Source organism: Crinia signifera, chromosome 7 (assembly GCF_055691185.1).
Source record: "Crinia signifera chromosome 7, ASM5569118v1, whole genome shotgun sequence".
In the NCBI taxonomy this organism is placed as follows: Eukaryota; Metazoa; Chordata; class Amphibia; order Anura; family Myobatrachidae; genus Crinia; species Crinia signifera.
In genome coordinates this window covers 186,598,537-186,886,894 of record NC_139223.1, presented here as the reverse complement: position 1 = coordinate 186,886,894, position 288,358 = coordinate 186,598,537, and the positions used below count along the sequence as shown (strand labels likewise).

The 288,358-nt window shown below is 46.0% G+C and overlaps 1 protein-coding gene across 1 annotated transcript; it reads left to right on the top strand.

Annotated features, from left to right (window-relative positions):
• Nucleotides 1–157,354: 157,354 nt before the first annotated feature.
• ITGA4 (integrin subunit alpha 4) lies at nt 157,355–286,546 on the top strand. The gene is made up of 28 exons (XM_083154694.1): nt 157,355–157,711; nt 158,003–158,124; nt 195,619–195,725; nt 196,487–196,613; nt 205,701–205,768; nt 207,069–207,198; nt 213,509–213,594; nt 216,236–216,298; nt 217,804–217,941; nt 226,428–226,536; nt 234,291–234,385; nt 240,506–240,596; nt 242,284–242,329; nt 245,741–245,895; nt 246,634–246,788; nt 249,714–249,866; nt 253,829–253,905; nt 258,797–258,944; nt 260,811–260,909; nt 261,771–261,850; nt 263,797–263,886; nt 265,188–265,275; nt 265,578–265,685; nt 267,134–267,253; nt 267,630–267,749; nt 273,807–273,902; nt 280,442–280,561; nt 281,902–286,546. Exons 1-28 carry the CDS (start codon nt 157,515–157,517, stop codon nt 282,007–282,009), a joined length of 3,096 nt encoding a protein of 1,031 aa, XP_083010820.1. The 5' UTR covers nt 157,355–157,514; the 3' UTR covers nt 282,010–286,546.
• The last annotated feature ends 1,812 nt before the right edge of the window (nt 286,547–288,358 follow it).

The window sequence follows — 288,358 nt, the reverse complement described above, 5'->3', positions numbered from 1 at the left end:
TACACCTGCAGAGATATAATTGTTTGAGATGCAAGCACGAAACAAAGCCCACGGCCAATCATTGTACAGCATATCAGTTATTTTCTAAAGTGTATGTGAGCTCAATAGCACAAGCATGGGAGGGGGGGGGGGGGGGGGGTGTGACTACTGACAGAGGAGAGAGATTAGAATTGCATCCTTTTGGCTTATATGTAATAGAAACCCCATTGGAACTTTGCTGAGGGAGGGGGCAACATGGCATGTTAGGTTAGTGTTGCTTTGGCAATTAGGAATTATTAACATGAGGAAGGATGTTTAGTGATAAGGGTGACCAATAAGTTGTCCCTAGGGGAGATTTGACCCCCCCCCCCCCCCAATTCATCCTTGGGATTGAGTGTCTTCTACAGAGTCTTGACTTTACATTAGAGATGTAACATGTGCAGAAAGATTTAGATTTGGGTGAGTTATTTTGTTTCACTGCAGGGAAAATACTGACTGCTTTATTTTTACACTGCAATATACTGTAGATCTCGATTTGAAGTAAAACCCCCACCCAAATCTAATTCTCTCTGCACAAGTGACATCTGCCCCTCCTGCAGTGGAGGGGTTTTGTCCATTTGAGAAGGAATTTGCCTTTGCGAGTGAACCAGAATAAGGGCCAAAATCTGTTGCAGCCGTACTCGTAAATAATGTATAACACATATAAACAAGAATATAATAATTTTATCTAAAATAATTAGTTTTATCATATTACTATAGACATCATACATGTACAGTACTGTAGTTCATTATAATCTGGCTATGGCTTCCATGTTTTCCTCCGAAAATCCTTCTCATTTTTTCTCCATCTGTATTTGCTCTGTAAGTAGAGTCAGTGCCATTTATTCAGGTAGAATACAATCCGGAATTTATAAAGTGATAAGAACATTCCATAATCCGAAATATCTTTTCAATTTGAAATATATTCCATATGGCAGATTTATTCATCTCCCTTTCCCACGCAGAACACATGTTGTCTACATTACTACATTATTTACTGAGCTACAAAGAGACAATTGTTCACGTTTTCTACCATCAGGAACCATGTAAAACAAGGGGAAAAGTTTAATTGGAGTCATAATTTTATTACTATATTCTATTATATGCTACCTAGGGGCAAACGGAGGATTTGTAAAGGGGGGTTTGAAAAGAGGGTGTGGAGCTAAGCACAGAGGGTACAGAGACTAAGGTGACCCATTTGAGAGAGATATACTATATAGTGTATATGTGTATATGTAGACACACATATACACAACTTTTTGTCCAGATCTAATGCTGGGTACACACCAGGATGACTAGGGCCCGATCCCATCAATCTAGATCCAATTCTGACCGATTGGATGTAGATTGTGTGGTGATTGGGCCCTTTTCAGTCCTGTTTTGATCCGATTCCGATCGGATGCGTGGCCCCGTGGGTCAGTCGGTCGTTATTCAGATCCTACCTGCAGCAGGTAGGATCTGGAAACGACCATACACCCGGGTGCGGGTCGCCATCAGATCGGTACCGCTCAAGGTGCACAGCGTGAGCAGGTCGTGCACTCCGCGTCATCGTGAGCGGGTCGGACGAGACACGGACGACCCGCTCACAATGTGCATCGTGAGCGGGTCGTCCTGGTGTGTACCCTACATAAAATGCCCGTAAAATGCACTTTATAATCTGCTGTGGTACCTTCCAACAGTGATGTAATATGCAGTATAGAAATGGTGGCACTCACGAACGTTTCATCAGCTAAAAATGACTTGCAGCACCCGCAGGCTACTCCAAGGTGTTGGTTTATAATAATTTTGGTCAGTGTATGTCCAGGAGTACTACCATTACTATACTGCATATGTAAATATATATTACTCAAGGTCCTGATGAAAGTTTTTCAAATAAAACTGAAACGTTGACTGATCATGGTGCTTGTCGCCTTTCAATACCAGTCTTTACCAGATCTATATGTAAGGTCTACGCAAGAACTGCCTGCGCACTGCTGCTGCTCCTCCTACATGCAGCCAGCGGCCAGCCTCTGTGTGCCAATATATGGAGGCAGCTGTTACAGCATGTCCTTATGACATAGTCACAAAACAAGTGGGGCGCTGAAATGAGGAACTCCCATTCCTGCTCTGTATGTGCTTGACTTATGCATAAAAAAAATGGACAATGACTCCAAAAAGTTCTGCAGAACATTAGTAGTACAAAAATCCATGGCGCTGTCTGCAGGCTGAGGAACTCGTATTGGAACCCTCATACCATGATGTTACTGGCTTTCCTGTCTGCAAAGGAAGAGAACGTTCTACCTGATGATTACACAACAACCCACTTCTCTGAGGACACCAACTCTGGAGTTGCTATAGTAGGAAATCTGATCCATGGACATTTTATCCTATAGGATAAATGGGCAGCTGCCCAGAACCTCTCATTTCTAGCGGCCAGGGAGCACGGGCAGGTGGTGGTCGCATGAACAGAGCAGTCAGGCAGCATCCTCTACCTGTATCCCAGCCTGCAGCCAGACAGTGATTGGCTGTCAGCATGCTGATTGGTGGATGTCTGTAGATAACCACCAATCAGAGTGCTAGCAGCCATTCACTGTATGGAAGGTAAAATCTTATAAAGCAAGAAATGAAAGTGTCACCACGTACTGCACAATCTCCATGTACCATAAAATACTCTTTAGATGGTATAGATGCCTAAACAGACTGTATACGGCTTCTAAAATGGTAAGTGACTGATGTCGGAGAAGGGAAGTGGCTAGAGGCACTTTCATCCATTTGGACTATTTCCTTGTAATTATTCTATAGGGTGTGGAATGCGGGTCTGACAGTCGGGATTCTGACGGTCATTAGACAGACATCGGAATCCCGACTGCTGGTAATCGAACAGGGGGCGAGCGCAATGTAGTCCCTTGCTGGCTCGTTGGCTTGCTGCACACACCACAGGTTATATGTTTATGGGGGTTGTGGACCCCTATGCAGGAAAATAGCCCCTGTAAGTCAGGATTCTAACTGTTGGGCTTTTAACAGTCGGGTCATCTGGCACCTGTCTTAGATGTGCTCTTAGATTATGGGGAGAGAGACAGAACGCAAAATAGGTACTTATGTATTATCTGGACTCCCATGTTAAATGCACCCCATTTTTTCATACCCCTACTATCCAACTACGCATGGAGTTGATTTTATATAGTGTGGTGAGCGCAGCGAGCCACCGTGCCCGAAGCGTGGCGAGGGGACGCGGTCTCATAAGAAAAACGGGAGCCTAGATATTACATAAGTACCTCAAAATATATCTTAATGTTGTTATATCTGAATCCTATTTCTCTGTATACGTATAAAGACAAAATTCTCCCATGTAGTAGTAGTACGTTTATTTATAAGGCGCCGCAAAGTGTCCGCAGCGCCGTACATAGCAAACAAAAAAAAAACAAATTACAAGGTAACGTACAGGGTGTGTTGAAAGATACAGTATAAATAGGGGTATAGCTGGCAGAACTAAAATCAGCATCAGTTCAGAAGTAGGTGTGGAAATTGTCGAGGAGACTGAAGATGAAGTAGAGGAAGGGAAGAACAGGGCAGGAGGACAGGTGAGGTAATGAGGTAGGGTGAGTACGTGAGGCAGGAGGACCCTACTTATAAGAGTTAACATACTAAATATAGGTGGGTGGACGAACGAAATACAATAGGATAAGTAGGAACGGAGGGGAACGGAGGCAGGATAGGAGGATCAAAAGATCACCGCTCTCTGGCCCCGCTCGTTGTGTTGACCCCAGCAAACACGTCTATTAAATGCTGCTAAAGTATCAGGATATTGGCCCTCTTAACATTTATCTTAGCTTTGTAAAATGATGTCAACTGGTAGGAAGGCATGAGACTTAAAGGAGATATGACAAAAGCCATGATAAGGAGAATAACATATGAGCCGGCTGTGATGACTCCTCCATCTTCCAATCCTCCAGAATAACACATGTTATATAACAGAGTAGTCACCCCCTTTTCAGGAAACTTCCTGAACCGGACTCCTCTGGCTTCCCTATCTCCCTTATATCCCACTCATTGTTCTTTTCATCTACTCTTTCCATTGCAGCTGCTCAGTCTTTGTGTGTCATGAGAATGTATCTTAAACTAAAATGTACTCTCCCCATATTCCCTGTGATACCCCTTCACACTTGTACTGATAACTACAGAAAATATATTCTACAGAATGAACATTGAAGAATCCACTGGCATATCTTTAATGGGTGCAGTCAGAGCTGGTGCAAGGTTTTTTAGAACCCTAGGCAAAACTTCAGATTACTGCTCCGGTCATCAAAGGTGGCGTCTTCGACATTCAACACCTGCTGTTGGCATTAAGTTCAACAAGGATGCCTCTCTCAGACTCATCCTTAGTATTGTGATAGTGAGACTCAGGGGTGCTCCTCAGGTTCTGGAGCCCTTAGTGGTAGAGCCGCCCTTGGGGCATTATGTGCAGAGCACACGGGTCGCGGCTCACCCTGCCCCCATTTTTTAAAATATTTAAGCCACATACACACTAGACAAGTTTTTAAAAGATATTTCTCAGAAGAGACCTTCTCAGCGATAAATGTAAAAAAAAATGTCTAGTGTGTATGCTCGGGACCAGAAGTATTTCAGATTTTGGATTTTACCATATTATGGAATATTAGCCTATTATAATGTGATACAGTATCTTGGGGATGGGTCCCAGGGTCCTCAAACTGCGGCCCTCCAGATGTTGTGAAACTACAAATCCCAGCATGCCTTGCCACAGTTTTAATATAAGGGAGTGTTAAAACTGTGGCAAGGCATGCTGGGATTTGTAGTTTCGAATTGGGTTTATAGAGAAAGCAAGTCTCTATGTGATGCACTTTCAAGAAATTAATATTTAAAGAATAAAAATTAACCTTTAATTCATTTGTTTAAGATGCGAAATATTTAAAATCATACAAACAACATATAACAATTAAAGACAATTTAAAAAGGATATAATTATCCTAACGTGGCAGAGGAAAGAATGTTTTATACTGTGTTTGCAATCACTGGATATAGTAGCAGAGATAGGGACCGTGCCACTCAGCTATAATTAGTGTGTAAATTCAGGAGTTTATACTTTTTATTCACCGTTTTAATAGCTAGAGTGTTTTAAGGAGCAGACACAGGTCGGCGTCCCGGCCGTTCTGGTCCTGCACTGATCGCTTATGTTATAGATAGATGTAATAAATGTCTTCCTTTATATATTAAAAATGTGCGTATGATTCCGCTTCAAATATAATTACACCATCACAAATGACACAAGCAGCGCCGGCCGTAGCCTATACAAGCGCTTCTCATCAAAGGATGCACAAAAATTATTTATGATGACAGCGCTGTAGACACGGACAGAGACAAATGATCTCTTCCGTGCAGTCAGCGCTTGGTCTGGCAGTAATCTGATTTGTAGTTTCACAACATCTGGAGGGCCGCAGTTTGAGGACCCATGGTATAAAACATATTTACTAATTGGTGCTTGACACGCATTTTGTGTACAAGAAGAAAGTACAAGAAGATACCCGCTTAACAAAAAAATGCAGTATTTTTTTAAAATAAAGTCAATGTTTTGGATCTGGTCTTCCAAAAGGGGCTCTATGATGACCCTAACTAACGTTACTTATTTTACCTAGGATAAAATTAACAGTGCAATATTATCTTATATGTAAATGCTTTTCTATTTTGTACCATTGTCACTTGGGGCCTTATTCTGGTCGGTGCGGATATATCAGCGTGCGTTCAGCCCGCCAATGTTTTGTGTCTGCGCATGTGCAGAGGCGTCTCTGCGCATGTGCGAGCGGGGCGTACGGCCAAATCCCGCATGATATGTGAACACTCCGAACAGGGGGTGGAGAGGGGCGTGAAGGGCTATTTGGGCTCATTACCATATGCATACGCCCCGCGTTTCATGGGCGTTCCCATGCAAACGCTGGGCGTACGTATGGTAATGCGGCCGTGACGCACGTGTAGGGGGCGGACATATGACATCGCCGGATGTCAGTTGCCCGCCCAGATCGCTGCTTTTGCACGGAGAAATGTCCGTGTGGTCTGAGGTTGCGGGAGCTGGTGGAGCACTCGGTCCTGCAGCCGATGGTCTGCGACCATCGAATGATGGGGGAGGTTCCCTTAGATGGAGGAGGCGTATTCCGTGTAAAATACACGTGCGGTCCGTTCGGCCAGCTTCTTGCCGCGTACGGACGGAGTTGGCGATCCGTATGGAAGGCGGGGTTTCGCACGCACGGTCCTGGCCGCATAATCGGATCCGGCCGCACCGACCAGAATAAGGCCCTTGGTTATATTAAATTAATATTCTCTTTTAAATATGCATTTAAAATATTTTTAGTATACTTTTATTATGCCTTGTTTTTATATTAATTCTAGAAAAAATGGGTGCAGAAGCTATATAACTATTTATCTTTTCCCCTATGATAAACAATTCAACTATATTTATTTAGTAATTGATTATTTCAATCACTTAGTTGTGTTGAGTTAATGTTCTTTTTAAAATATGTCTTTTAAATACTATTATTTTTATTATACTATATTTTTATGTTTGCTTTTTATCATTTGATAATATTTTCAAATTACATTAGAAGTACTAATAACATTTAGCTGCATATACTAGTTACACACTGCTTAAACAGTACATATATACACACACATATATATATATATATATATATATATATATACACAAAGTAGCTAATTTTAACTGATGCAAAGATCAAACAATTGAAATTAAAGTCTCTTAATAACTACTATTATTTATGTTTTACGGTTACAAAATATAGACTATTTTTTCATTTACTTATTTTATTTGAAGCATATTGCATTCAGTAGTATACCTGGGTAAATGGTCCAGTGAAGTTGTGCTATCTTGATACTAAGATTTTTTTTTAGCTGGGAGTACTCAAGATAATTAAGGCCATTGTAAACAATGGATTAGTATTACTGCATCACAGTACAAAGGTTTTGGCTTTGATTCACAACGTGGCCCAAACATGTGTAGTTTGTAAATTCCCTAGTGCTGTTCTTTGGGGGTTATTCTGGTTGATTTGCTCGGAAGCAAATTTGCACCCTTGCAAATCAACCAAACCGCACCTTGGCTGCCCCCACCCATCCGCAAGGGCGACTCGCTCGCAGGGGCCTGCGAATGGATGTTACACAGTAACATCCTTTCGCAGGGCAGGAGGAACCTCCCACATTTTTCGATGGTCGCCGACCATCGAAAGATGTGGAAGGTGCATGCATATGTAAGGTTGGTCTGAGCAACCTTACATATGCATGCACATTTGGGGGGAATTGGGAGGCCGGCTGACATCCGGTGAGGTCAGTTGCCTTCCAACCCCCCCGCCTGTCCGTCATACCCGCATTAGCATGAACACATCCAGCATTTTCATGGGAACACTCATGAAATGCTGGACGTTCCCTTATGCTGATGGGGCTGGCTGGTGCCCCGCGCCTCTCTCTGGCCCCGCTCGCTGTGTTGACCCCAGCAAACAAAATGTGCATTTGCACTAACACAAGACAACAGTCACCGTGCCAACACAGGAACCTGAATAAGGTCCTTTGTGTATCCGATTAAATAAACAATTGTGTATGTTTGTGTGTACATATGGTACGGTATATAATATTCAAGCTCTGTAGCGGTGGGGTAAACGCAGGATTTTTCAGGGAGAGGGTTTGACAAAAAAACATTCTACTAAATTTCAAAGCCACGCCCCTCCATGGGAATTTAATAACACAATAGACCTATGAATTGCAGCAAGTTGCTTTTTCTCTTCTGTCAAGGGGGTTTCTGGTTACTCAGACCACCCCCCCCCCTCCTGTGTGTGCTACTGTGGGGTCCGATGTAAATGACCAAATATTACATGTGCAGCTAGAGGAATATGTGTGTGTTATATAAATAACAGTAAATAAATAAAACACACTGCACGGAGGTATGTCATTAGCTAAAATGGGTATAAGTCATTTGGTTGACCCATATTAGGTGGACACGCATTGGATCGACCACTGAAGGTCCACATGTCTAAGACTGACAGGGTTGGAAGGTCGACACAAGACAGATAAAGGTATGGTTTGATCCATAAAGAAGTGATCCAGAATTTCGTAAACAATAAATATTCTGAAATGAAAATGAAGTTGTGCCAATGCTGTGATCTCTCGCCTTTAGATTCCGCGTTCCGTTGATTCGATTTGTTGATCAGAACATTTGCTTTGTGCTTTTTGGAATATGCTTCTGACTCATTTTGATTGAGAATGTTTATTTATGTTGTGGGTCTTGCTAATAAGTCCACATTAAGTTAACAAGTTCTGTATTTTGTGAATGCATCCCTGAGAAATTCAGGACAATATGTTCTTCATAACCAACACATCGCTAATTTAAGATTTCAATAATTAAGAACAGAAAGTTCCTGGCATAAAGAGTAAAATAGCGGTCTATAAAAATAACTTCTGTCATCATAGATAATTAATTCCGCTGACACTTGTCTTGGGTGGTGTTTGCGGCTTGCCCTTTGAGACCTTTGCCAGATCACCAAAAATCTAAAAATAAACATTAGTAAAGATAAATATTCCATGCTGTTATAAAGAGACCAAAGTTATACAAGTTATAATTACAACTGTTTTCTAACAGTATTGGGGGAAATTAATAGAGCCCCCGAGATCTCTGGATGCAATCAATTACAAGGAAAACCCATGCCTTGTAAATGGTTGCCACATAAAAAAAAACACTATTACATCCCGCCGCACGTGTTTCGAAATATGATCTTCCCAGCTTGTCTTACTCTTCAAACATTCTATTATTTTATTTATTTATTAACAGTTTCTTATATAGCGCATACATATTCCGCAGCGAGTTACAGAGAATATTTCAACATTCACATCAGTCCCTGCCTCAATGGAGCTTACAATCTATATTCTCTATCACATAAACACGCACACAGACATTCTAGGGTTAATTTTGTTGGAGCCAATTAGACTTCCAGTATATTTTTGGAATGTGGGAGGAAACCGGAGTACCCGGAGGAAACCCACGCAAGTACGGAGAGAATATACAAACTCCGCACAGTTAGTGGCATAGTGGGAATCGAACCCATGACCTCAGCGCTGTGAGGTGCCCACCTCCCCTACACGGGCTCCCCATCCCTTCAGAAGACAGATTTGTTGGTTGGGACAGAGGTGGGTCATAACAGCAGTAAGGGGTTGGGTGTGGGCAGGTTGTGTATAGAGCAGGTGGCAGACACTGAACAAATAAATAGACAAGTAAACCTATGTTTTAGGATCATTTATAGGGTAAATGCTAGTTTCACAATGTAAACACACAGCTACTCTATAACACCATTTAAAAAAGAACAACAAGGCAATAATAATAATAATAATAATATAATAACAGTATTAAAAAAATTAGAAAGAGGGGAAGGAAAGTAATGCGATAAAGTGGGGGTTGTGTTCATAGGTGCCGATTCTGTGGGTGCTCAAGGGCCCGAGCACCCACAGAAATTAATGAGCACCCACGGGCCCGAGTCGCACTGCTGGGCCGCCATATTAACTTGCTAATTTGCAGCTGCAGCTCCCGCATCGCCAGCCCTGCTGCCTGGCAAACAGTATGCCTGGAAGAGTGTATTCCATCCGCTCTTTAGTGACCCGGAGGCTGCCGAGTAAAAGATGCTGCCCAGCGCCATTAACAGAGCTGAAAGAAGCATCTTCCCGGCATTCCTGTGCATGGGGGTACGTACGGTTATCATAGAGAAACAGCTGCAGGTCCACAAGTTATGTGTAAAAATAATTGGAATATTGGAGACAACTGTGCTGCACATTGGTATTATTTTGTGGCCACGCCCCTTCCCCTTGAAGCCACTCCCCTATATTTTTGGCTTTAAAGAGAAATTAACAAAAAAAATGAAACGAGACAAAAAGAAAAACTGTAAACTAAAACAAAAATAGTGCATACAAAAAAAATATGTAAAAAAAAAATGTAAACAAAAAAATTAGTGAAAACAAAACCCTAAACCATCGTGATCACAATACAAAAGTATTTTTTATATTTACATGTGTATGCATAATTGACTTAGTTGGAGAAAGGATCAAATAAAAGGAGGGAGGGCCCTGCCCTTGAGGACTTACATGCTAATTGGAGGGGAAGGAGTAGAATATCTGAAACAAACAGGGGGTATAGGTAGGAGAGAGAAAAGCGATTAGGCACAATTCGTGTAAACAAGACCAAATGGGGAGCTTTAAAGGGAAATTTGGAACATTGGAGGAGAGTTTTTTTTTGTGAATTTCACATTTTCTTGAAGTTTAAAAACAAATAAACCAGGTATCAGCTGTAGCTTTTACTGTGTGATTTTCTTAGTGTTACTGTATTTCAACATTCGTTTCAGAAAATGAAAAGAATTGAGATTAGCAAATGGCTTGCCTAAATTTTGTACCAAAACCATGTGATCTAATATATTTTGCTAAAGATCAAATAATAAGAACAATTAATTTCAGCTAAAAAAATAACTCACAATGTACAGAGGTTTACAGAATGTATATAACTGCCATGCTGTAACAGCTGAACACAGACATAAACCTACAGTAAATGTTCTTAGTATTTATAAACCCTGAGAACTTCCTGTTTGTGGTTGTTCCGTATGGAACGAATCAGTGAAGGGTGGGCATTATGCTATGGGAATCTCCAGATTGTGTGCGTGTTTATTGGATGAAATCAGTACTTGCGGAGGCCACATTGAGCAATCTACATTGTTTTAAATACATAGCTGTTAACATGGTTACAAAATTCCAATAAAACAGTTTATTCACTTATTTAACAGGAAAGAATTGTAGAAAAAAAACAATAATTTGGGCTACATATTAAATTAACATTTCTACAGAGAATCTAATAAAAAGTTTCAAATTCCATCATAGAACTTACATATTATGAGATACTGGGGGTTATTCTGAATGAATCGCTCCCTACACGTTCACACAGGGGAGCAATGTTTTCAGCCTGTGCATGCGCATACTGATGTATGTACATGTGCAGGGTCCCTGGACGAATGGACTCGGCGATTTGCATAGTCACCGATCTGTTTGCATGAGACAGTGCGGGCGGGGGGTGTAGGGTGGCAGGCCAGGGTGTCGCCCATGGGAACAGCCAGCATTTCATGTATGTATTCTGACCTTCAATGACCCAAGGCTTAAAGCCCTGAATGGGCACCTGCATGGACAGCAGCACCGGAGCAGTTCACAGCATGATCCAAGTGTGACTGTCCGCTCCTCTTCGAATGGAGCTCTGTGGTGAACCTGCTGCAGCAGAGTTAAATTGGCTGCATCCCAGAGGCCCTATGAACACCAGCAATAGGGGACAGGAAAGCTCCCGTTGAGTATCACTCAGCCTGTGCTGCATCAAGAAATGTGAACTCTGCATGCTGCAGATGGGTGAATCTTCTGAACCTGACCCACCACCCATTGTCACACATCAAAGCTAGAGCCCTGTTAATTCATTGTGGCCTCCGCTCCCTGTAGACCGGCTGATAGCTCTCTATGTATATATAGTTCTGTAAGTCGTGTGTATTTATATTTGTTTTGCAAAGTTTTAAAGGAAGTAGGTAGGGGGGGGGACGACCAAACTCCAACTTGCTTCCAGGTGACTGGATCAGATAAGTAGAATGAATGAACCAAGAAAGAGTTGTGTTCTGAAGACCAATGGACTGTAGTGTTTGTATGAGAAGACAGTGGTCAACAGTGGCAAAGGCAGCAAAGAGATCAAGAAAAATAAGAAGCGAGAAATGGAAAGTTGTCTTTCTATGTTATATGGTCTACATATATTTAAGTTCCAAAACAATTTTCCATGTTGTGCTTTGTAGCCTTTGTACTACAAATTAGACAACGAGTACTGGCTGCAGCACACATTCCATTCAGTAAACAGGCAATAATCTGGTTTGTAACATTTCATTAGTTATATAAGGAATGTCTTTGTTTTCCCATCACAGAATTGCGAAAGTGGGTTCAACAACATCCGCAAGCTTAAGTTATGCTTTTGATCATTCAACTTTCAATGTTTAAACTTTTTTAAGGGCTCTTGAAATTTGCAGTTCAGCAATTTTAATTTATTTAATTTATTTGTTATTATTAGGCATATTTTAAACAGATAATATACAATGAAATGTGAGAATAATCCATCAGCTAGAATGGACATTTATGAATTGGAGTCAGCACCAAAACTCCACAATTCTGATTGCCACAAAAGTAGGTTTCTGTAACCAGGGCCGTTGAGAGGGGGAGGAGCGGGTACTTTTTACCCGGGCCTGGGGCCTATTTCCACCTCCCCCATTGCAGGGAGCTGGGAAGAGAGATGACAGGATGCCGTCGCAGCACAGCCTCTCTCCCCAGCTCAGCACACGCAGCTCAGTGCTGTGCGCTGAGTTGCAGAGAGAGAGGCAGCAGCAGCCTGTCATTGCTCTCCTTCTTGTTTATTTGTTTTTCCACAGGGACGTGGCCACGCCCCTCCTGGAGGCCATACCCCCTGCCCGGTAACCACGCCCCCTCCATTTCAACGGGCCTGGCCTGAGCTGTCTGCAGCCCTGTCTGTACCATGCATCAATTGCTGCGAAATTTTGTAAAGGAATTATGCATGTCGTGATAAGTGGACCGAGGTGAAAGAAGGTGAGTGTCTCTGAAGAAGTAAGTATATAGTTCTCTTTTTTTTATTTGATCATAAAAACACTGAAGCATGGGATGGCCATTGATGATCTTAAATCATGGATGGTCAATGGCCAATGGTGACTACTTTTACCATAGATGGGGACAACCAGATGGTTTCTCACTATTGATGATACATATCTACCAAAAAAACACATTTTTCCAAGGTGTTAGGACATGGAACATAACTTCACCCCGCAACACCCAGGAATCCTCACCCCATGGCCCTTATTGGCCCACAGCTCATTTTTCACAGAGGTGGCCATCAGTTGGTGAAACCAATAATGGTTCCCTTACAGATGATTTTACACCATTGAGGTTATCTATCAATGGTACCATTGATGGTGACCACAGATGGATAACCTACCTATAGCTATCCCTTCTGTACACTAGACTAAACCATCTTCATATAATTTGGCATGGTTTTAGGGTATTTGAAGATGCAGGCTTTTTATATCAAGTAAGGTAGTGTCTACAAAATATTAAATGCAATATTGAATGCAAGCACACTAGATATTTTTTTATGTTACATTTTTTCAGGTTATTTAAAGAAGTAAGAATTGGCTGCATTTTACAATATTTAAGGCACTGTTGTATTTTTTAGAAGCTGCTGTACACATGATGGTGGAAATCAGTGTTTTTTTAAGGTTTTTTTCCCCTCTCTCTAGGCTCTGATGCACCGCATATAAGTTACAGTCCGATTAGATATGTGCTCATACAATGTACCTAATATAAGGAAATTTTTATACTTGTTACTTTAAGTAAAGAGGTGTACTTGGCATCCCGGCCGATGGAATCGCAACAGTCAGAATACCGGCACTGGAATCCCGACACCTTTCAGAATGCTGACCGGAAATCCTGAACATACAGTAAGTATGTCAGGGAAGGTTAGGGGTAGGCTGCGGGGAAAAAGTTAAGGTGTATACACACTGTATAATTTTTTGGACCAAATTTGTTCATTTTGACCCTTCTATACGATATTGGTCAAAATATCTCTCAATATGTATGCTGTGAACGACGAATGATGATGCGAGTACCCGTCAGATGTTCATCAAGGTTGTTCGTCAACTGCGCATGAAGCTCAGTTTGGATATCTTTCAAGAAAAGCCTATTGACTGTAGCTAGATCGTTTGTCTTTCGTCAACATCTTTCATCAACATCTTTCGTCCTGGACACTGAGTTCAAGGGAAATTGGTCATCAATGTCTTTCATACTTACTGAAAGATATTTTGACCAATATCGTTCAGAAGGGCCAAAATGAACGAAATTGATCAAAAAAAGTGTACAGTGTGTGTATGCAGGCTTTGGAGGTATAGTTGCAGTTAGACTGCAAGGTGGATGGTTATGGAGACACTGAGGGGTGGTGGTGGTTTAAGGCGAGATGTATTAAACGGAAAATGCAGTAAAACCCTGGTTTTACTGCATTTTCCTATGTATCAAAACCCGTCCGCACCGATACCGCATTGTAGGGTATCGCCACCTTTGGGTGGCAATACCCTATAGAAGCCTATGGGCTTCTTTTCGCCGCCCCCCGACGCAAACCCGCCGCCTCGCCGATCCCCCCCCCTCTGGCTTACCTTCCTGAACGGTCCTCCTGGACCCCGGAAGGTAAACCCCTCCTCCCCCTAGTGAAGCAGCCGGACATCCTTCCAGCTGCAGGGGGGAAGAGGAGGCGCCGGGGACAGCATGCTTAGCTGTCCCCGGCATGAGGGGAGAACCAGGCGACAGGGAGATGACGGAGACCCCCCGCACACCAGAGTACAGGTATCGCGGGGGGCCTCCGTCACCGCACCGCGATGCCAGCCGCATATGTTAGTACATATGCGCTGGCATCGCGGCGGGGGGGGGGGGGGGGGGGGGCGGCGAAGGGCGGCGATGTATTTTAATACATCCCGCCCTTAGACTGCAGGAGGGGGGTTAGGATGATGGGAAAGGTGGGTCTGGGTTAGAGGGAGGGTTACTGTAATTCCGCACACCCATAAATAACTTGTTATTGTTAGGAATAATATGGAAATTATAGACTGTACAGAAGGATGTACAAAAAAAACCTGTATGTTTGGAGAAAATGGATGAGAAAGTGCATTAAATGTGCCAGTAAACTACTGAATTGCAATCACTGGCTCCAGGTCAATGGCATTTCATATTGTGTAGGCAGTTTGGGGTTTCCCATTGCTATAAAACAATCCTTTTTCCAGCAAAGGCATTTGCTGTAACATTTCAACCTGTCCCTGGACCCTGTGATGTCCTGAAGTTATAATGAGGGGATGGGTGAACCAAAGCGACAAATGGATGCTCTGGTGGGTTCTAAAATGTTATTGAACAGCCTAAGGATACACTAGGAAGCCACAGTTCTCTATGCCACAGGATGTATTTCTCAGCACCCTTATAATCAATGGCTTATGTCATGGTGGAGCGATAGTTCCAGACTGCTTGCAGTACACTAGTTATTGCCCTGGCTTAGCCAATAATGAAGTATAGCTACACTGATGTGCAAAGCAGGCACTATATTGCATACAGCGATATGTATTAAAGCTTGCATAGATGCAGGGAGTACAGCTGCTATAGGGCCCAGAGTGGAGAGGGGCCACCTTCCCTGTCACCGTTATATCTGTTTTATAAAAAAAATGTCACCAGTGAGTGATAAATAGGAGCACTTACAAACATCTGCTGTAAAGCCATGAAACTCTATTATCATTGGGACAGGGCAGTAGGGGATTACTGATTGCCACTTTATCTCTGTCTGCTGTATCTCTCTCCGATGTTTTATACATCACACCCACAGTTAAAACATCTCAGCAGGAACGGAATTACATTGTAATACTGTCATTTATATCTCTGTGAAATTAGGACCATCCACTCTGTCTCAAGCAAATGAGGTTTGTCAATACAAGATTCCAAGAAAGAGGCCACATGACACACATTTTTGGGTGAGATATAAAATCCAACATAATCCATGACTTCATCCTTTTCTTTGTAACTATGGTTACGGAAGAGGTAATACATGACACATTGAGATGCTCCGTTACTTTAGTGATCTCTGCGTAAACACATGAACTATACTTTAGAAATGCACATCGCAGGGGAGATTCTTCAAATACTCTGCTGAAAACTGAAGAATTTATATTGAGATTGAAGTAAATCATCTCATTCGTATGGAATGTGCAACGTCTGACCACTTAATTTATAGAGAGAACACATATTCCGTTATGTGTAATATTTATAGTACATGGGAACGCTGATGTATATTTTATATCTTATATTTAGATTTTCTTTTTTCCTTTTTATAATTTTAGGATGCTGTTCTGAAATTATACGACATTCATTTAACTAAAATCCTTCCAAGTTACTCATAGTAACATTAAACCGTCCCAAAGACTTCTATTCAGTAATGATAAAGTTTAGTGGTATGTAGACCAACAGAATAGACAACAGATCTATGTTGGAGGGACGGGCAAAAAAAAGTATAATTTATAGATCTCTACAAGTTCCATCTGCAGCAGAATATATAGATATATTGTTAATATTGTTTATTTGCCGGTATAAGCAATAGGCTGATTAGCCTGCAGTCTTGGGTCATGGGGGGGGGGGGGGGCAGCTCCAGCGCTGCGATGGGAGCACTTCCTGGTGTCGCTGGAGTTGGGGCTGAGCAAGGTCTCATGAGATCTCCTCCGGGATTTGTGGGAGCAGCTGTGCCTGCTGGGATTGTCGGTGTTACCGAGGCAGGGACGCCGGGAAGAAGAAACCCTGTGAGAGTTATGGCTGGCTCTACCACCAAGTCTGTGATTGATGCCACTGCCGCCTTTTCCAGCACTGCTAGGTGGCGATATGAAAGGAGCAGAGGAACAAGCCTGCTAAAGACTTTTAGCTGAATATGAGATACAAAATTGGTGGAGGGGAAGGGGTGCAGCCACCTCTGTATTAGCCTAGGTTGGCTGGAACCCTTCATCAGGCCCTAGCTCTGTCACTAATGACATGTTTAGGACGACCAACTGACCGTATCCCGGTCCACCAACATCTGACTGCCAAACAGTGAAGTGTTATTCATTGCTCAACAGAACATCACTTTTTTTGTTTTCCTCACTGTTCCACAGTCCAGTATCCATGTGCTTTCCCCTACTCCATCCGATGCTTGGTATTGGACTTGGTAAAGTAAGGCTTGCATGCAGCTGCTCGGTCATGGAAGCCCATTCCATTTAGCTCCTGACGCACAGTTTTTATGCTTACATTAATGCCACTAAAATTTCAGAATTGTTCATCTATGGAATCAGCAGGGTGTTTTCACACCATGTTGCTTAGCAGTCGTTGTGATTTTACGTGGTCTTTCACTTCGTGGATGAGTTGATGTTGTTCCGAAATGCTTCTACAGTCTAATTATATCACTTACACTTGACCGTGGAATATCCAGAAGGGATGAAATTTCAGGAACCGTTTTGTTACAAAGGTGCCATCCTATCATCAGGGCAGCCGAGGGGGGGGGGGGGGGGTGGTACTAATTACCTGGGCCCAGGCTTGCTGTAGGGGCCCCGCAGGGGCCCTGGTTCGACCCCTCCGTCCCTCCCGGGTAGCAACAGCAGCACACACTTCTACAGCATGTGCTGTGCTGACAGCAGGTTCAGCATAAGTGTCTCACTGACAGCGTGAGAGGTCATGCTGAGCCTGCTGCTGCTGAGATTACAGTTTTTAGAGTTTTCTTTCACCCTCCTCTAAACATTTTGGGGGTGTGGCCTAAGTGCCGGAGGTGCCCACACCCCCACACTTAGGCCACGCCCCAAATTTTTACCAGGGCCCGGCATTCCTCTCGGCTGCCCTGCCTATCATAGTACCATGCTTGAAGTCAGAATGACCCATTTTGTACCACTCATGTTTGCAGATGGAGACTGCAGGGCTAGGTGCTTGTTTTTATTCACCTGTGCCAACGGGTCTTATTAAAAACACTTGAATTCAAATAATTAACATATATTGCCAAATACTTTTGCCCATATAGTGTATATTTTATTTTATACTCATTGAACATTATGGGCGGGATGTATCAAGCGAGTAGATTTACTAAAGCTTCAAAAAATATACTAGATAAATTACTGTTACAAACTGACTCATTGCCTTGGGCAACTTCTCCATTTTTGGGGAATTCAATTAGCCGTGCAAATATTCCACAGGCTAACTGATTCCCTAGACCTATTCAATTAGCCCGAAGTATGCCCGCCAGCAGCAAAATTGAAATCCAGATACCTGGGGAGTTAATGGGTGCTGTAACGGTAAAACACATTCACATTAATGCCCAATAACAAGTTAAAAGGTGTTAACAAGGGGCTCAGGTGAAAAATGGTTAGAATTGAATAGCCCCAGGTAATTTACTGCAGGTAATTGAATTAGCCCCCTTATGTCTTCTAACATCACCCTTGAGTGTGATAATTGGTAGGTGACATAGAGAAGTTGCCTTTGGCCTAAATTCTGAATATTTGCTCATTAACTTATGAACCTTTGACTACTGTATATTACCACTATGTTTGCCTCATTAGAGTTGCTGAATTTAGCAGGTATAATCATAACAATTACATTTAATATAGAAAGGTAAAGTACATTTTCATAGCAATATGTATTCTAAAAACCGTTGTCCCGAGCATTTCGGATAAGGGATACTCAACCTGTATTGTCCTCTTACCCAAAATTGAGTCAAGAACAAATATACTATATTGCTTTAATAAAACCCAAAGAGAGCTAAAACTGAGGATTCCAGCAGGTCTGGAGCTCCGGGACAACTCCTCCTTGCATTAGCGTGCATTAAGGATCTAGAAGTATCTGATGTAACTATGGGGAAGACATATTTATTGTCAAGTTCATCGCACTCGAAGCTACAGCCATCTGTCATCAAAACCTAGTGTCTTGTGCCTTGCAATGCATTCCCAACATATTACAACTTTTATCAAATAAAAACAAATGCCATAATAGTAACATAAATAGGATGTTTTTCATATAATGTCATGAAGTTATTTTACATTTTTAGTTTACTGCACAACTGTTTACTGACCTTCTTTGCATTATTAGAAGCATTTACTTTGACGCCGGCCTCCGTGCTGAGCAACAGGCTTAAACACGATGTGTGTGAGGATCCCCAATCTGCGCTCAAATTTTGGAGTTGGGCAAACAAATGTACACAGAGTTTACATGTACTTAATTATAATAAGTCAATATCTTTTCTGGTGGATTGCTAGAGTATGTCATTCGGCCAATGTAGATATCCCGACGCGTTTCGTCATAGCCATGACTTCATCAGGGGCAACAGTGAAACCGATAACTATTAGTCATTCATAGTTAACATCCAATACAGTGTATGTAAAACTGTCCAGATTTAGAGCATCCAAATGAGCAATGTGTGGATTAACCATTGATGTAATTCTCTTCAGAGAATAAGGTGTGAGCTCAGCTGAGTTACTGATCAGCAGATAATGACCACCGTCACTTAATAGTGAATATGGGGAGGGTGTGTGCACAGCATGGATCCACAACAGGGAATGACCTCATTCCCTGTTGTGGATCCATGCTGTTCATCCATCTAGTTCAACCTAGGTTTTAATAGCTTATCCCTTGTTGTATAGTATGTTCTGAAATGATTAAAGACAGATTATGATTCTTAATTGTACCCATGGATATTTTTAACCAATAAATGTTTATCCAACCTTATTTTAAATGTATTCATTGTGTTTGCCGACACCACTTCTCCTGGAAGAGAGATCCAAAGTTTTAACTGCTCTGACCGTAAAGAATTTTTCTTCTTCTAATGAGTGCTCTCCCTCCATGAGTGCTGTCCCTCCATGAGTGCTGTCCCTCCCCGCCTGTGCCCTGCTGAATGTAGTGGCTGCATTATATAATTCTACTTGGCATCAGAAAATGTATCAAAATATCAAAGTTTGCAGAGAGCTAATTTGGACATAGATATAGAATTTAACTCTAGCCAATCAGATATACTCAGCTGAATCCGCCCGACACTGACATCCCAGACAAATGAGTTGGTTAAACCATAAGATAGCAAGCTCTTTTGAGCAAAAGGTTGCGAGTCAGGCTGGGCAAAGATTGAAAATCGGCCTATTGGTAGTGTTTAAACACTGAGGCACTGCAAAGGGATGCAGTTAAAATCCCGGCGGTCGGGATCCCGGCGTTCAGAATCCCGACCGCCGGAATCCCGACCGCCGAAATCCCGACACTTTCTCCCTCCGTGGGTGTCCACGACACCCCTGGAGGGAGAATAAATTAGCGTGCCGAGCGTAGCGAGGCACCGGGCCCGCTGCGTGGCGAGCGTAGCGAGCCCGCAAGGGGGGGCGATCCACGTCCCCCCCTTGTCGGGATTTCGGCGGTCGGGATTCCAGCGTCGGGATTTTGAACGCCGGGATCCCGACCGCCGGGATTTCATACTGAATCCACTGCAAATTATCCCCCCTTACACACAAGGGAATTCCTCATAATGTATTAGCCAATCCGCTTTTAATTGTCATGTTAGAAGCTGTGTTTGAAAAATGACAGTTAGCTGCTGATTGGATGTAACTTTAATGGTCTCCACTTTATCTCTCTATGCTTTGCTACATGTGCCTCAATATATTTTATGAGTGCAGCTTCTATTGTTTGATAAATTATATATATATATATATATATATATATATATATATATATATATATATATATATATATAAACCAAGGTGGTCCAGCACAGCCACTTGACACAATGTTGCTCGGCGGGTGCCCACACAATGCCACAGCATAAATACAGTCCAAAAAAGAATGCTCTGCCTGATGACGACACTGATGTGTTGAAACGTTGCTGTATCTTGTGCTGTTTCACTTAAAAGTTTTCATATCGCAAGGCTGGAGTGCTGCATTCTCTCTTGGACTATATATATATATATATATATATATATATATATATATATATATATATAGGAAACGTTGGTGGTACCCGCGCTAATCCTTTTTTTCAATAAGTCTGTTATAAAATGTCACAACAATCTTGCAGAAGGAACACAAAGTGTGAGATTTGGTGAGAAATCGACAGTTTTTTTAAAGCTGCAATCATTTACACTTCAAAATAAAACTGGTTTTGCAGTGTAAATGATTGCTGCTTTAAAAAACTGGAGATTTCTTACCAAATCTCTAACTTTTTGAAACTCTCATCCTATTAAATCTCACCCACAGTCTCTTCTTCTACACCACTCTCCCTCGTACCAGGGCGGCTGCTCTTTTCCAGGAGGCTAGTTCAATTTAGCCAGGTTCAATAAAATCTAGAGAAAAAGAGGTGAAAAGAGCGCCTCCTAGTGTAGTAATTAGCGTATTCACAGTTACACTTCCACCAATTTAGTAACACCCCAAATTGTGAAGGTGTACCGTTATGGGTGGTATCCAACCACCTTGTATAGCGCGTTCTCACGTCACTCCCAAGCCACACACAGCATGTAAGGAGAAGATCCTTTCCCAGAATACACTGGCAGTATGTCTCCAGAGACCAAAGAGGAAGGAAACAAAGAGAAAAAAATCCTAGTGCAATACTATAGTCAAAGGAATTTATTCAAACAAAAAATAATAAATATTGCCCGTACAAGATAAAAAACAAATGACTCTTATCTGAAATGCTTTCGTCCAAAGCATATACTGGATCAGGGTAACCTCCACGGTGTACCCCTCTGCTCAACGCGTTTCGTCCTTGTCTAATAGCCTGGACGGTACTTGTGTAGTTTCATGGCGCCAGCCTACTTCCGGTTTGTACGCTCTGCAAACTATCTAAAATAAACTAACTTAGCTCCATGCCAACATGGATAGTTCATACCCCCACTATCCTTGTTGGCATGTAGTTGATTTTAGATAGCGTAGCGAGCCACCGAGCCCACAGCGTGGGCGAGCGAAGCGAGCCCCGCAAGGGGACTCAGACGCACGGTGTCATGCTGGCGCCGTGAAACTACACAAGTACCGCCTGGACTGCTCCTGAGGAAGTCCAGGCTATTAGACAAGGACGAAACGCGTTGAACAGAGGGGTACACCGTGGAGGTTACCCTGATCCAGTATATGCTTTGGTACACCCATAACGGTACACCTTAACAATTTGGGGTGTTACTAAATTGGTGGAAGTGTAACTGTGAATACGCTAATTACTACACTAGGAGGCGCTCTTTTCACCTCTTTCTCTCTCTCTCTCTCTCTCTCTCTCTCTCTCTCTCTCTCTCTCTCTCTCTCTCTCTCTCTCTCCCTCTCTCTCTCTCTATATATATATATATATATATATTTATTTATTTCCGATAACAAAGCAGTACTCCATCCGTTGATGAAAAAATTCTTTACACTTATAACCTCAGGCTACAAAATGATCGATTACTTTATCCATCTGAGTATTTGTGCTGCATCAGAAGTTATGCGAAGGACTATAAGTAGTTGTGAGTAAGGGAGACTACAAATGGAGGATTTTGGTTGACAGCTGGTATAGTGAAGTAAATTATTTCTATCAGAAGGTTTTGTATACATATTAGTTGTAATTAGCCCTTCATTAATCTGAATGGATACATCAAGAAAATGCCAGTAGCACAGCATTACGTACAAGTTTCGTATAATATCATTGCTTTAAAATATCGGATGATAGATTTTGTCCCTGATGAGAGGAGGAGACCGCGGTCTGAAGTTACTCCAGTGTGAAGATTATCAGACTAGGGACGGTATACCCTAAAGGGTTAAATTAATCTCAGGGGTTGAATTACTTAATCTAGCCACATATGTTATGTGTTATGAAAGGTTTTCGACTTGTGTAAGGATATTGACAAATATGCAAAGTCGGTTTGACATCTAGCCAGTGATATGTACTTAAACCAGTGGTTCCCAAACTGTGTGCCGTGGCTCCCTGGGGTGCCTCAGGACACTTGCAGGGGTGCCCCGGGTTGGTGGTCCAGGACTAAATCAAATTATTTATGGTTAATTACTTATGGGCAAAACCAGCGGTGTAGTACAAACAGAAGCAAATCCTGTCCTTTACCACATAACTGAACCTAAGAATCGCATAAAAATCCAATCTACTTAATGTTATATGTACTATATTCTGGGGGGGTTTTGGGTTGTTGTTTTTTTTTTTTTGGCCTGGGGGTGCCATGAAAAAAATTCTGATACTGTATGGTGCCGTGATTCAAAAAAGATTGGGAACCTCTGACTTAAACAGTTTCAAAATGTTCATACATTTTCATCAATTATGAGCGTATATATGAATAATATCTCATCTGCTGTATGTAGACAGGGCCGCCAATAGGGGGGTGCTGTGGGTACAGCTGCCCCGGGCCCCGGCCTCTGGAAGGGCCCAGGCAGCTCATGTTGCACACCGCAACCCCACCAACTGCCTCCGCTGTGCTGCGTTCAGTGCGCTGAAAAAAGCAGGTCCGGGAGCTCAGGCTTATTCAACCAGGGATGCCGGCGGCCAATTAAAATGTTGCACTGTCTTTTCAGCCAATCAAAGCTCACATACCGTCAGCCAATCAGAGCGGCTGTCCTTTTGCAAGCTCTGATTGGCTCACCAGCCGGTGCTGCATTTTAATTGGTCGCCGGCATCCTGAGTTATAGAAGCCTGCACTGCGGGACCTCCGGGCTGCAGCTCAGAGGAAGAGGAGATGGGGGAGCAAAGCCGGGTTACAGTGAGACAAGTGAGGAGGGGGGGCGGACTGGAAATGAGACCCGGGCCCCAAAATTCCTGATGGAACCCCTGTGTTTAATGGTTGTTCGTTATGTGTATATGTATTGTCCATGCTATATTTAGTAATTGATGCAAATTGCACTTTAATTATAGATAGTTTATTTCATTCTATTTGTACCACAGAAGGGGATGCGTCCACTTTTTGCACATCACCCAGGCGTTTGCTGAGACCGGTGATTGATGTGATTGATTCATTAGTCATCTCACGGCTTGACTACTGTAATGCTCTTCTCACTGGCCTCGCTCAATCCCATCTAGCTCCTCTCCAATCTGTCCTCAATGCTGCAGCCAGGCCTATCTTCCTCTCCCGCCGCTCTAACTCTGCTACTCCCCTTCAACAAAATCTGCACTGGCTTCCATTCCCCTACAGAATCCTCTTCAAACACCTCACACTCACATACAGGGCCATCTCTAATTCCATTGCTCCATATATCTCTAACCTCATCTCCATTCATACACCCTCCCGCCCTCTACGGTCAGCTGACGACTGTCGTCTCTCCTCCACCCTGATCACTGCTTCCCATGCTAGAGTACAGGACTTTGCCCGTGCTGCACCCCTTCAGTGGAACGCACTCCTTCGCTCCATTAGACTCTCACCGACCTTGCAAAGCTTCAAACGGGCACTGAAAACTCACCTATTCATCAAAGCGTACCCTTCCACTGCATAAACCAGCTGATTCTCCGACCCCTTGCCTGTTTCCTGTTTACATCCTGCTATCTAACCACCACCCCCTCGCTTGCACCTCTTGTAATCTGTCTGTCTCCCTTTCCTACTAGATTGTAAGCTCCTCCGAGTAGGGCCCTCTTCCTTCCTGTTGTCAAAGCCCACTTCTCTTCACATTTCACTCACAGCTCTCCTTTACTCCAACACTCAGTGACCATCTTCATACTCATCTCCATCATTGGCCTCAAGCCTCTAGTTGTATGTTGATTGGGTCCTCACTACTTACATTTAAGCTGTAATGTGTATTGAACTGTGGTGCTCTTTATTTGTACTGTATTTTTGTTATTTATTCAATGTTATGCCAAGTTTTGTCTCCCTGTATTGTTCCTTTGTACGGCGCTGCGAAACACTTGTGGCGCCTTATAAATAAAATTATAATAATAATAATAATGTGCTCTTCACACCTGGATATTTAAGGAAGAGTGGTTTTGTTGTAGTGTGATCCTGAAGACAATGCAGTTTGAGTATTGAAACGTTGCTGTGGAACTATTTTTTCGTCAACGGATGGAGTGCTGCTTTTTTATCGGAATTCTATATGCTATCTAAGCAAGCAGGCACCCTACAAGGAATGGACATTTACAGCGGTAGTGCCGGTCTACACTACTATATGATATATATATATATATATATATATATATATACACACCCACACACACACTACACATGAAGATTGTGTGATATGCTCCTTCCTCCTGCAATTTAATTTTAGCTTCTCAGAATACAACCACAAAAGTGTTACAAAAACAATTCTCATCCTCAATTCCAACCTTGTGAATAACAGCAATGAGTATATGAGTATATTTCTTTATGCTCATCGCACAAATTGTTGATACTACAGTATGTTTGAAAATGATCTGTGAACACGTATGAGAAAAGCACCTAAGAGTTTATATTAATGTCATTTCATTTTAATAACGAATTGGGGACATCAGTGTCATTAAATTTAACGTCAAAGCAAATTGCCCACAATGTGCTTCAAATTATTCACATGAGTATTTAGTTTTGAAATGCAATAAGTTATCTTATTAGATGCGATGTTAGATGTTTATTATCATGCAAATACCTTCCACTAAGCACATTTGTTAATTGCACCTCATTTGCATAATTAATGAACTCTCACAAGAATTATGTCTCTACAGATTTGTGCATCATTGTTGAATAAATCATCAAATATGTGTCAAATGGTAAGACTGTATTAGAATCAGATAGCATTTTTGGCAAATGATTGCACAGTAGTTGGGAATAGGTACAGTACATATTACTTTTAAGAATTTTTAGCATTGACCTAAATAATGCTTAAAGTAAAAAAAACTGATTTTGCGTAAAAATATTTTAATTGAAAAAAAAAAAATAGCAATACGATACTTTAGCATCATCTTTTCCAACTGCACTTATACTAATTACTGGTCCCTCTAGACTAGCGGTTCCCAAATTGGGGTACTCTTTCCCAGGGCAGCCGAGAGGTATGCCGGGCCCTGGTAAAATGTTGGGAGCGTGGTCTAATGTGGTGGGGGGTGGCCACCCACACGCTTAGGCCACCCCCCCAAAATGTTTAAAGGGGTGTGGGGAAAAAAATCTTAACTCAGCAGCACACACCTACATCATGTGCTGTGCTGACAGCAGGCTCAGCAGGAGGGGGGAGGGGGGGTCAGACCAGGGCCCCCACCGGGCCCCTCCAGCAAGCCCGGGCCCGGGTAAATAGTACCTGCACCCCCCCCCCTCTCGGCTGCCCTGCTCTTTCCCCCGGGGGTATCCTGCAGACAAGTTGGGGGTACTTGGAAATAATATTGGTAACGGTGGAAGAAGAAGAAGTAGTCTCACAATTGCAGGAGAAGTCTCACATTGCAGTGAAGAGGAACCACGTTGCGTCACTTCTGGTTCCATTAAGCGTCCCGGCAATAGCCGCATGATAACTTTGTACTGTAAGTGTTCCAGCTCCAGTTACCCAATTGCTAGACATTATACAGTATGCGGTTGTGACTGCCCCTGGGCTGCTGCACAGGCCACACATACCTTTAATGTTACATCTGGGTTTGGTAGCGCTGTGTGTATCAATACAGCAGCAGCGGAGGAGGGAGGATAGGCGGATACAGCAGCTGAGCTCACAGTCACACTGCTTGGCGTCAGGAGTTGTTGTGCGCTGTTGTATCTAGGCATCCTACACTGACTGCACAAATCCTGTGGGCGGGGCTTGTCAGAGACTGGTGAGGAGCAGGAAATAGAGCTGAGCTGCCATGGTGACAGAACCCCTCCATCCATTATACTGTACAATTAGGGCACACTCAGGTGCAGCCATTATATACCCTCCAACATGACCCATTCCATTAGGTACAAAATGCTCTGTTCCTGGACTTCCCTGCCAGTGGCAGTTACCGAGGTTGTACTCCAGCACAGTCCAAAATTCAAAGAGGGGGGTCACATCAACTGCCAGTGAGTAAAGGACAGTGATGTTTGAGGTGGCAGTAGGTGTGGCTCCCCTTTTTGAATATTGGACAGTGGTGCAGTCCCAACTCTGCAACTGCCACTGGCAAGGAAGTCCAGGAACAGAGCATTTTGTACCTAATGGAATGGGTCATGTTGGAGGGTATGCCACTATGTGCCAGTAGGAGCCTTGGGGAGCACTGGAAACATTCTCTATTTTTTTCTTTAGAGACAAAGTAAAATAAAAATGCTTTAGAGGCTCCTGGTCAGGACATCCCAGCAGATAACTGAGACTGTGTTCCCCCCCCCCCCCCAAATCTGCCTCTACTCCCGGTGGGAGTGTGAGCATAGTACATGGGGCGAGATGCCACCGATGCTTCCCACCACTCACTGTCAGCTAAAAGTAAAGAAAAAAATCTAAATTCTAAATGATAGGTGGGCACATGCCTTGGTGCCCCCTCCTGAAACTGCCAGTGCATGCATCTAAGTTGCACAGCGCATTTGTCCTGATGCGCTGTGGCAAGGATCACATAGACGGGGCAAAATTCAAACAGCAGGTTTTATTCTTTCTCCAGCAGTTAGGTCACCCATATGGTTATAACAGTAGTTTACAGTATTCCATGTTTTGACAATCAATAAACTCCAAAGGCTCCTAATGTAACACCATACTCCCAGTTTATTGCCTGGCCAGCTTATCCAGCATCAGGAGCATTATCCCTATATACAAACAGCATTTCCAAAGGCAGCTAGCAGGTTCAACTAATCAACTTAGCTGGAGAACATTCCTGAGCTCAACCAAAGCTTAGAATGGATCCATGTTCAACTGCTACATGGTTAAACAGCACAGATTTAGACACCAGCACCAAAAAGTGTATTGGAAATGTGTTGGGCGGTCCTAGGTGTTTACATGGGGTTGTTTAATCAGGCCCATATATAACGTAGTATGGGCGTGTTGCTGATAGTGGCTGCATACAGTATATAGAATTTATCACTTTGGAGGCCATACTCAGACAGATTATCTGCACTTAGCATAGACCTGGTTTCAATTGTGTGACCAATGCTCAAAGCATGATTGTAGCGGCTGTAATCATGATAGATGACATCTCATTCCTGGCTGATTTGAACACATGGATGTACACCAGCGAAAAGACATTGTAATGGCATTAGCATAAATTTGCATATCCAACTGCAGCAAGAGATGCAAAGTAGGGACACCACCAACATAGAATCAGGCCCTATGAGGAAATATCCCACCTCCTTCTCCTGACCCAAGGACTGCTTCCATAAATTCCCGGGGCTGGTTTTCCATCCCACTCCACCCCTGTATGGTAACCATAGGCGTGCGCACAGGGGGTGCCAGGGGTGCACAGGCACCTCCTAATCACCCCCCGCACGATTGCCGGCATTTACGTCCTTATTCTTTTTTTTTTAAAACTAAAGTCCGCTTTCCCCTGCCGCGCCGCGGACGTTGCATAGTGGTGTGGTGATGGGGGGATGTTGCGTGCGGGGAGGAGGTGGGGATCGGATCTCCATTTGGGATCCGCAGCAGCACTCCTCCCTGAGTCCGTCACAGCCACCGGCGAAATGCGGGCTGTGACGGCTGACTATTATGCTGTGATTGTGCAGCCTGCGCCGGACCTGCGCAGGCTGCAGTAAAGAGACCAGAGCCAGCCGTCCTCCCCGAGTCCGTCACAGCCACCGGCGAAGTGCGGGCTGTGACGGCTGACTAGTATGCTGTCAGTGATTGTGCAGCCTGCGCCGGACCTGCGCAGGCTGCAGTAAAGAGACCAGAGCCAGCCGTCCACCTCAGCAAACCTCACCTCATCCTGCTCGGCTCCCGCAATGTGCCTAACACAAGGGGACCAGAAAAGATAAAGTAGGTGAAGTGGGATATGAGGAGGGGGTCCGGAAGGGAGATATGGGATGTGTCCAGCCAGTCCCAGTGGGTCCAGTCCTCTGCCCCATTTATGCTGTGTTCACACTGTGTAATGGGCATCATGTGTGGCAAAATGTTTAATGAGCATCACAGTGTGAGGCATAATGTGTAATGGGCATCAGGGTATGAAGAAAAATGTGTAATGGGCATCAGGGTATGAAGCGCAATGTGTAATGGGCATCAGGGTATGAAGTGCAATGTGTAATGGGCATCATGGTATAAAGCGCAATGTGTAATGGGCACCATGGTGTGAGGTGTAATGGGCATCAGGGTATGAAGCGCAATGTGTAATGGGCATCAGGGTATGAAGCGCAATGTGTAATGGGCTTCGGGGTATGAAGTGCAATGTGTAATGGGCATCATGGTGTGAGGCGTAATGGGCATCACAGTGTGAGGTACAACGGTTAATGCTCATCACGGTGTGTGGCGTAATGTGCAATGGGCATTATGGTGTGTGCGCAATTTGTCATGGGCATTACAGTGTGTGGCCTGTAATTGGCATTACAGTGTTTAGTATAACGTGTATTGGACATTACAGTGTGTGGCGTAACACATACTGGACATTATGTCATTTAGTATACTAAGTACTGGATATGTAATAGGAAGTACAGTGTAAATTTTTGGCTTGTGGCTTCGCTGTGCACTGTCCCTGTTGACCCTATTTAAGAAAATTTTTTCAAGCTCTAGCATAATGTGTAATGGGCATTATGGTGTGTGCAGTTATGTTTCATGGGCATTACTGTGTGTGGCATTATGTATAATGGGTAATTATGTTGGGTGGCATAATGTGTGATGGGCATTATGGCGTGCGGCATTATGTGTAATGGACATTATTGTACATGGCATGTGGCATTATGTGTAATGGGCATTACAGTATACATTTTTGCAGTGCTTTCGGCACACACTGTCCCTGTTACTAGTATGTGTGTGTGTGTGTGTGGGGGGGGGTGATTCATAAATAAGTCACCTTCTATTTACAGTAATTTGTATTGATGCCGAGTAGGCGGTGATGGACACGCCCAGTAGGCGGTGATGGACACACCCAGTAGGCGGTGATGGACACGCCCCTCCAATGGTGCACCCCCTAAGAAAATGGTCTGCGCACGCCTATGATGGTAACTACACCCTCTCAACTCTGGGTCCCATAGCAGCTGCACCTATGGTAGCTACACCATGTAGCCTCTCTCAGCTTTGAGCCCCATAGCAGCTACAGCCCCTGCACCTATGGTAGCTACACCCCTGTACATAACACATGTAACTGTGACAGGGAAGGTGGCCCCTCTCAGTTCTGGGCCCCATAGCAGCTACAGCCCCTGCACCTATGGTAGCTACACCCCTGTATATAACACATGTAACTGTGACAGGGAAGGTGGCCCCTCTCAGCTCTGGGCCCATAGCAGCTGCACTCCCTGCACCTGTGGTAGTTACACCCCTGTATATAACACATGTAACTGTGACAGGGAAGGTGGCCCCTCTCAGCTCTGGGCCCATAGCAGCTGCACTCCTGGCACCTATGGTAGCTACACCCCTGTACATAACACATGTAACTGTGACAGGGAAGGTGGCCCCTCTCAGCTCTGGGCCCCATAGCAGCTGCACCCCCTGCACCTATGGTAGCTACACCCTGTATATAACACATGTAACTGTGACAGGGAAGGTGGCCCCTCTCAGCTCTGGGCCCCATAGCAGCTGCACTCCCTGCACCTATGGTAGTTACACCCCTGTATATAACAAATGTAACTGTGAACAGTAAGGTGGGTGTCCTTCTTAGCTCTGGGCTCCATAGCAGCTGCACACCCTGTACCTATGGTAGCTACACCCTGTATATAACACATGTAACTGTGACAGGGAAGGTGGCCCCTCTCACCTCTGGGCCCATAGCAGCTGCAGCCCCTGCACCTATGGTAGATACACCCTGTATATACCACATGTAACTGTGACAGGGAAGGTGGCCCCTCTCACCTCTGGGCCCATAGCAGCTGCACTCCTGGCACCTATGGTAGCTACACCCCTGTACATAACACATGTAACTGTGACAGGGAAGGTGGCCCCTCTCAGCTCTGGGCCCCATAGCAGCTGCACCCCCTGCACCTATGGTAGCTACACCCTGTATATAACACATGTAACTGTGACAGGGAAGGTGGCCCCTCTCAGCTCTGGGCCCCATAGCAGCTGCACTCCCTGCACCTATGGTAGTTACACCCCTGTATATAACAAATGTAACTGTGAACAGTAAGGTGGGTGTCCTTCTTAGCTCTGGGCTCCATAGCAGCTGCACACCCTGCATCGATGATAGTTACACCACTGTATATAACACATGTATCTGTTAAAAAGGAAGGTGGTCCCTCTCAACTCTAGGCACCCATCTGCTAGTCTGTCTGCAAAATGTCTCTCCAGAAGCCTTGTTCCTTTCGTTTACGGAGAAACCTTTCTACATATGGTTACAATATAAACATTCCGTAACCTTGTGAACAATCATAACTGAGTAGAAATACATGAGACAAGTAATGTTAGATACTATTGATGCTCCCAGTCTGTGATCTGGCTGCAGACACTGCTGGGGTCAGGGCCGTCTTTTCATATGGGCTTAATGGGCACTTGCCCAGGGGCCCCAGGTGTATAAGGGCCCTAGGCTGATAGCTGAGGATCCCCTTGTTCCAGGGATACCAGAATTTTGAAAATCGGCCTTGGGGAACTGGAGATATGCAACTTCAAAGCAGCAGTCCAAATCTGACCTGCTGCTTTGAAGTTGCAATTCCCAATCATATTTCTCAGGTTCTCTCTGACTTAGAGTTTTTCTGAGAGTATATTCCAAAAGATGGAACTCTCCCCTTTCTGTCGACACTAGCAGCTTGTCTCTATCCTGTCCAGAACCAGAGATATCATCCTTCAAGCAGCCAGTCCCTGCTCCAGCCCCAAACGTCTGGTGTACAGTTTTATATTTTTGTCAATGGATTGCTCTGGCTCCTGATCTCTGATCCCCACGTTCCCACAGCACCTCCTGAAAGTTGGGACTCTAGGTTTTTATACTATTGAAGGCTAAGAAATCGATTTCCAGATAATGGCGATATCTGCAGTCAAACAAGCTGCCCTTCCACCGGAAAATGACGAATATTAAGCCCACTCCATTATCCAACCCTCCCCTGAGTATAAAACACCCCCTACCTCCCAGGAAGTCATTTACAAGGGACCCTTCATTCAGCTCAGTGCCCCCTTCTACACATTAGTGTTCACCCTCCCACCACCTGTGCAGTAAAGGAGTAATTAGCAGAAGTTACTGCTCCAGATCCTACATGTTGAATGGAAGATTGAGCACCCCCTTCCACCTGTGGGACATCAAAGCTGCTGATAGCACACCCCACCCCTAGGAGGGGAGAATGGGTAAGGGCCCCAGTGCATTGCTTTGCCCAGGGGCCCATACTGCTGTTAAGACGGCCCTGGCTGGGGTCACCTGTCAGCTTCCTGTGAGTAGTGTAACAGGACTTGACAGTACATGGCTTCCCCTAATCAGCCGACATTTACATGAGGTATTTTCTGATATGTAGTAAAACTAATAATGGACATTTAATTTTCCTATTAATCCAAAATATGCCAGATTTCAATTTAGAATGAAATCATGTGTCAATACTTTATATAAACATAATAAATGAACAATAAAGAAATACATCACGTATCATGCGTTATGTGGTGAAGAAAGAATCCCTGTAGAACATGAAAGATTTTTCTGTTTCACATTATTCTACTGACATATATTGTGATGACAGAGACGTTTAATGGGAATCTATTACGATGATGTTACGTGAATGTAATTGTGAGTCAGTGCTTTTTTTAAGTTTAAACGGGAAACATGAAACAACACTACTACCGGGATGTCTATATTTGGGATACACATCCCCCTATTCCTCGTCTAAAGGTGGCCATACATCTACAGATTGATTGTCACATTGGGCTGGTTGGAACACAAACCTGGTAATGGATGAGAGCAAATGACAGTTGGCTATTTGCGTTGAAATGCTGGAAAACTGCCAAAAACTGTCACTCAGATATTACCAGGTTTTTGTCCCAACCAGCCCAATCTGACAATTAATTTGTAGATGTATGGCCAGCTTTACTTTACAGATTGTTACTTTTTTTTTTTTTCTATGGATCTGCTCCTTTGCTGAGTGCCATGGGTGTCCGGGTTTGGTACAACTTATTAACTGTCGTGATTCCAACGGTTGTTTCTCCGACATTGGAATCCCGACCGTGAGGAGCCCGACAGGGGGTCAAGCACATTGAAGCCCCTTGTGGGCTTGCTGCACTGTCCACGCTGCAGGCTCAGTGACGAGACCTATTCTATTCTCCCTCTATGGGGCACACGGACCCCCATGAGGGAAAATAGCCCATGTAAGTGTGGATTCCGGCTGCTGACAGTCAGAATTCCTATGTCGGTTAAACGACCGCCGGAATCCCGACCCTCGGTCAGTCATGCGCACTTGGGTGTCCATCAGGTGTTAAGATTTCATGGTATATGATTCCTGCCTGTGTTTCTGTCTTTAGTGCAGTGTGACGTGAGCATATTCATATATCTGGTATACTAGGTTGACACCCATTATGTCAACATGATAAAATGTCAACAATACATCTCTGGTGGTCTAGCGGTGTCTTACTTGGTCCCGATCGCAGTGGTAGCTTCCAGGTCCCGTGGGTGATCTTACTAGCAGTTCCATAGTAGTCATGCGGCGAAGCAGTGTTCGGATGATTATTATTTTGCTGACGCTAATCCCTACCCCTCTCGCTTGTGCCTAACCCTCATTCCCTCCTTCCCCAATCTAACCCTAACATCTACCTAATGCATAACTATGCATCATACATTTAAAAGATCATGGGTACTTGTTTCCTAGCACGGCGCCCGTCGGGTCCCATCGCATACCTTAACCCGAAGCGCGGCGGTACGTGTCCTCCGACCTTTTCATACCCCCACTATCCATGTCAGCGTGGAGTTGATTTTATATAGTGTGGCGAGCGCAGCGAGCCACCGAGCCCGAAGGTTGGCGACCACAGCGAGCCCCACGAGGGGATGCGTAATACATCTGAAGTAATGCGCGGCCCCTCACGGGGCTCGCTGCGCTCGCCACACTATATAGAATCAACTCCACGCCGACGTGGATAGTGGGGGTATGAAAAGGTCGGAGGACGCGTACCGCTGCGCTTGATACACTTCGGGTTGACGTTGATCGTGGCGTTAACAATGGGGGGCCATTTCACATAGTAATTACCCATCATGGTGGGTATACAATGAAAAATGGGGTCTGGGTAGCGCTTAACATTGGGGCCAATGTAAAATCAGGTCTCAGGGACCATTTAACATTGGTTCCAATGTAAAAATCGGGTCGGTCGCTTCGCATCGCATGCGATTTGGTCGCATGCAATGCGATCAACCCGATTTTTGCGACCTGATTTCATACAATTAAAATCAGTGGCGCCGTGCTAGGAAACAAGTACCAGATCGTGTCCCCGGCCTTCTTGTGCATGCAAAATGGCATGGCCTCATGCCCACTAGGCCATGTACCATACTGTAGGATGTTTTGGCTGCATTGCAAATGTTTGCCCAGCACCCAGCCTTTCAAAGCTCAGTGCAGAAAAAAGCATTGCCCATCCAATAAGCAGCTGTGTCAGAGGGTCCCCCAACCTCCTGATCACCAGCAGGAGAATGCAGCCCTTCGGTAGGACAGCAGAACATTCCCTGAAAAGAGGTACTGTTCTACTGAAATCAGAATGGTTATGAGGTGTGCCTTAGTGCCTAACCCTAATGCTCCGCCCCGCAATCTGGGGTATATTTACTAAGCTGTTCTACTGAAGATGGAATATTATCTTCTAGATTCTAGAAGATAATATTCCATCTTCAGTAGAACAGCTTAGTAAATTGACCCCAGATTGCGGGACGGGTGTCAAACTCAAATTTATCGGGGGCCGCATCAGCAGTTTGGTCACCCTCAAAGGGCCGGTTGTATGTTGGCATCATAGTACAAACCAATCCCATACTCCCACCTAAAACCAAAAATTCCAGAGACTTCATCTTTGGTTTTACCAGGGACCCCCCTGCACCCCCATGCTGGAAATCAAGCACCTTGAGAGTATATAAATACTATGTAGATATGCAATTAATGTGACTAATGTTTACATGCAGTGTCAGAATGCTAGCTCTATTAAAAGCAGAACTATTAAAACACCACATGTGAAGTCTGGGGGCGTGGCCACGGCGAGGCGGGAGTGAAGGAGTGTGGGGTAGATTGCTCCCTGGATTAATATCCTGATCTATACACTGAGCCGCTGAAAGGTGGAAAAACCCCCGTCTCTCGAGCTCCATAGTTGCATAAAGGTACCTGCTGCTGAGTGTACCAGGTGCAAGGTCTGACGTTGGAGACTGTGGCGTTCGCTTCCGTCCGTGCTGGCTGCTGTGTTGTGCCGAGAGGAGAGAGAGGAAAGAGTCGGAGCAAGCCGGAGACTAGTGGCCGGGTGCATGAGGCGCAGGAGAGTGACGCGGCAGACACATGGAGGAGGGAGTGTGACGCGGCAACCTGCGGCGTCTCTCCGGTGACGAGTGGGACACGAGCCGGGCAGGAGAGGGGGAGAACCCGGCGGGCGCCTTTCCATCAGCCCGATCCCTCATTCCACCCCAGGCAGCCAATGCAAAGTGGATCTAGACTCTAGATTGCGCGGGCCACATGAAGAGGTCTGGCGGGCCGGATTTGGCCCGCGGGCCTTGTGTTTGACACCCGTGTTCTAGAAGGTGCTATATAATAACTAACCCTAATGTCAACGTTCTGAGAATGTTATGTTTTCCTATTTCAGATGTCATCATTGTGTACATGTTGACATTCTGATGTCAGTATGTTGCATGTCGACATTACAAATATGTTGACACTGGTGTTGATTTTATATAATTGTCATACATGGAGAAGGCTAACCTTGCGCCTGCTTTGTAAGTTGGTAGCTGTCATCCATTCCTTCGCAGTGAGAGTAATTTGGCTCTGAATCAGCTCCACGCTGTATTTCAGTGGAAAGTGACCATACAAGAACATATATAATAAGTAAGAAGTAAGACATGACACTACATGAACTGAACTTGAATTTTAAGTATGTTCCAAAGATAAATAAATGTCATCAAATTGAAGATATTTCAAGTGGGGATGTGGAAGGAGGAAGGGAGTCATTTATTATAGAAACATATAGTTTACAGTATGACATTTCATTGAAGATGTCCTGTATGTGATATATAAGCAGAGCTGTTCTACACTCCAAGATTAATATAAGACTTGATGGCAGCTACAGTAAAGATATTCTGTAACTGGTAATGAAAATACCCTGGGATTTGCCATCTTTGCTAGTCCTGGTCTCCTCCCAGCTGGAACAAGTTTGTGGAAGAAAAGGACTGGAACCTGAAGCCATCAGGGCAGCCGAGAGTCGGCTGTGCTGACAGCAGGGTCAGCATGTGTGTCTCACTGACAGCGTGAGAACTCATGCTGAGCCTGCTGTCAGCACAGCACAGCACAAGCTGTAGGTGTGTGCTGCTGAGTTTGGAGTTTTCTTTCACCCCTTTTAAACATTTGGGGGTGTGGCCTAAGCACAAGAGGTGGCCACACCCCACACTTAGGCCACCCCCAAAAAATGTTACCGGGGCCCAGCATTCCTCTCAGCTGCCCTGGAAGCCATACTTACATCATTCATAGATTACATCAGATACAGACACTGTACTTTCTGCGGGAATGTCCCAGTGTTTGGGGATGTTCCCGCGTCCCGCCCGGGGCTGCCAGTGTCCTGCAGCAGGGGGGGGGGGGAGATGGGAGTCCCCCCAGCCTGTAGGGAATAAACACATCTATTCAGCGCAGCAGAGGGGCGAAAGATGGGGGCATAGCCTGAGGACACAACATCCCGTGAGGCCACGCCCCCTTTCCATAGGCCACACTCCCTTTTCGGCCACACTCCCTTTTCGGGCACATGTGCAAGTGTCCCAATTAGGGATACCCAAATGTTGGTAGGCATGCAATAGCATAGCAGCACGTCACATACAGCCTTTCTGTATTATTCATATTCCTACTGTAGGTGAGTTATATCATATCTCCCAACTTTAGAAACAAGGGAGTTGGGACCCCTAGCGGCAAGGTGGCAGGGCCTACAAATTGCATCACTCCTGTGAGACCACGCCCTCGTTTTCCGCTGTGGGGGCATGGCCAGTGGAACTGTGAGCTGCTGGCCATGCCCCCAGTCCCTCTGTCTCCGGGAATAGATGTAGAGCAGCATCGGGCAGGGGGGACACCCAACTTCTCTCCCCCTGTGAGACACTGCCAGCCCCAGGCAGGTCGCGGGACCGTCCCAAAACAACAGGACGGTCCCACGAAAATCAGGACAGTTGGAAGGTATGTTATATTGTTTCTGTGCAGGGTAAATATTGACTGCTTTATTTTTACACTGCAATTTACATTCAATGTCAGCTTTATAGACCTCACCCAAATCTAACTCTCTCTGCACATGTTACATCTGCCCCACCAGCAGTGCAGCATGGTTTTGTCCATTAGAGAAAGATTTAGCTTTTTTGATCCACGCTGAATCAAGCCCTGAGTTTCAGATATCCAGGCGCCTGTGCTTGCGCTAAAATATCTCGAGTGCTTTAAGAGGACCAAACCACCCTAGAATGTTAATCTTGGAAAGTACAAATGGTACTGTATCTGTGGTACTGTATGCTTCAACTAACTGTAACTGCATGAGAGAAATCCATATTGTTTCATAGAAGTTGTTCTGAGTCCTGTGGCACAAACAAAAGTTCACAAAAAGTTTAAACCAAATTCATATTTTTCCCAATTTTTGCAATACGGAGAAGCCATATTTAGCATTGCTCACAACAGAGATGCCACGGGGTGGTGACCTAAATTAGCACACACACACTGGACCAGATGTATCCAGCTTCAAGTGGAGAGTGATAAACAACCAGCCAATCAGCTCCTACCTGTCAATTTTCAAACCCAGCCTGTAACATGGCAGTTAGGAGGGATTGACTCCTAGGCGAGTCGGGGTGGGGGCGCCCCGGTTCCGGGGGTGGGGGCGGGGGGTATCTGTTGCGCCGTCTGGGGAGCGGGCAGGGGGGTCCATGCTGGGGTCTGACAGGAGCCTGCAGTGGTGTCCTTGCCGTGCGGGTACCTGCGGCGCTGTGTATAAAGCTGGCGGCGGCGGGTCCCTGCAGTGAATAAGAAATAACTAGTGCTATCCGCCGGGCTATGCGGCAGCACGGGAAGCGCTTGTTTTGAAAACACTGGCCGCACGCTGATTGGCTGAATCTCAGCCAATCAGCATGCGGCCAGTGTTTTCAAACCCGGCAGCGCTTCCTGCGCCACCGCATAGCCCGGCGGATAGCACTAGTTATTTCTTATTCACTGCAGGGACCCGCCGCCGCCAGCTTTATACACAGCGCCGCAGGTACCCGCGCGGCAAGGACACCACTGCAGGCTCCTGTCAGAAGCCGGCATGGACCCCCCTGCCCGCACCCCAGACGGCGCAGCAGGTACCCCCTTTGCACGGGGAGGCGAGGGGCGAACTGCCGCCCTCCAGTTGCCGGCGCCTGTGGCCCGCAGTCCTCGCACTTGGCTAGTGACGCCACTGGCTCACAGATCACACTAAAGAGGTTATGCCAATAATACTGAATATTGATGACCTTCTGCTGTGCAGTTCCTGTTCTATCTGAATAACATACAGTAGCATTATAGTGAGTTTTTTTATATTAAAATAGAGGAAATGTATTTGACCTTATAAAGAGGACAAGTGAAGGTCAGACTGTAGCTATCATTTACCTAGTACATTATAAACTCATATCTAGTATAAATAAAGGTAATAAGATGTTTTGTTTTTTTTGCTAAATCATTAAATTTAGATTTAATTAAATTAACTAAGAAGGGCGATTCCGTCCGATTCCGTGTACAAACAGGTACGATCGGAATCTTCCGGAACCGGCCCAAAAATACGAACAGAGGATACAGCAGATTTACTAAGCTGCCGTATTCGTATTTTCTGATGGTGCAGCCATTCGTATTTGGCTGCCGAGCGATGCTGCTCAGTGTAAAAAATATATAGAAAAATAACTAAATAAATAAATAAAAATACTATCTTTTCTGCAACCATAAATGTATTTCTTTAACTGGCACCAGGCTCAAACAGCCAGAGGTGTAATGCCACAGGCTGGGGACATTTTCTACATAAGGTCCCCTGGCCAAAACATGGTCACCCTGGCTGGTCAGCCCAGGGCCAGGTCCCTTGGGGAGTGGGGACCCCCCAAATAAAGTGGTTCCCCTCTCCAGGGGAACCCCGGCCCGGGCTGTGGGTGGTGGGCTGATGGAGGTAAAAAGTGTAAAAATAAGAAAATATTCAGTTATGATGAGGAACTACAAGTCCCAGCAAGCCTCCCCCACATGCAGAACTTGGAGAACCATCAGGGAATTAATGGGCCTGTTGGGTTTTTTTTTTTGACAACACAAACAATACTGAAATAAATCACACACCACAAACACTAATAAAGTATAACTTTAAAACATACTACATACACACATACATACTCACCTATAGGGTCCCCCATAAGCCTGCCCTCTTCTCCAGTAGAATCCTTAAGGGTACCTGTAAAAATACATTATATTCACCATCCCCTCCGGTGGAGATTGCGTCCTCTTCAGTCCATGTAGGATTGAAAAAACTATACCAAGTATCTAACCGCCGGACTGAAGAGCCGCAAGCGTGTTTACACTTGCAGCTCCTCCTCGAGTATGAGGGAATCCCTGGTGACATAATTCACCAGGTCCTCTTCAGCCAATCAGGGGCGGGCTCCAGGGGAGCTTCACGTCTGATTGGCTCTGCACGGCTCCATAGAAGCCCATGGTAGGAATTTAATTCTCCATACCCGTGCAGGTTATGCAGAATAGATGGACTGTTTAGACTTCTGGAGCCTTTAAATCAAATCGGGAGATGCAGACACTGTCGTCCACTCTCCCAGAACATGGGAACAACACGTAAGAATGTAATCTCTCACAAGCAGGGCCTTCTTCCCTAATGTGTTTTTCCTTCTATTACATGACCATCTTTGATGGCACCAAATCCTGCGGTTTTCTGCTACGCTGATACTTATTCTAGTGTCCTCTGCTGGTGCAGCTATGGTTATGTACCTGTACTTGTCCTCTATGGTATTCAACTGTATGGAAAGTCACTGTTTTTCTTATAGATTTACGTACTCTGTATTTGGGAGCTGCGGACCCCTTGTGGCGCAATATAAATAAAGCATAAATATAATAAATATATTTATGCATCACGTCTGTAGAACACATTACACTGCATTTCCACATTGCTCCTTAAAAGTAAAAATACAGATTAACATTATATTGAGGACATTAGGATGTGTGAGTGGCCATTGAGCATCAGATGAAGCCTTGCTGAGCATAATTAGGCACTTGTGTGCTATTCTGCAGCTGACACCTTCTCCAGCAATAAAATATTAATTGAAAAACTTTCACAGATGCTGCCGACTGTTGACCAGGGATCCGGGGTCATTACTTGTCAGCCTGTAATGAGCTTGGCTAACCGTTACAGTTCTTATTTTCTCCACCTGTGAAATAACTTGGTCCGGCAGTTTTTTCTCCTCACCATGTAATTTATGCACGCAGATTGCCAACACTTGACATCTTCTAATAATTAGCATAAAACACAAACACACAAGCATCACAATGTATTCTTTTTTACATGATCAGCAGTATATACAGTATTATAGCCATTTATTTAGTATGTTAAAAAGAGCGTACTGCATAATCAGTGCTGGAACTTGTGGGTTGTGGGCCCAGGTGCAAAAAATAATTTGGGCCCCCCTTCCTCCACCCCGACCCAAGTTCACAATATGCAGCAAGGCAGTGGGTGTCAGTCAGCTTTTCATTTTTTTTTTCATTGTTTGTGGTGTGTGGTGTGCTGCACTGCACCCCCAATACACCATACTGATACTGTCAGAAGTTCCATGTGTGATTGTTCTGCCTCCACGCAGTGTTATACAAGCTGTGCCTTAAAAAAAAAATGTTGCTCTTCTTTATTGTTTGTGTGTATTGCACACCAATACACCATACTGATACTGTCAGAAGTTCCATGTGTGATTGTTCTGCCTCCACGCAGTGTTATACAAGCTGTGCCTTAAAAAAAAAATGTTGCTCTTCTTTATTGTTTGTGTGTATTGCACCCCAATACACCATACTGATACTGTCAGAAGTTCCGTGTGTAAATAACCAGACAGCTAGCTGCAGACCTTGGTCAAAATTGAATGAAAACAACATTGTGAGCTGTAAAGTGGTCAAAATTGTCTGGAAAGGGCTGGAAATTAGGGGGAACTTTACTAATATGAAAAACCTAGTTTTTCGTATTAGTATTTCCCCTACGACTGCATACGACTGTTTCAGACCCCCATAGAGGGAGAATAGAATAGGTGGCGAGCATAGCTCGCCATCGTGCCCGCAGCGTGGCGAGTGCAGAAAGCCTGCAAGGGGCTTTGTTGCGCTGGCCACGCTGTCTGAGTCCAGCCAGTCGGGATAATGACTGTCGGGATCCCGACTGTCGGAACAACATACCACACCCAGCCGCCACCTCCCTCTGACAGCCCCCCCCTGCCCCCCCCCCCCCCCAGAGGAGGCTGGTACCTGGGCAGCGCAGGCAGGCAGGGGGTCCCTGCAGCGGTCTTGGCAGTCAGCACCGGGTTCCCTGCAGTATATGAGAAGTCAGCGGCGGGGTCCCTGCAGCAGATGGGAACTTGTAGCGGTATTGATTACTAGTTCCCATCCACCGCAGGGACCTCACCGCTGACTTCCCATCCACGGCAGGGACCCCGGCGCTCACTGCCCAGCCCGCTGCAGGGACACCCTGCCCATCTGCACTGCGCCACCCGTCTACGCTGCCTGACCCTGCTGCCCGAGCACGGGGTGACAGGAGCCCCACAATGTGTGCGACGACCCTGTTGCCTCATGCCATGGGTATGGTCACACAACAGTAACGCAATAGTAACGGCAATTAAAATTACATCATACAGTAGCACAATCATATACACATTGCACCGCATCTAGTGCCCTTTATTCCAATTAAATCACACAGTCGTGCCCCTTAAACACATAATGGCCACAGTTGTGCTGCTTATACACATCTGTCTCTGTCACTCCAGCAGCTCACTGTCCATGTCTCTCAGCAGCTACATGCCTGTGTCCCTCCAGCACCTTCCCCACCTCTGAGTCCCTCCAGCCCCCTCTAACCCGCATGGAGCCTGCTCCTTTTAGTGGCCCTTCTTCACTTCAGTGGTGGTGATGGCATGACATCACATACGCCATGCCTGAAGGGTAACCTGTTGGGACAGGCGTTTTGGCAGAGGTGGAACTCAGTCCTTCCTACCATTAGAGGTGGTGGATATCAGTTCCACCCCGTTCCCCTTACTTTAACCCCTGGTCATGGACCACCAATACAGGATACCCCTGCAAGTCCCCCAAGGCACCCCAGGGTGCCACGGCACACAGTTTGGGAACCACTGCATTAGTGACAATGTATGTCACAGTGGCTTAGCAGGCCAGCATTGGATATGTATTGCTCCTCAGTCTATGTGGTTGGTGAAGTGCAACCTTATGGATATATATACTGGACCATAAGTGCAGGGCTGCTCTTAGTTGGGTGTGAAGACATTCCATGAGAAGTGGTTCCATTGTATTGATAACATCCAATCTTAATTCCCATCTTTTACACACACACCTCCACCACACACACAAACAAACACGCACTTATTGGGGGGCCCTTGGGCAGCTGACTGTTAAGCCCTTATGTTAAGCTGGCCCTGGACACACCTACTACCATCAATGCACCATCTGATTTCAACAAGGAACCTGCCTTATTTGTTTCCCCGTATTCCAGCTGCAATAATGTCCACAAAATGTTTCCAATAATCTCCGGAGGATTAGTTCTGGTTATGTTATGCTCTGCTATCCTGTTGATTTTCCTGTTTGTTTGCAATTGTACATAGCGTATTGTTCAGCCTTGTTTTTGTATTGTTATTGTTTTTGCCTAACATTTTCTTATGACTATTCAATTGCTTGATTGTCTGGATACAATATGAATGTACAGTATAACATTGGATTAAGATTGCATTCTCTTTATCTCACTTGAATATTTTTTTGTCCTTCCCTTTTGTGCAAAAAAAATTTAATGAAAAAAGTAAAACTATAAAAAAAATTGTGCTCACCTGCAACCCTAATTTTTTGGTAGTGCACATACTGTAGATGCGATTCTGTTTGTCCACATTGATTGTGAATGTCAGCCACCAGCCATCGTTTTGCTTATAACATCAAACAGGCGGCGTGATGTACTTTAGGAAAAATGCAATAAAACCCCCGTTTTCAGGGTTTTTTCCACATTTTAAAATGTGATAAGACCCGGCCGCCGCATTTTTGCCACATAGGGTATCGCCATCCTTGGATGGTAATACCCTATAGAAGTCTATGGGCTTCTTTACGCCACAGCCGGAGGTCCTTCCAGGTTCAGGTGGGAGGAGGAGGGGCAAAGGGCTTCTACTTCCCGGCCAGAGAAAGGGATGTGACGGAGACCCCTGCACACCACATCACAGGTATCGCGGGGGCCTCCATCACCGCACTGTGATGTTGATCACATATGTTAGTACATATGTGATCAACATCAGTGCAAGGGCCGGCGATGTAATTTAATCCCGCCCAGGATTGTAAAGAAGGGGAAAAGAGAGTTAATTTTCCCCCATATTTTTTTTAAACCAGGACCTGTCCAAGAGCCTGTTGTTTTTGACCCATTCCGACTGTGACTCAACAGTCGGTATTTAACAGTTGGTATTTGACTAGCGAGTGTCGGAACGCCCGCTTTAAGTCAGAAATGACCATTAAATTGTCAGAATCGGACGTAAATTAGCATCCGTTTCCGATAAATTCAGATTGACTTTAAAAAAGTTTCAATGCTGTCGATAACGGCAGCATTGAATAGGTGAGTGTCGCAGGCAGAAATAGTAGCACAGATTGAATACTCCCCTTTGAGTTCCATATACAGTACTTAGTCTAGGCGAGAGATAAAGTGGATGGATATAATGTACAGTACCAACCAACTAGCTACTACCTGCTATGTTACTGAGGGGTAGATGTATGAAGCAGTGATAATGGCCAATCAGCTAACTGTCCCTTTTTAAACCCAGCCTGTAACTTAACAGTTAAGAGATGATTGGCCGGTGATAAAGTACCAGGCACTTTATCACTTCTCCTCCCTTATCACTGCTTCAAACATTTACCCATGTGTTTGAAAAACACAGGGTCTGATTGGTCAGTGGTTTATATCTCTTTATGTGTCCATAAATAATATGAATTGATCTTGGTCCACCAACCCAAGGCACCCCTGCAAGTGTCCAGAGGCACCCCAGGGCTCCTAGGCACACAGTTTTGGAACCACTGGGTTAACCAATTTCAGTGATTGCTACCTACGGTCACCACAGAAAACTATGGGGATAGCACCATCAAGACTGGAATTGGCATATAACAGGGTCAGAATTAGCTGAATAAATATGTCCAGAGTTTAATATGAATGGAAAGGTGATCTGGAATCCTGTTAAATTGCCTAAGGCCACCATCCCCAAAAGGTCTGGGAGGGGTGTAAAATAGATATTCACCAGAAAAATCTGTTACTTAAGATCTCCTAGATGACTTTGGGTTTTAAATAGTAGTCCGAGCATGACTTAATATCAATGATTCCATCTCTGCTTTAATATTTTCCACCAGTGGAGGTAATAGTCTTTTAAAAGCTCTATAAATAACTCCTGTTAGATGGGACAAAGGAATGTTCTTCAAGCCTGATGAAAACAATTCATGTTTACCAGTGTATGCAACACATAAATTGCTCTGGGAATGCCAGCGCAGGCTACAGAGTGTGTGTTAATAGGCCAGGACATCTGGTAACCAGCTTTTTTTCTGATTCATTAGCTGACTGCGTCTATGACCAAGGGGGGCGATAAGGGAAGCTTAGAGGCATTTGCTCAGAGAAAACGGAGCCTTGATTGATGCTTAATTTCTTTGACTCAACAGCTCTGCAAAACATTGCATATGTCATAATGTATTACTTTGTGCAAATGCGTGTCGTTGCTTAGAGGTAAAAGAGTGTACTCAACAAAACGTAACGTTACATTAAAAAAAAAACACAAACTCAAATGTAATCGCAGCGCAGCCTAAGAAAAACAAAAAAAGAATAAAATGAAAAATAAAAAACAGTATAAAATGTATTTAATTATTTAATTTACAGTGTCTTATATAGCGCAGCAGATTCCGTTGGGCTTAGAATAGTAGACAGTGATAAAACAAACTGGGTAACGGCAGATAGACTTCGAGGTAAGAGGGCCCTGCTGCAAGCTTACAATCTATAGCGACATAGGAGGGAAACACAAGGACAGGCACCAGTAATAGCATAGCAGTCCCACCAAGTTGCAAGTCCAAAAGGGAAGCTGTATAATACATAAGTGCCTCAGAGGGTTATGCGTGTGGTACTTAAATATGATAGGCTTGCCTGAAGAGGTGAGTTTTCAGGGAACGTTTGAACGTTTGGAGGCTAGTGGAGAGTCTTATTGTGCATGGAAGTGCATTTCATAGGGTGGGGGCAGCCCGATGAAAGTCCTGTAATAGTGAATGGGAGCTGGTGATTTGTGCAGAAGAGAGACGCAGATCTTGTGCAGAGCGGAGTGGACGAGATGAGAGATATTTTGTGATAAGTAAAGAGATATATGCTGGTGCAGTATGGTTAATAGCTTTATATGTGAGTAGAATTATTTTATATTGAATACGGTAAAATACAGGCAACCAATGGAGGGACTGGCAGAGAGGATCAGCAGACGATGAGCGTCTTGCTAGGAAGATCAGCCTAGCAGCAGCATTAAGAATGGCTTGCAGTATACAATCCTCTACCTCCATATTCTGAAAGACCCTCAACAGCTGCGGGCCCAATTTATTGATGTATTTTTGGAAAACCTCGCCTGGGATACCGTCAAGGCCAGGGGCTTTGCCCCCTGGAAAGGAGTTGATAGCAGCTGTCACTTCCTCCATTGTCAGGGGGTCCTCCAGAATATCCCTTGAGGTAGGCAACAGTCTTGGAAGCTCCACCCCTGCCAAATAATCCCCAATTAGCGCATCACTGCAAGACAATTTAGATTTATACACCTCTTCAAAGTGCATGGAGAAAAGCTCAATTATTTCGGGGGTTTTAGTCACCACTGCACCTGAATCCGGCTTAATCATAGGGATGATGTTGGACGGACTCTCCTGTTTCATTATGTGAGCCAAAAATTTCCCGGTTCGGTCAGAGTTAGCATACCACCTATGAGACCCTGAGGCCAACCTCCGACAAGTAACCTCCTGAAGGTACTCTACCCATTCTTTTGGGGCAGCCTCCCATGTTGACCTGTCTAGGTCTGTCTTATTGGCCAAAAAGATATTTTCATAGTGGACCATCCTTGCTTCAAGTTCACTCGCCCTCTTACGATTTGAGAGCTTCAGGTAAGCTATCCTCTTAATAAATACCCCTCGCATATAGGCCTTGAAGGCATCCCACACAACAATATTTGGGGAGGACCCAGCATTCTCCTCAAAAAATGTATCTATCCAACCCCCCATTTCCTCCTGCTCCCCCATTTGTGGTAGCCAATATGCTTGCAATTTCCAATATTTAAACCCTGTTTGGGGCACTAGGTCTATCTCCATGGTGACAGGGGAATGGTCAGAGATCCCTCGCGCCCTGTATTGTACATTTTTAATATTACTAAGGAGCTTTTCGGATACAAGGATCAAATCTATCCTTGAAAACACTTTGTTGGAGGAAGAATAACAGGAGAACTGCTGGAGGTCCGGGTTTCTCATTCGCCAGGGATCTTTCCACCCTATCTCTTCAATAAACTCCGAAAACTTATTCCCCTCCCTAATATTTTCCTTCTCCACCCTCCTCCATCTATCAACATGAGGCTGCAATACCTTGTTAAAATCTCCCAGGCAGATTATCATATTGTCCGGGTATGAAGCTGCAAATTCCACCGCCAATCTCACCACATCGTATGAGAACGGGGGAGGGACATACACTGTGAGGATACAGAATCTTACGTGATCAATAGCACATTCCACAAATATATATCTGCCCCCTGTATCGACCTTCACCACCCCAACTTCAAAAACCACTGCTTTCTTAACCAACATTGCAACCCCACGGGAAGAAGTAGAGAATGGAGCATGAAAACTGTGACCAATCCATGGCCGTTTTAGCGAACCCAGACGCTCAGAGGACAAATGGGTCTCTTGCAGACATATAATGTCAGAGTCCATACTCCTGCAATGTTTCATAACCAAAGCTCTTTTTATCCTGCAATTCAGACCTCTGACATTCCAGGTAACAAACTTAACCATTTAGGCTAAACATAAAAGAAAGAGTTAGGTTTTTGCCTCTGTCCCACACTCTTTGGGATAAGTACAGGGGGTGGGTCATGCCTACCACGTATTCATGGCCCTTCATGTGCTGCCTAGAAGGAGCTCTCAACTTGTTGCTGTGAAGTCAATGACTGAGGCGGCAATTATTATGATCCCCAAGAGCGGTAAAGACCCAACCCGTGTCGATTCTTATAGGCCTATATCTTTAATAACATCTGATGCTAAGATATATGCTAAAATATTAGCAACTAGACTGCAGAGTGTAATAGATCAGGTGGTCCACCCCGACCAAATGGGGTTTATGGTGGGGAAATCCACTATGATTAACTTACGTAGGGCGTATACCTACCTACAGGGGGCTGAGTTGAGGGGGTCGGATGCAGTGCTCGCGTCTTTTGACGCGAGCAAGGCATTCGACTCGGTTGAATGGCCGTTCCTTTGGAGGGTTCTTCAGGCCTTTGGGTTTGGGGAGAGGTTTATTAAACGGGTTTCAGTACTCTACCAAAAACCAAGGGCTAGACTGACAATTAATGGGTTCACATCCCCCTCTTTCTCTCTCTCCAGAGGGACTCGCCAGGGATGTCCTCTATCCCCCTTGCTGTTCGCATTGGTGGTGGAGCCCCTGGCATGTGTGTTGAGAACAGCCTTGGGGGGAGCGAGGGGGGGTGGGGGTCCTAGTAGAAATCTAGTAGCGCTGTACGCGGACGATTTGTTGGTGGGACTAGAGGAACCTGATGAGTTAACTGGGGTTTTAAAGCTTATTCAGGAGTTCGGGGGATACTCCGGACTTATAATGAATTGGGATAAGTCCAATTATATCCATCTAGGTAAAGAAGAGAGGTATGGCCAAGGGATCGAGGTACAACTTAACAGGGTGGAAAAATTTAGGTACCTGGGTATTTGGTTTACGAGGAATTCATCAGATTTTATTTGTGAGAATTTAAGCCCGTTTATCAAAGAACTAAAGACCAGATGTCGAAGCTGGTCCAAACTCCAGTTATCACAAATAGGCCGGGTCAATCTGGTCAAGATGGCAATCCTGCCCAAGTTTCTATATATAGTGCAACACTCCCCAGTCTTTATTAAGGATGAGTATTTCAGGAAAATAAAGAGCATTGTCTCCTCTTTTATCTGGAGGGACAAACAGCCCAGGGTCAGAATGGACATTTTGAGTCGGGACAGAGAAAGAGGAGGTCTGGCGCTTCCAGATTTTAAAACATATTACATGGCCGCACAGATGGTACATATATGCACATGGGTTAGGCCGGGGGAAGAATCGCCAGAGCTGCGAGATCTTGTGGAGTGTGTGGATCCAGACTATACCCCTCTCCAGAGATTGTTTGTAGGGGGGCTTCGGAGGGATTTACCTCCAATAGTTACCCAGGCCGTTAAAGTGTGGAGATGGTCTTGCAAACTCACAAAAACTGTTGGTCTGGATCCAGACACCCCTATTTTCTCTCTGCCTGGTATGCGAGCCCTTAAAGAACAACAAGGGGGGACTGTGTGGAATTCCTATGGAATCAGTACAATAGGCCAATGGTGCCAAGATGGGGTTCTGAAGTCATTTTCTCAGCTCCAAGCGGAGTTTGGAATACGGAAGGAATCTTTCTTTAGATACCTACAAGCAAGAAGCGCTATGACCCAATCTGGGAAGATTGCTTCGTGACTGGTGGAGGAGGCTCCCTGTAAAAAATTTCTTAAACAACTTGTAAAGGGTAAACGCTTGGCCAAATTGTACCACTTCCTGCACTCATTTATCCAAGCCGACGATCTTGGGGCTTTACGGGCAAAGTGGGTGGAGGATATCCCCCAGCTGGAGTAAAATAGCTGGACGGTGGCCCTGGCAGGTCCCAGACATGCTACGAATCTAACGAGGACGCAGCAGGTCCAATTTAACATCTTACATAGGACCTATATAACGCCGGTAAAAATGAAAAAATATGCTGGGGCAGTGGGGGATAATTGCCCAAAGTGCGGAGAGGGGGGGGCCACATTTGATCACTTGTTGTGGAGCTGTCAAGCGGTGAGTAGGTTTTGGGATGAAGTAGTAAACTCCCTAGCCCAGATAGGTCTCCCACGAGTCGCCCTTATTAAAATAATTCTAGTCTTGGGGATATGGGAGGGTCAGGAAGTGAACTGGGAGCTGAAGCAACTGGCTAAGAGCCTAACGGCCTTAGCAAAGGTAATAGTAGCCCGTCGGTGGATGTCTCCCCTTGTCCCGCTTCACGGTGACTGGGTAAATCTGGTAAATCAGACCAGCGAACATGAGAAATTTGTATACGCCTCTCGGGGGATGTCAATAAAGTACCAAGCTATATGGGGACATTGGAATAGGTCAGTCAACCACAGAGTTATAAATGGAGAGAGGTTGAATAGTTAAGTATGGGGTATTAGAATTTAAAAGTAGGAATGTAAAAAGAGCACTGAAGCTCAGACCCCCCCGTTTTTTTTTTTTCTTTGTTATGGCTACATATAGGCCAATTTTGCACATTTAGGCCACGTGTTGGGGGCAGCTAGCACACGATGAGTAAAATGAGACCTCACTTAGAGAGGCCATATATTATTTCCCTAGATAGAAGGGATCGTACCTCACATAAGTATTATGAGTTGTTAGTCACAAGATATAAAAAATAGTTTAATTCAGGTTTGGTACTTGATCTTTCATAGATTCACTATATAATTCCTTTTTTTTTTTTTCTGTTTCTTCATATATTAGCCACGGTGTTTGTGTGGAATCTCTGTGGTCTGTGGTCGATGTAAGCAGTAGAACCATTATAGTGTAGGGTACGTAAAAGTCCTGGGGGGCACAGATATTAGTGTATAAACTAAATCAAGGGGGGACTGTAGTAATTAGGAGAACTTGGGTATAATGCGACTTATGCAAGATAAGCCAGGGGAGAGGCCTGAGTAGGGGGATTGTGCAATAGGGTGTGGTCAGATATGGGGATCTAGTTGGAGTGGTCCACTGGGCCTGGATTGGGGAAAAAAAAGAGGGCTGTGAATTTGTGTGTCTGTGTTTGTCTTTGTGGTTGTTGATCTATGTTAATGTGGATGGTACAAAGGAATTGAATTGTTGTATGTTGCTGTAAACATCTGTTTTTTATAAGTATTGTACCATTCTATATGTTTGTCTTTTTTGATTTAAAAAAAAATATATATAAATAAAGACACAAGCTAAAAAAAAAAAAAAAAAAAGAATGGCTTGCAGTGGTGAGAGTCTGTTCTTGGGAAGACCAGTTAGGAGGACTACAATCCGGGGTAGACAGGCACCCCTTCTTATGCCTGTCTACCCCGGATTGTAGTCCGAACCAACCCCTGGGACATACATAATACATCTTGCAAATAAGGATTTCACCTTCAGCGTTTTCCACCAACTATCACTCCTCCTGGTAAAGACCACCTGCCTCCTGCCATCTACAATTGTGGACCAGTTGAGCATTATATCCAGTGGATTGTCGTGATTTGTGCCATTTTGGACCGGCCCAGTGGAGATCTGGTGGAGGACACTATTCATGCCTCACAGTTTCCTAGGAGTATTATAGGAACGAACTCTCCGGCATGCCTACAGTTATAGGGTTCCCTTCAATTGATGTTTTTATATTTTATTACATTGATTTTAACATTTGTGATGTGTAATTAAAACTTTTATGTCAAAGATCATCTAATCTAGTATACATTTTCCATTGATTGTCATCACTTGTGCTCTGCTCATTTCTTTTCTTCTAGATTGCCGAGTTGTCAACAGTGATGGAGATATCAGGATGGTTGACTGTTCTTGCCTGGTGGGAATATAAGTAATTCAGTTTTGGAAATATTGGGTTTGAGGTGGCGAGAAGACATCCAGGATGAGGTGGCAGATCCACAGAACATACGCAGCCTAGTGACCAGGTCCGATCAGGCCCCTTGTTACCACCCGCTCACAGTTCCTAACTGCATCCCAAACCCTCTTTGCAGGTGACATCATAGAGGTATCTGGTCGACAGCAATAAAAACAACAGCCGGCTGCATAAATATTGCAATAGTGTACATCAGACTTGCCTACCCTTTGGGAATGGCTGGGAGGGTCCCGCAAATCGGGTCCCCCTCCCGGCCCCCCGGTAAGGTGGACAAGTCTCCCGCATTTTCCCTACAGCCCCGGCTCCCCCCTTCCCCACGGTTTAAATCTCCGAATTTTGTGGGTCCGCGGGGAGGGGTCAGGGCTAAACTGATGCGATTCGCGCCATATTAGCCCCGTCCACCATCCACGGACCTGCAAATTGATGCTGCTGCCGGTCATGGGGGCGGGACTTAGTGACATCAGCCTCACCCCGCCCCCACAACGTAGCCTCTTCCCGCCCCTCTTTCACTCCTATCCGGGCTTCTCCCGGAGAAGAGTTTAAAAAGGTCGGCAAGTATGGTGTACATTTGTCCCAAAGTGGTAAAAGAAGTGGAGGAGCATATAATCGTGAATGTATTTATGTATTTATTTGCAGTTTCTTATATAGCGCAGCAGAGTCCGTTGCGCATTACAATAGTAGACAGTGATAAAACAAACTGGGTAACAGACAGACTTGGAGGTTAGAGGGCCCTGCTGCAAGCTTACAATATATTAGGTATATAGGAGGGAAACACAAGGACAGGCATCAGTAATAGCATAGCAGTCCCAACAAGTTACAGTACAAGTCCAGAAGGGAAGCTATATAATACATAAGTGCCTCAGAGGGTTATGCGTGTAGAACTTAAATATGATAGGCTTGCCTGAAGAGGTGAGTTTTCAGGGAACGCTTGAAAGTTTGGAGGCTAGCGGAGAGTCTTATTGTGCATGGAAGGGCATTCCATAGGATGGGAGCAGCCCGATGAAAGTCCTGTAATAGTGAATGTAGAGGAATGTATCTAGCTGTAGTGTTGGAGGCACATGAGAATTGGTTATCTAGCAGAATAATATGTGAGAGGGCCCTGTAAGTCTGTGTTTACACTAAGCATCACATGGATAGCCTCACTTTGTACTTCAAGATCCACTGCTGACCTTTATTGACACATGTCACAAAGTTAAATGTAAAACAAGCTTTCCCTGTCTTCACAGGGAAAAAGTGGAACCTGATTAGATTGACATTTTGGCACCAGTGTTGGAGTGACCTCTGACATTACCCAGAAGGTGTCTGAGTTAGATCAAGGAGCCACTGACGGCTTTTTAAGACCAAGGAAATCCTCAATAGTAAGGGATCTCTGTTATTTCTGTTCAACTTTAAATAGAAGTGAACGCACAATGTATCTGTATTAGGGATATATCTTCATTATTGCTAGATTGCATCATATTTATTAGCAAATGGTTTATTTACATTTTGCAGATTAATCAATGTTCTGCTTACAAGCGAGTTAAGCAATTATTATCGGATTACCGGAAGCCTTTGAACACGCTGCTATTATTTATAGGAATGCCGCAGATTTTTATCTTCTCCATATTTGAACAGCCTTACTCATTATTAATGTGGGGTCATGTGGGACGTGTCTTTAGCAAAACCAGCTGAGCCTCTACTGATAAAGGTCCTGATACTAAGTCGTACGCACTGCTGATGTCGGACGCAGTCTGTGTATATGCCGCATCCAGATCATTTCCATTTTGAGTGTCGCAGTTGCGAATGAGGCTTTACAGAAGATGCACAAATGTCTTGGAAGGTGTTATGGGCATGTTATGGCAGTGCCGCAGGGACGTGCAAGTAAAAGTATTTCAAGGACACTTACCTGCTCTACCAGAATGGACTGGAGGCTCCAGAAACTTGTGTGGCGCTACTGCCTAGAGACGGGTCGTTCGTGAACGAAGCGGATCTTTTGTACAGAACCCATAAAAGCTTGAATGAGCCGCCAATCCCAAAAAGGTGAACCGTCGTTCTTTTACTTTCAGTTTCGTTTTTAATTACAATGCATTTGCTTGAGCTCAGCACTGCCACCTGTGGCAGCTGAGATGTACTGACTCTGGAGACTGTGGGCCTTATTCTGGTTTGTGCGGCTGGGCCGTACGTGTTTTTTTAATGATCTGCGCATGCGTACCATCTCCAATGCGCAGGCGCGCCCACTCCACAACGCTTATGGACGGGTCTCTCCGTGCGAAAAAACCTGTACGCGAGAGTACGGTCATTGGGGGCGGCATAGGGGCGTGTTGAGGGGAGCGGCCGAAATAATGAGGGAAAATGGGCGTAAACTTGGGCGTACATGGGGGTGTGCACAAAAAATGAACGGTGCTACTACCGCTCGATCGGCTAAAGCACTGTTCATTTCGGACACAAAACAGGCGGCCGCCAACCGCCACCTCAGACCACCCCTACAGATACCGCATGACAGCGTGCGCCTGAGTTTGCTAATTAACGCTGATTACTACTCAAACACATACACCTGAATGTAATAAGCAATGCTGCAGCCTATTAAGTCCAAACCATTATTTCACTACCTGCAAGCCACACACAGCACTCAAACACATTGGATGCTTATCTTTCTATACTTCTCTACATTTAAAGGTTTGTTTAATTTAAGGTAAGAATCTTTTTAAGACCTGCTTATATATGCTAAGGTAGGTATTTGTTAAACAGTTATACACATTCACTACGTGCTTTCATAGACTTTACACAGTAGCACACTCAATCTACACAAGTCGACATGTGTCAACGTTTTCACTGTAACATCAACATAAGTTGATCTAAAAGTAACAGCAATGTGGGGACACATAGATAGTGATTAAAATGCAACATTAGAACATAATAAATATACATGTAAGGAGGGTTAAAATTTATTTTTATTAGGGTGTTCATTAAGGTAGACAATTGAGGTAATATAAAACAATAATTGAATAACAATTAGAATAATTCATTTAATTGCCTTTATCATAGTTAAAAGGCAAGATTTGCAGGTCCATATATGTGAAGGGTATGCCAGCGTGCACGGACGTACGCTCACTCTCACGAGCGGTGACATAAGCTGAGTTTTCCATTGAAAACAATAGGGACCCGTCCGTGCACGGTGGCGTACGCTCAGATAGCCGCAAGAAGTCGGTGGGAAGACGGACAAGAGACGTCCGTAAACGGGGGCGTACGCTCTGTTGTCGGAGTCTAAGGGCTGTTCCGTCCGTGTACGTTGGCGTACGCTCAATTGTACGCCACTCCCCTTCGACGTTGTTTCTGGCCGTACGTATGCGGCAGATTTGTGGGTGGAATTAACCCCAACGGCCGCGTACGGAGAGCGTACGTTAATATGGAACGTACGCACGTTTGGCCGCACCAACCAGAATAACCCCCTGAGTTACAGTGCTGCGACTGCAAGTGAAAGAAAGAATAACAAGGCTGCTGCTGCTAGGGATGGCCATCGGTGCAGACGTCATCGATGGTTGCTATTGATGGCGATTCTGCACCCAGCCATCGATCAGTGTTTTACTCGGTCATGTATGTTCTTAATTGTTCAGCTCACTGGTTTTTTTTTTAAGTTTAAAAATTATGTCGATTTTACCGTTTACGGTAATAAATGATTGTAAAACAAATGATGCTTTGTTATTATCAAATTAGCCCTTTTTCCAAAGTGAGCCGAAGAGTAGTCTAAAAAATCCGGATCTTTTCACGGATTGATCACTCGATCCCAGCTCTTTTTAGTGACCCGTTTTGCCCATCTCTACTACAGACCACTCACAAGAGTGGGCAGGTCTCCAGAAACCATCTACAACTGCCACCTGGCCGCCCACTTACTGAATATAGTGGGTGGACTGGGCGGCCGATTACATCGTTTATCCTAATCACATTATCAGAGTCAAATTCTACAGCCGTTGGGCATCTTAGACCTTGTTCACCCAGGCGCACGGATGTACACCAAGCAAGGGTTTTGTAGTAGCAAGTCACAGACTGGCACCTTCCAATAGATGTAGACATGTATGCACAAAGCGGGAACTAGAGTTTTTGGTGCCACCCCCCGCCCACCCCCCACACCTTTTTCTATTGGGTACATAAGGATTATGCCTTCATGGAGTAGGTTCATGGCAAAATTGAAAGTTCATGCTATGATGGCCCTTCCCATATTATATACATTATACACCAGTTCATGTTGTTGTGTAGGTAATAGCAGAAGAAGGGGTGTGGGATAGGGTCAGGGGCAGTGATCAGATGATAGACTTCAAAACAGAGCAGAGCTTTGACTGAAAGTCATTAAAACAGATGCGCAACAAGGTCTCCCAACAGCAATCCCGGCCATGCAGGGTCATGGTACGCAACATAGACTGACTCATGATAGACAGTCATATGGTCGACCACTAATGGTTGACAGTCACAAAGTCGACAGGGTCAAAAGGTCGACAGGGTCTAGATGTTGACATGGTTAAAAGGTCGACATTAAAAATATCAACATGGTCAAAAGGTCAACAGACAAAAGGTCGACATAGGTTTTTAAGGTTTTTAGGGTGTCTATGTCGACATAGGTCGACATGGACACTGTCAAAGTGTACCGCGTCCACTCGCATGGCTGACTGCGCTCGCCATGCTTCGGGCTCGGTGCCTTGCTGCGCTCGGCACACTGTTTTATTCTCCCTCAACACCCTATTGGATGGTAGGGCATGAAATACCGCCTGTCGGCACATGTCGGCTGAAAATTTAGTGAAGAAATGCCTTTTGACAGTGTTGACCTTTAAACCCTGTTGACCTTTTGACCCTTAGCGGTCGACCATATGACTGTCTACCATGAGTCATTCTATGATCAGTCCTGATACCCCATGCAGCCCCTAATTATGGGCCTGTGTACGCAGCTACAGGCAACTGTGATTAAGGGCCTTATTCTAGTTCACTCTTTCTGACAAAATCCTTCTTAGATGGACAAAACCATGTGCACTGCAGGTGGGGCAGATGTTACTTGTGCAGAGAGAATTAGATTTGGGTGGGGTTTTACTTCAAAGTGAGATCTATATTGCAGTGTAAAAATAAAGCAGCCAGTATTTACCCTGCACAGAAACAAAATAACTCACCCAAATCTAATTCTCTCTGCACATGTTACATCTGCCCCCCTGCAGTGCGCATGGTTTTGTCAGAAAGAGTGAACTAGAATAAGGCCCTAAATGACAAGCCTACATTATGCTTCTATTGCACCCACATACTAATACTATTTATTCAGTAATGTTGACCATGAATAGCAAATTAGCATTAGAAAAGGAAAACACAGAGACGATAGTCATAGTAATATGTTATTTAATGCTGTCATTCAAATCCCCCTTGTTTAAATAATATTCTGCTAAGAATCTATAATCGGACTGTAGGGGTCTTATGTCCGAGAGTCCCCCATCGTTTCCAAAATACTCACCCATAACTCGTCCAATTAGCTTCCAGCCCAGAGCCCGCACAGATGCTAATTGTATTTCAGTAAAGCAATAGATGATATCATTTGACTACTCGCATTTCATGTTAAATAAATCCAGCACGGAAGACAATATATTATGAGAAATTATAAATCAAGTTAACAGCATTTTTTTTTTTTAAATTGCATTCAGGGAATTTGATGAAGTAACAGATTGTCTATGTAATAAAGGTTTACTGTGGGTGACAATCATGTGGCGCATTGGCACAGACACCGTCACCGGCTCGGGCACAGCTGTTGGTAGTGGCTGTATGTGTCGGTATCCGCGACACGTACTGTGTGAAATGCAAAAATGAATTGTATTCCTCAGGAGAGTCCTGCATATGTCGGGTATATTGTCCTATTAAACCATGTCATTTATCAACACACATAATGCCAATTAAGCACCGCAGGATGGCGCAGGTATACGGTGCGCCAACGGTGTCAGCCCACATTGCAGCTGAGCTTTCTCTGTCTCATTCCGTTCTCAGCTGACAATAAAAGACGTATCAAAGTCAACTGACTTGCTGTGGATTTATGACCTTAAAGGATAGGAAATACCATACTGCAAGCTTGCTTAATAAACGGCAATGTAGAGAATCAGCTTTTTGGTTCTTTATAATTACAATGAAGACGTTATGAGTCAGATTTGTTCCACCCCGTGGCAAATGTCTCTACAGTGTGCAAATCAAATCAACCTGATTTAATCATAATAATCAGCCGGCTCGCTATTAGCTGGGGCTTGCATCTCCAGGTTATTACGCTCTCATTCATGCACAGAGTCTGCTTTGAATTATACATGTTCGTTTTTAATAAGTTCCGTCAAGTAAGAGATTATAAATAGAGAATAGAGAACTCATAGAACTGGACACAATTGTCCCAGTGAGGAACTGACTTCCGGGGTTTATGACTTGGGAGTTCTATTGCAGGTGCACGACCATCTCTGGGAAATCTTAGAAAAAGGAAGCCATAGACTTCTATAGGCAATGCCACCTAGAGATGGGGAAGCATTTTGGGCACGAGCTCTGGAATCTTACTTTTTCTGGGGCTTGTGGCATACGGACATATTAAGAGGCGTAGCCATGATTTTGTGGGTCCCTTAGACATTTATTTTTGTGGGCCCCTAACCCAATGTTTATAGGGAGAAACCTCAGCAGAACTTATTCTTATATTTATACCCATAATAATGCCTTAGTACATTTTCTGAACCATAGTAGTGCCCTAGTTAATATTACATAGTTGTACCCTAGTTAATGTTATGTAGTAGTGCCCTAGTTAATATTATGTAGTAGTGCCCTAGTTAATATTATGTAGTAGTGCCCTAGTTAATATTATGTAGTAGTGCCCTTGTTAATATTATGTAGTAGTGCCCTCGTTAATATTATGTAGTAGTGCCCTAGTTAATATTATGTAGCAGTGCCCTAGTTAATATTATGTAGTAGTGCCCTCGTTAATATTATGTAGTAGTGCCCTAGTTAATATTATGTAGCAGTGCCCTAGTTAATATTACGTAGTAGTGTCCTAGTTAATATTATGTAGTAGTGCCCTAGTTAATATTATGTAGTAGTTCCCTAGTTAATATTATGTAGTAGTGCCCTAGTTAATATTACGTAGTAATGCCCTAGTTAATATTACGTAGTAGTGCCCTAGTTAATATTAAGTAGTAGTGCCCTAGTTCACGTTGTACACATTCTGCAACACATTACTCCAAATTCACATTATGCCATTGTGTCCCCGGTTCATATTGTGTTATATTATAGTGCCCCTAGTTCAGTTTATGCCAAACGGTAGTGCCTCAACTTCATATTGTGCCACACTACAAAGCCCAAGTTCATATTGTACCATATTACAGAGCCCCAGTTCATATCATGTTATATTATAGTGCCCACAGTTCATTTTATGCCACAATATAGTTCATATTCATATTCATGTTGTGCCCCAGTTTATACTGTGCCACATTACACAGTTTGTATTATATAACATTATAATTCTATTCAGTTTATTTTCTACCACATTACAATGAGCAGGTCATACCTAGACATATTTCAGGTCCCAATGCAAATGTTTGTAAGGGTGCCTGGTATTATCCAATGGTGAAAAATACATAGAACACATTTAACTTTAACAGTAAAAGCTCTTCTCAGCTACGTTCTAGACACTGAGAGCAGGACCGGCCTCACAGGGCTCTGTTTGACCCTTCATTATACAGATAGTGTTCCTCAATGTAAGGGCCCTGTGAATCTGAGTACGGCCCCATGATCCGAGGATACGCTTTCCAGCCATCTTTGGCTGTGGTCATGCCCCTCTTATTGGACATGTGCGGATAGTGAAGTGCCAAGGCAGTTTATGGGCCCAGTCCATCTCTGCTTACACCTATGGTAGCTACACCAGGTATTCCCAACCTCGGTACTCAAGACTTGAGCACAGGTGACATAATTAGTACCTGAAAATTTTGCACTCGGTCATTTCATGTAGCATCATTTCGCCCATATACAGAACCACAACAGACAATATGGCGTAGTAGCGGGACAACATCTCGCTACTGGACTTGGTCTACATCAAAATGTCCATGTCTTGCTCTATTTTGCCCAGTGGTGCTAATAGGGGGTAATATAGACACAAAGTCCTCAAGATATCGCTGAGTTGCATTAGAAACATGAAAGAGAGACATTATTATTTTACTGTCCTTTAAAAGTTTTATGAGAATAATTTTTTTTTTTTTCAAATAATTTTCCCACTGGTATTATTTATATTAACCTCCTACATAAGGGGTTATTAAACTTTACCACGGCCCTTTATTTTGTTAACCTGCTATGGAGTGCAATCTGAAAACTTTTAAATCACTTTTTAATTAAAATAATACGCTTAACACATGAAGCCAACACAATTAGAATATTCAATCCTGAACCATTTTCCTCAGTTGAACCCTCCACATAAAATGTATAATCTAGTCCAAATGCCAAAATACATATGCAAATGTGTATTATAAGTAAATATATATATATATATATATATATATATATATATATATATATATGTTCACCATTATATAAAAAATAAACAATTGTAAAATCATTATTCAAAAACAATCAAAATTATTGTAAAATTATTCAAAAACAATAACTAAAGGGTTTTAGCCTTGGATTCTTCATATGAAAATTTTCAACATTGATTCCAACATTCCTTCCAATATCTGACTGTTCAATTCAAGATCCAAACCCTACGCGTTTCATCCATTAGGACTTCCTCAGGGGCAATATGGATCCAGTAGGTTTATATATATAATCCTTCAATGTTCAGAACAGAGAAATTGATGAAAATGGTATACTGAGGTGAGTTAGGTAATCATTTTTAATCACCTAGTTCACAAAGTATACAGTGGAAAAGATCTTAACAAATTTAAGATCTTAGAAAGGTGTCACTTCAAATGGCACAAAACAAATGGAATATTCACTAATCCGAATCACCAGTCTCTGAGCAGGGGTGTTACCTTAACTCAGATTACTCTCATCTGGATTATTCTCAAGCATTGCACGAGCAGGGCCCTCTTCCCTCATGTGCCCCTACTTCTACTCCATACATTTTCAGCGCCACCAAATCCTGCAGTCGTCTGCCACCCTAATACTTAGTCCACTATAAACTGCTGATGCATCTATGTTTATATACCCTGTACTTGTCCCATACTGTCTTGAACTGTAAAGCCCCATACACACTAGACGAGAATGTAAAAGATAGGGTTTTTATAAGCGATATCTATTACATTCTCGTGTAGTTTGTACACTCAGCACTATTAACAATGCATACTCCATGCATCATTAAAGACTCCCTTCCCAGTCAGCTGACCATGCAGGTCAATTTTGGCTACACAGTCAACCACCTGCACGATCAGTACGGTCACAGAACAATATCGTTCATCGAAATCATTCAGTGTATATGCTCAGTGTCATTTGCCTCGGAGTTGACAGGGAGACATTGCCGAGATTTCTTATAGAGCATGCGAGGGGCTCCAGTGACCGGTTTTTTGTTTTGCTTATTCATGTATGTACTCTGTAGCTTGGCGCTGTTGACAGAATCCCGTTTCCTGATCTAATAACTTCCGCTTCCGGGTGTGCAAAAGATAGACCGCAAACAAAACCACATTATGATACGCAAGGTTTTCTCCTGATCTGAAACCGGAAGTTTGTCAACAGTGGAATGCAAAACCAGAAGTCCGACTATGATGGAACGCACATCGTCACTTCCGCCCACCGGAACCGGAAGTTCAACTTGCGGAAGCCGCGAGTGGTAGAATAAAGCCAATTGGATGGACGTTTTCTCCCTAAAAAGGACTAAACTGAGGGGAAAAATCCAGAATTAGAAAAGGGAGTTGATAGAACTTTAGACAACAGGAAAATCCATGTCTGGTATTAGGCCCTTTAGGTAATTAGGTGTGGGTGGTATAAATAAGAGCAAGGTAGCTCCTGTATTTTGAGCCTTGAAAAAGATAGATCATCTATTAAAACGGGTCGGCTTGCAGGGGAACACAGCGCAGAGGACCAGATCCAAAGAGGACAACAGGCATAATAGGGACACCTGCTTCTATCAACATCTATGCCTTTATGTATGCAATGTTTTGTAGACCTTCCAATGTGCCCCTAATAGAAAGTGATTGGAGTGCCAGTTGTGACAACTGTGTCCCTCCCTTTGCGTTAATGTCTACCTAGTGTGGACCAACAAAAATGGTACGGGTCGTATGGTTTCCTGATCATCTTGAATAAGGAAAACAGACTTCGCTATTGCGTATTTCTTTATTTTCTGGGTACTGAGGAGGATACACAGAGAGAGAATTGCCCGGACAGCATCCTTTTGGCGCCTAGGAACCATCTTATGTTTTTTGGTCTATGAGATCCCTTGTTGCGCCATACAAATAAAGGAGAATAATAATAATAATGATGGAGCCACACATGCAGCAATATCAAGTTCATTTGCAATATTTCCAATCAATGTAGAATTCAGAAATACAGGTTAACTCCAAGACCAGTCATCATAAACATACTGTACAGTATATCCAAAAATAGACACTAGCGATGCAGCTGGACTACATGTGTACTATTATTATTATTCAGCGGCACCTGGTTTCAGTTTCGAAAGAGACACTGACACTTAATCCTTATCAGATAACGGGTGAAGGTTGTCAGCCAGAAAATTAATTAGACATTTTATAAAATGAGATACAAATGACAGTAACTGTGTCAAGACGATAGGTGCACTTTTTCTCTTTAAATGGTTGGGGAATGTTAAGGTATTTTCTATCCGTTTTCACCCACAACATGCTACAGTTTATAAGTATATTTCTATAGAGGGACATTCTCATCTGTGTTTTATTCTGCCTTTTCCATCCCAAAAATATTTTATTTCCCTTTCTTTATTTCTAGTAAATAGACTACAACCTTCTGTATTCTACTATCAGTTTCTTGTTTTACATTTTTAATGGAAACTTGAGACACTAATAGGGTCCCAGTTTGCCATAGGTGTGGGATGCTGGACGATCTTGGACATCTAAGTTGGTTTTGCCTTGTAGAAGATTGCCACCAGTGGTGGCTCCAGAGGTGGAGATGCATCACAGTTCAAAATTCAAATAGGGGAGCCACACCCACTGCCAGTGAGTCCGTTTGGAATGGCAGTTGGTGGCAGTTGCTGTGCCTCCCCTTTTTGAAATTTGAACTGTGCTGTAGTCCCTCCACTGGAGCCTCCCCTAATTGCCACTTTTAAAAAACATCCTAGATCGTCCAGCATTCCGCACCTCCTGCATTCCGCACCTGTGGCAATCTCGGACCCTATTACATATTTCCCCAGATATGTACTGATAAATGACATAATGGCTGATATCTATTTCCTACTAAGACAAACACATGTAGGCTACACTCCTACTTATCTTATCTACTCAAATAATGACACAGACATAGGCGTATGTGGAAATAAAAAATGGATCAGCTTTATTTATTAATTTATTTGATCTAAGAAACTGAAAGACCTAGAACGTATAGTGGCGAATAACGACCCCTTAACAGTATGGTCATCTGCCAGGTATACTCATTGGGCATAAACGGGAGGCCAACTGCCAATCCCATCATACAACTCCGCCCCCGAAAAACACAATGCTGGTGTAAGCATATGAGATCACAGTTGCAAGCTGAGACTCAGGAGTTGAGTTCATGTAACTGCAATGTGTGGTGTGCCAAGAATATAGGCTAGTCAAGGGACTTGCAGAACATTGGGGTCCCTTGACTATGGTTTGAAAGCTTGAAAGTTTTGATCACAATGGGCCCAATTCAGAACTACTCGCTTGTCTGCGAGTGTTCGCAGCCCAGCGAGTAAGTCAACGTTGCCCCGCCAGCCTGTTCCCCCCCCCCCCCCGCCCCCTGTGCACGGCTGCAAATGTGTCCGCAGCTGTGCACATGGGAAAATCCATTCGGAAATATTTGCCATTGCATGGATTTCCCCCTGCTCGCAGCCATTGAGTCAGTCTAGGCTGCACTCCCGTAAAACGCCAGCGCTCCGTCCCCAACTGCCCTGCACCTGTCAATCACCTTGCATGCAGCCGGCAAAGGCTAGCCTTCACATGGTCTATTCGAAAGGGAACACCGCACATGCGCAGTCATTTGATTATGGGAAAGTCTACAAATTCACAACCCTCCGAAAGGGGCTGAATCAGCCCCAATTTGTCAAATGTCCCTGTTTTATTTGCAACATACACATAGATTTGCAGTTTGTTATTGTTAGTGCTAGTTGAAAAAGTCCTTCCATTTTGCTTGCTGGGACACAACCCAAAAAACGGGCACAACTCGTCTGCGGTTTTATAGACACAACCCGTTACCTCCCTTAAATGGCCTCTTCCTGTTAATCACACTGCAACTGATTGTCTGTCTATAACTATTTCTTGAGTCCACAGTAGCAGGTGTCCTGTATGTCATTCTATTTTAATACTCCAGACCCTCCAACATGAGTGATAAAGTGGAGAGAGATAAAGGTCCAACCAATCAATAAAGGATCAACTATCATTTTTCAAACACGATCTGTGACATGACATTTAGGAGTTGATTGGCTGGTCCTTTATCTCAGTCACTCTCCAAGGCTTAATACATCTGCTCTCCAAAATGCTATGCTCCCTGATTTTAAGATTGCAGCCACCTGTGCTAAAGTGATACATTAATAAGGAGGGTGTTTCAGCACAGATGACTGTAATTATTTGTTGTATGGGAAGTCAAGGAGCAGAGGATGTTATACATGGTGAAAGGGGTGTTATTGTAGAGTATGTGATGGTGACGATTATGATCATCATCATCATTTATGTGAGACCAGATAAATATAGGTGTTATACCTATCTGAAATGTGCTTTAGTATTCTAATCTGCTCCAAGCTTCCTCATTTGCACCATTTTGAAACCCCCCCCCCCCTTCCCCTCTGAAATTGCATTTTGGTGTAATTTTATGAAGAGATAAGATCTAATGTCAGAAGGCTTAAGTACATAGACCATATATATACTGTAGGTCTGTTGGAAGCCTCCGGGCAGCTCATTGAACTTTGAACTGGAGCAGAAATTCCATACTGGAGCATGGATCTGGAAGTCATTACTGAGCCTTTGATTGGTGAATGAAGGGATGGCATGCTGGAATGGTGAAAGCTTATTTACTTACTTAGACACGCACACTAGTAGGCACTACTGTGAATATAATTAGAGCTGACCACGACACTGAGTCCGGACTCTGCCTTGTACATGTGTAAAGTTAAGGGAAACCACTAATGTGTTCTATTTTAACCCCTTCCCGACATATGACGTACATTTACGTCATATGTCGGTTGCGGGGGAATCAAGCCAGCTCACGGAGTGAGCTGGCTTGAAAGAGAGCAGGTAATGGCTGTATATTACAGCCAGGCACCTGCTCTCATGGCCACGAGCGGCGAGTTCGCCGATCGTGGCCGTTTAACTCTTTAAGCACCGCGGGCAAAGCGCCCGCAGTGCTTAAATAGCTGATCGGAGGGGGGGCGCCCCCCTCCGGCGCCGATCGCGGCCCCCCGCGGCGAGATCGGAGGCTGCCGATCGGTTGCCATGGTAGCCAGGGGTCTAATGTAGACCCCTGTGCTGGCCGTGTCAGCATTCCTATTACATCCTGCCTGAGGCAGGATGTAATAGAAAGTGCTGAAAATCACTATGTTCAGCCATAGAGCTCTATGGCTGAACCTAGTACAGGCGATCGCGCCCCCTAGTGGTCAAGTACACTAGGGGGCCTTGTAGTTAAAGTAAAAAAAAAAAAAAAAAAAGTTTAAAAATAATAAAAAAATAAAAAAATATTAAAAGTTCAAATCACCCCCCTTTCCCCATTTCACAAATAAAAATAAATAAAAAATAAAAAAATAAACATATTTGGTATCGCCGCGTTCCTAAAAGTCCGATCTATTAAAATATAACATTAGTTATCCCGCACGTTTAAAGGCGTAAACGGAAAATAATTCCCAACGCCAAAACTACGTTTTTTGGTCGCATCGCCTACCCAAAAAAAAATAACTAAAAGAGATCAGAAAGTCGCCCATATCCCATAATGGTATTAATTAAAAAGTACACTTCAGCCCGCAAAAAATGAGCCCTCACCCAGGTCCGTAGGTGGAAAAATAAAAAAGTTATAAGCCGCAGAACATGGCGACGCGACGCAAATTAGAAAAACCGTAAAAGTTGCGATTTTTTTTTTTAGTGGTAAAACATAACGAAAACTATATAAGTTTGGTATCACCAGAATCGTAACGACCCATAGAATAAAGATAACCCATCATTTCAAACGAACTATGAACTCCAAAAAAAGCGTAACCAGCGCAAAATTGTGGAATGGCGTTTTTTTTTTTTTTTACCCCACATTGAATTATTTCCTGATTCCCCAGAATATTATACGGTATAGTAAATGGTACCATTACAAAGTACAACTTGTCCCGCAAAAAAAAGCCCTCATGTGTCTATATAGCCGGAAAATTAAAAAAGTTACGCTTATTTGAACGCAAGGAGGAAAAAAAAAAAAAAATTAACAAAAAAGGCAATGTCGGGAAGGGGTTAAAAACAAATTTGCTTTCTTACAGTAACTGCAGTACAATAGTGATGTCTGAGGTCAACAAACACAGTTTAGGACCATAGGTTACATACGTGTGACGTTTAACAGGTCATTTGCTCTTTTATCATTGTGACAACCAGGATGGGCAATGTAATGAATGCGTCTTATTGTAAGAACACATTATTTCACAATACATCATACATGAACTCTGAATTCATCTGGTTTAAATATAGGTTATAGGCCACCGGCCACTGAGTACATGTAGTCTCACTCGCAGGGCCGGCTCGAGGGGCGCTCCATAGGAGCAGCCGTGCTGGGCGCCGACTCCTAAGGGTGGCCTCAGTCTGGGATGGATACAGGGGGAGGCAGGTGGTACTGGGCAGCATGGGGTTTGGGCAGCGTAAAGCGCCCAGGGGCTGTGGGTGCAGCGGTGGAGCGGGCAATCCGCAGTGTCCGGGAAGCGCCGAGTGAGTGGACACTGCGGACAGCGGCGGCAGAATTTGAACATTCAAAATATAGGCTGGCCACTGACTGGCTGAGACTGCTCTCTCTCTCTCAGCCAATCGGTGGCCTCGGCTTCAAAATTTCGTTCGGGCGCTAGGAGGCCTGGAGCTGGCCCTGCTCACTCGGGTGCGGTATATTAGGGTGACAATGAAAATGTCTACAGTGTCTATGTCTACTCCAAAAGGGCGATAGTCACAAGGTCTACACAAGCTGACCATCGCCATGTCGACCTTTTGACTGTTGACCTAGACTCTGTCAGCCTATCATCTGGATAGAGTCTCACTCATCGGGAGCGGCACTGTATCAAGCCTGGTTGGAGAGATAAAGGGGAGAAGGTGCTCAATCCAACCAATCAGCTTCTGTTATTTCAAAGACTGTGCTACATGTAGCTAATGATAGTTTAACCCTTATTATTGCTTTTTGCAACTCCTACATTTAATCTCACCCATGTTTCAGAAGCATTTACACCGCTATAGGCAGATTTATATATAGGTTTATATCTCTTAATGATAAGACTGAGGAACAAATTATCTGGTGCCTGTGAGATTAACAGTCATGGCGACCAGGCAGCATTCTCTAGTGCCTCTCAAGAAGCTCAGGAGGCAGATGCACACAACCTCATCTGCCCCATCTCGAAAGCCCCTAGAATTCGGGGGCCCTTGGGCAGCTGTCAATTCAGCCCATATGTTAAAATGGCCCTGGATGGCGGGCCCCCTGGGATCTTATGGGCCCTAATCACAAATACTGTAGAATGGCTATAAATCTTCTATTGTCATGTTGAAGAAGTTTTAAAAGCTTTAAATTCAATAATAATATTTTTTACATGCAGTACTGTCATTCTACCATCAGATGTCATGTTGGAGCATCCAGTCTCATTTTGAAACTCGTTGGTGATTGGGAAACTCTGTGATTAGTACCTCCACATAAATATATATAAAAATAATGACCTAAAACAACGGCATCTTAGCACCACTTTAAAAAAAATGTAACCAGCACCAGCCCATTCAGTGCTATTGTCTATATTGGGTAAGAGGGCTGCCAAAGAATTAAATAAATAAAACCACATGCCCACCGTATACCGGCTTCCAGATGTGGGCTGAGAAACGTTGATCCTCCCAGCCCCAGGGTGCTATGGGTAAATGAGGTGGTCCTGGCAGGATTGTTCCATCTGCATGTCCAATTCATTCGTTACTTGTGCAATCATCACGAATTTGAATAAGAGGGCATAATAATGTTAATAATTATCTTATGAGGGCATTGTTATTTAATGAACACAGTATATTAGGGTCCCAATTAATGCTTATTCAATTAATAGAGCAATTTAATTTATTGATTATATTACATTGGAAATATGAATTAAATGGGGCCAAACAATGTATTTAGGACATGGAAAACAATTATGTTTTTGAGCCATTATAAATTTTACCCACATCGTCAAATAATAATTGTTGCCCTCGTCACAAATATTATATTATTTAATATTTTGGCCCCATTAGCAGATAAGTAATCATTTCAATTTATTATAACTTTTTGAGTATGAGGTGTCCTCCAGTCAGTTGGTTCTGGAATGAACTACAGGACAAGATGTTTGGGTACTTCTTTACTTTCACTTCTTTACTCGCTACGCTCGCCACGCTATTTAAAATCAACTCCATGCCAACATGGATAGTGGAGGTATGAACTATCCATGTTGGCATGGCGTTAAGTTCCTTTATTTTACATAGTTTGTGGCGAGCGTAGAAGCCGGAAGTAGCACGGCGCCGTGAAAGTAAAGAAGTACCGATGTTTGCTTTATAAGGTACTGTAATCATAAATTGTACAGTAGCGCCAATGGGGTTTACAGTAGGATCCAAGTGTGACCACTGCTCTCCCATATGAAATGCTAGCCAAGAATAATCTTCGTGTTGCAGGTAATTCTGATGCTCTTTGTCTCACTGCACTGTCATTGGCTGGCTCTGAGATGACAAATCACAGGACAAAAGGAACATTCCTGTGATCCATGGATCCAGATACAATAGAACGTAATGGAGGTAGGCAGCATGGATGGTGTAATGGTTAGCAATACTGCCTCACAGCACTGAGGTCATGGGTTCCATTCCCACCATGGCTCTAACTGTGTGGAGTTTGTATATTCTCCCCGTGCTTGCGTGGGGTTTCCTTCAGGTACCCCGGTTTTCTTGGGTATGGATTGTTAGGTCGACGAAAGAAAGGTCTACATTCTATAGGTCGACAGTGTCCTTAGGTTGAGCGGCAGAAGGCCGACACGTATTTTTTTTTAGGAGTCTACATCTAGACGTCTAGTTCTGGACACTGTCTAAGTGTACGGCAGCCCCTCGCATCACTCACTGCGCTCGTGATGCTTCGGGCACTATTCTATTATCCCTCCATGCCGTATTGGCTGGTAGGACATGAAATAGCGCCTGTTCTGAACCCCCGGGGGGGGGGGGGGACGATGACAAAAAACCCATGTTGACTTTCTGCATTGTCGACATTCTACCAGTTGACCTAAGGACACTGTTGACCCTCAGTCCCTATCAACCTTCTGCCTGTTGACCTAAGGAGTGTAGACCTTTCTTGGGCCGACCTAACGACTGTATCCCGGTTTTCTCCCACAATCCAAAAATATACTGGTAGGTTAAAGAGCTCCCAACAAAATAACATGAATGTGTGCGCGTGTACATGTGGTAGGGAATATAGATTGTAAGCTCCACTGGGGCAGGGACTGATGTGAATGTTCATATATTCTCTGTACAGCGCTGCAGCATATGTGTGCGCTATGTGAAGTGAAGGGTCTTAATTCATTGTTTCTTGAGGGAGAGAAATCAAACCTTCTTAAGACGAGAAGTGGAGTTTTTGAATATAGCAATCAATCAGATCCTAACTATAATTTCTCAAGTACATTCTGTAAATTGAAAGCTAGAAACTGATTGGACGATACGGGTAACATCTCTACTTGTCTTGTTTAGAAGATCTGCAAACTCCGCTCCTGGGTCTGATGTTTCTGGGGGTCAGGGCCAACTGGGGACGCTGGGAAATAGCCCACGGCTTGTAGGAATGCCTGATATTGTAACTCTCAGTATAAATAAATACAGATACAGCCAAGTCAATTAATTGAAGTTTAGTGAAATATTGAACCCCCCCCCCCCAAAAAAAAAGAACAGTCGCTGTGAGCGGCGCCGGCAATTTTAATGCATATTTTTGCTCTCACAGCAACGTTGGCACTCGAAGGGTTAATAAAAAGGTTTGCTTGGCAATTTTCACACCTATTTGGACAAATTGCCTTGGCACTCAAAGGGTTAAGTACCTATATAAAGTACCATGCTCAGAGCATCTCGGAGTTTGAGATACAATACAGAGAGCATCCCACCGATCCATATACAACACATGGAGCATTCCAATTACTTTTGTATAATACAAAGAATCACCCGGACACTGATATACAAAATAGGTGTAATTTCCCTTGCACTCAAAGGGTTAAAAAATGACCATCATTCAACACTGGCACTTCCAACCTGGTTTTGCCTTTTACAATGATTCCCAGACTCTCCAGAACCTCGTATCTCGGTACATTTTCCCACATGTAAGTTACATGGGACGTACTGAACGTATAAATAAAGTGATCAAAAAATACTAATACAATACTGATAATAGGACTTCATGAACTCAAAGTGACAGCTATCCTGTAACAGGCTGTGCGTGTGGCTATTTTTTAATTATTCATAGACTATGTAAGGGAATACTGAACATTATTAGCGGTAACTGAATTGCCTTTGGTCGTTCTATGGGGTAAAAACGCCAATGCCAGACACAGATGTCGAGACTTGGGAAATGAGACCACAACATCTGTCTGCTTGGCACAGTGCACAGGCAGCCGCACTATCAGCCCTGGATCCGCCTCTGGCTTCTTCACATGGTCAAACTGTTGCCACTCTTCTGCTCTCACATCATTTCCCCTTGTGATTCACTGACCTCCAAATCCTCACTTCAAAAGGCAGAAATGCAACTGTGCCCATCATTTATATTAAGTAGCTGATGCAGGATGGCGATAGTCCCTGCAATGCCGTCCTATCTTCCATCTCACATGCTGTTTGCTTTTATAATGTCACAGGGCTTTTCAGCAGAATTCTGATGTACGTCTTTGTATATAGTATACAGCAGTTACTTCTGGAGAATGCACCAGATGAGGTCACAGATCTGTCACCTTATGTGTCATTATTATTATCCTTTATTTTTATGGCGCCATAACTTCTGTATTAGCCTAAGACGGCTGAAGCCCATAGGCAGGGATTCTGGTTGACTAGGTATCTGCGAGGATCCTAGTTTACACCGCACCAGAAATGCCGCCGCCGCCGTCCGAGTGCCCGCCCTCTCCGCCACAACTATTCCCCTCTTTAACATGTGGGGGGATGTGTAACTAATACACAACCGCTCACATGAATCCGTAGCAGGATAAATCATTCGATGGTCGTTTATGATCGATATTCCGCCTAAAAAGATGTGTATTCGCTGATCCACGTCTTTTTTTCCGACTTACGTAATATTTCCAAAAGTCCGAAAAAAAAATAGAAAATCAATGAATAGGTCGAATGTAAATTCGATCTATTATAGGGGAAAACTGCCGATATTTCTGACTTTCGGAAGTATCGTCAGGAATTGACTACCATAGCTTCAGTGTTTCATATGTATTGTGTTAGTACTGACATACTGTATGTACTAACATGTATGGAATTTATCTCCTCACTGCTGATAACCTCATGTCTGATAAGCACTAGGTCAGCCCAGCTAATACATCCCTTGTGTGCTGTGTAAATCACCCCTTACAGGAGATTTCAGCAAATGCACATTACATGTGGATCTGGAGTCTCTTTTCTATATATAAAAGACATCTGTAAAGGATTTTCCTGTTCATTGTCTGAGGTAGCTATCCCAGGAGATGTTCTACATAACAGATATTGTTAAATTAGAACCTGGTGATGCAATGCACTAATTAATAATATGCGTTGGTCTCGAAACAGAAACTTATCGCAACCTATATCAAATTCCTATAACCTCCCTAACGGTTGATGACTCATCGTGACCTCTATGTTAACCTATACCTTTAATAACTCTTAATCTTAACATCAATAACTACAGATAACAAGGGTTGGCGTAAAAAGTTAAAAACATTTTTGGCAAGAAAACCAAACAAAAGGAATAGTGACAAAGCAAAGAATGGTCAGCTACCTACGGGCTCAATATAGGTAAGTATGAGTATGTATGGGCTTTGGATGAAATAAAGTTTTATTTTTATTGGGTGTCAGTGTGTGGCCCTTTAATGCCCCGAATGCTGGGACTCATAGTTCCACAGTATTAGACAATAGTTTATTCTATTTTTTTACACCATTTTATCAGCCCGGTGACCACAGCCCAGGGTCACCGGGGACAGCACCAGGCTTCAGCCTGGCCAGGAAAGTCCTGGAGGGGGGGACCCCTTTATTTGGGGGTCTCCACTCCCCCAGGACCCCTGCCCAGGTTGGTAGGGTTAATGCTTTGGCCATGGGACCTTATATAATAAGTGTCCCCCGGCTGTGGCATTACCCTGCTGGCTGTTTGGGCCTGGGGCTGGTTCTTAAAATACGGGGGACCCCTAGTCATTTTGTCCCCCGTATTTTGGGAACCAGACCCGGCCCTGGAGCCTGGGGCTGGTTTTAAAAAATAGTTGGTTTCCTGATTTTTTTAATACCAGCCCCAGCTCTTTCAGCCTGGTGCTGGTTACGGCCATGGGGGGGACCCCACGCCGTTTTTTTAAATTTATTTTTCTGTTTTTTTATAACACTGAAGTCTGCACCGATCTGACTGATCTGTGCCGGTTAAAGCCAAATACGACAGGAAAATAAAGTATATTTTCCTGGCGTATTTGGCTGGCTGTTTTACACTAATTAGCGGCCATATTTTCAATGCGGCCGCTTAGTAAATTAGGAATTACCATTCTTTTAAATGGTGATTCCTATTCGTATTATTTCAATGGTGTATTCATTCATATTTGTAAATACAAATACGAATGTCTCATCAATACAAATACGAATAATCTTATTTTTGGCATAGTAAATGCCAAAAATACGAATACGCCCCCAAAAATTGTATTTTACTATGAAAATACGATTTTTCTAAATGATTTTAGGTTGGTAAATTTCCCCCTTATAGTGAGGCCAAGACTAATTATTTTAGCACCTCTATGAGGTGTAACTCAAAACGAGCAAGTTTTTCCTGCTGGGTATCCAGTGTTACATCGTTGTACAACAGGGGCCAATTGGGAACTCACAGTGGCCCTGGAAAATAATGTAGAAGAGGACCGCCATGAGCAGCACCAGAGCATAGGTGAAACTATAAATTTGGTAATGGGTGGTCCCAGTTACAAATTTCATAATACTTAAAGAAGTAAATTGCACGCGCCATAGGCCCACATGCAAAAAACAATGAGACATGGCCTCAATGCAAGGGGTGGGAATAGCAGCGGGCAGACAGAGTGGCAAGCGGCGACTGGTGAAGTGTCCAGCAAGGGCAGCCAGCAGAGAAGGCGGGATTTGATGGACGCACACAAGACACTATACACACGCTCAAAATAAGGGTGTATACATACCCTCCAACATGATCCATTCCATTAGGTACAAAATGCTCTATTCCTGGACTTCCCTGCCAGTGGCAGTTACAGAGGTGAGGCTGCTGCACAGTCCAAAATTCAAAGAGGGGGGGTCACATCAACTGCCAGTGAGTCCAGGATAGTGATGCTTGGAGTGGCATTAGGTGTGGCTCCCCTTTTTGAATAGTGGACAGTGGTGCAGTCCCACCTCTGTAACTGTCACTGGCAGGGAAGTCCAGAAACAGAGCATTTTGTACCTAATGGAATGGGTCATGTTGGAGGGTATGTGTATATTGCCCGTAATAGTGCCTCTTATACACATAATGTGCCCAGTAGCAGCAGTGCACCCCCCCCCCCCCCCCATACACACACATATAGAGGAAAAACATGGACAGTGCGCGCCAAAGGAGCATGTCAAAAAATTACTGAGTGGTTTCATGGGGAATGGGCGTGGCCATATAGTAGTACCAATTCACATTGCACCACACATTAGTGTTGTAATACCCTGCTAAGTGGTGTATTACTTGTGACTGAAGTGTGGTACAACGCATTTGATTACAAGGATGACCTTTCCCAGCAGTCTTTGCAGCTGCACAAAAGGTCAGGAGCATGTCAGATGACCAGTGACGGTTGGTGATGGTTGGGGAGGACAGTGAGGATGGAGAAAAAAAGGAGCTGCGCTGCTGAGGTGCTGACTGACAAAATGGCTGTGTCAGCATTACATCATGATAGTGACTAGGACTCCTCTGTGAGAGGTGTGGAGGAGATGTCAGGAGGCTGGATGATTGTGCCCAGGATAAGACTGAACAAGACCCAGCAGTAGGAAGGTACTGGGAGAAAGTGTATTAGAGACCACCAGAGGAAGGTGACAGTGGCCCAATATACTGTCTCCAAGATGACAGCCTGTGGTTAAGAAAGCTGACTTTAGTGAAAGATATTATTATAGTGCAGAAATACTCAGGAGCATCCAGAACTTTATTACTGATAAAAACTAATGGAAGGTATCTTTATACATGCGGTGAGACATCACACAGACACTGTGCCATTGTCAGGCAAGATTCACTAAGATACCACTTCAGTGATAGTCTCTGCACAATTACAGCTAATTATACATGAAAAGTAGAATAAACAGACTAAAACAACGCAAGTTGGAGAATTTTGGAGACAAATACAATTGGACAGTACATTGCAATATTGCTGAGTATTCTAGCCAGTCTTCTAAGAATTAACAAGGATTTTAATGAATTATCTTCACAAGGGACCAGCACCAGACAAGGGAGAACAGTAACGTCTCCTAGCCAATGGATTTTAGCCATATATTAATTTACCAAATGCAACAGCATTGAAAGGAGTGATCTGTTCATCATTTAAGACTGGCCAGTGAAGATTCACAGGACTAGACTTTGGGGCATAGTATATAAATTTGATGAACGATAGTTATGTAACCCTCAGTAATGGGTAATTATATACTAGTAGCGAAGTGCCTCCACCTAAACTTGTTTATAGTGTAGCTTAGGAAATCACTGTTAACTTATTTTAGTAATCAGACTGACTACCCTACCTCTCTCTTCTTTTACAGCTTTATAGGACTTAGATTCCACGGATACGGATGCAGTGTGAAAGTAAGTATGCTAACAAGGTTTAATCATTTAAATTCATATACACATATTCTATAGTTCCTATACACAACATCATATATTCTACAAACACATTAATAGCATTTCAAGGATTCTGATAACATTAGTTTCATATACAATACAATCACCTTCTTACACTCTAATTATACCCTAACTATTCACCTTCCTATTGCAGACACCTAAAGTCCTCTTCCCTTCCTAGTCATTATAACTATAATACCCAATTCCCCATAACATAGCCTTATTCAAGTAAGCTAATATCTTATTCTCTATACCTTATATCTGGCCAGATATATAACACTCTGATACATATATCATTCTGATACACAGTCTTAAGTGTGAGCTCATATGTTGGCGCGCGTTGGGGCCCGTGTCCAGTATTTATAGTGAGCGATTACTCTGATCCAGTTAAATTGTCAATGTAGATAGCTTGGATAGTCCCAGAGTGATCGCCTCTACAGTAAATGGTGTATAGGAGTCTATCCGTGTGGGCGTATAAAATAGTAGGATGTAAAGTTATGCACTACATTAGCTCTCACCGGTTAGTTGTCCAGTCTTTGGCCCTTATTCTGATCGGTGCGGACTTTTCCGCATTCTTTCGGATGGCGTTTTTTAGCCGTCTGCGCATGCGTGGAGAACGCGACGCGCATGTGCCACGCATGGTCTCCGTACTTGTTCTCACTAATCCCGTACAGAACTGTGCACCGCATACATTCGGCCAATAGGGGTGTGTTATGGGCGTCATGCGGAATGACACAGGGGCGTAGTTTCAAAGTGGGCTAAACTGGGCGGAAACATGGGCGGACACGGGGGAGTACACATATATTGGTAGGCGTGCATTCGGACAGCACGCCGAATGCACGCGAACAAAAAGGGAAGAAATGTGCGGTGTCCAAAAGGTTACTCTTGCTTTGCGGACACCACTCGGTCATGCGCTAGGCAATCGGAACGCCTAATCAGGACGGACGCACCTCAACCAATGTCACCTGAACCCAATACAATCACATACTTTACCCATTACTTGTTAATTACACGCTTCTCACTGCTACAATTGGAAGCATTGCAGCTTAAAGGGAACATTACATGCTGCACTTGTCACACACTTTAACATTGCAAATAATGCACACAACTTAATAATATTAATACTAATACACATGCCACTTCTGCATGTCTAAATTAATACAGACATTTGTGGGGCCAAAATAACATTTATTAAACAAACTTAGGCAAAAAATGAAAATACATAACAAAACAAATGGTACCATACCAGGACCAAATAAAATAATAAAGAATAAATAGCCACAGCAGAATCATTGGGAACACATCAGGTGGCTTCACAACAAAAGTACAGCACCAACACTTCAAGTACAGTACACTGAAACAGGGAAACAGAGGAACCAAACATGACATTTGAACCGCGGGCAAAAGTGGTGACCATGGGCACGGATTTGGACACAGGCTGCTGACACACACAGCTCAATGGAAGATTTGGTAAGACATAACGGTGGAGATTAATGGGGACACAAGTTCATTTGCGAGCACGTTTGGCCCTGGCAGGCTCCTTGCCACGTGCAGCAGCTCTTGTGCCTCGTCCACGGCCAGAGGCTGATGGTGGCTCATGTGGAGCGCATGCTGGTGAGGGGGTGGATCTTCTTCCCCCTCTGGCAGCAGGGAGTGATGAGGATGGTAATGCACCCGAAGCGGGTGACATTAGGGCCCTATTGCTGGTAACTAGCTCCACCATAAGTTCATTATGGCGGAGGAGGAGGTCGTTTTGCCGCAGGGCTTGATCAGCCAGCACCTGCAGGCTACCAGCAATAGCTTGTTGGCTGCCAGCCATAGCTTGCTGGCTGGCACTCATAGCCTGCAGGCTCTCAGCAATACTCTGCTGGCTGGTGGTCAAACCCTGCAGCACCTCCTCGGCCCTACGCACCCGCTCGAATGCCGACTCTCCCTGCTGCACAATACTATCCAGCACACGGCCCCACATGGACAATTCAGTCGCAGACAATCCCGGCGGCTGCTGCACGGGCCTGCTACTGGGGCCAGGTGGCACAGACTCCACAACCTCCTCAAGAGAATCTTGACCAAGCGGTGGCGATGCTGTTGAACAAGAAAATTGAAATTACCACACATTCCATGCAAAATGTTAAACATCTACTTATGGCCTTGCAAATAATTACCTTCTAGAGTAGAAGCCATCACTTCCGCTGGGGACTCGCTGTCTATAGTGCTCACCCCCCGGACCTCCTCCACTGCTATACAGCACTGGGCCATCTCTTCCAGGGGGGTGAGCTTCAGCTTGGATGGCATGGGGCCAGCCCCAGAGGTCTGGCTGTGTTGCCACCGGTCGGTCAATTTCTTCTTGAGGTTGCCTTTGAAGTCGTGCCACCTGCAATCAAAGTGTACATATTAATACATGTAACTCCTCATGTTTGCTGTAGCACCCATTGCAATCTGAAACATAATACAACATGTGGCTACTGACACCAAACTTACATTATATTCTTTTTTCAAACCAATCCTTAGAAGATACAAAAACAGTCACCCTCCAATAACTATCAATTCAATGTCATGGCCTACATGTCTGTGCGTCCAAGCAACGTGAACACCCATTGCCCAACTAGATCTAATATTGAATGTAAACATTACTGGACTTGTACTACTCTAATGTAACACACATGTACTTGCCTCTTCTTAACATGCTCTGCCTGTCGAACTTGTGGAGCCACTGCATTAATCTCCGCCGTTATCTCCTCCCAGATCTTCCATCTCCTTGTGTGTGTCAACTTCACCGCTGGACACTCAATTAAATCACGTGCCCGGGTCACCAGGATGTCAAGCTCCCGCGGTTCATATGCCATGTTTCTTGTTGTGGGTTCCCGTGTTGCCCCACTGCGGCCACGGGCACTGGCACGGGCACTGCCACTGCCACGGCCACGCCCACCGGTTGCTGTACCTGAAGTGCTGGGCTGGCTACTCTGTTGGGAAGCCACCTGCTGTGTTCCCAATGATTCTGCTGAGGATGGCCCAGCTGCTGATTGGCCTGCTGTTGACGGGCCAGCTCGGTCCTCTGGGTTGAGGGGTACATAGGTGGTGTTGGCCTCCATGCGGGCCAACAGATTATGCACCACCTGCTCTTCCTCTGAGTCTGACCCTGCCATGTTTGCAACAAGTATATAGGATAATAGGTCAGTGGATTCTTCTTCAGAATCAAACCTGTGTCAATCCATAGGTCAAGAAATAAGGATGCGTACTTTTTACTCACAATTGGAGTGATGTGTGTACTCCTATCTGGGTTTCTTTATGACAGGACATAAGATTGTAGTTTGTCTCTGTCACGTTGTCCCTCGTTGCGAGTATCATGCAAATTCAAACAAAGAAACACAAGGGAGGAAGAACCATCAGTAAACGGTCACTGTTTAAAAATAAGCCAGATGGAGGATAGTAGGGACCAATATTGCGTACCCGACTTACACAAGAGCATATATTCACATGTGCATAAAGGTTTCTTTTAAGTGGGATCACCAAAGTTGTGAAGATCTGCCAATATTATGTGCGTACCGTACTTACGGTGCACAATACGGTGGTACTCCTATCAAGGTTTCTTTCATATAAAACGATCACCTCTGAACTTTCTTAGTAACAGCCTTTGTCTCTCAAATGGTGCATGCAAACAAAGGATGGACACCGTCTTATTGTAGAATAGTGCTTTTAATGCTGCTTCTATCCGTCACCCGGGTCCCTGCAGATAATAGGCCACACGACACCATACAAAACAGCAGCTGCAGGGAGCAGTGATCACTTCTTGCAGACGTGCCCACCTGATCCCTGCACAGCAAATCACGAGCCAGCTTTGTTCTGCAGCGTCCAATCCACGACTGGCCCTGAGAACAAGGCAACAACCTCAAAAACAAGCTACCCACAACTAGCAGGAAAAACAAGCTAATTGCTTGTTTTTTTTTTTCCCAATTAGCTTGTTTTTCCTGCTAGTTGTGGGTAGCTTGTTTTTGAGGTTGTTGCCTTGTTCTCAGGGCCAGTCGTGGATTGGACGCTGCAGAACAAAGCTGGCTCGTGATTTGCTGTGCAGGGATCAGGTGGGCACGTCTGCAAGAAGTGATCACTGCTCCCTGCAGCTGCTGTTTTGTATGGTGTCGTGTGGCCTATTATCTGCAGGGACCCGGGTGACGGATAGAAGCAGCATTAAAAGCACTATTCTACAATAAGACGGTGTCCATCCTTTGTTTGCATGCACCATTTGAGAGACAAAGGCTGTTACTAAGAAAGTTCAGAGGTGATCGTTTTATATGAAAGAAACCTTGATAGGAGTACCACCGTATTGTGCACCGTAAGTACGGTACGCACATAATATTGGCAGATCTTCACAACTTTGGTGATCCCACTTAAAAGAAACCTTTATGCACATGTGAATATATGCTCTTGTGTAAGTCGGGTACGCAATATTGGTCCCTACTATCCTCCATCTGGCTTATTTTTAAACAGTGACCGTTTACTGATGGTTCTTCCTCCCTTGTGTTTCTTTGTTTGAATTTGCATGATACTCGCAACGAGGGACAACGTGACAGAGACAAACTACAATCTTATGTCCTGTCATAAAGAAACCCAGATAGGAGTACACACATCACTCCAATTGTGAGTAAAAAGTACGCATCCTTATTTCTTGACCTATGGATTGACACAGGTTTGATTCTGAAGAAGAATCCACTGACCTATTATCCTATATATTCTTTCCCCATCTATTACCATCGGAGTCAAGCGCCTTCAATATTATTCCTTTACAAAATTGACCAAAGGAGAAAAAACTGCAGTGAACCTCCATTAATATTGTGGCAGCAAGGACTCCGTGACTGCGCCTTTTCTATACTTTTTTCATGTTTGCAACAAGTGTTTGCCTTTCTAGGACCACTTTAAATACTATTTCTGTAATTGGCGTTAATCAGCTGCAAGCTGCGTTCCGTACGGCCGCGTCCCGTACGCCAGCGTCAACCGTGCGGCGCATACGGGCCGCCCCTTGGTGTGGAAAATTATTCCCAAAAAACCTGGCAAACTCAGTAAGTCTGATTTATTTGCTAAATGCAGATTCCAACACCAATGACCAAATACAACTGAGGTCAGACATGACATGTATATTTGAATGTACTTCTGTACTGTGCACTTGTTTGCTATGTAGTACAACTGACACTACCCATTCCATATGTCAATCCAGTCCACCACTTAGCCACAAGTAATCAGTGCTAGCATCCAAATCACATGTGAAAGCACTCCAAATTCAGGCTGTATGCTAGCTACTTTTCATTCCACCTCTGTATTAGGGGCCAGTAGAAGGTAAGTGTACACATGGCAGCATGGGCAAATTTTTAGAAAAGGTCTGCCACTATTTGCTATGTTTCTGTTGCATAGCTTTCATTATAAAATACCTGTTTACTACCTTGTCTCAAGGTGTTAGTGTCTAGTGATGCAGACTATTTCACCTGGTGCTTATACCCATGTTTGGGGAATGTTATAGATTATATATAATGTGTTTACATCTTAGTTTAGACTGTGTGTTTAGGATGGGGGTGCGATGCAATGGGTTAGCCGTATGTTCGGGCGCATACACGCTGTTAGTGTAAAAATGAACAATAAAGTTAATACCAAATATCACTCTAACCAACCAATGACAGCACATGATAGTTTGATTAGTGCCACTCCTAAAATGGCTTCCTACCAGCGTGCAGAACCCTTCTCCACTGCGGAGCTACTGGCGCTGGTAGGAGTGATGGAGAGGAGACTGGGGCAGGCAGGCCCCTTCATAACTAATAGGGACAAGCGCCGGGCATATGTTGCGGCCCGGCGCCGCATATTCGCCCGCACACATGTGCGGAGGACCATCGCCCAACTGGAGAGGCGATGGTCCGACCTGCGGAGGCGGGAGCCGGAGCGTCTGCAGGCTCTGAGGCGGCGTCTGCAACGCTGTAAGTATTTTGGGCAAATACATATAATTGACAGAGGGCAGGATTCGGTCTGGTTCACAATTTTTAAAATGGAGAGTAACAAACAGGCAGCCAATCAGCTCCTACCTGGCCTTTTACAACTACAGTCTGTGACATGACAGGAAGGATCTGATTGGCTGCGTGTTTATCACTCTACATTGTATCACTTTTGAAGGCTAGTGCATCTAGGCCATTGAGTGTTTGCATTTTAACATTATTAAATATTAATATTACATGATGTCAATTGGGAGTTTATGACATAGAAAAGCCATATACTATATGTGTGATATATAACACATATATATTGTGGTTATGAGATGTACTTGTTAGAGTTATTTCAATGTGAAATGACACTCACCCATTTTGTATGTTTAACCCACAGCACGGGAGAGAGCAAGACAGGCCCGTCAGGAGGCCCAGGAGGTGGCCAGTGCGGAGGCCACAGAGGAGGTGGCCAGTGCGGAGGCCACAGAGGAGGTGGCCAATGAGGAGATGGCCATTGAGGAGGCCAGACAAGCGGGGGCCATTGACGACGAGTCACAGGACCTGAGCTATGTCACAGAGGAGGACACAGAGGAGGCACAGGAGGTCGGGCAGGAGGTGGAAGTGGAGGAGGAGGAGGTGCCCCTACCCCTGGAGGATGTTCCACCACCTCCCAATGTGGAGGAGGATGACCTGGTCGAGCTGCCTGCCAGGGGTAAGTAGACATAATGCTTCATTAGTGAGTTAGGTACAGGTTGTTATGTCGCACAGCTGATTCAATTTTCCTATAATATAGTAAAGAGTAGTCCCAAAAAATGGAAAACAACAGACACACTTTGGTGTTATAGGCCCATGCTGCTAACGTGCAATCTGGATGCTCATGTAGGTGATGAGTGTTAATTTATGGATGCTCTTTGTATAGAAGCAACAAAAACACTTCTATGGAATATGGGCAGGCCTGATTTATACTGGAGTCCCATGTGGACAGTTTGCATGAGCCCCCCTCTAGACAGTGTGCCCGTGTTGTTGTCATGTATTTTTGTAAGGTATTATGTATGATGTATTGAGCTTAGAAATTGATAGTTGGATGGAAGCGGATTAGTTCTGCCCTTTCACCTATGTGTCAAATGTGACAAGGAATCATGAAGTAATGGGCAGAGGAAGTAGCCGAGCATTTTCCTGTGGTATCTATTCTATCTATTCTATCTATTCTATCTAGCTATCTATCTAGCTATCATGCAGTTTAGCTATTAAGCAGTAACATGCAGGTATATATGTATGGGTCAATGTGGCATGTTGTAGCGGGTGTATGTTTTGAGTTGAGTGAGGAGTCTTTGGCCAGGACAAGTGTGAGTGATCCTCAAGTGTGGTTGTGTTTCTGATATAGAGATTGTGAAATGTATATGTCACACAAGTGTGTGGGTGTGGTGGCAGCATCATGATCATATATTTCATGACATAACATACAAGAGTGGATAAGGTTTTTTTTGTATGTATGATTTTGCATGGTGTAGGTCATGGGTCTTCAACCTTTGGCCCTCCAGATGTTGTGAAACTACATGTTCCAACATGCATTGCCACATTTGTTCCTATAAGAGCATGTCAAAAAACCTCAGGGCATGCTGGGACATGTAGTTCCACAACATCTGGAGGGCCACAGGTTGAAGACCTGTGGTGTAGGTACTTAGGATTGACTGTACAAGGTGTACGTGAGTAGCATAATTAATGCTGTACCCCCTTTCTCATGCACACAGATTACCAGGAGCCACCCCAGGGAGTGAGAGGGGCTCTCATGAGGTTGAGAGAGGACCTGAGGCGCATGACGGCCCATGTGGAGGACCTCTGTGTCCTGCTGCTGGACCAGTGATAGGGGTCCTTTTTTTTTGTTTTATTTAATAATTTGCATTTTTGATTAAAAGTTTGCACTTGTTTAAGAAGTTGTCTGTGTGTTATTTTAGTCTTTAACATTAAAAGTATAAAAAGCTTTTAACACACAAACATGTGGATGTTTAGATATGTACACAGCAAAAGGGTAGATCACATTTTTATCCCCATAGGGAATGTTAGGGTTAATGTATAGTGCTTGTAAGTGTTTAAGGATCAATTAGCTAAATAACAGATGACCAGGAGCAACAATCTGTTCTCAAAGTGGTTTGCTAATTGCATAAGTGTGTCATGTGATCTATGTGGGAACTTTGATAACAGTAGTCTTGTTGTATGCGGATGTACACCGCATGTGTGCGTAGTGGCCGGTTCGCGTCCGTTCTGACGCGGGAAGGCCGTGCATACGCGGACAGACCGTGTAGAATCTGAGTGTTTCCCCCGCACACGCATGGTTTATATGTCGTCCGTACACACGCCCTGTTCTTACAGAGTGAGTCCGTCCGAATGCGGAGGACACGTGGGCGTTTCTACGGACGATGGCCGCACGCTGCCGCACAGCGATGCGTGCGGGCCGCACCGAAAGAATTCGGGAATATCCGCACCGATCAGAATAAGGGCCTTTATCCGGGCTGTGAGGGGTTAACGGTTAGCTATGCTATATAGCAGTGTTTCTCAATGCTGCCTCGTGATTGGTACACTCATGTCCGCTAGTAGCAGTCACAGTGGCAGAGCAGCGTCTGAGTTACTTTCCTCCGGCGGCTTGGGCTCTGGGACCACACTCTGGCTTCTAGCTTACAGGTGCGCTGTTGGGTCTTTATCTGGCTCTGGGGCACGTGAGGTGGCGGCGAAGCTGGACTCCGCTTCCCCCACGATGGGAGGGTAAGCTACCAGCCTCAGGTCTAAGCGGCTCCCAGTCCCTCGCCTATAGGGAAGTTCCGCTAGAGACCTGGCTGCTATCGCCGCTGCCGCTGCTGCAGGTCACTCTCTCCGTGCCACCGCTGCGTTGCCTCTCGTCACTCCCGCTATCACCGCTGCCCCGCTGTCCGCTGTCGCTGCTCCAAAAACCCGGTGAGGTGTGTCCAACAACCAACCCTTCTCCGCTGTGTCCAGTATCTTCCCGTGCGACCTTAACGGCATCCTCTCAGCCAGTATCAGCATCATCCCTGACTCGTGCATTAATACACTGTGCAACTAGCTCCAATGTCTATCATCTCGCCCATAAGCACGTTACATATTACATTACATGGCCAACAAAATCATACAACACTTTATCTCTATGTAACAATGAGCATATGGTTACATTCTCGGATATAAGGTTACATTCTCTTCCCCTGGTGATTAGGAGAGAGCTTGCTTCCAAATCACCATCTTCATTTATTTATTCTATGCAGATAGGAAATAAGGCCATGCATAAATGGCCAAAGGGTATATTACGGCGGGTATCACACTAGGTTCTCCCAATTTATCATATGTTAGAATTGAGGGCGGCATGCGCATCCTCTGTGGTCTCATATTTATGGTGGCACTAGCAGGACTACCTTGTTCACCCATATCATCTCTAAATCGTTGTTCTCTGACCACATCGCTACCACCCTCTTCCAAATCTGCATATCCCGAGGTATTCTCCCAGGACTTGTTGACGTTACTGTCAGTATCAGAACTAACCTCGTCTTTATAATAATGTCCAGGACAACATTCGTCAAACATTTCTTCCTCTCTTTCCCCATCAACAGCATGAGTCGAATTATTATAATCAGTTAGATGTCTGTCTTGCTTTTCCTGGGTATTCCTCCCCAGGTGAAGCCCTTCCATTCTAACCTCTTTACCAATAGGTAACAGGTGCTGTCTATGGTAAGTTAACATTTTTTCTCCCCCCTCCTCAGGTTTTATCTTATATACTGGCAGATCGTATAACTTTTCGACTATTATAAACGGATCTTCTCTCCATCTATTGGAGATTTTCACACCTCTGGGGGTCCCAAATTTCCTCAGCAACACCCTGTCTCCAGGGCTAAGCTCCTGTTCCCTTACTTTACTATCATACATCCTCTTATTTTTTAACCCCAATTTTCTTGCAGTTTCTGAGGCCAACTGGTACGCCTCCTGCAATTCTTCCCTTAACCTCTCTATATACTTGCTGTGTGGTAACGCTGAGCTATTCTTACTTTCTGGTTTTACATTCAGGCTAACATCTATAGGGAGCTTAGCTTCCCTTCCAAACATGAGAAAGTAGGGGGAATATCTAGTCGATTCATTCATAGTGCAATTGTAAGCATGTACTAATCGCTCTACATGTCTCTTCCAATGTTTCTTATCTAGCGGGTTGAGTGTCCCCAGCATATTCAACAAAGTCCTATTAAACCGTTCTGGTTGTGGGTCCCCTTGAGGGTGATATGGGGTAGTCTTGGATTTCACAATCCCACACAATAAACAGATTTCTCTAATCAGTCGGCTTTCGAATTCCCTACCTCGGTCTGAATGTAGTCTATTGGGTAGACCATAATGGACAAAAAACTTATTCCATAAAGTATTGGCTACGGTCATTGCTTTTTGATTAGGGGTCACGTATGCCTGAGCGTAACGAGTAAAGTGGTCAGTCACCACTAATATGTGACATTTCTTCCCATCTCCTACATCTAGTGTCAAGAAATCCATACACACAATATCCATGGGTCCACTACTTTTGAAAGACACCATGGGGGCATGTTGGGTAGCCACTGTTTTTCTTACTACACAACTTCCACAATTGCGGCAGTAATCTTCTACATCCCTTCTCATTCCCGGCCAGTAAAATCTCTGGGACATCAGTCCTACAGTCTTTTCGACACCCAGATGCCCATGATCGTCATGTAGAGTCTGCAGTGCTATGGGTCTAAATCTTTCTGGTAAGACCAATTGGTAGCTAGTTTCTCCATTGGTCCTCTCTATCTTTTTATAAAGTACCCCGTCTCTTATCTCTAGCCACTTCTCTTGTCTCTTCAAGAGTTTGGCCTTTTCTGAGAGTGATAGCGAGGTTGTTCTTCCAGGTGAGCGTTTTTTTTCTAGTATTAGATAATATACGGGTACTTATGTAGTATCTGGGCTGCCGATTTTTTGATTGTATGCCTTAAGTTAAGGCATACAATCAGATGCGATGCGATGCGATATCGCATCGCATCGCATCGCATCGCATCCGATATCGGATGCGATGACCCGATTTTTCCATAGGAATCAATGTTAAAATGATTCCTATGGAAAAATGGGTCCTTTTCATACCCCTACTATCCAAGTGGGCATGGAGTTGGATATAAACCTGTGGCGAGCGTAGCGAGCCACCGAGCCCGAAGCGTGGCGAGCGAAGCGAGCCCCGCGAGGGGACGGTATTCGTCCCCTCGCGGGGCTCGCTTCGCTCGCCACGCTTCGGGCTCGGTGGCTCGCTACGCTCGCCACAGGTTTATATCCAACTCCATGCCCACTTGGATAGTAGGGGTATGAAAAGGACCCATTTTTCCCATTGAATTCCATGTTAAAATGGACTCAGTCCATTTTAACATTGATTCCTATGGAAAAATCGGGTCATCGCATCGCATCGCATCGCATCGAATCGCATGGTCGCATGCGATGCGATGCGATCTCCCGATCCGACCCGATTTAGAAATCGGCAGCCCAGATACTACATAAGTACCAATATACGTCTCTAATGTTACGGTCAGCCAGTTGCGCCCTCTTCATTTGTACTGGCCGAATCATGGGCAACCCCTCCATCTCTAACCGTCCCAACCAACAATAGGACAGGGGTAAAGCCTTTGGGGTGGCACCTAGGGAGCCTATAGCACCAGTACCACTCAAGTACTCACTCACGAGTAATGTATCCTTTTGATTTCTTATTTGCCGACACATTCCTTTTATATCTCCCATTGGAATCTCCACCCAGTCTTCATCCTCACTTGTCGGCTCTGGACGCCCTGGTATTCTAGACAGTGCATCGGCATCAATATTACTCACTCCCGGTCTGTATTTAATAGAAAAGTTGTACAGTGCTAAGGCTGCCAGCCACCTATGTCCGGTCGCGTCTAACTTTGCAGTGGTGAGGATATATGTTAGGGGGTTGTTGTCAGTGTGAATTTCAAATTGCACCCCATATAAATACTCGTGGAACTTCTCTACCACACACCATTTTAAAGCTAGAAATTCCAATTTGTGGGTTGGGTAATTCTTTTCACTGCTGGTTAACCCCCTACTGGCGAAAGAAACAGGTCTATTCTTTTTACTGGTTGGGCAAGCCTGGTATAATACTCCCCCTATTCCTTCTTGAGAAGCATCAACATGAAGTATATATGGGTCATTAGGGTTCGCATAAGCGAGCACAGGGGTGTGGGTGAGTTCCTCTTTCAGCCGAATAAAGGATACCTCGCACGGCGGGGTCCACCTTTCCCCAAATAACTCCTCAGGCCTATACAACCTCTGTTCTTTATTGTTATTGTTCCGATTAGGGTTCTTTTTTTTGTTAGGAGGTGGATATCCCTTAGTTAGTTCAGTAAGGGGCTTCGCTATTTGCGAATAATTTGGGACGAATCGCCGGTAGTATCCGCAAAACCCCAGAAAAGACCTCAGCTCTTTGAGCTTAGTGGGTCTTGGCCAGGCTCTAACAGCCTCCACCTTTTCCGGATCGGTGGCTATCCCTTCCCGACTCACCACATGACCTAAGTATTTTAACGATGCTTGACACAGAATACATTTATCTATTGATAATTTCAGGCCCCCCTCAATAAGCCGGTCAATCACTTTCAAAAGACGGTCATTGTGCTCTGTTAATGTTTTCCCAAAAACAATTATATCGTCAAGATATACTAGTACCTCCCGATAGTTCATGTCGCCTATAGCCTTCTCCATAGTCCTTTGGAACGTGGCTGGTGCCCCTTTAATCCCCTGAGGCATCTTCAAAAATTCGAAAAAACCCAAAGGACATATGAACGCCGTTTTTTCTTGATCCTCCTTCCTCATAGGGATCTGATAAAACCCATTCCTTAAATCTAGAACAGAAAACCAACCACTCCCTTGTAAACAGTCTAAGGCTTCATCAATCCGAGGCACGGTGTATTGATCAGGTACGGTGCGAGAATTTAAGGTTCTATAATCTACGCACATCCTTATCTTTCCCGTCTTTTTTCTGGCTACCACTATGGGAGAGGCGTACGGACTTCTGGACTCAACAATCATTTGATTTTCTAATAACCCTTTAAGGTGTAACCTAACGTCTTCGAAATCGGCAGGGGCTATTCTGCGAGAGCGTTCCCTAAATGGACTATCGTTGGTGAGATTTATTTGATGCTCCACCCCTACGGCTACCCCCAGGTCCCACTCCCCTTTTGAGAAACCAGACTCCTTTTCTTTTAATGCCTCTATGAGTTCTTTCTTTTCTTCCCCAGTCATGTCACTTCCGGTGAAGCACGACTCGAATTGGCTTTGCCCTACAGTCACATTGAGTGACCTACCATATTCATAACTATCGTCTCTACAAGTCTGTGTCTGTGTCTCATTACCCTCCTCTGCTAAACACCACTTAGACAATTCCCTATACAATCTGGTATTGGTACCTATAATAATAGGCAGTTCGTTGGCATCTCTTCCCATCTCGGGACATATAAGGGCGACAACAGGGACTGTTAAACCACTCTCTCCGTCTCCTCCCAGCCTTATCTCCACCTCCACATATCCTAAGTATGGGTATTTTTCTACACTTAGTCCCCATATAACTAATCCATTTAAGGGTCTTATAGGAACCTCGGGTATGTATTTCTGATACCATGGCTCAAATATAATGGATACCTGCGATCCACTATCCAACAGTACCATACATCTCACTCCATTTATTTCTGCGGTTACCGATGGTATGGGTCCTAAAAGTCCTTTCGGGATCGAACCATTTCCATTCCACCAAATTTTCCCCATTACCTCTACTTCATTCCTGGGGGGAACTGAGAGGGGCTCACAGTTCTCCCCTACTCGTTTCCCTGATCAGATTCAGGGCTGGCCTGGCCGCCATTATCGTAGTCTGTGGGAGTTGGAAGATTATTCCTGTTCCTGTTAAACTGACCATTGATACACTCAAATGCCCGATGCCCTAGTCTGCCACATTCAAAACATCTCCTATTCACACCTCTATAACCTCTCCCCATGCCTCGGACGGTCAATTCAGAGTCCCGCTTAGCATGGTTATTTTGTACAGTCAATACTTGTTCTATCTTTTTGTTTTGTTCTTCTATTAACTTCAATATTTTATCCTCAAAAGCATCTTTCTCAATGATGGGCTTTACCACTTTCACCTTCTTAACCGTCCTGTCTCTCATTTCTATCAATACTTCTTCCTGTTTAATTTCTTTGAGCAATTCGTTGAACGTGGGTGGAGTATCTCTCAATACTGAACACCTTAATTTCTGTGCTACAAAGTCAGTTGTCTGAGCCCCTCGAAGCAGTTGTCTTATTCTGCTCTTATCTACGTCTCCTCTCTCTATCCCACTCTTTTCAACTATCTTATATAACAGCTTATCTAACCGTATTACATAAGTACTGAGTTTTTCCCCCACTTCTTGAAAAGTATGTTGGAACCTAGCCAGTAGTTCCCCCACGTCTTCTAGTGTCCCATATGCGTAATCTAGAGCCTCTAAATATGTCTCAAGTGTGGCTTGTGGGTTGCTTCTCCTAGCGGCTTGTACCACCCCCATCGCTGGTCCCCTTAGACTTTCGACTATTCTCTGCCGTTTAATCTTATCGGGGCACTGCCATTCTTCTGCCTGCTGTACTGCGGCCTCCTTCCAAGCCTCGTATGTTTCTTCCCCAATAGGAACAGGGCTTATACCAGAGAATAACCTCAGTCTCCTATAACTCCCCTCATAATGCCATCTCTCCAACTGGGAAACTACTCTATCTATGATGGTCTCGAACTGAGCTCCCTTTGTACTAGCTTCAGCGTCTTCAGCGGCATCACCGTCTCTATCTCCCTTATCATTACTGTCTTCTGTAAATACAGGGAAACTTGCCGTCTCTCCGTCATTTATCGGCCATATGACCTGCCATCGTCTCCCTGTCTCCTCATCAGCTACCACCATGGACGGGAGCAAACAGCTATCAAGGTCTTTTTCATTCTCAATGAGGAAAGCGACCACCTTCCCCATGTCTCCTCTCCATCTATCTATAATCTTAGGTCGCACTATCCCATACAACTTATCGATGCACGTGATGACATCTCGATCTGAGAATTCTGTGAAGTTTCCCCCTACAGCTAAACACCTCTTCACGCTCCTCCCCTTCCTGATGCACCATTCATATATATCCTTTTCCGACAAAATACCCCTATGCTCCATCTCGGCAGTGCCTCCACTTGTAACCCTCAGTAATGGGTAATTATATACTAGTAGCGAAGTGCCTCCACCTAAACTTGTTTATAGTGTAGCTTAGGAAATCACTGTTAACTTATTTTAGTAATCAGACTGACTACCCTACCTCTCTCTTCTTTTACAGCTTTATAGGACTTAGATTCCACGGATACGGAAGCAGTGTGAAAGTAAGTATGCTAACAAGGTTTAATCATTTAAATTCATATACACATATTCTATAGTTCCTATACACAACATCATATATTCTACAAACACATTAATAGCATTTCAAGGATTCTGATAACATTAGTTTCATATACAATCCAATCACCTTCTTACACTCTAATTATACCCTAACTATTCACCTTCCTATTGCAGACACCTAAAGTCCTCTTCCCTTCCTAGTCATTATAACTATAATACCCAATTCCCCATAACATAGCCTTATTCAAGTAAGCTAATATCTTATTCTCTATACCTTATATCTGGCCAGATATATAACACTCTGATACATATATCATTCTGATACACAGTCTTAGGTGTGAGCTCATATGTTGGCGCGCGTTGGGGCCCGTGTCCAGTATTTATAGTGAGCGATTACTCTGATCCAGTTAAATTGTCAATGTAGATAGCTTGGATAGTCCCAGAGTGATCGCCTCTACAGTAAATGGTGTATAGGAGTCTATCCGTGTGGGCGTATAAAATAGTAGGATGTAAAGTTATGCACTACATTAGCTCTCACCGGTTAGTTGTCCAGTCTTTATCCGGGCTGTGAGGGGTTAACGGTTAGCTATGCTATCCAGCAGGGTTTCTCAATGCTGCCTCGTGATTGGTACACTCATGTCCACTAGTAGCAGTCACAGTGGCAGAGCAGCGTCTGAGTTACTTTCCTCCGGCGGCTTGGGCTCTGGGACCACACTCTGGCTTCTAGCTTACAGGTGCGCTGTCGGGTCTTTATCTGGCTCTGGGGCACGTGAGGTGGCGGCGAAGCTGGACTCCGCTTCCCCCACGATGGGAGGGTAAGCTACCAGCCTCAGGTCTAAGCGGCTCCCAGTCCCTCGCCTATAGGGAAGTTCCGCTAGAGACCTGGCTGCTATCGCCGCTGCCGCTGCTGCAGGTCACTCTCTCCGTGCCACCGCTGCGTTGCCTCTCGTCACTCCCGCTATCACCGCTGCCCCGCTGTCCGCTGTCGCTGCTCCAAAAACCCGGTGAGGTGTGTCCAACAACCAACCCTTCTCCGCTGTGTCCAGTATCTTCCCGTGCGACCTTAACGGCATCCTCTCAGCCAGTATCAGCATCATCCCTGACTCGTGCATTAATACACTGTGCAACTAGCTCCAATGTCTATCATCTCGCCCATAAGCACGTTACATATTACATTACATGGCCAACAAAATCATACAACACTTTATCTCTATGTAACAATGAGCATATGGTTACATTCTCGGATATAAGGTTACAGTTATATATGTTATGTATATTTGCAGTTGTTTTTTTGCAAGATGTTGCTTATTTTCTATTCCTAGCAGAAGGTTTCTCAATTTCAGTTGTATCCTTACTATAGTAATGTAATTTTTTTAGCAACATTAGTAATTTGTTATGTAACATATTGTAAGAGAAAGACCGATTACTTTGAAGTACAGTCATTTGCTTAAAGTGTATCTTAGATAAAGTCATACTTTACTGTTAGTTCCAGTGTAATAAAATAGACCACATTTTTTATTATCGGTCATATACTTTTGGGAACCACTGGCCTCTCTGCTTGGGTAGGGGAAATCTAGAACCGAACAGAACAGGGGAGCAATCCACACGCTCATCCATTGATATGCTAACAATACATACAGGTGTTACAGTGTCCTATATTCACATTACACCACATAGTAGTGCCACTTAGGCACATTGTGCCAGCTAGAGTTCCTTAGACACACTGCTCCAGTTAGAGCCCCTTGGACACACAGCGCAAGGTTTGCACACTCTGTAATGCAAATTACACATTATACCACACACTGTAAAGTCCATTTACACATTATGCCACACGACGTAATGCCCATTACATATTATGCCATAATTATTATGCCACCTTAATGCCTATTACATATTGGGGGTGATTCGGATTTACTCTCTAAGCAGTGGAAATTTGCTTCTAGCAAACCATGTAACGCTGCCCACCGCCCGAGCAAATGCCTTCTCCTCCCCGCCGTTTCCCCTCTCAACCATGCGAGGGGATGTGAAACGGAGACATATCTTCTGCCACTACAGGTGAAATCATACAATGGTCTCCAACCATCAAATGATTTCTCCTGCCTTCGCAAATAAAAGTCAGTCTGAACTGACTTTTATTTGCAGCCTCCGAGACAGGGCAGGCGGCTGACGTCATGTGATGCCACACTGCACCCATGTTTTAATACTTACCTCTCTGGAGTCCCATGCCAGTCGCTGCACATGATCAGTACTGATTTTGGTCTCCAGAAAATGGTGGGAGCCATGTTTCCGGAGACTTGCACATGTAGACTCTGGCAGAATTCCTCAGTCTACGGTAGTGCAGAGAGGAGGGAGCCCACCCGAAGATTGCACATGGGCCCCCTCCTCTGTCTTTACATGTCTTCCGTGTCCCCTTGCGGGGCTCGCTGCGCTCACCGTGATTCGGGCTCGGTGGCTCGCTGCGCTCACCGCGATTCGGGCTCGGTGGCTCGCTGCGCTCACCACACTATCTAAAATCGACTCCACGCCGACATGGATAATATGGGTACGAAAAGGTCGGAGGACACGGACCGCCGCCCTTCTCGGGCTCGCTGCGCTCGCCACGCTTCGGGTTGGCGTTGACAATGGGGGGGCATTTAACATTCTGGGGGCATTTAACATTTATATGCACCCATCAGGGTGCCTGTACATTTAAAAATCGAATGCCATCGCATCGCATGCCATTTGCTGGCATGCGATGTGATATTTAATTGTACATTCGGGCTTTTTCACGCGGAAATCGCATAGCATCGCATACCATTGCATACAGATGGAGCCTCAGTTTCCTTGCGGCGGGGCGACGGGAACCTGTCCGTCTCCGCTTCAGGGAGACGGACAGGGTTAAGGGGGGGGGGGTGCGGGGAGGCGGTGGGGACCCCGGGTGACCACCGACAAGCCGGCGGGGACACGGGAGAAGCCATCGGAAGGGGACGCGCGCGTATCTTGTGCACGCGAGTCCCCTTTCGCAGATACAGATGGTGGGTGGCGGGGGATGGAGGCTGGTGTTGCCATCGCCATCCCCTGCAAAGAAGAGACCCGCTCCATCTGAACCCTATATATATGCGATGCAATGGGCACTGTTATAATACACAAGTACCCATTTTTCATCTATTTAGGGCACACAATTCAAAATACTGTCATACTCAGGATCAAACCCATGACCTTCTATATTGCATTCAGACACCTTATTCACTTGCTCCTGTATGAGAAGTATGAGAGTATTTTGAAATGTGAAAGGAAGTGAAGGGGGGATGGAGGCGGGCAAGTGATCCTAGAGGTTAAAATAGAGGAAGTTGCCCACCGCCTTATGTATGGTGATCTGTGTAGTGAAAAATGTTTCACCACCCTGCTTACTAGCATGTGTACTAGCATGTGTTCTTGTAATATACGTAGATATCCTGTATTTCCTTAGAGACAAGACAGTTTCTTTGATTTTGGCTACTGGGTAGCAAGATTATTGCATTCTCAAGAATCTGTTAGCATTACTGCTGTGCAAAGTAGCTATTTGTTTTAAACTTGAAATATGTTCTAGCCTTTAACTTAATCGGATGAGAAATGTTTTTTTGCATTGGTTACCCGAAATAAAAGATTCAAGAAAGAACATTTTTTGGTACTTATGTAGTAACTGGGCTGCCGATTTTTTGATTGTATGCCTTAAGTTAAGGCATACAATCAGATGCGATGCGATGCGATATCGCATCGCATCGCATCCGATATCGCATCCGATATCGGATGCGATGACCCGATTTTTCCATAGGAATCAATGTTAAAATGATTCCTATGGAAAAATGGGTCCTTTTCATACCCCTACTATCCAAGTGGGCATGGAGTTGGATATAAACCTGTGGCGAGCGTAGCGAGCCACCGAGCCCGAAGCGTGGCGAGCGAAGCGAGCCCCGCGAGGGGACGGTATTCGTCCCCTCGCGGGGCTCGCTTCGCTCGCCACGCTTCGGGCTCGGTGGCTCGCTACGCTCGCCACAGGTTTATATCCAACTCCATGCCCACTTGGATAGTAGGGGTATGAAAAGGACCCATTTTTCCCATTGAATTCCATGTTAAAATGGACTCAGTCCATTTTAACATTGATTCCTATGGAAAAATCGGGTCATCGCATCGCATCGCATCGCATCGAATCGCATGGTCGCATGCGATGCGATGCGATCTCCCGATCCGACCCGATTTAGAAATCGGCAGCCCAGTTACTACATAAGTACCCATTTTTTTTATTTTTTAACTATTATGGTTGAGACATAGAACATCTTCTTGTGAAAACGATAAACTCTACTGAATATCTGAATCTCTTTTTGTGTGACATTTTCTGTTTCTGTGTATGATGTTCAGTATGGATCTCATATTATAAATAGGTAATATTATGTGCATTTCAGGGACGTGCAGTCAGGGGAGGCAGAGCCTCCCCTGTCATAATGATGAAAATAATAAAAAGAAGATATTTATATATCTTCTTTTATTATTTTCATAATTTCTCCCTCTCCGGCTGCCTCCCACCCTCTTACACTGCTGCAAGTGAGGGTGGGAGGCACCGGGAGAGGTGCCTCCCGCTGTGTACATTGAAACTCCGGGCAGCGTGGGGCGGGAAGGGGTGGGCAGGGGGGCATGGTGCAGCAATGGGCTGTAAAAGCCCATTGAAAATGAATGGGGAAGCGACACTTATACTGGTGCCGCAATGACAGGGGCAACAGTATAAACGCACGCCCCCAGATGTGATTGGGCCAGCAGATCCAGTGCTGGATCCGCTGTCCAATCACACATGCAGGACCCGTGAGAGGATGCAGCAGCGCGGGGCGCGGGCAGCGGGGAGTCCGGCGCCTGCTGGTAGACGGACTGCCGTTGACACTCACCGCCGTGGAGAGGACCGGCCGCCGTCACCGCCGTGGAGAGGACCGGCCGACGTCAGCGCCGAGAAGAGGACAGGTGAGTTCGCCGGGTGGAGGGAGGGCATTTGGGGCGCGCATGTACCGGCGGGGGGGGGGGGGGGTGCAGAACAGTCCCTGACAGTGACATGCGGTGAGGTAAGTGCCTCCCCAGGCAATGACCTCACCGCACGTCACTGGTGCATTTCAATGTGATGTCCTCCTGTAACCTGGGATGAAGCGCACGCCCTATAGAAATATAAGCTAGCATCGGCACACGTGGGAAACATATGGGATTTAGATGCAGTCAGATCGACCAAATCTGCTGTTCCATACATTCCGCTCTCTGCATGAGTGTACAGTACTGAAGACACTGAAGGGCTGATGTATCCAGTGGCGTCAAGAGGAAGGGGGGGCTGGTAAATGTCCTGCTCTTCCCTCCCTTATTGCAGGGAGTCGGACAGTTCGGAGAGAGATGATAGGCTGCCGCCGCAGCACAGCCTCTCTCCCCAGCTCAGCACACACTGCTCAGTGTCATATCTCTCCCTCTGTGTGTGTGAGGAGAATCCCGCACACCGCACAAATTATTATTTATTTCACGTGGACGTAGCCACCGGGGCCCGGATGACCCGTCGACGCCCCTGTATGTGACATGCAATGAGAAAAATGGAGAAGTGGACAAGTACAGAAGTTGCCCTTAGCAACCAATAGACAAATGAATCATTTATCAGGTAAATTCTATAAACTGATAGGCGGAAGCTGTCATTTTATGGAGTATATCATTTGATTGCAGTGGCGTAAGTTCATACAAGGCGAAACAGGAGGCGGCACATGTGGGAATATAGATTCATGTTTGCAGCTAATTGTGGCGATGAGGAATCGATATCTTCAGGTTCTGGCTGCAAATGATAATTAATAAAGCCTTGAGGTTTTTTTTTTTTAATACAGTTCAAAAGAGAGATAAAATGTAAGAGATAAAGCACCAGCCAATCAGCTTCTGCCTTACATGTTACAAGCTGTGTTTAAGTTAGGAGCAGATTGATTGGTACATTATCTCTCACAATTTTTTCTCTCCAAACTTTGATAACCCCACACTAAAAGTTGTATTCTAATAATTAAGCATTTCCTTGACACAACTTCTGCTCTCCTTTCTGTAAGACACAGCAGCCGCAGAGCAGCAGCTCACTCACTATATAAACACTTTGATCTGTTATCGCACATTCCGAGACTCTTCAGCTCAAGGGGGCTGCAATGGGTGTCAGCAGTGACTGTAGCAAATGTATATGAAATTACTTGCAAGAGATCTGTTCTAGTTCAGCAGCCCCTTTTATTGGGAACCCTTTGACAGCTGGAGCCCGGCAGCCACCACATCCAATAGCTGTAGAAGCTATGCCACTGTTTGATCGGTTGCTACAGGCAATTTCTCCACTTCTCCTTTCTTTTCATTGGGCGTTCCCATGAAAACGCTGGGCATTCCCATGGTAATTCGGCGATGACGCGGGTGTGGGGGGGCGGGCAGCTGACATCAGCGGATGGCAGCTGCCCGCCCTCTTCCCGTACAACGGCGCCACAGGTCTAAGACACCACAGAGTGTCTTAGATCTGCGTGCACTGTAGAAATCTTTTGATGGTCAGCGAGGACCGAATGATTTCCTCTCAGCACGCAAGCTGCAAGTGGATGTTTATGCGGCGGGCGGGCATTCGTGCAGGCACCGGGCGGCGTTTAAAACACACGAATTTCGCAGCTTTGAGTGTGAACCAGAATGACCTCCTAAATGTATTACTGACTGCAACTACTCCAATTAAACAGGAGATTGGATGAAGGCATCAAATTACATTTATAAGAAACTGAAAGATTTAGCATTAACCCTTCGAGTGCCGACGTTGCTGTGAGTGATCCACAAAGTATCATCTAAAAATGCCGGCGCCGCTCACAGCAACGGTTCTTTCAGTATAAATAAATACAAATACAGCCGTCAATTAATGTAAGTTTAGTTAAATATTGCACCTAAAATAAAAGAATGGTCGCTGCACCTAAACAGGGGTTGGGATTGTTTGGTCTACAGAAAGTTGGTCGACAGTCACTAGGTCGACACCGTTAGGTTGACATGGGGAAAGGCCGGCATGGTTGTAGGTCGACATGGGACAATGTCAACATGGGTTTAGGTCGACAGGTCAATAAGTCGACACAAGCATTAGGTCGACAGTGTCTAGGTCAACAGTCAAAAGGTCGACATGGGGTCTTTCACTGTTTTTGACCCGGATGTCGACACAGTCGACATGGACACAGTTTCCAGTGAACCGCGTGCTTCGGGCACGGTGCCCCGTTGTGCTCTGCACACTATTTTAGTCTCCCACCAAGCCCTAGTGGATGGTAGGGCATAAAATACTGCCTGTCGGCACGTCGCCTCGAAAAACAGTGAAAAACCCCATGTCGACCTAGACACTGTTGACCAAATGCTTGTGTCGACCTTGAGCCATGTCGACCTTGAGCCATGTCGACCTTGAGCCATGTCGACATTGACCCATGTCGACCTAACGGTGTCAACCTAATGATTTTCGACCAATTTGCTGTAGACCCAATGACCGTATCCCCCTAAACCAGGCATTCCCAACCACGGTCCTCAAGGCACACCAACAGTGCAGGTTTTAGTGATATCCAGGCTTCAGCACAGATGGTTTAATCAGAATCACTCAGATACTAATTAAGTCACCTGTGCTCAAGCCTGGATATCTACAAAACCTGCACTGTTGGTGTGCCTTCAGGACCGTGGTTGGGAATGCCATGTCATTGCATCTAAAAAAAGAGCAGTCGCTGGTATTCAACAGAAAAAAAGAAAGAAAATCCACTGAATTATTAACAAACGCATATTTTTAGATGCAAACAAGCAAATGGAGATTTATGTAAAAATGTTCATCTCACAACAGACATGGAAGCAATTAATTATGCAATTATGGAATAAGAATATTCCATTTATGCCAAGAAATAGTATAGACGGTTACTGAAGAGACCGCGCACTTTTCCCACGGCAGAAATGCCAGCTCTCATGTCTGTATTCTGACATATTATGCTGTTAGGCTGACTGATGTGTATCATTTCCCACAGAAACATGTGTTTTTGACCTCAGTGACTGGTCATAATATACAGGATCCTTCCCATGTGTTTCATAATGGTGTTCCTATAAAAGGAAAATTTTTGTAGGTTTGTTAAATGAATATTGCGTTAAGAACTCCCGTAATTCACTGTATTGTACAGTACGGATGGTGTAATGGTTAGCATTACTGCCTCACAGCGCTGAGGTCATGGGTTCGACTCCCACCATGGCCCTAACTGTGCGGAGTTTGTATATTCGGTACTTATGAGTTTTCCGGGCGCCCGATTTCTAAATCGGGTCGGATCGGGCACATCGCATCGCATCGCATGCGACCATCGGATGCGATGCGATGCGATGCGATGACCCGATTTTTCCATAGGAATCAATGTTAAAATGGACTGAGTCCATTTTAACATTTAATTCAATGGGAAAAAGGGGTCCTTTTCATACCCCTACTATCCAAGTGGGCATGGAGTTGGATATAAACCTGTGGCGAGCGTAGCGAGCCACCGATCCCGAAGCGTGGCGAGCGTAGCGAGCCCCGCGAGGGGACATAGAATACCGTCCCCTCGCGGGGCTCGCTTCGCTCGCCACGCTTCGGGCTCGGTGGCTCGCTACGCTCGCCACAGGTTTATATCCAACTCCATGCCCACTTGGATAGTAGGGGTATGAAGAGGACCCCTTTTTCCCATTGAATTCCATGTTAAAATGGACTCAGTCCATTTTAACATTGATTCCTATGGAAAAATCGGGTCATCGCATCCGATGGTCGCATGCGATGCGATGCGATGCGATGCGATGCGATATCGTATCGCATCGCATCTGATTGTATGCCTTAACTTAAGGCATACAATCAAAAAATCGGGCGCCCAGATAACTCATAAGTACCGTATATTCTCCCCGTAATTGTGTGGGTTTACTCCGGGTACTCCGGTACTGTAACTGGCTACTTAATGAGATTAAGTTACCAAGAACAAAGGAATTTAATGAGAAATCTAATCTCTAAACAAAGAGAGACTTGAATTACCACTTTCAGACTGCAAATGCCGGGCCGCACCAGAGATAGGGACACTGGTCAATGCCAGGAGCAACCCGGCATTTGCAGTCTGAAAGCTCTGCGATCGACCTGGCTTATTTGCCAGGTCGGTGAAGTCACACTGGGGCAGGGCTGATCGGCAGCGTGTCATCGGGGGCGGGGATGAGGCAGTGCTTAAAGCTAACAGCACTGCCTCCTTCATACTGTGAATGAGCCCTGGTCGCTTGGTTACCCGTTCATACTAGAGAGGTGCGGTTCTGATTTGGCTCGGATTTCAAAGTGATACTATCCACAACATGTTTAGACGGACTATGGGGGTGACTAGGGGGATGCCTGGGCTTCTAGGTTTAGACGGGTTTAGACGGACTATGGGGGTGACTAGGGGGATGCCTGGGCGTCTAGGTTTAGACGGACTATGGGGCGTCTAGTTTTAGATGGACTATGGGAGTGACTAGGGGCACACCTGGGCATCCAAGTTTAGACGGGCTGCAGGGGCAGTATGGATGGTGTAATGGTTAGCATTACTGCCTCACAGCACTGAGGTCATGGGTTTGATACCCACCATGGCCCTAACTGTGCGGAGTTTGTATATTCTCCCCGTACTTGCGTGGGTTTCCTCTGGGTACTCCGGTTTCCTCCCACAATCCAAAAATATACTGAAAGGCTAATTAGCTTCCAACAAAATTAACCCTAGAATGTCTGAGTGTGTGTGTGTGGGGTAGGGAATATAGATTGTAAGCTCCACTGGGGCAGGGACTGATGTGAATGTTCAAATATTCTCTGTAAAGCGCTGCGGAATATGTGTGCGCTATATAAGAAACTGTTAATAAATAATAATAAATAATAAAATGCGATAGCCGACAGCAAATAAGATTCGGATTTGAAATCAGAGTAAATCCGAGCCAAATCCGAACCTCACTCTAGTTCATACAGCACCTTGACCCATGTTCAACCCTGGTTGCTCGACCGAGGGATCACATGCAGGAGGAATCACATGCAGAGTGGGTTTAGACAGACTATGGGGCATCTAGTTTTCAACGGACTATGAGGGTGACTAGGAGGACGCCTGGGCATCTAGGTTTAGACGGACTATGGGGCATCTAGTTTTCAACGGACTATGGGGGTGACTAGGAGGACGCCTGGGCATCTAGGTTTAGACTGACTATGAGGCATCTAGTTTTAGAAGGACTATGGGGGTGACTAGGGGGATGCCTGGTCGTCTAGGTTAAGACGGACCACGGGGGTGACTAGGAGTAAGCCTGGTCGTCTAGGTTTAGACAGACTATGGGTATAACTAGGAAGATGCCTGGTCGTCTAGGTTTAGATGGACTATGAGGGTGACTAGGAGGACGCCTGGTCGTCTAGGTTTAGATGGACTAGGGGGGTGACTAGGAGGACGCCGGGTCATCTAGGTTAAGACGGACTATGGGGGTGAATAGGGGGATGCCTGGTCGTCTAGGTTAAGACGGACCATGGGCGTGACTAGGAGTAAGCCTGGTCGTCTAGGTTTAGACAGACTATGGGTATAACTAGGAAGATGCCTGGTCGTCTAGGTTTAGATGGACTATGGGGGTGACTAGGAGGACGCCTGGTCGTCTAGGTTTAGATGGACTAGGGGGGTGACTAGGAGGACGCCGGGTCATCTAGGTTAAGACGGACTATGGGGGTGAATAGGGGGATGCCTGGTCGTCTAGGTTAAGACGGACCATGGGGGTGACTAGGAGTAAGCCTGGTCGTCTAGGTTTAGACAGACTATGGGTATAACTAGGAAGATGCCTGGTCGTCTAGGTTTAGATGGACTATGGGGGTGACTAGGAGGACGCCTGGTCGTCTAGGTTTAGATGGACTAGGGGGGTGACTAGGAGGACGCCGGGTCATCTAGGTTTAGACGGACTATGGGGGTGACTAGGGGGATGCCTGGGCATCTAGGTTTAGACAGACTATGGGGCGTCTAGTTTTAGATGGACTATGGGATTGACTAGGGGCACACCTGGGCGTCCAGGTTTAGATGGGCTGGAGGGGTGATTGGTGCTGTGAGCGCTGGCCCGTCATATGTGCGAGCCAGAAAAGTAAATTTAAAATGTCATCGCACTGTTTTCTGTGGTTGAAACGGGTTCAGTGTGAAAGGTACCAATGTGGTAATGAACTGGGTATATACTGGTTCCAACATGCAATGTGAAAGGGGTTTAGCTTGCTCAGACCCGTTTAAAAACATTTTTAAATACCAGGTCAGAGCAGGATTTGTGATGTGAAAGCAGTGTCTGGGTTGGCTCTTTAGCAAGCACTTGTGTATTCATTAGCAGTGAGTTCATTTACTCAGGATACAATTATTTATTAAAAGTTTCTTATATAGCGCACACATATTCCGCATCGCTTTACAGAGAATAGTTGAACATTCACATCAATCCCTGCCCCAGTGGAGATTACAATCTATATTCCCTACACGCACACACAGACAATCTAGGGTTAATTTTGTTGGGAGCCAATTAGCCTACCAGTATATTTTTGGATTGTGGGAGGAAACCGGAGTACCCGGAGGAAACGCACGGGGAGAATATACAAACTCTGCACAGTTAGAGCCATGGCCCATGACCTCAGCGCTGTGAGGCAGTAATGCTAACCATTACACCATCCATACTGCCTACAACAACAACAGGTCTATAAATACTCAATTGTGCAAAGCAAGGTATGCCAATTGCAGTGAGAAATTAAGAGGTACTGTAATCTTACAAACAGTAATATATCATTTATGATCAAAGGAACTAGTAAAAATTACTAAGTTAAAGTTATTGGGGAAGAGCCATAATTAGATGTTTTGCTTACTATTAAATAAATAAGCAAATGAGTACGTACGGTGGGAATAGGTAAAGACAAGGTTCTGTGGAAATATAAAATGTACTTTATATACTGTACTACAGGGTTGCCGACTTTTGAAAGCTCCTCTCTGGGAGAAGCCCGGAGAGAAGACTTGTTTCAGCAGGAGTTCCGAGGGGCGGGGCATAAACGTGAAGTCATTAAGCCCCGTTCCCATGATGGAAAGTGACCCAGTTTGCCGAACTCTGCGGAGGGGCGGAGCTAAATGATGCGATTATGCCATTAGCCCCGCCCCCTCCCCTGAGATCGGCAGATAAGGTTATTTAAACGTCGTGGTCAATGTATGTAAAGGGGACTGCAGCAAGGAGTAGAGAGAATTGCTACAGTCCCCCATTTGGTACGCTCAACATCGAATGATTTTTCCACTATCCACCAGTTATCCCAAGCTAGGAGTAGCCAAAGCCTTACTCAGCGGCTGCGATGAATACTGTCATATTCAGCCTTAAGCAGTCGCCACAGACCCGCCCCTAATGGACTTTCGCGTTTTCTCTGGCACTCCCACTAAAAGGCCATCCCCAGACACCTACTTCCTGTCAATCACCTTGCATCCAGCTAGCGAAGGAATAAAGTAGCAGGATTTATTTGCTAGCAGGCATCGCGCATGGGTACCACAGGCCGTACGCTTGCGCAGTGCATCGATAATCGGATAAAGTCGCCGACCATTGAATGATTTTTCAACCCTTAAAAGTATCAACTGAATTTAATTTCCACCGGTGATCACCAAATAGGGGGCGGAAGCTGATGTCATGTGGTGTCACCCCACCCACCCCAGCAGGCAACGCCCCACACCTGTGTTCCCAGGAGGGAATGCCCAGCATTGTCATGGGCATAAAGCGCTGGGAGTCCCTCTAATGCTGCCTGCCCGTGCAAACCCTCGAGTGTGATTCTCGACAAAGGCATTTGCACAGGGGGTGTGCTCATGTGCAATTACGTGCATGCGCACGCGCAGACCACCCACTATTGAAGACGGGGCCGAATTTGGACCCGTACGAATGAGTCTGAATCAGCCCCTTTAGGTGCAAGAAAATAATTAACCCTTTGAGTGCCAAATGAATTTGTTAAAATACATGTGAAAATTGGCCAGCAAACATTTGTATTCATCATCTTTTTTTTACACAACATTTTTACGTTGTCAGCGTAGCCGCCGCCGTGAAACTACACTGTGAGCAGGGTGGTGGGTGGCAGAGGGAGCAGGGTGGGGGGTGCTTTTTGTTTTATACTTACCGTCCTCCGGTCAGTGATCCCCACGGGCAACGGTCACTCCCCGGCCGCAGCTTTCAGTCCCCCTCCTCCGGCAGTCACACCCCGGCGCCATCAATGTACGTCATTCAGCCTATTGCCGCTTGGGGAGCATCACATGGTTTCCCTGCTCCCCCAGCGCTACTACACTAATTGCGTACATTGTCCGCTGCCAGTGCCGGAGGAGGGGGAGTGAACGCTGGCGCCGGGGAGTGACTGCCGGAGGAGGGGGACTGAACACTGCCCATCGGTGCACTTGATGGAAGCGGTGGCCGGGCCAGAGGAGGGTAAGTATCACGCACAACACACACACACACATTTCCCCCACCATCCACGTCAAATCCCCACTTTCCACGTCACACCACCAGTATCCACGTTGGCGTGGAGTATGACGTGGATAGTGGGGATATTAACCATTGTGTACTTTCAGGGCTCCAGAAGCACTTACGTAGTTTACGTAGGCAGCATAGTGCTGTATTGGTATTCTCAATACAGCACTACGTAAACTACGTAACTGCCGCCGTGAAACTAAACAAGTACCAACAAATGTGAGCGACGCCGGCATTTTTAAGGGATATTTTGCGCATCTCTCACAGAGATGTTGGCACTCAAAGGGTTAAGTATCCCTATGTTAAAACAGGAGCAATTGAATGGCCCTTATTCTGGTTCACTCGCAAAGGCAAATTCCTTCTCAAATGGACAAAACCATGTGCACTGCAGGTGGGGCAGATGTAACATGTGCAGAGAGAATAATACTGCTTTAACATTGCAGAAATGGGTAATGACACGGTATTCTTAAATGGGACTTTAAAACGGGTCTGAGCCTTGAGACCTTTCACATTGCAGGTGAAAACCGTTTTAAAAATCATTTAATACCATTCAAACATTCAACCCGTTTAACCCCCAAGGGACACGTTTGAAGCCATTGAAATAGAGCCATTCACACTGCCTAAAAAACGGCTTTAAAACGTGTAGGACTCTGCTTTTTAACCGTGTTGAAATGCCGGTTAACTTTAACCGGTAAATCAACTCTGGCACTTTCACATTGCAGCCTTAAACGTTTTAAAATGGAAAAAAAACGGCAATATACCGTTTTAAAAGTGCGATGTGAAAGGGGTATTAGATTTGGGTGAGTTATTTTGTTTCTGTGCAGGGTAAATACTGGCTGCTTTATTTTTACACAGCAATATAGATCTCATTTTTTAATAAAACCCCACCCAAATCTAACTCTCTGCACAAGTTACATCTGCCCCCCTGCAGTGCACATGGTTTTGTCCATTTGAGAAGGAATTTGCCTTTTGCGAGTGAACCAGAATAAGGGCCAATTTCCCTTTGTGTACAAGCTCCGTATCCTAAAAACTAGTAAATATTTTTGTGCTCTAACTCTGTTAGAGCACAAAAATTGCGAACAATTGTACCTGCCCATTTCGAAAGCATTTGATGACTCCGTAAAACAGCCATATAAACATAAGCTCAGCTGTAAAAATAGTTTCAGCGTGTGCCCAATTTCCTGAGTGGGCTGCCTGTTTGTGATTACAATACAAATCAATGGAACGCTGCATTCCGGAGCAACAAACTACAAAGACCAGTCATATTTATGCTGAAGGTGGCCTTTATTCCAGTGACATGGAAATGTTTATGCTCCATTCTACAATTAAGCTTGAATAAAAAAAATCTAATCCAAACCGAAACATGCATTAAGAGGCGTGTGATACAGAATGGGAAATCATTGGATACAAATACGTTGTCCTATGTTTGTTAGCATGCCTTTAGCCTAGAGGAACGCAGCTGTGGGAGCTATCGAGATCCTCCGGGGGAACACAACATTTGGCAGATGCCGATACTTCTTTATGCTCTTTTCTGGTGGAAAAAAATAGGTCTTTTTTTTTTTTTTTTGCTGTTAGCATTTTAGACTAGCAATTAATTAGACAGACATATTATGAAGCACATATGCCAGAAAGCGCTGAGACTTCTCATGCAAAACATATTACTGGCAAAGGAACGTAGATTTTACTGCCATGGAGAAATTATACATGCAAAGTGTAAAATATCACCAATTAACAAATGTTATAGCCAGTCTGATAAGTGGATGGTTTATGGTATTACTGACTGCGCTTAGGGTTAAGGAAAGTATTATTCATATTCACACACACAGGACCGGTGCAAGGCACCAGAGCGCCCCAGGCAAGTCGGGGTGGGGGTGCCCTGGTGTCTGCCGCCCGGGTACCTGTCCTGCGGCGCTGTAAAGCTGGCGGCGGCAGCGGGGGGTCCCTGCAGTCAATAAGAAATAACGAGCGCTATCCGCCGGGCTATGCGGAAGCGCTTCTGTTTTGGAAACACTGGCCGCACGGCGCACGCTGATTGGCTGAATCTCAGCCAATCAGCGTGCGGCCAGTGTTTCCAAAACAGAAGCGCTTCCGCATAGCCCGGCGGATAGCGATCGTTATTTCTTATTGACTGCAGGGACCCCCCCGCTGCCGCCGCCTCCAGCTTTTACGCACATATACGCCGCAGGACAGGTACCCGGGCGGCAAGGGGGGGCGAAATACCGCCCTCCAGTGGCCGGCGCCCTAGGCAAATGCCTAGATTTGCCTAGTGGTGGCGCCGGCCCTGCACACACAGTAAATGTTTATTGGTGTATGTGATAGGGGATCGTTTAGTTCACTTTGGTGAATGTTAATTTAGGTGGACACTATTCAGGTTGACATACATTTTGTCGACGACTGGAGGTCTCAGGGCTTATGTCGACACATAAAATGGTCGACATGGCTAAGATTGACAGTTTCAAAAGGTAGACACAAGCATTAGGTCGACAATGGGAATGTCACCAGACAAAAGGTTTTTTGAGCCGACATGTGCCAACAGATGGTATTTCATGATCTACCATCCACTAGCGTGTGGAGCGAGCCATGCACGGTGCCCTTATTCGGTGTCTATGTGGACTGTGTTGACATTCGGCAAAAAAACTGAAAACCTCATGTCGACCTTTTTTACTGTCGACATTGCCATTGTCGACCTAATGCTTGTGTTGACATTTGGCCCTGTCAACCTTATCCATGTCGACATTTTTTTGTGCACAGTCAACATGGACACCGAATATGGGCACCACATCCCCTCGCATGATGTGGTCGACAATGAGAAGGTCGACAGTCAAAAGGTTCACTGTTTTTGAGCCGACGTGTGCCGACAGGCGGTATTTCATGCTCCACCATCCAATAGGGCGTGGAGCATGAAATACCGCCTGTCGGCACACGTCGGCTCAAAAACAGTGAACCTTTTGACTGTCGACCTTCTCATTGTCGACTTAATGTTTGTCAACCTTATCCACGTCGGCCTTTTCCATTTGTCGACCTAAGCCCTGTCTACCTTCTGTGGTCTACCCAATGCATGTCAACCTTAATTCCATACCCTGTACTATAAAGTGTGGGAGACTCTTAAACTTTTGGGCATTCCAACAGCGGGCTTTAAAAGGGGTAAAATACCAATAATCACCGTGGAGGGGGGCGGGGTAAGTGTGATGTCATATTGTCCTTGCCTCCTCATGTTGATGTTATTCATATCGACCATGTCTATGTAGACCATAAGCTTGTGTTGACCTTTTTGGCAATGTCAACTATTTCAAGGTGTCAACCTAATCCCCATCGACCATCGAATAATATCTACAGCGCTAGTGGAGGTAAGACACCTCTCTGGTGCCTTACCTCTGCGAGCACCCTGTGCGGGATGTGGGCGGGCAGTTAATATCTGCTGACGTCAGCTGCCCCACCCACCCCCCCGCACCCACCCCACCCCCCGCACCCACCCCACCCCCCGCACCCACATTATCGGGAAATCACCATGGGAACGGCCAGTGTTTTCATGGGGACGCCCATGAAATGCTGAGCATCCCCATGGGTGCAGCCCATCACCGCCGCCCCACGCCCCCCGCCCACCCTGCTAGGTGGCGAACAAGCAGCTTGCCTCGCCTGCTCTCACCAAGCGGCTGCACATGTGCATAACAGTTTATACGCATGCACAGCCGCTCACAGCCGCTCACAGCCGCTCCCATGTGAACACGCAGGGGTGCAACAGGACTAAGGTCAAAAGTGACATATGTGGTAGGGAACATAGATTGTAAGTTCCTCTGGGGCAGGGACTGATGTGAATGTTCCGCTATTCTCTGTACAGCGCTGCGGAATATGTGTGCGCTATATGAACAACTGTAAATAGATAAATAATGTATATATATATATAAATGGCGAGATTTCATCTAACACACAGAAAAACATTGGACATTGGATTATTTGCAGAAAGATATCTTTTAAACATATGGACCTGTTCAGGCTTTTCTATCAGGAGAGGAAGTGAGAATGATCTAAGTGAGGGAGCAGGAAGATCCACCAGGAGGAGGAAGGGACGGGATAATACTGTAGATAACAATGGCAGGAACAATAAAAGTGTAGAATATTAGGCTCATTAATTCCTTTCCATACAGTAGATAAAAAGAAGTGGGATCTGGGGTCTCCGCTGTTAGTGGAAAAATACCAAACCAATTATTGGATGCCAGGAAGGTGCTGAGTGTGTTACACATCTATGAGAATAAATAATGAATGGAGTGTTTCACAATTTACGTACTCATTAAGGGCCTGATTCAGAGGTGGATAGAGGTACGGCAGCATTTGCATATTTTGCCGGTGGCCTGTCTGCGACTTGCAAATGCCGCTGATAAGCCCCTCCCTGGTGCACATAAGTGGGTCTGAATGGGGAAGGACGGAGATGACCACTATGAGCGGCTGTTGGACCAGTCTGATTGAAGACTGTGGGCCAGATACTCTAAGCTTTAAAAGTGATAAAATGGAGAGTGATAAACAGCCAACCAATCAGCTCCTGTCTGACATTTTTCAAACACAGTCTGTGACATGGCAGGTAGGAGCTGATTGGCTGGCTGTTTATCACTCTCCATTTCATCACTTTTGAAGCTTAGAGAATCTAGCCCGAAGACTTTACATCGAAGCAAGACCTCCAAAGTGAATGATTGAGCATCTATGTATTCAAGTTCTTCAGCGGCACGTCCGTGACATTCTCATATCACGCCCATAACAGTGACCGCCACCATGCAGCTCTCATAGTCACAGCCCGCTATAAATGCCACCATTGTGTGGTGGAGGATGGGACCAGGATGAAGCAATCACTCTGCTATGCCCCCACATCAGTGCTATGCTCACTTCTTGCCCACCGCTATGCCGAACAGGATGTCCTCTCCCGGAGGTGGCAGCTAGAAAGTTTTGACCATGGGCCTAATTTAACTGGGTCCAGTTGATAGATCTACAGTGTTTAGGTAGACAGTCAATAGCAGTCAATAGGTCTTCCCCAATAGGTTGACATACAATAGGTTGGTGGGGTCAAAAGTCCAACATAAAGAAGTAGACACATGAGAAGGTTGACATGTCATTTTCATGATTTTTTTTTTAACTGGCTTGTTCTTACTTCACCAACAATGTCGGCATAGAGAGAGAATATATTAGTGAAGTGAGCCATGCGAGGGTACGTGTTACCCTAATTGGAAGTCCATGTCGACAGTTGTTGACATTGACACCAAAAAACTAGAAAACCTCATGTTGATCTTTTCGTGTGCCTACCTTTTTCATGTCAACATTATGACCTTGTTGACCCATTGCATGTTGACCTTTTCCATGTTGACTGTTTGACCTGTCAGTATTTTGCCTTTTCAATCCACTGCATGTCGGCCTTCTGGGGGTAGACCTATTGACTGTCTTTCTAGATACTGCCTATCTAATCATCCACACCCAGTTCAGCACGCCAAGTCTCACCCCACGATGTGCCGCAACATCTTGTACACACATCGCTATTGTGCAAGCACTTCACTACACAGCGAAGCACTCGCACATTACCGGCTGCCTCCTGGCTGTGCAGTCTAGCTGCAAGCCAGGGGTAGGCGGCCATGTTTGCGATCGCAGCTGCTGCCCTTCCCCATGAATGGTCCAGACTGCAACCCAAAATGCTGCAGCACCCGTGGCCGCCCCCCGTCGTCTCTTAGCTTCCCCCTGTCGCGGCGGCAGCTTAAGTGCATGAATGCACAGTTCCCCTAAAATGACTGTATGCAAAATTGGGGAACTGTGGGGCTTACTAAGTGACTATTTGGAAATGAGTTTGATGCTAGAATATATAATTGTAAAATGAATCATTATTTGAATCTGTGAAGTTAAACGTCTCTTACTGTTTCTAGAAATTTCAGTTTTTAAATTAAATGATTATTCTATTAATACTAGCAAATAGGTCACTGTGACAGTGTCATTAGACATATAATACTCTAATTGTGTTTGTTTACACAGTCTATGTAGCTGCTTGGCCTTCTGCTTCCGTTACTTGAGTAGGTCATGGGAAGCTCCTCCGCAGAAAAGGACAGGATGACTGTAATCTTACACAGTAATACAATTCAGTAGTAGCTTCTTTAGTGATTCTAAATCTGTCAATGTGCATTATTTTAGATTTTATTTATTTTATTTTTATTATTTTTTTATTTTTTTATTTCCTTTTTATTCAATTTCTTATGCATTTGAAATGACAATAACATAGACATTCCAGATTTCACACTTACATTTCATATACATATAACATTGATATAGCAGACTCACTTACTAACAATACAACAAAACTTGCCCGCTCAAGACCCCCCCCCCCTTCCATTCCCATGCCCAACTCAGATGTCTGCTTAGTCTTTTTCTCCTCCCTATATATCTTGCCCCCCTTATATCTATATTATTAAGACCTCGCTTGACTAGATGGGTTCTGATATTTACCCTTTCCTCATGCGCCCAGTTCGAATTGGTTTTATTACTTTTTAATGGCTTTGGCCTGGTGTTGGAGTATACAGCCTTTGTGACCCTGCTTCTAGACCTGGCTGGGAAATTATTATCACCCTGTGTAGCCTAGTGTTTTTTAATGACTTTAGTTTCTATTTATACTCATTAACGAAAAACAATGTCCCCTTTTTTATTTTTATTTTCTTCCCCTTCCCTCTACCCTTATACTTTACTTTGTGTGTGTATATGTGTGCTTTTCCGTGTATTACTGTATAATCTACATGTGTCTCTATACTTCCTATTTATGTGATTCTGTTACTATTTATCCATTTACTCCAAACTTTGTTGAATTTATTTGTTCCTGTGAATGTGTACGTATTTTTCGTGTGTAACTGTGTATTCCACCAATCTTTTCCAACCTTCAAATTCAGACTCTCAGTGATTCCCAGCAATTTGCATAGTAATAAAGTCTTTTGCCTTTACCTCTTCCTGGTGTGTCTTCCGATCTCCCCTCAGAGTAAGCAGTCCCTCCAGGGATAGTGCCCTCAGTCAGTACAAGGACACTGTACTTGATTGGGTAAGCCTGCAGGGCTATTCGCCCCTTCTCGGTGGCTGCATATGGAGAAAGGAAGCCCCTCTCACCGGCTCTGACCCTTTGTGTGCCTCCTCTCCTAACTGCGATCTCCGTCTGTTCCGGGCGCACTGGGGAGCTAGCGAGGCTGATGGTAAGATGCCCGGCAAGTTTCTCTCTCCCTTCTCGTGCCCCGCTCGCCGGAGAGACGCCGCGGGCTCACCGCGTCACACTCCCCCATCTGCCGCATCACTGTCCTGCGCCCTGTCTCGCGCTGTCCTCCGTCCTGCACCGTCCCACTTCACTTCACCAGCCGCAGCAGCCCAGCACTCGGCGATACTCAGCACTCTCTGTCGGACCTTGCTCTCAACACGCCCGGGTAGATACTGCTCTTGCTCTGGAGCTCAGGGGGCGGGGGTATCACCACCAATTCAGCGGCTTGCATATACATACCTCCCAACTGTCACGATTTTAGAGGGACAGTCCCGATTTTTGGGTCCTGTCCCGCTGTCCCACCCGCGGCAGGCATTGTCCGGCTGCGGGGGGTGGCAGTTGGGAGACCCCCCAATCTAGTAGAATGCGCACAGCGTCTATTCTCGTATGAAAATGAGGTCGCGGCTAATTAGCATAAGCCACGCCCTCATTTGCATACGCCCCGCCCCCTTTTCGGCTTCGCCGCACGAGTGTCCCTATTTCTTCACGTCAAAAGTTGGGAGGTATGCATATATAACAGGATGGAAGTCCAGGGAGCTCTCTCCCCTCACTGCTTCACTCCCGCCTTGCCGTGGCCACGCCTCCAGTATGTATTTTAGATTTTATTTTAGATTTTATTTTAGATTTTCAGACCACAGCAGCTTTACTACATTTGCAATCTGAAAAAAGACAGATATTAACAAAAAAAAACAAAAAAAACAACATTTTCCGTTTAGTATTCCTGCGATACGGAATACATACGGATTACCAGCGGTCAAGATGCTGCCACTCAGAATACCAAGGCTGGTATTATGTAAGTATACTTACCCTCCCCCAGGGGTGGTCAAAACGATCCTTGAGATATACCAATGGTCCACATTTTCCAGATCACCAAGCTGGTGCACAGCTGTAGTCATTACTAACTGTCACATTTCCCAGACTCCCTAGCTGGTGCCCAGCTGTAGTCATTACTAACTGTCACATTTGCCAGACTCCCTAGCTGGTGCCCAGCTGTAGTCATTACTAACTGTCACATTTCCCAGACTCCCTAGCTGGTGCACAGCTGTAGTCATTACTAACTGTCACATTTCCCAGACTCCCTAGCTGGTGCACAGCTGTAGTCATTACTAACGGTCACATTTCCCAGACTCCCTAGCTGGTGCACAGCTGTAGTCATTACTAACTGTCACATTTGCCAGACTCCCTAGCTGGTGCCCAGCTGTAGTCATTACTAACTGTCACATTTTCCAGACTCCCTAGCTGGTGCACAGCTGTAGTCATTACTAACTGTCACAATTTGAAACCTGCTGCATTCATTCCTGCTAGAGAGCCACAGGTTGCCTGACATAGATGAACTGTTGGTAGAACTTGAGGACAGTTTTGGTCACCCCTGGTCTAGAAAAACAGTTCACTCAACTTCTGTTCCCTAGCTTATGCTGCCAGACATTTGTCACCTTGACCATGGCTGTAATTGTATTATGGTCACATTATGGACCTTCAGTTCTTTAGATCAAAGCATTCTCCAGGTTTTAACAACAGGATAATGTGCAGTTTACCACTATTTGGGGACAGTTCTTTGAAGAAGTGACACGTTGAGTAGTGGCATTATACTTAATGATAGGAGATCATGTGGAAGTACAGATGTACAACAGACTATCCTTCCAGCAGGACGTAGCTTGTGTGATAAGCTAGAGAGAGAAAAAATATCTGGTGATAACGTTTCACTCGTGATAAGATGCCACCAACTAATAGTCTACAGAGTTCTGTAGAATGAACCTTCTTCTGTGAGACCTTATCTCCTGCATATCACAGAATCTGTTCTGCCAACTGTGAGTTATATCAGGTCAAAAGGATAAATTAGAATAATGTAATACTGAGGAGAGATCTGAGACAACTTTATTGAGGCAGGAGATAATGAATTAGGGGGTATATTTATATATATTTACTAGGCCTTGTAGAGAGATCACATGGATGGAGATAAAGTAACAGCCAATCAGCTTCTAGGCAGGCTGTGCTTGAAAAATAGTGATTGATGATGAGATAATTAATTTGTACTTTGAGCCTAATTGCGGGGGGCGGGAGGGGGCATCGGCAGCAGGAATGGGGCATGCCCGTGGGAACTCCTAGAAGAATACGCACTTAGGTAAAATAGAGCCAGTTTGTGCAAAGTCCTCCAAATTTCTTTTTTTTTCTCCTGCCAGTACAGATACGGACTGTCCGACATGCCTACTTGGATAGTGTCACCGATATAATCCTCCACCATTCTTTCAATGGTTGCAAGAGAAAATTTGCCTTAGGCACTGGAGATGACTGGGGTGTAACTCGATGCCCAGCAGCCACCACGTAGGAGGGTTGCCAACCTCCAAAACTACAGAAACCCAAACAGAGATGTGGGGCGCTCTTGGGTATCAGGATGAAAAAAGTTTTAATCAACACACAATGTTTAAAAAGTATCACATATTTAATAGACAATGAAGCATGGAAAACACATATTAAAAATAGTACTAAATAAATAAAGAAAAAAATTTACAGTACATAGAAAAAATTTGCAGAATGAATAATGAATAAAGAATAATAAACTAAACAATTGATAAATATCAGCACATCCAACTGATTAAGGTGTAAACAATTACTCAGCGTATTCCACCAGTGTGAATTTTTTCCTTTGCCCTTTGATAGGGTCTGACAGGTGGATATAAGCAAATATATGGGGTACAGTTCCTTATATAAGGCTTATGAGTCCAGTTATTTGACTGAGACCAGTTTTATATTTGGATTGCTAGTGTGCACACTGATTATATTGCAGAAATAGCTTTGCAAAGCAACGATATAGTTGAAGCAAGATTGGGAGCAAGGACTTCTGTTTTTTTGGGTGTTGCGTAATAAAACAGTGTCCGTCCTGTCCCCTTTCAAGCTCTTACCAGTGGTGGTCTGTTGGCGTTTTTTCAGTTTTGCGCTGAGTGGAAAAATCAGCACCGCAGCGCCCGCTCTCTCTGTCCTCCGCTCGGCTTAGGGATGTGTATCACCGTTCAGCCGGTGAATTGGTGTGTGGTGATAGCCGCTTCCTCCTGCTGCCTTCTCCGCTTGGAGACTCACACGGCGCTCTGCCACAGTGTCCGTGGATAGTGATGTAATTAGCGGCTTGGAGGAGATGTTAGTAGTCGGCTCAGCGTCTGGCGGGTGTTGTAGTGATGAGAGCGTCTTTCCTGGATATTGTACTGTAAATTTTTTTCTTTATTTATTTAGTACTATTTTTAATATGTGTTTTCCATGCTTCATTGTCTATTAAATATGTGATACTTTTTAAACATTGTGTGTTGATTAAAACTTTTTTCATCCCGATACCCAAGAGCGCCCCACATCTCTGTTTGGGATTCTTTCAATGGTGACCACATCATATGCAGTGACAGTAAACATGTCAGTAAAGGTAGGCGGCTCCTTCAGTCCGGAGTAGATGTCCAAACTTACTCCTGCCCTGCATCACCGTCAGCGGTTCTGGTATAAAAATGCTTTTTTTTACCCTAGCAGCCCCAGTTGCGCGAGTATATGTTGGAGCTGTTGCATTGTTGCATACTGCTTGAACTGACAATTTTCTCACCAGCAAAGTCATTGCACCTCTGCAGACTTGTGTCCGCTGGGAAGAGGGATACAACATACGCTTTATACCTAGTTCCGAGCACGGTGGCCAAAATGTAGTTTTCTGATTTCAACAGGTTAACCACCCTTTAATTCTGTCAAAGTGAATGAAGGGCTCCATCCACCTTTTGATTCCGGTTATGGCAGGGCAGGTATAAGAGTCGATTAATGTCGAAAGTCAACCGAAAATATTTGGGGCACCGACAGCATTTCCTGTACACCCTGTCATTTTTTTAAAAGAATTCTGCACCACCAAATTAAATGGTGAGCAAAACATGGACATGCTGGAATTTGCCCAGATGGAATGCTTACACAATATTGGTGGCGTTGTCAGATACCACAAATCCCCAGGAAAGTAAGCTGGGTAAGGCGATGATGTCCCTCATTTTGCCTCTTGCAGAACCGATGATACACAGCGTAGCCTACCTAGGAATGAGTTGGTGTTTGTGAGATGATGATGATGCTACTGCTGCTGTTGCTGCTGTGTAAGGTAATACATCTACGCAGTAGGCTGTTACAGTCATGTAGTCCTTCGTTTGTCCTGTTCCACTTGTCCATATGTCCCTGGTTAAGTGGACTGTGGGTACAACAGCATTTTTGAGGACACTAAGGACACTTTTCTTAGTGTCCTTGTGCAGCCTGGGAATGGCTTGCCTAGTGAAGTGGAGTCCAGATGGGATTTGGTCCCGGGAACACAGTACATCCATCAACTGTCTAAATCCAACTGCACTGATGATTGATCCTGGGCGAGCATCCAAGACCAGCATACTTGTTATGGCTGCAGTAATCTGCTTTGCAACAGGGTAACTGCTGTCATACTTCCTCTTCCTTGCAAAGAATTGGATAGTTGATTCCTTAGTTAAGATAGTAGAAGTGGTCTTCCGACTTCCTCTCTGGGGTGACAGTCGAGCCACAGCAGCAGCAGTGGCAGAAGTAGACGTAGCACTCAAGATCCTCTGGAGAAAATCCCGGATAGGAGAGGAGTCAGTCATGCCTGTGACCTGGCCTTCAGAACTTCTTCTGATCCTGATCGAGGAGGAAATTGATGATGAGGGAGTTGGTGGTGTGGATGATAGGTGCTTGGATACAACAGGAAAAGGTGATTTATGTGCCACTGGACTGCTTACGCTCTTAGCCAAGGTTTCTGAACTTGGCAATGACTTATGATGAATGCGCTGCAGGTGACGTATAAGGGAGGATGTTCCTAGGTGGTTAGCATCCTTACCCCTACTTATTACACTTTTACAAAGACTACATGTGTTGAGACAGATGTCCGTATTTTGACTTTTTTGGTCATTTGACAGTGCGCTATTTCATCTCATAGTCAACAACTGTCTCCACCGGTGCCTGATTCAAACAAACTACATCACCAGAAGAAGCCTCATCGTCGACTTCCTCTTCAGTGCCAGATAAACCAATATCCTCCTCATCCTGGTGTACAGTGACATCCTCAATCTCAATGTCAGCCACTGGACTGGAGGTGCTCCTCCCAACACTTGCAGAGGGCGACCCTGTTCATCCCTATATGATAGCAATAAATGTAAAAGAATGCATTGAGTATGAGCTTTAAGAAGTTCTTCAAGTCACATTATAATTTATTATCACAAATCTTTTTTAAACCGATTTGCGGCACAAATGGTGAACTGGGTCAAACTAGACGTGGCATTGTTCAATGCTGGCTTCGATTCTTGAAATATTTCTGGCACATTTGGGAAGATGATGCTAAATGATGTGTCATTATCACACAGCCAATAATCAAATAGGGCATGTCTAATTTGATATGACCGCAGATTTGACTTCTCTAGAGGCTTAGGGGTACGGATACAGAGCTATTTTTTTTATTTCACAACGGCTGGTTAAGGAAGTAAATGAACCATCATTTATCCAGTAATCATGTAGTATATTCCTAAAGCTTACCACTGAACATACTAAGGCCCTTATTCAGATCTGATCGCAGTACAAATTTTTTTCTCGAAATGGGCAAAACCATGTGTACTGCAGGTGGGGTGTGTTGAAACTTAAATCTAAACTGCAGTGTAAAAATAATTCAGCCAGTATTTACCCTGCACAGAAACAAAATAACTCCCCCAAATCTAACTCTCTCTATACATATTACATCTGCCCCACCTGCAGTGCACATGTTTTTTGCTTATTTTGAGAACAAATTGGTACTGCGATCAGATCTGAATAAGGGCCTATATCACAACTTATCACAATGTTCTCTATTGCTAAATACTTGTTGAGACTGGCGGTAGAGTAATTGTAATAATTGGCAAAGCTGATTGTTACATAATTACGTGCAATGTGAAAACTTTTTCAATCTCCTATTTACAAACAATATATTTAATATATTTGCAGTTAATGCAATATATACAGTATAGTCAATATATTGTATTTACTTTTACCCAAGAAATTAAGTTGTTGAAAATGTTTTATATACCAATATAGGGCCTGATTCTGTGCTGCATGCAATGCTAATGTTCGCTGAGTTAAGCTACTTTTTACTTCCGCACACATACCGTATCAAAGTACCTTAAAAAGTCACACAACGCATCCAACAGTGAGTACGCACAGAGGCACAGTCGCGACTGAAACGCACAGCATCAGAAATAGGACAGCAAATAAGAACCACTTAGGCCATCTAGTCTGCACACACTTACACACTAGGATTAATTTGTTGTTGGGAACCTATTAATTTACCAGTATATTTTTGGATTGTGGGAAGATATGTTTCAGTGCTAGTCCATGGGCTAAATGTAATAGGGTGAGAGTTTCAGAAAGTGAGAGATTTTGGGAGATTTTTCCCATTTTTTTTTTTAAAGCGGCAATCATTTACATGGCAAAATCAACCTGGTTTTGCCGTGTAAATGATTGCCGCTTTAAAAAAAAAATGGGAAAACTCTCCCAAAATCTCTCACTTTCTGAAACTCTCACCCTATTACATTTAGCCCATGGACTAGCACTGAAACATTTATAAATGATGGCCTGTTTGAAGTATTTAATGTGAAAGATAAAACTCTGACACCGTGCTCACATTCCTCAGAAATCCAGACTTTTACCCCAAACATCATCAATTCATGGTATAATTATAATCTCCGGGGACAATGACATCATTTTAAGAATAACAGCAGAAGAATCAAAATAGTTCCGAAAATTGCTTTGTGCTCGACTTGATTTTGTAATGGAGGAAAAGCGGACAAAGCAGAGACAGATGGAAGGGAGCTCTGTAGTCTATGGGACCCACGGCTATATCAGGCTACAGATTGGTCCATTATACAGAAGTTATCTTGAGGCTTTGAAATATAAATGCATCCTTAAATGTTTCCATACTAGAATAAGAGTTGTCTATGCACATATGCTGTTCTGCATGGGTAGTTTTCCTCATCAGAGGCAAAAGCAGGGTTTCTAAAGAGGGATTTCTAGAGGGATTCTATATGCTTAATTTTAGAAAGAGAATGGTCAGCCCATGAAGAGGGCATATTTAGCACATAACAAGCTATCATCTGCCTCATACAACGTGTATTGCATGTACAGTATTACATGAAGCATATACAGCAACAATGATCACGCTGAGCAGTTACATGCCGCAGTAAGGATAACCCGCCCGAGCCGAATGTTTTTATATTTCCAGCACTGTTCCACAATTCAAGTGCCTTGCTCTGTGGTTTATGTGCTAAAGGTTGAGTTTCATCTATTTTTAAATCTATTTTCAATAAAATAAAAAAAATCTATAGCAATCGCAGCTGAAACACAGATATTGAGATCCATTTTTTTTAATATTCATATTTAAACATGATCCTGTCAAGCTTTTTCATGTGCCGACCAGTGGCGGCTCTTACCTTGTCAGAGGAGAGGGACGGCCGACATGCCGGGCCCCATCCCTCCGCTGCCGCTGCTTCTGGCCCCCGCAGGTCCCCGCCGTTGCCTCAGTCTTCTTGTCCTGATCACCATCGCGGGACCGGTTCATGGGCAGTAGCCTCTCCGGTACTGCGCATGTGCTGGCTCCCGCCGCTATGGGTCTGTTCTGGGAGCAGACCCGTAAAATTGTATTGACGGTCCTGGGTCCGGCGTATGCGCAGTATCATCCGCGGTACTGGGCATGTGCAGAACCCGTTTTTAGTGGCTGCCCCACTGATGCGCATAGGGAGGCATCCCGGAGGTAGGGAACACCTCTTAATGGTACTGCCTTGAGTGACTGGCAGGTCAGACTTCCCATAGGAAGTCACTGCCAGTCACAGTCAAGCCAGTGCAGTCTGACAGACTGCATCTGGCTTCACACAGTGGCGGATTTCACCTGGGGGGGGGCTGCAGCCAATGGGTAAAAACCGCCACTGGTGTCGACCTATTGCCTGCCCACCAGTAGTGGTCATTCTATTGACTGTCGACCGGATCCCGGTAAGATACATATTTTTGCTTAGGTTTTTTACAAGAGGAAATCACTTATAAGGTGACTGCCCCTTTAAAAAAAATTCTTACATCGTCCGGCATCCCACACAGCCTATGTATTTGGGCTGCATTCCATCCTGTCCCATGGGTCCCTAAATAAGTTAATGTATGGGGTCCAGTAACAATTGTCTTTGTTTTGGTTTCTGATAACCCTGCGTTATGCAATGACAACACTTCTGCTTCCTTATGCGAGCGTAAAAGTGATAGCATATTTCCCTTTCTGGTATTGTGATGCAACAGTAGTCTCTCTCTCCTGGAAATTATATTCTGTAATTGGTGACACTATGGGCCTTATTCTGGTCGATGCGTAAATTTCCGAATTCCTTCGGATGGCGTTTTTTAGCCGTCTCCGCATGTGTAGGCAACGCTATGCGCATGTGCCACGCAAGGTCTCCGTACTAGTTCTCACTAATACCGTACAGAAATGTGCACCGCATTCACTCGGGAGATATGGGCGTATTATGGGCATCATTCGGAACTACACAGGGGCGTAGTTTCAAAGTGGGCTAAACTGGGCGTAAACATGGGCGTACATGAGGGAGTGCACTAATTCTGGTAGGCGTGCATTCGGACTGAACACCGACTGCAAACGAACCAAAAGGCAAGAAATATGCGGTGTCATGCGCTAGGCATTCGGATCGCCCAATTAGTACTCCCGCACCTGAACCAATGTCACCTGAACACAATACAATCCACTCATCTACTCATTACTCATTAATTACACTCTTTTCATTGCTTCAATTGGAAACCTTGCAGCTTAAATGGACCATTACTAAACACACAAATCTATGCTGAAAGCACTGCTGCATTTACACTGCAAGCAATGGACAGAACTTGCTTTCACTAGTATAAATATACATGTCACTTTTACATTTACCAATAACAGCACACATTTGGGGATCAAAAGATAGTGGTATGTTTTGCGGAAATACACCGCATCGTTGCGTACGGCCATGTTCCCGTCCGTTCTGACGCGGTAAGACCATGCAGAATATGTGTGTGTCCACCACACACGCAAGGTTTGGATGTCGTCCGTAAACACGCCCTCTTCTTAAAGTGTGAGTCCGTCCGAATGCGGAGGACCGGTGGGCGTTTCTTCGTGCCATGTCCGCACAGCGTAGCGTGCGGACCGCTCAGAAAGAATTCGGAAAATTATGCACCAACCAAAATAATCTCCTATGTGCCAAATGTAACAAGGTGTAAGAATCAGAAAGTGAGAGATTTCCCATTATATTAAAGCGGCAATCATTTATACTGCAAAACCAGGTTGTTTTTGCCATGCAAATGATTGCCGCTTTAAAAAAAAAAAACTCTCCCAAAATCACTCACTTTCTGATTCTCACACCCGATTTACATTTGGGCTCTTATTCTGATTGCCTCGCTCAGACACACATTCGTTCGCAGAGCGTACCTTAGCTCACTGCGCATGCGTACCATTCGCAAGGCGCATGTGCTGGTTTGGGCAACCGTGCACGCTCGTGGCCTTACAAGTAGAAATACGCTAGCGAATGAACTCATGCAGAGTAGGCGTAATGTGGGCGTATGGATGGGCGCGGCCACAAAACTGAGCAAAACTGGGTGGTAATCGGGGTGTATATTGGGGTGGTGGCTACATGTGCTGGGTGGTGGCTTTGCTCCACTGGGATGCAGTCAAAATCCCGACTGTCAAAATCCCGAATGGGTCAAAATACCGACAAGGACAAAATCCGACATTTAAAATCCCGACAGGTTCAAAATCCCGACAGGGTCAAAATCCCAACATATAGAATGTACAGGTGAAACAGTCTACATGACTTTCCGTTGACAGGTGCGAGGTCGACATGGGTTTTTTAACTGTTTTTTGAGCCAACATGGGCCGACAGGTGGTATTTCATGCCCTACCATCCACTACGGCGTGGCGGGAGAATAAAATAGTGTGCCGAGCGCAGCGAGGCACCATGCCCGAAGCGAGCTATGCGAGGGGCTGCGGTTCACTTCCAACTGTGTCTATGTCGACATTCGGGTAAAAAAACAGTGAAAAAACCCATGTCGACCTCGCACCTGTCGACGGAAAGTCATGTAGACTGTTTCACCTGTACATTCTATATGTCGGGATTTTGACCCTGTCGGGATTTTGACCATGTCGGGATTTTAAATGTCGGGATTTTGTCCATGTCGGGATTCTGTCCTTGTCGGTATTTTGACCCATTCGGGATTTTGACCCTGTCGGGATTTTGACCCATTCGGGATTTTGACCCTGTCGGGATTTTGACCGTCGGGATTTCATGCCGAGCAAATTTTCACAGCACTGGCTCACGGAGCTGGTGCATGTGAAACGAACAAAAGACGCTTTTTGCCTTCCAGTTAAAGCCAGTGTGTGTGAAACAGCCCTTAGGCCGTAGATTACGGGCCTAGTTGGAAATCCTAAAGTGAAGCTGGTGGTCTGGGTGGCCGATGATGCAATTTGTGATGAATCACATTGTGGCCGCACCTCCCACTTCACAATTCCCACCAATCAGCATTGTTTAGCAGGGTGTGGTCATGATTACATGATTATGCTATCCGCCCCTAAGCGCCACCATCTTTACACACCACCCCCCCCCCCTACACCGTCCACTTTGCTGTGTACTTGTGGATTTGTACTCCAAATTGTGAAAAAATAAAAAGTCCAATGATGTATTTCCAATTCTGCTGAGTAGCTATCTGCCACTACGTGTTTCCTGCCCATAGTCACACTTTTACAGCATCCTTTCATATATGTATAGTGATATTAGGCTGCTTTCATCTTTTTAGACGTGACTTTTAAAAACAGGAAGGTCTTGCAAATACCCCTTGATGAGGGAAAGACAAATAAACACCGCACATCCTTCGCCATCCTACAACCATCATCTGAAAACGGTTTTAGCGAAGGAAAGAATGTTTGTTTTGAGAAACAGTTGTTTCCAAACGTCTGTTCCTCCGCTGAAATATGTCAGCCCAATGGATTGTTCTTATCTGCTTTTTGGTATCACGTTATAATTCTTCTTGACAGTGGTATCTTAAATATGAAAATATAGGGTTGGAGTGAAATTGCATTTGAAAATGTGTTTGAAATACTGTGAATCGTAAACACCAGTTAGGAATATACTGTACAAACATTTCCAGGTTCCGCTTTAAAGCAGCTCATGTGCAGATTGGATTTCCAGAGAAAGGGGGAGATTTCTGAAATCTAGGAGAGAGGTAAAGTAAAGATATATAATGTAGCAATCAATCAGTCTGTCATTTTTCTAGCACATCCTGTAAAATGACAGAAGCTGATTGGTTGGGACTGTATCCCACTCCACTTTTTCAGTGGCTGCATAATTACACAAATACATGTGATGAATTTCATATTGATCACTGACATTTTTTAAGCATTTTTAAAAAAAAACATGTTTAAAATGAATCGGGTCATGCCTGCTTGGGTCTAGACTGACTTTTATTTGCGGCCGCATGCCCGGGGATGTGTAAGCATACACATCTCCTGACATGCAAATGCGGGGTTTGGAGTGGCGTGGAGGCGGGCAGTGGGCGGTGTTTACCTGTTCGCTAGGCTGCGAACCTACGCAGCTTAGCAAACAGGTCTGAATCAGGCCCTCTGATCCCTGCTGGCTGGGGAATGGGATTCCTGACAACTGGAAACCCCCCATGCATTTGCCTTTGATGGGGTCAATCACATAATGGTGCAACTACAGATGTAGCCCCGCTCATTCTTGCAGGGGCTAGCGATTCCATCGCCGGCCCCCGACAGCCCCAGCTCCCGCCAGGGAGTGCGCACGTACGTGGCTACGGAGCTCCCCGCCGCGTCCCCCGCCACCACCGAAGGTCCCAGTCTGATGGAGTTGGGACATTCTGGCGAGAGCTGAGCAGAGAAGAGAGGGGCTCCCTCTTTAGTACAAAGCTGAGCTAAAAGGAAACCTGAGAGATTCACAGCATGAGTTTGTATATTCTCCCCGTGCTTGCGTGGGTTTCCTCCGGGTACTCCGGTTTCCTCCCACAATACAAAAATATACAGATAGGTTATTTGGCTCCTAACAAAATTAACCCTAGAATGTATCTGTGTGTGCGTGTACATGTGGTAGGGAATATAGATTGTAAGCTCCACTGGGGCAGGGACTGATGTGACTGTTCATATATTCTCTGTACAGCTCTGCGGAATATGTGTGCGCTATATAAGAAACTGTTCATTTTTAATACATAAATAAATAAATGTGTCAGGGAACCAGGGTACATAAAGCAAATAGATCTGGTTCTGCATCTTGCAATGGACAGCACAATGAACATGACAGTAGGGTTTGTGTTTAGCCACAAGCACGCTTGACTGTACTGAGGCTGTGGCTACGTGGTGGGGGCTCGGGGGTGTGTACTGTGTACATCCTCCGTCATTAGCTGTCATTTGTACATGTTTCACATCCTCTGCATTGGAGATTATACTTATGTTCCCTCTCACCCTGAAGCATTCAACTTTCACTTCTTAATTTTCATTCCATTCCTGGCAATCTGGGGTCTGTACTAGTTCCATGTTCCCACATCTTTTCTGTATGACACTGTTTATTTATTTATTTATTTATTTGCAGTTTCTTATATAGCGCAGCAGATTCCGTTGCGCTTTACAATAGTAGACAGTGATAAAACAAACTGGGAACAGACAGACTTGGAGGTAGGAGGGCCCTGCTGCAAGCTTACAATCTATTAGGTATATAGGAGGGAAACACAAGGACAGGCACCAGTAATAGCATAGCAGTCCCACCAAGTTACAAGTCCAGAAGGGAAGCTATATAATACATAAGTGCCTCAGAGGGTTATGCGTGTAGAACTTAAATATGATAGGCTTGCCTGAAGAGGTGAGTTTTCAGGGAACGCTTGAAAGTTTGGAGGCTAGCGGAGAGTCTAATTGTGCATGGAAGTTTTATTTTCTGGAAATTGTGCTTGGATATAATTGGCTAATAGCGATTTCTAGCCTTATTTATTTATTTATTTCCAGTTTCTTATATAGCGCAGCAGATTCCGTTGCGTGTTACAATTAGAGATGTTCAGACTCGGATTCCAGAGATCCGAGCCCCCACGGACGTCATCATTCCGGGCCCGATGCCGAGCAGCGCTCTGAGATTCCCGCCTGACTCGGGTCCGTCCGCGTGGTCAGAACGTCATCTCCCGGCGCCGGATTTCGCGAGGCTTTAAATAGCGGCTGCTGCGCCCGCCAACTTCACTCTAGTGAAGTAGTCTAGTAGTGGGTTGGGAGAGGGTGTGTTGGTGCTGCTGCTGAAGCTTAAACTTGAGCTTGACCTTGAGCACAATATTTTTCAATCGCTGGGGCTGTCTCTCAGTGCTGCTGTGTAGTCTAACTGTGTACTTGTAGTACTACTGTCTCCTCTGTGCGGTCTACCTCTGGTTATTTTATTCTCTGGGGCTGTCTCCCTCAGTGCTGCTGTGTACTCTGTTTTCCTCTCTGCTTAGGAGAACAGTCTAACTGTGTACCTGTAGTACTACTGTCTCCTCTGTGCTGGGGCCTACCTCTGATGCTGTGCTGTGCCTGTAATATTATATATTATATATTAATAATTAATTAATTATGTTATATATATAGTCCACTGGTGCTGCCTGCACTGAATCTGCCAGTATTATTTAGTTACTCAGTCCACTGTTGCCACTGGCAGTGCTACTGACTACCTAGTGTACCTACCTAGTACATACTAGGCTGCTTTATCTAATTTAATTAAAAAATAATACTTGTGCTGTGTGGGACTGTAAAAAATAATTCCATGCTGCTGGTGCACTGACGTGTGCCACTGAGTGCCACTGCCAAGCAGGACCTAATATAAAATTAATTATTATATAAATTCTGCTGGTGCACAGCATAAAGCTACTGGTGGTGTGTAATATAACTACCTTTTGAGGTGACCACTGGCAGTGCTACTGCCTGCCTGCCTGCCTGCCTGCCTGCCTACCTACCTAGTAGTTTATTTTCTCTACCTACTAGGCTGCTATATTATTAATAATTAATTGAATTATATATAGTCCACTGGTGCTGCCTGCCTGCACTGAATACTGTGAATAAAGGTTGCCAGTATTATTTACTCAGTCCACTGTTGCCACTGGCAGTGTTACTGCCTAAGTGTACCTACCTAGTAGTACAAGTACATACTAGGCTGCTATATCTAATTTAATAAAAAAATAATACATGTGCTGTGTGGGACTGTAAAAAATAATTCCATGCTGCTGGTGCACTGACGTGTGCCACTGAGTGCCACTGCCAAGCAGTACCTAATATAAAATTAATTATTATAAATTCTGCTGGTGCACAATACTAGTATTGCTGACGTATCTACCTGTCTTGTGCCTAGTACTGTCTTATCTACCTGTCTGGCAGAGCCAGATTAAGGTCTAAATGGGCCTGGAGCTGAAAATGATCAAGGGCCTATTATGCGCAATAATGTGGGGGGCGTGACGTGTTCTGGTTGGGTGGTCTGCTCATGGGTGTGTCTTTATTTGTGTAGTTGCTTTCAACTAATTATATATGCCTGGAAAAGGCATAAGAAAAATGCATGGAGATATATTGGCAGGTGCCCTCCAAAGGTAAACCTGCAGGATGCCGATGTCCTCAGATACTTGCGGGGTGAGGCGGCACTCCAGTCATAAAAAAAATACTGAAAGCCGAAACTTGGTAGACAACATTTCAGCACCTTTTATGTGGTCACCTAAAGTTACCACACCATATAACCCTTATACAAATCATGCAACACAATAGTAACCCCCTTATACTGTACTTGCCTCTTACACATTATGCCGCACATATTGAGCCAAAATTCACACCGATTGAGCCAAAATTCACACTATGGCACACAGATTGAGTCAAATTCACGTTATGCCACCCAGATTAAGGCAAAATTCACATTTTGCCACATGGATTGAGCCAAAATGCACACTATACCAGGCATGTCCAAACAGTGGCCCTCCTGCTGTTGTGAAACTACACGTCCCAGCATGCCTTGACATAGTTTTAGCATTCCCTAATAGCAAAACTGTGGAAATGCATGGTGGGACTTGTAGTTTCACAACAGCTGGACGGCCATAGTTTGGACATGCCTGCACTATACCAAACAGATTGAGCAAAAATGCACAATATGCTCCATAAACAGGGGCATTTGGCACGCATTAAAAATTGACACCATAATGCCCATTACATGTTAAGCCACACACCATAATGTCCATTACGTATTATGCCAAACACCATAATGCCTATTAAAAATGATGCTACATAAGTGTTGCTTACCTACATGTTCATTGCCAGGGGTTCGATGCTCATTGCCAGGGGTTCCATGCTCGTTGTCATGTGGGATTACATGCTCATTGCCAAGGGGGAATACATGCTCGCGGTAACTGGGGGAAAGCCACTGCGGGGCAGAAATGACAGCCATTGACAGCAGGGCCAGATTAAAGCAGGGGCAAAAGGGGTCAGTACCCATGGGCCCCCTCTAGCTAGGGGCCCCCTGTGGTTGGCATGTGTTTTTAACAAAAACATTATTATTATTTTTTTTAGCTAAAGGTTTTGTGCATGGGAGTGGGGTAGTGCTGCAGCTTCACCTATCTGCCAATGTGACAATGATTAATGGTGCTGAGCATCGGGAGCCAAGGCACACTGACTGCACAAGTGTGCAGTGCATTTCTGGGAGTTGACTAAGTCCCATGACACTTTGCACAAGAAGGCAGAGGCTGAGAGGTTTATGCTGAGCTCTGATTGGTGGAGCTCATTACATGCTTCTCAGGCCTATGGAGGACAGCAGCAGCAGCCTAGTCATGGGAGGGTTTTTAATCAGAGGCAGCACTGAAACTGTGAGGTCTCCTACAGTCCTACAGAGTAAGCAGTTACCCATTGACCAAGTTTATACTGTCTTTGCTCTGAGATCAACCTCGAGCTTCTGTAATGCCGGAGGGGGAACTGGCAGCCGTTGGAACCGGGTGGAGGTCGCAATTAGCGAGTCACATGTTATCCTATGGGGACAACGTTCCAGGTTTGCCTGGCGGTATCTCTGGTTCCCGGGGGGCTAGCGACACGGGGCTGGGCTCGTTGGAAAGCCCTGGCCCTCAGCTACAAAATGGGCCTATTTGGAGAGTGGGCCTGGAGCTGTAGCTCCATCAGGCCCATTGTTAATCCGGCCCTGCTGTCTGGTGCCTAGTACTGCTGTATCTACCTGTCTGGTGCCTAGTACTGCCATATCTACCGTTTGGTCTGGGGCTCACTGCCTAGTACTGGGGCTCATTGCCTAGTACTGCCGCTGCAGTGCCACTCTTACATGAGCCACATGTTTGTGCCGCACACTTGTGTGGCTTAGCATAGTTATCCAGCTACCTCGTGCAACCTTTTGCCCTAAAAACAATATTGTGAGGTGTGAGTTGTTCAGAATAGACTGGAAATGAGTGGAAATGAATGTTATTGAGGTTAATATAGCGTAGGAGCAAAGAAAAACCACCCAAATTCTGCGATTTTAGCAGTTTTTATGCTTTTTTAACAAAAAAATCAGAACCCAAAACCCAAAAAATCCAAACACAAAACACTTAGGAGGTGTTTTGCCAAAACCCATTAGAACCCAAAACCTCAAGGTAATCAGAACCCAAAACCCGAAAAGTGGCCGGTGAACATCCCTAGTTACAATTGTAGACAGTGATAAAACAAACTGGGTAACAACAGACAGACTTGGAGGTAGGAGGGCCCTGCTGCAAGCTTACAATCTATAGGGACATAGGAGGGAAACAAAAGGACAGGCACCAGTAGTAGCATAGCAGTCCCACCAAGTTACAAGTCCAGAAGGGAAGCTATATAATACATAAGTGCCTCAGAAAGTTATGCGTGTAGAACTTAAATATGATAGGCTTGCCTGAAGAGGTGAGTTTTCGGGGAACGCTTGGAAGGTTGGAGGCGAGTAGAGAGTCTTATTGTGCTTGGAAGGGCATTCCATAGGATGGGAGCAGCCCGATGAAAGTCCTGTAATAGTGAATGGGAGCTAGTGATCCGTGCAGAAGAGAGACGCAGATCTTGTGCAGAGCGGAGTGGTCGAGATGGGAGATATTTTGTGATAAGTAGAGGCTTATCACCTGATCACTAGCCTGATCTACCAATGGCAGTGTTGCCTACTTTTAGGCAACACTTTAGAGTAGTCTGTCAGAAGCCCAGAGAGTAGACTGTCAGCAGCACCTTGGGGGGGGCCGGGGCCTGATGTAGACATCATCAAGCCCCACCCCCAGTACTGCAAATCCTGCGATTCGCAGGTCTTTGATGAGGGACGGGATTAAATTATGTGATTTGCAAATTTAGCCCCTCCCCTCCCCCTAAAAGCTGCAAATCATGGGACATTCACGCTGCCGAGGGGGAGTTGCGGGGGGGGGGGGGGGGCAACGGTATCCGGGAGGATTGCCCACCTTTCTGGGGGGCCGGGAGTAGGGAGACTTCTGAGAGGGTAGTCAACCCTGACCAAAGTTTTCCAAATCACCTAGCTGGTGCACAGCTGTAGTCATTACTAACTGTCACATTCACCAGACTCCCTAGCTGGTGCACAGCTGTACTCATTAGTATCTGTCACATTTCCAAGACTCCCTAGCTGGTGCACAGCTGTAGTCATTACTGTCACATTTTCGAAACTGCTGCATTCATTCCTACTATAGATCCACAGGTGAAACGCATGAACTGTTGGTAGATCTTAAGGACAGGTTTGGCCAACCGTGATCTAGAGCAGTGGTTCTCAACCTCGGTCCTCAGGACCCCCAACAGTGCACGTTTTCCACCCGGCAGGTGCACAGCTGCACTTATTACTCACTGACACATTTTAAAAAATCCACAGGTGGAGCTAATTATTTCACCTGTGATTCTGTGTGGAGTCCTGGAAAACATGCACTGTGTGGGATCCTTGAGGACAGAGGTTGAGAACCACTGATCTAGAGGATGTCTCCTGTGGCCAAGGGAATAACTTAACTGGGACAACTAATTTACATACTGTTGTACACCTTTTAGTTATTTATTTATCTCTTTATTGGGGGCGAGGGTGTATGCTTTTCAATAAAAAGAGAAATAATAATTAGTGGGCAGTAGTATTTGCAGTACATTTGCAATAACTTTAGGATGAGTATGGGCCATTGAAGGGGAAGATTAGAATTAGGCTTTGGGAAGGTTTAGGGCTAGGCACATCAGACCTCGGCCCTGGTAATTAGTATCCCCGTGTAAGGAAAGAGAAGAATGTCCTTTTGTTAGGTGCACCTCAAAGAAAAAAACTCTAAAATATAACTTTTAATAGTTTATTTGTAAAAGGCTGCGAAAATTTAAAACCATATAACAGACAAGGGTGGGTACATACACATATAAAAATGGAGTGGCAGGCAGGTGTTTGCTGACGGTACACGTTTATTAGTGCTCTGTGAGATAGCGGTGTGTGGGGTTAACACGATGTCACTGTTATAACCCTGTTAGGCGGAGATTAGTGTTATTCCGCTGGCAGGGTCTGGGTAGGTGCCTCTCTCATAAGTGACTCACTCTACTTTATACATAGTATGATGTGCTTCATGAAATATAATATAGACCTGCTGCATATGCTGTGTTTATGCTCATAGACAGTGTTGCAGCTATAATATCAGAGATTCATCCAGTGTGTCTACTCCGTATAATGTCAAAGTGACCTCAACACTGGTGAAACAATATAGAAACAGCAGGTATTTACAGAGGGTGGTATCACAGGGGTTAATTATACACCCAGTATGTGCTGTAGAGGCATATGAGCCTCCAAACAGATACCTCTCTGTATAGAGAAGTAGAGACCCAATGTGCGGTATCTTTACTAGTAGCACATCGGTGGGTAGGAGCCCTAATAAGGGCTATAGAGTCACCACACCGCTAAGACATAAATCAAAATGCATTAATATGAAAAATAATAAATCAGCTAAACAGGACTGCCTGCGCACCGCTAGCCAGCACGCGCTTCGCAGTTAAGCTTCCTCAGGGCTTAACTGCGAAGCACGTGCCGGCTAGCGGTGCGCAGGCAGTCCTGTTTAGCTGATTTATTATTTTTCATATTAATGCATTTTGATTTATGTCTTAGCGGTGGGGTGACTCTATAGCCCTTATTAGGGCTCCTACCCACCGATGTGCTACTAGTAGAGATACCGCACATTGGGTCTCTACTTCTCTATACAGAGAGGTATCTGTTTGGAGGCTCATATGCCCCTACAGCACATACTGGGTGTATAATTAACCCCAGTGATACCACCCTCTGTAAATACTTGCTGTTTCTATATTGTTTCACCAGTGTTGAGGTCACTTCGACATTATACGGAGTAGACACACTGGATGAATCTCTGATATTATAGCTGCAGCACTGTCTATGAGCATAAACACAGCATATGCAGCAGGTCTATATTATATTTCATGAAGCACATCATACTATGTATAAAGTAGAGTGAGTCACTTATGAGAGAGGCACCTACCCAGACCCTGCCAGCGGAATAACACTAATCTCCGCCTAACAGGGTTATAACAGTGACATCGTGTTAACCCCACACACCGCTATCTCACAGAGCACTAATAAACGTGTACCATCAGCAAACACCTGCCTGCCACCCCATTTTTATATGTGTATGTACCCACCCTTGTCTGTTATATAGTTTTAAATTTTCGCAGCCTTTTACAAATAAACTATTAAAAGTTATATTTTAGAGTTTTTTTCTTTGAGGTGCACCTAACAAAAGGACATTCTTCTCTTTCCTTACATGTCTATATTCTTGTCCTGAGGTAGCACACCCCTATAAATACATATCCAATATTGTTACACAGGGGTCCTCTTTATTTCTGAGTCTTGTGCGATCACCCCCAAACCCTCCCCCTTCCTAATTAGTATCCCCTCCTCCCCCTATCTTGGCGCCACTGCAGGTAGGTCTAGACTGTAAGACGGCAGGGTTAAAGTTAGGCAGTGGGAGGGAAGTTATGGTTAGTTTGTGGCTAGAGTTAGGCTGTGAAAAGGTAAGATAGGGTTAGGCTGCTCATGGGGATGGTTAGGATTGGGCTGCAGGTGGGGAAAGTTAAGGTCAGGTTGCAGGAGGGGAGCATAGGGTATGCTGCTGGAGGAGATTTTAGGGTTAGGCTGCTGGAGGAGAGGATAGGATAAGGCTGCTGGAGTAGAGGATAGGGTTAGGCTGCTGGAGGAGATGTTAGGGTTAGGCTGCTGGAGTAGAGGATAGGGTTAGGCTGCTGGAGGAGAGGATAGGGTTAGGCTGCTGGAGGAGAGGTTAGGGTTAGGCTGCTGGAGTAGAGGATAGGGTTAGGCTGCTGGAGGAGAGGTTAGGGTTAGGCTGCTGGAGGAGAGGATAGGGTTAGGCTGCTGGAGGATATGTTAGGGTTAGGCTGCTGGAAGAGAGGTAAGGTTAGGCTGCTGGAGGATATGTTAGGGTTAGGCTGCTGGAGGAGAGGTTAGGGTTAGGCTGCTGGAGTAGAGGATAGGGTTAGGCTGCTGGAGGAGATGTTAGGGTTAGGCTGCTGGAGGAGAGGATAGGGTTAGGCTGCTGGAGATGTTAGGGTTAGGCTGCTGGAGGATAGGATAGGGTTAGGCTGCTGGAGGAGATGTAAGGGTTAGGCTGCTGGAGGAGAGGATAGGGTTAGGCTGCTGGAGGAGATGTTAGGGTTAGGCTGCTGGAGGAGAGGATAGGGTTAGGCTGCTGGAGGAGATGTTAGGGTTAGGTGCTGGAGGAGAGGATAGGATTAGGCTGCTGGAGTAGAGGATAGGGTTAGGCTGCTGGAGAAGATGTTAGGGTTAGGCTGCAGGAGGAGATGTTAGGGTTAGACTGCTGGAGGAGAAGATAGGGTTAGTCTGCTGGTGGAGATGTTAGGGTTAGGTGCTGGAGGAGAGGATAGGGTTAGGCTGCTGGAGGAGATGTTAGGGTTAGGCTGCTGGAGGAGAGGATAGGGTTAGGCTGCTGGAGGAGATGTTAGGGTTAGGCTGCTGGAGGAGAGGATTAGATTAGGCTGCTGGAGGAGAGGATAGAGTTAGGCTGCTGGAGGAGAGGATAGGATTAGGATGCTGGAAGAGATGTTAGGGTTAGGCTGCTGGTGGAGATGTTAAGGTTAGGCTGCTGGAGGAGAGGTTAGGGTTAGGATGCTGGATGAGATTTTAGGATTAGGCTGCTGGAGGAGAGGATAGGGTTAGGCTGCTGGAGGAGATATAAGGATTAAGCTGCTGGAGGAAAGGATAGGGTTAGGCTGCTAGAGGAGATATAAAGGTTAGGCTGCTGGAGAAGAGATAAGGGTTAGGCTGCTGAGGACATGATAGGGTTAGGCTGCTGGAAGATAGGGTTAGGCTGCTAGAGGAGAGGTTAGGATTAGGCTGCTTGAAGAGATGTTAGGGTTAGGCTGCTGGTGGAGATGTTAGGGTTAGGCTGCTGGAGGAGATGTTAGGGTTAGGCTGCTGGAGGAGATGTTAGGGTTAGGCTACTGAAGGATATGTTAGGGTTAAGCTGCTGGAGGAGATGTTAGAGTTAGGCTGCAGGAGGAGATGTTAGGGTCAGACTACTGAAGGAGATGTTAGGGTTAGGGTGCTGGGAGAGGATAGTGTTAGGCTGCTGGAGGAGAGGATAGGGTTAGGCTGCTGGAGGAGATGTTAGGGTTAGGCTACTGGAGAAGATGTTAGGGTTAGGCTACAGGAGGAGATGTTAGGGTTAGTCTGCTGGTGGAGATGTTAGGGTTAGGTGCTGGAGGAGAGGATAGGATTAGGCTGCTGGAGGAGAGGATAGGGTTAGGCTGCTGGAGGAGAGGATAGGGTTAGGCTGCTAGAGGAGAGGTTAGGGTTAGGCTGCTGGAGGAGAGGATAGGGTTAGGCTGCTGGAGGAGATGTTAGGGTTAGGCTGCTGGGAGAGGTTAGGATTAGGCTGCTGGAGGAGATGTTAGGGTTAGGCTGCTGGAGAAGATGTTAGGGTTAGGCTGCAGGAGGAGATGTTAGGGTTAGACTGCTGGAGGAGAAGATAGGGTTAGTCTGGTGGTGGAGATGTTAGGGTTAGGTACTGGAGGAGAGGATAGGATTAGGCTGCTGGAGGAGAGGATAGGGTTAGGCTGCTGGAGGAGATGATAGGGTTAGGCTGCTGGAGGAGAGGATAGGGTTAGGCTGCTAGAGGAGATGTTAGGGTTAGGTGCTGGAGGAGAGGATAGGATTAGGCTGCTGGAGGAGAGGATAGGGTTAGGCTGCTGGAGCAGAGGATAGGGTTAGGCTGCTAGAGGAGAGGTTAGGGTTATGCTGGAGGAGAGGATAGGGTTAGGCTGCTGGAGGAGAGGATATGGTTAGGCTGCTGGAGGAGATGTTAGGGTTAGGCTGCTGGGAGAGGTTAGGATTAGGCTGCTGGAGGAGATGTTAGGGTTAGGCTGCTGGAGAAGATGTTAGGGTTAGGCTGCAGGAGGAGATGTTAGGGTTAGACTGCTGGAGGAGAAGATAGGGTTAGTCTGCTGGTGGAGATGTTAGGGTTAGGTGCTGGAGGAGAGGATAGGATTAGGCTGCTGGAGGAGAGGATAGGGTTAGGCTGCTGGAGGAGATGATAGGGTTAGGCTGCTGGAGGAGAGGATAGGGTTAGGCTGCTAGAGGAGATGTTAGGGTTAGGTGCTGGAGGAGAGGATAGGATTAGGCTGCTGGAGGAGAGGATAGGGTTAGGCTGCTGGAGCAGAGGATAGGGTTAGGCTGCTAGAGGAGAGGTTAGGGTTATGCTGGAGGAGAGGATAGGGTTAGGCTGCTGGAGGAGAGGATAGGGTTAGGCTGCTGGAGGAGATGATAGGGTTAGGCTGCTGGAGGAGAGGATAGGGTTAGGCTGCTAGAGGAGAGGTTAGGGTTAGGCTGCTGGAGGAGAGGATAGGATTAGGCTGCTGGAGGAGAGGATAGGATTAGGCTGCTGGAGGGGAGGATAGGGTTAGGCTGCTGGAGGAGAGGTTAGGGTTAGGCTGCTGGAGGAGAGGATAGGGTTAGGCTGCTGGAGGAGATGTTAGGGTTAGGCTGCTGGAGGAGAGGTAAGGTTAGGCTGCTGGAGGAGAGGATAGGATTAGGCTGCTGGAGGAGAGGATAGGATTAGGCTGCTGGAGGGGAGGATAGGGTTAGGCTGCTAGAGGAGAGGTTAGGGTTAGGCTGCTGGAGGAGAGGATAGGGTTAGGCTGCTGGAGGAGATGTTAGGGTTAGGCTGCTGGAGGAGAGGTAAGGTTAGGCTTTTGGAGGATATGTTAGGGTTAGGCTGCTGGAGGAGAGGATAGGGTTAGGCTGCTGGAGGATATGTTAGGGTTAGGCTGCTGGAAGAGAGGTAAGGTTAGGCTGCTAGAGGAGTGGTTAGGGTTAGGCTGCTGGAGGATATGTTAGGGTTAGGCTGCTGGAGGAGAGCATAGGGTTAGGCTGCTGGAGTAGAGGATAGGGTTAGGCTGCTGGAGGATATGTTAGGGTTAGGCTGCTGAAGGATATGTTAGGGTTAGACTGCTGGAGGAGAGGATAGGGTTAGGCTTCTGGAGGATATGTTAGGGTTAGGCTGCTGGAGGAGAGGTTGGGGTTAGGCTGTTGGAGGAGAGGTTAGGATTAGGCTGCTGGAGGAGATGTTAGGGTTAGGCTGCTGGAGGAGAGGTTGGGGTTAGGCTGCTGGAGGAGAGGTTGGGGTTAGGCTGCTGGAAAGATAGGGTTAGGGGTATCATTAGGGAGAAGATTAAAATACTTACCAGGATCTGTCGGAGTGCCACTGTTGGCATCCTGACCATCGGGATAGTGACTGCCAAGACTTCGTACCCATCCTGCCACATAAATGTTTACACTAGATGTATAAAAAAGGTATTCTTGTGCAAGGAATCAAACCTGACCTCTCACATCAATATATGTCCAAATTCTGTTGCACAAACATTTGACTTCCCTATTTAGATGATTCATTTGGACACCTCTGCTTCCCTCTACAATGAAGCCAAAGGCAACATATAAAAATTAGGAATACAAAGGGTTCACTACTGTTATGGTCAACAGAACTTCTGCCCTTCTCTATAAGCCAGATGCTGGATTTCTATTTTTACATTTGGAATTGAAACTATATGATTATGTGCTATTAGCACCGCTGGGATCTGAAATGCTATGTATTGTAAGCCTATGCAAGAAAACCCTTCACCCATGCTTTGCTGTCTGTAAAAGCTCCTCAGGTCATCTCCGAATACACCCATAGAAAAGCTGGATGAACCCCAGCAAATGCAGGTGTGCCCCTGCCTGCTCAGGGGGCGGGCAGATCATGTCACATGACATCAGTGCCCGCCTTCAATTCGGCCATCAATGCATGCATGCCAACTTTTTTAAACTCCTCTCCGGGAGAAGCCCGGAGAGAAGTGAAAGCAGGGCTGGACGAGGCTTCGTTTTGGGGGCGGGGCTGAGGATGACGTCAGCAAGCCACACGAGCGGCAGCCGCATTATATATTGGGTCCGTGGATGGGGGGAGGGGTTAAAATGATGCATTTTAGCCCCACCCCGGACCCGCAAAATCCGGACATTTTTACCGCAGGGAAGGGGGGAGCAGGGGCTGTTTCTACAATGCGGGAGACTTGGCCACCTTCCCGGGGGGCCGGGAGGGTAGGCAAGTATGCATCACCGTTCAAATAAAAAGTAAGTCCTGGCTTTTTTATATCTAAAAGAGGAAAAAGTGGGGAGTAACCGTAAAGTTATTTTTCCTCTGTCTTGGCGCCTGCACGAGGATGTGTAAACGTACGCATCCACTCGTAGCAGGCAATATACACAACCTAGCGAGCATGCCCGAATCGGGCTCTTTATGCCTAAATCATGTTGTGCTTTTTGTGTTCTACCATTTCGTACTGTTCCACAATAAACAGTCCGCACTGTGGGGAATGGCAGGTTGCTCGACATATCATTGTCTCATACCAACTCCAATAGCAAATACAGCATACTGTACCTCCCAACTTTTGTAAAATAGGATGCGAGACTCCAGAGCGCAGCAGCATCTCATGCTTCCAAAATGGGCCTGGCCTCACCGAAAGGGGTGTGTCTTAGCGGCAATGCCACAACCGTCACTGTTGAGGCATGTCTAGTTGTCTGTGAGCTGCTGGCCATGCACTTTGTCCCTGCTAAGCAGATTAGCGAGTTTCAGTGGGTCTCCCAAATAGCCCCTCCACACCACCACCACCACCACTACCGGAGACACAAAAAAAGTGACTTTCCGACGAAAATGGGGGCGGTTGGGAGGTATGGGTAAAGACTTCCATGGTGCTAAGAATGGCACTACTGTCATAGCCGCAAAGGATTGAATGCAAAAGCTTCAAGTACCGTAGCTAGCATTAATCCAGTACATTCTATAAAGTGAAGGGTAGAAGCTGGATGGTTGCTATCGGCAACTTCACCATTTGTATACCTCTCTACTGCACCCTCTATTTGGCTTCTTAATGGATGTAATGGGAATTTTTGGAATGACTCAGCAGCACACCCATCAATGTGACGCACACAAGGATACAGATGTGCGTATTACACAGTGCAGCTGCGGTTGTACACTATCACTGATGTAATAATAAATCATTTCCCAAGTACAGTACGTATGTACTATACACTATAAATCTGTTGCTTCTCCAGTAGATTTACTGTATCGGTGCTTTTTAAACTATGAAGTGTTTTTTTCCTGTGCGAATTGAATTACGGTGTGATTTAAAAATAAACGTCTCTCATCTTGCATATATGTGTTTAAATTAGAAGTTCCTCCAATGTTTTATGTAGAAGTACAGTATAATCAGTTCTGCCTTTATTCCTTTATTTCCCAACGCTGGTGTGGTCCGCATGTCATTCTGATGACTGGTAGCCAGGTCTGTGGTCACGCAATGCTCCCACAGAGCAGTGCTCTCCGCAGTAATAAATTCTGTTGTATTCATCTACTCAGCATAACGTGATTACAGCTCCACCCTCCATCTAAACTCTATCTGACTTCCTGTCAACGTCCCCTCCCAGACTGCATCTGGCGTTTTAACAGAGGAGGGGGTCCATGTGCTGACTCTAGGTGGGCCCCCTCCTCGCTATGGTGCTAAACTCTGGTATTGTGCGGCAGCCATTTTGCTGGTGATTTTTGAAGTGACTGGAAAGGTAAGTAATTAAGGGGGTTATTCTGCATGGTGCTGTGGGACCGTACGCGGTCGGTTCGGGTTTTTTTTGCATCTGCGCATGCGTAGCTTTCGCTATGCGCATGTGCGGCGACCTCACACTGCTCACGGACTCGTCTCTCCGTGCGAAAAAACCTGTCCGCAAGAGTACGGTCATTGTGGGCGGCATTTTTATGGGAGCAGCCGGAATAATGAGGAAAACTCGGCTTAAACATGGGCGTACACGGGGGTGTGCACACAAAATGCACGGTGCCACAACCGCCTCGATCAGCGAACGCACCGTGCATTTTGGGCCAAAAACAGGCGACGCCAAAGAGTTCTCCTGACCACTCTTAGAGCTACCGCATGAGAGCGGACGCCTGGGTCTGCTAATTAATGCCGAATACAAGTAAATTACATACACCTGAATGCAATAAGCAATGCTGCTATAACCATCTCACCCATTCAGAAAGTGTTTTTGTATACTTTAAAAAGCAGGACGCTCAATTCACAGAAGTCGACATGTGTCAACTTTTTCACTGTAACACAAACATACCAGTTTTTTATTACGAAAAATACACATAAACCACATCTAAGAGCAACAATGATGTTTTTGGACTCAATTTCTACTTGAACTGATGTACGCCAGGTATCGGTGGCTAAGAGGGAGATCCGTCCGTGCACGGTGGCGTACGCTCAAGTGTACGCCACTCCCCATTGTCGGTGTTTGTGACCGTCCGTGTGCGGTTGTTCTGTGGGCGGACTTACGCTCACCGTGAATGTACGGGAAACGTACGGTGTGATGGACCGTACGCACGTTTCACCGATCCGATCAGAATAAGGCCCTAAATGTAGTTGCAGCATGTGTGGTGTAGGCCACCCACACACTGCACCTATTATAGATACGCCAATGCTGTCATAGTAATACGGATGATGCAGAACGTAACACAACCCAAAACCATGTTACACACCATAACTTTCAGTGTGTGTGTGTGTGTGTTTGTGCCCATCCCTCTCACTTGTGGCACAGCACCAGAGTCGGTACTTGTGTAGTTTCATGGCGGCAGGAAATCGCATCACACCGCGTGCGATCACATGCCATGCGATGGTACTGTTGTAGTTTCAAATTTCCCATGCCCATGGATCGTATTGCATTGCATGCGATCGGATCGCATGTGCGATCGGATCACATGCGATGCGATTAAGCACATTTAGCACACCCCTAATATCATTGCTTCCCCCGAAGCATGGCGAGCGCAACGAGCCCCGCGAAGGGACGCGGTATGTGTCCTCCCGACTTGTTCATACCCCCACTATCCACATCGGCGCGGAGTTGATTTTATAAAGTGTGACCAGCTGATGCGGAATACACTTCAAGTAATCCACGTGCGCTCGCAGCGCTTCAGGCTCGCCACACTTTATAAGATCAACTCCACGCCGATGTGCATAGTGGGGGTAGGAACAAGTCGGGGCACCAGGCTTCGGGGTGGAGTGGATAGTGGCGATGCAATGTGATTTCCTGCTGCCATGAAACTACACAAGCACCCCAGAGTCTTCTGCTTACGCACCATGTTCCCAGTGATTTCTCTACTATGTACAATTCTCCTCCCAAAGCGACATTTTCCCATAGATTTCTGCAGACGTACGTATAATATACGGGTGTGTGGTGAAATAACCATACTTACATAGTAACCATTTTGGTCACGGTACACTGACTTATACAGTGTCCATGTCGAAGTAAGTCAACGTAGACACCAAAAAAAAGATGTGACAACCTCATTTTTTTCATGTCAACCCTTTCCACGTTGATCTATTGCATGTGTCGTCCTTTTGACTCTTACGGTCTAAACCATGTAAACCTTTTTTCACGTGTTGACCTATGGCCTGTTGACCAATGGTGGTCGAGCTATTAACTGTAGATCTGAATTGTGTTGCCCCTATGACCCCGATGTAACAGGGACAAAGGCCCTCATTCTGGATTAATTGGCCAAATATGGCCCGTTCCGATGTTTTGGGCTCTGCGCATGGTACATTATGTGCATGTGCAGGTTCCCTTTGCGAATGGCTTCGGTGACTTGCATAGTCGCTGAGCTGTTCGCAAGGATCGGGGCGGCCCGGGGGCAGAGGCAGCGGGACTGGGGCTGCCCATGGGAACACCCAGCATTTTATGGGCGTCCCCATGAAAAATCTGTGTGTCCCCATGGGTACGCGGACGGGCTGATGCCTGCTGCCGGGTGGCGGTTGGCTGATCACAGGATGTCAGCCGTCCACTACATCTTCGTCCCAGCGGGAGCATAAGTCCGTTTTTCACTGACTATTATTTGCGACGGCCGGAGAAATTGTTTCATTTCTCCTGCTGCGGAGACCTGTCTTCGTTACTCATCCCCTCCCATGTTGAAGAGGGAAATCAGCAGCGGCGGCGGTGGTGGGCGGCGCTCGGACAAGTGACGGGCGGTGTCTCTGGTGCTCGGAAATAGGATGAGAGATTCAGAAAGTGAGAGATTTGGTAAGAAATCTCCAGGTTTTTTTTAAAGCGGCAATCAATTACACTGCAAAACCAGTTTGATGTTGCCGTGTAAATGATTGCCGCTTTAAAAAAAAAAAAACTGGAGATTTATTTCCTAATCTCTCACTTTCTGAATCTCTCATCCTATTAACTGTCACCCTTTATCTCGCTCCAAGCTGTGATAATGGGGAGAAGGGGGGAAGGGGGTGACACCCTTCCATAATATGCTGTGAATAGGTCAAATTTCAGGTCCTTCAGTACTATTTGTATAATTAGGTCCCATAGACACATAGTAATGGGTTGGTGTGTTTTATTATAAGTCAAACAAAATCTCCATTGAGGTTCAGGAATAATAATGGATGGATGTCTGGGAATCTTTCATTTACTTATTTCCTACATGTTCTCTCTTTCTGCAAGAATGCGAAGTTACAACCCCAGATACTGTAGAGTAATGATTAGCACATGATGCACTGGAATACATGTCCAGTTACACACCCTGGGTGGGAGCGCACTTTGCCTACAGCTGTCACACACAAAGGGCTTTTCAACTGACAGTGAGAAGACTATTCCTAGTAAATTGATCTATACTTATACTGCGGCACCCACCCACAAGGTATAAGCCTTACATGACCTTCACAATTACTGTCTTCAGTTTCATCATAAGAAATATCACAGAAATGAGGAGGTGCTAACCATCGAGAGCCATGTTCCTGTGTGATATTTACTATGACACAGTGAGTGGGAGAACTAGTCGTGTAATGTGATCCTATTCACAGGGGGCAAACACAGGATTTCTAGAGGGGGGTTTCCAAATGCAATCCACAATCTCCCACTCTGTGGAATATTGGATCAAGTGTTGCAATTCTGTGGGAGAGGAAGAAGAATCTAGTAAGGATAAAAATAAGTGTTCAGGAAAAGGTTAAACATCTCAATAAATAAGCAAACATAATAGAACCAGTTGGAGGCAGAACTGTACTTTCTAAGCTCACATTCTCCCACCTCATGGTAAGGCACCTGTCTCTTCTTCCTTGTAGCTACTCTCTCTGTTCCAGTGCACTGATTGAGGACTTAGATTCACACAGGCTGCAAACTTGGTAGAAGAAGCTGCTACCGTTGGGCATATGCATCAGCTCCGCTCTGTCCCTTACACTGCATGTTGTGGTGGCAACTATAATAATTATAGTATATACTGCTGCTATTGTCATACTATGGCCAACGGGAGGGGGGTTTCCAGGCAGCCAGAACCCCCCTCCCGCGTTTGTCTATGATTTATATCATGTCTTCTCATCTCACACTTATTGCTATAGCATGTTCACGCTTCTGGTTCATGGAGTCAGATGCTATGGGTTTATTAGGAGTTCTATTGAAGAAGAGGTGTTGCTATGGACAACCAATCAAAATCTTTTTTTTAGCACCTTCTAAAGCAGGGGTGGGCAATAAGCGGCCATCCAGCTATTGAGGAACTACACATCCCAGCATGCTTGGCATTAGTTTCAACAAATGGCCAAATAGCAAAACTAATGCAAGGCATGCTGGGATGTGTAGTTCTTCAACAGCTGGAGGGCCGCCCAGCCCTGTTCTTAAGGATAATACAGAAGATAGAACATCCCATCTTCAATAGAACTCCCATCTTAGTAAATAAACCCCCTACATCTCTCATTGATGATTTTCCAATATGTCCAATCATTTCTGGAGATATAGAAAATTAATAATTGGATTCAATTGTATTATCTTTAAATACTCTGTGCTGCTGTGGACACTTGTGTTTGGACTGCAGCCTGACCTATCTATGCCCTCATCAATCCAGACTCCACTGTCTCTAATTATTCTAACAGTACTTGGTAAAACCTGTAGTTCAGCCAACCCCCCCCCCCCCCCCCTATTTCATTCTCTTATCTACCAAACACAAGCTGGTTTTGGTGTGTGTGTGTGGGGGGGTCACGAAATTTAGCCTCAAAATGATTGGTTGACATTAGAGCATTCTTACCTACTTCGCTAGAGTCTTCTCTGGGAAAAGCCCCAGTTAGGAGATGTAGATGGACAGTGAAGGGTAAAGGGGTTGAACCAACCCAGAAAAAATACAGCAAATTGTGCATAATTGATTAGGGAAAAAGGACAAATTATCTTAGAATTGCGTAACTGGGTCCCGCCCTCCATCTCATGGAATGCATAGTCCGGGTATTATTATTTTCTGCATTATGTAAAGGGTGCGGGAGAGGTACCGACTCTTCTGGAGGTTCTGAGGACTACATAAAAAAAAAGGTTCCGGAAGAGTAGGCAAGCCCATATACGCTGAATACTTTTCACCCAATTCCGACGCATCGGTCCGAGAAATCGAGTGAAAAGTGACAAATCCTATGCCCCAACCACCAGCTCAGATCTGGTCCCATGCCCAAACGGATCCGGAGATCACAAGGGCCACACTGTGTGTACACACGGGAGCAATATTAGGTAAAATCGCTGGGAATATGGTCGCTGAGCGATAATCGCCAGCTGCGCACTCCCGTGTGCACTCCCTGCTGGTCGCTGGTCGCTGGTCGCTGGAGCATGCTCCTGCGACCAGCGGCTTTCCCCAGCGATCGATGTGCCGGGAGGTCAGCGCCGGGGAGATCAGCATTGATCTCCCCAGCCCCGTGCCGCTGCTCCCTCCCTCCTCCCATCAGTGACAGTCACAGCAGCAGCGTCTGCTGCTGCTGCTGCGCTCCTTCAGCCCCGTGCCGCTGCTCCCTCCCTCCTCCCATCAAAGTGACAGCAGCAGCGTCTGCTGCTGCTGCACTCCCCCTCCGCCCCGTAGCAGTGTCTCCTTTTCATCGCTGATGAAAAGGAGACACTGAGCAATATGATTGCTGGTAATATATTGCTAGCAATATATCGCTAGCAATCATATTGCACTGTGTGTACACAGCATAAGGATTTGTCGGATCCCGCATCCCTTGCTTGGATTGCATATGATAAATCGCCAGCTGCGCGCTCCCGTGTGCACTCCCTGCTGGTCGCTGGTCGCTGGAGCATGCTCCTGCGACCAGCGGCTTTCCCCAGCGATCGATGTGCCGGGAGGTCAGCGCCGGGGAGATCAGCATTGATCTCCCCAGCCCAATGCCGCTGCTCCCTCCCTCCTCCCTTCACGGAGGTCAGCGCCGGGGAGATCAGCATTGATCTCCCCAGCCCCGTGCCGCTGCTCCCTCCCTCCTCCCATCAGTGACAGTCACAGCAGCAGCAGGAGACACTGAGCAATATGATTGCTGGCAATATATTGCTAGCAATATATCGCTAGCAATCATATTGCACTGTGTGTACACAGCATAAGGATTTGTCGGATCCCGCATCCCTTGCTTGGATTGCATATGATACATCGTATGCAAAAGGAGCACATACGATGTATCGTATGTGATCGTGCTGCCCCGGGAGACCAGCGGCTCCCCAGCAGGTAGCTAGTGGGGTATCACATGCGAGGGAGGCATGCTATACTGTACGTCGCATTAGTGTTTGGGCACCTGAAGACTAGGGTAGGATCAGGAAGGTATTTGTCTCTTGTAATCACACTCACAGCAACGTAATGGAAAAGTATTATAGAAAAACTCTGCTGACCTATTATAACTGTATTATATTATCTTACATGACATTGTCAGCACTAATGCTCAAGAGACATTTATATGATGGATGCAGATCCAAGATAGGGAACTATAGGGACGACTAATTATATAAAACCATCAAATTAACAATGTAAACTATAGACAATCACAAAAGGCTAAACATAGGATTACTGAGATATTCCTCAGAGACAAAATGTAATGGTTATTATGTAAATGTGTATCATTGTTAATTTATTTAGCGCCAAAATTAGTATGCAGTGATGTAGAGATTATGGGGGTTATTCAAACCTGGGCGGCCGATTATCGCTTGACTGGTCATGCATACGGGTCCAAGTGTGCATCCGCGTGGCTGAGCAGCAAAAAAATCCTGCGTTTTTTTAGATCGCTATCCTTACGCAAGTTGATTGACAGGAAGCCGGCATTTGAGGGAGGTAAATGGTCATTTTCTGTGAGTGTCAGGAAAAACTCAGCCGTGCCCAGGCATTTTCAGGGAAGGCGTGTGACGTCAGCTCCGGCCTGGATCAGCCTGTTTCTATCGCACTGGCGGTGATCTGATTCGCAGAGCAGCAATCAGGTCTGAATATCCCCCTATGGATCACGCATTCACATACAGGGCCGGCGCCACCACTAGGCTGCTCTAGGCATTTGCCTAGGGCGCCGGCACCTGGAGGGCGGCAGTTCGCCCCTCACCCCCAGCGAACTGTGTAATAAAATTGCTGCCCCGGCGTCCCTGCAGTGCTGGGGCGGTCAGGGGTGTCCGTGCCGTAGGGGTACCTGCGGCGCCGTCATGTGTATAAAGCTGGCTGCGGCCGGCGGGGTCCCTGTAGTGAATAGCAAATAACTAGCGCTTGCCGCGCGCATAGCGCTAGTTATTTGCTATTCACTACAGGGACCCCACCGGGGCGCCCCCACCCCAACTCGCCAGGGGCGCTCCGGTGCCTTGCACCGGCCCTGTTCACATAAGTTGTGTGTGTGTGTGTGTATATGTGTGTGTGTGTTAATTTAAATATTAAAATACATGTTCTTGACATAATTCAATCATTAAAAAAAAATGAAATTTCTGAGCAGTTCTTTGAAAAAAAATATTAACCAGATAAGTGGTGAATTATCAGATGTCATATCCCGGTGCACAATAAAGTTTTATGACTTTTCTAAAAAAATATATAAACTTTACCAACAGATCGGCTTTAGCCCTACATTTATAGAGAAGCAGCCAGAGGTTTACGTGTGCTTCCTGTTCTGCAACAAGAGTGTAGGCTGTATATTAGGGTGGAGTGAAAAAGTTGAAATTGAGATATTCAAAATCGGCAAGTGTGGAAAAGTTGTGACTTGGCCTGGATAAGAAACGTGCAAAAGCCTTTTGCTTTAGGTCAACATCTTCTGTTCTGGCAAGAGACCTAAAGTTTTGCTTTTTAGCTGAAAATAATGAAACCTATGAAGAAACTCCGATCTAGTTAAAATTATATCAGGACGTCTTACAGTGGTTCATTAAACCTTGCAATAGCGGATGTGTGACCCTTGCATGTTATTGTTGACATATGTAATCTTAACACTCTATGAAGAAATGAAGACACGGAGACATGGTTTGGCAGAAATTTGTTAGCTGAAATTTATTGAAGAAATAATTTTTTAAACTAAATTTTATTCTTTTAAAGATTTTTGTTTTGTTTTTTATTTTAATTTTTATAATTTTTATTTTTAAGTTTTTTATTTTATTTTGATTTTATTTTAAATGGTGGCCAAGAAAGAACGGCTATTATTAATCTCCACCCCCAAACCAAACATACGTAATTTGGCCTAACAAAGGAAAACGGTCTCCACTCAACCCACACATTGGCCGCCCACCCAGCCGGGTGGGCTTGCTATCCCCGGTCGGGTAATCTAGCAAAGGCCTAAGCCAATGAGGGGCAAGCGCACCACAAGATACCAAATACGTCATAAACTTCAAACAACAAACGCCTAACAACTCCTAACTTGCCGTTCTTTCCCGCCTAACAGCTAACGCGATTAAAATACCCCATTATCCTCAAACCCCAGAACTAAAAGGGACGGGAGGGTGGGGAATTTTCCAGGAGAAGAGGGAGACTCCTCCCCACTCCTGCTGTATTAACCTAAAAGCTAACAAACTCAGAGCCCTAGCCATTGGCTGACCATGTCACATGCTACGTCTTGGTCCCACCCAGCTATTCAGTTTAAGTCACTCCATGTCTATCCTAGCCACTGCGTTGTTTTAAACCTTGCAATAGCGGATGTGTGACCCTTGCATGTTATTGTTGACATATGTAATCTTAACACTCTATGAAGAAATGAAGACACGGAGACATGGTTTGGCAGAAATTTGTTAGCTGAAATTTATTGAAGAAATAATTTTTTAAACTAAATTTTATTCTTTTAAAGATTTTTGTTTTGTTTTTTATTTTAATTTTTATAATTTTTATTTTTAAGTTTTTTATTTTATTTTGATTTTATTTTAAATGGTGGCCAAGAAAGAACGGCTATTATTAATCTCCACCCCCAAACCAAACATACGTAATTTGGCCTAACAAAGGAAAACGGTCTCCACTCAACCCACACATTGGCCGCCCACCCAGCCGGGTGGGCTTGCTATCCCCGGTCGGGTAATCTAGCAAAGGCCTAAGCCAATGAGGGGCAAGCGCACCACAAGATACCAAATACGTCATAAACTTCAAACAACAAACGCCTAACAACTCCTAACTTGCCGTTCTTTCCCGCCAAAGCGGGGGCACCGCTCCCGGTGATCCCGCCCCGCCACCAAACTAAACAATTGAATCTAAAACCGTCAAAATATCCTCGATGAACATAACCAGACCCTCCTTAACTAAGTGAACTCCATCGGGTCTGTAGAGCTGGTGATACCTAAACCTAATACGTTCGTGCGGGACAATGGCGCCCCCTACTCCCAGCACCCACTTTGCTACAGCGGAGTTCAATTTCTTTCTGGATTCGTCTATGGCCTTACAATCCCTGGCACCCCTCCAACACAACCTAGGGATAACAAATGACCAGATTATAAAGCAAGAGGGCCATGCCTCCTTTATAGCAGCCAGGTCACACAAAATCAATGCTCTCAGCTCCAACTGGGACATTTTCCCAAGATCGTTTCCACCCAAATGGATCACCAATATTTCGGGCAATCCAAACCATCTCACCTGCATCAGGAGGAAGGCCCTTAGCTTGCGCCAGGACATTCCTCTTTCTCCCAACCACCTTATCATGTTGGAGCACATAAAGATGGGCCCACTGCCCGTTGACACCAGTCTGGCCGCCCAGAACACGAAGGAGTGGCCCACTATCCATATTTTGAATTTGTCGTTGCCCAAACCTATGGGGAAAATTATTTAAAGGGGTGATTAGATAATGCTCTACTTAATTTAATCAGGTTTAATCAACTCACAGGTACATTTTAGGAGGGTCTGCCAAAAGAAAAATAATTTGGGTAGGTGCACAAATTTGGTGCATAGAACTACTTCAATTCTAATTGAAGTCACTCCTGGATACAGAGGGTAAGAGACATACATTGGTAGGTAAGGGTAATGGATGGGTAAAGGGAAACGGGGGATTACTCGGCCGGAGAAAAAACGTCAAGACCTGCTGAGGGACTCTTAATTGGTGCCGAATTAGCCGAATTGGAATAAGCCGAATTCAGTCCGTCAGGTCAGGTAAAAAAGCGTGAAAACTCCGGACGCTGGCCCAACAACAGAGCGTAGCTAATCCCCGAGTAGGAATAAGTTGGGTAGGGGTAACACAGGATTACAGCCGCTCAGCTTTCAATACATACGCACAGACATTAGACCATGAGGTTGGGGCGAATATACTTCCGGTAGGTCGCGGAGCGCCAACGCCCTAGCATTTTAATGTCCCTAACTGACCAGCCAGAGCCCGCAGCTGTAGTTGCGGCGCCGATTCTAAAGGAGTGGGTGCCAAACTCCTCGGGACACAAACCCAGCTCAGCCAGGCATTTGCGCATCATCCACTAAACTGATACCTCGTGAGCGGAGAGCCGTCATAGTGCACCAGCCAAGATTCGCCTATGCTGGGCCTTACCAAGGCATAACGCTCTGCTAGCGCAACGGGGCATGCCGATGTAGGTATCACCGCGCCCAGCTGCACCCACACTCCTTTAGCTGCCTGGTCAGTTTTTGACTTTCTAACCCTACACCACATAACCTCCTTCTCTATGCGTATATCTGAAACTAGCAGCGAAGCAACTTTATCCTTAGCAGGGGAAACTAACTCTAATACCCGAAAAGCTCCGTGGAACGCCACTGCAAAAGCTAGGGTAAATAACAGTGTCTCAAACGCGGACTCAGCCACTACTTCAACCTTACTCAAAAGGGATAATAACAGAGAAAAATGGATGGGTCGCCTAGAGTCAGGGGCGGCTGGCGCCAGACGCGACCAGCCCTTCATGGCCCTACGTACTAGGAAGCACTTGGTAAAGTCTTGTACGCCTTTCAGTTGCGCGAAGAAGGATATCCCTGCAAGGTAGCGCGCAGCCACTGCCCTTGATTTACCTGCATTGTAAAGCTGCCATACAAAAGAAAGCAACAGCCTTTGACCGCGCCTACCTTGCTGCCCAGCGCTTCCAGAAAAAGCCTCCCATTCCGACCACGCTTGCTGGTACGTTCTGAGGGTAGCAGGCCCCACGGATAGCTCAGCTAGGCCCTCCAATCCGGCCCGATGACCTGCCAAACATAAAGTGGGCACGAGACCCCGACAGCATCAGCATCAGGAGCAAGTTCCCTAAAACGATCCCATTGAAAGCGTGATAGCGCATCCGCTACCTCATTCTGTGTACCTGGCACGTGCTTGGCTTTGAACAGAATGTTGTAGCGGAGACATTGAAGGAAAAGCTGCGCCAGGACTCTTAATACCAGCAAGGATTTCGCTTTCTGATTATTAATTGCATGCACAGTGCTGAAATTGTCAGACCAAAAGAGTACGCTGTGGTTCGCTAATCGCCTGCCCCATATCTCCATGGCTACCATGATTGGAAACAGCTCGAGCAGCAGCATGTCCTTTGTAAGCCCCTCTGCAAACCATGCTGTCGGCCAAGCCTGCGCGCACCAGCTACCTTCTAGGAAACACCCAAAGCCGGTTGAACCGGCGGCGTCGGTGTAAAGCTGCAACCTGGAGTTGTCAAGCACCGGGGTCAGCCAAATGCGAATACCGTTAAACTCTTCCAGAAAATCTGACCAGACCGACAGGTCCCGTCTGATTTCGGCTGACAAACGCACAAAATGGTGCGCTCGTAATACCCCGGTGGTTGCCCTCTCCAGCTTGCGGCAGAACAGGCGACCCATTGGAATAACCCTGCATGCAAAATTAAGCTGACCTAAAAGGGACTGCGCCTGGCGCAACGTGATCTTCCTTGACGCGCAGCAGTCAGCAACAGCCTCTTTCAGCTTGTTAACCTTATCCAGAGGTAGGCAACAATGACCCCTTACTGTATCGATTTCAATTCCTAAGAATGACAACGTGGTTACCGGCCCTTCCGTTTTGTCTTCCGCAATGGGCACGCCAAATAGCTGGAAGACAGAACGGGCGTGGTGTAATAAAGAAGAGCACTGGTTGGAGCCCGCAGGGCCCACGCATAAGAAATCGTCCAGGTAGTGAGCGATCCCTCTCACCCTGGCCGACCTTTCAACGCACCAATGCAAGAAGGTACTGAACCTCTCGAAAAAGGCACAGGATACGGAGCACCCCATCGGCAAGCATTTGTCGATGAAGTACTCGTCTCCGATGCGGAAGCCCATGTACCTAAACGCATCGGGGTGCAGGGGGAGAAGCCTGAAGGCCGATTCCACATCGATTTTGGCTAGCAGCGCCCCGAACCCGAACCCTCGAACCATGGCAAGGGCTTCATCGAATGATTGATACACCACTGAGCAAGATTCTGGAGGTATGGAGTCATTTACTGAGGAACCCACCGGATAAGACAAGTGCTGTATGAGCCTATACTTCCCGGGGGTCTTCTTCGGCACCACCCCCACAGGTGAAATCACCAAGTTTGGTAGGGGAGGGGCCGGAAAAGGCCCGGCCATGCGACCCAATCGTAGCTCCTTGCCCACCTTTTCTTGCAAAACAGACGCCAGCGAACGCGCTGACTGGAGGTTCCTAAACGTACCCCCCAAAACTTCCCCCGAAATGGGAAGACGGAAACCGTGGGTAAAACCTTCTTTAATAAAGCTGGCTGCCTCCTTATCCGGGTACCGGTTAAGCCAAGGGACCATGGCTTGTACCCGAACCGGGGTGGCCGCTCTATCTAGCATTTGCGGATGCCGCGGGCCTGGATGTTGCTGAAGCAACCGCCCGGCCACCTCGAAAGCAATGGGAGGCGGAATGGTTACCGGAACAAGTAATGCATATATGCTTGTACCGGCATCGCTGTCCCTGGCTGCAAAAGGAGTTGTTGAATGCATAGCACTTCCCTTTTGCTGCGGCAGGGTTGAATGGCCTGCTCCCCCCTGTAGCGGGGCGCTTGTGAGGGACCACTTCACCCGCTGGCCGATGCTGAGCTGCGGGAGCAGCGGGGACTGTGGTAACCGGGCGAGCCGCCTCCACAGTCTCAGCATAGGTCCTAGTCAAACCCATCCACACTTCTACATCCTTGCAGCCAAAATCCATAATATGCAAACAGTCCTGCTTGCGCCTGAACTGTTCATCATATGTCCTCCATGCGACGCCCCCGTTCGTCCTATACATATCATGGACCATATGAATATAGCGAATTATATTCATATGCTCGTCGGGCCTATCCTCGAGGTAGCAAGCCGCGAATACACAGAAACCCGCTAGCCAGTTGTCGTATGAGCGAAATGCTTCCGCCCCTATGCCACCTTTTGCTTTGGCTGCCTTGAAGGCCTTCTTAGACTCATCAGTGAGGCCAAAAAGGTCCACAAATTCTCCTTTTTGAATTTTAGCCCTGCAACTCTCGCGCAGACCCCTGACCACTGCCGTGTAGTCGCAGTGTACCACCCCAGGAAGGTTCCTGCGTTTTCGTTCCCTCCTAGACAAGGCTGCACTGCGCTTACGCTTGCCACTGAGAGCTTGACGGCCCGCCTCTTTCTTCGCATATTTGGCCGCACGCTTACGCGCCTTCTTCGCGCTACCCCCTTCTGAGCCTCCTGCCGAGGAGGAAGAAGAGGAGGAGGAATGGCGAGTAGAGCCTGACCCCACTGTTGAAGAGCCCACCAAAGAATCAGATTTCCCCCCATCAGTAGATTCATCACCTGTGTCCTCTGGCTGCGCAGCCCATGTGACATCGTCCTCATCTGTGTCATCTTCGGCCCTGCCTCTGCCGGCTTCGTCGCCCTCCGCCTCGTCAGCATCTGAGGAAACAATGAACACGGGCCGGGAGGGCCACTCGCGTCGGCCCCCAGCCCGCTGACGCCTGTTATGTGCACTATGAACGCTGGGTTCCCTGGGGGATACCCGGCGACCACCTGGGGCCGGGGTGTTGACCCCACCAAAAGCCCGGACAAATTCCGCACAGCCCGGGATCTGCTGCCCTTTGATTGAAGATCCCCGCCTGCCTGGGCGTGACCCTGAGGGTCCCTCCGGTTCCTCCTCCACTAGAGGGGCTAGTGCCCCTGCCACTGAAGAAAGGGCAGCGGACAGCAAGGCCGGGTCAAAAGTCCCAGGGACCTGCCTAACCCTGCTGCCCCTTCCCTGCCCTGCCGAGGAACCCTGTTGGCTGCTGCGGCCCTGAGCCGCCCCCCTGCGCGCGCCCCTAACAGGGGTGCCAGCAGGCTCACCCCTCTGATACATGCTACCCCCCTCCCAAGACGGCCTATAGCCGTAGAAAGGGGTTTCCGGGTCTGGGGCGGGCCCAGCCTCCTCATCATAAAATTCATAGTCAGCCTCATGATACCCAGGATCAGTCCCTAGCTCAGCGTAAGGAGACCCAGGTACCTGCGCTTGAGGCCTACTGCCCCCTGAGCCTGACCCCCGCCGTCCGCGAGAACGGCTGGGACCGGCCGCCATTTTGGATCGAGCACCGGCGGCGGCGTCTAATGGCCGCCGGGCACGACCTCTGTGGCTGCTAGCAGAGGCTTCAGGAGGATCCTCCTGATTAGCCTCTGCTGTTGCAGCGCGACGGGCGCTGTCAGCAGACCGGCGCCCGCCGCGTGCAGTACCCCTGCCGCGCGTGTAGCCGCGACCGCGCGGCGGGGTGCTGACGTCATCAAGCCCCCGCCGGGACACGGCCGCAGCCGCGCGACCTCTGCTCCGGAGCCCAGGGCGGGCGGCCGCGAGCCCCCGTCCGTGAACAGGCGCCTCCGGTTGCTGTGGGCTGGGCACCCTCGCGCCTGGCTGGGCGCGAACGGACGCGCGCCCGCCTCTTGCGGACCCCCTCAGCCCTGCCCTGTGGCCGGGATTAGAGTACACCGGAGCCACCGCCGCAGGAGCAGCAGCAGCCCCGCGCCTCACACCCGGGCCACCGGCAGAGGCCGGGGCACGTCCACCAACCGCCGCTGGGGCCTCAGCCGCGTCAGCCCCCTCATCCTCAGCAAAACGGGCGGGTGGTCTCACAACCCGCCTGGGGCGTCTGGCAGCAGCACGGGGCATAGCTTTAGGTAAGATTTTTACTCACAATTCACCTCAGACAGCTCAATTTGAACACACAATGGAGAGACAGAGATGTGTTCTCACAGAATTTTCCAGGAGAAGAGGGAGACTCCTCCCCACTCCTGCTGTATTAACCTAAAAGCTAACAAACTCAGAGCCCTAGCCATTGGCTGACCATGTCACATGCTACGTCTTGGTCCCACCCAGCTATTCAGTTTAAGTCACTCCATGTCTATCCTAGCCACTGCGTTGTTTTAATATACTTTAGCAAAGTAAAGAAACAGTGGGCCTTATTCTGGTTCGTGCGGCTGGGCCGTACGCGTACGTTCCGGGGTTTTTAATGATCTGCGCATGCGTACCATCTCCAATGCGCAGGCGCGAACACTCCACAACGCTTACGGACGGGTCTCTCCGTGCGAAAAAACCTGTACGCGAGAGTACGGTCATTGGGGGCGGCATAGGGGCGTGTTGAGGGGAGCGGCCGAAATAATGAGGGAAAATGGGCGTAAACATGGGCGTACACGGGGGTGTGCACCAAAAATGAACGGTGCTACTACCGCTCGATCGGCTAAAGCACCGTTCATTTCGAACACAAAACAGGCGGCCGCCAACCGCCACCTCAGACCACCCCTACAGATACCGCATGACAGCGGACGCCTGGGTTTGCTAATTTACGCTGATTACTACTCAAACACATACACCTGAATGTAATAAGCAATGCTGCAGTCTATTAAGTCCAAACCATTATTTCACTACCTGCAAGCCACACACAGCACTGAAACACCTTGGAAGCTTATCTTTCTATACTTCTCGACATTAAAAGGTTTGTTTAATTTAAGGTAAGAATCTTTTTAAGACCTGCTTATATATGCTAAGGTAGGTATTTGTTAAACAGTTATACACATTCACTACGTGCTTTCATAGACTTTACACAGTAGCACACTCAATCTACACAAGTCGACATGTGTCAACGTTTTCACTGTAACATCAACATAAGTTGATCTAAAAGTAACAGCAATGTGGGGACACATAGATAGTGATTAAAATGCAACATTAGAACATAATAAATATACATGTAAGGAGGGTTAAAATGTATTTTTATTAGGGTGTTCATTAAGGTAGACAATTGAGGTAATAGAAAACAATAATTGAATAACAATTAGAATAATTCATTTAATTGCCTTAATCATAGTTGAAAGGCTAGATTTGCAGGTCCATATATATGAAGGGTATGCCAGCGTGCACGGACGTACGCTCACTCTCATGAGCGGTGACATACGCTGAGTTTTCCATTGAAAACAATAGAGACCCATCCGTGCACGGTGGCGTACTCTCAGATAGCCGCAAGAAGTCGGTGGGAAGACGGACGAGAGACGTCCGTAAACGGTGGCGTACGCTCTGTTGTACGCCAGTTGTCGGAGTCTAAGGGCTGATCCGTCCGTGTACGTTGGCGTACGCTCAATTGTACGCCACTCCCCTTCGACGTTGTTTCTGCCCGTACATATGCGGCTGATTTGTGGGTGGAATTAACCTCAACGGCCGTGTACGGAGAGCGTACGTTAATATGGAACGTGCGCACGTTTGGCCGCACCAACCAGAATAACCCCCAGTATGAGCTTGTCCTAGTGCAAAGTTACTGACTTTGGCTGGAGAAAAAAATCCCTGGTAACTGACCCATTTTCATGGTCACAATTGTGAATATTGTGTATTTTCACCCAAATGTGTTTTTTTTTGGGGGGGGGGGGGGGGGGGGAGCAGATGCCTGTAATTGTAAGTGACCAAGAAAAAAAACTTGGGGCAAAAAAATCAGTGGTAAATCCCTTTTGTTTTGCCTAGACACAGGTTGCAACTCTGTGTCTTCTAATGTTCAACTCAGTACTGAATGCTACAGTAAGTTCAGTAAACAATGCATTATGCTCTGTTATTTAGGGACAGTATATTAAACACTTCTGTTCATTGTCTTTACTTGTGGCAGTTTATTTTAAACATGAATTGGTCTGAAAAACAGTTTTGCATCCCCTATGCTGGGAACATGATTGGGCTGCATAACAGCGTATAATTATACAAAAATTAGCCAATATATTAACAGTTAAATACGTTAAAGTGCATTATGCTGTAATAAACACATACATCTAATGTTTAGAAAAATAAAATCAAGAACATTGATAAACTATATTTAAGTAAATTAGCTTATAAAACAGTTATTGCAGTGTCAATAAATGATTATAGTAGTGTTTGGCCCAATTTATATGAATATTAATATAATAGAAGACTATAGGAAGTGTAATTGGCCAAGCATGTCAACTCTTGATTAAAAAAATAAAATAATTTATATTAATGCTTTCTTGGATTGTTACCGATATTTATCTCTAATGCATTTTTCATCCCTTTTTCTTGCCTCATCCAATGAACAATTCTGTGATTCTTGTGCTGGTTTAGGTTCTGTTTCAGCCCCACCCTGATACTTATTTCAGAGTCATGTTCTTCGATGCAGAAATGTTTATATACCATATACTTATCCTACATTGTCTTGTACGGGTCTGGGACGGATATTAGACAGACCTTACATCGACAGCCATTACATCGACACCATTAGTTCGACAGCTCAATAGGTCGACATGGTTTTAGGTCGACATACCATTAGGTCGACATGTCATTAGGTCGACAGGTCGTTAGGTCGACAGCTCGTTATGTCGACAGCTCATTAGGTCGACATGTTTTTAGGTCGACACTGCCATTAGGTCGACAGTGTCTATGTCGACATTCAAAAGGTCGACATGGGTTTTTACACAGTTTTTTGGCCGAAATGTCGACACAGTCGACATGGACACAGTTTGAAGTGTACCGCAGCCCCTCGCATCGCTCGCTTCGCTCGCAATGCTTCGGGCACGGTGCCTCGCTGCGCTCGGCACACTATTTTTTTCTCCCACCACGCCCTAGTGGATAGTAGGGCATGAAATACTGCCTGTCGGCACATGTCGTCTCAAAAAACAGTGAAAAAACCCATGTCGACCTTTTGACTGTCGACATAGACACTGTCGACCTAATGGCAGTGTCGACCTAAAAACATGTCGACCTAATGAGCTGTCGACATAACGAGCTGTCGACCTAATGACCTGTCGACCTAATGACATGTCGACCTAATGATATGTCGACCTAAAACCATGTCGACCTATTGAGCTGTCTAACTAATGGTGTCGATGTAATGGCTGTCGATGTAAGGTCTGTCTAACAATAGTCTGGATACCGTCTTGTACTATGTCAATGTTTCTGTTGTTTTGTTAATTTGTTTATGTGCTTGGCTACATTATCTGCAGAGTCCAGACCGGGTGAGTGCTGTGCAAGGGGTGCGGCATTTAGTTTCAATAATGCGTGGCATATGTGTAAGTGGCATTACTGTGTGGCATTGTGTGTATAAGGACAATAATAATGTGCACAATAATGTGTAAGGGGAATTACTGTGTGGCATTACTTGTATAAGGGCATTACTAATGTGTGGTATAATATGTAAGTGGCATTCATTTGTGGCATTATAAGCGTTGTATTACGGTGTGGTGTAATGCTTATAAGAAGCAATGAGTCAGGGACAGTGCTAGGGGGCACCAACCAAAATCTTGCTTAGGACTAGGGCTGGCTCTAGTCAGTTTCAACAATATTAAAACTAACCAAACCAAAAGATAGCTGAGCTCACAACTTTATAAATAAGAGGTTATAAACAACAGTGGGATGTCAAGAGGATAAAATTAGCAATTTGTATGATTCTTAATCAATAAAAGCAACCACTTGACTGATCTTGGTGTATTAACATTTGAGATGAAGCATTCCTCAGGGACAGTCATTAATATAACACAGATGAATTACCAATGACCTGACCCGCTGCAGGAGTGGGAATCCTGTTGAAGTTCTTTTGTATCAGGAAAATCCTCTCTACAACACGGTGGACCACATGGATAAGCTGCCTGTGATGTATGGAGCTGTCTTATGCTGCTTTCACATTGCAAACCTGCTTTCAACCCGGTTTTTGTAAACATTTCTTAACACGGGTCTAAGCCAGTAAAACCCTTTCTCGGTATATTGCCGTTTCAATACCGGTTTTGTACCTTTCACATTCAACCCGTTTCTGAGCACATTCTCTGGATACCTAAAGCATGGCTGCTTGTATGACAACCCTGTGACAGCGCGGCAGTGCGGGTATACGTGGAGGTGACAGCGGGGTGACAGCAATCATCATATTTAGCAGTGTGCACCTTCAGCGGTGTACCAGTCTCCGGCTAACAGAACAATAACATTCCGTGTCCGGGAGAGGGAGGCAGCAACAGGAGAGAACCGGAGCTCACACAGGTCCCGAGCAGAGACACTGCAGAGTGTAATCAGGCAGGCAGACAGCCTATTACTTCCATGATGACAGTCATGTGTTCAAAATACCAGGTCTGTGGCTTTCACACTGCAAATGGATTGACTTTGAAATAGGTAGGATCGTCCTTTTGACCCGTTTTGAAATACCGGTATTCTGTAGCCGGTAAATTCAGAGTGGAGCTTTCACACTGCAGCTAGAACCGTTTTAAAATGCTTATATACAGATAAAAATCTGCAATATACCGGGTTATAGCTGCGGTGTGAAAGGGGCATAAGTTTGCAATGCCCAAAGTGTGTCCAGATAAATAACCAATATGGTCCAAGCCAAGTCCAACAGGTGGCAGTGGGTGCTGATACAAAGGGCTGACGCGTTTCGGTGCTAAGTGCAGATTTAGCAAAGGATCCAGGAATTAATAGTAACAAGCAAATTGCTACTATTAGTATACCAGCAATCCAGAACATTACTGACAGTGTACCAACACAATGCTTACAGTATACCACCTCATTGCTGACAATGTACAAACATGTAACTGACAGTGTATGAGCATGACACTGACAGTGTACCAGCAAGCCACTGACAGTGTACCAGCATGACACCAACAGTGTACCAGCACAATGCTGACAGTATACCAAGCACAACAATCAAATTATTGACAGTGTACCAGCACAGAGCTGACGGTTCAACAGCATGCCAGTGACAGTATACCCGGCATATAACTGACAGTGGGCCAGCACGACACCGACAGTGTACAAGCACAATACTGACAGTGTACCATCACAGTAATGACAAAGTTAATCAGAATTTAAAGGTAAATGCACCTTTCTCTACAGTAGCGCTACAGTTATACTGTAATTACTTGTTTAAATAAGTAACGCCAAGCTTTTCTCAGTAGCCATCGGAAAAAGTAATGCTGTAATCACACATTATATGTTTTTAAGTGAATGCTGCAGTCAGACAATATAATTACAGAGAACCGACTTTCTAACAGGGGTTTGGAACCGTTTACACTGTGTAATCTGCGTCTCCCAAGGCTGCAGTAGATGGGGGCGTAAGATTTATGTTCGCAGATGTGTTTGGCGATGATGTATTCCTTGGTTTACGCTTTGTGCCCAAAGATCTCAGAATCGAATGTGCAATAACTTTTCCGATTTCTTCGGATGATTGGAGTGAACTGGGTCAGAGAATGTGAGGAAGTTATAGGAAGTACTGGAACATAGAAGAAGGGAGAGAAAGAGAGAGGGAGAGAAAGAGGGAGAGGTTTGGGCAGCAGAGATGGAGAGCGGAGAGTACAACATTAAGGACTGAATGCAAGAGAGCAGGGAACAGGGCGAACATGTGGAGAACCAGCTTCATCCTCCAGACGGATAGAAATATCTAAGGAAACAGCATTGAGGAGGAGCTGCACTGTGACTCTCACATTATGTTGTGTGTGCAGGAGTCTACTGCAGCCTGTTGTGTGTGATCTGAGTGTACAGACGAAAGCACAAGCCTATTGCTTTGTGGCATTTGGATTGAAATGACTTTATTAAACCTGAATAGCTGTTCTGTACCTGCCTGACAGGGAGCATCGCCTCAGAGGCCATTCTTCCCTTGCATCTTTTAATAGTAAAAATGATCCACAGCCCCTTCCACCAGTGAGTTTCCTACAATCCACAGCTGGTCTGATTTCAGCACCTAACCAGGGGGGCTCTGTTTCCTTGTGCTGTGGGCCATGCGGAGTTCATGATTAATTACTGCCTAGGTACATCCTGCAGTTATTCAGTGAGTCTGTAAACTTCTGCAAAAGTTTAAAAAGTCTGGGGCTGTGTGTGTGTGTGTGGGGGGGGGGGGGGTGGGAGTGGTCAGACGTAACACCCATGCTGGAAGACACAATGAGAGTTCTAGGCTGCCTCTGGATATTTACCATTAGTCACCCTGCAATCAGAAGACTTCCATGCAACTACACATTATCCCACTGGAAAACAAGAAATTACATTGGGGAACTCAGTAAGGCGGATTGCATAGAAGATCATGATGCAGAGGGGGAAAGGCTGTATACTGGGCAATCTGGCTTATCCCTGGACTGTGACCCTGCTGCTCTGTATATTCTGCACAAAGCTCGCTCGGACCTATAACATCGATGAATCAAGCCCTGTGGTTTTTCGTGGGCCAAGTGGATCTCTGTTCGGTTACTCCGTCATTTTCCACAGCTACGATGATCATAAATGGTGAGTTTGCAGCTCCATCATGTATATTGAGGGGAGGGGGTCCATCGTGTACAGTGAATGCTATTATCCTGCCTAGAAGCTGCTGAATAAATAAGTAGAATCTGGTTGCTATGGGAAACATCTCTCACTTCTAAAAACTCACACTTTAGTCAATGTAACCATAATTTGGAGAATTAATACAGCGTTACAATGCATCTGTAAGAATGAGACTGTTGATGTCATCCATTGTGATGTCATATGAATATACGCAACTTTTTTATTCCTGCATCTTTCTTTGATTTGCTGTTGCAGGCTTATCGTTGGAGCCCCAAAATCCAACCAGACTAAATATTCAGATGTCATCAGCCCTGGGGCAATTTTTAAATGCAGGATTGGAAATAATTCAGAAAGGACGTGTGAGCCAATGGATTTGGGTGAGTGTTTAAACAGGGGAGGCTGATGATGTCATGTGTTTAATACAGGAATATATCTCATGAGGGTTTAGTAGTTGGAGCACTGTGGCTGAGTGACTGGGATGCAGGCAGGGTACATACTCTGCATAAGGGGGTTGTAGTTTATTTAAAAGGTAGCTAGGATCTCTATAGAAGAGAAGACGTGCGTGTTGTGGCTTTAGAATGATCATAGCTTGCTGGGAGCAGTAGTTCAACAGCAGCTGGAGAGCCACAGGGTTCTATCTCTTTGCTAAAATTGTCTGCTTATCTCATTAGCTTATTTGATTTGCGTTTGATTTGGGTCTTAACAATTTAGTGCCAAGTGAATTTGTCAAAATAGGTGTGAAAATTGGCAAGCAAACCTTTTAATTCATAATAATGACCTGTAATGTTTACCTTATATAGGAAATATAATTTTTTACCCAACATTTTTTATTTGAATTTATATAACAAATGTGAGCGACGCTGGCATTTTTGGCGGATATTTTGCACATCTCCCTCAGTTGTTGGCACTCAAAGGATTAATTCCAGCACGTGTGATTACACTGAGCTTCGTGACACATTCTGAATTACTGTATATACAGTACAAACAAATAATTTGACCAAACCTGATTTATAGGAAACTCTAACCCTGGGGAAATGTTTAACAGATACCTGTCATCTCAAGCTGTGTCTCTACACAGCTGCTGGCAGGGACTTTAAGTTCCACAATATCTAGCCAACCACACGATGACCCTCCCTCTAAAGCTCCATACACACTAGGGGATATTGTTCACAGAAAGGGCATTCTGAGGGATATTTTTGACAATATTGCCTAGTGTGTACACTCCATATCAGTAACGATTTTGCGCTCCAATGCATCGTTAACACCCCCTCCCTGGTCCGAACATGTTCAAACAACTGATTCCTCGTTAAAGGCGGTGCAGCATGACCATTGCTCCCCCCGTCGTTGGCAAGTGTGTATGCACTTGCGCACCCCACTGCCGCCATCATCGGTGTCAGCGGGGACTCATTTAATGTGTATGGAGCTTAATGTTCTGCTGAGGTTACCTATTTAATTTTAAAGCTTATTTGGGGCTTATTTCTCTAAAGTGTAATATTTTCAATAATTAATTCGCTCATTTCGGAATGAAGAAATGACAATAGCAAGTTTAATGTTCTACTACACAGCTTCTCAAACTTGGTCCTCATGACCCCACCCAGTGCATGTTTTCCAGGTCTCCTCATAGAATCAAGTGAAATAATTAGCTCCACCTGTGGATCTTTTAAAATGTGTCAGTGAGTAACATACCTCCCAACTTTCAGTTGGTCCGAGGACATGCAATTAGGGGCGTGGCTTACTATGGGAGGGGCATGGCCTATAATCGCTCTGTCCCCGAGGCCACGCCCCCGTTTTACGCTGTGGGGCATGGCCCTGAGGCTCTATGAGCCTCTAGCAAAGCCCCCAGCCCATCTGGATGTGGGGGATAGACGCTATGCGCACAGCGTCTATTTTCCACTCCCCAGAAACTAACGGGGACTCCCAACTGCCCCCGCGGGACACTGCCGGTGGCGGGAGGGACGCTGGAACGACCCTGAAAACCGGGACGTTCCCGCGGTTATCGGGACGGTTGGGAGGTATGGAGTAATGAATGCACCTGGAGTAATGAATGCACCTGGAGACCATGAACTGCGTGGGGTCCTGAGGACCGAGTTTGAGAACCTCTCTTCTACTACAAACATTCATTCTCCAGTCTGGAAGCCGTAGCCACAGAGGCTAAATTTGTACCAATTTGGTGGCTATTTATAGGCGATTTGATCAGTGGTGCCCCACGAGTTCTCTGCTTGGGTTCTCAGCCTAAATTAGTTATTCATTTCTGTTCTGCTTTATTATACTGTAGTTATTTGTACGCATTCTGTTTTTCTTATGCAGTATATTTACTGAATACTACGTGCATTTTGGTGCCTATTTCAGCATAGATATATAATGGTTTCACTTCCAGTACAAAGCTGCACAATGTATGTTGTATAAATAAAATAAATACAAAGTACAGCATGTATTATTTCTCATTCACAATGAAACCAAACAGGACACTCCTTGAAGTATATGTGTAAGAGGGGAGTGTTTGTCTATGTATGGGGGGCTGGGAATTCGCCACATCTGCTAGATAACATACCTTTGTGGGATGTTCTGTGCAGGAAATGGGGCTGATCTGTACAACACAACTTCCTTAAAGTTCTAAATAAGTGGTAATGTTGGCATCCTGTGGTGCTCCAGCTGATGTAACTGGAGCTTTCAGGCTTCTCGACTATCCATAACTCTCCAAGTGTCACGAGGACAGGGCAAAACGCACATAAGTGACAATATGTGCCTTAAACTCACCATCGGGTATCCCCTTGATCCCACCTGCTGTTGATACCATTAATTATCTAACTTATCTATAACCTTATCTTAATAAACTTATCCTAAAATAAAGACACGACACAAGTGCTGGCGTTTCAAAAACAGAATGTCAAATTTATTTGACAAGTTAAACTAAACTAAGACTATGAATGGTGGCGGCACCAAAGAACGGTCATTATAGGAAGGAGGGGGTTAAAGATCACTAAGTCATACATACAACGCTGGATGACCACTCTCCCTGGTCGACCACCAGGCCTGGTGGTGACGGCCATCCCCCGGGCAGAAGCGTGGCCCATGACAATCGTTGTCGAGGGAGAGTGTACCCCACTACCTACACACATACAGAGTTCTTAAAGCATGACCGTTCTTTACCGCCGCCGAAGAGGAAAAGAAAAAGGGAAGGGTGGGTGGGGCTTCTTGGACAGGGGCAGATCACTCTAACAGCGTGATCCTTCCTACCCTGCTTGGACCCTCCCCCCTGTCCTGATAGGCCTTATGCCCATCCTCATCAACATAGTCATGTGACCAACAGCATGGTGTACCCTAAGAGAACCCTTAGTGGTTTATGTCCCTTCAGGCTTAATCAGCCTTCTGTGTTTCTTAAACTCACCATCGGGTATCCCCTTGATCCCACCTGCTGTTGATACCATTAATTATCTAACTTATCTATAACCTTATCTTAATAAACTTATCCTAAAATAAAGACACGACACAAGTGCTGGCGTTTCAAAAACAGAATGTCAAATTTATTTGACAAGTTAAACTAAACTAAGACTATGAATGGTGGCGGCACCAAAGAACGGTCATTATAGGAAGGAGGGGGTTAAAGATCACTAAGTCATACATACAACGCTGGATGACCACTCTCCCTGGTCGACCACCAGGCCTGGTGGTGACGGCCATCCCCCGGGCAGAAGCGTGGCCCATGACAATCGTTGTCGAGGGAGAGTGTACCCCACTACCTACACACATACAGAGTTCTTAAAGCATGACCGTTCTTTACCGCCACAGCCAGGCCCTAGGCCGCAGCCACCGCCACCACCAAGAAAAAACGCTCAGCACCGCGTCGCTAACCAGGCAAAAATATTGCCTAAAAACAAAGCCATACCTTCAGGGCTCAAATGTACACCGTCGCTCCTGTAGAGCTCAGGGCGCTGGAAACTAATGGCGTTGTGCCAAATGACACCCCCGCCATTAGCTAACAGGTATCTCGCCACCATAGAGTTCACCTTCTTGCGTGAACGCTCTATGCTGGTGCATGATCTCGCTGCCCTCCACACTATCCTGGATATCATGGAGGACCACACCAACCTGCATGACGGCAACACCTGGGCTATGATGTGGAGGTCCCGGACAATCATGGAGCGCAGCTCCAGGACAGATCCCTGTCCGAGGTCATTCCCGCCAAGGTGGAATATGATGACCTCCGGGACCCCAAACTGCTTAACGGCACTGATCATTCGGGCCTGCAGTGAACACCATTTCATGCCCCTAACACCCAACCACCTAACCTCCCCCGCCTGTGGAAACATGCATACATCAGAGGCGTTCATTGCCTGCGAGGCCCAATACACAAATGAATGGCCCAACATCCACACGGACTTAACGTCCCGTCGATCTGAAATATGCACACAAAAAGTTAGTTAGTTGGATGAAGGTACTCGTCATTGCACTCACACGCTGCATAGGTTATGAAGAAGGGAGGAGGAAAAACCGTGGCCGACCAGCTCTTGAGGCACAAAACACACCGCCCGGAGTAAACTACCAAGTACGCCATGCCAGATTGTAATTATAGCCAAATTGTGCCCCCGGGCGGATGCGAAAACACACCTCAAGGCCCCCACTGGAAGTTGGCGAGCGCTTATGCGTCCAGTCGACCATGGTGATCAGTGATAGATAGAGACGGCCGAATGTACCTTCGGAATGCTGCCGAGCGCCATCGACCCAGAGATTGAATCTCTGCGTCGGAGCGGCCCTCCGCAGCCGCCGAGGTAGCAGCCCCGATCCGGAAGGAATGCGACCCAAATTCCTTCGAATCAAGGCCTATGGCCTCCAGCGCCCGTCCCAAGACGTGCCCAAATTGGTATTTGGTGAGAGGCGACCCGTCCTCATGCATCAACCAAGCACCAGGCAGATCCGGGCGTGCCTGTGTCCAGGCCGTGGTCAGCGCCACAGGGCACGCCCCCTCCACCGTACATGGGAGCAGGGACAGCCATCTCCCCCTACCAGCCTGGTCTGTCTTGGATCGTCGCAGGTGACACAGCACCGAATCCTCTTGGACCACTACATCGTCCACGGACAAAGGTGAAGGAGCCCGTTTTGACGGAGCCACCAGCTCTCCCACCCTGAAGGCCCCGTGATATGCCATTGCAAACGCCGTTCGGAACAAAAGGACCTCGTAGGCAGGCCAACAAATGTCCCCTAGGGCGTCCAGCAAAGCTGGTAGCAATGCCATATCAATCGGGCGTCTCCGGTCTGGGGGCGCCGGCGAGGCTCTCCGCCAGCCACGTAATGCTCTCGACACCAAAAACGACCGGGACGGGTCCGCCCTACCCTGCAAAGCAGAAAAGAAAGACACCCCCGCCAGTATCCTGCGCACTGAAGCGACAGAACGACCTAAGGAGTATAAACTCCATACGAAGGCCACCATGGCCGCATTAGGTGTCTTACCTGCTTGAGGGGCCGACAGCCGAAACTGTTCCCACTCCTGCCAACCAGCCCGATAGCACTGCAGCGTCGTGGGTGCAATAGCCCGCATGGCTAGCCCCTCCATTCCGGCCTGATCATCTGCCAAACATAAGAGGGACAACATTCACCAACGGGATCAGCATGAGGTGCCAGGGCCCTGAACTTTGCCCAGTCAGCCCTGGACAAGGCGTCCGCCACGGAGTTATCCACCCCGGGAATATGTCTTGCCACGAAGTTAATGTTTAGCAGCAAACATTTTAGCACCAGCCGCGCTAAGAGGCGAACTACTGGAAGGGAGGAGGAACCCTGGCGGTTGATAGCGTGCACTACTCCCAGGTTATCACACCAGAATATGATGCTAGCATTGCGTAGCCTGTCACCCCATATCTCCAAAGCCACCACTATGGGAAGCAGCTCGAGGAGCAACAAGTTTTTTGTGAGGCCCTCGGTGAACCACTCCGGAGGCCATGGTGCTGCGCACCATGACCCATCCAGGAAAGCTCCAAAACCCACCCCTCCCGCGGCATCAGTAAACAACTGCAGTTGGTGATTGTCGCAGGGGGGGGAAGGCCATATGAGGACCCCATTGAAATGCTCTAAGAAGGATAGCCACACTCGCAGGTCCCTTTTCAGCTCGGCTGAGAGCCGTATGAAATGCAAGGGATGCCTGACCCCAGAGACGGATCTCTCAAGTTTTCTACAGAAAACCCGCCCCATGGGAATCACCCTGCACGCAAAATGTAGCAGACCCAACAAAGACTGCATTTGGCGCAGCTGCAGCTTACCTGTGTGGAGCGCGAGGGATATTGCCGCCCTCAGACGGGCCAGCTTGTCCAGAGGCAACCTGCAGCATCCGGCAATCGTGTCGATCTCGATGCCCAAGAAGGAAAGGCAGGAAACCGGCCCCTCCGTCTTGTCAGCTGCCACCGGTACCCCTAGATACTGGAACAGGCCCTGCATGTATGCTAGCAAAGTTCCACAGCGCGATGATTCCGCGGGGCCCACACACAGGAAGTCATCCAGATAGTGGGCCACCCCGGACTCCCCTGATCCCGTAACGACGCACCAGTGCAAAAAGCTACTGAAACGTTCGAAGAAGGCGCAGGAGATCGAACAGCCCATGGGCAAGCACCTGTCCACGTAAAAACCCGTGGGGAGGCGAAAGCCCATGAACCGAAAAGACTCCGGGTGCAGGGGGAGGAGGCGAAAGGCCGACTCGATGTCAATCTTTGCCAGTAGTGCCCCTAGGCCATAACCCCGAACCATTGTTAAAGCCTGTTCGAAAGACTGGTATCGAACTCGGCACAATTCTTCGGGGATGGCGTCATTCACCGAGCTGCCCACAGGATGTGACAGGTGTTGAATGAGCCGATACTTGCCCGGGGCCTTCTTGGGAACCACTCCCACTGGTGATAAGACTAAATTGGCCACTGGGGGGAACTGGAAAGGACCTATCATCCTACCCAGTGAAACCTCCTTAGCCACCTTATCCAAAACCACCCCGGGCATCTGTATGGCAGATTTTAAATTTCGGGGTGACGAGGTCGACACCTCCCCGTCAATGGGAAGGCGAAAACCTACGTCAAATCCTGACCGCAAGAAGGAAGCCTCCTCCTTATGAGGGTATGCCGCCAGCCAGCTGGCCATGCGGTCGAGTCTAATTGGGGAAACGGCCTTAGTGAGGGTGTCCGCCTGCTGCTTGCGCGGCCGGCGGGCCTCCCTGCTTTCCTTTCTTGCATTCTTTGGCCGTGTGGGGGCCCCAACACTTAGTGCAACAGTGCTTGTATTTGCATCGCGCCCCCAGGGAACAGCCTGCCCCGTTGTAACCATAGCAGCGCCCAGCGGAGGGTCCCCCCGCCCCCCCTCCTGCGCGAAAGGGCGTCGCGGCCTTCTTTGGAGGAGGGGTGGGGGCCGCAGTCGGTGGAGCTGCGGGTTTTGGGCCCATCCAGATCTCCACATCCTTGCAGCCTAAGTTCATGATTGCTAGCCCTGACTGTTTCCTTCTGAAACTCTCGTCATAGGATCGCCATGTCGAGTCCCCATCAGTAAGGAACATAGAATGCATCATGTGTATGTAACGCATTACATTCATGTGTTCCTGGGGCCTAGTTTCCAGGTAACAGGCTGCAAACATGAAGAGACCCGCTTGCCACCTGTGGTAAGTGCAAAAAGCCTCCTCCCCAATCCCTCCTTTTCGCATAGCTGCGCGATAATCTTTTTCATCCTGTGCGGTCATCTTAAAGAAATTCACGTATTTTCCATCTCTAATACGCTCTTGCACACTGCGTCTCAGGCCTCTAAGCACAGCGGTATTCTCACACTGCACCACCTGACCTCTAGGGTATAAGGGGGACCCTGAGCTACCACTGGAACTAGAATGACGGCGACGTCGCCCGTGGCGACGCCGACGTCTCCTTGACTTTCGTCCACCCTCCTCCCCGGACGTCTCTGAGCCTGAACGTCCCGAGGATGAGGAGGAGGTGCGGGAGTCCCTACGCCTGCGCCGTTTGCTCTTTCTTTTTGACCCACCTGAAGTGCCGTCCCGAGGCACGAGGCTCATTTCCGAGGGTCCACCGTGGGCAGGGTCATCCGTGGAGGCTGGCCGGACAGCTGCAGCCGTGGATGTGGAAGCTTCAGGAGCTTGAGTGACACCTGCTCCCATCGATGCTTGGGCCGACGTGGAGGGCACGGGCAAGGGAGGCGGGGATGCCACCGGGGAAGGCGCCGCATTTAGAGGTTGCCCCAAGAAAGATGACAGCAGCGCCAGGAGCTGTCGCGCATCCTCCCCCTCCATAGGGGCACGGGGGCCCGGGGTTGCCTGGGCTACAGTTGGGACCCCACTAGTGGGAGCCACTGAGGGCCCTCCCTCTGTATGCTGTTGAGGGATTCTCCTAGCAGCCTGCAACAGGCGCCATTTTGCCAGCCGCAAAGGGGCTAACGCTGCCATCCTCCTGGTAGGGGTGGCAGTGGGGGCACTTAATGCATTAACCGCCCGTGTAGGGCGCGTGACTGAGGGCTGTCTATATCCCACCCCAGGCTGCGTTGATCTAATCGCCCGCCTGGGGACACTGGGAGCGTCCCTAGCCCTTATGCTAAGCCTACCCCTTGACTGCTGTGGTGCAGGAACGCTGGGGGCAGCAGATGCGACCAGGCCTGAATCAGGCCCCGCCTGGCGGGTGCCTGACCTGGTCGCCCTGCGAATTAATGTCCCACGCGGGCCGCGGGTCTCCTGCCCGCGCCCGCGACTATCAGCACCACGGGCGCTACCCCTGCCCGACCCCCCTGTAGCTGGAGAGGCTGCGGCGCTGCGGCCGCGGCCTCTCCTCGCGCGTGACGCGGTCGGTTGCCCGGCCGCGTCATCCACTTGCGCCCTGGCCGCGTGCACTACAGTCCCCCGGGCGTTAGCGCTGCCCGACCCCCTTGCTGCCGGAGAGGCAGCGGCGCCACGACCGCGGCCTCCCCTCGCGTGTGACGCGGCCGGCCGCCCGGCCGCGTCATCCACACGCGCCCCAGCCGGCTCATCGCGCCCACGTGCGCTAGACAACGCCGGTCCCCGCCGTGACCCCCCCCGGGTTACAGGACCCGGAGAGACCTCAGAGCCGGACCCAGCGCGACCCCTGCACGTGAGCGCAGACTCTGCCAAACGGGCAGGCAGCCTGGATACCCTGGACGGACGGGGCATAGCTGCAGCGGAGCAAGGCCTATGTAAGGTAGGAAATAGAGACAGAAGGGAAGGACAGAGTATGCTGTTGCTATAAAGAGATAGAAAGGAGAGATTAACAGCTATTAATTTTAGAGAAAAACCTGACTCAGAGGGGAAGCTGCACTGGAGGTCTTGCCTGGTCAGCAGCTTCTTGGACAGGGGCAGATCACTCTAACAGCGTGATCCTTCCTACCCTGCTTGGACCCTCCCCCCTGTCCTGATAGGCCTTATGCCCATCCTCATCAACATAGTCATGTGACCAACAGCATGGTGTACCCTAAGAGAACCCTTAGTGGTTTATGTCCCTTCAGGCTTAATCAGCCTTCTGTGTTTCTATTTATTTGCTTGTTTTTGTGGGAACAGCAATGGTGATAGTGCATACCTCCCAACTGTCACGATTACAGCGGGACAGTCCCGATTTTCGGGTCCTGTCCCGCTGTCCCACCTGCGGCAGGCATTGTCCCGCTGCGGGGGGTGGCAGTTGGGAGACCCTTCAATCTAATAGAATAGACGCTGTGCGCATGCACACAGCGTCTATTCTCGTATGAAAATGAGGTTGCGGCTAATTAGCATAAGCCAGACCCTCATTTGCATATGCCCCGCCCCCTTTCCAGGCGCTCCCCGCGCGAGTGTCCCTATTTCATCAGCACAGAAGTTGGGAGGTATGATAGTGGTTCATGATCAAACTGGATTACACATGGAAGCAACTGGGGGATTAGGGACACACACAAGGGTGTAGCAGCTACTATGGGCCCCAGAACTGAGAAAGGCCACATTCCCTGTCACAGTTACATGTGTGCTATATAAGGGTGTAGCTACTATAGGTGTAGGGAGTGAAGCTGCTATGGGCAGGACCAGCGAGAGGAGGAGAGGTGTGGGCAGCAGCACACACTTACAGCATGTGTGGTGCTGACAGCATCAGCATCTCACTGACAGTGACACAGCACATGCTGTAGGTGTGTGCTGCTGCTGAGGATGGGGGGAATAACACTCCCCCCTCAAATTTAGAGTATTTTTTCACCCTCCCCTTAAACATTTTGGGGTGTGGCCTAATCGCGGGCGATGTACACGCCTCCTGTGATTATGCCACGCCCCCAAAATGTTACCAGGGCCCAGCATACTTCTCGCTGGCCCTGGCTATGGAGCCCAGAACTGATAGGGACCTACTTCCCTGTCACAGTTACATGTGTTATATACAGGGTGTAGCTACTGTAGGTGCAGGGAGTGCAGCTGCTATGGGGCCCAGAGCTGAGAAGGGCCACCTTCCCTGTCACAGTTACATGTGTTATATACAGGGGTGTAGCTACCATAGGTGCAGGGAATGCAGCTGCTATGGGGCCCAGAGCTGAGAGAGGCCACCTTCCCTGTCACAGTTACATGTGTTATATACAGGGTGTAACTACCATAGGTGCAGGGAGTGCAGCTGCTATGGGGCCCAGAGCTGAGAGGGGCCACTTTCCCTGTCACAGTTACATGTGTTATATACAGGGTGTAGCTACCACAGGTGCAGGGAGTGCAGCTGCTATGGGGCCCAGAGCTGAGAGGGGCCACCTTCCCTGTCACAGTTACATGTGTTATATACAGGGTGTAACTACCATAGGTGCAGGGAGTGCAGCTGCTATGGGGCCCAGAGCTGGGAGGGGCCACCTTCCCTGTCACAGTTACATGTGTTATATACAGGGTGTAGCTACTGTAGGTGCAGGGGGTGCAGCTGCTATGGGGCCCAGAGCTGGGATGGGGCCACCTTCCTTGTCACAGTTACATATGGTTAACCCTAAATTAAGCCCTTATCTTCCAAATTGATCCTCCACCTGTGGGGTGAGGGCTACTGGCCTGTAGACATTGAAGGCTGTTCTAAGTTGGAAAAACATGACTTGTTAAAGCCTCAGTTGTGAAAGAAGAGTTGGCACAGTTGGCTGATCTGAAGGGTCACAGATACACGGCAATGTGTATAATCCATCAGCCATGTGTGTCAAGTGAGATTTGTCTGACAGTTTTATTCCTTGGTTAGTGCTTTATACATGTTTATTGCCTGCAGTGCTTATTTCATCATTCTTAAAGGAAAGTTGGTGAATTAAAATTAGATCATTTGTACAATACAGTAAAAGTCCACAAATGTTGTGGGGGGGATAAAAATAAACAATAGTAATAAGGAATGCACATTATATAGCCATTCAGTAATGAATCCCAATAGATTGTAAGCTTGCGAGCAGGGCCCTCCTACCTTCATGTCAGTTTGTTTCTACCCAGTTTTTTTTATCACTGTTGTTTCCAATAGTAAAGCGCAACAGAATCTGCTGCTCTATATAAGAAACTGTAAGTGAATAAATAAATAGAAGGTATGATGTAATGTGGACCCCATTCAGCAGATCATGGGTCTTGCTTTCCCATATTGGTGATACAGATGGAGCCTTTAACTAGATGTCTCTGGATAGCCATGGTTCACCAAGGCCTGTTGTTCTCAGCTGCAATACAATACATAGAACAATACAGTAGGGGATTAGCATGGGATTAGGGGGTTATTCTAGTTCATTCTTTCTGACAAAATCCTTCTTAGATGGACAAAACCATGTGCATTGCGGGTGGGGCAGATGTTACTTGTGCAGAGAGAATTAGATTTGGGTGGGGTTTTTCTTCAAAGTGAGATCTATATTGCAGTGTAAAATAAAGCAGTCAGTATTTTCCCTGCACAGAAACAAAAAAACTCACCCAAATCTAATTCTCTCTGCACATGTTACATCTGCCCCCCCCTGCAGTGCACATGGTTTTGTCCATCTAAGAAGGATTTTGTCAGAAAGAATGAACTAGAATAAACCCCTAAGTCCGACAGCTCTGGCTCACTTGTAGATTTGGGTTTTATAGCGGCTGTGGATTAGTTGGTCACCAGCAAGTTGTCATTAGGTCGATACATTTAGGTTGACATGAGTCTAGGTCAACATGGATTAGGTCGACAGGGTCATTAGGTTGACATGGGTTAGGTCAACAGCAAAAAGGTCGACATGGGATTTTCACAGTTTTTCCCCCGAATGTCGACACAGTCGACATGGGCACAGGTTAAAGAGCACAGCGTCCCCTTGCATGGCACGCTTCGCTCGCCATGCTTCAGCTCGGTGCCTCACTATGCTTGGCACACTATTTTATTCTCCCACCATGCCCTAGTGGATGTTAGGGCATAAAATACCGCCTGTCGACTCAAAAAACAGTGAAAAAAACCCATGTCGACCTTTTGACTGTTGACCTAACCCATGCCGACCTAATGACCCTGTCAACCTAATGACCCTGTCGACCAGGACTCATGTCGACCTAGACTCATGTCGACCTAAATGCATGTCGACCAAGACATATGTCGACCGAGACATATGTCGACCTAATGACTGTCTAACAACTTGTTGGAGACCGTATCCCTTTATAGCAATGGAAACATTTGGCACAGGAAATGGTTTACCAGTGTTGCCCTTACAGCTCTCAGCACCAGGGACTTTCCTCAACCCTGCCTATCTTTGCCTTTCCGCAGCCTACCCATAACCCTCAGCCAAATACCAAGCCCCAACAACCTCCTCCATTAGCCTAACCTTACCCCAAGTGTCTATCCATAACCTGACCTCTGACCCTGTTGACATTTTGGCTGTCCACCATCTGGTGTCAACCTATTGACTGTCTGTCTATATTCCTTTTGGATGCAACAGTGACTTGTGTCATTGCAGGCTAATATTACCAAATTTGCTGTCCGGATCACTGTGCCACAAACTGCATTAAAAGAAAGATAAACCATCACAGTGCAGTCAAAGACCCAGCAACACACTGAGAGAATTTTATTGATTTCTGGATTCTGTCTGTGTATTCCAGACATGTCCTTGGATGAGTAGATACAGTTTATCATTGTTGTTGCTGTTGGATATGACACAGCGTTATTTTCTGGATACAGCATTGTCCAATAGAAAGAGAACAGAGCTGGTTATAGGCCAGGGTAAAACAAGGAAATCACTAATAGTGGACTCTGCTGGTTCATATAAAGACAAGCACCTGAGATCTGCAGAGAGAAGCCAGACACACAATGTCATGTATTCCGTATAAGCTGCCACAGAGCTCGTGTAACCCAATAAATAAAAGTCATTTTAAAGTGTAAGATGTTTTTCTAAAAAAAGATACAGATGGGTCTTGTCCCATCCTTGCTGGCGGGTCGCCATGGCGTCTGCGCTGGCGACCCGCCAGCAGCCACGCCAGCGAGGAGACTGAGACGCGCGTGCATCTCACGCGCACGCGCGTCTCAGTCTCCGTCGCTAGCGCGACGGAAACCCTGTCCGTCTCCGCCTCAGGGAGACGGACAGGGTTAGGGGGGGGTTAGGGGGGGTGCGGGCAGTCGGCGGGGACCCCGGGTTACCGCCGGCAAGCCGGCGGGGACCCGGGGAAACGTATGGAAGCGCCGTCGGAAGGGGACGCGCGCGCGTCCCCTTCTCACGATCGCCATGGTGCTGGCGGGGGATGGCGGCTGGCGACGCCAGCGCCATCCCCTGCCAAGATGGGAAAAGACCCATCTGTAGGTCATAATGGGGGAATGGGATCATTGGCTAGACAGTAACTAGGGAGACAACACTAGGTCGACATGACTGAAGGTCAACATGGGTTAGGTCGACATGGGGAAGGTCGACAGACAAAAGGTCGACATGGGGTTTCTCACTTTTTTGTCCTGAATTTCGACACAGTCGACATGGACACTGAAACGTAGCACTGCGTCCCCTCGCATGGCTCTCTGCGCTCGACATGCTTCGGGCACGGTGCCTCGCTACACTTGGCACACTATTTTATTCTCTCGCTACGCCCTAGTGGATGGTAGGGCATGAAAGAAATAAGGTGGAAAAACCCCATGTCGACCCTTTTGACTGTCGACCTAAAGACTTGCCGACCTTCAGTCATGTCGACCTTCATGCATGTTGACCTTCAGTCATGTCGAAGTGGTTACTGTGGAGACCTAGTGACCATATCCCTTTACTAAGAAGGGATTTCTATTTCACATGGGTTGTTGCCATGGGCAACCAATCAAATACTATCTTTTATCTTCTAGAAGGTGCTAAATAAATAAGTAGATTCTGATTGGTTACCCATAGCAACATCCCATGTGAAATACAACTCTCATCTTAGTAAATTCCCCCCCAATGCCATGTTAATACATTGTAAGATTTTACATTTGTCTTTGGACTAAAGTGTATTCTCCAAATGATATCCTAATACGCAGGGTTGCTGAATCAAGCAGTGAAATGAGTAGAGTAACGGGGCAGAAGTTGCTAGTAACAACCAATTAGCTAAAAAAAGATAGGTAGATATGGGTTACTTCTCCATTGGTTCACTCAACAAGTATAGTATACATATACAGTATCAGCTCATGTATTTAACTCTAATTTATGTTAACTTTTTAAATAGCCTACATTCTGCATTGTACAGTAGTAGTGGCAGCAGCGGCAGTGGTAGTAGTAGCAGTAGTAGCAGTAGTAGTAGTAGTAGTGGCAGCAGCGGCAGTGGTAGTAGTAGCAGTAGTAGCAGTAGTAGTAGTAGTAGTAGTAGCAGTAGTAGTAGTGGCAGCAGCGGCAGTGGTAGTAGTAGCAGTAGTAGCAGTAGTAGTAGTAGTAGTGACAGCAGCGGCAGTGGTAGTAGTAGCAGTAGTAGCAGTAGTAGTAGTAGTAGTAGTGGCAGCAGCGGCAGTGGTAGTAGTAGCAGTAGTAGCAGTAGTAGTAGTAGTAGTGGCAGCAGCGGCAGTGGTAGTAGTAGCAGTAGTAGCAGTAGTAGTAGTAGTAGTGGCAGCAGCGGCAGTGGTAGTAGTAGCAGTAGTAGCAGTAGTAGTAGTAGTAGTAGCAGTAGTAGTAGTGGCAGCAGCGGCAGTGGTAGTAGTAGCAGTAGTAGCAGTAGTAGTAGTGGCAGCAGCGGCAGTGGTAGTAGTAGCAGTAGTAGCAGTAGTAGTAGCAGTAGTAGTAGTAGTGGCAGCAGCGGCAGTGGTAGTAGTAGCAGTAGTAGTAGTGGCAGCAGCGGCAGTGGTAGTAGTAGCAGTAGTAGCAGTAGTAGTAGTAGTAGTAGTGGCAGCAGCGGCAGCAGCGGCAGTGGTAGTAGTAGCAGTAGTAGTGGTAATAGTAGTAGCAGTAGTAGTAGTAGTAGTAGTAGTGGCAGCCAGCAGCGGCAGTGGTAGTAGTAGCAGTAGTAGTGGTAATAGTAGTAGCAGTAGTAGTAGTAGTGGCAGCCAGCAGCGGCAGTGGTAGTAGTAGCAGTAGTAGTAGCAGTAGTAGTAGCAGTAGTAGCAGTAGTAGTAGTAGTAGTAGTGGCAGCAGCGGCAGTGGTAGTAGTAGCAGTAGTAGTAGTAGTCATGGCAGCAGCGGCAGTGGTAGTAGTAGCAGTAGTAGTGGTAATAGTAGTAGCAGTAGTAGTAGTAGTAGTGGCAGCCAGCAGCGGCAGTGGTAGTAGTAGCAGTAGTAGTAGCAGTAGTAGTGGTAATAGTAGTAGTAGCAGTAGTAGTAGTAGTGGCAGCAGCGGCAGTGGTATAGTAGCAGTAGTAGTGGTAATAGTAGTAGCAGTAGTAGTAGTGGCAGCAGCGGCAGTGGTAGTAGTAGCAGTAGTAGTGGTAATAGTAGTAGCAGTAGTAGTAGTAGTGGCAGCCAGCAGCGGCAGTGGTAGTAGTAGCAGTAGTAGCAGTAGTAGTAGTAGTAGTAGTGGCAGCAGCGGCAGTGGTAGTAGTAGCAGTAGTAGTAGTAGCAGTAGTAGTGGTAATAGTAGTAGCAGTAGTAGCAGCAGCGGCAGTGGTAGTAGCAGTAGTAGTGGTAATAGTAGTAGCAGTAGTAGTGGCGGCAGTGGTAGTAGCGGTAGTAGTAGGGATTTATTTGTAAGAAAATAAGGCTACCATATTACAGTATGTTGGGATACAGGATATTTAATAGTTTCAAAACTACTTGAAAAGAGAAGGTTCGTAAACATTGGTGCTGTATACAGTAGTTAATTTCCCATCGTTACTGATATGTGAAGAATCAAGTTCACGGTCCGGCAGCCAATCAGAGCGGCTGCCGGTATTCAGGCTCTGATTGGCTCACTCACCAGACGATGCCGCATTTTAAATGTCCGGTGGTGAAGGAGAAGCCTGCGCTCCAGGAGCAGTGGGCTGCAGCGGGGGCAGCTCAGCAGAGAAATTTGGGGGTTGCGGTGGGCGGAATGAGTGGCCCCTTTTATCTCTGTCAGAGTGGCCGGGCCCGGGACAGCTGTTCCCACAGAACCCCCTTGATGGCAGCCCTGTCAACCCATTCACCTCACTATTAAATATATCTCTGCAATCTCTAGCATTACCTACTTTTAATATTTATTTTTCTCTCTGTACCTACTAACACTTCCCACCTGTCTCCTTCCATCCCCACTCTTTCCTTTCTTTTCTCCACCCATCCATTTTTTCCAACCTCGTCATCTCCCTCACCAAATGTTCTCTCTATCACTGTCCCTCATTCTCTCCTGTCCATCTTTGTCAGTGGTGGTAGGGATCAGAGATCACACCAACTGTCATTGCAAGCCAATGTAATAACCATTGTTATCAGCAGTGGGTTTTATTATATATATACAGCCAATCTAGGGCAGGGGGGCTTGGGGCGGTGGGCTGGTCCATCAGCATATGGGAAGGCCCAGCGTTTCTTGGGCATCCCCTTGAAACTTCTGGGCGTTCTCATGCTAATGGAGCCGTGACGGACATGTCAGCTGCCCGCCCACTTCTACCCGAGCCTACACGTATATGTAAGGTTGCGCAGAACAACCTTACATATGCGCTGCACCTTTCATATCTTTTGATAGTCGCTGACCAATTGAAAGATGTGGGAGGCTCCCGATGGCATGCGAATGGATGTTTATGTAAAACATCCAGTGTGAACGTACGTGCATTGCGAATGGTTGGCCGGCGTACCACCATTCGCAAGGCAGGATCTGCGTCACTCGCAAGGATGCGAATTCGAGCGACTGTACCAGAATATTCCCCTTCAACTGTATTACAAGTAAAACATTTCTTAAAATTTACTTTTGTATTGTGATCATATTATTTCAAATTTGAAAATTCTAATCAATAATATAATATATCTCTGTCATTGATGAACTATTATACAGAAGCAGGTTTTTTTTTAAAAGAATTTTATATTCATAGCATATTTTCTCCAAGAAAAGTACATATACCGCAACCCAGATTGGTAGGCGTGGTCTTTACCACTTCCTTAGCGATGGTTACCCAACTATATAAATAATACACTGAATAAATGGCATTGCCTCAATTGTAACAGTTATGTCATTTATAAACGACTCTGTCTATTTATTTCTCACTTGTGGAATCCTGACAGTGCATGTTTTCTACGCATCCTCAATAATAATTACTACCACCTGTAGGTCTATTGTGTTAGTCAATTAACACACTGGTGCTCCTAATGATTAAGGCAAATGTAAGCATCCGATCAATTTAGTAACTGCTCAACACAGTAGGTATCAAAGATGTGTCCTGTGTTCAGCGATGTAACGCTGCAACTTCTCAAGGTCTACCCGAGGATGCATAGAGTGTTTCTATGCTATGAGGACAGAATTGCTGGAGAGAAACCTTTTTAGATCCCTCCCCTCGCAATAAGAAATGGGGCAGTAGTCCAACGCTCATTATATTGGCATTGTCATAAGCAAGCTGCACAAGAACCCTCAATCATTGTCAGTACAGACTCTTATTGGAGTAATTGAAAAATGCTAAATCCTAGGATGGGCCTCCTTAATAAAGAAAAAAACGCACCTATATATAGACATTTTAATAAAATGTTAACATAATCCAGAAATATTCCAATTTGAAAAGCTGTCTTCTTTAGGTTATGTGTGTACTGGGCCGGGGTAACACATTTCTCTATGACACACGGTTCAGCACTGAATATCTTTACTTGCGCCATAGGTATGTGTCTTGGAAAAGAGGTGTGGCTTTGAAAGGGGGCGTGACTTTGCATAAATCCCTCAATTGTTCGGCGATATGGAGGTACGAGAGGTACGGGCTTCCTCAATGGAGTGCTGTGTCTGCACATGCCAGCTCCTACACACTGAGAGGAGCCAGGTGCTGCACATACTTTTACAGTGCAGCACCTGGATCCTATCAGTGAGCAGGAGCTGGCACTTTGGTGTCAAGTCTTGGGTGATCCCCGGGTGGTCTGTACCCAACAAGTGATGCCATTGGCAATGGGTGTGTTATAAAAGATCTACATAGACCGTTAAGAGCTCAACACCATATGGGTCAACAGGCATTAGGTCAACATGCAAAAGGACAGTACAAAAGAACATGTAAATGTTATGCCGGCCACACATCAGAAAGATATCGTTCCAACCAGCCAACTTTTTGGCTGGTTGTAATGAAATCTGTCTAGTGTGTGGGAGCAAACGATCAGCTGTTTGCTTCCACACGCTTAAAACTGGCCATAAAACGGGCAAAACTGTCATTCCAACTAGCTGGGAAAAACCTGTTTGATTTTTCCCATCTTATCGTTCTGGTGTAGGGGGAAAGTTCCCCCAACTAAGCGATAAGTAGGCATACACTGACCAGCAGTGTCCGCCTACTCCTTCTCCATTACCGGAGCTCAGTGTCACCAGGACATGCTGCTTGTCAAAGACACTGCTCCCCCGCAATTCCCAGCAAAATTTCTGCCCGGGGACTCCGTTTTAGAACCTGAGCGGGTACCCGGGGATTCGTTGGGCTCTGCTATACAGAAAGTTGAGGTGTAAGTGGTGGACACAAAAAAGGTAAAAAAAAAAGTTTTTTATGTTTTTTGTGTCATTTGTGTGTTTATCTCCTGTGTCCTCAATCGCTGGTAATGTAAACCTTCACAGCGTTGACTACTTCTGCCACCCTTTGAGCAACGTGCATCACTGCTGCACTGGGTATGGATTTCTATTCCCAATCCTAGTCCACTCAGTTGGTAATCCTAAGAAGAGTTTAAAAAAAATGTAAACCCCCCAAAAAACTTGTATTGACCATATATGTGTTGACTAGTGCCATTTGTGTTGACTATTGCCATGTTGGCCTTTTGACCGGTCTACGTTTTGCCGATTGATCTTTGACTCTTTCGGCCATATGGTGTTAACCTATGAAGTGTCTATCCATAGTCCAGAACATTTGTGTAATATGTAAGGGTACTGTGTTGAAATAATTGGAGATATAAGATGGTTGATTATATGTTCTGTCAAACTGACGAATGCCCTACTGTATTTCTGAACCTATTTATATGTTGCTTACATTACGTTGTGCAACCAAAGTTATTCAGAAGCGGTATCTCAATCTCTGTTCTATGCTGCGTTCCTAGGTAGGATAATACGGCTTGTGATAAGCCTGATGCTTGTAGGCATGGTTCATGTGATTGTTATTGCCCAGATCTAACAGGGTGATATGTTAGATGAATGGGGGGCGATGAGAAAATGTGACCAATATTTCTCAGTATCAGTTCAAGATTAAACAGTCTCTCAACATCCTCTTATTGCTGTAACTTCCTTTTTCCTATTCATCCCTGTGATAGGAATTCCTCTTTCCTGGACCTACAATAACATCCTAAAGTTTGACTTATGTCCCCCTCTACCAAGTGCAAGACAGTCAATGTAGAATAAACGGCGATAAGGAATATGAGTAAATGAGCTTATGAAAAATAAAGTAATAATAATAATTATTCTTATAGGGATTGATAATAAAACATTGATTTACTCCACTTGGATTTAACCAATAAATGTTATGTAATTGTGTTAGTTTGAAAGGAGGCTTCAAGGCAGTAAATCATGTATCACATTTCTATATGCTACAGTATTTAGAATAAGGCTATTATGACCAAAGCTGACATACCTGTACTTCCCTGCCTATCTTCCCTCTCCTGCCTTGTGCCTGGTTGTAGGGGGTCGGGCATATGAGTATGTGAGCTGCATGGGGTGTAGCTGATTGATTGCATTATCATTGCTCCACCCCCGCTATACCGGCACTGTTTAGCGAGTCTACAATGGCGCATTTCAGCGCAGGTCGTATCCTCTGGTCCCTCATGGCCCACCTACTCATTTTCTGTAAATGGGTGGTAGAGGGGGGATGTGGGGGAGCAGTTGGGATGTGGGACACTTGCCCACCTTTCTTTGTGCCCACCTTTCCTTGGGGAACCGGGAGGGCCCCCTAATTTATGGGAGCCTACCAACCATTCAAGGAGGGTAGGCAAGTATGGCGAAAGGGGTCTGTATTGTGTGTGCATACATACCCGTTAGACAGCTTCAATGGTTATCTAAAGTGTCTCATTGCTGCTGCTGTTGGATTCAAAAAGGGTTTGCCTCTTCCCTGGGAACCAATACGGGCAATGTGAGGCGGTTGCAGCCAAATACAGACCTTTCACAGTAGTCAATTTGCATTGAAAGCCGCTGGGAGAAGACAACAGCAGTGACCATCACCCTGGCCAGGAGACTAGTGTATGCCCCAAGGGAGTTTTTAGTGTCATCCCAGATTAAGGAGGGACACATGGGGTGGTGGGGGATTGAGATGAGGGGCAGTCTTCGTTTATTACAGCAGTGCACAGCAAACTGAAGCACTTGAAAAGGAGAAGGATGGAGGAGTCTAAGCAGGGGTTGGTGGTACATGGCTCTCTATAGTATGGTTATCCAATTGGCCATCCCGAATAGATCTTTCCAATCTATATGGGATCACCATTTGGGTGGCCAATTCCGGGATGAGCAGGATCCCTGGATTTAGTGTTAAAATCGGGATTAGCGTGCGCATACACAACTCTACCCTGGACAGTGTCTGAACCCAATTACTGGTAATGTAGACCCTTGTGGGCTAGCTACTCTCGCAAGATTATTTGTCGCTCTTTACCCTGGCTGTGGAGCTTAGCAGCAGTACGTGGCGTGACGTAAAGTCAGAGGTCATCCTTACCAAAGAGGGAATCCCCATCAACTGCCACCCCTAACACTGCCAAGCATCGTTGGCCGGAACTCACTGGCAGTTGGTATGGCTCCCCTATTTGAATTTTGGACTGTGCTGCAGCCGCTCTTCTGCGAATGCCATTGGAAAGGAAGTCCAGGAACAGAGCAAGGTGCACCTTAATGGAATGGGTCATGTTGGCGGGCATATGATGTGTCTTATCACTAATCAAAAGTACATTCCCCAAACCTCACTACACGTATCGTTCTGCTTAATGTGCGACTTGATACCAGTTCCTTTGTGACCACCATTCTAGCGTACCTGGTACACTGTAATCACCTTTGTATACTGTGACCATGGGAATAATGGCAAGTGTTTTAAGGTGCGCCAGGCATCTAGTATCATACTGTATGCTGTAAAAATGCTATGTGAATGAGGAAACACGAGTACATATTAGTTATGGAAATTAATGAAACTATTCTGTATTAAAAGATGATACTTTCATAAAGTACAGTATATGCGACATTTCCTGTTCTTCAAGATTTGCATGCCACAAATCTATGTGCTGCTGGAGAGTGATGATCTGCAGTTATTATAATATACACATGAGAGTGAGGAGCTGCAGTTATTTTACTATATGCATGAGAGTGATGATCTGCAGTTATTGCACCTTGTAATCTTAAAAAATAAACCCTGACCTCCTCATTAATCTGATTTTATGTATATAACACCATCGTATCATACAACACTTCACCCATACCTGCCAGTATTGTGAAGTTTAAAATCCAGACCCAGTGCATGCCCAAAAAAGGTGCTGGGCTGCCCCAAGGCTCTCCTCGCACTGGTGCTGTGAACGTGCCTACGGACGCCACTCTGCTATGTAGGGATGGCCATTGGTCTGGCTTCCTCCAATGGTTGACATCAATGGTCAAAATTGACAGGAGCCATTGATGGTTGTATACAATATTATGTGGTACCGAGGAAGGTTTGCCATGTGCAGAAGAAACTCGCATATATAAAAAGAATGAGCAGCACCAGTTCAATTTGCGCATGCGCCTGAGCCAGGGGCGGGCCTGAACTGAGCCTGTCAAGTCAGCAGGGCAAGCGGCGGCTGCACATTCTGAGCTATATGTGTAAGCTGGCAGGGGTGCAGGGCTAGTGCAGCTGTCTGTAAGGGCGGCATGTATTAATTATCGTATTTTATAATAGTTTTTATCGCTAATGTAAAACATTTCTTTTGCCTCGTTACTATTTACTGGCATCCTCATCGCCGGTAACAGCTGCCTTTCTGCCGCGGTAGTGGCAGCTCTTACCTCTGTGAACGAGGGGGGCTGCCATGGTTCCCTAGCCCCCTCCCCTCCGCTGCTGCCACTGCTGGTCCTGACCTCCGTCGTGGTTGAGGGGCCGGTGCATGCACAGTAGCTTCTTTGGTATTGTGCATACACTGGCCCCCAGTCTCTATGGGCTTATTCGGCAGCAATCAATAGTAGCTTTTTTCAAGGCACCTGGTCCAGCGCTTATGCAGAACCCATTTTTGTGGGCTGCCCCTGCAGCAGCCCGTAGAGGCAACCTGGAGGGAGGGAACACCTCACGTTGGGTCAGCCTTGGGTGACTGTCAGGTGGGACTTCCAATAGGAAGCCACTGGCTTCACACAGTGGCGGAACACTACAAGCGTGAGTCACCATCGTATACTCTTCGCATTACGATCAGTACCAGCTGCTGCATAGTCACTGTCTCTGCGTTTCTGTGTATGTGCGGATCATTGTGCTGCTGCAGAACCTCTTGCGCATCGCCATCAACATAATCTGTCATCTGAAGATGCAGCACGATGGAGGACATGCACAGTGGCGTAACTAGCTTTTGGGCGCCCCCCCGCCGTTAAAGGGAGGGCACCCACCCACGCACCACCCACGCACCCCGCCGCACCAACCCCCGCCCGCCCCGCCGCACCAACCCTCGCCTCGCCGCCCATGCAATCCCCCCCAGTCTTACCTGGCTACGCTCAGTACGCGCTGGTCCCGGCTCCCTTCTTCTGCTATGAGGACCACCACAAAATGTCTGCCCCCATGCAGCAGACAGTTTCAGAGAACTATCTGCTACATGGGGGCGGACATTTTGTTGTGGTCCTCATAGCAGAAGAAGGGAGCCGGGACCAGCGCGTACTGAAGACTGACAGGTAAGACTGTGGGGGATGGCGGCGGGGCGGCGGGGTGTAACTATAGCACTGCAGCCCCCGGCGCCCGCACATGCACAGCACCCCCCCGCGGTCGCGGGGGCTGCGGTGCTATAGTTACGCCCCTGGACATGCAGCATGGCTTGTGTTCTGTTGCTGCCGGTATCGCCAATTGTGTAGCCTCCCTTTCTCCTCCCCACAAGGGCCTGTCTGCCGCAATGCCACTGAGTATATGTGTTGCCTAGTGTGTACCCAGCTACTGGGGAGGGCAGTGGCGTAAATACATTGTATGCGCCCCCCCCCCCCCCGCCCCCAGCTGCCCATTCCCCTCCGGCCGCCAATGCCTCCTCGGTCCCACCAATGCCCCCCATGCCCCTTGTGCATCCCCGTGCTCTGCCCCCCATGCCTTACCTCTCCGCGCAGCAGGGACCCGCAGAACTTTTCATCTGTGCAGTCCCGGCTCCCCTCCTGGCTTCTGCAATGAAAAATGGAGCATCACAAAATGTCCGCCCCCATACAGCAGACAGTTTCAGAGAACAGTCTGCTATATGGGGGCGGACATTTTATGATGGTCCGTCTCCATAGCATCAGAACAAGCCAGGAGGGGAGCCGGGACAAATACAATTAAATCTGTGGGTCTCTGGCGGCGGCGTTACAATAGCTGCGGGGCTATTTTTACACCACTGGGGGAGGGGTTCAGATAGAAGTAACAGATCAGAAATTACATAATTGTTCTGTTCAGCAGAATTTTTGCTGGCTGGTTAATGAGTTCATTCACATGTTTGGAATGCTGAGTGCTCGAGTTAATTGATTCAAGCTAGTTCAATGTATGCTAGATGGCAGCCAAACGTTTGTGGCTTGTGACTGTCCAATATAATTACAAAAAAAACACACGACGATCCAACGTTTTTAAGAATCAAAACAATGGAAGAAGATAAACAAAAGTTAAGGCCCCAAAACACAAGTCTGATTTTACCAGATTCCAATGAAATCAGCCCAAATCGGATGTGTTTGACACACCCACAGCACGTCAGCACTAGACTGATAAGCTGTGGGTGCGACAGGCATGGGCGGAGCGGGCAGTTATCACTCCTCTGGCATCTGAGATGTTAATTTATTATTTATTTATTAACAGTTTCTTATATAGCGCACACATATTCCGTAGCGCTTTACAGCGTATAGTTGAACATTCACGTTAGTCCCTGCCCCAGTGGAGCTTACAATCTATATTCCGTACCACATGTACAGGCACACAGACATTGTAGGGTTCATTATTTTTGTTGGAAGCCAATTAACCTACCTGTAATTTTTTTGGATTGTGGGAGGAAACCGGAATACCCAAAGGAAACCCATGCAAGCACAGGGAGAATATACAAACTCCACAAAATTAGAGCCATGGTGGGGATTGAACCCATGACCCCTATATAGATGATAAACCTGATACTACATAATGCTGCAATCCCACAAAACACTACTTAATACAGTAAGGTTCCCTATTGCAGTAACATACATGTGACACATTGACAGTAAAGACCCAAGATTTGTGTTGTGTTACTCCGTGTATGTGTGATCTTATTCTGACACTATTATGTAAAACGGTAAAGGAGACAATTAAAGGGTCATTCCTTACACGTTGTAGTAAAACTAAGTGGGTCATAAAAGCTAAAGAAGTGAGTCCTCTTCATTCTGCCGACCCGACACACATCCTGCAACCATATAAATCAAAGGCGAGGATCAGACTACTCGTCTGAAAATCCTTAAAGCATCCGGCTTTCATAGTTCGTTATTTCGGATTTTGCGATTGGAGATTTACTAAAGGTAATATCGAATTTAAAAAAATTCCACTCATGACTGAATATTGGCAAAACATTGATTGTTTTGGCATATATGAATATAGGTTCCCCTGATTTTCTAATGTTCTGCTTGAAAATCAATATTTCCGATCCCCCAATAGACTATTATCCGATAGGGGATTTGAGCTTGTAAATAACATTCTATTCCCGGAACCTGAATAATGCGTATGTTCCAAAATCTAATGGCGATGCCACACGCAGCATTTACCTTTTGCACAGCGTGATTGACAGTCAAGAACCATTTGTGGGCATTAATGGAGGAGTAAATTCGAATTTGACAGCAGATAAGACCACTTGGCCCATCTAGTCTGCCCCTTTTAGTGGTATAAACGAGTAGTAGTGTAAACGCAGATCCACCATCAGAGATGTACGCAAATCAAAATGAGAGGAACCACAGCGGCTTCTTGTATAGGATATATTTGGACCAATAGGGGTTATTTTCGAATTTGCATTTGATTTTTATAGGCAATTTTTTAAATTGATTTCTGAAACTGAACACAGAATGCCCACTTGAAAACTTCACATTTAAAATTAAAAATCGAATGCAAAATCGAATATTCGTAACTGGAGGATTTGATAAGTGATTTTAGAAGTTTGATTTGGTTCGATTTTTTTTCAACCATTGATTTAAATCAACCATAAAATCAAATCCAAAAACAAAAAAAAGTAAATGTACCCCTCCGTAAAGGATTTATTATATTATATTATCTCTCAGCTATGTGTTAGATAATTGAACACACTGGTGCTGTATTCATATATAACTATTATTATTATTATTAGTAATCTGATTGATGTAGTATTGGGCTACATTTATACAGAATCATATGGGGCTCTCGCAGTCCATTACATTTGTTCACCTTTTTTTTTTTCAATTTCATCTCAAGGGGGAGATGTATCTAACCTACTAAAAAGTAAACATGGAGACATTGACTATAGCAACAAATAAACTGTTAATCTATCAAAATGGAGTTTAGAATTTGGCCATCGTCTTCTGTTTTTTTTTTCTCTCATGTTAGAAGTTTTGATTCAACCCCCATCAACCAATTGAATAAAAAAGATAATTCTGTTTTAGGAGTTGCTTGTTGGATGCTTCAATATATTTGCATGGCTGTTAAACATGGGGCCCAGGTACTGAAAGTGGTGTGACATTTTTTGCTACAGCGTGTGATAACCAACATGACCAGAGAATATTCAATAGCTGAAATTTAGCATGTGTTTAATACTTTTCAGACATGGCTCATCAATAGTTAACAAGAAAAAATAGTTTCGCTTCGAAAAACTATTTTAAGAAAAATAATTGTATTCAAATACCTTAAATATTAAAAATAAATTGTACTGTGGCCCATATAACTTAAACTAAAGACCTCCATACACTATTCCAATTTGGCCACTTTTCACCCGAATTGGGTGAATCACCCAAAACAGATCCAATCACGTTCGTAACCAGACGATTTTACCTCAAATGGATCACGGCAGCTTAGTAAATTTGGCCCAGTGTCCCCAAAGGAATGGGGAAAAAAGCATTGACCTCCACAGAATAAAAACAAAGTTGGTGGAACATGATCATTTGATGGAATTTACTATTTTATACAAAAAATTCTAATAAAGAACATTACTGATGCTATTCTACAAATTAAAAAATAAATACAAGTCTTGGTAAATCTGCAATATCAAGTCCTGACATACATGGCACGGTATAAGTCTATTTCAAGTTATAAGTAAATTATTCCGATACAATGTATGCTTATACTTAAAATAATCAACAATAAAACATGGAAACCACCCCGCTATTACCGGCACAGCACTCTAAAGTTTTTGGAGCCCGGAGCTTGCACTCTGCCGGAACCACCATCGCTATACTCCTGACTGCTGCATTGGCAATACAATGACTTACATCTAAATTTAAATGAGCCTCAAAGTCGTTAGTAAGATGAACTTATTGATGAAAAGACACTGATATGTGTCAGGGCTAGCTTGTATATTACGTGTTTTGGTGTTTTACATGTTCCAAATAACTTATCCCTAGAAAGCTTATTTCAAAATGCATGAAACAATAGGATCATTGGGGCAGATGAATTAAGCCTAGTAAGGTGATAAAGCAGTGATAAAGTAGGAGGTAATAATGCACCAGCCAGTCAGCTGTGTTTGAAAAATGACAGTTAGGAGGTGATTGGTGCATTATCATCTGCCCAGGTATGCCTTATAAATTAAACATTGCATGGAAATGCGGCTGATGATCATTTGAATTTATGGATCTCTGGTTTATCCCCCCCACCCCCCTTCTGAAGTATATAACAGTTACATAATAGGGATTTTTATGCAGTAATAGTAGACTCGTATAGTTTACGGACTCTTGGGTGCACCTCCAGCTTACTCATATTAACCATAACGGTTTAATTTCTCTATGTTGGTACTTTCATCATCTGTCTGATTGAATTTCTAATTTTCTTGACAAATACTGTTCGACAACAGTAAATGTCTAGCTACATAATTATACCCCTTTTACACCAGAGCCGCAACCCGGATTATTGCCGCTCCAGTCCGGGCCGGGGCTTGGTGTAAAAGGGCAAAATAAAAACCTGGGTCCTGTTACCCGGTGTGCAACCTGGCAAATGTTCAGGGTTGGACACGGGGCTTCCCCGGAGTCAGGGGCCGTGTAAATAGTTTAACCTGGGTCATCCGACCCAGGGACCCATTTCCTCCAATCAGGGAGCCCCAACCTCCGGACCTCAGCACCCTGAGGTCAGTCCGGAGGTTGGGCAGGGGCTGCGTACAGCCTCCGCTGCTGTCTGTGGTACTGTCTGCGCTGCTGGGGACAGCCCAGCAGCTTACCTGGGTGCTGGGCTTGCCACCTGTGCATCGGTCGGCGTTGCGGGGGGTGTCAGGAGGCGTTGCAGGGGTGACGGTCGGCGGGTTTCCCGGCGCTTGGAGATGATGTCATCTCTGAGCGCCGGCTCAGGGCCCAAAAAGGGAAAACTGCCGGGTCTCATCCAGGTCCGAAAACCCGGGTGCGACCTGGCAGTTTTGGTGTAAAAGTGGTATTAGGGGTAAGGTGAAATTGGAGAGATTGCTAGACTCTTCAGGGAGTCTGGGAGACCACTTCTATTTCAGGGAGTCTCCCTAACAACAGAGTTGGTAACTATGTTTATACAGTTGATTTTCAAATTCTAAAGCAAAAATAAATCTTGTTCCAATATGAAAATATTCCAAAACTAATCCTATAATTTTTTTTGTGTATAGATTTATATACATTTATATTATAATTCGCGGCTCGTTAAAGCAAAGTAGCAGTTCTAATCAGTATTAAAATAATAACACCGCTTGCTGTATTACTTACGTTTCTTCTTAAAGATTCACAATACAGTAAACACCTTCTCTTGGTTGATGTTGATAAGCTATTTATAAGCTATTGCATTACTTCTTCTACTTTATCTGATCACGTAAACCTAAAGTAATAAATCTCAATAGATATCACACAATCCAGTACACATATATAATAATACAGCTTAGGATGTGGCCACACATAGGCTGAACGGGACCAGCTGCACCGCTATCAATGGCGTCACCTTTAGGCACACACAAGGGTAATGACCGGATTTCTGCAATCTGTTACTGACAGTTTTTATGTTTTAGTGACACATATATATTTCTCGGACACCATAAAGCGACCAGATAACCAGATATCTGGGTTTTTTTTTTCTCTTCGTGGTAGATGTCTCAATTTAAAAAAAACCACATTGGTTTGGCTGCAGCATGAACTCCACAAATGATTGGTTTTGTTTTGTGTCAGAGACGTGCTACCTTGGGGAGGTCACGCGCTCCTGTGTGTTAATTACTATTCTTGTTGGAGTAAGGTGTAATAGAAGCTTCACTGATCTCGGCACCATGATCTGTGAACCGTTTGGAACGTGGCAAGATAACGGAATACGTTTTGAGGCATCCACTTTCTGAATGACAATTATACTTCATGTCTTCTTTTGCACGATATCTAAATGACATCAGCAGCACAGACAGAAGGCTCAGGCTGCTGCTTTTGGCTTTATGTGAATGTATCTTGTGCTTTTTTGCACGCAGGTGTTTAAATAAAGGTTCCAAAAATGTGTTGTGCAAAGAAGAGGATGGAATCTAGATAAGGGGATCCGGACGGTTGACCAACAATGTCCAAATCCCCAAACACACTAAAGGTCCATACACTTGGACGTTTTTGCAGCAATGATGGTAAAATCGCTGGGCTGAAAATCGCTCAGTGCCTACACACTGAGCGATTTCCGCCCTTCTAAGCGATTTCCGCGGAGGTGGACGGCTTTTCCATAGCATGAGGCTATGGAAAGCCATCCACCTCACCACTCATCTGCTGTTAATACCAGCAGATGAGTGTCAGCCTGCCAGGTGATGATGCGGGTGCACCTATCAGCGCTCACCGCTCATTGCTGCCCTGTACACATCGGGCGACTTTTCAGAGGAACGCAGTTTACATGACAAACTCAGCGGCTTTCAGCTCAAAGTTGCCCAGTGTGTATGGACCATAAGTGATATTCTAAACAATATCGCAAATTTTTCTTTTCTGAGCAATATTGTTTAAAATAACGCTTAGTGTGTATGCTGAATATCAGCATGCATGTACCCTCCATGGGTCATTAACAATGCCCTCCGTCGTCCTGCATGTACAAACGACGGCCATGTTGAGTCGCTACTCTCTTTCTGAAGGCTAATGTCCTTTTTGGTGTGCCCAAAGGACCTTACAGTAGCATTCATTTGATATTATAGGCTAAATGTACCGTATATACTCGAGTATAAGTCGACCCGAATATAAGCCGAGGCACCTAATTTTACAACAAAAAAACTGGGAAAATTTATTGACTCAAGTGGGACCATCACTCGAGTATAAGCCGAGGGGGGCTTTTTAAGCATAAAAAATGTTCTGAAAAAGTAGGCTTATACTCGAGTATATATGGTAATAGCCTGCGAGAAGCTAATGTCTTTTTTTTATTGGAATAGTCTTTCCAATATCTCATAGAGACTATGGAAGTAATTCAAAAAATTGCTGCAGTTGATAATAAATGACCAAAGCAATTCAATATTGCTCTGGTACGGCGATGGCTATTCTGAAACGCAGCTGTCTTCGCAATACTTATGTAAGGACTCTGGGAGTATCCCCGGTACCCTAACTCCGTTGCCTCTGACTGGAATCGACGGACGTGTGCGGTGCTAGGCTTCACCTGGGCCCGTCTCGGCTGAAGGGCGAATTAGGTCCGCCCCACTCCGCTACAGGCAGGTCTTAGGAAATGACAACACGTCCGCCGAGGCCAGGAGAGAACAAGGGGAACAAGCTAGCTAAATCCCTATACCGGGGAACTCCCAGAAGCCCAAAGAAGTAATAAGGCTGAGCAGGAGACACTGACTGGCAGCAGTGCATGTGAGATATAGTATAATGAAATGGCAACAATGCTAAAGAGATGTTATATAATAAAATGGCAACAATGCTAAGGAGATGTTATATAAAGATAATGGCAACAATGCGAATAAGATGTTATATAAAGATAATGGCAACAATGCGAATGAGATGTTATATAAAGAGAATGGCAACAATGCAAATGAGATGTAATATAAAGAAATGGCAATAATGCCCAGTGACACCTTGTGTCAAAACTGCGTAAAGGGAAAGACAGGGTAACCCCTGACTTATCTGAGAAGATGACGGAGTCCCAGACAAGCACTTGCAGATCTCTTGGGCTGATGAGTGTGCAGCGGGGCAGAAGCTGAATCCCAGGCACAGCAGGACCAAACCAGGCAAGGCAGGACAGGCGTGGAACAACAGGAGGGCTTCCGACAGAAACCAGGACCAGGAACACACTCTGACACAGGCTGACAGAACGCTATAACCGGCGTCTGTCTGAGAGAGACGCCGGCTTATATTTTGAATTTGCCGCCCCCTGCGTGACGTCACATCCGGTCCGTCCTGCAGAGTCTTCCCCCTGCAGAGACGGCCGCGGCGGAAGTTCGGGGCGTTGCCTAGCAACGTCCCCGAAGCCTTCCAGTGACGCGTCCCAGGAAGATGGCCGCCGTCCTAGCAGCGCAGACGCTGCTGACGGATTAGGACGGCGGCGGCGCCTGGGACGGCGTCTAACAACTTACCACTGCATATTCTGCCAATAATTATTATCTGCAGAATTATTCACTACTGGGGCTGACAGCTTCAGGGGATACAAGGATCCCTCTTCACAATTCAGGCCTTTTTTTCCCCAAAGGAATAAGGGTTTTGGAACTTACTGAATATTAGGTTGTCCAATTGTGCCTCTCATATTGCATTGGCCTGATACTAAAAACATGGAAACTAGCGTTTGGCCCACCTGGAAGGAGATGCTGGAGATGCTGCCAGAGGGACCAGGTATGTGACCCCTTGGGTCACCAGGGTTGTTTGGTCATTAATGTCGTCATCATCACTGCTGATCGTGTCGACATTTTCCCCATGTTGATATTCTCCTGTCAGCCTTATAAATGTCAACATGACAACTATTGACATAGCACACTGCTCCCATACAGTAAGTAAATCTAACACAAACCGATATATCATTATGACATACAATATCTGATCTGCCGTTTGGAGATTGTCATATCTGTTCTTTTGTGATCTATATCTAGAAAGCAGCTGATGGGCAGCAAGTGTGGCTGTCATCTGAAATAACATATACTGTATAAAGACTCAAATAAGGTGATAAGCATATTTATTGAAAACCATTAATTAAAAAAAACTCTATGGTGACACCCCATCAACCCATGAATGCGGAACAAATGAAGAATCCTTGTGCATGGTAGGAGGATGCCACCTAGTCCAGGGTATCCAACTTTGCTTTCTAGCTTGGCTAGCCATCCGGTTGGGTGGTGGCACTCCTCCATTAGGGAGGCACAGACAACTCCAATCAGTGTAGAAAAGTGTATCCTCAAACTAAACCATTGAATCCGGGCTAATTAGCAAACATTCCAGCCCGAAAACAGCCAACAATAAAAACCTATTGATAAAAAAATATTAAACCAATAACAAAAAAAAGGAATGGAGGGAAAGGAAGTCACTCCAACCAAAGAGGCTTAGGCCTTATTTAGGGTACACACCAGAACGATCATGATCATGATGATCACAATGGTCGCTCGAGCTGTTGGAGCACACAATCTACTCACGAACGATCTGCATACGATGCGATCACGATCTGTACCCAGTTGAAGGGATCATTTTGAATCCTGACTGCAGCCGGTAGGATCTGCAAAACGACCAAACAACCAGCGCATCGGAATCAGATCTAAAACATGCCCAATTTATATACAATCGGTCGAGATTGTATTGAAATTGGGGGAATTGAGGCCAAATTGTTCTGGTGTGTACCCAGCATTAAAGCTGCAGCCTTCAACAACCGAATAAAAGACGTTGACCCCCACAGCACAATTTAATACTAAAACCATATGACCAGCACAAAATCTGGGTCTCAGCCTTGAGGATTAGTAGTAGTAGTACGTTTATTTATCCAACTCAGGCTAATATAAATCCTCCAAGACTTAATAGTGCTTCTTCCAGTTCACTCACACTCAGGGCCGCCAAGAGGTATGCCGGGCCCCTGTAAAATGTTGAAGGTGCAGCCTAATCATGGGAGGCGTGGCCACATCCCGCAATAAGGCCACACCCAAAAATGTTTAGGGGTGAATAAACACTCTAAAATCGAGGGGGGTATTTTATTGTCCTCACACTGTCAGTGAGACGCTCATGCTGAGCCTGCTGTCAGCACAGCACATGCTGTAGGTGTGTGCTGCTGCGGCTGCTGCCCAGGAGGGACGGAGGGTGAAGGGGGGTGGGGTGTCAGGCCAGGGGTAGCATGGGTAATTAGTACACGCCCCCCACCCTCTCGGCAGCCCTGGTCACACGATGTAACACCTGTTTTTATCTAAGCGTTGCACTTACATATAAATGAATGCTGGAGCCAGATCAGTATTTAAGGTTTTGGTATAATGCTCCTCGTATGGAGAAGAGGAGATGCTCTCCAATAGTAGTGCTTAAAACAGATCTCTACACAAACAGATTTCTGTGGTCTTCAGCAAACCTTTCCTTGATAATCATCCACTGTACTGTATGCCGTGCAGTTGACAGCATCAACCTCTCTATCATTTTTTGTGACTGATTACCTCCGATGAAGTTCCGTTGTGACAGTCAATAAAGATTCAGCAAGGCGCGGGTACAATTCACTCAGCTGTACCCATATCGACACCTGTAATACATTTACATCTATAAAATGTGATGTGATTTATCAGCGTAAAACATCATATCATTTTGTAATTTTATCCTTATTGATCAAACTTGTTATATTTAGCAATACTTACCCTACTTGTATCCTGGATTTCTTTTTTTCATTTTCTTTTTTAGGTTATTTATGTTCAATAATTGTATTGCATTGGAATTGTATTTACTCTATTGATATTAAATTTATATAATTTTAACGTGATATACTTATGCTTATGTGATATACTTTGTGTCTTTTTATGACACAAAGTTTTATTAATGTTTATATTTTATGTTTGTCTATATGTATAGTTTGGAGAAGAGAACGGAAAGGGGGGACATGATAGAAATCTTCAAATATATCAAGGGTTTTAACATAGTACAGGAGGGAAATTTTCTTCAAAGGAAAAGAAGTAATAGAACACAAGGACATGCACTGACACTAGAGGGAGGTTCAGGGGAAATGTTAGAAAGAATTACTTCACAGAAAGGGTAGTGGATAAGTGGAATAGCCTCCCATCAGAGGTGGTAGAGGCTAAAGCCCCCCATACATTAGGCCGACTTGTCCTCAGGACAAGTCGGACCCAATTCTCCTGTGAGCCACCCGGGAGCTCCCCGGGAGGCTCACATACAATTTGGCACTTGAGCCAAATTTGACATGTGATAAATCGCTTGCGATTTATCACATGTCGGGGAGCAGGGGGCGGGTGGTGAGGTGCAGGGGGGGGGCGGAGGTGATCCTCATCAGGGGGAGCAGTGGGGCGGGCGGTGGGTCCCTGAGCGCTTGGCTGGCGGCGCCGGCGAGTGCTGACCTGGCCGGGGCGGTGTGATGATCACAGTCTCTCATTCAGCAGCGCTGCGGGAGCAGCGGGACGGGACGCGCAGTGGCGGGTATTAGATTTTTAAAAAACCTGTCAAATGACTGGCCGTTCTCTGATTGGCTGAGAGCTCTCAGCCAATCAGAGAACGGCCAGTCATTTGACAGGTTTTTTAAAAATCTAATACCCGCCACAGCGCGTCCCACTACCGTCACGCATCGCTGCTGAATGAGAGACTGTGATCATCACACCGCCCCGGCCAGGTCAGCACTCGCCGGCGCCGCCAGCCAAGCGCTCAGGGACCCACCGCCCGCCCCACTGCTCCCCCGGTTGTCAGCATGCATATGCCTGTCAGGTGGGCAGGCATATGCATACAGGGAGGTCGGACGTGATCGTACATGCTGACCGTCCGACCTCCCTGATCCGGTCCGATGCGCACGGGACCGCGCATCGGATCGGATCAGATATCACATACCCGCGATTTTGGGGCGATTTCACCCGGTTATCGGCCCAAAGTGCCGAAACCCAATGAAATCGTCCCAAAATCGCATAGTGTATGGGGGACTTAAGACAGTAGAACAATTTAAACATGCTTGGGATAGGCATATAAATGTCCTTACAAAGAAATAAGGATTAAAAAGGGTTGAGATTACCTGAAGGGTAAAAAAGGGGCAGACTAGATGGGACAAATGGTTCTTATCTGCCGTCACATTCTATGTTTCTATATGTTTTTATTGCGCTGAAATACATGGTGGCTTTTGCTTTTATGGCGTATTGTTTATTTCTTGCTATTCTTTTGGTAAATCTTTTTGAAACACATTAGGACATGCACTGTAAATGAAAGCTATATGTTTGAGAACTCCAGAGACCCTGATAATTTCCTTTCCTCTGAGAAGAAAATATTTATAGAGGGAATTACATTGTTTTAATCCTTTCTTCCATATAATTTGTGGGATCCCACAAACGACAATTCTTCTTAACTGTAGCCAAATATGATTTGTGGTTGCTTTTAAGTTTGTTAGTTTATAATTGCAGTGGAGCATGTGGCTTACATTTACAATAAATAGAATAGATTGAGAATGGGGAGCTTAAGTCTCCCGGTTCTGACGTTTCTTCTCCTATTGTGTTAATTTGTGAGACAAAAGCAACAAGACCATACATAGGGGTTTATTCTAGTTCATTCTTTCTGACAAAATCCTTTTTAGATGGACAAAACCATGTACACTGCAGGGGGGCAGATGTAACATGTGCAGAGAGAATTAGATTTGGGTGAGTTATTTTGTTTCTGTGCAGGGAAAATACTGACTGCATGATTTTACACTTCAATATAGATCTCACTTTGAAGAAAAACCCCACCCAAATCTAATTCTCTCTGCACAAGTTACATCTGCCCCACCCGCAGTGCACATGGTTTTGTCCATCTAAGAAGGATTTTGTCAGAAAGAATGGACTAGAATAACCCCCATAGACCTAAACCACAAAGAAGAAAAAACAAGCAAACCAGAATAAGCGGAGGTTGTCCTAATTTCTTGAGTATATTGGCATTATTAGTGTACTGGGTCAGTGGCGTAACTAGAAAATGTTCTCAACCCCCCCTCTGGCAAAACAGTCTCTGACGCGCCCCCCCCCCCCCCCCCCTCACAACCCCGGGGGGGGGGGGGGGGGCAGGTTTTACCTGGGCAGCGCGGGGTCTTGGCAGCGTGAAGCGCCTGGCGGTTGTGGGTGCAGTGGTGGAGTGGGCAGTTCACAGTGTCCGGGAAGCGCTGAATGAGCGGACACTGCGGACAGCGGTGGCAGAATTTGTAAATTCAAAAGATAGGCCGGCCACTGATTGGCTGAGAGAGAGCGGCCTATCTTTTGAAGCCTCCCCCTGTGTCCGTCCTCCGGATCCCGCAGGTTACAGCGCCGGGACCCTGCACCCCTATGGAGCCTGCTCCCCCTGCCACCGCTTGGGCTGCAGAGCCCTAGTTATGCCAGTATACTGGGTACCCAACCTATTAGGGTTTGGGCAAATATTTAGTGGCCAATTCAATTAGCCACTGTAAATTATCACAGCTAATTAATCCCCGGGATGGTAATTCAATTCTTTCTGATAACCGACACTATCAGGGATTTTAATTCACTTGTCTAATTCACCAAATTCTGTGATAAATGCCTTCTTTTACAGCCACAATCGCAAAAACACTGGAATCCACGACAAGTTCCTGGATCCTGTGTGTCTTTGCATGATAGCGCGTAAATTTTACTGTAGAGAAAAGAGTTTTAATTGAATTTCCCCCCCCCAAAAAAAAAAAATTGGGCAAAAAATCATGAATAGCCCTTTTTTTTTGCAATAAAATTTAGTGTATGTGACGTGCGAGCGGGTGTGCTGGGTTCAGTAGCCCCCCAGGTAGATTGCTATGCCGGGTATAACAATATACGTGGCCATGGTATTTGTACCTTGGCCAAGTACAGCATGACCAGTTTTTAGATTTTTTGAATGCTGTTTCTGTGTCTTGTGTAGATAAGTTATTTCTTAGTTGGGAGCATTCTCCTCAGCAGGGTCGCAGTAAGGGCCTCAGGGGCCTGGAGTTGCAAATGCTCATGGACCTATTCTGAGAAATGGAGGTGAGGTCATTGCTATGTAGGCATGTAGAACCCGTACATTATAACAACCGTGTGGCCAGCTGGTGATCGGTGACGGGTCTGTTTGTAGACAGAGGCCTGGAGCTGCAGCTCCATCCACCCCATGGTTTATCTGGCCTTGCTCCTCAGCTACTGATATATGATGATTGTCCCATCAGGACATTTAGCAGCGCCCATCTCTGTGTGTCGGTTTTTACCGGCTTTAGCAGACTAATGGTTCCTGTTCTGCTCATTGAGAGGCCAGCTGAATTTGTCCCTGATGAAGATTATTTGTAATTTGATGCACTGTTGCCCGTCTGTGGGACTCAAAAAGTCTTACCACTCTCAATTGTGCTCGAGCGCCCAGTATCTGGTAACGACCACAGGCCTTGCGCTCAAACCCAGTTAATATTCCATCTTAAAGTGTGGGCAGGGTGGTGAGGTGCAGGCATGTTGTTCATGCGTTTCAAAAGGTGGCATGACTGGCTGGGCAGCAGCATCACTCTTGGGATTTACGGACATGCTTGGCTGCCTCCTAATCTCACCCCTGTAACTTTTTCCACCCGCAGAACACTTTGGCCTGTAGGTGGAGACAGAAGAGGGCAGACTGTTCCAGCAGGGCACTGCCAGGGGGGCAGGGTGCATATTGCTGTTTTAAATTCAGGCAGGGCACGGCGACCTGCTAAAACAGCTTGGCGTGACCACTGCCAGTTTTCTGTCCGCTGGATCTCTCTGTCTGTTAGTGTTTCTCCGATGCTGTGCGCACTAACAATCATTCCGCATCCATAGTCCGCCCAGCATTATTAGTCTCTCCATACCGCCTTTTGTACTTGTACAGATCCATGCATCCTACTGCACGCCGGCATTATCTACGGAATAACTACCATATAAAACCACCCGATGACCATAATTAATGTGGCCCACTCTGTGTGGTTATAGTTTTCTGTGTTGTAAATACTTTATTATGACAAAAGGAAAATACAACTGTCCATATATTAGCAAAACGCATCAATTTCCATTGGACAAAATAAAAGAAGCGAGAACGCTTGACCCGTTTTTAAATTTCAACCGCTCTGTTTATCTCTTAGGTGAGCCAAATGGTCTAAAATGCGGAGTGACATGCAAAGTAGAACAAGATAATCAGTGGTTGGGAGTAAGCTTGTCAAGGCAGCCTACGAAGGACGGGCAAATAGTGGTAAGTGGCTGAAGGTTTTATTGTTATCATTTCACATTAACCTACCAATCAGGGCACAACTGCGGGGTCTTTTTATGAAGCAGTGACAAGAGTTTAGAAGTGAGCCAGCGGAGAAGTTGCCCATGGCAACCAATGAGCTTAGAATGAACATTTATCTATTGCATTCTATACAATTATACAAGCAGCTGATTCGTTCCCCATTCTATACACTGCTTGTGGATTAGACTCCTATGTCACAATGAGTTATGAACTTACTTAGGGCATGATTCAGACCTGTTTACTAGGCTGCGCGAATCCCCACATTTGCATGTGAGGGGATGTGTGCGCTAACACATCCCATTGCCTGCGTCCGCACGGCGAAAACTCATTTCATGGTCGTGACTATCAAATCACTTTTTTACGTGCACAGATAGACCATACTTACCTACTTTTAAAGTCTCCTCTCCTGGAGATGAGACTCTCAGCAGCACTTCTGGGGGCGGGGCCTGATGTAGACCTCAGCAAGCCCCGCCCTCGGTAATGCAAATCCAGCAATTTGCGCGTCTACGAAGAGGGAGCGGGGCTAAAGGGCACGATTTGCATATTTAGCACCGTCCCCTCCCCCCCAAACCTGTGAATCACAGTAATATTAATGCTGCCGCCGGGGAGATGGGGGGGGGGGGAGGTTTGGTGGTATCCTGGAGGGTTGGATTGTTAGGGTTATTTCCTTCCCTAAACATTTAATAACTCCTATAGTATGATGAATGCCTTTCTTGTTCTAGGTGTGTGGCCATAGGTGGAAGAATGTATATTATATTAAGGAGCACAAGCTCCCGCATGGAGTATGCTATAAAATACCTCCAAATTTACGAACAGATTTAAGCATCAAAATTTGTCCATGTTACAAAGGTAAGCGAGCGCTCCTTCTCTGTAATGTTCTCTAAGGGCTCCGGCTGGCTCTATTTAATGTGGTCAGTGGGTTAATAGGCACATACTGTAAACAAGGGTTCTATGAAGGTCCCAAAACATATCCAGGTATATTAATATTTACCTATGTAATGTGACCGATGATTATTTTGCATAATTTAATCTTTCATTTTTCAATGTACATGAACAGTATTATTCATGCACATTGACTTGACAAATGGGAATGCTTATGATAAACATTTATATACAGATGTGCCCTCCCCGATCGTTGCTATAGCCACATTTACCAGCCCTTCTTATTACACCTAAGACACACAAGCAGACCTTGCTGATTACAGTGATATGTGGCATGCCTATATTCAGTGTGCGACTGTACCTTATCAGCATATGAAATGCTATGTTAGTGTTTTCCTGTAAAATACTGTAACATAGCATTTCATTTGCAGGTACAGCCACAGTGACATCAAAAATATAGGCATGCTGAATATCATTGTAATCAGCAAGGTCTGCTTGTGCATCTAGTTTGCATAGCAGTGTGAATTAGTCATGTTTTGAACATAAAAAGATGCCTGATGTAAGCAGAGTTGTCCGGGAACTGACCCACTCACCCCAGGCTTCTGGCGGTGCATGGTGTATTGAGGCTAGATGTATGAGATCACATCTATATGTTATACTATGTCACAGTTCAGCATGTGCTGCATACCTTATGAAGCCCATTTTTATACAACTGTGTTTCACCATATTATTGATGTTGGTAATTTTGTGCAGTTCCTCATCCCCCCAGCACACTTTGTTGCCTTAACTCCCCCTCCCCCACACTGATCTGTCTGTCACCGCCAATAACTTCCCATCACAACTCCATACTAACCAGCATGCTCACTTCTTCCTCTCCTTTTTCTTTTCTGTGGCTCCTGTGTTACGACTTGCAACGCTGTCTATCATTGCCCGTCTTACCCGAAAAAGATTCAGGTATGTGTGGCTGTAACCTGGAGAATAAGGGGGAAAACGGCATCAGACAGATTTTATAGGGGTGAAAATGGTCTGGTATGCGGTCATTCGGTCGACGGTAAACAGGATGACAGTCAAATGGTCGACCACTATTGGTAGACAGTCAAAAGGTCGACATGTTAAAAAAGGTCAACATGCTTAAAAAGTTGACACAAGCAAAAGGTGAAAAATGAGAAGGGTTGACATGTTTTTCCGATTTAAAAAAAAAAATTACATTTTTTTCTAACCGGCTTTTTCAGACTTTACCATCCAAGTGAGCGTAGAGGGAGAATACTTATATGGTCGACATAGACATCAGCAAAACATGAAAAAATCATGTCGACCATTTCCATGTCGACCTTTTTCATGTGATAAATAAAGAGCGTATCCAGATGGCATATATATGGTCGACATGGAAAAGAGGTTGACACCTATTTAAGAGTTATCCAAATCTATTTTATAAAAAAAAAAAATCAGTTTGTAAAAGTAAAAAAATAAAATAACAGCACATCGGAAGTTGAACATTGTCCATCGCAATTGAAGCATAGCCACCATCGGAACATCGCAACTTCATATTTTATGGGTGCATGATCCTTTCTGCAGCCTCTGAGCGACCAGAGGAAAGGTGAAGGGTGGGGTTGAGGGTTACCAGGCTGCCTGATCAGCAGTGATCGTAAACACAGCAGGCACTTGTGAAGGGAAGGGGGGGCAGACCGGGATGCAGAGGGGGGGGGGGGTGACAGACCTGAACGCAGAGGGACGTGAGTTCTACCTGCATCCGCACAGTGGCTTTTCTGGCAGGTCGCATCTGATACGACCATGTCAGGCAAGTGGTTATTGTAACCGTGGAATACAGATGGAAATATTTATTCATTTTAAGGTGTTTTAATACATTTTTTGGTACTTATGTATTATCTGGGCTCCCATGTTAAATGCTCCCCATTTTTTCATACCCCTACTATCCAACTACGCATGGAGTTTATTTTATATAGTGTGGCGAGCGCAGCGAGCCACCGTGCCTGAAGCGTGGCGAGGGGACGCGGTCTCATAAGAAAAACGGGAGCCCAGATATTACATATTACATGTTTTGATTTATTATTTTCATATTTATTGTATTACTGCGTGTGTGCAATATTGCGCTTCTTATACCCCTTTCACATCGCACTTTTAAAACGGTAAAGTGCCGATTTTTTTTTTCATTTTAAAACGTTTAAGCCTGCACTGTGAATGCACCAGAGCCGATTTACCGTTTAAAGTTAACTGGTATTTCGAACCGTGTAAAAAGCAGAGTCCTACACGGTTCCTTGCCGTTTTTTGAGCAATGTGAATGTGTACAATGTGTCTGAAACGGTATTTCAGGCAAACAACACAAGCTACAGAGCAGTGATAGGCTGTCCCCTTTAAAATGACAGGCAATGTTGACACTCTGGCTTGAAACGTGTTCGGGTTGAAACGGTTTGACTGCTATGTTGAATGAGACTTAACCGGTATTTAAAACGGTAATCTGCGGCAATGTTAAGGCTCTGACCCGTTTTAATTACCGTTTTAAAATACTGGTTTTTAAAACGTGTCGGCGATGTGAAAGGGGTATAAGTGTACTTGTATATAATATAGCTTTTAAGTTTTTGTTTAGGGATCGAATAATGATTCCTGACGCATCTGGTGTAACAGCATTAGCAGGAATAGACAGATCAGACGCTATTACTGTAATTAGTACCCAAACGGAATCATGTGGGGACAACAGACAGGGAGCACTTGATGTCACCAGGGCCGGTGCAAGGCACCAGAGCGCCCCAGGCAAGTCGGGGTGGGGGCGCCCCGGTGTCTGCCGCCCGGGTACCTGTCCTGCGGCGCTGTAAAGCTGGCGGCGGCAGCGGGGGGTCCCTGCAGTCAATAAGAAATAACGAGCGCTATCCGCCGGGCTATGCGGAAGCGCTTCTGTTTTGGAAACACTGGCCGCACGGCGCACGCTGATTGGCTGAATCTCAGCCAATCAGCGTGCGGCCAGTGTTTCCAAAACAGAAGCGCTTCCGCATAGCCCGGCGGATATCGCTCGTTATTTCTTATTGACTGCAGGGACCCCCCGCTGCCGCCGCCGCCAGCTTTTACGCACATATACGCCGCAGGACAGGTACCCGGGCGCCAAGGGGGGGGGGGGGGGGCGAAATACCGCCCTCCAGTGGCCGGCGCCCTAGGCAACCTGGAGGTCACATGGAAGTCACATGGGTGTTTTGGTTTCCTGCTGCAGAAAACGTTCTGGACCCAGTCACTGGAATGTCTGTATATACAGTATGATCACAACACTTTGAAGTAGAGAAACATGTACTGTATGTTTAGTTACCTTCTAGACTTTTGTAACCCTTTCAGCCCCAGCAGCCCACATTACCTGATAAGAATGAAGCATCAAAGTGGAAACAAGATAAGACATTATTTACATGTCTGGCTAGGGTTGAATACACAGGATAAGCTTTTGTGGAGGGTCTGCTCAGAAAGAAGTTGGCAGATAATGTAATATTGGGTACACACGGCACCTGATTGGGCCCGGTAACCTCTGCACATCATCCATTTTATGGGTCCTCAGCGTGACTCCCCCCCCCCCCCCCCCGCCAGGCAGCTGATCGGACCCCCTCTACCACTCACAACCTCTAAAAATTAGACCATTCATAAGATTTGAAAGTTCAATCCTGGCTATTGTAGGAATGATATAAGCTGTTTATTGGCTTCCGCTACAGCAGGGGTGGTCAAACCGGTCCTCGAGATCTACCAACGATCCATGTTTTCCAAATCACCTAGCTGTTGCACAGCTGTAGTCATTACTAACTGTCACATTTCCCACATCACCTAGCTGGTACACAGCTGTAGTCATTACTAACTGTCACATTTCCCACATCACCTAGCTGGTACACAGCTGTAGTCATTACTAACTGTCACATTCCCCAGATCACCTAGCTGGAGCACAGCTGTAGTCATTACTAACTGTCACATTTCCCACATCACCTAGCTGGTACACAGCTGTAGTCATTACTAACTGTCACATTTCCCACATCACCTAGCTGGTACACAGCTGTAGTCATTACTAACTGTCACATTCCCCAGATCACCTAGCTGGTGCACAGCTGTAGTCATTACTAACTGTCACATTTCCCACATCACCTAGCTGGTACACAGCTGTAGTCATTACTAACTGTCACATTTCCCACATCACCTAGCTGGTACACAGCTGTAGTCATTACTAACTGTCACATTCCCCAGATCACCTAGCTGGAGCACAGCTGTAGTCATTACTAACTGTCACATTTCCCAGACTCCCTAGCTGGTGCACAGCTGTAGTCATTACTAACTGTCACATTTCCCCAGATCACCTAGCTGGTGCACAGCTGTAGTCATTACTAACTGTCACATTTCCCACATCACCTAGCTGGTACACAGCTGTAGTCATTACTAACTGTCACATTCCCCAGATCACCTAGCTGGAGCACAGCTGTAGTCATTACTAACTGTCACATTTCCCAGACTCCCTAGCTGGTGCACAGCTGTAGTCATTACTAACTGTCACATTTCCCCAGATCACCTAGCTGGTGCACAGCTGTAGTCATTACTAACTGTCACATTTCCCAGACTCCCTAGCTGGTGCACAGCTGTAGTCATTACTAACTGTCACATTCCCCAGATCACCTAGCTGGAGCACAGCTGTAGTCATTACTAACTGTCACATTTCCCAGACTCCCTAGCTGGTGCACAGCTGTAGTCATTACTAACTGTCACATTTCCCCAGATCACCTAGCTGGTGCACAGCTGTAGTCATTACTAACTGTCACATTTCCCAGACTCCCTAGCTGGTGCACAGCTGTAGTCATTACTAACTGTCACATTTCCTAGATCACCTAGCTGGTTTTTAAACATGCTGCCCCTCAGTGGCATCACATGGCGGTGGGGGCAGCACCTAAGTGTCACCTGCCGAGAGGTGACACCAAAATGCAGGCTCAGTGACAGGAGCCAGGTGCTGCACTGTACCATGGGGCAGCCCACAGCTACCGTACCCCCGGAATGCCGAACATGGGTGTTCTTCTGCCTCACTGTCTCCAACACTGCAGTACAGAGGCTCGGGAACGCAGAGTGCTGGGATCTACCAGCTGATTGAGAATCCCAGCATGTGCCCCTGTCCTCCCCTGCAGCCCGCGCAACCAGTGTCTGTATTGTACTAACTGAGCCTGCACAGGCCTTCCCTGCGGCAGCGCACCAAGCATCACCATCACTATTGAGGGAGGCTGCTGCGGAGGGTTCCAGAGGATCCAATCTCCAGAAGCTGTCAGGGATGTGTGGGCAAACACCCTGCACGCCCTGGGGGTTATTCTGATTCACTCTCTGATGGACAAAACCATGTGCACTGCAGGTGGGGCTGATGTAACATGTGCAGAGAGAATTAGATTTGGTGATGTATTCTGTTTCTGTGCAGGGTAAATACTGGCTGCTTTATTTTTACTCTGCAATATAGATATCAGTTTGAAGTACACACGTCACCCAAAAAATGGATACTATACAAGTCTCTGAGTGCCGTTATTTTTACATATTTACATTTTTACATTATTGGAAGGCACCAGAGCAGCTAAACAAGAACCTGGACGAGTGTCGGACCTCCCAACAAATCTATATATTTATATATCATCTATATACTGTATATCGGGGTGTACACAGTGAGCGATTTATGCTAGTGAGCGACTTTGACGGTGCAATTTTTACTAAGCAATTTGACTAAATGCACCAGCGATTTGATCTCTGGGCGATTTTGACTATACAGGTTGAGTATCCCGTATCCAAAATGCTCGGGACCAGGAGAATTTTGGATAACGGATTATTCCGTATTTTGGAATATTTTAATATTTCAATGATGTATTTTGAAGTACAGTATCTTGCATTTATGCTGTATAAACACATCAAACACATGAAATACAGACAAATATATTTTATTTGTTCAAAAAACAAGGTTTCAAAACATGAAACAAAATGTGTGTACTATCTCAGATATTTAATTTGAATGCCAAGCAATCATTTTCTTGTACATATATAGTGCCAGTTACATATCATGTCCCCATTGATGCTGTTACAAATGTCCCCATTGAGTTTTTAGCAAAAAACACGTTCTGGAATGTATGGTTTTCAGAATAATTCGGATAACGGATATTTGGATACGGGATACTCAACCTAACATACTTGCTTGGTACTCATTGCAGATCACCTAGTGAATATCACACATGCACAAACACAGATGTAGTCACAAGGTAGCAGACTAGCTTTCAAAGCATTTGGTTCGAGCGGGCTTACTATATATATATATCTCCTATATATTTGGCTACATCTGTCACTCAAAGTGGGTGTCTGTGTCTATAACGCTCTGTTCCTGGACTTTCCTCTTAATGTGTGATTGCCTTCATCTGTGCTGAACACCTTTCTGAGAAATTAACCTGTTTAAAACAGGTGATGGCAATCATACATTAAGGGGAAGTCTAGAAACAGAGCATTGTGTCCCTCCTGGAGAGGGTCATGTTGGGAGGTATGTGACAGAGAACCAGCCCAGTGAGCCCACAGACAGTGCCAGACACCCACTGCCTTCCCATGTTGCCCAGCACTACTACTCCACAGCCACCAGGTGAGCGCCCCCCTCCCGCGATTTGCGGCAAAAATACCCGCTCCCCCGCGACCCCCCCTACCGCGATTCGCAGCAAAAACACCCCCGCGACCCCCCCTCCCGCGATTCGCTGCAAAAAGAACCCCCCCACGACCCCTCCCGCAATTCGCGGCATAACCACCACCCCGCGACCCCCCCTCCCGCGAATCGCTGTAAACCCTCCCCCCTGACCCCCCCCCGATTCGCGGAAAAAACACCCCCCCGCGACCTCCCTCCCGCGATTCGCGGCAAAAAGGACCCCCCCGCGACCCCCCCTTGCACGATTGGCGGCACCCCCCCTGCGACCCCCCTCCCGCGATTCGCGGCACCCCCCCCCCCCCCCCCCGCAATTCGCAGCAGCCCCAGGATTAAATGGCACATGCAAAGCACTGACATGGCTATGGTCGACAATGAAAAAGGTTGACATGAGTTTTTGAAGATTTATTTTTAATTTTTTTAATTTTTTCATATTCATTGTCATGTGTCGACATGGACACCAATGAAGTGGCACACTTATGTCAACATTTACATGTGTTGACCTTTCTGTGTTGATTTTTTCTTGTGGCGATTCGCGTCACACCCCCCGCAACCCCCCCTCCCGCGATTCGCGGCACCCCCCGTGACCCCCCACCTCCCGCAAATCGCGGCAACCGCCCACCGGAACCCCTGTGAACCCCGCCCTCCCGCGATTCGCGGCACCCTCCCCCGCGACCCCCCCTCCCGCAATTCGCGGCACCCCCCCTGTGATTCGCGGCAGCTCCAGAATTAAATTGCACATGGAAAACACTGACATGGCTATGGTCGACAATGAAAAAGGTTGACATGAGTTTTTGAAGTTTTTTTGTCATTTTTTGAATATTTTCATATTCATTCTCATGTGTCGACATGGACACCAATGAAGTGCCACACTTATGTCAACATTTACATGTGTTGACCTTTCTGTGTTGATTTTTTTCTTGTGGCGATTCGCGTCACACCCCCCGCAACCCCCCCTCCGGCGATTCGCGGCACCCCGGCACCCCCCCGCGACCCCCCCCCTCCCGCAATTCGCGGCAACCCCCCACCGGAACCCCCATGAACCCCGCTCTCCCGCGATTCGCGGCAGCCCCAGGATTAAATGGCACATGCAAAACACTAGCACGGCTATGGTCGACAATGAAAAAGGTTGACATGAGTTTTTGAAGATTTATTTCATTTTTTGAATGTTTTCATATTCATTGTCATGTGTCAACATGGACACCAATGAAGTGGCACAGTTATGTCAACATTTACATGTGTTGACCTTTCTGTGTTGAGTTTTTCTTGAGGCGATTCGCGTCACACCCCCCCGCAAACCCCCCTCCCGCGATTCGCGGCACCCCCCGTGACCCCCCACCTCCCGCAATTCGCGGCAACCCCCCCACCGGAACCCCTGTGAACCCCACCCTCCCGCGATTCGCGGCACCCAACCCCGCGACTCCCCCCCTCCCGCAATTCGCGGCACCCCCCGTGATTCGCGGCAGCTCCAGAATTAAATTGCACATGGAAAACACTGACATGGCTATGGTCGACAATGAAAAAGGTTGACATGAGTTTTTGAAGTTTTTTTTTTCATTTTTTGAATGTTTTCATATTCATTCTCATGTGTCGACATGGACACCAATGAAGTGCCACACTTATGTCAACATTTACATGTGTTGACCTTTCTGTGTTGATTTTTTCTTGTGGCGATTCGCGTCACACCCCCCCGCAACCCCCACTCCCGCGATTCACGGCACACACACACCCCCCCGCGATTCTCGGCACCCCACCCCGTGAGCCCCCCTCCCGTGATTCACGGCACATCCCCCGCGACCCCCCCTACCATGATTCGCCGCAACCCCCGCCCCCGTAACCCCCCTCCCGCGATTTGCGGCAACCCACAATGCGACCCCCCTCTCGCGATTCTCTGCAATCCCTCCCCTCCCGCGATTCGCAGCATCCACCCCCCCACAACCCCCCCCCCCCTCCTGCAATTGGCGGCACCCCCCGCGACCCCCCCTCCTGCAATTCGTGGACACCTAAGTTGCAATACAGGGCATCTTTCATACAATTCTAACCATATTTCTCATATACAAATGTTCACAAATTAAGGGGGCGCAGCCCCTTACGACGGTGTGAAGAGCGCCCGTAGGGCGCGATGAATCACCTAGTATATATATATATATATATATATATATATATACTGTATATACACTCATTGGAATCTCTTGTGAGCTATGTCCACCCCTTGACATCTACCCACCTTATACATTTTTGTGTCGTGTTGTATAAACAATTTTCCCTTCTGCCTATGATTGTAAAAAACCTTTGATGCTAAAAATGCAGAGTCAATGAGACAACGATTCTATGCTGAAGTTTTATATGCTAACATAAATGTGTATTCTATTCTTTTATAGCTTATGTTTCAAAATTTGGTGAATCACATGGTTCGTGCCAAGCTGGCATCTCCAACTTTTTCTTGGATGTAAGTTAAACTTCTACCATTTTTTTTATTTCAATGTATTCTATAACATCTATAAGGTGTGCCCAAATGACAATGAGCTTTTTGCTGTAGCGGCGTTGTATCTAATCGCAGCGGGTTAATGTGTTTGCCAATAGATGGTGCTTTTCCCAGTTGCGCATGTGTAGGGAACGGCTTTGCCTCAGTTTCTTCATTCCTGGAAAGTTGTTTTGCGCTGTCAGATGCATGATGGCTTTCTCCAAATCAGCGCAAAGAGCCGTTATCCAATTTCTTCGCGCAGAAGGCGAGCGTGCATCAGAAATTTATTGCAGGATGAAGGCGGTGTACGGAGAGCACATTTGGTAACAAGAGTTTTCACTTGCGACTTTGTCTACCGCCGGTGCACTTCGTTTAATTATGGCGTGCGCAATTTGTATTGATTTTGCTGTTTTTGGGGGGGGAGTTCCACTTTGGTTTATCGGTATTGTACAGCCAAAGGCAGTTTTGATGATCAATTCCCCCACCATATTTTTTTTTACTAATTTAGCAATGTTATTGTACAGTACATGAAATAAGTAGAACAAGGTAAAAATGCTCCATACAAGTTTTTGGGAATTTACACACATAAAACACTTGCAAAAAAATTTAGTAACTGAACTAGGCCCTATAGGGTAAACTTACTAATACCCCTTTTACACCGCCGAAAAATCCGGGTCAGACCCGGATCTTCGGCGGTGTAAATCCCTAACGCCGTGTCCCTTTACACGGGACTTCTACCCAGGTCCTGACCTGGGTAGAACACGGCTAGGACCTGGGTAGAGGGCGGTGTAAATGGGAACGCTGGGTCGGATGACCCGGCTCCCATTTACATGAATGGAGAACGTCCAACCTGCGGACCGTAGCGTCCGCAGGTTGGACGGATTGTCAGTCTGACACTGACAGACGGCGCTGCTGTCTGCTATACTTTGCAGACAGCAGCGGCGGCGGGGGAGGGAGGTGAACGGATGCCTGTGTGCGGCTTCAACTAGGGTCCAAAAAGCCGGGTGCGACCCGGCGTTTTGGTCTAAAAGGGGTATAAGATGGGAGTTCTATTGAAAGATGGGATGTTTCCCACAGCAACCAATCAGATTAAACTTTTTATTTCTTTAGCACATTATAGAAGATAATTAATAGAATCTGATTGGTTGCCCATAACAACATCCCAACTGTAGTAGAACTCGCATCTTAGTAAATGTAACCTACTGTACATCTCTGTCTAATCAAATTTGTTCTTGTTAGAGTAACGACCAATGTAAAAATGAGAAAATGTTGCTTTTCCTTTCAGGATTTAATCATTATGGGCGCACCTGGATCATATTATTGGACCGGTTCTATTTTTGTGTACAATACCTCAGCAAACAAGATCTACTCCTACAGCAATAAGAACAATACCGTCAAATATGGGAGCTATTTAGGTAAATATATCTCCCTCCCCCCCCCCCCCCCCCAAATGACGTGCATTGCAGTATCAGGGCATTCTGTCTAAAGGAGGTGTTACTAGTGTCCGACTGGGGTAGGAAGGGCTCATCGGGAGGATACAATGGGAGGGCCCATGAGAAAGGGGGGGGGGGGGGTGACCACATAGCCTTGGCTAACACATAGGGTGGTATTCAATGAGCCTGATTTGCCAGGTTTTTATGGCGATTTTGTGCTGTAAGGCGAATTTCTGACTAAAACGGTGAATCACCCTATTCAATGACCAGATGGCGAATACATTTCAAGGTTTTTTCGCCATGATTCACCGAGTAGCAATCGCTATCTTTTTATGGTGAAGTGGAAGGTGAACTTTTAAAATAAAGTGTTTTGTTTTTTACAATTGGTGTCAAAAAATCAGGAATTTTATTCTGAGGAGGGGCATGCTATTTTTATTCATGTGCTGTAAGCAGCCAGCAGGGGGCCGGAGCCGAGCCGCTCATTAGATATTCATATATTCACTTCGCCCGATCATTACATATTCATGATCGGGTGTAGTGAATATACGCGGTCCCCTGCTGGCACCCCCGGGGGGCAGCCTGTGCTGCCTGGCACCCGGGGAGCACCCCCCCCCCCCAACAAACGTTCTGGGGCAGGCAGGGAGACTTCCATCTCCCTGCCTGCCACCGTCCTCAGGCTCCCTGCGGTGTTCGCCGCAGGAGCTCAAATTCGCCGGTCAGGGGCAGCGAGCCCCTGACTCGTTGAATACCGGAGCCGGCGAGGCTCCGGAATGCGGCGACCAGTGGCGAATGTGCAGCGAATCCTAAACAGGATTCGCTGCACATCGCCAAAACCAACATTGAATACTGCCCATAGGGGTTATTCTGGTTCACTCCTTCTGGAAATTTCTTCTCAAATGGACAAAACCATGTGCACTGCAGGGGGGCAGATGTAACATGTGCAGAGAGCTGGTCCAGCCCTGGGTGTTTTATATCTGACTTTCCAATGGAACCAATCTCTCGGGCCTGTGATAAAGCCTAGTTAATCCATCTCTGATATCATCATGATAATTCTACAAAATGACGGTACATCAGGGTTGCCGACCCTCCCGGAATTTGCGGGAGTCTCCCGAAAATCGGGTCCTTCCTCCCGGAAGGGTGGGCAACCCTCCCGGAATCAGGGGGACCCCCACTGAGCCCCCCGATCGCGGCATTTATATGCCGCAATCCGCGGGTCTCAGGGGAGGGGGCGGAGCTAAAACGGCACAATCGTGACGTTTTAGCCCCTCCATGGATAACAGTTATTTCGGCTATTTGTCGTAATGGGGGCGGGGCTTAATGATGTCACGGTTAAGCCCCGCCCCCAAAACGCGTAATGCAAGATTCCTCTCCAGGCTTCTCCCGGAGAGGATTTTTTTAAAGTCGGCAACCCTGCGGTACATATATATGTGTGCGCTATATAAGACACTGATAATAAATAAATATATTGAAGTATGTTTAACCCTGTGAGTGCCAACGTCTCTGTTAGAGATGTGCAAAATATCCAGCATCACTCACATTTCTTATATCAATTCAAATAAAAATGAGCGAATGTCCGCGGCTGCATGCGAGTGGATGTGTACGCTGATTTTTTGTCCGAGAACAGGGCGGGCGCAGACGTAATTTGACGGCAGCCGCCCACCCTGTGCAGGCTTTGCCACGCCTGCGTTCGCATGGCGACGCCCAGCATTTCCCTGGGCGAACCCACCATTTTTGTGGGAACGCCCAGAAAACGCTGGGCGTCCCCAATGCGAAAACCCCCTGCCCGCCCACTACCCACCCCACTGTATGCAAATACCTTGGCGACTGCACATGCGTATATTCTACCGATGTGCATGCGCAGACCCAAATCATCGGTCCCCACCGCAAATTCGCAGGCGACCGAGTCAACCTCAATCGGAGCCCATTGTTTTATTCATGAGCTTTTGTCCCAGATAGACAACTGGAATGTGAAAGTGTTATAAAACGGTTGTTACCGTAAGATGCCGGTGAGGGTTCTGTGGAAGGGCGAGGTCCATGTTCCAGAGTTGGTGTTTTGGGTGGAAAGGCAAAACTTGGCACTGACGTTGTACAATAACAGGAAATTAGTTTCGCTGACAGCATCAAATGGTTACTTTTTTATCAAACCTTCTTCATAATCTCATGGAGTAAATCTCAACTTTTTAAAAATTTGCATTTAAAGTTCTGAGAATTTCCAGCAGTTCTCCTAAATGTCCCAAACTCTGCCCCAGTCGCTGTGACTGCTGCCGGTCTGACCTCTGTAGGTGGGCAACAGATTCACAACATGTTTCCATTCACCAAATACTTTGTTCTACTGACCCAGATAAGGGAGAGATAACCTATTAACAGCTCAGGGTGAATGTTCCTTCCTGGCAATCAGATGACCCTAAAGTCACCATTCTCCGTTCTCTTGCACAATCAGTTTTGTGGATGAGATTGTTATGTTTTAACTGAAAAAGATATCCAACCTCATTTCCTCTACAAATGACACTTACTAGCCAACTACAAGCCCCTTCCCTGTGCAAGTTCCACGAGGAATGTACAGATGGAGCCCCCATCATTCAGCAGGGGTCTGGCAGTCGGATCGCCAACCGCCAACCCCTGGAATGGTACGCGCGCGCAAGAGATGCTCGCACGTCCCCTTCCGACGGAGCTCCCCGCCGGGTTTAATAAGGTCGATCCTTGACAGATTGATGAGTTTTTCTGGAATTTTTTTGTTGTCGATATCTAGACCTCAGCACCTGGACCCACAATTAGTGTATGGCGTATCCACACCTCAAGCCAGGCTTTACAATTCCCAATTACAGTCCACGTGGATGGTAAAGCATGATTGGCTGGTGCGTTATCACCTTGAACATAACGTTCTTTATGGGGATAAATACCATTCCTCCAAGCTTCATACATTTACCCCTGACTGCCTTGAGTGTCTGTAATTGGTGAGTAGCACCACCAATAGGAAGTCATTGCCAACCACAGTGAAGCTGGTGCAGTCCCACAGGCTGCATCTGGCCTCACTTAGGCTTGGGCCGTCCAACCACAGCATGTTAAAAGCCTGACAGTCAGGATCCTGACTTACATGGGCTATTCTATCTCATGGGGGTCCCCGACCCCCATAGAGAGAGAATAGAATAAGTGGCAAGTGTAGCAACCCGCAAGGGGTTTGGTTGTGTTCGCCCTCCGTCAGCATCCTGGCAGTCGGGATTCCGATGTCGGTGTAATGACTGTTGGAGTCCTGACTAGCAGGGCGTCATACCACACCCAATTTTACTGGGAGGGCTGCAGTCCTGCAGCCCATGGGTTTTATTCAGGGCCTTGTACTGCCTTATCGCAGTACAAATTTCTTCTCAAAATGGACAAAATCATGCTGCACTGCAGGTGGGGCAGATGTAACATGTGCAGAGACAGTTAAGTCATAGTTGCCTACCCTCCTGCATTCTGCAGGAGACTCCCTGTCATAGCAGCAATCTCCCTCTCTCCCTCATTAGTCTAGCAATCTCCCTCATGTCACCTAGCCCACATTACACTGTTACATCATAGTAACCTCCCCTCCTGCATTCTGCAGGAGACTCCCTGACATAGCAGCAATCTCCCTCTCTCCCTCATTAGTCTAGCAATCTCCCTCATGTCATCTAGCCCACATTACACTGTTACACCATAGTTACCTCCCCTCCTGCATTCTACAGGAGACCACCTGATATAGCAGCAATCTCCCTCTCTCCCTCATTAGTCTAGCAATCTCCCTCATGTCATCTAGCCCACATTACACTGTTACACCATAGTTACCTCCCCTCCTGCATTCTGCAGGAGACCACCTGATATAGCAGCAATCTCCCTCTCTCCCTCATTAGTCTAGCAATCTTCCTCATGTCACCTAGCCCACATTACACTATTACATCATAGTTACCTCCCCTCCTGCATTCTGCAGGAGACTCCCTGACATAGCAGCAATCTCCCTCTCTCCCTCATTAGTCTAGCAATCTCCCTCATGTCACCTAGCCCACATTACACTGTTACACCATAGTTACCTCCCCTCCTGCATTCTGCAGGAGACTCCCTGACATAGCAGCAATCTCCCTCTCTCCCTCATTAGTCTAGCAATCTCCCTCATGTCATCTAGCCCACATTACACTGTTACACCATAGTTACCTCCCCTCCTGCATTCTGCAGGAGACCACCTGATATAGCAGCAATCTCCCTCTCTCCCTCATTAGTCTAGCAATCTCCCTCATGTCACCTAGCCAACATTACACTGTTACATCATAGTTACCCCCCCTCCTGCATTCTGCAGGAGACTCCCTGACATAGCAGCAATCTCCCTCTCTCCCTCATTAGTCTAGCAATCTCCCTCATGTCATCTAGCCCACATTACACTGTTACACCATAGTTACCTCCCCTCCTGCATTCTGCAGGAGACCACCTGATATAGCAGCAATCTCCCTCTCTCCCTCATTAGTCTAGCAATCTCCCTCATGTCACCTAGCTCACATTACACTGTTACATCATAGTTATCTCCCCTCCTGCATTCTGCCAGAGACTCCCTGACATAACAGCAATCTCACTCTCTCCCTCATTAGTCTAGCAATCTCCCTCATGTCACCTAGCCCACATTGCACTGTTACATCATAGTTACCTCCCCTCCTGCATTCTGCAGGAGACTCCCTGACATAGCAGCAATCTCCCTATCTCCCTCATTAGTCTAGCAATCTCCCTCATGTCATCTAGCCCACATTACACTGTTACATCATAGTTATCTCCATTCCTGAATTCTAGTATATCTTACTAATTGCTTTGGGGCTCATCTACATTTGGATACAAGTCATTTTACAAGATTCCTCTCAGATGTAGCAGTACACACCCACGCTTCCAGGTGCCACATTCACCATCTCTCCATATATGGAACTAGACACACCCTCTGGGTGGAGCATGACACGCCCCCTCAATGGGGCACTTTGCTAAATTCTATTACCAACTTTGGAGGGGGTGTGGGGAAACTGAAATCTAAATTGCAGTGTAAAAATAATGCAGCCAGTATTTACTCTGCACAGAAACAATATATCTAACCCAAATCTAACTCTATACATGTTACATCTACCTCACCTGCAGCGCACATGGTTTTGCCCATTTTGAAAATAAATTTGTACTGCGGTCAGATCTGAATAAGACCCCATATGTAAATTACGCCACTGATAATCAGTCATATTGTCGGTCTGTGCGTATATGTTTTACCGGGCCATATCCCTGCCAGTACATGTGCATGCCACACACACACACACACACACACATATCTAATTTTGTCCTCGTGTCACATCAGTAGGCAAATCTTAGCAGCCTCAGCATGATGCAGTAAAATGAATGTAAACATTGAAAGCAGAAGAATTTCTCATGCGTCCCGCTGTGTATGCGCTGTGTATGGGAGACAGGATATTGTACCTCACCCAAGTTTCTTTTGCATGTTTTGCTCTTTAGAAGACAAAGGATGTGGTTTTCTACATGAGTCTTGTATCTGCTGTAAGCTGCTCTGTTGTTCGGCTCTATCTCCATCTCCCCATATAAATTATCACAATCAGACTTTCATAAATCATAGATGTTTTTTGAGCAACATATATATAAAATATTTGATTAAACACCACGTTCTCTCCTGAGACCATCTCTAGCCGCTCTGCAGAGTTTGTAAATCCTAAATAATTCACTTCATGTTATATATTATCAGAACACGTTATAGTATATACAGTGGCGTAGCTGCATATGTGGCAGACCCTGCAGCGGCTTGGGGGAGCAGTGCCAGCAGGGTCTGTGTTGGACACCACTGGCTAAACTGAGAGGCGACCAAGGCAGCAGTGAGCGCTGAGCTGGTCCCGTCCTGTACATATCTAATGAGCGGGGACCCGGTGCAGTGCATATTGAACGAGAGGGTCCCCGCCCCATGCATATATAATGAGCGGGTCCCATTCATTATATATGTACGGGGCAGGGACCCACTCATCAAATATGCACTGCGCTGTGTCCCCGCTCATTAGATATGCATGGTGCGGGACCAGCTCAGCACTCAATGCTTCCTTGGTCGCCTGTCAGCTCAGCCAGCGGTGCCCGTAGTCCATCGTCTCGCCCCTTCGCGCAGGGGGGGGGGGTTGGCGCCGGTATTTTTTTTTGGGCAGGGGGAGAAAAATTTCTGGCTACACCACTGAGTATATATATTTATAGAGAGATATCTTCCATGCCCATTGTATTTATAGCTCATTAACCCTAATTACTGTGTTGACATTTTCATTTGCAGGTTACTCGGTTGGGGCAGGACATTTTCAGACCTCGAAGAGCAATGATATCATAGGAGGGGCCCCACAGCAAGACCAGATTGGTAAGGTAAGGAGAGTTCTCTTATTTGGGATACTTTCAAGAAACAACTTGGCATTGTATCCGTGATCTAAGTAATATTATACTAATGAGGCCTACACACGGGGAGATTCGGCTGAGCGTTCTGCAGGATGCTAGATCGGTCAGAACGTTTCAGCATGACCGCTCAGCACACAGCGATGTGCCAGCGCTGTGTGCTAATACCAATCTGTGAGCATCGATAATCGCCGATCCGTCAAGGAATCCGAAAAAGACAGCTTGTTAAAAATCCCTGACTCGTTAATCCTGATCTTTATGTGTCAATTTTTCAAGGATATGCAACAAGTTGGATACCGATCCCTTACTGGGCATCCGGAAAGGCAAATTTTACCCCATTATATTGTCTGTGATGTAACAGAGATATACAATACCAATCTTTAGCAAATAGGAGATTTCTGTGATATTAGTTTGTGTGCACTCACTTTTTAACCCAGGGGCAGTAGAGTCTGTAGTAGCACCAATGCAGCAATTTATACTTCAATTAGGGGCGATGCAGTCGGCAGGTCGACAATAAAAAAGGTCGACAGTCAAAAGGTTGACCTCTATCGGTTGATAGGTTACAGGCCGACACATGAAAAAAGGTAGAAATACCTTTTGTCGATGTGTTCAAAGGCCAACACATGCAATAGGTCGAGATGGGGAAGGTCGACATAAAAAGGTTGACATTCTTTTTTCACATATTCTTTTTTTAAAAATCAGGTGTTTTTTCATACTTTACTTTCCAAGTGGACATAGAGTTAGATGTATGTCGACAAAGACACAGAGTCGATGGACATAGTGGACATAGAGTTAGAGTATAATAGTGTGCCAAGTGTAGCAAGGCACGGCGCCCAAAGCATGGCAAGCAAAGTGGTATACGTATATGTCGATGTATGTCAAAAAAGTGAAAAACTCACGTCGACCGTTTCCACGTCGACATATTGCTTGTGGTGACCTTTAGACCCAAACTCAAACTTTGGCCTGTCGACCAATAGTGGTCGACCTATTGACTTTTGACCTTCTTACGGTCAACCTTATGACCCATACCCCAGTTAGGGGACAGCTCCGTCTCAAATGAATTTCGATCAATGATTTCAGTCATAAATATAAAGGAAGTTATTTAGAGATTCTATGAAGGTCATTACTATACATAGAATATACAACAATATGTAACACATATGTCTCTACAGTATGGAGGTTATTCTGGTTGACCCGCAAAGCTAAGAAATTCACAGCTCTGATCTAAACACCGCCCGCAGCGATCGGTGCCGCTTCCTTGGAATTTGAGAGCTCTTTGTTATTCAGTCACACTGTCCTTTATTACATTTCAAGTTGTTGCCATATCCAGGATTTGAACCCATCGTCTGTGACATTGCAGTCAGACACTCTATTCATACATTATCTGACACTGCATAGAGAATATCTTTAGGAAGATGGGCGCAGCTCCAACCCCATCTGAATCAGACCTATTATGTCAGTGTTCTGTGAGGTGCAGGACGATAAAGGACTGCCAATACCTTCATTTGTCACAGTACAGTATATTACTGGCAGGTTTCAGACTGTCTCAGCACTTCTCTAATACAGAAACCGCTGCTTGTGGCTAGATGATAACATAAATTGTACCCACAGTCTAAGGGCATTAGGTTAAACCACCATGTGATCAGAAGAAGCCCGATAACAGTGGCATGTCAGTATAAGGTGAAATGGTTACACCAGGTGATTTCCCAACACCGCAGCCTGAAAAGGAACTAACATTAACCCTCTGGGTGTCAACGTTGCTGAAAGAGATCCTCAAAATATCCGCTAAAAATGCCAGCGCCGCTCACAGCGACTGTTCTTTTAGTATAAATAAATACAAATGCTGCCAAGTCAATTAATTCTAGTTTAAGTAAATATTGCACCCAAAAAAAGAACAATTGCTGTGAGAGGCGCTGGCATTTTTAGCGGATATATTGAGGTTCTCTCACCGCAACGTTGGCACTGAAAAGGGTTAAGTTCTACAATATAGCACAGTCATTTAATAGGGGTGAACTACTGCAAGCTGCTATGGGGCCCAGAGCTCATAGGGTCTCACCTTCCCAGTCAATGTAACACAGGGTTGCCTACCCTCCCGGAATGGCCGGGAGGGTTCCGAAAATCGGGTCCTCCTCCGGGCCCCCAGAAAGGTGGGCAACCCTCCCAGATACCGGCGGACCGCATTTCCCTGGTGGCAGCGTTTTAATTTGCCGCGAATCGCGGCTTTTGTTTGTGTGAGTGTGGACGGGCGTGGCTAAATATGCAAATTGTATCTATTTAGCCCCTCCCGGAGACCCGCAAATTGCGGGATTTGCATTACTGGGGGCAGGGACTAATGATGTCTCTATCAGCCCCGCCCCCAGAAGTGCTGCTGACAGTCTCCTCTCCAGGGTCCCAGGGTATATATAATATTTTCATGCATGCATGCACACATGTGACTGCTATCTGCAACCCATGGTTTATCTCTTATGGTGGAACTGGAGACTAAAGAACATTTTTAATGCTAATTTATATCTGATAAACTGACAGCTCATAAGACAAAGTAGAGAGCTGCCTGCTGTCAGTACTCAGTACTGTGTCTTATTAATTAGTTATATTTATGCTTCATTTATCTCAGGCCTACATCTTCACACTGGATGGAAAACAGCTGGTAATTGTGTTTGAAGCAGAAGGTAAAACGGTACGTAGAAGCGGAACTGTGTATTACAGTGTATACAGTATGCACAAATACCTGTTTCCATTGGCAATTGTTTTATGCTTTACCGATTGCTCAGAAGCCACAAAGGGAAGTCCAGGCAGAGAGAAGTTTGTACCCTCCTGGGATGGGTCCTGTTGGGAGGCATGGATTGTGTATATTAAACCGCTGGAGTACATTAGATTTAAAGAATAGTTTATTAATGCCTGGGCACCGCTTGAGAGAGACTACTATTATATAAAACAGAAAATACTGTATACTATATCTTGTCACATGTAGGAATAGCAGCAGCCTCTGTACTACTTGCACACTGGGAGACCGGAATTGGAGGTTAGTGATGTCACTGTGCTCTGGCCTTGTTAGTTTTCACTAACAATGTAAGTACCAGCCTTCAAAGCACAAACACTATTGGCTATCAGAGCTGCATTACACATTTCCCATACCCCCAGTGCTCTGCTCAGTGAGTTATATATAATGGGGGCAAGGTTTGCTGTGCAGTGGGAATGGCTAGCAACCATCAATCGTTTGCAACCGATGGTCAATGGTTTTGCAATCGATGATGGAGATCTGGTGGTTCTTCATTATCATTGGATGGGAAGGCCACCCTGAATCTCCTCCCTGCACCGTTTAAATGCTGTGTTGCGTGGTCACACGCTGCGTTACATCGCAGAGTGACAGGGATCAAAGGCTTCCCCCTGCTCACAGGACTCTGTGACCCGTGGGTGGGAGAGGGGAACAGTGTCCTGCTGGAATCAGAACATTGGGGAACTGTGCATTACTACACCCCTGTAACAAAGCTGCACCACAAGGTGAGGAACACCTGTCCTGTCTATACTGTATGGCTGGGACGGTACACTAAGTTTAGGAAGAGAGGTAGTAAGAAAGGCTGATTACCTTCGTTAGTGGTGTCATTGACAAGTCATGTTTTAATTATTTACATTTTAGTGATGTGCAAGTGCTAGACTGCTCCAGGATTTTGCTGATCTGTTAACCTGTTGTCCTCTAGGAAACAAGTGTATGTGTATAACAGTACAGGCTGAGTATCCCTTATGTGAAATGCTCGGGACCATGAGCATTTTGGATAAGGTATTATTTCGGATTTTTTTTTTTTACATGCTCACCTGGTCTCCAGATATCCACGGTGACCCCCGGCATCCAAGGCTACCATAGGATTTGTCTTCAGCGGCATCCCCGGTTCCAAGGATACATTTCTCATGTGCGGTGGTGACGTCACCGGCGCACCCGCGCAATGCATTCTTGAGACCGGGGATGCTGCTGAAGACGAATCCAAGGGCCATGGACACCGGGGGACGAGGCGAATATGAAAAATGGTGCAGGTGGGGAAAACAAAACAAGAAATATTCTGAAAACCTATGGATATTTCGGTTTTGGGATATCCAGGTAAGGGATAATCAACCTGTACCTTTTCTTCTGTATCACAGTACAATATACATTATGATGCAGTGTATCTCTTATCATCGCTTCTCTAGCTGGGCTCGTACTTCGGAGCCGCGGTGTGTGCTGTGGATTTAAACTCTGATGGTTTATCAGACTTGCTGGTGGGAGCCCCGATGCAGAGCACAGTGCGGGAGGAAGGCAGAGTCTACGTCTACATGAACAATGGAGGAGTAAGTAGATTTTGGTCAATGGAATATATATATATATATATATATATATATAATTTTTTTTTTTTTTTGGGGGGGGGGGACATTTTCAGCAGATTACATACGGTCGGCCAGACGCATTGGAATCTGCAGAGACCATGCTCCCCCAAGCCATTAAAACTGTGGGGTAAATTAACTAAAGCTTCTAAAAAATAAGAGAAGTGGTTTTGCCCATAGCAACCAATAAGATTCTGTCTATCATTTCTCTACTGCATCTTAGAAAATGATAGATATATTCCTATTGGTTGCTATGGGCAACATCACCTCTTTTCATTTTTATAAGCTTCAGTAAATATACCCCACTGTTTCAATGTTTGCTCCTAACGACAAAGATCTCCTGATGAAAATGATCTGCGGCCTGAATACATTCAGTGTGGGACTGCTGCTGGATCTGCATAACAAATGGAACATGACAGTGTTTTCCTGGAGAACACTGTAACATAGTATTTTGTATGCAGATACAGCGGCAGTCACACACTGAAAATTTTACAAATAAGATACTATGTAATGGCATGGCCTGACTAGAAGGGCTGTTTAACGCAAAAGGAGGGTATATGTATGTGACACATCTATATATACTTAGCAAATGTTCAGTTTCCAGGTATTTTAGAAACCCATTATCTAGGTCTACGCTTTTATTTTTTATATAATGTTAAGAACAAAAGGAGTACCGCATCTTCTGAGACTAAGGGGCAAATTCCGACCAAATTCGGCCTGGGTCCAGATTCAGCCTCCTCCCTGATGTTCAGGGTTTGTGCATGCGTGATTATGCGCCGAGCCGCTTGCTCTGGGAAGTGAAGTCCAGGGGAGGACCGGGAAATGCCCATCGTTTAATGGGCTTTCACATAAAACACTGGACATTACCCTATGAATGTAGGCATGGCGATGCCTACTCAGGGCGAACAGCTGACGTGACATGACGTCAGCGGCCGCCCTGAATTTGGAGATCTGGGGACAAAATAAAACTCAATCTTCACTGACTTATATTAGTGAACAGAAGATAAATCATTAGATGATAAGCAACCAGTGAATGATTTCTCTTCCATTCAGCCGCATGCGAATGGATGTGAATACGAACGTATCTACTCGCATGCTAGAGAGCAGACTCCAGCGTTTACCTGCAAGTCCGAATCAGGCCCTAAATTCCGGTCTCCTTGTTAACATCTGACCATAGATCCATGCAACCCTTCCCCTATAGTTTATCCTGACTAATTGGCGTAACCGTCAGGACTGCTGAGTGTGAAGTTCCTGTTTGCTTTTATTCCATTGTGAATAGTTGGTAAATAAGAACATTAAAGAGAATAGGAAACCAAAGCTTGATCATTATCTCGCTGGTGTGGGGGGGGGGGGAACTTTCAGAGAGAACTTTGACATAGATGTCACCTAAACCACAAATTTACTGCAGTAAAGTGAGACCCTGGCGTGCTTCCAGATTGCAATTCCTAGCACTGGAGAAGATGACTAAACATTGCACATAACGTAGCTATAGTAATACCAGTGCAATCCTAAAGGGATCATTTACAATGACAATCCACGTTACAGGTGACTAGCAGAAGCAGCCTCTACCTCCCCGGAGTCCACATACAGTCATAGCATTAGGTAATAATGATATTTTAGATGACACAGGTGTTCACTACTTCTTAGATCATTTATATGACATGCAGTAATAAAATAATGTGCACAGAGACAATTATTCTAATTAGTTGCTCCTTATTTCCCTACATGCTCACAATAAAAAATAATAAAAAAATAAAATAAAAGATAAAAAAAAAACACGTTACATTTTTCATATGTTTGTAGTCATTTTATAATTTTGTGTTTGTGGCGGGTACTGATTTCTTTTAGTAGCTTTTACTTTTTTTTTTTTGCTAGCAAAATTTTGACAAAAAGGTTTAGGGACTAATTCTAACTGTAAGTCACACACACAAGGAGGCGGTACTTGTGGTCAGAGTCTGTGGGGGTCCATGCACCTACAAGTTGAAATTTGTGCCCCCTATTTATTTGATGTGAGCCGCTGCAACTGTCATCTAATTCACAGAAAGACAGATGCGGCTGAATTCTATATGCCACAGAATAGGACCGATATATATAAAATGTGTTAATTCACGTGTGCGCTGTATGCTAAAACTCGCTTTCAGTGTCTGTGTGGACAGATCCATCACAGAATCAGCCCATGTCTGTCTTGCGGATGCGGTGGGTGGCTTTTAAGTAGGTAATGTGCACCCCTCACTTTGGAAGTACGGATACCTTAATCCTCTGTAACAAATAGTCTTCACCTGATCAATACTTTACAGGTGCAGTTTGTAACAAATAAAACCTTGAGGAATTCTGGTTGGAGGAATTTCTGCGCTTAACCCCTATACAAAAATGATGAATGGAAATGAAAGCTTAATTCTCAAAAAGCTTTTTATTGGTACAAAAAACAACGTGGTATAAACTGATCAGTGTCAGGTATATACAGTGAATAATGAAAAAGCGAAAAAAGGGGGGAGGGGGGGGGGAATTGGGGATGAGAATGTCTGTGTCACACAGTGGTGACACTTGATGCTTGTTCTGAGCAGTGAGTGCTGGCCTGTCCCAATAGTTCTCTGAGGGTATCCCCTGGGGCTCTCTAGCTACGTCACTAGTGCTGGTGTTCTAATAGGGACGGTAGTTAGTCTGCACAAATAGGGGTTCAAAGGGTTAATCAGGACGGTCAGGAGCAAACTGATCAGTGGGGTGGGGGGAAGAATAAATCGCCCAATACAGTTCCTGGTGTGGGGGACTGGATCAGATGAGCATGGTCCTGAGGCAATCGGCAGCGGGGGTGAATACAGTACGTTGGTGGGTGGTGAGCGTGTGCGCTGGGTGGCACCGGAGGACGGCGTCCCTTACCTCGGGTGGTGCACCCGCACTGGCTGCGTCTCGGTCCCTCGTCGCTGTCGGCTTGCTTCAGGTGTAGGTTGCTGGAAGTCCCGGGCTGCTCCGGCAGCTCCGGGTGCACGGTGCTTCTACGTTGGCCGGTGTTACTTCCGGGTCGGGCGATCTCGCGAGATCTCGTCCGCCTGGAGCGTACCTGACCAGATGGAGCTCCGTGTGCTCAACTCCTAGAGGTTGGAGGAGGCTTAGGTGTGCAGATGTATTTGGATGAGTGAGGATGAGTGTATCTCCGACGCGTTTCGGCCCGTGGGCCTTCTTCTAAGGAGTTAAATGTCTGCGGTGGACTGTGGGCAGTATTTGGGGATGGAGGGCGGGACTTGGCCCGATGTGTGTCCTCCTGTTGGTCCGTTTTTGGCTCTCTGATAGGTTCATGCATCTGTCAATGAGGTGACGTTTAAATCGCTGGGTTTTGTCAACTTTTTGTGGGAGATAGGTTGTTGTAATCAGGGGTGCCTAGATATCATTTTAGATATTGAGGAATTCTATTCATAAATCAACTTTTCAGAGTGACGAGATGGTATATATCCAACCGTAGACTTCTTCGGTACTGGTACCTCGTTTGTTAATTTGTACTCTGCAGCTGGGAAATAAATATATATTATATATATTTTTTTTATTTGGAGCCTGTAATTAAACCCTCCTATCGAAAACAAAATGCCAATGGTTATGGATGCGTTGCGTTTCATCTTGCACAGACTTCTTCAGGGTGGATCAAGGAATGAATGTGCAACCTAGCTGCTAATATTCCAGACAACACAAGGAGTTACAGTGACAGGAGCAGCTACTCCTAATACGCAGAGGTTCTGCTCTAGTGTGCTGTGTAGTCTCTCTATAAGCGTGCATTCATATGGCAAGATTTTACTATGCAGAGATAATAGTGCCACTCCTTTTTTACTCCTACATGTACATATGTCTTTAGGTGAGCTCTGAGGTGTTAGATCAGGGTTGCCGACCCTCCCGAAATTTCCGGGAGTCTCCCGAAAATCGGGGCTCCCTCCCGGCCCCCCGGAAGGGTGGGCAACCCTCCCGGATTCAGGGGGGACCCCCCCCTGTCCCCCGGAGCGCGGCATTAAAATGCCGCAATCCTCGGGTCTCAGAGGAGGGGGCGGAGCTAAAATGACACAATCGCGTCATTTTAGCCCCGCCCCCTCCACGGAGATCACTGAATTTGATGGTTTAACAGCATGGGGGCGGGGCTTAGTGATGTCACGCTTAAGCCCCGCCCCCTGGGTGGCTACTGACTCTCTCCTCTCCGGGCTTCTCCCGGAGAGGAGAAAAAGAAAGTCGGCAACCCTGTGTTAGATAGATAGATAGATCTATCTATCTATCTATCTATCTATCTATCTATCTATCTATCTATCTTTCTATAGATATATCTGCTACTGTGTCCATCTAGAACACCACACCCTTGTGTATATAGTTTATTACTATGCTGCTGCATGTTACTAGGGGATGTATGGTCTCACAGTATCTAAGTGAGTGTCCCAGTCCAGAATGCAGCCTGATGTTATGGTAAACACATTACAAAAGCTTGTGTGAAACGGAGCAGTCTGTAATGTCTCAGCTGTATAGGGATGGGTGTGGAGCAATCTGTGAGGTTCAGCTGTTATACAAGTGGTTTTCTGTTACTTCTTTTCTTTCCGCCCCTTGATCATTGATGCAGGGTGAATACAGTGGTACGAGGCTGTAGTACTTTCTGTGAGAACCTGTATGTCGGCACCTGTGCACGCCTGCTCTATCTGCCTGCTTCGCACATGGCTGCAGCTGAGCCAGGGACTATTTTCACGTTGCACTTTCTCGTGCTTCCCCATCACATTTGCTTTGTCATCTTTTTAAACTTGTGAAATTAAAATGAATGAGCACAATTGTGCTTTTAGGGTCAGGTAGCCGAACGCCTATTCATTTCATTATCTGCTATCGTCTTCTTTCTTTTTTGCCATTATGTAGTGTCGTTCACTAGTTCTCTGGCAGATTTTTTTAAATATGTATGTGGCCACTTTTTTTTCTAGAGATAATTTGGCCCTCAGGGACCTGGTCCAACCCCCCCCCCCCCCCCCTCTGTCCCTCCCAGGCAGCAGAATCAGCATGAGCGTCTCATTGACAGCGTGAGAGCTCATGTTGAGCACATGCTGTAGGTGTGTGCTGCTGCTGCTGGGGGGGCGCAGTTCCAACAATCCCCCCTCGATTTTAGACCGTTTTTTTTAACCACCCCCCCCCCCTTTTGGGCATGGCCTAATTGTGGTAGGTGGCCAGGCCTCCCGCGATTAGGCCAAACCCCAAACTTTACCGGGGCCCAGCATACCTTTTAGCGGCCCTACGCGGTTGTGCCAGTTTTCCCTGCTCAGAAATGACTGAGGTTTTCTGCCGGTATTCATGGTCGGCTGCACCTCTGCCATCTGCCAGTGAAAGGCTGTTATCATCAGGTGCGGAGTTTGACTGGGGCGGTACACTTGTCAAACCATAACGCAGGTGTCCTAAGGTGAGCTCAGGGAGGACAGAAACCTCTTGTAGAGCCGAAGGGCAAAATCACTTTGCAGCATCCCCCCCCCCCTCCCACCCCCTTGGCATCGGCCTCCGCTTCGAAGTGTGTCACATGCAATGAGTGTGCTGATCACTATTTGTTCTTAGATTTATTGATAGCTACAGTACCTCCTTCTCTACAGAGTACTGTGTGCAGATTATACAGCAGTTTCTAGTAACCTTAAATTCCTGATTCAGTTGGGCAATTCTAAATATTGTCAGCCCAGCCGTGGTATAAATAGGATGTTCACTTTAATGTTAAAGCAATTTTGCAGACCGTTCAAGTAGAAAACAGCATATAGTTTTATGAAGGAGAAGTAGCTTCATTTGATATGTATATATATATCTGAGATAACGATGTTACATCAGCAGTGTTATCAGATGACATGAATCTGCTTGTACAGATAACAAACGACATCTCCAGATAGCGGTTTTGTTACACACGAAATCTGCTCACGAGATGTCCTGGATCTATAGAATCATCCTTTGCGTATGTACAGGGCGGACCAGTGATTTCTTCATACCTCATAGGGGGGAAAATTACTGTTGTTTGTTCTCACCGATCTGCGTGTTGACTAGTGTTGCCATTGGTTACAGTGTTTTGGATACAGAGCATTTTTATGTTCTATTCATATAGAGGAGCAGAGCAGCATACATGCGATAGCTGGCTGCAGTAATGACAACAGCCTGAAGGGGGCAACTATGAGAGCTTTGTGGGATAATGGCACTGTTACTATGGGGGTTATTTTGGTTCACTCTTTCTGACAAAATCCTTCTTAGATGGACAAAACCAAGTGCACTGCAGGTGGGGCAGATGTAACGTGTGCAGAGAGAATTGGATTTGGGTGAGTTATTTTGTTTCTGTGCAGGGTAAATACTGGCTGCTTTATTTTTACACTGCAATATAGATCTCACTTTGAGGTAAAACCCCACCCAAATCTAATTCTCTATGCACAAGTAACATCTGCCCCACCTGCAGTGCACATGGTTTTGTCCATCTAAGAAGGATTTTGTCAGAAAGAGTGAACTAGAATAAGGCCCTATGGGAGGAATGCCCCCTTATAAACCCTGCATTTTATAGATGGGGGAAACAGCATTGAATGACAGTGACGTGTATTCCTAGGCACCGTAACTTTGTCACACCATGTGAAAAGATTAAAGTTTTATTATTGTATTCAAAAGAACTAGCTTGTGGATGGAATGACTGGTGTGACTGGAATTCCTATGACTTGCCCATCAATTAAAAATGGGCATGTTAGGAAAAATGAAGCTTTAACTGTCTGTCTTTAAATGGGTAATTGGGGTCAGATGTGTCAGGATGTCCCCATACGTCTAACGTGAGATGCCCGGCTGGTGGGGCAGATGTAACATGGGCAGAGAGAGTTAAGGGCCCTACATACGCAGAGATTTGTGTCAGAGATTCATAACGGGAGATTCAGCACGAGAGATTTCAAATGTGTCACAACTGTCACAGAAAAAGTGACGTAAAAAACTGCACTTCATCACAAAAATAAGAACTACTAAGAAAAACTTTGTGCTTCATTTCAATTTATAATGTAAAATTCTTTAATCTCTTTGTTATGCGGCTAAAAAAACTGACCAACTATTGATCTGCAACTGTACTTGCATTTAGAGGATGATGCAGTATATATCTGTTCACATTCATATTGTGCAGTCTCTATCATATACATATGCAAGTCATCTGTAATTACACCTTTATTGCCTGCATGGCTCTTTTCCCATATGCTGACTTATATGCAACAGTGACACCCCCACCCCCCCCCCCCCAAACATTTAATAATTGGTGGTAGTGTTCCCCCATAAAAAGTTTAATTGTTGGTGGTATAGGGGGTTATTTTGGTTCACTCTAACTGCAGGTGGGGCAGATGTTACTTGTGCAGAGAGAGTTAGATTTGGGCGGGGTTTTTCTTCAAAGTGAGATCTATATTGCAGTGTAGAAATAAAGCAGTCAGTATTTACCCTGCACAGAAACAAAACAACTCACCCAAATCTAATTCTCTCTGCACATGTTACATCTGCCCCCCTGCAGTGCACATGGTTTTGTCCATCTAAGAAGGATTTTGTCAGAAAGAGTGAACCAAAATAAGGCCCATAGTGTGGCATCCCCCTCTCCCCTCAACTGTTGGTGGCACAGTGTAAACAAAAAAATACTTACCAACCAACTCCGGAGTCTTCCAGCGTCGCGTCCTCTCAGCTTCCATCCAACTGCAGAGATTGGTCGCAGCAGGTCCAGGAGGCATCTGTCTGTCTTCAGCAGGGCTTCCAGTGGCTTCAACGGGGCTTCCGGGCGGCAGGGGCTGCCCATCTCCAGCAGTTAAAGCAGGAAACGCCACTCATCATCTCCATGATGGCGAAGGGCAGAGCTAGGAGGCAGCCGGGACCCTGGAGAGGGAGAAGCGGAGGTTGGCCACGGATGGAGCCTGCAGCTTCTCATGCAGGCGGGATTCAGAGCACTCGCTCAGAATGCGCTGTGAGCCTGCTATTCTGGCGATGTTCTGAGTGAGTGCTCTGAATTAACCAGCGGGGCTGTTATTAATCGCAGGGCTGCGGGGACGCGCTTTTGAAATGCTGTGTGTGCTACACACACAGCAATTCTCTGCCATTTTCTGAGCGATTCATTTAAAATATGTAAAATCGCTCAGAAAGTGGCTTCATATCGCCCCCCTGTGTGGGGGGCCCTTTAGGTTTGGTGGAGTTATTTTGTTTCTGTGCAGGGTAAATACTGGCTGCTTTATTCTTACACTGCAATTTAGATTTCTGTTTGAAGTACTCACCCCACCCAAATCTTACTCTCTCTGCACATGTTACTTCTGCCCCACCTGCACTGCAGCATGATTTGTCCGTTAGCAAACCTTTGCGAATTAACCTGAATCAGCCCCATAAAAGAATAGATTGTTTAAAAATAAACAATCTTACTGTAACATCCTAAATTGGCATATAAAGCAAATAGCCTAAAAAAATATATAACTTCCACATTGTTTTATTTTTAGGGGCTTATGACAGAACTTGAATATGAACTTTCTGGAAGCGACCTTTATGCCGCGAGGTTTGGAGAAGTGATCACCAATCTAGGAGACCTGGATAACGACGGGTTTGAAGGTATTGTTGTCTTCATATTGATTATTGGTGTTACTAAAGCAAGTTAGAACATCCCACCCATAGTGCTGTGTAAAGATGCCAATGGCAAAGTGGCTGGCCTGCAGCTCCTGATGTGTTTCAATGTCTATAGGACAGCTTTTTCAAAGGTATAAAGCTGAGTGCCAAGTGAGGTCTTTATACATATGTGCTTTGGGACCTGCTGAGGACCGAACGCAGCGCAGGCAGCACACAGCGGAGGCTTGCTGTGGGCAAAATGAGCTGCCTCGGACCTTCCAGTGGCCGGGGCCCGGGACGGCTGTACCTTTACCACCCCCCCTGTCAGCGGCCCTGATTGGCATAGGTATTACCAGTGGCGTAACTATAGCACCGCAGCCCCCGCGACCGCGCGGGGGGGGGGGGAGCGCTGTGCATGTGCGGGCGCCAGGGGCTGCAGTGCTATAGTTACACCCTGCCGCCATCCCCCGCAGTCTTTACCTGTCTTCAGTACGCGCTGGTCCCGGCTCCCTTCTTCTGCTATGAGGACCACTACAAAATGTCCGCCCCCATTTAGCAGACAGTTCTCTGAAACTGTCTGCTGTACGGGGGCGGAAATTTTGTGGTGGTTCTCATAGCAGAAGAAGGGAGCCGGGACCAGCGCGTACTGAACGTAGGTAAGACTGCGGGGGATGGGGGGGGGGGTTTGCATGGGCGGCGGGGCGGGGATTGGTGCGGCGGGGCAGGCACCCAAAACCACCCTTTAACGGCGGGGGGGCGCCCAAAACCTAGTTACGCCACTGGGTATCACTTAATGTTCCCTAGTAGGCATAACTCTATAGTTATAATGAGATGCCCCTATTCTGTGCTCCAGTACTGAAGCTTAATCCCTGTTCTCATGGACCATGGGTGAGCCTCAGAGTCCCATTACCCGAGACTCAGGGGTAGCAAAGAATAACCAAACCTGTTTGTTCCTCCTTGTAGCAAGGCAACAAAACAGCCAGCGGAGCCCATGGTACAGACTAGAATACAATCCTACAGAATCTATGCATGTGGTTATCTTGCAGTAGTGAAACCTTAGCAGAATTGCTTCAGGTTGTGGTAGTTTACCATGAGAAGGGCGAGGCGTTTTGTGGGTTTCTCATCATTATTTTTTTTGGTTATTTTTGTTGTCTTACGCAGACAGTTTCCATTTTATTCTCTGTTTTGTTACTTTACTTTAACAGAAAGCCCTGAACAGAAATCCTACGTGGTTTTAACATGTTCATCTTTTTCACCCAAAATGTATGCAAAACATGCACTGTGTGGGGTCCTGAGGGCTGACTTTGAGAACCTGTGGTCTAGAGCATTAACCACAGGCGTGGTCACATCAGATGCCACCACACAATGCTGGCCTTACCCTGACATTGAGCCTAATTAGAGAAGTTGCAGATGATTGCGATAGCCGTCCAGACAGAAACAAAACCCCCAACCCCTGCAAAACTGTGAGTGAATTGCGAATGTATCGCAAATCCAGACGCAAATCCCATAACAGCGAAGAGTCTTTACCATCTGAGCAAATGTGTGTTGCTTTGAGGCTTCCACTACTTTGTTACTGATACCCAAGCAACACCGGGGACCTCAGCTAGTGTATACAGTATATAATTAACTAACTTCCATTTCCTCACATCTGCTAATTTATCTAGATTTCTGGAATGAATGTGATTTTAGTACAATTCTATAACGTATACCATGTGTAGGATCTTACAGACTAACTAGCGCTGTTTAATTAATTATTTCCTCTCATATTAATTGCTGCCAAATGTTAAAATGACTGGGATACAGACTGGTCGATGGGCAGTAGGAAAAAACAGTAATGCTTTACTCAAACACTTCCGGCTTGGTCAACATGGTTCTAGGTCGAAAGGTCGTTAGTTCGACAGGTCATTAGTTCGACAATGTCTATGTCAACAGTCAAAAAGTCTACATAGGGTTTTTCACTTTTTTTTTACCTGAATGTCAACACAGTCGACATGGACACAGTTTCAAGTGCACTGCATCTCATCGCATCGCTCGCTGCGCTCGGCACACTATTTTATTCTCCCACCAGGACCTAGTGGATGGTAGGGTATGAAATACCGCCTGTCGGCACATGTTGGCTAAAAAAACAGTGAAAAACCCCATGTTGACCTTTTGACTGTCAACCTAGACATTGTCAAACTAATGACCTATCGAACTAATGACGTGTCGACCTAGAACAATGTCAACCTTTTCCTATGTCGACCTAGACCCACGTCAACCTTTCCCATGTCGACCTAATGGTGTTGATCTATGACTGTCGACAATCATGCCGTAGACCAGCTATGCAAAGCCATCCTCCCCCACTGACGGTGCCGGGAAGGGGGAAAGCCGCTCAGTGTGTATGCACAGGGCCGTAACTAGGGGGGGGCTGGGGGGTCACGCGCACCGGGCGCTGGAGGTGAGGGGCGCTGTGAGGTCCGGGGACGCTGTAGCGCAGGGACCGGCAACTGGCGGACCGCTCCGGACCTCACAGTATTTGTGTAAATATGCCAGGGGAAGTGAGACATGACGTCTCCTTCCCCTGACGAGCGAGCGTCCTATCGCGGCGCCTCACGGGGGCGGGGGCTGACGACGCGGCCAGCGTGATCATGTGGAGACGCCGCGCGCGCCAAGCCCGCCCGCCCGCCGAGTGAAGGAGCTTCCCGGCCACCCTCCTGCCCGTCCTCCCACCCGCTAAGTGAAGGAGCTGCCCGCCCTCCCACCCGCTAAGTGAAGGAGCTGCCCGCCCTCCCACCCGCTAAGTGAAGGAGCTGCCTGCCTGCCCTCCCACCCGCTAAGTGAAGGAGCTGCCTGACGCCGCACCCCACACCTGAGCAGGGGCTGTCGAGCAAGGGCTGTCCCTGGAGAGAGTCCAGGTGAGCAGAATGTGTCTTCATTGTCCCTGTATTGGCAGCATTGTCCCTGTATTGGCAGCATTGTCCCCGTATTGCCAGCATTGTGCCCGTATTGCCAGCATTGTGCCCGTATTGCCAGCATTGTCCCCGTATTGCCAGCATTGTCATTGTATTGCCAGCATTGTCCCCGTATTGCCAGCATTGTGCCCGTATTGCCAGCATTGTGCCCGTATTGGCAGCATTGTCCCCGTATTGGCAGCATTGTCCCCGTATTGGCAGCATTGTCCCTGTATTGGCAGCATTGTCCCTGTATTGCCAGCATTGTGCCCGTATTGCCAGCATTGTCATTGCATTGCCAGCATTGTGCCCGTATTGCCAGCATTGTGCCCGTATTGCCAGCATTGTGCCCGTATTGGCAGCATTGTCCCCGTATTGGCAGCATTGTCCTTGTATTGGCAGCATTGTCCCTGTATTGGCAGCATTGTCCCTGTATTGCCAGCATTGTGCCCGTATTGCCAGCATTGTCATTGCATTGCCAGCATTGTGCCCGTATTGCCAGCATTGTGCCCGTATTGCCAGCATTGTCATTGTATAGCGGCAAAATGGGGGTGTGGCCTCGCGGGAGAGCAGCGATTATAGGCCACGCCCCCAAATTAGGCCACACACCCCCCCGAAAATTTCGGCGCGACTCCGGCGCACAGCAGCATCACTAGAGGGGGGGGGCACCAAAAGACTGCCTTGCCCCGGGCGCCGGAAACCCTACTTTCGGCCCTGGTATGCACTGAGTAGCTTCACCCCCCCCCAGCGATGACAGCATAGTTGCCCAGTGTGTATGGACCTTTATTCAGATCTGATCGCAGTACAAATTTGTTCTCAAAATGGGCAAAACCATGTGCACTGCAGGTGGGGCAGATGTGCACCATTGGTGTGGTCTGCAGGTTTATATCTAGAATAATGTGATGGCTGTTTGAGGATACTGTGCTTGTAACATCTCCCCCTTTTCCAATACACTTGCTAATAATTAAGGTCAGGGCTATTTTTCAGCAGGCTCCAGCAGGAACTGAGGCCCTTATTCTAGTTCACTCTTTCTGACAAAATATTTCTTAGATGGACAAAACCATGTGCACTGCAGGTGAGGCAGGTGTTACTTGTGCAGAGATAATTAGATTTGGGTGGTGTTTTACACCTGCCTCACCTGCAGTGCACATGGTTTTGTCCATCTAAGAAATATTTTGTCAGAAAGAGTGAACCAGAATAAGGGCCTCAGTTCCTGCTGGAGCCTACTGAAAAATAGCCCTGATGAAGGTACAGTACTCGCTGTCAGAATGTGCAGCTCTAGTGGTTACTTTAAATCTCTGAAACTCTGTGGTGAAAGTCACCACAATTTTTGAAACTGCAGAACTAGGGCACATAAGACAAATTATACAGATGCCCTTTATGTATGTGCAGGATATATAGTTCTTAACCTGGATACGTGACCTTTGTATGTTAATATGTATCTTTTTTTTATGTTCTGGGTCAGTGAATCCCAAATTTTTACTTAAGTCACAGCACCCTAGAGTACCAGCATTGTTTATCACAGAACCCTGAGGCCAACAGTTTCATATTGAAAAATTTGGCAAAAATGAATAAATGTTGTAAATTGTGATTAATTGTCTTTACGTCCTGTTATGTTTTGGTGGTGGGGGTCGTAGACAGTGTTGCGATTTTAATCGTCCATGTATTGTATGATTGGTGCCACCAGCACTGGTTTTGCCTGGATCCGATACGATTTGCCGACGGTTGGGATCCCGGCGGTCGGAATCCCGACACTGGAATCCCGACCGCCGAAATCCCGACAAGGGGGGGACATGGATCGCCCCCCCTTGCAGGCTCGCTGCGCTCACCACGCAGCGGGCCCGGTGCCTCGCTACGCTCGGCACGCTATTTTATTCTCCCTCTATGGGTGTTGTGATTTGGTCCTTGACCACAGCCCATGGCGCCCCCTAGAGGTGATATGCGGCATCACAGTGTGCATCCTGTTTGGCAACCACTGTTCTACAGTTTGTAGCTGTTATTTTTTTAAAGATAAAAGACCAATCAATCTAACAGATTTAAAAGCCAGTTTGTCACTTCTACAGTGTCACATTGGAACTCAACATGTCCCTAAAACAGATTCCTAAAAGTGTCATCATGTACACGGAGCCAAGCAAACAGTGGGAAAAGTCGACACAAAAGCCGGTGGGGTTAGCCAGGGCCGGCTCTACCACTAGGCAGCTTTAGGCAGCTGCCTAGGGCGCCGGGATCTAGGGGGTGCCACCAAGTCTGCCTATCAAAAAATCAAGGATGTCTGTGAGGATCCTTGTTGTACTTAATGCTGTGGGACCTCTACGACCTCACCTCCATACTTCCTCTTGAGGCATACTTCCCTATTTTGCTGCCCTCTCTTCCTGTACTCTGTTGTGGGTGGCAAAGGGGAGGGTTCTGGGGGCCTCCAGAGAAAGCAGGGGTCTTTCCCACCTACCTGAGGGGCTGGGAGGACCACTCAATTTTGGGAGGCTCCCTGCCATTCCAGAATGTTAGGCAAGTATATATTGATGTTGGAATATGGTTATTGGTGGCAGTATGGGGGGGTGGCAGTATGGGTGGGTGGGGGGGGGGGGCAGTAGGTTGAAGATTTGCCTAGGGTGCTGAGAAGCCTTACACCGGCCCTGGGGTTAGCGCCACATTATCGTTTGTATCAAGTCAAAGGAAGACAGGAATCTTAACCCTTTGAGTGCCTTGAGTTTGCTGTGAGCAATCCTCAAAATAACCGCTAACAATGCCAGCGTCGCTTATCTGATCTGTAGCATTAGAGAGAAATGAAATAATGAATTCGGGTAGACATGGGGAGCAGCGGCCACACATTCTGAGTGTTTCTGAACAACTTTGCTGGATTCCAAACCAATTCAGTCACCACCTATGCACACTGCGCAATGCAATTTATATGTCACTTTTACGCCGTCCCTCCTGTCATTGAATTTATAATGCATCAACAATGAACCTAGCACAGAACCCGTGATGTCTTAACTGTTCGTTCTTAAACCTGTGTAAAGTACAGAATGATCATTTTCTGCTTACGGTTCCACTTGGCTTTACAACACAGCATGCTATGTGGATTGGAAAGTTCTCCTTTCTGGTTTGGCCACTTTCATAGGGATTTCAGCTTGGCCGATAAATACCATTATTTTTCTTTATATCTGTTGATTGGAGTCAGCTGCTCTCAGTCAGTTGCTGATCTCTACTATCCAATGTCCAACGCCGGGGTAGAAGATGTATGAAGCAGTGATAAGGGAGGAAAAGTGAGCCAGAGTAGAAGTGGCCCATGGCAACCAATCAGCACTGAAGTAACATCTATCATTTACATAATATAACATTATACAGAGCAGCTGATTGGTTGTCATGACCCACATCTCTGGCTCACTTCTCCTCCCTTATCACTGCTTCATACATCTACCTCTCTGTATTTCCAGATTAACACAGCAAAGGTTAGAGGTTCGCAAAAAAGGGATCATTTTTATGTTCAGATCCAACAGATACAGACCACAATTTTAGAAGGTATAAAACAAATAAAATATAATACTGTATTGAATAGACAATGGGAAAGCGAAGTAGCGGACAGTTCTGTTGTGCTTTACAGTACGATCTCTTAGGTTGTTAAGTGATAATAATAGTAGTTTGACATTAGCGCAATGTCTAATATTTGCATGACTTTACCTCTTTTTATTTGTTCTATTTTTTTATATAAAAGAAAAGAAAATGCAGATGCACACTCTGCTAATTAGAATAATTATAACTGCAATGTAAGGAAAATTGAGGTGCTTAACATAATTGTGGACAAAAATGTGAGCTTAGTATAATTATACCCCTTTTACACCAGCTGGAATTCCTGGGTTGGCCCGGTGTGAAAGGTTCCCAGGCCAAAATCCCAGGACCAATGCCCCAGGATTTCAACCTCGCTAGCTAGCGGGGTTGCACCTGTGACCAGCCCGGGATACAGGCCGGTGTGAAAGGTACTTACCCAGCTTCCTGGTCCTGGATGGGAAGCTGCAGCTGGGTGCCGCCCCCCCGCCCGTCGCTGCGGGGACATGTAACTGCTGGGTGCCCGCCCTTCGCTGTGGGGACACATAGCTGCAGGGTTTCACCCCCACCCATCGCTGCTGGGACACGTAGGGACCATGCGCCCCCAAAGCTCCGGCTTCCCCAGGCCACCGCTTGGGCTGCAGGGCCATTGATACACAACTGCCTTCTTTCACCTCTAGGGCCTTTCATCATTAAATCTATAAATAAACTTAAAGACAATTAATTAGAAATATCACTAAATAATACGCTATTTATGGTGGTTTTTAAAAAATATAATTGGGTTGTGTTAGCATTATAACTACCATTTGTGTAGCCGCATATCAAACAGTGGCAGACTCTAATTAAGGTTTTAAAACTGTTTTTTGTTTTTTACTTCTATTTATTGTGTTAATCATACATAGATACACAGATAAGTAGATTTTTTCAAGTCTTAAATAATTAAGTCAGATGCACCATTCAGTACTAATGCCTTAATTATAACCATCATTATATATTCACAATAAATAATATTTACGAAGAGAGGATACAAATATAGTACATTTAATTAAATGGCTGATGAGAAACACTGCCATCTTGTGGCTTAGCAAAATATTGCATGCCTTTAATGTGCATGGCTGTTTTTTCCTCCTTAAACTACAGTATTTGGCAGCATGTAAAATGTTCCCATTAATGTTCTGCAGTGAATTTTGGATGCCACATTTTAAACCAACCAGGATGTTGCAACAATGTTGTGATTGAAACTGAAATAGTGAAATGATATTTCATTTTTTTTATTCTTTTGCACAGATGTGGCTATTGGGGCTCCACAAGAAGAAAATCTGCAAGGAGCTATATATATTTATAACGGGCGAGAAAAAGGAATTACACCTACATTTACTCAGGTTCAGTATTTATCTCTTTCATATTTTATTTTTGCAGGTGAAAGTGTTATGCTCACATACACATAAACACCTTGCTCCCATTGGCTATGTATTAAGACAATAAATATATATATTTGAATCACTTTATAGACTCTTCTTGATGGGTAGCAATTTAAGTAATTTGGGGGGGGAATTTTGGGGGTCTTCAATTTGGGATTCCGACTGTCGGAACATCCCAACAGTTGGGATCCTGGGCCATTTTTGCTTGGCTCGACGGTAACTCGAAAGCCGGAATTCAATGTTCCGGCCATCGAGTGTCGGGCGCGCTGGCAAAAAAAACATATGCAAATTGTCAAAAAACAGACATGAATTTGACAATCTGTGGCCATTTCCAACAAAACAGATCCGACTTGTTTTAAAGTCGGATTTGTTTTGTCGTAATCCGCCTTAAATGCTGTCGGAAACGGCAGCATTGAATAGGCGGAAATATCAGCATGGATTGAATTTCGCCCTTCGAGTCTTATTTGCATTATAGCATCATACAAAAATGCTTAAAGGGTACTAGGCTCAATGGATTAGTGCTTTTGTCATAAAGGAATTGGTATAAAGTTGCAGTTTAAGCGTAATAATAAACTTACTAATCTTACCCCGCCCCCTCTTTAGAATGTAAGCTCTCACAAGCAGGGACCTCTTACGTCATGTGCTTAACCTTCCTTACTTCAGCAGTCTTCGACTGCACCAAAGCACTCTGTTTCCTGCCACCTTGAGCATAGAACGGAAAGGGGGGACATGATAGAAATCTTCAAATATATCAAGGGTTTTAACATAGTACAGGAGGGAAATTTTCTTCAAAGGAAAAGAAGTAATAGAACACGAGGACATGCACTGATGCTGGAGGGAGGTTCAGGGGAAATCTTAGAAATTACTTCACAGAAAGGGTAGTGGATAAGTGGAATAGCCTCCCATCAGAGGTGGTAGAGGCTAAGACAGTAGAACAATTTAAACATGCTTGGGATAGGCATATGAATATCCTTCCAAAGAAATAAGGATTAAAAAGCGTTGAGATTACCTGAAGGGTAAAAAAAGGGGCAGACTAGATGGGCCAAATGGTTCTTATCTGCCGTCAAATTCTATGATTCTATGTTGCAGCAATTGGCTGTCATTTACCCTGTATTTGTCCTGTATTGTCTTTAACTGTAAGTTACTGTTTTCCAGTTTGATTATGTGTACTCTGTAACTGGGCGCTGCGGAACCCTTGGGGATAATAATAATAATGGCAGGAGGCATTGTGCAGGCCGCTGAAAACACTGTCTTATAACTAGTTTTTACCCAGATTAGCGACTGAAGTACATGAAATGCCAGTGGCAGTATTCACTGTGCCCTTGCATTTGACTTTTTTTTGCATTATTGATTCGATGTATATGTATATCGTATATGTTTTTTGCTAAAAGTATCTGGCTGGACAATCGATGCGTAACGAAGGTAACCCTGAGTCTACGGGTGCTAGAATGCGGAAGATAAACACATTTATCTCTCACTAATTAATGACATGTTACAGTAAAGACCAAGGGGCCAATTCAGCTCTCTACGTGCAGCCCTGTCAATTCTTTGAGGAAAGCACATGCGCACGGTCCGCAGTGCAAGCCCTCTGTGCAGCCACAGCCAGCCTGTGAATTGGCCACCAAACCTGTATCATTCAGGATAAAAGTCCTATGGCAAATAAAATAGTTGCTATGTAAATGACCGGTTTCAGACGTCTGCTGTCCAGGATTGCGCAGCTTATTTGCATATTGTCCCTATGGGATGCCTTGTTTATTTGTCTCCGCGATGCTGCAGGAGATAGAATAAGTAATGCTAACTCATTTTCAGAATTCTTTGCCCCATCACCCAAGCATAAGTTACTAAAGGAGAAAAGGTGCAGTGTTTTGGGTAGCACGTATTTATGATATAAAATGGATCATTTATGATGCTATTTGGTGAGGTATATATCAAAGCTTAGAGATAAATAAGTGGATAGAAACAAAGCATAAATTCGGTACTTGTTTCCTAGCACGGCGCCCATCGCATACCGTATTTATTGGTATGCGATGCATGCGATGCGATATTCCAGTTAAATTAACAGGAGTGCTTAAACAATGAAATATGGCATAGCATCGCATGCCAGCAAATGGCATGCGATGCAATGCGATTTTTAATTGTAGAAGCACCCTGATGGGTGCTTACAATGTTAAATGCACCCCCATTATCAACGACACCCCCACTATCAATGCCAACCTGAAGCGTGGCAAGTACGCATCCTCTGACCTTTTCATACCCCCACTATCCACGTTAGCGTGGAGTTGATTTTAGACAGTGTGGCGAGCACAGCAAGCCACCGAGCCCGTGGTGGTGAGCGGACGCGGAATACATGTAAAGTAATCCGTGTCCCCTCGCGGGGCTCAATGCACTCACCACACTATCTAAAATCAACTCCACGCCGACGTGGATAGTGGGGGTATGAAAAGGTCGGAGGACGTGTACCGCCGCCCCTCGCGGGCTCGCTGCGCTCGCCATGCTTCAGGTTGGTGTTGACAATGGGGGTGCATTTAACATTGTAAGCACCAAATAGGGTGCTTGTACAATTAAAAATCGCATCCCGTTGCATCGCATTGCATGCATCGCATGCCGCTATATTGCATGCGATTGCATAAGATGCACTACGATCAAAATCAGGGGTGCCGTGCTAGGAAACAAGTACCCATTATTCAATCAGCTTCTGTCTTGTTTCAAAAACAGCCTAAAAAAATGAAAGCTAGAAGCTGATTGGCTAGTGTTTTAGGAGTCATGAGAGGTCAAGGAGAATGAGTAGACAGTAGAGGCCCATTGAATTTGATGTGGTATTTGGACTTAGTCGGGTGTGCACCTTCTGGATGCTGCTTGTCGGTAATCCAAAATGTCTAATCTGTAAGACTTTTAAGACTACAGTAGGAAAAAAAAGGGGGGGGTGGAAGACCAAGCTAAACGCTTCCCTTTAATTGGACACCAAGAGTCTTCCTAGTAGAGCCCCATTGATTTGTGAGCAAGGAGATAATTGCAGACTTCCGTGAGGGCAGTTTCGGTGGAGACGATGCTGTGGCGTATCTATAATGGGTGCGGTGCACACTAGCTCCTGAGTCCCAGGGGGTCACACACACTGAGCATGTTACACACTGTTTTAAAATACCTACCCATCGTAGTCCCACGACGGAAGCAGACGTGCTAAGGAAATTTCCGGGAAACCGCCTGCTGCGCCTTTTTTCTGGAGATTGCACATGCAAAGTAGAGTCTGACGACTCCAGTGCTCAGACTCTATAGTGCTGCACTGCTACCGGCAGCAGCAGCGATGCAGAAATCACCAGATAAATGGCCAGCATGCCATTTTTACAGAAGTCTGCGCATGCGCAGTAGGGTCTGAGCACTCTAGGATGAAGAAGGGTGCACACTGGCCTCCTCCTCTGATAGGATGATGAAGGGTATACACAGGCCTCCTCCTCTGATAGGATGAAGAAAGGTGCACACGGGCCTCCTCTTCTGATAGGATGAAGAAGGGTGCACACGGGCCTCCTCCTCTGATAGGATGAAGAAGGGTGCACACAGGCCTCCTCCTCTAATAGGATGAAGAAGGGTGCACAAAGGCCTCCTCCTCTGATAGGATGAAGAAGGGTGCACACAGGCCTCCTCCTCTGATAGGATGAAGAAGGGTGCACACAGGCCTCCTCCTCTGATAGGATGATGAAGGGTGCACACGGGCCTCCTCCTGTGATAGGATGAAGAAGGGTGCACACGGGCCTCCTCCTCTGATAGGATGAAGAAGGAAGCACACGGGCCTCCTCCTCTGATAGGATGAAGAAGGAAGCACACGGGCCTCCTCCTCTGATAGGATGAAGAAGGAAGCACACGGGCCTCCTTTTCTGATAGGATGAAGAAGGGTACACACAGGCCTCCTCTTCTGATAGGATGATGAAGGGTGCACACGGGCCTCCTCCTCTGATAGGATGAAGACGGGTGCACACGGGCCTCCTCCTCTGATAGGGTGATGAAGGGTGCACACGGGCCTCCTCCTCTGATAGGATAAAGACGGGTGCACAAAGGCCTCCTCCTCTGATAGGATGAAAGCCAGGCTTAAATGGAACAAGCAGTTAGTATGAGGAAAGAAAGGCAGTACAGCCATTGCAGACAACATGCTTAAGGAGTTTGGAGGCAAAAGGGAGGAGAGAGAGAGGAGAGTCTAGTTGAAGAAAGTGATAGGATCAAATTAGTTTTTTTTTAATAGAATGAGAAAGATGGGGTATGTTACACGGCAGAGGGGACAATGCCTAAAGAGAGGGACAGATTGAGGAGGTGGGGAAGATGGGAACAGGCAGAAGGAGCGAGGAAGAAGGGCATAGGGTTTAGTGTGTGTGGGGGGGAGGCCCCGGATGAGGGCCATGACTTCCTTTCCAGATACAAGGGAAAAGGAAGTTGGGGTTGATAAAAAGGTAGGGAGAAGGTCAGTGAAAGAAGAGGCAGGTTACTGAGGGTGGGATGTCTTGGGGGGTTATTCTGATTCACTCGGAAAGACACAATCACTCTCTAATGGACAAAACCATGTGCACTGCAGGTGGGGCGGATGTAACGTGTGCAGAGAGAGTTAGATTTGGGTGTTTTATTGTTTCTGTGCAGGGTAAATACTGTCTGCTTTATTTTTACACTGCAATATAGATATCAGTTTGAAGTGCACCCCCCACCAAAATCTAACTCTCTCTCTGCACATGTTACATCTGCCCCAGCTGCAGTGCACAGGGTTTTGTCCATTAGAAAGTGATTGTGCTTTTCCGAGTGAATCAGAATAACCCCCTTGGTCCAATATAATGTTTTATTGGCTAGCATGGGTTTAATTGTAACCACATGTGTGGAGTTTGTATATTCTCCCATGCTAGGGTGGTTTCCTGCAAATACTCTAGATTCCTCTCAAAATACAAGAATATACTGGTGCGTTACTTGGTTCCAGACCAATAAATAAACCCTAGTGTGTAAGTGTGTGCATGTACGTGTGATAAAGGCAGACTCGGAGATGGGCCAAGTGGTTCTTATCTGCTGTCAAATTCTGTGTTTCTAAGATGTTATGCAGACTTGTGAATATGAAAATCTAAATATTCCAAGCTCGCCGGTCCTCATATATCTTTCCTATAGCGTTCCCAGTAGGGACTCACCTTTTCATTATATGTAGTGATGAGCTATGGTGAATATAGGCATAATGCTGTACCATTCAAATGCGATAAAGAATGGAAGGAGAATGCTATTGGCAAAAGGTAGAATTTAGAGCAAATCCCACCATAACTAATGGAAACAAATACAAATTAGTGTATGGAAATATAGAAAATAACCTTCCCTGCATACTTACGTCCGGGATGCCAGCACTCAGGATTCTGGCCGGGCATCCTCTTTGATGTCGTTATTCCCGTGCTGGGCTTATGGCGGCTATTGGAGATACTGGTGTCCGCCGGGATGTTGACGCCATTCCCATCAAACATTGCGGTTCTGTCTGAGTGCGTTTATTTTATTAAATATTCTTACCTGACCTATAATTTACCTCATATTCCTGTGGTACATATATATATATATACAGGGCAGCCGAGAGGAATGCTGGGCCCCGGTAAAAATTTTGAGGCGTGGCCTAAGTGTGGGAGGTGTGGGCACCTACCGCACTTAGGCCACGCCCCCAAAATGTTTAAAGGAGGGTGAAAGAAAACTCTAAAAACTGTAATTTCAGCAGCAGCACACACCTACAGCATGTGCTGTGCTGACAGCAGGCTCAGCATGACCACTCACGCTGTCAGCGAGACACTCATGCTGAGCCTGCTGTCAGCACAGCACATGCTATAGAAGTGTGTGCTGCTGTTGCTACCCGGGTGGGATGGAGGGGGAAGGGAGGGGTCAGACCAGGGCCCCTGTGGGGCCCCCGCAGCAAGCCTGGGCCCGGGTAATTTGTACCCGCTCCCCCCCTCTCTCGGCTGCCCTGTATATATATATATATATATAGTTCCTACAATATAGGTAGTAGATGTATTTAGTCATTTCACTTTGCATTTAATCCAGAGTTTTCCATAAGTGACATTATTCTGCTTGACATTCATTTTATAGAGAATAAATGGGCAGAAATTCGGCTACTCGTTAAGCATGTTTGGGCAGGCGATATCCGGGGGACTGGATGCTGACGAAAACGGATATCAAGGTAAGTAATACAAATTGTATTAAATGCACAGTAATTATCCAGATAGAAGTTCAGATTACTCTCATGTAATGTTACTAATTAAAAGCACGTCTAAATGACGGCCTCTGCGGTGTACTTACACTTTGAGCTGTGACCGTTTTTAGCCTCAAACTCTCTACCTCATAGGTGCCGATTTATGTTTTTGCTGGTGGGTGCTCAAGCCAAAAATATAGAGGAGTGGCTTCATGGGGAAGGGGTGTGGCCACAAAATAATACCAATTTATATTACGGAGCACAGTTGTCTCCAATATTCAAATTACGGCAACAGAGTTCCACATACATAAATGCCCCCACAGTGCAGGTACATAAATGCCCTGCCCCCCACAGTGCAGGTACATAATGCCCCCTCAGTGCAGGTACATAATGCCCCCACAGTGCAGGTACATAAATGCTCCCACAGTGCAGGTACATAAATGCCCCACAGTGCAGGTACATAAATGCTCCCACAGTGCAGGTACTTCGCGTACAGAATACACTCTTCCCGGCATACTGTTTCCCAGGTGGCGGGTCCGGCAATGTGGGTGCTGCAGCCGCAAATTAGCAAATTATTATGGCGTCCCAGCAGCAAGACTCGGACCCGTGGGTGCTCAACAATTTCCGTGGGTGCTCGGGCCCTTGAGCACCCATAGAATCGGAACCTATGCTCCACCTCACCCCCTACCTCCAATCTCTGTCTTCACAGCTCCCTCTCTCCATATCCAGCAAGTTTTAAAAAAGACCGGTGTCCCTGCAAAAATCTCTTTCACTTTCTGTTATGACCTCTTTTAGCACACAAATGAGTAATTTGGTCCATCAGAACCCGTAACAGGTATTACGCCTTGTGTCCCTCCCCTAAAGCTGAGGTATTCCATCTGTCCCATTTTGCATAATATTTAGTAAAGGAACCTCTAGTGATATTCAACCTTTTTAACCTGCGGCACACTAATAAGATTTTAAAATGCCCATTACACATTGCCGCACACTGTTTTGCCCATTACATATTATGACACACACCGTAATGCCCATAAAACAGTATGGCACACAGCGTGATGCCCATTACAGACTATGACACAATCCGTTATGCCCATTACACATTATTATGGGCCATGGCAATTATTCCTGCTGGCTGAAGGCTGGGTGCAAATTTACCTTGTCTCAGCCACAGGCAGCAGAGATAAGTCAGAGGTGCGCAGGGTAGGGACAGGGCAGGAATCAGGGCTAGCCAAAAAAGAGCAGGACACTTACTCACACTGTGGCACAGCATGCAGGCCAGGATGGCCCCGGCCCCCTCAGCTCCCCCACCCATGCTGGCTGCTCAAAACTGGATGGCGGCACCAGCGGAAGCGGCTCAGGTGTGGCCGCATCATGACATCATATGCAAATGACTCAACGCGCAGAGACACTAATTACAGTATCAGGAGACAATAGGCTCGCCTCAGTGCTGGTGATGTAAGTTATCAGAACTTGCTGCACAAAATCAGCCCACAAGGCCATCGGCCCTTCTGGCATTTGCCAGAAGAGCCAGATGGCCAGTCCGGCCCTGGTTTATGGACAGCAGAGGCATTTCCAATGGCATAAAGGTGCTTTCCATGTGTGCTACATTATAATGATGTTCTCCAGTAGGTGGCTCATCCCCAGTAATGTATCACCTGTGTCTTGTCTTTCACAGATGTGGCAGTTGGTGCTTTTCTGTCTGACTCCACTGTGCTGCTGAGGTGAGAACAATGATTGTATTATTACATTAATAATGACACACCGCCGGTCACTTACACTGTGCTGCTGAGGTGAGAACAATGATTGTATTATTACATTAATAATGACACACCGCCGGTCACTTACACTGTGCTGCTGAAATGAGAACACTGATTGTATTATTACATTAATAATCACACACCGCCGGTCACTTACACTGTGCTGCTGAGGTGAGAACACTGATTGTATTATTACATTAATAATCACACACCGCCGGTCACTTACACTGTGCCGCTGAGGTGAGAACACTGATTGTATTATTACATTAATAATCACACACCGCCGGTCACTTACACTGTGCTGCTGAGGTGAGAACACTGATTGTATTATTACATTAATAATCACACACCGCCGGTCACTTACACTGTGCCGCTGAGGTGAGAACACTGATTGTATTATTACATTAATAATCACACACCGCCGGTCACTTACACTGTGCTGCTGAGGTGAGAACACTGATTGTATTATTACATTAATAATCACACACCGCCGGTCACTTACACTGTGCTGCTGAGGTGAGAACACTGATTGTATTATTACATTAATAATCACACACCGCCGGTCACTTACACTGTGCTGCTGAGGTGAGAACACTGATTGTATTATTACATTAATAATCACACACCGAGGTCACTTACACTGTGCTGCTGAGGTGAGAACACTGATTGTATTATTACATTAATAATCACACACCGCCGGTCACTTACACTGTGCCGCTGAGGTGAGAACACTGATTGTATTATTACATTAATAATCACACACCGCCGGTCACTTACACTGTGCTGCTGAGGTGAGAACACTGATTGTATTATTACATTAATAATCACACACCGCAGGTCACTTACTCTGTGCTGCTGAGGTGAGAACACTGATTGTATTATTACATTAATAATCACACACCGCAGGTCACTTTCACTGTGCTGCTGAGGTGAGAACACTGATTGTATTATTACATTAATAATCACACACCGCAGGTCACTTACACTGTGCTGCTGAGGTGAGAACACTGATTGTATTATTACATTAATAATCACACACCGCCGGTCACCTACACTGTGCTGCTGAGGTGAGAACACTGATTGTATTATTACATTAATAATCACACACTGTGCTGCTGAGGTGAGAACACTGATTGTATTATTACATTAATAATCACACACCGCTGGTCACTTACACTGTGCTGCTGAGGTGAGAACACTGATTGCATTATTACATTAATAATCACACACCGCCGGTCACTTACACTGTGCTGCTGAGGTGAGAACACTGATTGTATTATTACATTAATAATCACACACCGCAGGTCACTTACACTGTGCTGCTGAGGTGAGAACACTGATTGTATTATTACATTAATAATCACACACCGCCGGTCACTTACACTGTGCCGCTGAGGTGAGAACACTGATTGTATTATTACATTAATAATCACACACCGCCGGTCACTTACACTGTGCCGCTGAGGTGAGAACACTGATTGTATTATTACATTAATAATCACACACCGCCGGTCACTTACACTGTGCTGCTGAGGTGAGAACACTGATTGTATTATTACATTAGTAATCACACACCGCAGGTCACTTACACTGTGCTGCTGAGGTGAGAACACTGATTGTATTATTACATTAATAATCACACACCGCTGGTCACTTACACTGTGCTGCTGAGGTGAGAACACTGATTGTATTATTACATTAGTAATCACACACCGCAGGTCACTTACACTGTGCTGCTGAGGTGAGAACACTGATTGTATTATTACATTAATAATCACACACCGCCGGTCACTTACACTGTGCTGCTGAGGTGAGAACACTGATTGTATTATTACATTAATAATCACACACCGCCGGTCACTTACACTGTGCTGCTGAGGTGAGAACAATGATTGTATTATTACATTAATAATCACACACCGCCGGTCACTTACACTGTGCTGCTGAGGTGAGAACACTGATTGTATTATTACATTAATAATCACACACCGCCAGTCACTTACACTGTGCTGCTGAGGTGAGAACACTGATTGTATTATTACATTAATAATGACACACTGCAGGTCACTTACACTGTGCTGCTGAGGTGAGAACACAGTGTAAGTGCGCCCCCACCCGCTTCCCGCTGTGCCCGGCTGAGCCTGAGTGTCTGCCGCCATTTTCAATTCTCAAGTCTCCCGCTGGACCACTAGCCAATAGGTGCTTATATTCCAGCAGCCACCAATGCTGCTTCTGATTGGCTGCTGGACCGCAAGCGCCTATTGGCTAGCGGTCGAGCAGGAGACTTGAATTAAAAAAAGTGGCAGACAGCTGGGTCCAGCAGGGAGTGGGCGAGCTGGGCAAGCAGGGCGGGAGAGCGGCAGAGTTTGTGCTGCACAGCTCCGGCGCCCTGTGATCTTTCGGTGCCCAGAGCTCGTGCTCTGCTGGCTCCACCCCTGCTGATTATAGTGTACCACCTAACTAACCCCTAACTATAGTATCAAAGATTTTAGTACCCTATAATTTACTTATAACTCCAGTATCACCTGACTGTGGTACCACTTAAATTGACCCTAATTGTAGTACCACCTGACTGTTGTACCATCTGACTTACCCCTAACTCTAATACCACCTGACTGCTGTACCTCCTGACGGGTATGGTATGGCGGTCTGATGGGGGATCCCGACGGTCAGTATCCTGATGTTGGAATCCCCACTGCCGGTGCTCCGACAGGGGGGCAAGCACAAAGAAGCCCCTTGCTAGCTCAAGGAGCTCGCCACAGGTTCTGTACTCCCTCTATGGGGGTTGTGGACCCCCACAAGGGAGAATAGCCCCTGTGAGTCGGGATCCCCCTGTTGGAGCCCCGGCAGTCAGTATACTGATCATCGGGATCCCCCCTGTCGGGCAGTCATCCGGCAGCCCCTCCTCCTCCTCCTCATATAGGCTTGACCTATATGATCTTAGCCCTAACTGTATTACCACATGAACATTTGAATTCTGTGTTACTTCTGTGTGTGCAGAGCTTATTTTGGTTTGCCCCGGTGTAAAGTTACTCCTTTATGTTTTGTTCTGCTGCCAACTGTGAATTAGCCCTCCTATAGCTGGTAAAGTGGAACCTCGGGTATCTTTATGTTTTCATGTTCTTAACATTACTTGGCTGAACTATCACTTAAAGTAGTTTTAGTGGGACATCTTAACACACAGCAACCACTAAGTTTACATTCTGAGTTTGTTGATGGACTCTGAATATTCTAATTAGCTGGAAGTCATGTAGGTTCATTTACAAAGTTTTGTATATTGGCTCAAGATGAAAACGAATGGGTTCCAAACACCTGCGCTGTAGATTAAATTGCTATGGATTCAAATTAATTTCAGTACTTTTGATATCTCCTTAGAACAAAACCAGTCCTTAATATTGATGCCTCCTTAAAAGTCCCGAATACTGTGAATCGGACAAAAGCTGAGTGTGCGGAAAACGGGCAGCCTGCGGTGTGTATGAATGTCACAGTCTGCTTCCAGTATCAAGGACGGGGAGTACCCGGACACATCGGTAAGTCACTGGTTTCATTTATATGGACAAGGAGTGTTACTGCTGGAGGCCTGGAGACAGCCGTACTGTAGTTATAATGTCAGTCATTCCGTAATAGTCCTCTGTCATTCACTTTCATTTAATTTGCTTTATCTAGATCAGTAATCGGCCTGTAGTGCTTCACCTGCAGTACAACTACACATCCCAGCATGCCCTGCCTCAAATTTAGCATGCTCTAACAGCAAAACTGTTGCAGAGGATGCTGGGTGGTGTAGTTACACAGCAGCTGGAATTATCCATGATGCTTATTCCTGATTTTAGCTCATACTGGGGCCCATTTATCATATAATATATGCGGCTAATTCCCTGAAAACATCAGTTTTCAGGGGTTGGCCACAAAAATAAAGTATCCCCCGAACGTAATCTCCCATCCCTGCTGCAATCCCTCCTGCACCGCCCCCAGCTGCTTCCCTCCCTAGGTTTCTATGGGGGATGCGATACTGACCGATGTTTTTGTCAAACCCTTAGAACTGAACTGCGCTCAGGTTTGGGTGGAGGAGGTGATTTGGAAATTTAGCAGAGATTAGTTACTTGGAACATAAACGGAGACGCACAGTTCACGTCTCTGTAATAATTTGGACTTGCATCACTTGGTGAATAGAAGAATGCTGTTTATATTTGTTACCGTCTTTAGCTTGACAGTTACGCTGAAAGTTATTTTCTCCCGACAAGTCACTGTTCTATTTCTGTCTCCTGCAGTTTTGCACTATAATATCAGTTCAGACGTTAAAAGAAAGAGCGGAACTCCTGCAAGATTCTACTTCTCTTCTAACGGAACGTCCGAAGTTTACTCAGGGAAAGCTGAACTTTACCAAAAGTCTGTAAACTGCAAGACACACCAAGTATTCATGCGGGTGAGTGAAGCGGCCATACATCAGAAAGACTTGCACACAATCATGATTGTGTACAGATGGGTATGGATCATTAAATAGACAGCAACTAGGTTGACAGGGTCGTTAGGCCGACATGGGGTTTTTAATGTTTTTTGGAGCAAAAAAGTGCCGACAGGCGGTATTTCATCCCCTACCATCGACTAGGGCGCCCGAAGCATGATGAGCATAGCGAGCCATGCGAGGGGACACGTTGGTACGTTTTGGTGTCCATGTCAACACGATACGTGCCGACAGGCAGTATTTCATGCCCTACCATCCACTAGGGCGTGGTGGGAGAATAGCGAGGCCCCGTGCTCAAAGCAGGGCGAGTGCTGTGAGCCATGCACGGGGACGTGGTGCTACATTTTAGTGTTTTTATGTTGACTGTGTTGACATTCCAGTTGACCTAATGACCCTGTCGACCTAAAGTCATGTCTATCTTCCTGCATGTTGACCTTAACTCATGTCGACCTAAATGCATGTCGACCATTATGCTGGTGACCTAATGATCCATAACCTTGTAGACCTAGTGACCATAACCCAGAGTCCAGATTTCCCTTCAAATCCCTGGCAGAATTGGTGGTTTTTGGACACACAACGTACTCACAATGTGCCCACAATCCGTCTTACAGTTCAGCTGCTGCATACACCGAAGGGGTCAGTGCTTGTTGCCAGGGGTTAATGCTCATTGCCAGGGGTTAATGCTCATTGCCTAGGGATAATGCTCATTGTCATGGGTTAATGCTTCTTGCCAGGGGTTAATGCTCATTGCCAAGTGGTCTCGGAGCCTAAGAGAAGACAGGTGCTAGAGGTCATATTTGACCTAGCATCTGACAGGGAGTACAGCACCGTTGGATCATATCGGGTAAATTTATTTAGATGGCTTTCTATTGAAAATGGGATGTTGCCCCTAGCAACCAATTAGCTTCTATCTATAATCTTCTAGAAATAGAATCTGATTGGTTGCTATGACAACATCCCATCTTCGCTATTACTCCCATCTTACTAAATTTACCCCTATATGTGTTTGTCCAAAAATTTCAATTTTTTTTCTCCCTATAAACCCCATTTTTATCTCCAAAAATGGGGCTGATTAGATATCCCCCAATATGTGTGTAGGGTGAGAGACAACGGCTGGCTTTTACATTTTTCACAGACCAGATAATTAATAAATAATTTCCATTTATTAGGTAAAATGATTTCTTAATTTATGTATCTGTAAATATTCATGCGAAATACGTTGTGTTTACCTCAGTGATTTTCCCGCTGAAAGCTAGCATACCAAATGGAATATGTATAACTTTGTCACATTTTATATTTTCTGAAATATGGTCACATTTCATTAAGTCCAAGAACAGAATAAATAAGTATTTTGCAGAATAATGTTTAGAAAAACAGGAATTTACGCTAACTGCAAATAAAATTGCCTTAAAATGTGGCAGTCAGGGAACAATCTCTATTATTAGGAATAGTGATTCAAATAATAAGAGTGATCATTTTATTTATACAGCATTTTTCTCTTGCTAGCATTTAAATTTCAGGTTTTGCACAAAACTGATACCCCTTTCACATTGCACTTTTAAAACGGTATATTGCCGGTTTTTTTCCCATTTTGAAACGTTTAAGGCTGCAATGTGAAAGTGCCAAAGTTGATTTACCGGTTAAAGATAACCGGTATTTCAACACGGTTAAAAAGCAGAGTCCTACACGTTTTAAAGCCGTTTTTTAGGCAGTGTGAATGGCTCTATTTCAATGTCTTGAAACGTGTCCCTTGGGGGTTAAACGGGTTGAATTTTGAATGGTATTAAATGATTTTTAAAACGGTTTTCACCTGCAATGTGAAAGGTCTCAAGGCTCAGACCCGTTTTAAAGTCCCATTTAAGAATACCGTGTCATTACCCATTTCTGCAATGTGAAAGCAGTATAAAGGTGATAGCTGGATTTCAATATTTATCACAATGAGCAGACCTCCCAACATTGGAGGTCTTAATATTGGGACAGAGGATATTCTGATGCCCTTAACGGCCATTTTTAACACTGTTTTTTATGCAGTCCCCTTCCTCAATAATTAAGGAGGCAAAGCCCTAACTGGACATTTTAGCGCCGTGTGCCAGAAAGAGCATTGTGCCCCCCATATGTTAAATATTGACAGTGGGACCCTAGAAAATGGGAGGGGGAATGGTTGTCTCACAGGGAACCTCTTCATAGATCGTGCCCAGAGTTCTAGAGTTTTGAAAAGGCGTAGGGCACTTAGAGATTGTGGCAGCAGCCAGTTTCATCCACAGGGCACTTGTGCTGTGTGTGAAGCACCTTCAGCACCACCCTAGTTACGGCCCTGTTAGGAGGTATTAGTCAGGAGGCTTGGCTTCAGCAGGATGTGCCAGGTTGTGGCCAATAACAGTTCCCCATATAAGGGGGGATTTCGATCTCCCGTCGCCATTCCTGACGGGGTAAATGGCAGGGGGACCCTATTCAATGCTGTCTTCCCCGACAGCATTGAACAGGGATCTCGGCAGAACGTACCCGACTTCACAAGCAGTTGCGCACGTTCTGCCGATAACAGCCGGGAATTGTTAAGCTTGCTGCCGCAGATCAACGATTTTCATCCGCTTCTTGCGGCCATGCCCCCTTCTCACGACCATGCCCCTTCTCACGACCATGCCCCTTCTCACAGCCACGCCCCCTTCTCCACGTTTGGCAGGCGGGACATTGAATCCTGCCTGCAAAATCACAGTTGAGCCAACGGGACAGGGTCACGGCTGTCACAGCCAATCCTAGCACACCCCCAGCCTGGGGTACTCTGCTGCACCTAAATCTCCTAGCCAATCATGATAGACATTGCAGTTTGGTCCGAGGAACTGAGTTTTTATTTTTTTCCTGAAGAAGGTTGTCACCTTTTTTTTTCAGAAAGATGTCATGGATATTTTAACTCCAATACATATGGAATCCCGGTACTACCTGGGAAAGCACATTGTACAGAAAAGACAGGTAGATGAATTCCAGCCACTGCAGCCAATCTTACAGAGGAAGGACGGGGAAGAAAACATACTGAGAAATGTGGTGAGAACCAGCGCTGCTTTATTTTACTATACATATTTATTATAAATTTGGATTTCCTTTAATCATTTTTTACTTCTTCTTACATTGGGACAAAATACATGGGTGACAAGTATTTTTCTTGTCCATCATCAAAAGAGTTGTTTTATATCATAGAGTTTCTGAAAGTATTTACACTAAGGGGGTATTCAATCCCCCGCCACTCTTTCCGAAGGGGGAAATATGTTTGCCGACAGCATTGAACAGGTATTTCGGCAAAACAAGGCCGACTTTAAAAGCAATCAGGCTCGTTTTGCCGAGAATGGCCGTGGATTGTCGAGCTCACGTCGGATCTTGACGATCCATGGCTGTTTCTTGCGGCCAACGCCCCTTTTTCGGCACTCGAAGGCAGGACATTGAATCCCACCTGCGAGATGCAGTTGAGCGGGCTGAAAACTGGACTGACAGATGTGACCCGGGATTGAATACCCGGGACAGAAAACTTGTAAGAACTAAAGGTACACCAGGTAATTTGGAGGATTGTTTTCAAGGCTATGGTTCGGCAGGGTTTAGGTTGACAAGGTTGGAAGGTCAACAGAAGCATTAGGTCAACAATGGCAAGGTCGACAGTCAAAAGATCAACATGGAGCACAAGTAAGTATTGTACTGTTGCCAGGAACTGCATCTCTGTCCCCGGCGTCCCTGGCAAGCCTCTCACACCGCCATCGCCAGCATGATTCCCTCTCTTTGGTGGAGAGGGGATCATGCTGGCGGAGAGGCGCTCCATCTGTTTGACGCTCCAGCAATGAGACGCTCCTGCTTCTGAGGGTAGGGGTATGAAAAGGGTGGGTGGACGCGTAACGCGTCCCCTCACGGGGCTCGCTGCGCTCGACACGCTACGGGCGCCCGTGGATAGTGGGGGTATGAAAAGGGTGGGTGGACGCGTAACGCGTCCCCTCACGGGGCTCGCTGCGCTCGACACGCTACGGGCGCCCGTGGATAGTGGGGGTTTGAAAAGGCGCTACAGAACCCCTAACCCTGTAGGCAGGGTTGCTGTACCCTGCCGTAATAGCCACTCAGACGCAGGAGCGTCTCATTGCTGGAGCGTCTGAGACGCTCCTGCATGTCAAACAGATGGAGCGCCTCTCCGCCGGCGCCTGGATGATTTCCTCTCCGCCAAAGAGAGGGGATCATGCTGGCGCCGGCGGTGTGAGAGGGGCGCTGAGTACGCTTGCCAGGGACACTGGGGACAGAGATGCAGTTCCCGGCAACAGTACGGTAGTTACTTGTGTAGTTTCACGGTGGCAGCCTACACTGATAATGTAGCTTAGGCTGCCGCCGTGAAACTACACAAGTAAAGCAGCCGCTGGGCTATGCTAATAGCGTAGCTTCAAATGTAGCTTAAGCTGCCGCCGTGAAACTTCACAAGTACCCCCATTTCTCCTGAGCTTGTTGTTGTCAGTGCATACTGTATCTGGTTGGCCCTTTTCTCCTGAGATTGTTGGTGTCAGTGCATAATGTATCTGGTGGGCCCATTTCTCCTGAGATTGTTGGTGTCAGCGCATACTGTATCTGGTTGGCCCATTTCTCCTGAGCTTGTTGGTGTCAGCGCATACTGTATCTGGTTGGCCCATTTCTCCTGAGCTTGTTGGTGTCAGTGAATACTGTATCTGGTTGGCCCATTTCTACTGAGCTTGTTGTTGTCAGTGCATACTGTATCTGGTTGGCCCATTTCTCCTGAGCTTGTTGGTGTCAGTGCATAATGTATCTGGTTGGCCTATTTCTCCTGAGATTGTTGGTGTCAGTGCATAATGTATCTGGTTGGCCCATTTCTCTTGAGCTTGTTGGTGTCAGTGCATAATGTATCTGGTTGGCCCATTTCTCCTGAGCTTGTTGGTGTCAGTGAATACTGTATCTGGTTGGCCCATTTCTCCTGAGCTTGTTGGTGTCAGTGCATAATGTATCTGGTTGGCCCATTTCTCCTGAGCTTGTTGGTGTCAGTGCATACTGTATCTGGTTGGCCCATTTCTCCTGAGATTGTTGGTGTCAGTGCATAATGTATCTGGTTGGCCCATTTCTCCTGAGCTTGTTGGTGTCAGCGCATACTGTATCTGGTTGGCCCATTTCTCCTGAGCTTGTTGGTATCAGTGCATACTGTATCTGGTTGGCCCATTTCTCCTGAGATTGTTGGTGTCAGTGCATAATGTATCTGGTTGGCCCATTTCTCTTGAGATTGTTGGTGTCAGTGCATACTGTATCTGGTTGGCCCATTTCTCCTGAGATTGTTGGTGTCAGTGCATAATGTATCTGGTTGGCCCATTTCTCCTGAGCTTGTTGGTGTCAGTGCATACTGTATCTGGTTGGCCCATTTCTCCTGAGCTTGTTGGTGTCAGTGAATACTGTATCTGGTTGGCCCATTTCTCCTGAGATTGTTGGTGTCAGTGCATAATGTATCTGGTTGGCCCATTTCTCCTGAGCTTGTTGGTGTCAGTGAATACTGTATCTGGTTGGCCCATTTCTCCTGAGCTTGTTGGTGTCAGTGAATACTGTATCTGGTTGGCCCATTTCTCCTGAGATTGTTGGTGTCAGTGCATACTGTATCTGGTTGGCCCATTTCTCCTGAGCTTGTTGGTGTGAGTGCATACAGTGCTCATCATTGTAAGTAGATCACCCTCCTGGGACAGTATGACACTGCGAGGACACATTTCTTGCACTGAGTGAGACATATGGAGATAAAATCACAGTCTGCTCCTAGATCTTCCAATACTGACTGGTTAGGGATGATTGCATAGCAAGTGGTCGAAGTGGAAATTTTGAAGTGGGGGGTATGGATAAACACAAATGTGAGGCGTGACCAGACAAAAGGGGCCGTGTTCTTAAGTGTAATGTACCACATCATATACTCTACTGTACATACAGAATGATGCATAATAGCAACAGAATGAAGGAGGAGGAGGGGGGGGGGGGGGTGGGAGAGAAGGAGGGGGGGGAGAAGGAGGAGGGGGGGGGGGGAGGAGGAGGAGGGGGAGAAAATTGTGGGATGGTTCTGCCTACACCAAATAGCCAGCCAGGTAGTACTCCACAGTCCACACACGCTGAGCAGTCCTCTCTGGTTTTTATCACCGGCCAATCAGCTCCTGCCTGTGAAGTTACCTTCTCTATGTGATCCGGACACAGCAGTCAGCCCCGATCATGTAGCTGCTCCATGACTGCACTGGCATCTGTATATTTTTGAGACCCAAGTGCATGATTTATCATTTTTTTGGCATTAAACTGTAATTGCCATGCTCTTGACCATTCATCTAATCTACCTAGTAACGACTAGGTGATTTGGAGAATGTGGACCGTTGGTAGATCTCGAGGACTGGTTTGGCCACCCCTGTACTAGAGCATGCTTTATGTCCTTATGCTGGAGCATGCTGGAGTCTATAACCTGAAGAAAGCACATGCCTGACTCTATAGTACAGGTGACAGATTCAGTTTAGATCTCCCAATAAATAGGATATGCCAGTCCCAATGCAATTGTAGAATGATGGTTGTTTTCATGGAGTTACAATTGTTCTTGTCAAATTGAATCTACACTCAATTTGTGGGGCAATGGCGAGTTGAGCATACGCCCATTTGCTCCTCTACGCACTAGAACAACCTTCAATACCACTCGACTCCGGGAAGTGGCATGAGGGTCCGACATCTGGTTTGCCGTAAACACTGCACAATAGGCACCTGCCTATTGCGCATCAAACCCGACGAATGTGCATGCGACTACAGGAGCGTGCATATAGAGCATACAACGTGAGCGATGTAGGCAATTTGCCCGTCTGATCCACCCGACCGGGCGGCATATCACTCAGTGTGTATCCAGCCTAAGTCATTGCTTTTGCGGAATTAAAGCTGCACGATTGTTTCTTACAAAGTATATTATATATTATATTTTTATATATTATGATTTTGTATATAATTATTGTGGAATGTTTATGTTTTGCCAGGTCTCCTTTGCGCGGTACTGTGCTCTGGCAAACTGCTCGGCTGATTTACAGATCTCAGGAAAAGTTTCCTTCCCGGGGTAAGTTGACATAAACTTCAATCCCATTGTATCCCTACTTTGCAGACAGCTTCTCCTTTATGTTATTAATATCATATGGCGAACATGGAGAAAGGTAGCTAGGTCTACTGGGAGTCAGTTATAAACAGGGGAGGCTCCAGAGGAGATGCTGCAGCACAGTTTAATATTCAAATAGGGAAGCCACACCCACTACCAATAAGTCAGTTTGGAATGGTAGTTGGTGGCAGTGGGTTTTTTTTCCCCTATTTGAATATTAAACTGTGCTGCATCCCCCCCCCCCCCCCCCCCCCCCCCTCCCCTCTGGAGCCGCCACTGGTTATAAATATATTTATATATATTTTCAGAAAACAACATACTTGCAATGCTTCATCTCTGCAAGTCAGTCTATGTCCAGCTAGTGCATCACAAAGTCAATACTCACTTCGCAGTCTATGAAAACACCCCTGTAAATGTAATGTAAAACGCCTTTGCATGCCTGTATTTTCCCTGACACTGTCTTAAATCTGCTGGTTACCACCCACAAACACAGGCTTCCTGTCAGTCAAACAGTGGCTGGAATTGCAATAAAAAAAAAAAAAAGATGTTTTTGGTGCTGTTTGGCGTCGCACGTGTTCTGTGAACCATATGTATGCTCAGTTAATCGATAGTCATCCGAAATCGCACAACAGTGCTCAAGTCTGAATAACCCTCTTAATGCAGCTGATGTACCCAATGCCTCTTACCAACCAGCGGATAGACTTTATTATTTTTTTCCTTTTTATTTCAAAGCTGTAAATAATTTCCACAGCACCGGACAGAACAAAAGTACAAACAGGTTAAACAAAACAATCAAGTAAAATATTTACATACAGTAAACACAAGTCTAGAAATAGCTGTATCATATATGGCCTAAAAGGAGGGTTGAAACAAGAGGAAAAAGGGCCCTGCTTGCAAGAGCTTACATTCTGAAAGCGTAAGGGCAATAAATCTTTAAACCCCATCGCTGGGTCTCTGCTGGTCCCTCGCTGCCAGGGTCTCGGCCGGTCCACACTGCCAGGGTCCCGGTGCCTGTACTATACTGTTGTCAGGCGCTGTGCCCGGTGCATGTGCAGTGCCAGCAGTGGTACTGCACATGTGCCAGAGCCTGACTTCTGTGGGCTGCGTCGGATGCAGCCCATAGAAGCTAGCTAGTGCTGCGCGGTTAGTCAGTGAATGCTTTCCTGCAGGAAGCCAGCTCTCTGCCTATCGCAGCCTGGACTGTCAGTTCCATGGGGAGGGAACACCTCCCAATATGACTGCCTGTCAAGTGGGTGCCTGGCAGGTAGGACTTCCAATAAGAAGAGGGGCTGCAGTCCTTCAGGCCATTGGTAAAAACCGCCACCGTCAGTGAGTAATGACTGCTCTTGTGTGTGTTCCTGCTAGGTGACCTAAAAAACATGAGCTGTTGGGGCGCTGGAGTCTGAGTTTGAGAACCAGCGTAGTAGGGGTTAGGGAGCCAGTGAAAGGATTGTCAGAGAGACCGAGAAGTCTAGCCGCAGCCTTATGTAGGGTACACACCAGAACGATTTGACCTTAAGTCCCCTAATTTCGATACAATATTGACCGATTGTATGTAAATTGGGCATGTTTTGGCATGTTTTACACCCGATTCCCATGCATGCCCCCCGCTGGTCCTTTGGTCATTTTGCAGATCGTACCTGCTGCAGTCAGGATTTGAAAACGGCCCCTTCAACTGGGTACAGATCGGAATCAGATTGGAATCGGATCGGATGCAGATCATGAGCAGATCGTGTGCCCCAACAGATCGTGTGACCATCGTATGGTCGTCTCACCATCTGCTCATGATCATGATCATTCTGGTGTGTACCCAGCATAAGAGAGAGATTGTGACCTGTGGTGCCCCTGTAATAATATACTGAAGTCAACATGCACAACCCTATGGCAAAGCCCCATATTAAAGAAGAAACTCTTTCATCCATGCCAGATATCATTCGTTTTTAAAAAAGTAAAAAAAAAAAAAAAGATATAAGATGAATTCAGGAAGAGAAGCACCAATGTTTGTGAATGTTGACAGGTTCCATTCTGGCTGATAACATTTTGAATACCGACATAACCTACCACACTCATAAGCCGGTATTTAATTGTTTCTTGACCTCTGATGTCCCATTTAAAGTTCTGGTAGATGGTGGGGTGATATTCAAGTGTTCTTTTGTTTTTGTGCATATCGTGCTCATTTGGGTCCGAATTAACCAAGCTTAGCGGCTAAACCCGAAACTAATGGGCGCAATGCAAAAAAAAGTCCAGTTTGAGCACTCACGTTGCGCATTTCTGCTCAAGCTGAAATATTTCCGCGCCTGCCGGCAGAAATAATTGAATAGCGGCCAGTGGGCTCACATGTGCACAGGGAGGGCTATTGCTTGCCCAAAGTTAAGCACATTTATGGATAGATTTCACCTAATCTAAATGTAAGCTAGCCATCTGCAGATCCACAGGCGCTGCTAAGGAGGGATTTATTTAGTTGACGCATAAATACATTTACAGTCAAAACGAGGATTAGATTTAAAAAAAAAAGAAATGTTTTCCATGCTGATGAGAAACACTGTTGGGTTCCTTTGTTCTTCCGCTCACATAAAATAAATGATTGTATGCAAACAACAATAGCATAAGATTTCCTTATGCCAATAGCAATTATCTGATGTACAGATGTAGACAAGTCGTACTTGGTAAGAGCCACTGAAAGGTGTAGCAGCAGGAGGCTGTCAATCACTGTCTGCAGTAGGGAGTCCGCTATCTCCAAATCGCAGACAACCTTTAGGGTTAAACTCTAGTGTTGGAGAATGCCAGAGCCAAAACCCCTGTAGTTTGCAGACACATCTGTAAGAAATCAGTCCAGCATTTCTGACCCCCACATCCCAGCTGCACAAGCTGGTTCTTCGCTGTAGACTATACAAACTTGCAGGCTTTCTGCTTACACTATTTAGTTGATTTTTTTAGCGTGTAGATGAATATTGACAGTTTTTTTTGAAGGGTGAGTTGAATTTGTAAAATAGACCCAAAGGGGCATTTTCAATAGTGAGTGCGCTGGAAGTGGGGGATACCGGTGGAACTTGGATATTTTATTAAATTATGATTGTAAAAAGTTTGGCCTTCATCCGTCATCATTTTTTTACGATCCTCCGACGGATCACTGGTGATTGATGGTGGAGCAGGTCTGAAGTTCCCTAAACCTAATATACAAAAGGTATTATTTTCGCTTTTAGCTACAATACAAAAAATACTTAATCTAATAATAATAAAAAGCCCTTGTGAAATGTAATTGGTGCAGTGTTAGCAATACGTTCCCCTGTAATGTGCTGTTGTCTTGGAAGCTCGCTGTTTGTGCCGCGGTTTCACCTTCTGCTGCATGTGCGTGTGCCAGCTGACTCCCTCAGGTGTGCAATCGGTAATGCCTCGCACTCCTGCCAGATCATTCTATAAATGGCACGTTATTTGCATGGCTTATTTTAAGATCCATTTATTTTTTTTAAATTATAATTGAAATGAAATAAATCTGCGTTTCTGTTTTATCCCCTACCTGCTTGTTTTTGTGTTATTTTGATTATTTCACTTTTTTTATAATAGAAGAAATAAAATATAATTTATTTTTGATTATTATTATTATACAGTACTTTCCGTTAACTAATTCACTTTCAAATTTTAATTATATATCGGTGACGGAGCCTTATCCGGATGATATATTTACAGCGTCTAAATAGACAGCATTTGGACAACCGTTCTTAACCCTTTGAGTGCCGTCGTTGCTGTGAGAGACGTGCTAAATATCCCTTAAAAATGAACGAGGCTTTTTTTGGGGCTCAATATTTAACTAAACTTCAATTAATTGACCTCAGATCATTTGCCAATAACTAAAGTGATTCATATTCCTCGACTGCAACCTTGGCATTTTTAGATGATGTTTTGCACATCTCTGACAGCAACGTTGGCACTCAAAGGGGGGTAATCAATCACCCGCAGCCATCTCCCGACGGGGAAGATGGTGCGGGGCCCTATTCAATGCTGTCTTCCCCAACAGCATTGAACAGGGTATCTCAGCAGAACGAGCCCGACATCACAAGCAACTGGGCTCGTTCTGCCGAGAACGGCCGGGAAGTGACGAGCTCCCAGCAGCAGCTTGCGGCCACGCCCCCTTCTCGTCCCGCAACAGGTGGGACATTGAATCCCGCCTGCTTGTTCTCGGTCTAGGTTCTCGGTCTAGCAGACCGAGAAAGGGACAGGGTCACGGCTGTCGACCCAGCTCGACAGCCGTGACCCCAGATTGAATACCCCCCAAATTGAATACCCCCCAAAGGGTTAAGGGTGACTGTGCTTTAGGTCCGTGTAGAAAGTGAAGTGAGCCAATGAGGTAAATTTACTAAGATGGGAGTTCTATTGAAGATGAGATGTTGCCCATAGCAACCAATCAGATTCTGCTTTTTATTTATTTAGCACCTTCTAGAAGATAAAGATAAAATCTGATTGGTTACTATGGGCAACTTCACATCTTCATTTAAAGAACTCCCATCTTAGTAAATTTACCCCCATGAGTGTATACAATTTTACAGCTGGTGGCTACATGTTACCAAAAATTCTGTAACCTATAGCAACCATTATTTTCTAAATAATGGAATCATCTGCGTGGTTGTTATGGGTTACAGTAGCCATTTCCTTTGGCGTATCCCATGGTATTATATGTATCTGATGCAGCTGGAAAAATAAACAAAGTAATGAATTTTCTATGATTATTTGAAACCATTGTGGTAACAGCCGCTATATTTTCCTGTGTTCCAAACTGTAGCTTGTATTATATATGATGCTCAATGTTATCCTAAATGTCCCCGTTTCATCATTGAATGTAAATATGTTCTTTCTGCAGATCAGAAAACAAAACCTATCTTGTGGTTGGTGGGATGAAGACTGTAATGATCAATATTTCCCTGTACAATGCTGGGGATGATGCCTATCAGTCTACGTTACACATGAAGCTTCCCAAGGGACTGTACTTCATCAAAGTTCTGGATCTGGTAATCTATCTATAGCTAACTGTTAATAACAATAAACACCCTTATGTAATATCCTGTGAGATTCTAGTAGCACTAAATTAAATGGCAAAACCAACCCAATTCTAACCGCTTTAAAAACAAATTCGGGAATCTCTTCCATACCTGCAACTTGCTGGCAAATGAATAAAGGGTTACTTTCTTAAGAAAAAAAAAAGAAGAATGTTTCAAGTTATACCCCTTTCACACAGGCAAATACCCAGCATTTTTGAGTGCCTGGTCTTTTTGCCGGGTGCAGCCAGACCCCATTCACAGCACCCGAAAATTACCGGGCTAAAGTTTTTCAACCCGGTAATTTGCTGAAAAAAGTTTTCGGTGGTGTGAAAGGGTCAACACGGGTATTAAATCCCGGCACTCCGATCCTGGTCAAGAGCAGGGTCGGAGTGCCGGGATTTAAGACCCATGTTGACCCTTTTCACACCACCGAAAAACCCAGGTTCTTCAGCAAATTACCAAGTTGAAAAGCTTTAACCCGGGAATTTTCTTCTTGGTGTGAAAGGGGAATTAGTGTTCTGTTATTGGATCTTCAGAAGCCGAAAGACGACCGCGCGGAGAGAAACAGACGGCCTAATTCACAGGGTATGCATCATAGAGTCGACTCAGTAAAGGACGACATACATTAGGTCGATCACTTAAGGATCGGCAGGGTTTAGGTCGACACCTAAAACATGGCTAAGGTCGGCAGGCCGACACGAGCATTAGTTCGACAATGGGAAAGTCGACAACCAAAAGGTCAACATGAGTTTTAGACGTTGTTTGTCCCAAATTCTCTGCACTCGCCATGCTTTGGGCACTGTGCCTCATTGCACCTGGCACAATGTTATATTTTCTCACCACGCCATAGTGGATTGTAGGCAAAAAAAACCCGTGAAAAACTCATGTCAACCTTCCCATTGTTGACCTAATGCTTGTGTTGAGCTTCCCACCCTGTCAACCTATTTCAGGTGTCAACCAGTGACTGGATCCCAATTCATGATGGTCAGGAAACGTGCAGAATGGATCGCTTCTAAATTTTACAAAGGCCTCTGTCTGATTGGCAGGCAGAGGCATTTGGGGAGGGGGGAGGGGCGGAGACTGCCAGCCTTGCCGGGAACGGGGGCAATTTTGCTACAAAGTGTGCCATTCACTATTACAGCCTGTATCAGGCTTACGTACCAATTATTAGTAAAGTAAATGAGATCTATGTATAAATATATCCACTTAGCTACAATACAGTGGTCAATAAAAGGAGAAATGATGGAGTGTAATTGTGTAGAAAATAGCCTAGAACTAGAGGATGTACAGGATGTAACAAATATGGCTTAAATAAATGAGAAGATTGGCTACATATACAGGTCGAGTATCCCGTATCCGAACATCCGTTATCCGAATTATTCCGAAATACGGACATTCCAGAAAGTGAAAAAAAAAATTTTTTTTGGCTAAAAACTCACTGGGGACATATGTAACAGCATCACTGGGGACATGATATGTAACTGGCACTATATATGTGCAAGACAATGATTGCTTGGCATTCAAATTCAGTGCTGAGATAATACACACATTTTGTTTCACGTTTTGAAACCTTGTTTTTTGAACAATTAAAATATGTTTGTGTGTATTTTATGTGATAATAACATATATTTGTGTGTATATTATGTGTTTATACAGCATAAATGCAAGATACTTCAAAATACATCATTGAAATATTAAAATATTCCGAAATACGGAATAATCCGTTATCCAAAATTCTCCTGGTCCCGAGCATTTTGGATACGGGATACTCAACCTGTAATATATTTGTTATTTTTTATTCCATCATAATTTTCATTGGTTCCTTTTTACATTCAGGTGGAGAAACAGATAAACTGCGCCGTTAATAAAGAGGAAAGTCAATTGACAAGTCTGAGCTGCAACATCGGTCATCTGTACATCGATTCGCTCTCAAAGGTCTGTTCACCAATAGTTCCCTTCACCTACAGAGGGCAGCGTAGGTCAGTTTGAGCAGGGGTGCCTAGATGGCAAAGTTTCCCATAGCAACCGATCAGCTTCCAGGTTATGGAATCATCTATATATATGTCTAGTGTCCGTTTGTGTGTCTCCGAAACACTGCCATCTGTTGGCAGCCAGTGAAACTACAACTCTTTCTCTCACACACGCACAAACACAGAGGCCATCACAAGGTAGCAGACTAGCTTTCGAAGCATTTGCTTTGAGCGGGCTTACTAATAATATATGCTATAAAATGATAGGTACAAGCTAATTGGTCCCCATATTCGCTCTTTTTATTGATTTAAGCATCAACCCCATAAGCAGGAAAGTGTCATGTGTTTTAAAAGAAATGACAGGAGCTGATTGGCTGGAGCACCATTCTATGATTTGTAATGAGTGAGAATATCACTTGTTGATAAATCTGCCCCTGTATCTTTGCATGAATGAAGGTAATTGAGATATCATACAAATACTAGGATTGAATTACAGTATACACCTGTGAGAATCAAATCCTTAAAATGTGGTGTATGCTCTGGATTAGCCGATCACTCAACCCATCTGTGTCTTTGCCGTCGCTTCTCCGTTACCCCCACCATGCTGACCATGTCAGTCAATCACTTTGTGATTAATCCTCCCTTCGGCCGGCCTGGCGGGACCTTCGCACCACATGCGCGGTGCGACATAGATGCGTGCGTACTTGGCAGATACAGTCGTTGCTCGGCTGTGTATAAATGTGGCTTGCATCCATCTCTGAATCAGGCAAATGGTCACAGAAATACAAGAAGCATTTTTGAGCGAAACCTATTTTTATTTCCACAGCAAACCTTTTCCTTCCTGTTGGACTCCAGCTTCCTCAGCACAGCGGAAGAAGACCTAGTAATTAATGTAACTGTGAACTGGTAAATATTCATATTGCATGAAACGAACATTGTGGCCATTTTATTAAGTGCACCCCTTTGGTACTAGGACTCCCCTTTGCCTACAGAATATCTTGCAGTTTTGTTGTCTGTACATTCATGCAGCAAATCTCAGGGTCCACCACATCCTAAAGGTGCTCGGTTGCATTGAGATTTGGTGACATTGGAGTACAATTTAGATGCTGCCATGGTCACAGAACCTGAGTGAGGTGACATCAGGTGACATGTAGAGTTAGGCACTCATACACTTATAGACATCACATACGATCTCCCTTGAACTCCCCGCAGCTTCCCGGGCGGCAGGATCACATACGATACACTGTATGCAGCACTTTTACATGTACAATGTATCGCATGCGATCCCAGCTAAGGCTGCCGGATCTGATAAATCTTTATGGCAGCACTTGCGATCTCAGACTCCGTTCTGAAGTGCACAGGACCACGCACCGGATTGGAAAAACACATGCGATTTGACACTTTTCACCCAAATTCTCGGTCCGATCCATTGCAAAGGGCCCAAATTGCACTAGTGTACCTGTACTGTTTCTAATGTACCTTTACGCACTAGTGTACCTTTACTGGAAGTAGCCATTAGAAGTATGGCATTGTTACTTCTGTTACGGACACCTTGACCCAGTCTGGCCATTCTCCTCTGACCTCTCATTACCAAAATGCATTTTTGCTCACAGTGGGTCAGATGTATTCAGTAACGTAACTATAGCACCGCAGCCCCCGCCACCACGGGGGGGCGCTGTGCATATGGGGGCGCCGGGGGCTGCGGTGCTATAGTTACACCTCCCCCCAATCCCCCGCAGGCTTACCTATTTCGCTGGTCCCGGCGGCTCCGTTCTTCTGCTGAGGACCACCACAAAATGGCCGCCCCCATATAGCACACAGTTCTCTGAAACTGTCTGCTGTATGGGGGCGGCCATTTTGTGGTGGTCCTCAGCAGAAGAACGGAGCCGCCGGGACCAGCGCGAAAGGTAAGGCTGCGGGGGATTGGGGGGGTTTGAATGGGCGGCGGGGGGCGCCCCCCCCTAACGGCGGGGGGGCGCCCAAAACGTAGCTATGCCGCTGGATGTATTAAGCCTGGCAAAGAGATAAACTGGAGATAAAGTGGAAGGAGATAATGCACCAGCCAATAAACTCCCAACTGTTATATTTCAAACACAGCTGATTGACTGGTGTGTTATCTCTTTCCACTTTATCTCCAGTTTATCTCTTCTCCAGGCTTAATACATCTGCCCCAATGTGGCAGATGTATTAAGCCGGGAGAAGAGATAAAGTGAAAGGAGATAATGTACCAGACAATCAACTGTGTTTGAAAATGACAGTTGGGACTTGATTGGTTGGTGTGTTATCTCCTTCCACTTCATCTCTTCACCAGGCTTATTACATCTGCCAGAATATATGTTATTTAACTAATGAGGTGGAGTGTGTAAAATCTGGGAGGCGGGGGGAAGTAAGGTTTGTGGGGGACCCTACCAACAAAACTGCCACTATAATATGCTGGTGATGTTTTAAGAATGTATTATGTATCTATATGATGTTAAAACACACACTTTAGTGCCCTCAATTCATATTTGCCAAAAAGAATCCCTATCTGACAAATATCACGTCATCCTCCCACCCTAGTCATGTACAGTAGCTATATGTTAAGGGGCCCCTCAACTGTGTGCGTAGGGGCCCTAGACAACCATCGCACCTGCCCTCTTTATCGTAAATCCGGCACTGAGACAAATTTTTAGCTACGGTAGTATTTGATCACATTTTTGTCATCGTTCAATCACAGAAATAAATCTGCTGTGTTCGGCGTGCAGTTTTATTGTCTTGCTGATACTTCAGCTGCGATTTCTGTAGAGGCAGTTAAAGAAAAAAGAGAAAATGTCTAATCAGTGTCATGTGTCTTTATTGTATTTAACCTACAGTGAAAATGAGGTAGATGAGATCTCACTGGGAAATAATGAAGCCATTTTCGTCATACCAACAAGATATGAGGTCAACGTCAATGTAATTGGGTAAGTCCACTGCAGACTGTTGCAGATCACCCTGCTACCCGCCGCTGTATTATCTGATAGGCCGGCAAGACCAATGCTCCCTACAACAGCAGTAGCAAGTAGTGATGTGCCAGGATCTCACGGCTGTGTCCACTGAGGGGTAGTAGATGTATGAAGCAGTGATAAGGGAGGAGAAGTGAGCCAGAGGAGAAGTGGCCCATGGCAACCAATCAGCACTGAAGTAACATCTAGAATTTGCATAATATTAAAATATACAGAGCAGCTGATTGGTACAAGGCCCCGAAGAGCAAATATACTTATAACTAGTGATCCATCACTATCTAACCAGTGATCCATAACTAGTGATCCATCACCATCACCGCCACTCTTATAAAATGTCAAATACTTGTTTAGTTAAGAAAATATAATACAAATTATTAAAGTAATTTCAATAAATTCAAAACCATTCTAAAACATACCTACTTTCTGGCTGCCCCTTCCGGGAGGGGGCAGCCGGGTGGATGAAAGAGATATCGTGGCTTTACCCAAGGCGGGCGATGGAGGGGTGTTCATGCTTTATCGCATCATTTTCAGTCCCGCCTCCCGCTTAACAATGTCATGATTACCTGCATAAGTGTGTAGTGGGGGAGGGGCTGCTGGCTACAGGGTGTGGCTTGTGGAAGCAGGAACCCAGAAGACTTGTCCACTTTCTGGGTGGGGCATCAGGCGATTTTTGGTAGACTCCCAGCCGTTCTTATAGGTAATGCAGGTATGTTCTAAAATGTATCTAGTGCTGCCCTAAGGGGTATCCGGATGGCTGATAGACACTGTCTAGGGTCAACAGGTTATCATACATATATGGTCAACTCGGTGGAAAGGTCAAAACAAGCAACAGGTGGACATGGCTATGTTCAGCCATGAAGAGATCGACATTTTTATGGGGATTGGTTAAATTTATTTTTTTACTTTTTCATACTGTACCATCCATGTAGACTCCAACTGGAAATGGTAACGTGCCCCAATCATTGCAATTGAAGCGGTACACTAGTTTGGGGGCCAGGTGTAAACATTGACACCAACAAAAATGTGAAAAACTCATGTGGACCTTTTCACAGTGTCAACCTTTTGGGGTGTACTTAACATACCACACCCGCCCTAGATGTTCGATTATTTGTCTATATAGTGAAAACACAGAGCAGAGCCACTGAGACATTGGGTGGGTCTGGGTACTTGGGGGAGGGGATACTGTAGAGGAAGCAGATGAGCCCCACCCTGGAGCAATTTAATATTTACAGACAATAATTTTCCTTTCTTCTTTTTAGTTCCGTGTCCCCAATATTATTTGTCTATGGGCCGCCTGAAGATGAGAGAAGCTTGTGTGTGAAAGAGCCAGTAAAGTACACATTCAGTGTAAGATTCAGAAACCCTATTTATAAATAAATAATTAACACTTAATAGACACCTTTATAATGATTATATAGTATTAGCGTTGTTATATTACCGGTCTGCTTTCACTGGTTTTAATCTCTGCAAATATTTATCATATATAATAAAAGGCCGCTCCTTACCTCTATGGGGGAAATTCAAGTGTTGTGTGCGCTGGTGGTTACTAGATGGCACCCAACAGAGCAAGTCAACTGTTGCTGTTATGTGACAAGACACATGTGACATGTCATATAAATGGCATTAACATCCTTTTATATTTCCATTAGGTGATTAACGTTGGCCCAAGTCTTGTCCGTAACGCAGTGTTGGATATTTCGCTGCCCAACACTTTTGCTCCAAGTGACTTTAAGCTGTTTAATATTCTGGATGTCAGTGTAAGTCCTATGTCGTCCTGTTTCTGGGCATGGAAATGATTGCGTACTGTATGTCTTGTTCTTACAGAGTTCCTGCACTGTTCAATTCAAGGGTGCCAATCCTTGAAGATCATATTGCTATAGGGCCTTATTCAGGTCTGCTCGCTAGGCTGCGCAGGTAAATGCCGCCTTGCCGAAATATCCTCACTAGCATGCGAGCGGATGCGTTCACATACACATCCGGCCGCAGGGGAAAAAAATAATTTGTTGGTCGCTCGCCATTAAATGATTTACAGGTGGAGCGCCGGTCAGCCAGCCTGCAGGATCGCCAGATGTCCTGAGCTGGCGCAGGCTGGCAGAGAGGAGCTCCATCTGACGGGGGCGCGCGAGCATCTCACACGCTCGCGCTCCCCCCCATCAGCGCAGCGGCGAGCGGCTTCCCTGCCCGTCTCCACTTCTGGAAGATGGGCAGGGCGAGTGGGGGCTGCGGGGGGCAACAGAGAAGAAGCGGGGAGCCGGCGGGCTCGGACAGAACTGGGCGCGCGAGCGTCTTGTGCGCGCATGCCCCCTTCTGTTGGATGGTGCGCAGCGACGATTGGCGATACGATCGCCAGGAGCTCCATTTGTACTTTTATTCTGGCCAGAGATGGTCGAATTCGGGGTGGGCCCCAAGCAGGGATTGTCACGTTTTCATTCGCACGGGTATGCCCAGAGTTTCTATGGGTGTGCGCCTACCGTTTTTTGTTGGTACACCCATGAAACGCCGAGCGGTCCCCTTCGTCCACCCCTTGCTCGCCCATCCTGGAGTGGCCGCCCTGGTGAGTGTGAAACTCGCTGAAAGTATTAACTCCAGGGGTTTGCACATGTGCAAGCCCATAACATCGGCCGTGGTAGCGAGTTCGGCCTGCATCGCGCAGGTCTGAATAGCCCCCATAGTGTTAGTGTTATAAAGAATTACTGACATCTAGCAGTTTTTGCTGACGCGTGATCATGTTCCATCACAACTTATCCAGAACTGAAGGAAGACGCCAAATAATATTCTGGGATCATATAAAAGTGATTGTGGGTCTGATTCAGACCTGATCGCTCATCCGCACATTGGCAGAGTCCTGCGAGCACTAAGCCACCTCCCAGACACAGTGCAGTCCCACCCTGTGCAGGGCTGCAATTGATTTGTGAATATAGATCGCCGATCAGCGGCCAGCTGCAAAATCCATTTACAACTCATTTACTATGAACTGTGAGTCTGACCCTTCTACAACCGAGGCGGATCAAGGCCGCAGCTGATGCCACAGACCCTTCCAAGGGCCCATGTGCACCGTCCGTCTTGCATCCATTATAGATACGCCAGTATACAGGAGCTTTGACTGCCATATATATATATATATATATATATATATATATATATATATATACACAGTGTATACAGCCATTCATTCTATGTATACATGTCTTGTGCTTCCTTTCAGGCTACTGCAGGAAAATGCACTTTTAAATCTGATACCAATGTCTGTGACCTGCCGCGAAGCAATAAAACAATATTTGGTGAGCTGGTGACCTTCTTTTCCAGGTCAGGGGGACGCCATTTGGTAAGTGTTAGATTACTGTAACCCTCTTGTTTCACTGTGTTGTTACAGTTGAGTAGTAATCAGTCACCCGACTAGCTGCACAGTGCGCGTATACGACTGGGGAACAAGGGACGGACACTATAATATATGTATACATTATAAATATAAACACTACAACTTCCGGAATGACACCGCTTGATTAATCAAGCCTGTCCGGTCCGGCGTTCCGGGTCTGATCCGGAACGCCGGACTAGACCGGAGTTTTTAGTCTCGTAATCTGTCCCTATGTATTTCTTGGTTTACCATTAAATACATTATTTACGATTAATAAAGCACCATCTAAAATTCAGATTGTATAAATAAGCATTTATATTGTACATATATGTTTATTTTCTAGTACTGCTTTAAGGATGACAGAACCTGTTTACGGATTCAGTGCACGTTTGGAAACATGGAAAGTGAGAATGAGGTTACTGTGGAAGTGAAATTAGAAACAAACCACGCGCTTCTGGAATTTGTAAGTACATACTGTATGTATGTAATTTAAAAAAAAAACACTACATGGGTTGTTTCATAATACTTCTGTATTTTTTTCTTACAGTCATCGAGTATCACTATAGTTACCACAATACTTAAGAAACAGAAAATGATACGGCTCATTTATCAACGAGTGATAAAACTTGTTACACTAGGTGATTCATCGCGCCCTACGGGCGCTCTTCACACCGGCGTAAGGGGCTACGCCCCTTAATTTGTGAACATTTGTATTGTGAGAAATATGGTTAGAATTGTATGAAAGATGCCCTGTATTGCAGCTTCTGGCAGTGGGTGAGGGTCCAGCGTGGCAGCACAGGAGTACCGGACGGTGGCCCTGAGTCAGTGTCTCCTCCTACTGGGTGGGAGTTAGGGTGCATGAGAGCAGGAGGCTGGGATATGAGGCATAATAGGGGTATGTGGGCAACACAGCGTCAGCGATTACCCAGTGGTGGAAGTTACGGTTCAGGAGAGCAGGAAGCTGGGTAGTGATAGGGGTGTGTGGGCATACGGGGGACTAAAGAGGGTGGTGGACACTGTGCAGCTTCTGCCAGTGGGTGAGGGTCCAGTGTGGCAGCACAGAAATACAGGAGTCAGTGTCTCCTCCGACTGGGTGGGAGTTAGGGTGCATGAGAGCAGGAGGCTGGGCGGTAAAGCATGATAGGGGAATGTGGGCAACACAGGGTGAGCGGGTCTCCACTGGCAGAAGTTACGGGGCAGGAGAACAGGAGGCAGGGCAGTGTCCTCCCACATTGATGGCAAAAGTATTCAACATCGGCCATAAACCATCGATTATTTGAAAATCATTGATGGTCGATGGGCATCCCTAGAACTGGAGGAGGGTGGGGGACAGTATGCAGCTCCCGGCAGTGGGTGAGCGTCTCCTCCCACTGGGAGGGAGTGAGCGTGCATGAGAGCAGGAGGCTGTATAATAGTGGTATGTGGGCAAGACATTGATAAAAGTTGTGGCGCTGGTGCAGAGGGCAGTGGGGAAACCTGCAGTGCGGCAGCCAGGGCCGGATTTCCCACCTAGGGGCGGTACCTGCTTGTGGTGGTACAGGATCCCCCATTGTCACGGGGGTACGTGAAATGCGGGGGCCGCGGTGGTCCGCTGGGGTGGGATTGCCGGAAGGGGGTCTGCAAATTGCGGGAGGGGGGGTGGTGTGTGGGGATCCGCGGTTAGCGGGAGGGGGCGGGGGTCCGCAAATCATGGGCGGGGGCGCGGGGGGGCTTGAATCGTGGGAAGGGGGGTCCGCAAATTGCGGGAGGGGGGTTGTCGGGGTTAGTGAATTGCGGGAGGGGGGGTTGCGGAGGTCCGTGAATTGCGGGAGGGGCGCATGGGGTGCCGTAAGTCAAGGGGGGGTGGTGCGGGGGTCCGTGAATCACGGGAGGGGTCATGAATCGCAGGAGTCGGGGGTCGTGGGGGGGCTGCGAATCGCAGGAGGGGGGGTGTGGGGGGTTGCCGTGAATTGCATGAGGGGGGCGTGAATCAAGGGAGGGTGGGCGCAGGGGGGTGGTGCGGGGGTCCGTGAATCGCGGGAGGGGGCATGAATCGCGGGAGGGGGGGTCGTCGGGGGTTCCGAATCGCAGGAAGGGGGGTATGGGGGGTGCCGTGAATTGCGTGAGGGGGGCATGAATCGCGGTTGGGGGGGTCCCCGAATGTGTGAATTACGGGGCGGTCGCAAATCGCGAGAGGTGCCGAGGGGGTCCGCAAATCGCAGGAGGGGGGCGCTACGGGGGGTTTCGTGAACCGTGGGAGGGGGGGTCGTGGGGGGTTGCGAATCGCAGGAAGGGGGGTGTGGGGGGTGCCGTGAATTGCGTGAGGGGGGCATGAATCGCGGGAGGTGGGGTCCCCGAATGTGTGAATTAGGGGGCGGTCGCAAATCGCGAGAAGTGCCGAGGGGGCCCGCAAATCGCGGGAGGGGGGCGCTATGGGGGGTTCCGTGAATCGCGGGAGGGGGCGGCGCGAATTGCGGGAGGGGGGTCGCAAATCACAGTAGGGGGTAGGGGGTGCCATGAATCGCGGGAGGGGGGGTCGTGGGGGGCCCTTTTAATGCCGGGAGGGGGGGTCCCGCGAATCGCGGGAGGGGAGGATGCAGGGGTCGTGCGAATCGCGGGAGGGGGCTCGCGGGAGGGAGGGGTCGCTGGGGTCCCGCGATTTGCGGGAGGGTCGCGGGGGTCCCGCGTTTCGCGGGAGGGGGTGGTCGCGGAGGTCCAGCGAATCGCGGGAGGGGGTGGTCGGGTCTGGGACGGATATTAGACAGCACTTACATCGACAGCCATTACATCGACACCATTAGTTCGACAGCTCAATAGGTCGGCATGGTTTTAGGTCGACATACCATTAGGTCGACATGTCATTATGTCGACAGCTCATTAGGTCGACATGTTTTAGGTCGACACTGCCATTAGGTCGACAGAGTCTATGTCGACAGTCAAAAGGCGGGGGCGCGGGGGGGCTTGAATCGTGGGAAGGGGGGTCCGCAAATTGCGGGAGGGGGGTTGTCGGGGTTAGTGAATTGCGGGAGGGGGGGTTGCGGAGGTCCGTGAATTGCGGGAGGGGCGCATGGGGTGCCGTAAGTCAAGGGGGGGTGGTGCGGGGGTCCGTGAATCACGGGAGGGGTCATGAATCGCAGGAGGCGGGGGTCGTGGGGGGGCTGCGAATCGCAGGAGGGGGGGTGTGGGGGGTTGCCGTGAATTGCATGAGGGGGGCGTGAATCAAGGGAGGGTGGGCGCAGGGGGGTGGTGCGGGGGTCCGTGAATCGCGGGAGGGGGCATGAATCGCGGGAGGGGGGGTCGTCGGGGGTTCCGAATCGCAGGAAGGGGGGTATGGGGGGTGCCGTGAATTGCGTGAGGGGGGCATGAATCGCGGTTGGGGGGGTCCCCGAATGTGTGAATTACGGGGCGGTCGCAAATCGCGAGAGGTGCCGAGGGGGTCCGCAAATCGCAGGAGGGGGGCGCTACGGGGGGTTTCGTGAACCGTGGGAGGGGGGGTCGTGGGGGGTTGCGAATCGCAGGAAGGGGGGTGTGGGGGGTGCCGTGAATTGCGTGAGGGGGGCATGAATCGCGGGAGGTGGGGTCCCCGAATGTGTGAATTAGGGGGCGGTCGCAAATCGCGAGAAGTGCCGAGGGGGCCCGCAAATCGCGGGAGGGGGGCGCTATGGGGGGTTCCGTGAATCGCGGGAGGGGGCGGCGCGAATTGCGGGAGGGGGGTCACAAATCACAGTAGGGGGTGGGGGGTGCCGTGAATCGCGGGAGGGGGGGTCGTGGGGGGCCCTTTTAATGCCGGGAGGGGGGGTCCCGCGAATCGCGGGAGGGGAGGATGCAGGGGTCGTGCGAATCGCGGGAGGGGGCTCGCGGGAGGGAGGGGTCGCTGGGGTCCCGCGATTTGCGGGAGGGTCGCGGGGGTCCCGCGTTTCGCGGGAGGGGGTGGTCGCGGAGGTCCAGCGAATCGCGGGAGGGGGTGGTCGGGTCTGGGACGGATATTAGACAGCACTTACATCGACAGCCATTACATCGACACCATTAGTTCGACAGCTCAATAGGTCGGCATGGTTTTAGGTCGACATACCATTAGGTCGACATGTCATTATGTCGACAGCTCATTAGGTCGACATGTTTTAGGTCGACACTGCCATTAGGTCGACAGAGTCTATGTCGACAGTCAAAAGGTCGACATGGGTTTTTTCACTGTTTTTTGGCCGAAATGTCGACACAGTCGACATGGACACAGTTTGAAGTGTACCGCAGCCGCTCGCTATGCTTCGGGCACGGTGCCTCGCCGCGCTCAGCACACTATTTTATTCTCCCACTACGCCCTAGTGTGGATAGTAGGGCATGAAATACCGCCTGTCGGCACATGTCGGCTCAATAAACATTGAAAAAACCCATGTCGACCTTTTGACTGTCGACATAGACACTGTCGATCTAATGGCAGTGTCGACCTAAAAACATGTCGACCTAATGAGCTGTCGACCTAATGACATGTCGACCCAATGGTATGTCGACCTAAAACCATGTCGACCTATTGAGCTGTCGAACTAATGGTGTCGATGTAATGGCTGTCGATGTAAGTGCTGTCTAACAATAGTCCGGATACCGGGGTGGTCGCGGGGGTCCCGCGAATCGCGGGAGGGGGGGTTCGCGGGGGTCCCGCGAATCACGGGAGGGGGGGTCGCGGGGGTCCCACGACTCGCGGGAGGGTGGAAAGCGGGGGTCCCGCGAATGGCGGGAGGGGGGGTCACGGGGGTTCCACAAATCGTGGGAGGGGGGGTCGCGGGGGTCCCGCGAATCGCGGGAGGGGGGAAAGCGGGGGTCCAGCGAATCGCGGGAGGGGGGTCGCAGGGGTCCTGCGATTCGCGGGGAAAGCGGGGGTCCCGCGAATCGCGGGAGGGGGGGTTCGCGGGGGTCCCGCGAATCACGGGAGGGGGGGTCGCGGGGGTCCCGCGACTCGCGGGAGGGTGGAAAGCGGGGGTCCCGCGAATGGCGGGAGGGGGGGTCACGGGGGTTCCGCAAATCGCGGGAGGGGGGGTCGCGGGGGTCCCGCGAATCGCGGGAGGGGGGGTCGCGGGGGTCCCGCGATTCGCGGGAGGGGGGTCGCGGGGGTCCCGCGATTCGCGGGAGGGGGGTCGCGGGGGTCCCGCGATTCGCGGGAGGGGGGAAAGCGGGGGTCCAGCGAATCGCGGGAGGGGGGGGGTCGCGGGGGGTCCCGCGAATCGCGGGAGGGGGGTCGCGGGGGTCCTGGCAGATGGTAGGGATGTGCAGGAGTAATGGTGAATGGTGGCTGTGGAGTAATGGTGGATGGTGGGCGTGTACTGTAGCCCTGGCTGGGCGGGGGGAGGTGATGTCAAGGGGGTGGAACGTCAGACACATGAAAGTGAAACTGTTTTACACAGGAACGTTCTCCACAGGGGTTGAGTGACAGATCTGGCTAAATATATAAGAGATATGATAATTGGAGCTCTAGACAATTCGCTCCCAACTGTCATATGTTTCAAAAGGGTTATTGTCTACAATTCTCAGGCTGTTACATAAGGCCCATAGAACCATGGTTACCTACCTGACACTCTCCTTCAGGGAGAAAACGCTCTGTTCCTGGACCTCCCTGGTAATGTGTGATTGCCATCACCTGTGGTGAAACAACTTTCTTATCTATTACCTAGCTCACCACAGGTGATGGCAACCAGGGAAGTCCAGGAACAGAACATTTTCTCCCTGAAGGAGAGGGTCAGGTAAGCAACCCTGCCTAGACCAGGGGTGACCAAACCGGTCCTTGAGATCTACCAACAGTCCACGTTTTCCAAATCCCCTAGCTGGTGCACAGCTGTAGTCATTACTAACTGTCACATTTCCCAGACTCCCTAGCTGGTGCACAGCTGTAGTCATTACTAACTGTCACATTCAGAATCAGCTTTATTGGCCATGTATACTTATGTATACTAGGAATTTGATTTGGATTGCTGTGCAACAGCCATTTAGGTAACAGTTAAACAGTGATTAAACTGGGGATTGTAGAGCCGAGCTGCACAGTGCCTAGGCAGGTAACAGCGGCGCCACTGGTCATTGCAACAGCGGCACCACTGGTCATTGCAACAGCCAGGTAGGTAACATTTAAGCAGGGACAGTACAGTTTTAGGTTGCTATGCAGTGTGGGAGACAGGGGGGACACAGGGGTACATATGGCTGAGTGGCACAGTTCCTAGGCAGCCATTTGCAGACTCCCTAGCTGGTGCACAGCTGTAGTCATTACTACACCTGCTGCATTCATTCCTACTATAGATCCAACGGTTGCATGAGACACATGAACTGTTGGTACTTGGTAGATCTTGAGGACAGCTTTGGCCACCTTTGCTTTGGAAGATAGCGATTATGCCCTATAAATGATGTTTATGCATCTTCCAACAATGAGTTCAGCTGTAACTAGTATCTCTGGAGTGTTTGCAGTTCTCCACCTGGTGATGAGCCCTGGTTCAGTAGCTGTGTGATGTGATACAGTCTTTATGTAGTGATGAGTGACCGTTCTGCTTTCTTCTGTATTCAGGAGGACTCGCAAGTACTACAGTTTTACACAACGGCAACTGTGAGCTATGAAGAAAGTCATAGAATAATCAATCTCAATCAGCAAGAATCCACACATGTAAGGAACATTCTAAATGTAAATTTTATTATCATATATTATTTTTCTGCACATACCAGATAAGTGTACTAATGATGATCCTTGTACAATGACCTATCATATGCACCCACAGGCAGAAGGGGGCAGGGGCTGGCTGGCAACTTTTAGCCTGGGGGGCAAGTCCAGAGCACTGGCCCATAAGTAACAGCGCATCGTTAAATTTAGGTAAAAATATGTATTAATAAAAAATAAAAAAAACAATAATAGGACACCACAGGCTGCTCCCCTGTATAATATCAGGACACCACAGGCTACTCCCCGTATTATAATAATAACAGGACAACAGAGGCTGCTCCCCCTGTATAATATCAGGACACCACAGGCTACTCCCCGTCTTATAATAATAACAGGACAACAGAGGCTGCTCCCCCTGTATAATATCAGGACACCACAGGCTACTCCCTGTCTTATAATAATAACAGGACAACAGAGGCTGCTCCCCCTGTATAATATCAGGACACCACAGGCTACTCCGTTTTATAATAATAACAGGACAACACAGGCTGCTCCCCTGTATAATAATAGTACCCCCACAGGCTGCTACTTCTGTATAATAAAAGTACACCACAGGCTGCTCCCGCTGTAAAATAGGACACAACATGCTGCTCCCCCTGTCTTATAATCATAACAGGACCCCACAGGCTTCTCCCCCTGTATAATAACAGGACCCCACAGGCTGCTCCTCCTGTATAATAATGGGACCCCCACAGGCTGCTACTCCTGTATAATAAAAGTACACCACAGGCTGCTCCCCCTGTATAATAGGGCACAACAGGCTGCTCCCCCTGTCTTATAATCATAACAGGACCCCACAGGCTTCTCCCCCTGTATAATAACAGGACCCCACAGGCTGCTCCTCCTGTATAATAATGGGACCCCCACAGGCTGCTACTCCTGTATAATAAAAGTACACCACAGGCTGCTCCCCCTGTATAATAGGGCACAACAGGCTGCTTCCCCTGTCTTATAATCATAACAGGACCCCACAGGCTTCTCCCCCTGTATAATAACAGGACCCCACAGGCTTCTCCAGCTGTATAATAATAACAGGACCCCACAGGCTGCTCCCCCTGTATAATAATAATGGGACCCCCACAGGCTGCTCCCCCTGTATAATAATAACAGGACCCCACAGGCTTCTCCCCCTGTATAATAACAGGACCCCACAGGCTGCTCCTCCTGTATAATAATGGGACCCCCACAGGCTGCTACTCCTGTATAATAAAAGTACACCACAGGCTGCTCCCCCTGTATAATAGGGCACAACAGGCTGCTCCCCCTGTCTTATAATCATAACAGGACCCCACAGGCTTCTCCCCCTGTATAATAACAGGACCCCACAGGCTGCTCCTCCTGTATAATAATGGGACCCCCACAGGCTGCTACTCCTGTATAATAAAAGTACACCACAGGCTGCTCCCCCTGTATAATAGGGCACAACAGGCTGCTTCCCCTGTCTTATAATCATAACAGGACCCCACAGGCTTCTCCCCCTGTATAATAACAGGACCCCACAGGCTTCTCCAGCTGTATAATAATAACAGGACCCCACAGGCTGCTCCCCCTGTATAATAATAATAATGGGACCCCCACAGGCTGCTCCCCCTGTATAATAATAACAGGACCCCACAGGCTGCTCCCCCTGTATAATAATAACGGGACCCCCACAGGCTGCTCCCCCTGTATAATAATAACAGGACCCCCACAGGCTGCTCCCCCTGTTTAATAAAATTACATCACAGGCTGCTCCCCCTTTATAATAACAGGACACAACAGGCTGATCCCCCTGTATAACATGACCCCACAGGCTGCTCCCCCTGTATTATAATAATAATAATAATAATAATAATAATAACAACAAAAACAAGACCCCCACAGGCTGCTCCCCCTGTATATAAAGGGACCCCCACAGACTGCTCCCCCTGTATATAAAGGGACCCCCACAGGCTGCTCCCCCTGTATAAAAATAACGGGACCCCCACAGGCTGCTCCCCCTGTATAATAATAACAGGGCCCCCACAGGCTGCTCCCCCTGTGTAATAATAACAGGACCCCCACAGGCTGCTCCCCCTGTATAATAAAAATACATCACAGGCTGCTCCCCCTTTATAATAATAGGACACTACAGGCTGCTCCCCCTGTATAACATGACCCCTACAGGCTGCTCCCCCTGTATAACATGACCCCACAGGCTGCTCCCCCTAATAATAATAATAACAGGACCCCCACAGGCTGCTCCACTTGTATAATAATAACAGGACCCCCCACAGGCTGCTCCCCCTGTATAATAATAATGGGACCCCCACAGGCTGCTCCTACTTATAATATTAACTGGACCCCCACAGGCTGCTCCCCCTTAAAATAATAACTGGACCCCCACAGGCTGCTCCCCTTGTATAATAATAACAGGACCCCCCACAGGCTGCTCCCCCTGTATAATAATAATGGGACCCCCACAGGCTGCTCCTACTTATAATATTAACTGGACCCCCACAGGCTGCTCCCCCTTAAAATAATAACTGGACCCACACAGGCTGCTCCCCCCTGTATAATAACTGAACCTTACAGGCTGCTCAGCCTGTACAGTCCCACTCCCTCTTACCTTGATGCCAGACAGTGAGGCAGGCTGCAGCATAGGGAAGAAAGTGTAACGCACAGGCAGGAAGTAGGTGGAACATACAGAGTCTCTGGGCGGTATTCAATGAGAATACCTGTGAGATGCTGCGAATCGTTATTAGGATTCGCTGCACATTCGCCACGTTCCGGAGCCGGCGGGCTCCGGTATTCAACGTGTCAGGGGCTCGCTGCCCCTGACTGGCGAATATGAGCTCCTGCGGCGATTGCCGCAGGGAGCCTGAGGACGGTGCCAGGCAGAGAGATGGTAGTCTCTCTGCCTGCCCCAGAACTTTGTGGGGGGTAGGTGGGCTCCCCGGGTGCCAGGCAGCACAGGCTGCCCCCCGGGGGTGCCAGCAGGGGAGCGTATATTCACTACACCCGATCATAACTATCGGGTGCAGTGAATATATGAATATGTAATGAGCGGCTCGGCTCCGGCGCCCCCTGCTGGCTGCTGTGTAAAAAAAAAAATAATAAATAAATAAATATTTTTTTTTAAATTAAATATATATTCATGTGCTTACAGCACATGAATAAAAATAGCATGCCCCTCCTCAGAATAAAATTCCTGATTTTTTGACACCAAATGTAAAAAACAAAACACTTTATTTTAAAAGTTCACATTCCACTTCACCATAAAAAGATAGCGATTGCTACTCGGTGAATCATGGCGAAAAAAAACTTGAAATGTATTCGCCATGTGGTCATTGAATAGGGTGATTCACCATTTTAGTCAGAAATTCGCCAAACAGCACAAATTCGCCATAAAAACATGGCGAATCAGGCTCATTGAATACCGCCCTCTGTAGTGGCCTCCTGCACTAGACATGTCCTCAGTGCAGGAGGCCGGTGGCCATGTTTATGGAGACCACTTGGAAACTGGTCAGTCTGGCTGCAGCAGCAGCCTCAGAACAATGGCGGCCCGCACGCAAAAGATTCAGCGGCCCGGGGGGCACATGGCACCCTGCCCCCCAGCCCAGCCCGCCCCTGGATGGGGGCATCTACATTGCAGTTATCACAGCCTTGCTCCTTCCACGTTTGCCACTGTAGAGTGCGCCGCTTCGTACAATCAAACCCCCCAAAAAAGTGTGATCAGGTGTTTCACATATTCTCATAAATTTTTTTTATAAAATAAACTAAAATGTATTTATATAGAAATACAGCTTTATTGCAAAATAAAAATAATGTCTATCTGCACTTCTTAATTAGGTAAAAGTTGGGTTGACATGGAAGAACTGAAACAATACAGTATTATACATTTTAAAATTTAATATATAAATAAATCAAATTTTTATATATAAAAAAACAAATAAAAAATACATAAATGACCGGTCAATAAAATACTGATGCCACAAATAAGGGGCATACAGATCAGAACAATTCACAAACTTTATAGTATCAGAACGATAAATTAATATATAATATAAGTGGCTTTCTCCAATAAAGAGTTGTAACAAGCGCAAGGACTGGCTTGTATTAAAGTAATTGGTATATAATAATCCAGAGTCTGGGTACAAGTATAATTGCTGATTGTTACGGTTTGGTTACCTATAGCAGGTGTGAGAGATATGTGGTCGATGGGTTTCCGGGAGTCCGTCTCTGGGCTGCCGCTAAGACTAATCGGTTCTGTCTGTGGCGTTCTGTGTGCTGGTGAGGCAAATCTAATAGTGCTGCCCAAAGTGAACACCCAGCCGGCAATATTGTTCTGTGCATCTGCAGCGGCATCTCCATATTCTCAATTGGATTCCGGTGTGTACGTCGAGAAAACACTTGTGCGGCACTGATCGTGGAGAAAGTGGCGTATCCGTCTTTTTCATCTCATTGATTAATGGATGTCATTCTGGTTGGCTCAAACGGCAAAACTGAGCTGATTTCAGCTCAACATTGCCCCCCCAGTGTGTATGGACCTTAGCACTGTGTGCTTTGGCATGTGCAGTGCAGTGCAGTGCACACATTTCCAGAACATAGGGTAAACAGAATGCACTTTGCTGGGTTACTGATGGACTTGTGAGTTAAAATGCACAATGTACGCTTAAGGTTAGGGTTCCATTGCTTGGGTTTACGGGACACCCATACGCACCATTGCATCTCAGATATTGGACTTGCCCCCTTTACTGAATTCTACCATAGCCGGTATTTGGGGGCGGTAACCAGACGTTTTCTAGGAGTGTCAGGGAAAACGCAGGCATGCCCAGGCGTTCGAAGATCATTAGGTCTCCAGCAAGTTGGTCGACATGCAGGAACGTTGACAGGATCATTGGGTCGACACAAGCATTCAGTCGACATGTGGAATGTCGACATGGGGATTTTCACATTTTTTTGGTCCCTAATTTCGACACGTCCAATCACATGGCTCGCTGCTCTCGGCACACTATTTTATTCTCCCACCACCCTATTGGATGGTAGAGCCTGTCGGCTCCAAAAAAATTTGAAAAACCCCATGCCGACCTTTTGACTATCTACCTAACCCATGTCGACCTTCAGTCATGCCGACTTCCTGCATGTCGACCTAATGCTTGTGATCCTATTGACCGTATCTCATTGGAAAGGGAAGCCATGTGACATCCGCTTCGGCCACAATCAGCCTGTTTCTATCGCACCGGCCGAGTAAGTCCTGGGAAATATAATTAGATGGCGATTGCGAATGGATTTGCAGCAAATAGCCGATCGGCGTAATTTTCACATGCCACTCTGGTTGGGCGGTGACTACCTGATCGTAGGGCTCTGAATTACCCCCCTAATCCCACAGCTAACAGTGCCCACTACTTATCCCCCTTGTTCCCCAAAGCAGCACAGCAATCCCCTTCTCAGGCGTAACGGCTGCTGCATTAGAACCGGCTGAAGCTTCCACAAACAGGATACATCAGAAAGTCCTGCAGCGTTGTGGCTCCTCTCCCTGCAGCTGGTTACACACTGGAAAGAGGCAGCATGTATTCCCCAGCTGAGTCCAGCAGACAACGGCCTCCAGATAAGCTAGGAGAACCCGCGCTGGCCTGCCCTGTGGCAGGAATAAGTGGAGGGGTGTTAATCTGGTATGGGGAGATTTCAGTAACAGCCGTCTCTGCCATATAGAACACTGTAACACAAATCCACATGTCCTCATGTGCTAACCCAATGCATAATGAGGCTGACACTTTGCCACCCTTCATTAAACAAAATCATGCGATTAGACAGCACAGTGAGCTGACATGCAAAACCACATAATATATCAGCCATCGTCTACCATAGCACAGAACAACAAAATGCTGATCATATAATTCACAATAACCCCAGATCCTCATAGGAGCAGCAAGAGATTTACCACTTATGTCCCATTCTCATGGATTGTATTATGCGAACATATCTGTTTGTAAGAACAACTTTGTTTCATTTGAAAATGATTCCGAACGGTCACTGGACACTGCCATATTCCTCTGAAAGCCACTGACTTGGGTAGCAAACAAACAATTTTCGAATATAAACAACTGCAAAACACAATTCATCCCTTTTAATAAGCAACACCTACTGTATACTGTATATTGCACAAATGATATGGTGAGATGCAGGGCGGGCGGTAGTCAATGTCGGGCGCTATTTCCGACAGGGGAAATAGAGGTCTCCGCCTATTCAATGCTGCCGTTTTCCGGCGGCATTGAAGGCGGAGTTCGAAAAAACAGATCCATCTTTAAAACAGGTCGGATCGGAAACAGCCGTGGATTATCAAATTCACGGCCGTTTCTCGACAATCCGCAGTTTTTGCTGACAGTTACACACCGAGCAGTTTCCCACCAAGTGTGGAACGCGTAGAAAAGCTCACAGTAATTCTTCTCTCTAGAACTTATGTACATTTTGCAAATTGACTGTATCCTATGATCACCTTATTCATGTAACTTTTTATGTTTTAGGTCGTACTAGAAGCAGTGCACAATCAGAAGCCAAGACGCCATGTTATATATACAATCATTGGGATCAGCCTAATAGTAGGACTTCTATTATTTTCACTACTGACGTTCATCTTATGGAAGGTAATACGTAGTTCTCTCTACTACAGATATGACTTAATCATTGAAAGACCAATTTACTGTATCAGTTTTGTGTAATTGTCCCTACTGAGCCTTTGTTTTTAATCCATGGTATTTTACATAAACCGGCTATACCATGAAACCTATCTAGCTATCACGTTAAAATTCATTAATTGCCAATTGTTACGATTTGAGGGACTTGTTGGTTTACAAAGAGGCGAACTGGCCCCGATGTTGTGAATGGCGAGATCAAGGGACATGTGGCTATGCCCACCAGGTTTGCTTGGTAGAAGCTACTGTATGTGGCACAGCACCACCTTGGAACAAAAAAGGCCTCCCACCAGAAAGGCCCTGCATTTTCTTTGTACACCCCCTATTGGTATCTCCAGCTACACCATCTTTCTTCTTCAGGGTTCCTGGGTCCCACAGGGATTACATCGGGGTTGTAGGCAGATCGAGGACCGGGTACCAACTTCTCCAAAGCTTTCAGAGCTTGCGATCATGCCTGGCTCCTCTCCCCTATAATCCCGCTTCCATGCTAGGTCAGTCAGTTTTTTATGCCTGCAGGAAGCAGGTGCATCAGGGTTTTCTCCTGGGATTGCTGGCAGCAATCCCAAGCTTTTTAATTTGAAGTTTTACTTTTTATTTTTTTTCTATTATTCTTACACTGAGCTGTCAGCGTAGCTAGCATAGCATCTGCAGCGCTGCCGCTCCAGCACCCCCACCGGCATCCATTACCTCCTGTCACCCCCAAAGCATACACAGGATGAAAGAGGGGACCCAGTACAGCATGCTGGGCACCGCAATCTTCCTGAATGACATGGCCGGAACGCGGGAGGATAAGTGCTCTCTGTGAGAGCTTAAATCGCTGTTCATGCTGTGTTTCTGTGGGAGCAAGTCACAGCGCTGGCGTGGACACTGCCTCCCACAACCAGAGCAACCGAGAGGGGGGGGGGCAGGTACTAATTACCCGGGCCCAGGCTTGCTGGAGGGGCTTGTGCTGAGCCTGTTGTAAGCACAGCACATGATGTAGGTATGTGCTGCTGTTGAGGGGGACACACTCCCTCCTTGACTTTCAAGTGTGTTCTAATCACAGGAGGTGGCCACGCCTTCTGCAATTAAGTCACGGACCAAAAATTTTACCGGGGCGCGGCATTCCTCTCAGTTGCCCTGCCCACAACAGGGATTCCACTAGCCCACCAGGGATAAGGAGCGCAGGCTGGAGGCAGCTCTCCTGAGGGGGAAACTGTCCTCCATTTTCATTAATATTTGGAAACCTCAGCATGTAAGTTATATATTTTGGTTACATCCCAGCCGTGCTAACTTGTATCCCTGCTTTGTAGATGGGCTTCTTTAAAAGGAAATACAAGTCCTTGGATTCAGAGACGAACAGAAAAGAAAGCTGGAGTTTTCTCACCCAAGATGACAAAGACGAAAAAGAAGAAAAATAAAATAGAATTCAAGACTTGTATATTATATATATAAAAAGAAACACAAGATGAAGAAATGATGTTTATTTTGCTGTACAAGGGACTGAATATTTCAGATGCTATTTATCTAGATATTGTGAAAGGTGAAGAACTTCCAATGAAAAATTGCACTGCGGCCTCGATCAGTATGTATATGCAACCAAGGATCTCAGGAATGTAACCCATGATTGTACTAATCAGGGAATGTACTTTCGAAGCTCAAGTAGCATTTTATGTTGTACAACGAGCAATTCAGATTTCACTGGAGTGAAACGTCAACTGTCACATTTGCATGTTGTTATGTATTTTCTGGAGTGCTAAGGCGGCGGCTCCTGCTGGTGGGTTCCGGGGGCTGGAGAGATGCGAAGCACGTTCTATTTCACTTGGGCTAAAGCAATTTTGTTTAAAAACACTAAGCGGTGTATTGATTGGCCCTGTAGTAGGTGCCCTTCCTTGCATTGGTATTAGCTGTTACCACACAACAAAGTATTGTAAATAATCGCAGTGTATGGAAATCCTTTAAAGGATCTGACAAAACAATTTACCATTTCAACACTGTATAGCTTAATGATTTTTTTTTTATCTGCCTCCTCCCTTCCCTTTGCTGGGCACTGTTATCAGAAGAAGGGGGGTATTTTCGGTTGATCTGACAGTAACTCGACAGCTGTCGAGTGTCAGAAAGTCCACGGATCTACAAACTCAACAGCGGATTGTCGAAAAACTGTGTCGTGAATTTGACGATCTGCGACCGTTTCCAACAAAACAGATCTGACTTTTTGAAAAGTCGGACACCCTTCAATGCTGTCATTAAAAGAAGCATTGAATAGGTGAGTGACGGTAATTCCCCCGCCCCGAAGTATCATGATTCAGCACACAAAACAATGGATTCATCAACCAATCAGATTTTAGAAATCATTTATCTAGTATCTTCTAGAAAAATAAGTAGAATCTAATTGGTTGTTATGGCAAACCCCTCCCACCCGTCATCTTTAGAATGTTGGATAAGTCTCCCTTATAGGTCACAATTTCGGTTTACACTGTGAACAGGTTACAGGTGCAGTTGCAAGAGAAAAGTTGCATTAACTTAAGTTATTTTTATCAGCTTTTCTGCCGAATACTAGTTTTTTTTTTTTTATTATCTGGTGGATAAATATGGTGCTTTCACCTAGTTATTATTAAAATTTTGCCAGGAAAACCCCTTTTTGGGGGATACCAGTAAAATGTAAGCATCCCTGGATGTATTGCAGGGGTACCACAACAGTTAACTGAGACATCGCCTGCAGTTCCTTTGTTTTCTAAAGGGTCTGCTACTGTATGTTGGGATATTTGCCAAGCAGGTCACACTTACAATTTCAATTTCCTATTGGCTCAAATAGCAACAATAAAAACAGTTCTAATCATCATGGTCTAAAACCTGATAATTGACCAATAAGCTCAATAGATTCTACTGAAAAAATAATAGTTGCCACAGTACCACACTGTTTAAAAATGTAACGGTGAAAGAAGTATTCAATGATACAAAGAAAAAAGCCTTATTTCAGGGAGTGGTTAGCAGGCCACAGAATTATAATATATCCTACGCTTGGTTGTAATTTTCAAAATCATACCTCATAAAGCTTCAGGTGGATAGTTTTTAAACTTATAAATTTTTATTAGAAGTTTTTAGAGCACAGTTAAAATGGTTATGAAACAGTACAAACCTGAGAGATTCAGCATATGGCGAATAGCGAAAAGATAAACACATACATAAAAACAGAGAGATATCCAGAGACATATATATAATCTCACACAAATACACACACACTATACATATCCCAGCATGCCTTGCTTCAGTTTCAGCATGTCCAAATAGCAAAACTAAAGCAAGGCAAGCTGGGATGTGTAGTTTATCAACAGCTGGAGGGACGCTTATTGCTCACGGGCTAAAATGACATGGTTTATGAGAGATGGGATGGGTTAAGATCTAATTAAGCACAAGGAGCCACCGGACGGCGGCGGACAGTAGCGGGGAGCCCCCTTCCAGCGGCGGGCGGGGCCTGGCGGCTGGGGATTCTATCAGCCCTCGCAACAATGAGACAGTCTCCATCTGTAAGTGGCATAATTTGACTTGGTACCTGAACAGCTGACAGTGTCTAGGTTTAAAAGTCAATAGGTCGACATGATCAAAAGGTTCACGCAAGCTATAGGTCGTCATTGGCAACGGTTGACAGCAGTTTTTCATAATTATTTGGACTTTTTCAAACTTTCCGATCCACATGGAGTCCGAATTGGAACTGTCCCAAAGCATGACGAGCGAAGCAAGCCATGTGGTACACTAATTGGGGTATTATCGACCTTTTGCTTATATCTTCCTTTTTCCAGGGTTGACCTTATGCATGGTGACCTTTTGGGTCCACCGATTTTCTATCGACCAAGGGATTGTCTGTGAGCTACAGTATGCTACCTTCATTTCAGAAATAGAATATTATACAAATAGACTTTCACAGACCAAAAATGAATAGAACACACCAATGTTTTACCAAGGTTGAAAGATAAATAAAATATATATATATATATATATATATATATATATATATATATATATAAAACGATACAAAGCAAAAATAAACAAAATAAACATGTTTTCTGTCACCGTATGAGACCTAGAACAGAAAAGGCATAGGGTAATAGCAGTTTCAGCTGTTAAAAGCAGCCGGAGATCGTGATTTATAACCGATGGTCATTTTCATGGTATCCAGTGAATGACTGTTTTCCACGGCTGGAAATGGACTCCCGATCGTGCACAAACCCATGAGATCGGGGATAAATCCACAACCCCTTGTGTAAATCGCAGTTCCGGCGGCTGCTTATCAGGGATTATGCTTCACATGCCTGAATGTGGGTACTGGGAGATGCTGGTATTGGAGCTAATTGGATAGCCCCCGTCAAGGACTGCTGGTCATTGGATAGTATCCAAACCCTAAGAGAAATAGGTCATGCAAGGATCTTAATCCATACTAGATAATAAAAATATAATGTATAATAGTAAAAATAATGTATAATAGTAAAAAACATCAAGAACCAAAGAGTATGGATAAAAAAAAACAAAAGAAAAAAATTTCTAGAAAAAAAATCAAAGTTGATAGCCGTTTGGATTTTTAGTAAAAAGAAGAGTCTTACATAGAATATGTAGAAAATGTCAGAGCTAGATGTATCTAGAAAAAAAAATGGGCTGGCTCTGCAATAAAACTTATTCTTTAAAAAAAAAAAATTGCTGAAAAAATGTGCTGCTCCTGTTTGCACCAAAATCACAAAATGCTGAGATTAACAAATTTACTGCTGTATTTAAAGAGCAATATATTTTGATATGAAATTTTCTAACTGTATATAGCATAGATCATTTTTAAAATATTTTGTTTTCCTAAAAATACAAAACATTGAACATTTTATTGTTTTGTGAATTTATATCTTCACCTGTAAAATTAATGAATTGTTAACAGAATGAGAAAAGATGAATGAGTTGGGCTGTGCAATGCAGGGGAGAGTTAAGCCCCATACACACACACTAGACAAGAAATTAAGACACACAGAAGGGCCCTTCTGAGCGATCAATATCTTTTACTTTCTTGTCTATGAAAGCGATGTTAATGAGACCTCCTTTGTGTGTTCAGTACAGAGAATGAGGACCTTGTTAACGAGGGCCATGCTGCAACATTGCCCCCGCTCCAACCAAAGCGACAACGGCACTTGTGTATGCACTTGCCGGGTCCCCGTTGCTGCCAATATTGCCGGGAACACACATTGCCTAGTGTGTACCCGGTTTAAGAAGAGAAGGTATTCGGCAGATGGGGACATACCAATTTATGTGTTCCAGAAGTATTGTGAACTAAAAAAAATGTAATACTATAGTTTCCGCAACACTGTTCAAGAGCGCATAAAATTATGGAATTTAATTGGCTAAAAATGTTGAAAGACAGGGCTGTATTTACAAAGCGATGGCTTTTTTGTAAGCCGCTGCTTCCCGTCAGGTTGAAGATGCACATTCAAAACGGCCCTCAATCAGTTTAAAGCATACAGGTGCCGTTTTAGATTTTCACCTCCAACTCACCCGGTAAGCCGCCGCCGCTGCTTTGTTAATAGAGCCCAGGATGTGCATATACTGTAAAAGCTTAGTAAATTCTATTAATGCGTTTTTCTAAGCTCAATCGTCATGTCTGGTACATGTATGAATTTATTGTAATGTGATAATAAGTCTATGGGCCTCTGTTTATCACATTGTGTTGTCTTGGAATGGATATCAGTTATGAAGTGTGTATTCTTGAATTACAGTCACTGCATTCAGAACCGGCAGTAAATACAAGTTGCAAATGATATAGCATTCAGTTTATTTTTATCCTGGGTAATTTATTTGGAGCGCTAAAATGTCAACTTTTGTCCTGAGTGTGTAGAAAATATAACATGTATGTGAACATTTAAAAAATACATTCAGGAGAAATAATGTCGGAAAATGGTTTGCAAAAATAAAAAAACTGTTCATTTTTCTTTGATAAGGATATTTGCATTATTAGATAAAAGAAACGATGACTTGAAATCTAAGAAAAAAGTTAAATAAATATTCGTTTTAATTTAAAAATCTAAATGCAAAATGAATATCTTCCTGTGTAACCTATTAATCATTATACAGTAGTGTAGATCTAAATCAGATTGTCTTCAAAATTGCACGTTTTAGATTTAAATATTTTCAGGGCAGAGGTCGTGTAATACCCCCAGGCTGCTTTAAAGGGTTAAAAAGTTGATATTGCAACTGCGTTTGCCTGAAGAGCTGACATTTTGCTGAGTGTATAAACAGTTAAGTACATATAACAGTCCAACCTACAGTACTTACAATTTATGACCAAATCTTTATTAAATTTTAAAATGTATATTTACCTGTAAAACATAGCTTGGGTTTAGTCTAATTTATTTATTAAATGAATCATAAGATGGGGTTGCTTTTATTAGATGTATGATTTGTAGATTTTTTACTTTGTACAAAAGCAGAATCACTCACGGATCTAATCTTTAAGAGGTGGCCATACACTTATGTGATTTTGGATGATTGCACCGGACTCCGATGGATCGTGCCGAGACATCGGGTAAAAAGCAGCCAAATCGCATGTGTTTGACATCGCAACCGGTCCAACGAGTGGCCCCGTGCGCATCAGATCGGATCCGGAGATTGAACCTCTTGCACATAAGATAAATTGGAATCGCAGCATCATCTGATTTCCCTTGATTTTCCGGCAGCTCTCCGGGAGTGCCAAATCGGATGGAAGATCTTCCTGGGAGCTGCCGGTGGAGTTCAAAAGACATCAGATGCAACTTGACCCTTTAGACAAGTCACACTAATGTATGAGGGCCTTAACCGTCACAAAATGCACCCTATTGTCCATTCCACCAGCTGGCACCAACTGTCACACCCCTGCAGAGTGCAAATCCATTTCCATCCCCATAAGACTGGGTGCGCTGGACCTTGGATGGTCCACCCAGAGCCGGACCTCTCTTGAGAAATGGTTCCTAGAACAAGTAAAACGCTTAGACATACGGAAAGATGCGCTTTATGAAAGCCTAAATGATGCATAGAAGTCCTGCTTTATTTATTATTGACTGTACACACTGAACGATATGGGCAAATGACATAGCCAATCACCCCCGCTGATGCATGCCTCGTTGACAAGATATGTAGTCGATATTGGGCATGCAGCACAGACAACAATGGCGGAATCATTAATGATGCAAGGAGCTTACACACTAACTGAATATTTTTTACAAGATATCGCTCACAAGGACCAAAATGAGCGACATCTTTTAAAAAAAATTGGTACTTGTGTATTATCTAGGGCTCCCAATTTTTTCATTGCATGCCACTACTTAAGGCATGTGATGCAATGCGATTTTTCATTGTAAAGACCCGATTTTTAATTGTATAGTCACCCATGGGTGATTTCATACCCCCACTATCCAACTACGCATGGAGTTGATTTTATATAGTGTGGCGAGCCCCGCGAGGGGACGCGGATTACTTAACATGTATTCTGTGTCCCCTCGCGGGGCTCGCCACGCTTCGGGCTCTGTGGCTCACTGCGCTCGCCACACTATATAAAATCAACTCCATGCGTAGTTGGATAGTGGGGGTATGAAATCACCCATGGGTGACTATACAATTAAAAATCGGGTCTTTACAATGAAAAATTGCATCGCATGAATTGTATGCCACTATATTGCATTCAATACGATGCAATACAATGAAAAAATATATTACACAAGTACCAAAAAATTTGCTAGTGTAAATTTGCTAGTGTCAAAAACTTTC

Coding starts and splice junctions, on each gene's coding strand:
- ITGA4 (XM_083154694.1), top strand. CDS start 157,515: ATGATGCAGAGGGGGAAAGGCTGTATACTGGGCAATCTGGCTTATCCC. Junction 246,789..249,713: donor CACACCAAGTATTCATGCGG/GTGAGTGAAGCG, acceptor TTTTTTTTTCAG/AAAGATGTCATGGATATTTT. Junction 253,906..258,796: donor GGAAAAGTTTCCTTCCCGGG/GTAAGTTGACAT, acceptor TTCTTTCTGCAG/ATCAGAAAACAAAACCTATC.